The sequence below is a fragment of the Balaenoptera physalus genome (genome assembly GCF_965194825.1).
Source record: "Balaenoptera physalus genome assembly, chromosome: 15".
In the NCBI taxonomy this organism is placed as follows: domain Eukaryota; kingdom Metazoa; phylum Chordata; class Mammalia; order Artiodactyla; family Balaenopteridae; genus Balaenoptera; species Balaenoptera physalus.
The window spans coordinates 6,644,652-6,925,641 of record NC_138894.1 but is presented as its reverse complement, the minus strand read 5'-3'; the positions used below and the strand labels follow the sequence as shown (position 1 = coordinate 6,925,641).

General features: G+C 40.8%; 2 protein-coding genes and 2 long non-coding RNA genes across 12 annotated transcripts; 1 reads left to right on the top strand and 3 right to left on the bottom strand.

Annotated features, from left to right (window-relative positions):
- Positions 1 to 15,952: 15,952 nt before the first annotated feature.
- Positions 15,953 to 39,719, bottom strand: LOC309643603. Its single transcript, XR_014253895.1, has 2 exons — positions 33,519 to 39,719; positions 15,953 to 32,332 (listed from the first exon to the last, which is right to left on the bottom strand). It is a non-coding gene; the product is annotated as an uncharacterized lncRNA (long non-coding RNA).
- Positions 39,720 to 54,139: 14,420 nt separating this feature from the next.
- On the bottom strand, positions 54,140 to 58,447 carry LOC309643596. Its single transcript, XR_014253886.1, has 2 exons — positions 58,253 to 58,447; positions 54,140 to 54,449 (listed from the first exon to the last, which is right to left on the bottom strand). It is a non-coding gene; the product is annotated as an uncharacterized lncRNA (long non-coding RNA).
- Positions 58,448 to 75,132: 16,685 nt separating this feature from the next.
- On the top strand, positions 75,133 to 173,485 carry IL1R1 (interleukin 1 receptor type 1). 9 transcript variants are annotated; one of them, XM_082426363.1, is made up of 14 exons: positions 75,133 to 75,607; positions 136,097 to 136,247; positions 138,968 to 139,032; positions 139,935 to 140,048; positions 142,050 to 142,116; positions 150,348 to 150,582; positions 150,680 to 150,869; positions 151,645 to 151,813; positions 153,744 to 153,809; positions 157,950 to 158,067; positions 158,796 to 158,947; positions 167,843 to 167,986; positions 168,716 to 168,883; positions 169,419 to 171,622. In XM_082426363.1, the coding sequence occupies exons 4-14, from the start codon at positions 140,019 to 140,021 to the stop codon at positions 169,835 to 169,837; spliced, it is 1,758 nt and encodes a 585-aa protein (XP_082282489.1). In that variant the 5' UTR covers positions 75,133 to 75,607; positions 136,097 to 136,247; positions 138,968 to 139,032; positions 139,935 to 140,018; the 3' UTR covers positions 169,838 to 171,622. The 9 variants fall into 9 exon arrangements, with proteins under 9 accessions (XP_082282489.1, XP_082282487.1, XP_082282488.1 ...); XM_082426361.1 differs by lacking the exon at positions 138,968 to 139,032 and adding an exon at positions 138,628 to 138,731; XM_082426362.1 differs by lacking the exon at positions 138,968 to 139,032.
- On the bottom strand, positions 148,281 to 149,057 carry LOC309643589 (glycine cleavage system H protein, mitochondrial). The gene has a single exon (XM_082426411.1). The coding sequence runs from the start codon at positions 149,047 to 149,049 to the stop codon at positions 148,528 to 148,530; it is 522 nt and encodes a 173-aa protein (XP_082282537.1). The 5' UTR covers positions 149,050 to 149,057; the 3' UTR covers positions 148,281 to 148,527.
- Positions 173,486 to 280,990: the final 107,505 nt, after the last annotated feature.

Sequence of the window (280,990 nt, the reverse complement as noted above, 5' to 3'; positions counted from 1 at the left end):
CAGGCTCGGGTGTCACGTGGCGTTCATCGCGCTTCTTTCCCGGAACCCCTCCTCCAGGGCTCTTTGCCCCTCCTTCAGATTTGGGCGGCTTCATCCATGACCCAGAAAAGAAGCTGACTGCGGCCAGAGAAGCCGCCCCTGCCTCCAGACCCCAACCTGGCTGCTGGCTTACGCATTTCCTCCCCGAGATTTGGAGCGTGGGTCACACCGTCAGAAAAGGTAGGAGACAGTCGGGGAATCTGGGGCACTGATTTGTGATACTATCACAGAATAAGTGTGACACTGGGATGGTTACATTTTGAAAGAAGAGTCTTTATCTTTCTAGGAGACATATAGAGATACTGATGGAAAGAGTTGAGATTTGCTTCACAATAATCCGGTGCTGGGGGGAAAGTGGGTGAAATAAGATCGGCCGTGTACTAATCATTGTTGCTAACACGGGTCATGGCGCGTGGGGCGTTCCTTACACCAATCTCTCCATTTTTGAGTACGTTTAAAAATTTCCATTATACAAGGTAAAAACCAACACACAGAAACAACCCAAATACCCACTAGACAAGACAATGGGTACATAAATGTCATAGCACAGTGGAAGCTTCTACAACAGTGAAAGTGAATAAACTACAGCTGCATGAAGTAATGTGGATGAATCTTAGCAATATATTATTGAGTAAATAGCAAGTCCCAGAAACATTGATTTATAGCATGATGCTCTTTTATATAAAGCGAAAAACAACTAAAACTAAACTCTCTAAACACACACATGTACACACATTAACATATACATATTTCAGAACACATACGTGATAAAACCATATTTTAACTGTATGTGGATGTATGTATCTATAATTAAAGAGCACATATGTGATTTTAAGGGTTTAAAAGCACCTATATTTTAAGAAAGCAGGAGAATGAGAAACCGAAGTTTCAGTACAGTGAATTCATCAGGTGACAGGTGGGACCAGGGTTGAGAAGATTGAGGAAGATGTAAGTTTCCTCAGGTTCTGGATCTCATGTTGGGTGGCGGATTATTATCATTTTTATCAAACATTAAGAAACAGGGCCACTTAACAGTATGTGTATTGAACCAAGGATTCTGATAAATCTAATTCCGTGCGCCCAAGTCCAAATTAAACAACAAAAGGAAACAAGATGGTTCCTTTCCTTAATGTGGCTGATCTCATCCATTTTATGTTGATTCTATTGGTTTAACTTTCTGAAGGTGAATTTTTTCACCTCCTCCTACAAAATTGAGGGGTGGGTATGGGCAGTAAATAGCATCTTTGTTGCCCGTAGGAAAAACAATCCCGATGTCATCATATACCACCTGCCCGAGAACTGACTGAGGACGACAGTGGACACCAAGAACAGGTACCAACAATAATTTATGCATGAAAAACTAAATTTGATGTGTCAAGTATTTCATACGCGATAGGAACAGATGGGTGCTTCTCGGAGAAGGTGGGCTCGTCTATCTACCGTGAGACCTTTCAGGGCAGGAGCATTCTTGCTCATTGACGCGTCCCCAGCACCTAGAGGTACCTAGGAAGTGCCTGCTGAGGTGATGGAGAAATTGTGTGTTACCTGGGTTTTTGGGGACTCGCCAGCCTGTGTGAACAAACGGGACGCCATTCGTGGGACCTTTCAAGTTTCCCTTTCCTGCCCCTCCTCCCAGACTCTCACTGGTCATTTCCATGACTCCAGCCAGGAGCTCACTCGGACATGACACGGGCCTCGTGCTTTTGTGGTTGCTTTCTTGTTCTTGTCAGCCCACCATCCCCATTGGCATCTGCCACCCATGCCATCTCTTCAGGGCTCCTCGTTACAACTGCTGTCACCCTACCCCGTGTCCCAGGGTGTCTGGGGGACAAGCAGCCCATCTGCCACCCTGGGCAGGAGCCGCCTTGTACACTCACAGGAACGCCCCTTCTGTGGCTCACGTGGTCAGCCAGGCATCACGGTGGTGATGGTGGTGGACCACCAGCCTCTCTCCCTCGGGCCAGCCCCGGAGCTGCCCTCCTCCTCCCTGGCATGCCCGGGGAAACCACTTCCTCCTTCCTCTGCAGACCGAGCAAAGCAAAGCAAACCCTCCTGCAGAGAAACTCCCAGAGGTGCTGCCCGCTGGTTCTTTAGAAATGGTGCAGCCTACAGCTTCCAGGTCCCGAGAGAGGCCCGGGAGTTGGGCTGTGCGGGGCTGGGAGCTGCTCACACAGCAGCAGGGACTCCGGGTGAGAAAGGGACAGTGTCAGGGCCTGATTTAGGTGCAGTGTCAGTGCCTTAGTTAGGGACAGTGTCAGGACCTTAGTTACGCCTAGCGTCAGAGCCTTTGTTAGGTATCGTGTCAGGGCCTGAGTGTGGGCCTTGAGATGTGGGAGAGAGAGAAAAAAAGCAAGAATGGAGAAGAAGAAACCAACTTTTAAACATCTACAATGTGCAAGATTTTCTATGTTTTACCCAATTTAATCCTCGAAAAGAGATCTACAAGGTGAATATTGTAAGCCACGTTCGAGAGATGAGGAAACCGAGGCTCACTGAGGGTAAATAGTACTTCACAGAGAAGGTGGCTTCCACGTGCAGCCACAGAGGGTTTTCTAACACTGAATCCCGGAACTAAGAGCAGCTGGAGAACAGCTGACCCAAGCTGGGAGTGAGTCCTTTGCAAGAACCCAGGAAGAAGGAGCAGAGCAAATATTTGCTTTCCGGGGGGCAGCTTGGCTACCGAGCTGAGCTACATGTGTCCAGTTCCCCTCCAAACTCATCAGAGAAACACCTGGAATCCGTGAGGGGGCAAGAGGGACTAATGGGGGTCCCTCCACACGGAAGGAAGCACCAGAAATGGTACCCAAGTGATCCTGTCACCTACGGTATTCCCTAGGGTTTGTTCTCTTGGCCTGTGAGACTCCAGCCGGGACACTGCTTGTCCCACTAGGATGGGAGTGAGCAGCCCACCCATACAGTCCCACTCAACCTTTCTGGGGCTGCTCACCCAGGAAATACAGGTGCACTTTCTGGATCTTTCTGAGCCTGCTGTTGGGCAATGTAGATTTAGCCTCCAGGAGGCTCAGAAATGATTAAGGACAGTATGTGAATTAAATTAGCTGCAAAACTATGCTCTACTCAAGGCTGGAAGTTCACCTGGTTTATGTCCTGTCCCAAAGCACCATTTTTAAACGTAGGTTTTATTATTGTTCAGGTGTGGTGAGGCCAGCAGATCAGGAGATGACTGTTTACTGGAAAGATGGTGTGTTACAGATCCCAAGAGAAGGAGCGTGCCGTGCCATGTAGGGCCACACAGGGAAGCACCAGGGTGGGTCAGGAGTGAGGGGAAAGCACAGCCTTTATTGTGGTTTCTGTGGAAGGAATGGGAGAGGCAGGGGAAGTGGGCTTAGCACTGGCTCGTTTGAATCATTTCAGTGGGCTCTGGGGCATGGGACCTGTCCCTGGTTGTCTGGTGACTGGCTTAGGGCAGATGGAGAGTGGCCCAGAGTGTGGGAGCTGATAAAGGAGGTGGTTGGGGTGTGGACAGATTTGTTTGCATTTGAAAAGCATGTTCTGGGAACTGGCTAGTCTGGGGAGGGAAATTTCCTGCAGGGCCAGCAAGGCCTGACTGTCAAAGCCTCAGAAACAAGTGGTTCATACAATTATGCCCAGCTTATCTGACATAGCTCATCATACAATCGGCAAGGAAATCAAATGGCCAAAAATAAAGAGCCAACAAAATAGGCTCCCAATTTTATATGTTTTTCAAGGAGATTATCAAATATCCTTTATTTATTTTTTCAGTTTTAATTTTTTATTTACGTAGAGTTGATTTACAATGTTGTGTTAATTTCTGCTGTACAGCAAAGTGATTCTCTTATACATATATGTACATTCTCTTTTTAAAATATTCTTTTCCATTATGGTTTATCATAGGATATTGAATATAGTCTGTGCCATACAGTAGGACCTTGCTGTTTATCCATCCCATATATAAAATCCTACATTTGCTAACCCCAAACTCCCACTCCATTCCTTCCCCACACCCCTCCCCCTTGGCAACTGCAAGTCTGTTCTCTATGTCTGTGAACCTGCGTCTGTTTTGTAGATAAGTTCATTTGTGTCATATTTGAGATTCTACGTATAAGTGATATCATATGGTATTTGTCTTTCTCACTTCACTTAATATGATCATCTCTAGTTGCATCCAATGTCGCTTCACATGGCATTATTTCATTTTTTTTATGTCTGAGTAGTATTCCATTTTGTATATACACAACATCTTCTTTATCCATTCCTCTGTTGATGGACATTTAGGTTGTTTCCATGCTGTGGCTATTGTGAATAGTGCTGCTATGAACATAGGGGTGCATGTATCCTTTTGAATTATAGTTTTGTCTGGATATATGCCCAGGAGTGGGATTGCAGGATCATATGGTTCAAATATCCTTTATTAAGAACAGTCAAGGCAGTAAAGCAGTCACCATAAACCTGGCAAACATTAGTGGGAAAGTTAGTGCTGCAGAGAAATAGAGCCTTGTGTTTGTGGTCTTGGCAGTATCCAAAAAAAATAAAATAAAATAAAATATTATTCCGTAGCCCAAATTTGATTTTCAGCCCTTTCCCATTGTCAAGCTCCTAAGGAGACATTAAAGTTCAAAGATTAAATTATTTTGCCCTTGTAAGTTCAAGTACAAAGAAACCAAACTTCAAAAATGTTGAAATTAAGGTCTGAGTTTCCTCCTCCTCAATTCCTTCCTGCTCAGTCCCAGCAAGGAGACTGCTCTGTCCAGGGCAGGGGACTGCAGTCAAGGCCGTCTTGTCTTCTGCAGGGAAGGGTGTGGCTCCTTGGGCCTTGAACATCGAATTGGCTTCTCACACGCCCCTTAAATCTTGTTAGTACAAGATTATCACAGCCCTGACCCCACCTGCATGGAATTTTAAAATAAGCTGTTCCCTGGCCTCTGGGGCAGATTTCCCAGGTAGGTGCTGCTCCCAGAACCAGGTACTGAGTGTCAGCAGAGCCTCAGGTTTGCCTGGGGGAGAAAGGGAAGAGGGGTGCCGGCACAGAGCTTGGACCCCAGCATCAGCACCCCTGGGAACTCACCAGAAATGACAGAGCTGCTGATGGGAGACAGGCTGGGCCCAGGGCCCCTGGTTCACAAGCCCTGCAGGTGGTTCTGGTACTTGCTCAAGAGCTGAGCCCCACTGTGGTTTGTGTAGATTCCACAGCCCGGGAATGTAAATCCTGTTGGGCCAATTATTCCAACAGGCGTGAGTGACAGCACCACTGCGACCATACCTGGGAAATCCCACCTGGGCATCTTAGCTCAGCATCTGGGTCCTGATGCTTTCCTGAGTAACGCAGGCATCTCCAGGGGTAGCCCCCAGACTCCCAGGCTCCGGGCCGTTTTTGGTGACTTTCTTTCCCAGCCAGCGTGTTCATAACTTCTTACCAGGTCTTTTCCCGAGTCGTGTGTTTTGGGCCCTGTCTGGTGACAAACTGTCCCTGGTGTGTTGTCAGCAGGCACAGACAGTCCTGGGCCAGAGCGCCAAGGACCATTGGCCTCCTGTGCGGAACTTTCTAGGCCTCTGTACCTTGCCCAAGGGAAGGGCCCTCTCCCAGCCTCACTTCAGCTGCAGGGTCACCCTCGGCAGACCGTGGACCTTGCTGGGCCCCCGGGCCCCGTGAGGACGGCCCTCTGACCACGTGCTGGGTGTTTCCTCGGCGTTTGAATGGTCAGGACCCCGTGCAGCATTTCTCCCTCGTACGTGTGGTTCTGACGCGGAGGGATCTGCTTCGAGCGTGTGGACCCGGCTTGGCGGCTCACAGGGACCATCTGGAGAGATGGACGCCATGCTGCTGCCCTTTGACCTCACCGCGCAGGTCCCACTGCCAGCGGTCAGGGCTTCCGGGGCCTCCGAGGCGCTGCCGGTGATTCTAACGGGGGCCCAGCTGGAGCCCTGGTTTAAGCTCTCTTGTTTTCTAGTGCCTTTTTTTCTTTCTAGACCAAGTGCTTTTTTTCGACCAACCAAACATAGAAAACGGAAAGGCACTGAAAGCCTTCCTTCATTTAACTTTCTTTTGCTTTCCAGGCCTGGCATTCATTCATTTATTCACTCACTCATTCATTCATCATCCCGGCAAACTCCTCTAGATCCTGGTCTCGTTTGGCTCTTCCGCGGAGAGAGCTATAACCTCGGTCGCTTTGGGCTTGTAGGAAGCCCCTGCCCACCTTCTCTCTCTGACTGGACCATCCCACTGCATGCTCTCCGTCTGACACCTACCAAAGGCCGGACTTGGTACACTGTCCTCATGGCCCCCTTTTCTGTGCCACGTCTATGCGGTTCCTTCCTTTATTACTGTCACATGTGCCACAGTCTCACTGCTTCCTTAGGCCTCACTTACCTCCCAAGTTTATGCCCACCTTGACAGTCTCCTAGCCCGGGATGTGGTCCTTCCGGCTTCCCTGCCTCCAGGCTGGCCCCCTTCCAGCGCATCCCTAACAGAACCACGGCACTCCCCTGCTTTACACTTTCGAATGGCAGCTATTGCCCACTGGCTAGAGTCCAAACTAAGAGGCCTTTCCCAGCCTGCTTCTTGATCTCGTTTATTTTGTCTACTTCTGTCTTTCACTGTAAGGTAGGCTCCGTAAGGGCAGGGCTTTGCATCTGTTTTGTGTGCTGCTATGTTTGCAGCTTCTAGAAGAGAGCTGGGCACACAGCAGGTGCCCGGCAAGTACCTCTGGAGTGGGCGGATGGATGCTGAGTCCCTCTGCTTCATCTCCTGCCATCCTCTCCACCCACCCACCCACCCCCACCGGCCCGGCCCCATGCTGGCCAAACTAAAATGCCCACATTTCCGTTCAGGCCACTGTTCTTTCTTGGGTCAGGGCCTTGGCATGAGCTGCTTCCTGGGTCTGGAAAACCCCTTCCCATCCTGTTCAGTTGGCTGACTCCTTCTGACCCCCCCGAACCTGGCAAGGACGCCTCCCCCATGTACCCCGATGGGCACCAGCAGCCATCGTGGTTGTCATTTATCGATGACAGGCCAGGCTCTTCCTAAGTAATTTTTCAGATGTGATCTCATTGCTTCTCCTGAACCTACGCACCAGGTGTTACTGATACCCCTCATTTACACGTGGGGACACTGACGCTTGATCAGCTTGGGTCCCTTGCCGGGTCACTTGGGTTACAGAGGCAGCAGGGGGCAGAGGTGGGATTCCAGCCCCGTTGTCTAGCTCAGATGCCACGTTCCGAGCCCCGGGACTCGCTCTTCTCAGGGCACTGAAGTTGTCTGTGTCCTTGTCTGTGTTTTCTAATGGATCCTAAGCTCCTTGAGGGTGGGGTCCTTTTTTTTTCTTTTTTAAAGATTTTTTTTTTTTTGATGTGGACCATTTTTAAAGTCTTTGTTGAATTTGTTACAGTATTGCTTCTGTTTTATGTTTTGGGTTTTTTGGCCATGAGGCATGTGGGATCTTAGCTCCCCAACAAGGGATTGAACCTGCACCCTCTGCATTGGAAGGCGAAGTCCTAACCTCTGGACCACTAGGGAAGTCCCTGAAGTTGGGGTCTTTACCTTGTACACCTTGGCTTTGTCCCGACGACTTATGCTTAGCACACATTAAGCATCAACTAGATACTTGGTGAATGAATGAGTGTACGAATGAGCAAAGGACAGTGTGAGGGGTCTGGGCACATGAAGACGAGGGAAGCAAAGCCTCCATTCCCACCCCCCTCACATCCATCCTGGAAGCTCACCACCGATTCCTGGAGTGTCCAGAAATCAGCTCTTCCCCAAGGGCCCGTTTATCTAGCTGTCCCTGGGTGTCCCTGGATGCTTCAAATGAATCCATCGTCATAAATGATACTTAGAAAGCAGAGCTCTGCAGGTTTCCTGACGTCAAAGACATCAAATGAGTGAATGAACGGATTATGCTGGCTGCTTGCTCTTCACGGGAGATGGTTTATTCTGAGTGCTAACAAGGAGGTTTTTCTCTGTGATCAAAAGAGAAGATTGGAATCTGATTCCAGGAGTCACTCCCTCCTGAACTCAGAGGTCAGAGATGCTCTTTCTGGAAGAGCTAACACAGCCAGGCTCTGTCCCTTCAGCCCGAGCTCACTGTGAAAAGAACCCTCAAATCCCCCCTTTTGTTTTAGGTTTAACAGATCTTCTGTGTGAGTGGGGAGGGTGACTTTCTGAGTCCCTGGCAGGGTTCTGAATGTTTTCTGTTCTGTGGACTTAGAGCTTCCTCTTTTAAAGTTCCAGAGAACATCGTTGTCGGACACAGGGTACTTGCTGGACTCTAATAGAAGCCTATGATTAAATTATTTCAGACTCTAATAAAAATATTTTTAGAATAAAGTCCTTTGGGAATTATGTCGAGTGCTGAGCACACAGTTCTTGGTAAACACTTGAAACTGCCAGCTCTTTCTGAGTAGCTTTTGCTCAGCAGGGCACATCCTGAGGAAATTCAGGAGACTTATCTTCAGAGTCAGAAGCTGGGGTTGATTTCAGAAACCTCCTGGAGAGAAGGGATCTTGATGAGATATCTCAGGGGCAGTGCTTTTGGTTTTTGTACATTCTTTCTCCTCTCTTTAAATACAAATTTCCTGTAACACACTTGAAATGACAATCTTTCAGGGGAGAACACTCATCAAGAAGTTGCCCTCAACTTCCTTTTCTTTTTCCCACCATCCCCTGCACACAGAGCATTGGGTGGCAGAGTAGACCATGAGCCCCTTCATCTCCCCGTGCTCACTGTCGACACTGACTCCAGTGTTCCTTAAATTACAATTTTTCTCCAATAGCCCAAAGCAGATTCTCTATTTCTTCCTGCTTAGAAGGAATTTATTTTTAAAAAGTCTATTAAACACCCACCATGAGTGAGATGCTGTCCCAGGCGAGGGTCTGGGGGGAGGCACATCAGTGGTGAAATAGTGTGTCCTTGCCCACTTGGAGCTTGTGGAACAAGAGTGGGTGTGATACTTTCATAGTTTATACCTGCTCCTGCAGGCCACACAAGCCCCAGTGCCACTGGCACACGGGGACAGATGAATGGCAACTAAAAGTCTTCTGTAGCTCTAGATCTGTATCAGTTAGGGATGCCTTTGCTTTGCAAGTAACAGAAAACCCAATAGAGAGTGGTTTAAACAAAAACTCGTGTTTATTCTTCCCCCACGTTGCTAGAAGTATATAGGTTTGGCAGCTCAATGATGTCAGGGTCAGTGACTCTTGAATTTTTGACCTTTCCCCATGGTCACAAAATGACTGCTGGAGTGCCAGACATAGTGCCAACACTGATAACAGCCCAGTTTCCTAAGAAGCTGGTACAGTGTTTCTGTGGGCTGGAAGCAGAATGCTGGCGTGGCAAAACCAAAGAGGGGGTGGTATTCCTCTACTCTCAGCCCTCCGCAGGTATCCCCAGACCTGGATCCTGTGTCCAACCTTCCTTCCTTCAGGGAAACTCCTTTCCCCAGTGGGAACATTATTTTGGAGGGGCAGCTAGTCGTCCCGGACTTGGGAAGGTGTGGATCTGGGGTGGATGTTAGCCTCTCCTCGCAGTGCGGTAATCCAGGGAGCTCACGCAGGCAGTTCCCGGGCTGGACTAATGTAGACATGCCTGACGTTCTGGTGAGCAGTGAGCGCACAGTTTAGGCCTTGATGCTGGGTCTCTCAGCAAGGAAGGAAGGGAGGGAGGGAGGGAGAAGAAAGGAAGGAAGGCTGGAAGGATGGAAGGAAGGAAGGAAGGAAAGAAAGAGAAAGGAAGGAAGAAAAGAAGAAAGAAAGAAAGAAAAAGGAAAGAGAGAAAAGAGAGAAAGAAAGGGAGGGAATCAAAGAAGCAAAAACAACTAAACTGTACTACAGAGGAGAGCATAGTAGCCACACAGTAGGACAGCAGGCTTTGGGAACACAGAGGAGAGAAATGACTTCCAGGGTGGTTGTGTGTGTTGCTTGGTGCGAGGCTAGTAGGATGAGGACAGGGCGTGTGTCACAGAAGAAAGAATATTTAGTTCATTCGTTTATTTATTCATTCATTCAACAGATTTTAGCTTTTCCTTCCTTAGCCAGACATGTCCCCTGCCCTGCAGGCATTTAAGCCTCATGAAGAAGACAGACAGAGATCACATGGTGAGTCGGCTAAGACGTAACATTGTGGGAAGTGCAAGGAAGGAGAGAGATGAGGGGCTATAATCGGGGGTGTCACCCAGTCAGGGAGGTCAGAGAAGGCTGTTCAGGGGTGAGTGAGGTTTCGGCAAGGGGGGGAGGGGGAGGCATCCCATCAGAGGAACAGGCTGGCCGGTGAGCGGGGCTGGAGGGCCTCGCTGGGTTGGGGAAGGTGAGTGGCCTGGACCCCGAAGAAGGTGGAGAGTGAGCAGGGATTGGGGCAGCGTACACCAGGCTCTTTGCCAGACATCCTGAACTTGAGTTTATGCTTAGAACAATGCTATAAGGTGAGAACTCCCTTAGTTTCGGTTCCCCTGAAAGTAAATTCTGAGACAAAGTGTTGGTTGCTGGTAGTTTACAGGGGAGGAGATTCCAGGGAGCAGGAGTGAGAAGCCCAGAGAGCGAGAGAGGAATTAAGAAAGAGCCGTGCGAAGGGTGACTTACGGGGGTCACCTGCGGCGGACATGTGGCTCTTGTCCACCAGGGCCTCCTGAGAGGTGTACAGAAGGCCTCCCACAACGTTTTTCTTGAAAGAATGACACAGATCAGGAGTGAGGGCCCCTGAGACACCTGCTCCAGGTGTTATACGCATTTTAAAGATGAGGATCAGAAAATATTAGCCTCTAGCCCAAATTTTCACTGCAAATAAACGACAGAGCAGGGGTTTGAACAAGGCGGGCTGTGACTGCAAAACTTATATTTTACCACTGTCCTCTTCACTGCATATTAAAACACACGATTATCAAGGATGCGATGAATTATAATGGATGTTAAGGGCAGCGCTGGTGTGATATTTTTCTTTTTAATTTATTTTTTAAATTGAGGTATAGTTGATTTACAATGTGTTAATTTCTGTTGTACAGCAAAGTGATTCAATTATACATACATACAAATATATATATATGTACACGTTCTTTTTTAAAATATTCTTTTCCATTACGGTTTGTCATAGGATAGTGAGTATAGTTCTCTGTGGCTATGATATTTTTCCGTCATTAATCTCTCCGGGCCTAGCAGTGGTGCTGAATTTCTGGTGCTGCTACAGTACCTACAGAAGGGGTATCACCACCCTGGGTGGTAGTGAGGCGTGACGTCACATAATCTACAGAGCAAACTAACCGGCCCGTGAGCATTTAACCCAAGCATAAAATAGTGAAAGGGGTGTCAATAGGGTCTCTGGTAGGTTAAAGATGGTCGCAAATTCTTTGCTACTTCTCCCAACAAGAGGAGGCATTGAAATCTCCTCCCCTACACCTGATCTGGTCTTAGTGACTGGCTTGACCAGTAGAATGAGGCAGAAGTGACTTTCTGGGAGCCCCAAGGCTTGCTCAGGGGGATCCCTGCCACTAGCAGGGGGTGCTGCTTGGATGGGACACTTGCTCTTGGAGCCCTGAGCTGCCATGTGAGCTGTCTAGCTACTCTGAGGCCGCCTTGCTGGAGAGGCCCCAGGTGAGCGGTCCTCGTGAGATGGACAGGCTCCAGGTGAGAGTTTCAGCCGAGTCCAGCTGTCCAATGTCTCTGCCAAGGTGCCAGATGTGGTAGAGACCCAGCAGACCAGGCAACCTTCGGCTGGTACCACCAAGTAGGCTCTGTTGATGCCACATGGGAAGAATGAATCACCCAGCTTCTCATACTCCTGACCTACAAAACTGAGCTAAAACAACATACTTGGTATTTTAAGTTTTTGTTGCTCAGCCAGAGATAACTGGAACATGACCTCTACTTTCTATTTCCTGTAGTCACTGCAATCTTACTCTTCTTAGAAGGATATGTACCATCTTTAAATGGCAGGTTGAAATTCAGCTATTTGGACTACGTTCTAATCTATACACCTGTAGAAGTCAATGGGGGAATTTGGGTATCTCTCTCTCTTTCTCTCTGTGATTCATGTGTGGAATTTTGGACCAAGCATCTGTGAACATGCCCCAAGGGGGTGAAAGCACTTTCCATTCTCAGCTCTGAATTGTAAGCGGTGGACATGAGTCTTGGGAGCCAATATGGAAACACAAGCATGCAAAGCAGTAGAAACTCCACAGTGTGAGGAGGCTTCCCTGAACACAAGTAAGTAAAGCAATGATGACGGACGTGCTTTCTGAGAGAAAGTGTAGTAAGTCCCCTACACACGCATGAGTTCCATTCCAAGAGTGCATTCGTAAGCCTAATTTGTTCGTTAAGTCCAGCAAAGTTGGCCAAGGTACCCAACCAACACAATCGGCTATATAGTACTGTATTGTAATAGGTTAATAATACTTTTCCACAAATAATACATAGAAAACAAACAAAAAATAAAACATTTTTAATCTCACAGTACAGTATCTTGAAAAGTACAGTAGTACAGCACGACAGCTGGCATACAGGGGCTGGCATCGAGTGAACAGGCAAGAAGAGTTACTGACTGGAGGAGGGAGAGGAGGTGGGAGATGGTAGAGCTGAAAGATTGTCAGCAACAGGAGACAGAGGGCAAGCTGCAATTTCACTCATGCCTGATGTCGATGGCACAGGTTCTGGTTCCTTGCTGGATTCAAGTCTATCTATCCTCTTGCTTCCGGACACCCTGGGCTTGAAATAAAGATACTGTATTCTGTACAGTACTGTACAGTAAAGTACACAAAAGCACAACCACTCGTAGAGGATGGACGCACGTGACAATGTACACCAGACACGTGAACTAACTTACGTGATTGGACATGTGAACTCATGTTTGCATCTTTGAAAGTTTGCAACTTGAAGGTTCGTATGTAGGGGACTTACTGTAATGCAGAAAGTAGAAAAAAAAACTTGGGGAGATGCCCACAGTTAAAGAGACCAGGAGTCAGAGGAGACCTAGCTGAGAGTTGGTTTGCAGAGTTCATGTCACGGCCAGAGAAGGATGCCAGCAGAAAGCACTGGTGTCCTGTGCCACAGGGAAATCTGGGAGGCTGGGGTTCAGATACCCTCCTCACAGCTCCCTGTGACCTCAGCTAAGTATCTATTTTTGGAAAACAGACATCTTCTTTCACTAACTGTGTGAGTAATTTAGTGAGGTTTCCCACCTCTTTGGGGGCCAAGGCATGACATGGTCTTCTTTATTTTTTCAGAGACCACAGCCAGCTATGTCCTGAGCAGCTCCTTTCCCACTGGGTGGGGATCTCCCTAAAGGCTCTGCAGCCATTCCATAACTTTCCAGTAACGCTGGGTTATTGGGAGAGTCAGGTTCTGATTTCTAAGACTTTGTCTTGTTCATGTAAATATTTTAATCTCATGATATGTTTCTACCTTTTCCCCACTCTTGTGAGTCTGTGTGTGTAAGTATTGGTATGTATGTGTATGAGTGTGTGTTGTGAAGAGTTTGTGTTGTGTATGTGTGTATTTGTATGTGTGAGTGCATGTTGTGTGTGTTGTGTGTGTTGTGTGTATGTTGTGTGCATGTGTGTCATGTGCTTGCATATATGGCTGAGTCTGTCGTCTCACACCGGGCTGGTTTGTTTCCCTTGAACTCCCCTCTCTGGGCTGGTTGGGGCTGATGGGAGGGACGGCAGAGCCCTCGAGGGGTCCAAGGGTGGTTGCCTCTGGCCAGGCTGCTGTCCTTTTTCTACTGGCTGTCACCGCTTTCCCATCTTGCCCTGAACTGGCCTGGGGTCCTTATGGTGCTTTCTGCCAAGTGCTAGCCATCTGGAAGTGGGAGACAGAGGGCACTGGTTGGTTTCTCAAGGGTCCTGGGGACGGTGGTCTCATTCTACATCCCCTCCCCATGGTTTTTCTGATCATGTTAATATCCCCAACACCTTGATCTTTTCCGGTGGAAGTTGCTCAACCCTCTGGACCACCTTCCCATAGCCTGCCTCCCACTAAAGGGAGAAGAAGCCTTTTCCTGAGCCCTTAGTAAGTTCCAGCCATCCTGACTGTTGAGTGCTTGAAGCTCCAGCCCTTTCCTGAACGTTACCTAATCAAATCCCCCTCGACCGTGGAGGGAACAGAGGCTGAGAAGGGGAAAGACTGCCCAGGCCACACCCCGAGTCAGCGTCCTCGCTGGGGCTTCCCCCGAGTCCTCTGCCTTCTGGTCTAGTGTTTATTTGCTATACCACATACACATGTCCACAGTCAATCATCTGTGCTTCTGAGAACCTCCTTGAGTCTCATCCCGTCTTTTTAAAGATGTGGTAACCCAAAGTTCACACAATTTGCAAATACGGCTGAAATTCGGTTTTGGGTTAACACAGGACGACAGCTCCGTTTGACACGGTGGCTTCGTTGTCCTCTGCCTCGGTGGGACAATGGGTGGATGTCACCAAGAAGTGGTGACACAGTCACATCTCTCCTTGTGGTTATAATGAATCAGTTGGGCATGTCGATCTTATAAAAGTAGTATAGGTGACTTTTCTGGAAGTCATTTTAGGGAAAAGTGTGATCATAAAATACTCCCAGAGAACTACAGCTGTAATTTCTTGCCCTACGACTCATTCCTCTGGTGGATCTCCTTGGAGTTTATCAGCTTGCCATTTGATGACCCGGAAGAGTTCAGAGTCATCTGCCAAGCTGGAGATGTCTCCGTGAACGCCCTCATTTTAGACCACGTAGAAGTATTCATTTGTCTTGAAAGTTGGTTTTGGCCCCCAGGTTTCCTGTCTAGACTTGCTCAATGTTGGCTCTTCTACTGACTGTATTTTGAAATCATCAGGTTAGATCTGGGGCAGGTCTGAAGTAGGACCAGAATCCAGGGAGAAGGATGACTTCCAGACCAAGTAGTTTATCAAAAGCTGGGATTCCCACTCAGGCAGGTTAAGACTGGGCACAATAAGCATATAGAAGGTAATTTACATCAGATTTACTCAACATACGAGAACATACTGGGGTGTCCCCTGATGTTTGACAGGGACAAAGACGATGAAATGGATATTTAAATATCATTAAGGGAATGTCTGGGAGTCATTCAGGAAGAGGTGGCACCTACTAAAATACCAAAGTTTCAAGTAGGGTCTGAGTTAATCTTTCCACATCAGTAAGTACATATCAACAAGGTAATATTTTTTGGTGGGGTAAATTAATTTTTTTTTTAAATTAATAGCTACTTTATTTATTTATTTTTGGCTGTGTTGGGTCTTCGTTTTGTGCGAGGGCTTTCTCTAGTTGTGGCAAGCGGGGGCCACTCTTCATCGCGGTGCGCGGGCCTCTCACTATCGCGGCCTCTCTTGTTGCGGGGCACAGGCTCCAGACGCGCAGGCTCAGTAGTTGTGGCTCACGGGCTCAGTAGTTGTGGCTCACGGGCCCAGTTGCTCTGCGGCATGTGGGATCTTCCCAGACCAGGGCTCGAACCCGTGTCCCCTGCATTGGCAGGCAGATTCTCAACCACTGCGCCAGCAGGGAAGCCCTAAATTAATTTTTAATAGTTTGGAATTTATGTATGCTGTAAAATTGTGGCATACTACAGTCTTAAATAAACCAAACTTTCCTGTGGGGATAACAAATTTCAGAGTAAGCCCAAGTCCTGGGATCCCGTAGTCTGTCAAGATAATTTTTAATGGTATGAATGATACGCCTTTGTGTCACTATACAGAAAACTATTTAACCAATCCCTGTCGTAGGGTGTTAAGTTGTCTCTCGTTTTTAATTATTATGAACAACGCCACAGTAAACATTCTTGCCTCTTCCGACACCTATCTAATTGTTTCCTTATGGAAAATTCCCAGAAATGAAGCTGCTGAGCCCCCGGGATGTGCATTTCAAGGGCTTTAAATAAAATACCTTCAGACAGGTCCTACGTATTTACATTTCTGCCAGCAGAGATGCAGGTGCCCAGTTCTCCATATTCTTACAAAGTCTTTATTTATTTATTTATTTATTTATTTTTGGCTGTGTTGGGTCTTCGTTTCTGTGCGAGGGCTTTCTCTAGTTGCGGCAAGCGGGGGCCACTCTTCATCGCGGTGCGCGGGCCTCTCACTATCGCGGCCTCTCTTGTTGTGGAGCACAGGCTCCAGACGCGCAGGCTCAGTAGTTGTGGCTCACAGGCCTAGTTGCTCCGCGGCATGTGGGATCTTCCCAGACCAGGGCTCGAACCCGTGTCCCCTGCATTGGCAGGCAGATTCTCAACCACTGCGCCACCAGGGAAGCCCCTTCATATTCTTGACGTTGCTAAGAAGACACTTTTCTTCTAGGGAAATTCAAGGTCAATGAGCCACAAAGCCCAGGAAGTGGAATTCACTCAGTAAGTGCTTTTCAACATGCACATCCTGGGCAGAGACGTGGATAACATCCTTATTTCCTCCCAATTTCTGGTGTTTGCTTTCTCACATCAAACATAGATGGGCATAGATGGAATATGTCCAGTGTTTGAAACCAGCTATCGAGCGGCTGTGGCTATGATGCCGTTTGGTGTTGCCAAACCTCAGGGAACCCTCAGCCTCTGGGTTTAGAACTGGGATCCATCCACTCGACCGACGGGGGCCTTGGGACAGGCTCCGAGGGAACGCTGCTCCAGGGGCCTGTGAACCTTACCTGCCCAGGCCAGTCAGGGTTTGGGAAGGCAGATCATTCCTGAGTCAACTTTGTAGGTTCTCAGCAGCAAAGAGGCAGCAAAGCAACGCATTTGTACCTGAACAGGGATCTCCTTCAAATTCTGGAAGAACTTGAGTGCAGATGATTGATTTTAATTAAAATATTAATTAATTAAGATAGTAATTTAAAATAGTAATTTAATATTTATATTAATTTAATATGTTTAAAATATTAATATTAGTAAAATATTAATTTCTTCTTGGTAGCAATTTCTATACCAAACATTTACCAAGAGGGGTTGACCAGAGCATGTCTGAGAAGGAGTGTTAGGGAAACTAAGGGTGAGATTTTACTTACTTTCCACAACACCTTTTGCTCTGAGATCTGTTTTCTCTGCTCTTCCTGCTGCCTTAATTCATTTTATATTAAACAAAAATCTGGCAACAATTTTAGCCTCAAAAGTGTCCTTCACCTCCAGCCATCCCACTTCCTTCCTGGTTTTCTCCCAAATGCACCAGACCAGGGAGATGGTGGAGTACTGTGGTGGCTATTTAAGTACCAGGCTAGCCTGGGTTCAAATCCCAGCTCAACCATTACCTCCCTCTGCGACCATGGTTCCTTAAAATTTCTGTAAACTGGCAGAATAATGCCTATTTCATAAGGTTGCTTTGGAGATTAAATTAAATAAGGTACTATAGGGCGAGTATCTCCAAAATAATGCTCCTTAGATGACGATTTCCAATTGTGTGTCTCTATGAGCCTAGGTTGTGGGAATTTTCAGATTACAGTGATCTCTTGGTTTGCTGGTTGATTTCCCAGACTTCTGGGGAGTTATCATTTCTCTTGTCTCCCCCAATATCCTGCCTAGCCTGAAGCCCCCCTTCCAGGCATGGTACCCCTCACAGCAGATGTTGATGTGTGCTACCCAGACCCAAGCCCCGCTTGCAATAACCTCAGTTACTCGTTGCAAACCAGTGGTGGTTTTTATGTGATGAGCAGATCAGAGAGGGTGTAATGAGAGCAGGTCAGTGGTTAGAACTCTATGGCCTGGAGAATGCAAATCTGTAAAACCACTATAAAAGATATTTTTAAAGTGCAAATGGACTTTGCCCACCTGTTTCTGGAGCAGGGGAAGCAGCACACCACCTTGTGGCACATGAAAGATTTTGAAAAGATGTTATGTCCCCGCAGAGAGCAAGCTCGTGGAATAGCTTGTCTCCACAGGTGGTACAAATGAAAGAGGGGCATTTGCTGAGGATCTAGAAATCAGGGAGAGAGCATCGCAGCAGCTTAGCAATTATTGGGAACATCTTGAACCTTCGGGTTGCCCTCTGGGAGAACAGTCAGTGTGGTGTCTCGCAGCTGTGTCCTGAAGCCACCGCAGACGAGTCCATTCCTGGTTATCTCACCTTGTCTCTGAACATCTCCTTCCTTTTGGAACCTCGGTCCAGCTGGTAAGCCCCCCCGCAGTTCTTGGTCTTCCGTTCTCTTCTTTCCTATAGTCTGGCTGTAGGCAAGAAAATAGTGAGCTCATAGTTTTGTATAGTTTATACTGAACTCAGTTCATCCTCGCCACAACCTGTGAGAATGGCAGGTGACCCTTACTGCTCCCGTTTAACTGAGGTTTAAGTAGCTCAGGGGACTAAGGTCCTCAACTCTCGCCATTTCTTCTCATTTTACTCTAAGTTCCATCTTGAGGTGTGCTGACGTTTTACTAGCTGATAAGGCTATGGGTTGCCATTGGAGAGAGCATTTACCTTTAAACAGGTGTCTTTGGTGATGGCGCTGATAGAGTTTTAGATGACATGGCATGGGCATGAGAGAGAGATTTGGGAGAATTTCCCTGGGTCCTCAGATCACAAGACCGCTTACTCACCTCTGTGGGTGATTTAGGTGATGAATTACAAGGGCAGATCAAGGGTCTGTATCACTTCCAGGAGATCCAATAAATGCTACAGATCCTCCTGTGTGGGGGGATGGGTGGGACTATTTAAATCCTTTTAAGTCAAGCCAAAAATTGGGCTTCAGGCCAACAGCTGAAGGAAGCCAGTAGTTTCTTTGATCAAGATGCATGAAGTCTTCTGGGATCTCCCATCAAATGGCATTGTTTCCAGAAGCTCTCCTCTTACTGGCCATTGATACCAAACAGCGCTTTGAAGGCTCCTGTTGAGCCGTGGCTGGCTTTCATTCTTCAAAACAGACTTGTGAAATGAAAATAATCATGCTCTACCAAAGCCAAGAAGCTTAAATAGTCATTTCTTCCCTCAGTGGAAGTTAACAGGAGGTTATCTTTGACACTCATTTGAGGCAAACTGAAACAACAGGGTCGATTATGGGAAGGGCTGCGGGCGTGTTCGTGAAGGCAAAGCTTGGTTTTCCCAGGACTGGGGTTTCAAGAGCCCCAGCCTGACCGATCAGTGCAGGCTAGAGGGCCTGGCTGGAGGCTCAGGAAAGACTTAGGGCCGTTGCCCTTGTGTGGTTGAGGCCACGGGAGTCTTCAGGCAGGCTCACACTGAGGCCAGAAACTCCCTTTTGCTGGTGTCCAGAGATGTTCAGGCTCCCAGGGATAGGTTCCTTCTAACCAAATTCAAGAGGCTGATGAATTCCAGAACGTCAATTTGTTAATTACAGTAGGAGTGTCCCTTCCCAGTGACTTATGGAGGTGACTGGAGGGTTGAATTTGGGATCTGAAGGCAGCTTGGGGAGCATGAAACCAATTCCCATAGGAATTGGAGGCCTGATGGAATGTTGAGGCAGTGAAGTAGCCAATGAAGAGCACGGTCCCTGCCCCAGACTTCCTGGGACTGGGTCCCAACCAATGTTAGTTACACTGGTGACATTGACATATATAGTTGCTTGTAATAGTCTCTTATGGTCCTTTTCATTTCTCTGGTGTCAGTTGTAACTTCTTTTTCATTTCTAATTTTATTGATTTGGGACCTCTCCCTTTTTTTTTTCTTGATGAGTCTGGCTAAAGGTTTATCAATTTTGTTTATCTTTTCCAAGAACAAGCTTTTAGTTTCATTGATCGTTTCTATTGTTTTCCTCGTCTCTATTTTATTTATTTCTGCTCTTATGATTCCTTTTCTTCTGCTAACTTTGGGTTCTGTTTGTTCTTCTTTCTCTAGTTGCTTTAGGTGTAAGGTTAGGGTGTTTATTTGAGATTTTTCTTGTTTCCTGAGGTAAGCTGGTATCACTACAAATTTCCTTCTTAGAACTGCTTTTGCTGCGTCCCATAGGGTTTGGGACACAGCAAAAGCTGTTCTAAGAGGGAACCTTAGAACTTTCTTTCTCTGTCTCTCTTCCTCATCTATGGAATTGATATAATTTCATCAGGTTTGGTGTGAGGATTAAATGAGAGGCTCCACGTTAAGCATGAAGAACAACGTCAGGTGCATGGTACCCACTAGGAGCGTTATTTGCCATCATCGCCTTCCAGAGCAGAGGGCGGCAAGCTTTTTCTGTAAAGAATCAGATAGTGAATATTTCAGCCTTTGCTGGCTACACCGTCTGTATCACAACGACTCGATTCTGCTGTTATAGCACAAAAGCAACCGTAGATAATATTTAAACAAGTGGACAGGGTTGTGTTCCGGCAAAAATTTATTTGTAAAAACAGGTGGTGGGCGGGGCTCCATCCTTGAACTGTGGTTTATTGACCCTTCATCTACAGAATCGCTGTGATACTGGAACGCCACGTGGAACTACTGAATAGGACCGAGGGGCTAAGAAGAGGAAGGTTTAATCGTTCTCCTTAATACAAGGGCCACCCTGCCCTTTGGGAGGAGGGTGTGGGCAGATAGGGAGGCTGAAGCACTCATTCCCATATTGTGAAAGTGACAAAATTTGATTCCTTTGGTCCTTATTTTGGTGCATTTTCCCCAACCCTGGGCAGCCCAGTGTTCACATGGGTGGAAAGAATCTACTCTGCTCGTTTGCCAAGGAGTGAGGGACAGAATTCCTAACCAAGGCCTAGCTGCCAGGGAGGGATATTAAAGGATCATGGAGGGTGGAATCTCCATTAGAAGGGATATTAGTGGTCAACTGTCGGATACTTCTCTTCCCTCAACTGCATCATATCCAAGAAAGGTGGCGAATCCATAGCCAACCTTGACCAAGAGCATCTTCCAGGGATGGCTGGAATCAGAACTGTCCTTAGACCAGAGGAATAAGCAAAAACCCAAAGACTTCTTTCTAAATGTATTTTCAGTCTCATAATGTTTTTTGAAAGTTTGGCCAAAAATTGAGCCAAAAGAAATCATGGAAGAAAGTTGCTTGAACCAAACTGGACCCCTCTGAGCCAGAGGATGCTGGGCGGAGAGCACTGAGTTCGTGTGGGGAGAGGAGACATCACAGCCCTGCTCTCAGCATTCAGAGAAATTTGCTTCTTTTGTTCAAAGCTGACCGCTCCATATGACCCAATACGGGGGTCTGGGCAGAGCCAGGCTCCCTGAATAATTATACTTCCTCCCGCCCCTTTTCTGGGAAGCTGTGGTTTGGGAACTGTCTAGAAATCTGAGTCAGAAAAGTGAGGTGTGGAGATGCGGGGGAATCTTTAGTTTTAGGGTCAGGGAATCCCCTGGTTGCTGGCTGCAGGCCCCGGACACAAATAAGTGGAAATTCGGGCCTAGCATTCCTAGGTGTATATTAAATAACTCAGAAATATCTGGGCACATGGTATGAGGGCCCGTTTGCAGCCTCATTTTCAGCCTCAGAAACGCCAGGAGTGAGGCTGGCTGAGCTCGTGGTTGACTTGTGTTCCCGGACCACTTGACTTTCCTGGTTCATCTTCTGAGCACATCCCTTCTAGATGTGTAATGAACATCCATTTGGCTTTAGTCAAAGCTGTCTTGGCCAGGGTACAGTCCTTTCCCTTAAAAGTGACCTTTCATGCATCAGATTTTACCCATTTTCCATAGGTCCAAGTGGATCCAAAATTCCCAAAGTTCATTAATGTTATAATGTCTGGGTGTGTGCATATATACACATAAATGTATGATATACGTGTGTGTATATGTGTGTTATGTATATGTATATATGTGCATGTATGTACCTAGGTGTACACACACATATGTATTGTTTAGGTGTTTGGTTTTGTTTGCCAAAATTGTCTCCTGTGTTTTCTAAATAGGAGGAGAGTTAGGGTGGTGGGCGCGTGGCCCTTCCTTTGCTTCTCTCAGCTACTCAGTGGGCCAAAGGTCTTGGTGATCCCAAAGGCCATGGTGCCAGTTGCAATGCCTCTTCTGACCTGGTCTTAGGAGCCACCTACCATCATTCCTGCGGGCCAGTCCTGATCTAATAGTTGAGATAAAAAGGCGTGACTCTCTGGCAAAGGAGGGTCATTTTGGAAGCTGCCCATTCTGGCTGTCATCACATTCCTGTATGAGATGCAGGACCGGCACAGCGGAATTGGCTCTTTTCAGGTCCCATCTCTGAGGACACTGCTTTCTTGCCCTGCCCTTTGTGTGCCCTGGGCTGACAGATGTTGCTGCCATCTGGTTCAGCCCCGTCTCCTCATGAATACCTCAGGAAGGCCTTGGACTCGGGACTTTACAATCTTAAAAACCAAATCCAGAAGGTCAAAAGCCTGTGAAATGGGCACAGCCAATTAGGAATAAGGCACATGTGTATACACCTGTGTAGGGATACTGCCTGGAGAACTGGTGACATCTGCTGCCCTTGGGAGTGTGGCCGTGTGTCTGTCCTGCCCCGGTCCTCTTCTGTGGTTGCCCTGTGTTGCTTCTGCAGCCACACAATCCAGTACATCTCCAGCTGACACAGTAGTCAAAAGATTCTGCCTTTCTCTGTGTTGCTCAAAGGACATCTTTAAAGGGCTGGTCTCATCTGCAGAATCCCATCTGCTCCATTACCTGTATTTCTAGTACTCTAGGTACTGTGTTCTCACTTGTTCCCTCCCTTCCCCCTCCCCCGTCCCCTCCCCCTTCTCCTCTTCCCTCCCTCCCTCCCTCCTTCATTCATTCAGCTGTGACCATGTATGACTGTGTCCAGGGCTGTGGGTGGAGCCCTTTGCTCTCCATTGGCTGTTGGACGGTGTGTCAAATGCTGCAGGGCTCAGGCTGGGATTTCCTTCATTAGATGTGGCTCTTTTCCTTTTTTTAAATTTTAATTGAGATATAACATTGTGTAAGTTTAAGGTGTACAATGTGTTGGTTTGATAATTTAGAGACTGCAGTATGATTTCTGCAGTAGCGTTAGCTCACACCTTTATAATGTCACATATTTATCATTTCTTTTTTTGTGGTGAGAACAATGACGATCTAGTCTCTTAGCACCTTTGGAGTTTATCTGCAGTATTGCTGACTATAATCACCATGCTGTGCATTAGACCTCCTGGGCCTATTTGCTTACTAGTTGTAAGTTTGTACCCTTAAACAGCATCTCCCCAATTCCCCACACCCCCAGCCCTTGGTAACCACCATTTTATTGTACTCTGTATTTCTACGAGTTCAGTTTTTTTTTAAGATGCCACATATAAGTGAGATCCTACACTTATCTGTCTGACTTATCTCAGCATAATGCCTTCGAGGTCCATCATGTGTGACACATGCAGGATTCACTTCTTTTTCATGGCTGAATAATATTCCATTATATATATTTTTATAATACATCTTCTTTATCCATTCATCTGTTGATGGCCTCTTAGATTGTCTCCATATCTTGGCTGTTGAGAATAATGCTGCAATGAACATGGGTCCAGATGTCCCTTCCAGATTATGATTTCAATTCCTTCAGATATATGCCCAGAAGTAGGACTGCTGGATCACGTGTTAGTTCAATTTTAAAATTTCTGAGGAACCGCCATACTGATTTCCATAATGGTCGCACCAATTTACATTCCCACCAACAGTGCACAAGGGCTCCCTTTTCTCCACACCCGCACCAACATTTGTTGCCTCTTGTCTTTTTGGTAAAAGCCATTCTAATAGGTGGTTTCTCATTTAGAGCAGGCACTTCTCATGGCTTCTGCAAAATATCCTGTGCAAAGTGCCAGCGGAAGCTGCCTGCAGCACAGCGGATGAGATTTGAGAGCTGGCTCTTGCAGGGGACAGAGCTGTCTGGGCTGACCTTCCCGAGTGGCCCCTGGAAAGTTCCTTCTTATGGTTGGGAGGTTCTCTCCTCTCTTGTTTCCTATGATCTAACATCCCGTCAGTTACAGGTGCTCCACAGTCTTGTGGTCTTTGTGGGACTTTGCTCCTTTCCTGATGTTTTCTCTCTTCCCCGAAGGAGAACCTGTTGGTCCCTCCAAGAACCTATGTATCCTCTGGCACTTGTGTGTCTGGCCTCCCAGTACACAGAGAATTCAGATCAGCTCTTTTAAAAGGCGGAGTGGCCGCTGAAGTGGGGACCGTGACGGAAATGTGCTGAGTCCATTGAAAGAGACAGAGGAAACAGCACAACTGCACAAGGCAGAAGTACGTACTCAGAAAGACTGCTCCCCTTGGGGCATTCAGAAGCAGGCCAGGCCGCTCCACGTGGCTCGGCCGCGGGGAACAGCACAGCGCACGCGACCCCTGGAAGGTTCACACCCTGCATTTGAGGTTTGGCACAGAATGTCTGGTCTCTAGACAGGGGTCCGCGCTCGTAAAGCCCTGCGTGGGGCCTGGGGACGGGGACCGTGTCCCGGTGGGACATGAATGATCGCTGTTCCGGGGAGTGACCTGGGTGGTGACCTGGGTGGAGCGGGTCGGCCTCCAGATGGGCGGCATCAGCTCTCAGCTAAGCTACTGGAGGGGGAGAAGAGGGGCCTCCAGGACTGTGGTGTCCAGGGGTATTGTTCATCAATGCCGTCATCTCTTGTGTGGTTTTTAGAGTCTTTTGTTTTTTTTTCTTCAGGGAGAAAAGGCTTTATTGCAGGGCGGCCAAGCAAGGAGACAGGAAACGAGTCTCAGATCTGTCTCCCAACTGGCTTTTTTTAAAAAAAATATTTTTATACAATTTTTAAAGGTGACACTCCATTTACAGTTATTAAAAATTATTGGCTATATTCCCTGTGTTGTACAATAAAAATGAATCCTTGGAGCCTACCTTACACCCAATAGTTTGTACCTCCCAATCACCCAGCCCTCTATTGCCCCTCCCCTCTCACTGGTAACTAGTTACCTATTTTCTTTTTTTCAACAATTTTTACATGTTTATGTATTTCTTATGTTTGGAAATATTCTTTTATTCTTTTCCTCAAATCTGATTAGTATATGTTTTCTTTTAATATTTTTTTTCCCTTTTTTTCTCCTTTTTAAAAATTGAAGTATAGTTGATTTGCAATGTTGTGTTAGTTTCAGGTGCAGAGCAAAGTGATTCAGTTATACATATATCTATCCTTTTTCAGATGCTTTTCCATTATAGGTTATTACGAGATATTGAACATAGTTCCCTGTGCTCTACAGTAGGGTCTGCTTTGATGTGGGTTCTAGGAAGTCACCAAGGAACTGACAGGTCACCTGAGTAATCTTCCCCTGGGAGGGGATGCTTTGATGAGTGGGGTTGTGTGTGTCAGGGTGGCAGCGACCTGGATGCCCAGAATAATTAGCTTTCTACCCAGTTTGAACCTTACGAAGATACAAGAACCTCTAGGCAGAACTCTCCTTCCCTGCCCCGGGAGGGAGAGTTATCTAGGCTTTCCCCACCCAGAGCACAAGGCCACTTTTACATCAAGCACCAGAGCAATTTTTTAGAAGTTCTAATTACCCGAAGAGAGCTCTTTTAAGGGGAAAACAAATACACTATTTAATTAACATATTTAATTCCATGTTTGCAATGTGCCCGAAGGGAAGTAATAGCATTATGAGTACAAACCATGAGGTTTCACGGACAGCTGCAGGCTCCCATGTGCTAGTTTTTTAATTTTTTTTTAAAGTTTTTATTTTATATTGGAGTATAGTCGATTAACAATGTTGTGATAGTTTCAGGTGTACAGCAGAGTGATTCAGTTATACATATACATGTCTCTATTCTTTTTCAAATTCTTTTCCCATTGAGGTTGTTACAGAATATTGAGCAGAGTTCCCTGTGCTATACAGTAGGTCCTTGCTGCTTATCCACGTTAAATACAGCAGTGTATACATTTTTTAAATTTTATTTATTTATTTGTTTATTTTTGGCTGTGTTGGGTCTTCGTTTCTGTGCGAGGGCTTTCTCTAGTTGCGGCAAGCGGGGGCCACTCTTCATCGCGGTGCGCGGGCCTCTTCACTATCGCGGCCTCTCTTGTTGCGGAGCACAGGCTCCAGACGCGCAGGCTCAGTAGTTGTGGCTCACGGGCCCAGTTGCTCCGCGGCATGTGGGATCTTCCCAGACCAGGGCTCGAACCCGTGTCCCCTGCATTAGCAGGCAGATTCTCAACCACTGCGCCACCAGGGAAGCCCAGCAGTGTGTACTTTTTGACAGCACACTACCTGGCTTTCAGATCAGAGACCCTTGTGTGAACCTAAAGGGCACTTGGTTACCAGGCACTCGTGTGGACTTGGTGACGCGGACAAGGGAACTTTGCAATTTGGTCTGGATTCTTCGATCCGGGCACCATGCACACCCCCTTCACTGGGACAAGTCCTCTGAGCTGCCGTCACAGTCACGTCAATACTCCTGTTTTTACGGACAAGCAGCCAGCTTGACTTAGAGGCTCATGAGCATCTTCTGCTGCGCCTTGGAGAGATTCCTGTACCGTGAGCACGTGAAACTCACACACGGCCCTACACCCCTTCAGGGTGCCTCCTTCCCCCTCATCCTACTTCACTGTATAGAAACAAGTCCCCTGACCCTCCAGAAAGCGAAGATCTTTGTTCTTTCTGAGCCATTTTACAGGGCACTTTCCCCCTATTCTTATGGCAGTGAATTCCTTCCCTTTTGCCAGTTGGCTCCTGCAATCTCAACCTCTCTAATTTTGCACCTAAACTGAGCCCCACTTTCCCTTCTTATTTGCCCTCTCAATTGTTCTAAGCTTGTAGTCGTTTGAAAGAGTTCAGCTCATGGGCAGAAAACCTGAAAGGAATTCTATCTGCTTGGCTGGCTTGGGCTTACCAGCTGGGAGTGACCCTGCTCTGGAGGTGATTTTAGGGCGGCCATATGGAGCAAAGGGCACGACTTCTTCATTGTGAGTCACAGAGGGGGATGTGAGCAAAGCTTAAGAGGCTGCCAGAGCTGGGGAGGGGAGAGGACCAGAGTTTAACTACTGTTTTATGGGACGTGATCTGCTGTGACTTTTCCTTTCCTTTCTCTCTATGTGTATTTACGTGTATGTATATGTATATACATGTATGTATGTATGTGCCTATCTATTATCTAGCTAGCTAGCTAGCTAGCTAGCTATTATCTATCTATCTATGTATTTATACACACATACACAAATGAATCAAAACCAAGTAATTCAAGCCCTGTTTTCAAAGTGATGTTTTTAGACTTATCAAAACATTAAAACCAACATTTAAAACAAAAGGAAAATGGAAGAAATCCTATTTTACAAGTGCAAGGAGGGAATTCTCTGGTGGTCCAGAGGTTAGGTCTCCGCACTTTCATTGCCAAGGGCCCGGGTTCGATCCCTGGTTGGGGAACTAAGATCCCACAAGCTGCAAGGTGTGGCCAAAAACCCCCCAGAAAACAAAAAACAAGTGCAAGGAATGTCTCCAGAGTTTCAGGGAGTCAGGAACAGGCAAAGTCCCAGCCTGTCGGCTCGCATCCCGTCTGCCCACCTGTTGCCCTGCAGGGTAAGCGTGTGCAGCTGGCCCAGGTCCAAGCTGAAGGCAAGCTTATGGGCGGATAGAGGTGCTTATGAGGCAAACTGCTCCCGCAGGTGAACACGATCTGGGCTCTGTCACCAGGCAGTGTCTGGGTAACCCTGGACACATCACTTCCCCCTGCTGGGCCTCAGTTTTCCCTTCTGGAAAATAAGTGTCTCTGAGTGACCCTCAGGTTCCTCGCAGAGACAATATTCCATGACTTATAATCACGGGGCAATAGAATCTAAGAACTGTGGTTACAGGACAAGTGTCATCCTGATGGCCCAAATCTCACATCACCATAGAGGATGATCACGTGGTCTTGACTCTATTCTGATGTGCAGAGGTGAGAATGGCAGGGATTTGGGGCTACTACACTTGCCTCATGGATTTTCTTACCATTTCCAAATGAGACCCGGAGTAAACTGGGCTGGGAAATCACCACTGGGTCCCTAATTCCAGCTCCTCCGTTGAAGAGCTCTGTGATCTTGGGCACCGAGCTATCGATCACATTTACCCTCCTGGGGTTTCTCTATCAGAATAGGTGCCTTACAAGATCATAGTTCAGGCTGTGTCTGTGGCAACATATGCTCAGACTGCTGTCCAGTAACCAGAAGCCTGCGATCATGATAGTGTCTAACATACTCCGTAGTGAACAGGGGATGCCTTGAGAATCCTGGTCCAGAAGTAACAGCAGACTAGAACTTAACAGCCACGATTTAACAACCTCTTATTAATAAAACATCTTGGTGAGTGCAAAGCAGCAATTAGATTTTCCAGAAAACATGTGACTTCAGTTTCTTGGAAGTGTTTTTATCGCTTCACAGCAATAAACATTTTCCTCATCTTGAATTAAAGGGCTGAGTGGGTCCACTGAGCATTCTCTCTTTTGGACGTATTTCCTTTGGATAGCGTTCAAAACAACAAAATCCTATTATAGATCCAAATTTGGAAAGCCCCTGTTTTGACTACATTTGACCAAGGACTAACTTCAAGTTTAGGTGGAGCGAGCAGGCAATTTCTGTCCTCAACATATTTATAAAGGTAATATTTCATGATTTCTAGTTTATGTACTTTTCATTTAGGCCACTTTTTTTCCCCCTGAAGCATGATCAAAATATACAGATGAATAAAAATATAAAACTTTTTATATATAATCCCACTTCTTATAATTAAGAACTTGTATTAGTAAACTTTTTTTTTTAATTTGCAAGTGACAACCATTCTCAAAGTAGTATGTGAGAGAGAGAGAGAGAGAAAGAGAAGGAATCTATTGGCTCTTAATACAGTAAAGTTAAGCAAAATCCAGGAACATGACAGCTTCAGGCATGGCTGGATCCAGGGGGCCAATAAGGTGCCCTTTCTTTGTGTCTCTTGAACAGGTTCTCTTCATGTGGTAGGCATATTAGCCTCTGGTAGGTCAAGGGGTACCTTATATTTGAATAGCAACCCACATGAGCAAAGATCATCTTACCTATATCTCTGGCTGAAAGAGCTCAGAGAAGAGTCTGACTTGTCCAGCTTGTGTCTTGTGCCCCCCTCTGCACTAGTCACCGTGGCCATAAGGATGGTAATAATCTGATTGATCAGGCCTGGGTGGCATGTCCTCATCCATTCTACAACTCAAATAGTGTGCCTCTGTATTACTGTTTCCTCATTTCTAAAAATAGTGAGAAGAATATTCTTCTGGCTTATTTCTTAAGGCTGTCATGCAGGTAAATTGTTTGGTGATTTCTTTCCATAATGTGCTTGATTTTCTGGGACAGCGGTGTCGCATTTCAATCAAATACGGGTGCAGGCGCCTGCAGAGTAAACAAGATGTTGGCTGGTCAGAGACTCAGGCAGGTCATTCTTCCACGGGATTCCCGGAGGGAGGGAAATGTGGTCCCTCTTCCCTTCTTTTCAATTTATGAAGGACCTTCTGCTTCTGGGTTTTTTTAGCTCCTACTATTGTACCCAGAGCCCAGAGTAGAAAACCGGGTTGAAATGAAAGGCTTGGGATTTATTCTAGAAAAATCCCAGAGCCTTGGCAGTGTGTCTCTCATGGGTCAAAATCAAGGGCTCGTGCATTCAAATGGAACGTGGTGACAATTTGCATTATTTGACTTATGCTCATGCTATTCTGATGAATGCTTTGTCCCATACAAAAGCTGTGGTGGTGAGGACTTCTTTTTCCTTTTCAGAAACGGGGGAGTGAATCACCAGGGTCCAGGGTCGCCTCCCTCAATAGGAAAGCCCCTGAAAACTGGGATGAGTCATCACTTTCTCGGGGCAACGCTGGGAGCTCAGTGCTTTGGTGTTAGTTGAAATTCTCCTTTTCGTGAGATTTTCCCTGAAGATGTGGAAACAAGTGACTGGGGGAAGGGGGCGGAGAAATGAATAACACGATAACTCCTGAAAGGCTTGAAATGATCCCATACGTGTCTTCTCACTTGGAGAGCCAGACGGGCTCTGTTTGTAGTGGAGAAGCTGAGGTGTCACCTGAGCCACCAGGCCAATGTCGCACGTTAGTAGGGGCCCACCTGGAACCCTGACTCCTTCTCTGGCTGCTCATAGCCTCAGACACATTTGCACACAGCTTCAGGGGTGAATTGGAGGTAATTTATTTCCTCATTCTCCTTAGGAAACAGGCCTTCCGTAATTAACAGAACTTCATACCACATATCCTAAAATTTAAAAAAACTCCTCTAAGCCAAAAGACCTTCAGTTTTATTCCCTTGAATAGACTTCATGATCCCTGGACGGACCTTGTATGTCATACTCACCTGTGTACTTCTGAACAAATAGTCCTTCCCCCTGTAATCAAATGTCCTTTGACCTCTTTTCAAATGTACCTGACCAGTTTTCCCTTTCCAGCAGGCCTTTGAAGTTTGTTTACGTGAGTTCAAGGCCTTCCCTCCCCTGTGGCCACAGAGCAATTCCGGGAAGTTTGGTGGGAGGTGCTTCTCTGGGCATCTCTGTGCATACAAGGATGTGTACCTGTGAGCAGGTGGGCCAAGACCTGTAGAGCGAGGCTCCTTGGCTTTTCGCTGGAGGGAGTTTCCTCACTGCTTCCCACATGAGGCTCCCCAGGAAACAATCAGAGCCATACAGCAAAATTCCGAGCCTAGGATGTTTTCCTACAAAAAATGGAGCCCCTTCTTTCTTGACTCCCTCCTTCCACCCCAGGGATTTCTCTGTCCTTGGATTTTTTTCTTTTCTTTTTTTAAATTAATTAATTAATTAATTTATTTTTGGCTGTGTTGGGTCTTCGTTTCTGTGCGACGGCTTTCTCTAGTTGTGGCGAGCGGGGGCCACTCTTCATCGCGGTGCGCGGGCCTCTCACTATCGCGGCCTCTCTTGTTGCGGAGCACAGGCTCCAGACGCACAGGCTCAGTAGCTGTGGCTCACGGGCCTAGTTGCTCCGCGGCACGTGGGATCTTCCCAGACCAGGGCTCGAACCCGTGTCCCCTGCATTAGCAGGCAGATTCTCAACCACTGTGCCACCAGGGAAGCCCCTCTTTTCATTTTTTTAAACAGCTTTATTGAGATATAAGCTGCATATCATACAATTCACTCAAAGTATATAATTTAGTGGTTCTTCTGTGCAGTCACTGTTGTACAACCATCACTATGATCCATTAAAAATTTTTTTTATCACCACAAAATAAAACAAACCTGTACTCATGAGCGGTCATTCCCATTTCCCATCATCCCCAGCTCTAGGCAACCACTAAATCTACTTTCTATCTCTATATGTTTGCCTTTTCTCTTTATTTCGTATAAATGGAATCATAAAATATGTGTTTTGCAAATGGCTTCTTCCACTTAGCATAGTGTTTCCAGGTTCTTGCATGAGGCGCATATGTCAGTATGGAAATTCCATGATTTGTAATTCTTTCAGCAATTGACAACTGGGTTGTTCCCGCCTTTGGGTTCTTATGAATAATGCTGCTATGAACATCCTGTACAAGGTTTGTATGGACCTGTGTATTCAGTTCTTTGGGTATATACCTAGGAGCGGAACTGCTAGGACATATGGTAACTTTATGTTTAATCCTTTGAGGAACTTCCAGAGTGTTTTACAAATTGATGGCACCATTTTCCCATCCCACTAGCAATGTATGAGAGTTCTAATTTCTCCACCGTTTTCACCAGCACTTGTTATTGTCTTTTTGATTATAACCATTCTAGTGAGTGAGAAGTAGGATATCACTGTGGGTTTTTTTTTTTTTTAATTTATTTATTTATTTTTGGCTGTGTTGGGTCTTCGTTTCTGTGCGAGGGCTTTCTCTAGTTGCGGCGAGCGGGGGCCACTCTTCATCGCGGTGCGCGGGCCTCTCACTGTCGCGGCCTCTCTTGTTGCGGAGCACAGGCTCCAGACGCGCAGGCTCAGTAGTTGTGGCTCACGGGCCCAGTTGCTCCGCGGCATGTGGGATCTTCCCAGACCAGGGCTCGAACCCATGTGCCCTGCATTGGCAGGCAGATTCTCAACCACTGCGCCACCAGGGAAGCCCCGCCCATTTAAAAATTGGGTTATTTGTCTTTATTGTTGAAGGGTAAGTGTTCTTTTTAAAAAAATTTTTATTTTATATTGGAGTAATGCTGGTCAAGTGTTGGCTCCAGACACCCAGGGCACCTCACTGACCCAGGTGGGACAATGGGGGCCTCTTCCAGGGCCTGTCGAGGTGGTGACAAAGTGTGCTGTTCTCTCTGTAATGTTGGGATCTGGAGCTTTTCATGACTGGGCAAGTCTGCCTGCCCTGCATTTAATGGACTTCATTAACCTTCCCATCCGTAAAATGGGAATAGTGTGTCGTTCTTACCAAAGGGTGAGAGGATCGAATGAGAGAAGCCCATAGAACTTTAGAGGACCGTCATCGTCACCTCTACCCACTCCGTGGGGCAAGGCTGGATGGCGGGCTGCCTGCCGGTGTAAAACCAACTCCTGTCTTACGGGGACTTATAAGATCCAGATCCATCCCTTCATTTGCTCCTCACGCTGACCCTGTGTGGACGTTACGGTGGTTATCCCGTTTTTGCCAAGGAAGAATCAAAGGTCAAGAGGGAAAAAGGGACTTATTTCCAAACCTGCCCTTTTCCCACTATGGTGGCACAAATTTATAAATAAGCTTTTTCATAAAATGTTCCAGTTCTGCAGGAAACTATTCAAAGTGTCAAAGAGTTTGTGAAGACATAAAGGGCTATTCATACCTTTAAGCTAATTGGGGCAAACAGGTAGGGACTGAATGATAGCCTTGTCTCCCTGGTTTCCTCATGGGGACACCAGACTTGTCAAGATTTGGGCGCATCTGAGACGAGATGTTGGGGAAGCAGACTAGAGGTGCTTCAGGCAGTGATGTTCTAGCTGGGATAGAACTTGGTTCTTCTTGTAGCAGGTGTCACTTGAAGTGGTGAAGATGACCACCTTCTCCGCTGGCCTGGCCTCGTGTAACACCGAGTGGGGAATACTCTGGGCATGTTTAGTTTGGCCCTGAGGCATCGTGAGAGAGTGGGGAGAGCAAAGATTTGGGAATCAGACAAACCAGTTAGAGGACCAGAGCTGTCACTCTTTGAGTTTCACCTTTCTCTTTTGTAAAATGGGTTTATTATATCTATTTTTGCATGGTTCTTGTGAGGATTCAGTGAGATTTAGTATGTCAAATCCTTTCACAGGAGACAGTCAACAACTGATAACTCACATTTCCCAGCCTCAAACCCCAAGCCCCTCCCTGTCTTCCCTTTCCCTCCCCCTGTCTTTCCGTCTCTCTCTCTCCCCCATCCCAATTCTACACCCCTTGGACAATCATGTGGCATCGCTGGGTCTCCTCAACTGTACGAGAGAAATAGTAGAGTCACTTTAAGAGTCAGGACGACTAAATCAATGCTCTCCACCCCAAAATATGGTTTCCCTGAGTTCTGTGCATGGCTGAGCTGAGTTAGGAGCAGAGGGGTCTGAGTCACGGTCACCATCTCCACGGCTTCTCAGAGAGGCTTTGTCCTGCTGCCAGACTGACTGTAGGTGGCGGTCGCCACCCCACCAGGATGTGTCATAGCAGTGGCATTCATACAGTCCTCCCCCTTATCCAAGGCTCCACTTTCCGTGGTGTCAATTACCCTGGGTCCACCATGGTCTGAAAATATTAAATGGAAAATTCCAGAAATAAACAATTCATCGGTTTTAAATCACTCACCATTCTGAATAGTGTGATGAAATCTCGTGCCGTGCAGACGTGAGTCACCCCTTTGTCCTGTGTGTCCTGTCCCTTGGCCACTGAGCAACCACTGGTTATCAGATTACCTGTCACGCTATCTCAATGCTTGTGTTCAGTGACCCTTATTTTACTTAATAACGGCCCCAAAGTGCAGAGGAGTGATGCTGGCGATTCAGATGCGCCAAAGAAATGCCGGAAAGCGCTTTCTCTAAGTGAACACATGAAAGTCCGTGACTCAGTAAGGACAGAGAAAAAAAATCGTATGCTGAGGGTGCTAAGATCCAATAAGAATGAATCTTCTATCTGTGAAATTATGAAGAATGAGAAAAGAAATTCATGCTAGTTTTGCTATTGCACCTCAAACTGCAAAAGTTATGGCCACAGTGCCTGATAAGTGCTTAGTTAAGAAGGAAAACGCATTAAATTTGTACAGTAAGATACTTTGAGAAAGACCATATTCACACAGCTTTTATCACAAGACGTTGTTGCAGTTGTTCTGTTTTATTATTAGTTGTTGTTAACCTCTTATAGTGCCTGATTCATAAATTAAACCTTATCACAGGTATTTCTGTATAGGAAAAAGCATAGGGTTCAGTAGTATCCCCAGTTTCAGGCATCCCCTGGGGGTCCTGGAATGTATCCCTTGCAGATAAGGGGGGATGGCCATCGTGATCACCTGGGGCATTAGCCCGAGAACCCCTTTCTCTCCAGTGAGGACTCAGAAGGGTGAGAGGACTTAAGAACCAAAGTCCAGAGAAGGGAATTGACTTGTCCAAGACCGCAAAGCCACTCTGTGCCTGACCTGTGATAAATAATAGCGGGGGACAACCAGTGGCACCCCTCAACGAATACTTGAAATGATGCGTGTCTTCTTGGCTTTACCTTGACCTTGAGCTCAGTGTTACAACATCGTCTGTTTGGGCTGTGATGTGGCCGCTGGCAGTCGCCCCCGAGAAGGTTGGGACTCTCCTTGGGCTGCATCCCAATGGGTAGAAAGACCACTGAACAGGGTGGGAGCTGAGGTCTGAAGGCCAGTCTTCCTTCTATGCTGCTGCCTTTTCTGTGGCTGCTTCAGGTTTTCCCAGCTATAAAATGTGTTGGACAAAATAGATGGCCCTCATGCCTTTTTGTTGTTTGATATTTTAGAATTGGAGTCCTTTGGTCATCTCAAAATATAGAAGAGAAAATGCAAAGCTATTCTGGCTGAAGTCAGGGGGTGAAGGCGAGAGCCTCTCCCCCCAGGCACCTCCTGGGCACGCCAAGGAACCCTAGGGTTCCTCAGAGCCCACCCAGTCTGAGAACCACTGGATTGGAGGCCCTGTAAGATGTTCTGGTTGTGTAAGTGTGCAAAACATGGGGCTGAGGAGGTGTGCTAGCAAAGACCCGCCCCTCCTCAGGGTCCTCCAGGGAACATGAATTGGCCACAGGCCAGCGGATTCACTTTTCCCTCCATTTCCTACCGAAGATGGTAGGTTTCAGGGTAAGCAGAGGGTTATGACTTGAGCCTTTTCCTCAAAGAACTTCTCCCGAAACCTTCATGGTAACGGCTCTGTGAGTACGTGATGGTTAGATGAGAACACTTCTTTTGAGGTTTGCAGAAGCCAAAAAGCATGCCTGGAGTCCAGTGCTCAGTAAGAGAGACATTTGACATTGTACCCAGAGCACAGGTTCATACACATATGGACACAGCTGCAAACCTGGATTTATTCCATTCTCTGTTTCATTTTTTTAAAAAAATGCCGGTAGTGAGCCACTGAAGTGATTTCATAGCCCATTAGTAGGCTGTGCCCTGGGGCAGGCTGGTGAGGACACCCACGGGTCATTCCGCCCGCCTCGCGCTGGGGTGAGGGTTGGGCTTCTCCTGCTACATCAAGGGTCAGCAAACGACTGTCCACAGGCCTGTCCCCTGTTTCTGCATGGCCCGGGGGGCACCGGGTGGACACTGTGAACCCAAACTGGGGTGTCTTCTCCACCCCTGCTCTCCACTCTGCTCCCAGCACCTGCTGGACCCCACGCTTCGGCTCCCACACTGGGAGTTGGAGATGCGGTAACCTCACTTCCTGTCAGTTGCCCAAGGGGAGCCAGCTGGCCTCTCCAGGACGAGCAGGTCTGGGTGTCACTGGCAAAGAGAAATTGACAAACCCTGAAGCAGTCCCTGTCAACTCCCCGACCCTGCCGAGCTGGCCCTCCAGGCCCCGTCCCCCCAGAAGGCTGCTCTTCTTCTTGAGACGGTCTCCAGCCGATGCAGCTGGGCCCAAAGTGTGCCCACCACACAGGGCAAATTTGTGTCTGCTTCTTGGCCCACGACGTCTAAAATATTTACTATCTGGTATGTTGCAGGAAAAGTTTGCCCACCCCGGTGCTGTATGGTAACAGGCAGTACATTACAGAATCCTATAAAGACTCAGCCACTTTCAATAACAATAAACAGTAGTATTAGCTACCGTTTATTGAGGCTAAGAAAGGTTAAGCAATTTGCCTAAGGTCACACAGCTGCAAGTGGCAGAGTGGGATTTTGCAGTGATCGTTTGGCAGGAGAAGAGAATGGAAGATGGACTTGGTGCCCTGCCATGCTGACGGCGTGTGACTCCCACTTGAGCTTCTCTGGGGACCACGCTGGCTCCAGAACTGCTGGAGGGACGGCGACCCATCCCGCCTCATGCACCGGCTCTGGGGCGGCTGCCAGGGCTTGTTTTCAATGATCATGGTCCCGCGTCAGGACACTGTGGCTAGAAATTTCTATCTTTCCGGCATTTTCGTTCCTGTGTGGCCTCCCTGATTTAGTGGTTCCTTTGTGACTTGGCTAATCCCCCTCCGGAAACTTGGTTTCCTCTTAAACTTCACCTTGTGATTCAGGGAGGCGACCAGTGTTTTTAAGGCCGCCCAGCTCTATTTCTGGTGCGTCAGAGTCGCCAAGCCCCCTGCCTCTTGCTCGCCCCTGACTCATCCTTATGGAGCAGACATATCTCACTGGGCATCATTCGGAAATGTGCTGTTAAGTGGATTTTCCGGGAATCAGAGCTCACTGCTCTGAACGCCCGGCTTTGGAAACTTGTAACTATTTTGCATGTTCATCTTTCTAAAATAAATTACACTGTGCCTTGCGTTCTTAAGCAGATCTCATTGCCCACACCTCACCCTGATAACTTGGTAAACCCATTAAAAACAATAGTTATGGCCTGCGCTGTGGCAGAAAGGCAGCCTAAGGTGCCCCCTTCTCTATATCTTTTCCTTCATCCTCTGTAAGGCCTGGAATCTGCATCTGTTTCGTGCACTGATGTAGCACCATCACCTTGAACTGCGGCTGCTCACAGGGGCTGCTCACGGATGCATGAGCAAACAGTCCCCACAGGAAACCCAAACCTCAGGTTCCACCGTTATTCACCTTCCTCTTTACAGATGAGGAAACTGAGGCACAGGCGGGCGAAACCATTCGCCCAAGGTCCCCAGGAAGCGGCTGCTCCAGCCTGGGTCTGAGAGCTGGTCACTTGCAGCCTCCTGACTCCATCACGCCCACCGCCTGGAGAAACTCTGGCTCCACATGGGCTGTTCGGTCCCGGAAACCACTAATCACTTTTTCAAAAAGATTTTGTGGGATGAGTAGATAAGCCTTGAGTCCTTAAGAAATGTTATTTCCTCTCCTCTTCCTGACAGACTAAGCCCAGTGATTATTTTTCAACAGATAAAACTGCTGGCTCAGAAAGTTTGAAGTTTCCCCTCCTCTTAATCCCCAGCCCCATTCCCGGTCCTGCTGCTGTCCTGAACCCCCGCAGCGGAGACGTCACTCCCTGGGGGTCTGAGCCCATCCTCGCTGTCTCTGGCTGCTTCTTATTTGGCCACAGGGAAAGATGGAAGGAAACAGAAACACCCCAGGGGGCAGAGTTAGGCCTCCAGAGAGGGGTGGCCGCCCTCCCTCCTGGCGGGAATCTGGCCAGGCTGCGGCGCCGACAAGCTGTGGACAGGCTCCCGGGGAGGGGGGCCTCCCTGCCAGCCGGGGAGGAGGGTGTCTGAGGACGGCGGGGGCTGGGAGCACACAGGGGAGGGCTGCTCAGCAGCGGGGAATCCTGAGTCGGGAGGGAAAGGGCCATGTGTTCCTGAGAAGCCGGGGTAGACTCTGAGTCACTGCCCACGCTGACCCCAGCTGACACTCTCCAGCAGTGCTGGGGCCAGGGCTCAGGATGACAGCCCCACGAGCAGCTCCTTAACCCCAATCCCAGCCCTTCTCCGAGAAGCGTTTACCGCGTGCACGGGTTGCTTGTCCATTCCCCAGACGAAAGCAATGTGCTCATCTCAGAGCTTAATTTTATTGTCAGTATACCCTTAAAATCCTACAGGATCCATGTCCCAGAATTTCGTATCAGTTCTTAACATCTCCAAGAGGAAGGCTGGCTTGTAATGATGGAGTCTGGACTCTGAACTCACTTCCAGGAAACTCTGCGCTGAGTGGATCTGGTCACATAAATCCCCAGCCTGCCAGGTTTTATTTATACAAACCCTGAAGCAAGAACCACACGGTCAAGTACCCTACAGATTTGCTTGTTCCTCTTAGGACCCATTGCCTGTCACTGAGCGGGGACTTTGAATTGGATTTCTTAAGAGGCATAGGCCAGGTCTATGCAGCAGGGTGTGTCGATCAAGTAATTTAGGGCCGACCGTGTAGTAGGTGATGCGACTGGAGGTTGGTGAGAGGCTGTCTTGCCCAGGGGCACCTCTGTCACCTGGTCTGATGCATCATTTCTGGTCTCGAGTAGGTAGTGGGGCGCCCTTGGGAAGAGGTTTTGTGTCCAGGAAGGCTGGAATATCACAGATGTGCCCTGCAGAGCCCCAAGGAAAGATTTGTTGTGATGTTGGCAGAGAACACAGAAGATCACGAACACGGGCTACTGTTGCTAGTGTCACCGCATGCAAAACCACTGGCTCCCTGACCCCAGCCCCCCTCTTCTCTGTCTTGTCCGGAGTGATGGTCTGGCCACTCACCAAGTCAAGGTTTCGTGCTTTATCCAACTTCCTGGTGCTCTCAGTCTTACAAAGTGCTGGTGTATCTGCTCCTAAAATGTACCTTCAGTTTGTATTCTTCCCTGTGTCACCACTGCCTTAACCCAGATCCCTTTCATTCTGGGGGGACCGTTGCCCCCCCTACTAACTGGTCTCCCTGCTTCTAGTTTAGCCCCATTCCATCCAATCCTCCCCTGACTCCTTGTAAAGCACAGATCTCTTTCCAACCATCACCACCAGCAGTGGTCCTTGACCATTTGTTACTCTGCAGCCTGGGGAGGGTCCCAGTCAGGGGGAGCACCTTCCCGTGGGTCCTCCTGGACCCTGGAGCCCTCCTTCTCCTCTCTCTCCTCCCTCCCTTCAGAAAACACAACAGCCTGCACGCGAGGGACAGAGTCAGTGCAGGGATCACCTTGACCGAGTCCTAATTAGTAACATATTATTTGTGCCACGCTGCCTAGCTGTGCCCACAGTAAGATTGAGCCCAGAGGTAGAGGTCATCGTCCTTTGCAGGGAACAGGAGGCCTTTCCCGAACTCTCCAGATCTACCTTTCTTTTGTGTGTGTGTGCATCTGGTTTCTTTCTTTCTTCTTTTTTTTTTAAATTAAAGTATAGTTGATTTACAATGTTGTGTTAGTTTTTGGTGTACACAAAATGGTTCAGTTATATACACACACACACATATATATATACACATTCTTTTTCATATTCTTTTCCATTATGGTTTATTACAGGACACTGAATATAGTTCCCTGTGCTGTACAGTAGGACCTTGTTGTTAATCTATTCTTTATATGGTAGTTTGCATCTGCTAATCCCAAACTCCTGATTTATCCCTCCCCCCCTTCCCCTTGGTAACCATACGTTTGTTTTCAATGTCTGTGAGTCTGTTTCTGTTTCGTAAATAAGTTCATTTTTCAGAACTAACTTTCAATTCTCACTTTTCTTATGGTGGCCTCCACCCGCCCCTCTTCTCGTGCCCTGGCAGCAGCCCACCATCCGTCGCTTCCCGCGCATCTGGACACATGGTGGTCTCTGCCAAGGGTCCACCTCTTCCTTTCTTCCATCGGGTGCAGTTCCTTCTGACTTTTCAGCCCTAACCCAGCAGTAAAGGCTCCCTTATCCCCTCGGCCCTTTGTGTGCAAGTTTGTTACGGTGCTTATCGTATTATATTTTCTTGTTCTGATTTTTAAACATCAACTTCTTTGGGTGTAATTTACAAACGAGAAAATGCACCCATTTTAAGTGTGCAGTTTGATGAGTTTTGACAAATACATCAAACCATGCAACAACCAAACAACCACCGCAGGCAAGATACAGGATATTTCCTACATCTCCAAAAGGTCCCGTGCGCCCCTGCCTGGCCACCCCCCTCACCCCGGCCTATGAAACCCCTGATCTGATTTCTATCGTAATAGATCAGCTTTGGCTTTCCCGGCGTTTCATATAAACGGTGCACAGAATATGTGCTTTTGTGTCCAGCTTCTCTCACTCAGCATAAGGTTTCGGGGATTCATCTACGTGTGTGCACAAGGTCGTTCCTTTTTCCAGTGAACGCTATTCCCTTGTATACATATGCCATGATTTATTTACCAGTTTTCCTGCATCTGGGCTCTTCCCAATTTTTGGCTGTTATGACTAAGGCTGCTATGAAGTACAGGTCTTTAGTGGACATATGTTTTTATTTCTCTTGAGAAAATATTTAGAATTGGAATTGCTGGGTCAAAGGGTAGGTGTCTATTTAAGTTTCATAAGAAAATATCAGCATTTCCCCCAATGTGAGTGCACCGTTTTACATTCCCACCAGCTGTGTCTGAGAGTTTCAGTGGCTCCAATTGTCAACATTGTTATTTTCAATCTTTTAGATTTTAGCCATTCTGGTAGATGTGCATTGCTGTCTTGTTGCATTAATTTACCTTTCCCCGTATCACACTGTATTTTTAAAAAATTTTACTGGAGTATAGTTGATTTACAATGTTGTGTTAGTTTCAGGTGTACAGCAAAGTGATTCAGTTATACATATATTAATACATATAGTCAGTCTTTCTCAGATTCTTTTCCCATATAGTTTATTACAGAATGTTGAGTTCCCTGTGCTATACAGTAGGTCACTGTTGGTTATCTGTTTTATATATTGTAGTGTTTGTATGTTAATCCCAAGTTCCTAATTTATCCCTCCCCCCAACGTTTCCCCTTTGGTAACCCTAAGTCTGTTTTTCAAATCTGTGAGTCTGTTTCTGTTTCGTAAATAAGTTCATTTATATGATTTTAGAAAATTAGATTCCACATATGAGTGATATCATGTGATATTTGTCTTTTTCTCTGTCTGACTTACTTCACTTAGTATTTTAATTATTCCTTTAAGAGTAGTTCTCCCCCATCAGACTTCAGTGCAAAGACAGCTATATTCACCTTTGCTGGGTGAACGAACACAGTCTGAATAGAATCAGAGTCTCTGCCCTCACTCACTTTAAGTCAAACCGGCCCATCCTGGAAAGGTGCTGCTTAGTACCAGGTAGGGCCACCAACTGTCCCGGTTTGCCCAGGACTGAGGAAGTCCTTGGGCCAAGGGACTTTAGGAGTTACACCCAGGACAGTCCTGGGCAAACGGGGATGGTTGGTCACCCAGGGGATGTGGGTAGCTGACAGCAGTTGTGACATTTAGTCACAATTACACCCACATGGGACTTTCTTTCTGTATAACTGATCTTTTCTTTTTTCTGCAAAGTGCTTGGTTTATTAACAACATTTGCTAAGAACTAGAGCATAGGATATTAGAAACTAGGAATTATCCTTACATTTAGTGGAGAGCTATGTTTGCTCTCCATGTTTTCCCTTTTCCTGTAGCTCCACTGGGACACTGGGACCCAAGGCAGGAAGAGCAGCTACCTCTTGCTCCCCAGTGGCCTTCTCAGTTACCAGGACCCCCAGATGACCAGGAAGGACAGAGAAGGTTAGGCCCCCAAAGGCTGTGACTTGTCCTCTGTCACACAGCTAATCATGGTCAAAACCAGGGTTAGAATCTACACGTGCTAACTCTGGTGCTGTTTCCATTTTATCGTGCTGCCCTCCTTTGTACCAGGGCTTTTCAAACTCTGTATAACTGATCTTAACATCGTTCATGAATCCTTACTTCTGCTGATGGTGGAAAACATCAGTCTTTCCAGTTCAAGGTAACTCAGGTCCTTTCAGTATGACGTGTGTTTACTCAAGGGTTTAAACTAGTTCAAGATTCTCCATCTGCCCCTCCTCCCCTCCTCTCTGCCCGTGCTGGGAGCTGCCTGGGGATGCCTGTTGACCTGGTCACTGGGCTGCTGACTTGCAAGTGTCCTGCCTTGCCCTTGGTCTCATGTTCTTTGCAGAGGCAGCCCAGGAACTTTCCAGGGCCATTCTGTAGCTCGCTGGGGCTACTGGAACTCTGAGGCTTCCCCCCCCACTTCATCCCAGTTTCCTTGCTGCCCATTTACAGGCGCCATGTTGGAGGTGGGACTTCGATATAAGGTTTGCCTGGAAATCGAGACACTGATGGCCCCTGGTCTCGGCTCCCTCCCACCTCCACCTTCACTGCAGGCCCAAACCCAATCACATTCCCTCAGTACTTCTTGTATTATGTGCTGGTTCGAATAGGTACTTTTCTTGAGCAGTTGCTCTCTGGTTTATGGCATAAACTCTATGCCCCAGGCTTCTAAGCTTTTGGCTCTTGGTATATAAGGATGTATTTCTTGAATTCCACCAAAGGAAAACAAACATAAAAACAAAACCTTCTTCTGGCTCAAGGGCCAGACTTAAAAATCAAGGCTTTTAAGAAGAGCCTTTTGAAAATCAACTGGCTTCTTGATTCAATCCCTCACCTGCCCTCTCTGTTAGGGGACATCCAGTGGGAGCTGCCTGTTGCCTTAGAGGGAGGACGGTGGGCTTGGTGGGGGGGGGGGTGGTGACAGGAGAGAGAGGCAGCTCTGGAGGGTGGTTTGAAGGCTTCTTGGAGAGATGAGCCTAGAGATTGGACTTTACAAAGAGGGTAAGGGGTGGAGGGCCTGGACACTTGTTCCACAGGGGTCTGGCATCAACCAAAGTGCAGAGCTGGCTGAGCCTGGGGCGTGGAAACGCTGATAAGGCAGCCTGATTGAAGGGGAGGATGTGGGTTCCCGGGGAGATAAGAGCGGAGGGCGGTTGTGCAGTTCCCTGGAACGTTTGCCTCAGGTCACCCGTTGGTTTCTGAGAGGCCCAGATGGATGCCAAGGGTATATGCCTCCATCCCTAGCGTCTCACCTTCACAGCATGCCTCTCCTGGACAACGCGTATCGCCTCAGCCTTCACCCCAGCTGCGGAGTAGGGGTGATTATCTCCATTCGCAGAGAGGAAACCCCGGGCCCAACAACGGCAAGTCACTAGTGTCAGGTCCCAAAGCAAAGTCCTTCGACGACCCCACAATTCCTTGTTGAGCACCCCCTGTGGGTCACATGGGAGGTCCATGAATCCCTGTCTCTTTGGTACTTTATGACATTTTCAAATAACACCATAGGACATGGCCTCCTTCAGTGAAAATCTGCAAGGAAGTTTGATATCTTTCCTAAGTCTCTGTTGCACACACAATACGCACAAGAATCTTTCTCAGATTACAGGTACATACACAGATACACATACACCGGGGCGGGGTAGCTTCAAAGCCCAACCCTGTTCAACATTTTAGTTGCAAGAATTGCTAGCCTGATAACTGACAACAATAATTGACAACAATTTAAAACTTTATTGAAGGCTCTTAAAAAACATCATAGTGTGTGTGGTGTGTGTGTGTGTGTGTGTGTGTGTGTGTGTGTGTGTGTGTGTGTGTGTGTGTGTGTGTGTGTGTGTGTGTGTGTGTGTGTGTGTGTGTGTGTGTGTGTGTGTGTGTGTGTGTGTGTAATATTACTCATTGCAGAGCTGGGGGCTGGGATGGCAGGAGGCCCCAAAGCAGGGCTCAGAGCCCCGAGCTGCAGGCATGGGGGAGACTGCAGCCCTGGCTGGCCCTGTTTCTCTCTCCCCCCCAAAGAAAGGAACTTAGCCCAGAGCTTCCCGGGGAATGTGGCCCAAGACCTCACTCACTGGCAACTCTTAACTTGAGTTTTTTCATGTTGAAGATGGGAGGTGACGTCCAGTTTAAGGAAAATTCCAAGAGATTTGTCTTCACTAATCATCTGAAAAATGAGTAGGGCAGCCGGATTATTTTTCCAAGGCTTCTTATCAGCTGGCTGGGTAATGAGGCCCTTAAAGGGCCTTCCTGGTTTCCTTGGGGCGTTCACGGCCATGTCATTTCCAGGACCAGGAGGCCCAGCATGGCCCCTGAGCTGGACTCAGGGAATGGCTGTCGCTTCCAGGGTGTTTGAAGAAACGTAATGTCAGAAGAGGGTTCACTGACCTCTAAGCAAAAATAGATTTCAGGAAGGGCTCCCTTCCTTCTGAGAAAATTAAATAACAGTAAGAACTACTATTGATCAGTCATTTCGTGCCAGACCCTGTGAGATGGTTTTTATTTTTATTACTTTTAGCGATCAAGACACACATTCTGTTTCAAGACAGACAAGAAACTGGAGGAAGTGATCAAAGGCTAAATAAGCATCAGGTTATGCAAATTGATCTTATGTAGAAAACTGAGATATTTGGAGACTATGCCATTAAAATCTGCTTTTTAAATATCTGTTTAAAGATCTGTTTTTACTATCGTAATTTAAAAATGATGTTACCTAGAGCACTTCAGAGTTCCAAAACTGAAATATATATTTATGCGTATACATATATATTAAAAGTAACACATACTTATTGCTAAACCCTTAAAAACTCAGAAGTGTACACAGGTAGAAACAAAAGCTTCCTCTTCCTCTATGATCCTAATTTCTATCTCTATCTAGAACTCAATTTACTTTTTTAACTGAACGGTTGATACTGTGTATATGAGTCTCCACCATTCTCCTGATTAACAATACCTGATGGAAATCTGTGCCTGACACTGCTTATGCAGCAACTTTTACTTTTTATCGCATTCACAGTATTTTACTATATGGCTGTGTCATAATTTATTTAACCAGTTCTCTACTGATGGCTATATCACGAGGCATTTGGCTGCAAGTATCCAAAAGTGACTCAGTTGGGCTTCATAAAGAAAAGTATTGGCCTTTGTGGGACTTCCCTGGTTGTCCAGTGGTTAAGACTCTGCGCTTCCAATGCAGGGGGCACGGGTTTGATCCCTGGTCAGGGAACTAGGATCCCACATGCTGCGTGGTGCAGCCAAAAACTTTAAAAAAAAAAAAAAAGAAAAGAAAGAGTAAAAAATAAAGTATTGGCCTTTGTAACTGAAGTCGTAGAAATGGCGGCTTCAGGGTGGGCTTAATCCAGTGGTTCTAGCTCCATTGGTTGTTATTTTATCATTGGCTTTTCCCTCTGCTGTGCCCTCCTCTGCATGTTGGCTTTTTTTTTTAGAAGGTTCTTCCCTTGTTGGTGGCAAAATAGTTATTACAGCAACACCAGGCTTTACAATTTCATATCAGTGTTACAGAGGAGGAGAGGAAAATGCTACCCCTTACATGGTGAGCAAGAGTTGTGCAATTCACCCTGGTTGGACCCCTTGGTGCACATGTCCCCTCCTTTTTCTGTTTTTAGTTTTTTAAATATTTATTTATTTATTTGGTTGCGCCGGGTCTTAGTTGTGGCAGGTGGGCAGGCGGGCTCCTTAGTTGCAGCTTGTGGGCTCCTTAGTTGTGGCAGGCAGGCTCCTTAGTTGTGGCTCGCCAGCTCCTTTGTTGCGGCATGTGGGCAAGTTGTGGCATGCAATATCTTAGTTGCGGCATGCATGTGGGATCCAGTTCCCTGACCAGGGATCACACTCGGGCCCCCTGCGTTGGGAGCGTGGAGTCTTATCCACTGCACCACCAGGGAAGTCTCCCATGTCCCCTTCTTGACCCATGACTGGTCAAGGGTCATCTTCCAAGGAAGCGTCTGGGCCATACATCCTCCACAATGGGCCCCTAGACTCAGTCCAAATCCTTCAAAATTGCAGATGCTGTTTAAAAAACCAGCCTTGTACTGTACACATAGAGCTGTTTATTTGTGCAATGACCAGTTTGGGATAAACTCCTAGATATAAAATTGCTGGGACAAATGGAGGGCAAGTTTTAAATTTTGCTTGATGCTGACACTTTGTCCTCCAAAAAAGATGTCAGCAATGTACTCTTATAATAGCTATGCCTGATTCCTTCTACCCCACTTACTTGGATATTAGGAATCTTTTAGTCTCTGCCAAAACACATTATTTTCTTATTATGCTGAGTTATATTTCTTTGGTTATTAGTAATCTTGAACATATTTTTCATGTTCATTGGCTGTCTTTCTTCTTCTGTGGACTGTTTATTCATATCCTTTGCCCAGTTTTAGCTTGGATTTGTGGTACTCGTTAATTTAGTATGAGCATTAACCCTTTGTTGGTAGTATATGTTGCAAATCTTTTCCCTAAGTTTTCATTTGTTTGTTAAACTTTATTTTTTTCCCTACGTCCCCAGGTTTTGACTTTCATGTAGCTGACATTTTAAGTTATTTTCCTTTAGAGCCTCTGAGTTTTATATCACGCTGAGAAGTTCTTCCATTGAGGGTTATGAAAATGTCCTTCTAGATTTCGTCTTTTTTTTTTTTTTCATTTCAATCTCTGATTTATCTAAAATGCGTTTGTTGTTAAGGGTGAGATTAGAAGTTGGGTTTGCATCCTGGTCTGTATGACTCTCCAGCTACACTCTCCTCCCTGTCCTGGCTCCTCAGACATATGGGTCTCCTGTTTCCTGCCTTTGCAGGCCTGGCCTTCACACAGGAGAATAACCCCAGGGGGACACACACACACACACACACACACACACACACACACACACACACACACACACACACACACACACACACACACACACACACACACACACACACACACACACACAACACACACACACACACACACACACACACACACACCACACACACACACACACACACACACACACTCCCTCACCCCAGGGCTTCACATGTCAGGACAAGACCAGGGCTTGTCCTCCAGCCCCCGACGTGCCCAGAAACAGTGTCAAAGAGCTGCTGGGAGGCTGTTTTCCCAGCCCAGGGGCTGGGCAGCTCCCTTCCTGGCCAGACCTCAGCTTGAGCCAAAAGGGCTGATTGGTTTGTTTGGAAACAGCTCCTGGGACGGTGGGTCTAAAACTCCCTTTCTCCTTGGGTCTGGAATATCATGATACCTTTTCCCTCTTGTTGTTTATTCTAAATGTTCCTGTTTGATCCAGGCAAGCTCTGATGGGTCTCAATCTTAAGAGTGCATGAAAATCAAGCACTTGGAAAACTTAGTAAGAGGCAGATTCCCAAGGCCCCTTTCCTGGCGCAGTGGGTCTGGGTCCAAAGTGTAGAGACTCTGCATTTATTCAGTGCTGTGGTTCCCTGCCCCCCCACCCCCCACCCCCCGTCCCCACCAATTCACCAATTCACATGCTGAAATCCTAACTCCCAGAGATGCTGGTATTGGTAGGTGGGGACATAGGGAAACAATTAGGTCATGAGGTGCAGCCTTCATGAATAGGATTAGTGCTCATATAAAAGAGGCTTCACAGAGCCCCCTAGCCTCTTCCGCAGAACCTTGGGGAAATGGCTTAAAATACTGCGCACACGAGAACAACCTTTGGGGCCCTTTCTTGGATGTCAGATGGATAAAATATTACCTCTTCAATAACCAAGGTCTGGCATCCTCTTGTCTTTCCAAGATAGGAGACAGCAGTGTTCTCTTTTAAAAGCCACTGTTTGTGATCAGCAAATCTCTAAGCTCAAAGAAAAGAGGCAAAAAGCAACCCTACTTACCAGTAAAAAACATCTTCCCGTACAGGGTTTCATCTGCCCTTTCTCAGAAGCCCCGGAAATTGACATCAGCGGTGCCCCTATTTTACGATGAGAGGATGGAGAAGCAAACAGGTCGAGTGACTTATTCTTGAGGTTACACAGCTCCTAAGTAGCTCAGTCAGTTCTTGTACCTGGTTGTACCACTTCAAACCCACATTCTTTTCACTTCATCAGTGATGACCAGCATGTGGTCTGCAGCTTTGCAGCTTAACTTCAGATTTAATTCTTGGATTTAGTTTTGATGCTTCCCGAAGAAGTTCACATTTGAAGACTTTTGCTAGCTGTCTTAGTTATCTATTGCTTTGTCGTCACACCTACCCACTCGCCCCTTGGCCCTGAAATCCATAAAACAAAAACCGTGTTCTCTTCTGTCGTGATTTTGTGGGTTGGCTGGGATCAGGTGGGCATTTCTCTTGCTCCACGTGACGTCAGCTGGGGCCATGGTCATGTGAGGGCTTCACTGGGCTGGCTGGGTTCGATATGGTCCCCTCCCACGGCTGGCATCTCGGCGAGGGCAGCTTGAAGGCGAGGGCTCACGTGGCACACTGTGATGACAAAGTCTACCTCTGTCACCATCATCTCAGAGTCTCTCCATGTGGTCTTTTCTCACACATTCTCTCCAGCGGGGTGGCCTATTTCTTACACAGTAATGCAGAACTCTCCGAAGTACAGAAGTGGAAGCTGCTGGATGTTTGTGAGGCACTGGCCCAGAGCTGGCACGGCATCACTTCCTGCCTCCTGGGAGTAAAGCACTCCTGCCAGATGCAAGGGGAAGGAAAACAGACCACCCTTCTCGAAGGGGACAGTGGCAAAGAATTTGCAGCCTTGTTTAATCCACGGCAGTGTCTAACAAGGAGGGACCATTTTTTCCTAGCCATTTTGCCAAGTGAAAAGGTGGGACTGGTTTTCACCATGGCTCTCGATCAAGTAAAGCCACAAAGGAAGGGATTTGTCATGTAAAACATGGCCTGCTCCAGATGGTGGAATGTTTGGTGGTTTTTATTTTCTTCTTTCTAAACATTTCTGCATCTCATGAATTTTTTCAATGCGTCATTTTTATAATCAGAAAAAAATGCCATTTGCCATTGTATGTATGTATCTATGAATATATTACACGATGTGTATATCCTTCATACATTTCTTTTACTTCTTTTCTGATTTGGACCTTGGCAAAGTCGGTAGTCAACGTGGATTACCTTGCACGGTCCTTAACCATGTCATGTGACCTTGCACAAGCCCCCAGCCTCCCCAGGACTTGCAAATAAAACACAGCGGTGATGGTGGGAGTTGGACTAGATGACCTCTAACGACCCTTCCAGCTGACATAGCTCCAACTCTTTGACTTCATCCAATCCAGACAGAAACTTCTTCACTAAATCTTCTTTGTTAATCAGTTACACAAGCAAATATGTGTTCATTCAAGAAAGATGTATGATGACCATGTCATGACACCGGCTTTGTCCTAGACATGGTCGGCGCTGAGAGGGTCTTGGTACAGGGATCCTACACTTAGGAGCCTGTGAGTTGGTAAGGGAGAGGCAGTGACACACAAAATTGTAACAGATTTTGAAAAGCACACTGATAAAGAGAGATGCAGGTTTAAATGCTGCCAAAAAGCAGAGGTGAGCACCATCTACTTGAAAAGAAAAGATAAATTTTACCTCATTCCAAGGAGACTAGATTTCTTTTTTTTGAATTTATTTTATTGAAACACAACACTGTAAATCAACTCAACTCCAATAAAATTTAAAAATTGTATTTTATTGATGTAGAATTGATTTACAATGTTGTGTTAATTTCTGCTGCACAGCAAAGTGATTCACTTATACATATATATACATTCCTGTTCATATTCTTTTCTATTATGGTTTATCACAGGATATTGAATATTGTTCCCTGTGCTCTACAGTAGGACCTTGTTGTTTATCCATTCTATATATAATAGTTTGCATCTGCTAATCCCAAATTCCCACTCCATCCCTCTCCCACCTCCCCTCCCCCTTGGCAACCACAAGTCTGTCAAGGAGACTAGATTTCTACCTGTAGGGAGCTTGTCATCTAATATATTTATGTGTGTGTATGTGTGTGTGTATATTTATATATATATGATTTCTGAGCCCTTGATTTCAGGACACAACTAAAACACAAACACAAACATACAAATATTACATGCCACTGGTTTGCGGAAATCACAGAACTCTAGGGTCAGAGCTGTCTGTAAAAAGAAAGATTTCATACGTACATCAGTAAAGGATTACTCACTGTTGAACAGTTTAACTTGGATCCGTTTCCTTCTTAGCAACGTTTTCAGGGAACGCACTGACAGCGTATTCCCTGAAGAGGTCGCTAGGAAGGAAAAGGCAGTTTGTTGTCATTGTTTTTAAACTTGGTTCTTGTCACCTTTCCCACTTTCATATCTCCTCTGGTTTTCCCCTCGCCCTGAGGCTGTGCTGCCGCTCACTTCTGTGAGGTCGGTAGCTCAGCGTGATTCAAGCACCTGCTGCCCCGCTGTGCCTCCGGACCCACAGGCACCCCGAACTTTGCAGTCCCCCGGCGTCTGCCTGGGCGCTGCTGACGGCCAGTGTGACGGGGGGGCTCTGGCGGTGCTTTGGGCCGGTCACTTTCACCAACCTTGTACCCTCAGTGTGCTCCTTCCAGGCATTCGATTCCAGTCTCATCCTCAGCTTCCCTTTGTGGCTGGACTTCGGTTCAGGTTGTGGGAAGCCTTAGGTCTCTCTTCTGCTTTGGCTACAGCCTGTAGGAACAGCCAGGGAACTGTCATTTAGCTATTTGGGTTTGTAGCTTCTTTTCCAAGCAGTGTGCCCAACTGCATTCTCTAGTGAAGCAGTTCTTTCCCTGTTACAAACCTTTGTGTTTCTATACCAAGGCGGGCTCAGCTGTCATCCAGACATTTGGGCATAAACCCCCTTTACCTGCAGTTTTCCTCTGTCTTTCCCAAATGAACGTAGCCAATAGGGCCTGGGGCTTTTGACTGAATCCCTCTTAGGACTCAGTACGTGTGGTTGTCATAACTGTAGAAAAGATACCAATAGACTCTATTCATTCTATGAAGCCAATATTACCCTGATGCTAAAACTAGACAAAGGCATGATAAGAAAAGTAAAATAAAAATCAATATCCCTTATACGTATAGTTACAAAAATCCTCAGCAAAATACCAGAAAACCAATAGAGCAACATATAAAAGGATTATATACCATGACCAAGTGGGATTTATCCTAAGAATGCAAGATTGTGTCAGCATCCAAAAATCAGTCAATGTAATATAACATATTAATGGAATAAAGGACAAAACCACATGGTCATCTCTATAGATGCAGACAAAGCATTTGACAAAATCCAACACCCTTTCATGATAAAATGAAAATCAACAGATTAGGAATAGAAGGGAATATCTTTAATGTGAAAATGTGTATCCATGAAAAAAATCACAGCTAATATTATACTTGATGGTAAACGATGAATAGTTTTCCCCTAAAATAAGGAACAAGAGAAGAATATCTGTTCTTACCACTTCTATTCAACATTGTACTGGAGGTGCTAGCCAGAGCAATAAGATCAGAAAAAGAAATAAAAGCCATCCATACTGGAAAGGAAAAGTAAAGCTATCTATTAACAGATAACATGATTTTGTATATAAAAATTTTTAGGGAATCCACAAAAATATTAAAACTAATAAGCAAGTTCAGCAAGGTTGTAAGAAACAGGATCATTATACAAAATTAATTGTATTTTTATACATTAGCCATGAGAAATCTGAAGATGATATTAAGAAACAATTCCATTTACAATAGTATCAGAAAAGAATACAATACTTAGTAACATTTAAAAGAAGTGCAAGATTGTACACTAAAATATAAAACATTGCTAAAAGAAATGTATGAAAACCTCAATAAATTGAAAGATATTTCATATTCATGGATCAGAAGAGTTAATATTTTTAAGAAGGCAATAGTTGCCAAAGCAATCTACAGATTTATCACAGTCCCTATGAAAATCCAAGTTGCCTTTGGTGCAGAAATTGAGAAGTTGATCATAAAATCCATATGGAAATGCAAGATATCCAGAGTATCCAAAACAATCTTGGAACAAAAATACAAAGTTTAATGACTTACACTTCCCAATTTCAAAGGTTAGTACAAAGCTACAGTATTTGAGACAGTGTGGTGGTATCATAAGTCTAAACATAAAAATCAATGAAATAGAATTGAGTCCAGAAATAAGCACTTAAATTCATGGTCAATCAATTTCTACAAGAGTGCCAAGACAATCCAACAGGAAAAGAACAGTCTTCTCAACAAATGGTGCTGGGACATCTGGATATCCACAAGCAAAGAAAAAATTTGCACATCTACCTCACACCATATCCAAAAATCAACTCAAAAGGGATCATAGACCTAAATGTATGGGCTAGAACTATCAAACTCCTGGAAAAAAGCATAGGTGTAAATATTTGTGGTCTTGGATTGGGCAATAGTTTCTTAGATATGGCACCTAAAGCACAAGCAACGAGAGTAAAATTGCACTTCATCAGTTGTTTTGATGCACACTTTTTTTTTTTTCCCAGTGCCTGTGGACTTTTTCTAAAAATTTAATTTAATTAATTTATTTTTTATATAGTAGGTTCTTATTAGTTATCTATTTTATACATATTAGTGTATATATGTCAATCCCAATCTCCCAATTCATCCCACCACCACCACACCACTCCCCGATGCACACTCTTAATAAAGTGAAAATATAACCTATGGAATGGGATAAAATATTTGCAAATTATATATCTGATAAGAAACTTGTATTCATAATATATTTTTAAATTCTTATAAGTTACCATTATAACCCAGTTAAACAATGAGCACAGGATTTGAACAGCCATTTCTCCAAAGAAGATATACAAATGGCCAATAAGCACAGGAAAAGATGCTCAACATTATTAGTCATTAGGGAATGTAAATCAAAATATAATAAGATACCACCTCACATCCTCTGGGATAAATAAAATAAAAAAGACAGATAATAACAAATGTTAATGAGGATGTGGAGAAATTGGAACACTCATTCATTGCTGGCAGAAATATAAAACGGTGCAGCCAGTTTGCAAAATAGTTTGGCAGTTCTTCAAAATGTTCCACATACGGTTACCATATGACTCAGCAGCTCTACTCCCAGGTACATACTGAACAAAATTAACAACACAAAAACCTGTACACCAATATTCATAACAATGTTATTCATGATAGCTAAGAAGTGGAAACAACCCAAATATCCATGAACTGATGAATGGACAAACAAAATATGGTATATCCACACAGTGGAATACTATTGGGCCACTAAAAGAAATGTACTATCAACACATATTACAGCATGGATGAACTTTGAAATCATTATGCTAAGTACAAGAAGTTGGCCACAAAAGGCTGTGTATTGCATGGAATTTATATGGGATGTCTACAAAAACAAATCCACAGAAACAGAAAGTAGTTTAGTGGTTGCCAGGGGCTGGGGAAAAGAGGGATGGAGCGTGACGGTTTATGCACATGAGGTTTCTTTCTGGGGTGATGAAAATGATCTGAAACTAGACAGCGGTGATGGACGCCCACCTCTATGCATATACTAAAACCCACTGAGTTGTACACTTTTAAAAGGAAGAATTTTATGGTGCATGAATTATACCTCACTAAAGCTTTCTTAAAAATAAGACGGTATGAGAGTACCTGTTTCTAAATGCAGAGGCTTAAAAAACTCCTATAGAAATATGCTGAATTAGTTGAAACTGGCTGAGGTTGGGAGAGTTGGAACCACACCCAGTGGCCTACCTGGCAATCGCCCAAGAACCAAAGATAAAGTCTTCAAACCTGCAACACACCAGAGCATCTATCCATCTGGCTCCACAATGGTTTCAGCCATTTCCCTAGAGATGATCAAGTGTTCATAATAGGATAAGGTTGAGGACTGAGTTAGACTCATTGTACCCAAGGACAGGAAATAACAGCTCCTGCCCATTCTTGGGTCAGGGGTTTGGGAAGCACCTCAGCTCCCAGTGTGTAACCCAGCTTCCTGCCAAGGAAGAAGCCAGAGATCCTGCCACCCCTGATTAGAAGCTCAGGGCTAATTAGACGTGGGTGGCAGCTTGGTGCTTGTGGGAAAATCACGGTGAGCATGCAGGGGGCTGCTACCCCAATGTTGCAATGGCCTCAGGTGCTCGTGGAACTGGGCTCACTGGCCGGGGTGGCCCAGGGGCTCCTCTCTTGGTTATCTCAGTGGCTGTAACACGACTGCCCTGCCAGTCACTCATCATTATTAACGGCCAATTTGCCTGCGACACTGGGAGTCTTCAAAACAGAGAAAGTGTAGTACCATCTTTTTTTCTTTCTTTCTTTCTTTCTTTTTGGCCGTGCTTCGCAGCACGCGGGAGCTTATTTCCCCGACCAGGGATAGAACCTAAGCCCCCTGCATAGGGAGCGCGGAGTCTTAACCACTGGACCACCATCTTTAAAGAAGCTGAGATGTGGGTCACAGATTGCTCCAATCTGTGATTCTAAACGCGAACCTGCCTCAGAGTCACCGGCGGGCACAGAATGCTGGGGCCCGCCTCCGGGGTTTCTGCATCAGTGGATGTGGGACACACACCCCACCACTTTGCCAGCCACTCACACACTTTTTTCTTTCCCTTCCTCCTTCTTTTTCTTTTCTTTTTTTAAAATTTATTTTATTTATTTATTTTTGGCTGTGTTGGGTCTTCGTTTCTGTGCGAGGGCTTTCTCTAGTTGCGGCAAGCAGGGGCCACTCTTCATCGCGGTGCGCGGGCCTCTCACTATCGTGGCCTCTCTTGTTGCGGAGCACAGGCTCCAGACGCGCAGGCTCAGCAATTGTGGCTCACGGGCCCAGCTGCTCCACGGCATGTGGGATCTTCCCAGACCAGGGCTCGAACCCGTGTCCCCCGCATTGGCAGGCAGACTCTCAACCACTGCGCCACCAGGGAAGCCCCCTCCTTCTTTTTCTTCTTTAAATTTCCTTCCATTTCTTTTTGGCTTTATAACTGGTTTTTGTCTCCGTTTCCCCATCGTGCACGTTGCCTTCACGACATTTTAAATCTAATCCTTTCATTTAAATGTCACTTCTGGAAGATGTCTTTTTATGCGGCCCGTTTTGCACACAAGAGAGGAGAATGTTAATCGTATCTTCTCAAGAATGATCGTCTTGTTTGTCCTGAAGCCAAGGATACGTAGTGCATCTCGGGGTGCTTGTGATCAAAGGATGCTCTTTTCCCGGACATCGTTTATTTACCTGATATAAAAACTTTGGAATCAGAGTAAAGTAAAAGCAGTTTCTTGGAAATGATGCCACGATTATTCCGCACACTCAGCTAAACTTAAGTGATAACAGGGGTGTTGGTTTTCCTGCTTTTTCCTGTTCAGACTGCTAGGACAAAAAGGACCTCTGGGAGATTGGGGGGAGAATGGATACATGCGTATGTACAGCTGAGTCGCTTTGCCTTGCACCTGAAACGGTCACAACATTGTTAGTCGGCTATACTCCAATATAAAACAAAAAGTTTTTTTAAAAAAAAGATGTATATTACGATAGGAAACATGAGGGCTAAGGGCCCTATCGCAGTAACCCTTTGGCCTGAATGAAATAGAGCTTGCTAATAATACCTGTACTATGGGAATCCTGAGAAAAATCTTTTCATAAATTCAATCATCTCCCCCGCTATATCTTTTTTTAAACAAACTTTTCATACACTAAATTAGTAAACATACATGTATGTTAAGAGCCACTTAAAAAACATTCAAAAGTAATTTGACTTTTCCCACCCAACTTAGAAATTTTTATCTTAAGAACTTGTAAAACTTCAGCTTTTTATGAAATCAACACTTTAGCTATTCTACATGTGTATCTCTAGTACACTGTAGAGATGTTTAGGGGAAAAATAATTATCTGACAATATTAATTGTTGAAATCTATGAACACTTGTGCTTTGTTATAATACAGGTAATGGAGTCAAGTAGCATAAGTAGCATTTAAAGAGATTAAATATTGCTGTTTCTCTAAAAAAAAAAAAAACATAGAGCCTCTGGGGACAGAGTCCTAGACTTCCTTGTAAAGTTGTGGCATGGTTTTTCTCTTTCTTTCTCTTTAAGTGCTTCAAGTGAGCGTGCCATCAATGGGGCCTACTTCAGAGAAAGATTTAGTGCTGGGAGCTGTTGCATATAGCTGCCCGGTCAGTGCAAGTGAGAGCTAAGAGTCTGGGCTGTACGATTGACTGGGTACCTTCAGAGATGGTTAGAGTTTCTCAGTGTTTTCTAACAACTCACCACGTGATAAAAGTGGGGCTTTGCTCGTGAAGAGCCACTTCCTCCCAGGAACTGCAGTTGAGGTTGGGGTTTGGACCTGTGCCAGTTTTGTGAGAGCACAGGAATGATGTCAGAGCACAGGAGCCCTGGGGGGGGGCCCTCCCCTGGGACTATCAACTTCTGCAAGGGCCGGCACATGTCGGCTCAGGGTGGCAATTGCTGACTGTGTCTGAGGACACCTCGTCCTGCTCTGGACTCCACGACTTGTGGCTACTGCATCAGCGGAGTAAGCCTCATACACTGACTCATCTCCACACTTTTGAGAACACTTTCTTTGAGTGGGTGTTTGGAAAGAAAATGCAAATAGATGTAAGTTTCCTACCCGTCAGCTGCTGACTTGGACTGACAGTACCTAGAATAGAGTCTTTTCTTTTGGGGAGTCACCTTCTCCTCAAATGCATGCTTTGTTCCCCAAAGTGCTGGGTGTATGCATACCTGGACGGAGTGACATCACCTTGTGTATAATCCTACTAGTTCCTTTTTTATAAAATAGCTGCAAGGTCTGAGTGGTCAAGGGTAACCCCTGAGTGAATCTTGACACCAGTAGGTAGGGACTCTTCCATCCCAGGCTGCTCTGGTTCAGTGTCTGAGGCAGGTATCAGAACAGTTCAAAAGATCTGAGCGCCGCTGGTGATTCATTTAAGGCCTTTCCTCAAGCACCTAAAGCTATAGTTACCAGTTATCTAAAAAATCTGCAATATAGGCTAGTGCTTTGTAGAAATGGAAATATGAATATGTACTTTAGCCAAATATGAATATATTAAATTAATATAATGTTAATTACATATAATTATATATATATTATATATGTTATATATAATATATATATAATTATATAAATTATATATATATGTATATATATATAAATATTTTGTTTTGACCTTACTACTTAGCTCTGTGGACTTGGCCAAAGCCTCCTTGAGACTCTAAATCTCAGTTTCCTTGTTGGCAAAACTAAGATTCAGTAGCTGTAACGTGAGGCTCAAATGAGAAAGGCCATGTAAAAACCTGAGCTGAAAAGCCCATTTAAATGAAGCCCAATTAAATTAAACACAGTCTATCGATGTTACAGAAAAGTGGCAGTTACAGAAAAGTGAACTTATTACAGACAACTCAATGAGTTTTTACAAAATCAGGTTTTGGGAATATGCTGAGATTTATTTGTCCAGTGTACTGCTGATGGGCACAGGTAACTTCTAGTTTTGGGTTACTATGCATAGAGCTGCTATGCATATCTTGTCTTGTAATGAACATTTCTACACTCTTCCATTGGTCATAAGCCCAGGAGTGAAATTCCTGGGTCGGAGGATATGCATATGTTTCTGGGTGGCAGCTAGTAGTAGATACTGCCTCACTGTTTCTCAAAGTGATTTTACTCCTTTGTACTCCCAGCAGGAATGTTGGAGAGCTCCATTGCTTGAGATCTTTACAATATTTGGTATTTTCTCTCTTTTCCACTATTCTGGTATTTTGTCTCTTTTTCACTATTCCGGTAGGTGTGTCCTTGTATCTCATTCTGGCTTAAATTGCATTTCCCTGATGGCTAATGAAGTCGAACATTTAAAAAACATATTTATGGCCATCTAAATATTCTCTTTGGTTGAGTATCTGTTCGATCTTTTGTTTGTATTTCTATTGTCATTTGTATCTTTCTTATTGACTTGCAGGAGTTTTTGATATGTTCCAGATAAGAATGCTTTGTCAGATATGTCAATTGCAAATCCGTTCTTTAGCTCTGTAGATTGGCTTTTCACTCTCCTAATGGAATGGATGAACTGATCTTGATTTATGAATATTGTTTATCAATATTGTTTCTTCTTTGGTTCAAGTATTTTCTGTCTTGTTTAATGAATCTTTGTCTACTCCCAAGTCATGAAGATTTTCTTCTATGTTTTCCTTAAAAGGCTTTCTTGTTTTACCTTTCACATTTAGATCAGCAGCCCGTCTATAAATGATTTTTGCTATGGTGTTAGGTGGTGGTTTGAGGTTTGATTTTAATTTTTCCATTTGATTTGTTGAAATGATTCATTTGTAGAAAAGAACACCCTTTTCCCACTTGACTTCAGTGTCATGTTTGGCATAATTTAGTAACTGTGTGTAAAGGAGTCTCTTTCTAGACTATTCATTCTGTTGCATTGGTCAGCTTATCTATCCTTGCACTGATACGATACTGTCCTAACTACTCTAGCATTAAAATAAGATGATACCTGGTAGGGTAAGTCCTCCAGATTTATTCTTCTTTAAGATTGTCATGGCGACCCTTTATACTTCATATTTTCATATGAATTTTAGAATAACCTATCAATTCTTACAAAAACCCTAGAGACAGTTTGACTGGGATTGCATTGACTTTATAAATACATTTGGGAAGAACTGACATATTTACAATACTGGCATACCTCATTTTATTGTACTTTGCTTTATCATGCTTCACAGATTCTGTGTTTTTTTTTTTTTTTTTTTTTTTACAAATTGATGGTTTGTGGCAAGTCCTCAACGAGCTAGGCTATTGGCACCATTTTTCTAACAGCGTTTGCTCACTTTGCATCTCTGGGTCACATTTTGGTAATTATGACATTTCGAAATTTTTCCTTATTATTATATTTGTCCTGGTGATTTGTGATCAGCGATCTTTGATGTTACTATTGTAATTGTTTTTGGGTGCCAGTAACCGTGACCAATTAAGCCAGTGAGCTTAATTGATAAATGTTGTGTGTGTTCTGATTGCTCCACCAACTGGCTATTCCCCCATCTCTCTCCCTCTACTTAAGCCTCCCTGTTCCCTGAGACACAGCAATATTGAAATTAGGCCAATTAATAACCCTGTGTTGGCCTCTAAGTGTTCAAGTGAAAGGAAGACTTGCACATTTCTCACTTTAAATCATAAGCTAAAAATGATTAAGCTTAACAAGGAAGGCATGTCTGAAATCTAGGCTTCTTGCACCAAACAGTCAAGCTGTGAATGCAAAGGAAAAGTTCTTGAAGGAAATTTAAAGTGCTACTTCAGTGAACACACAAATGATAAGAAAGTGACACAACCTTATTGCTGATATGGAGAAAGTTTTAGTGGTCTGGATAGAAGCCAGCTACAATGTTGCCTTATGCCAAAGCCTAATCCAGAGCAAAGTCCTACCTCTCTTTGATTCTATGAAGGCTGAGAGAGATGAGAAAGCTGCAGAAGAAAAGTCTGAAGCTAGCAGGTATGAATTCATGAGATTTAAGGAAAGAAGCTGTAGTCACAACATCAAAGTGCAAAGTGAAGCAGCAAGTGCTGATGTAGAAGCTGCGGCAAGTTATCGAGAAGATCTAGCTAAGATAATTAATGAAGGTGGCTGCATTAAACAACAGATTTTCAGTGTAGATGAAACAGCTTTATTTTGGAAGAAGATGCCATCTAGAACTTTCTTAGCTAGAGAGAAAGCTGACTTCAAAGCTTCAGAGGACAGGCTGTCTCTCTTGTTAGGGGCTAATATAGCTGGTAAATTTAAATTGAAGCCAGTGGTCATTTGCCATTCTGAAAATCCTAGGACCCTTAAGAATTATGTTAAATTTACTCTGCCTGTGCTCTGTATGTGAAACAACTAAACCTGGATGAGAGCGCATCTGTTTACAACAAGGCTTACTGAATATTTGAGGCCTACGGCTCAGGAAAAAAGATTTCTTTCAAAATATTACTGCTCATTGATAATGTACCTGGTCACCTAAGAGCTCTGATGGAGATGGACAAAGAGATTAATGTTATTTTCATGCCTGTTAACGCAAAATCCATTCTCTAGCCCATGGATCAAGGAGTAATTTTGACTTTAAATCTTACTATTGAAGAAACACATTTCATAAGGCTATAGCTGCCACAGATAGTGATTTCCCTGACGGATGTGGGCAAAGTCAAATGAAAACTTTCTGGAAAGGATTCACCATTCTAGATGCCACTCAAAACATTCATGATTCATGGGAAGAGGTCAAAATATCAACATTCACAGGAGTTTGGAAGAAGTTGATTCCAACCCTCATGGATGACTTTGAGGGGTTCAAGACTTCATGTCGGAAGTAACTGCAGATGTGGTGGGAATAGCAAGAGAGCTAGAATTAGTAGTAGAGCCTGAAGATGTGACTGAATTGCTGCCACCTCATGATAAAACTTGAATTGGATGAGGAGTTGCTTTTTACGGGTGAGCAAAGGAGGTGGCTTCTTGAGATGGAATTTACTCCTGGTGAAGATGTGGTGAAGATTGCTGACATGACAAAAAGGGATGAGAATAAACTTAGTTAATAAGTAGGCAGGGTTTGAGAGGATTCACTTTAATTTTAAAAGAAGTTCTACAGTGGGTAAAATGCTATCACACAGCATTGCAGGCTATGGAGAAGTCATTTGTGAAAGGAAGTCAAGCTTCAGTGTCGTCTTATTTTAAGAGATTGCCGTGGCCACCTCAACCTTCAGCAACACCCCCCGTGAGCAGTCAGCAGCTACCAACCTCCAGGCCAGACCCTCCACCAGCAAAAAGATTACTGCTCATTGAAGGCTCAGATGACGGTTAGCACTTTTTAGCAATAAAGTTAAGGTATGTATATTGATTTTTAGACATAGTGCTATTGCATAATCACACTTAATAGACTAAAGTATAGTGTAAACATAACTTTAATATGCACTGGGAAACAAAAAAATTCGTGTGACTTGCTTTATTGTAATATTTGTTTTACTGCCATGGTCTGGAACCAAACCAGCGATACCTCTGAGGTCTGCCTATCCTGAGTCTATCAAGTTTTGAAGATGAAGAATACATTCTTTAATTTCTCTTGGCAATTTTTGTGATTTTCTTCGCTGTAGAGAACTTACATATTTATTAGATTTGTTTTTAGGTGATTCCTATTTTTAGTGAGATTATGCATGATGTCATTAAAAAATTTCATTTACTACTTATCTGTTGATTGATAATATGTAGATTTTTGAGTATGTCTCACAGGTTTCATATGCTCTTTTTTAAAAATCTTGCATTAGTTTAGATATTTCCTGTTAAAATTGTCTGCCATTTCACTAACCCTTTGCTCCGCTGTGTTTAATCAGTTGTTAACTCATCAATTCGATTTTTTATTTCAACTATTATCGTTTTTAGTTTTACACTGTCTTTTGGATTGCCGCTTATAGATTCCCCTTCTTTGTTGATATGCTTTATCCTTTTACCTACTTAGCCCATATTTTTCTCCATCTTTTGATATTAATCATAGTTATTTTATAGTCCTCATCTGCTAACCATAATTTCTTGACCATCCGTGAGTTGATTCTACTGTCTGGTTTCTTTTCTTGACTCCTGGTCCTCTTGCCTCTTTCGTAACTTTTTATTTTTGCCAGACAATTGTGCATAAGAGGCTCAGATAATGTTATTATTTATCAAGAGTGTTCCCTCTTTTTTTCTGTTAGGCAGATGAAATGTGTAAGCGCAATCCAGTCAGATTCGCAGCTTTAGAGACAGGTGGGACCCTGGTCTAACCCTGTGTCACGGTTGAGGCTTTTCTGGGCTTTTTGTAGAGAGCCTTATGAGTCTCTGTTTCCCTAGTCCTGAAAACTTGTGAGACATCCACATACGTTCCCCAGAGACTCACAGCCCTGCTTGCCAATGTTCAGTCCCCAAAGATGAAAGATCTGACAAATGTCTTGAGGGGAAAATGGGTTATGAGCATGAGACAGACCCTGTCTGTCTGGGAGGTTTTGATTCGTAATTACTTCAAGACTTCAGGAGATTTCTCTCTGCATTTGAAAAGCTTTCAACCTTCTTTCCCAGCTACCCACCCTACCCAGGCCTCAGCAGATGTTTTATTTTGCAAACTGTCATGTGTTTGAGAGCCCTCGAATTTCTAATCTGGCAGAGTTGTCCCAAGTAACGATGAAAAACTTTGCTGGTTTCTCTTTCCCCAGCAGCATTCTCTATCTGAGCCAAGCTCAGTTCTCAGCTTGCGGTCAGAATTGGTAGATGTCAGAGAAACAATGGCTGGCAGTTATAAGTTCATATTGTAAGTGTTCTCTCTTCTCCGAAGATTTTTTTCCCTACTCCTTATTGCTTTCACAGCTCTCTGATCCTTTGAAAAATACAGCTCCTTAAATTTATTCATATTTATCCAGTGATTACAGCAAGATCTAGTGTACCTTTTATCTAGTATATCTTCCCCAGAAGTAGAAGGTCTTGAAAATCTTGATATTCATTTCCCAACTGGTTATATAAACCCATGTTTCTCAGGGTTCCTTAAACCAAGTGTTTTTGTTTTTTGGTCTTCCTTATTCATTTCTTCATTAATGAGATAAATAACAATTTGGCCTGTGCTAAAAATAACACTGAACATTCTACTTTGCACACCACATACGAAGTCAGATAACAGAGCATGAGGAAACATGTTTGCATGTTTCTAGTTCCTCTGGAAGTGGAGCTCTTGTTCATTAGATGTGGGGCTTATCTGCATATCAGGGTGGCTGAGAGGGAAGAATGGGAAGCTAAAGTCCAAGTGAAGGCCTGCGAGAGTAGGGTGGAGAGAGCCGGGGTCCAAGGCAAGATGGTTTTCCATTCAATCATCCCCAGTCCCAGGACTATGATATTTTGCCGGCAAAGAGTATCTTGTCCATAGGCTAGTATTTATTTACGATCAAGTGAGATTTTGCTAAGATACACTTAGAAAAGGAAACTGAGCCCAGAAAGGGAGATAACTTTATACTTAAAGCAAAGCTCCATAGAGACATTGCCTAGAATGAGCGCATTTTGGAATGAGAGCAGTTTTGAAATAAGAGACTGAGTTTTAATTGGTTTCCACCTTTTGTTTACTAAGAGGTTGATGGGGAAATAATATTTGGTGTGATGGACTTATTTGCGATTCAAGTAACTTGAGGTAGAAACTATGTCTGGATGTAGGGTCCTGTGGTTCAAACTGCCCAGCGTGGGTGGTGGTTAAAGGTGGTGGTGGCGGGTAGTGAGGGGAAGGTCAAGTGAAAAAGAAAAAAGAGCCATCATTTTACGAGACAGAAAAGAAAACAGCACCAGTCTAACTTATCTTATTGATGAAGTGAGAACACCCTGTGAAACCCTTGTGCAACAAAACAAAATGAACAAACAACACGCATAAAGCCTTGCGCAAGGTAATGCATGCTCTATGTAGGGCAGTTGATCAACTCCAGTTTTGCCACCCGGTTACCTAGAAAAAGGTATTAAGTGATCACTACCAAAATTTTAGAAAGTTCTGATGACCAACAAGGATCTACCGTATGGCACAGAAAACTGTTGTCAATATTTTGTAATAACCTATAATAGAAAAGAATATGAAAAATAATATACATATATTATATATATATATAACTGAGTAACTTTGCTGTACACTTGAAACCAACACAACATTGTAAATCAACTATCCTTTAGCTGATTTCAAAAAAATATTTTTCAATATTTCAAAAAAATAATTTTTGAAAAAGTAAAAAAAAGAAAGTTCTGTGTTGCTGGATATTGAATTTAGGAAATGACAGTATGCATAACTACATCAGAGATAAGAATATATGAGTTGGCCCCATAAATGTGGATCACTGTGTCTGTGTGTGAGGAGACGCTACATTTATACTGAAAATGATTAAGGTGACAAAATTTTTACACTTGATTGATTTCCAAAGAAATCAGTCTACAAGCCCAGCAGTGGAGCTATATAGAAGCATATTTCCTAGGATAAATATTTTATTTCACTAAGTGATAGCAGACAGTTCTCTGATACACACACACTAACACAGAGATACAAATAGATCAATGGAATAGAACAGAGATGCAAAAACAGAGGTATACACATATGGACTATTGATATCTGACAAAGTTTAAAAAGGCAATGGAGACAAGATAGTTTTTTCAACAAATTGTGCTGAAACAATTGCATAGCCATACGCAAAATAAAAGCACACCCCCCAAAAAAACTTTTGATCCATATTTCACACCATCCACAAAAAGTGTCTCAAAATGGATAATAGAACTAAATGTAAAGCCTAAAATGATAAAACTGTTAGAAGAAAATGTAAGAGAAAACGTTGGTGATCTTGGGTTAGGCAAATATATATGTGACTAAAGCACAATCCATTAAAAAAAAAGTTGATAAATTGGGCTTCATCAAAATTTTAAAAATCTGCTCTTCTGAAGACACTCAAGAGAATGAAAAGACAAGCCACAGGAAACATTTACCAATCTTATACCTGATAAAGGACTAGAATATACAGAGAACCCTCAGGATACAGTAAGAAAACAAACAATCCAATTTAAAAATGGGCAAACGATTTAAACAGATGCTTCATCCAAGAAGATGTATGAACGGAAAATAAGCACATGACAAGATGCTTAACATCATTAGTCCTCAGGGAAAAATCTGTTATAATGGCCAAAATGAAAAAGACTAACCACACCAAGTGTTGGTGAGAATGTGGAGGACAAGGAACTCTCAAACAGTGCTGGTGGGCATGTGAAATGGTACCAACACTTTGGGAAACAATTTAGTAGTTTCCCCCAAAGTTCAAAATATACCTACTATCTGATGCAGACATTTTACTCGAAAGTATTTACCCAAGAGAAATGGAAGCCCATGAAGATTGTATACAAATGTCCAGAGCAGTTTTACTTGTAATAGTCCTAAAATGGAAACTCTCCAAATGTCCAGCAACAAGTGAATGTGTGAACAAACAGTGGTACATCCGTACAATGAAATACCACTCGGCACTAAAAAGGAACCAAGTACCCATACATACTACAATATAGATGAATCTTAAAATAATTATGCAGAGTGAAAAAAGACAGACAAAAAGAGCATACATTGTATGATTCCATTCATATAAAATTCTAGAAAAGGCAAACTAATCAATACTAACAGAAAGGCAGATCAGTGGTGGTCCGGGAGGGGGAGAAGGGATGAGTTACAAAATGGTATGAGAAAATTTTAGAGGTGATGGGTATATTCATTCTTTTGATTGTGGTGATGATCTCACAGGCTTACACATATGTCAAAACTTATCGAATTTTCCACTTCACAGCTGTTTCCCAAGAGTTTAACCTTTGACCTTTATCCTCTCCCTCCACCACAGCGTCCTTTCTTATTGCCACCTCATGAACCAGGTATTTCCTCTGAAAGTCACATATGTACAGTTCTTGCACAGTAGTAGTGATGATGCCATTTTTTATAGTAATAATGGGGGAAAAACGCCCAACCCAACTTCTGTTGCGGTAGAAAGAGTTTGCAGTGATGATAAAGAATGAAGGAAAGGAAGCCAACTTCTCCACTAGGGAGAAAAATTCCACTTGTTTATATTGCTAACCCTAACCCAATAAATTCTGTTTTATCTGATGACATTTCACTACAACATAGTTTTCTTTTTTCTTTAAAAACAAGAAGACAAGAGAGAAGCAATGATTATGTTTTCATTTTTAAATTACGAAACATTTGAAGTTTTTAATGGAATAAGAGTAACATATAAAGGAGTTAAGCTAAAAAACCTGCACCCTTAACAGGTCAATTCTGCTCACAGCCACTTGTCCAGAACTAGTTGGCCCCAAGCATACCACAAGGGAGGTGGGGTAATTTGGGGGGCACGTACACATTTAATAAGCGTGCATTGCCTCTGCCTTGTCATCTCAGTGTGGGCCTCTTTCTGGGCCCTTTATTCTGTTCCCGGTCTGTTTGTATATCCTCACACCAATTCTTTAATTGCTATAGCTTTATAATAAGTTTTGATATTTGCTTTATGCAAGTGCCCTGATCTGATTTCCTTTCCCAATATTTAAAAAAAGCTATTTTTGGTCCTATCTCTTCCATTTATTTAAAACCAGACTATAAATTTCCATAAAAACTCCTGTAGGATTAAATCATTAACTGTAATCAGTTTGGAGAGGATTGAAATCTTTGTGATTACTGTTTCTCTATCAATTTACTTCAGTTTTCTTTGAGGTTTTCCATTAAAGTTGTATGATATTTTTCTACAAAGGTATTGCTTGTATTTTTGCCAGATTTATTCCTAGGTCCTTATAATTTTTGTTGCTAATAAAGATTTTACATGTACAGAAATACAACTCAGTTTTGGATAGCAGTCTTATAACCAAGAGAGTAATCTTATTTATTGCTTGAAAAATTGGAGAACTCACCCAGACTATCATTTAGGCAAAGTGTTTTCTTTGTAGAAATAGTTTATTATGTGGATTAATATTGCATGGAACTATTCAGATTTTCTATTTTTTTCTTTAGTCGGTTTTGATAAATCATATTTTTCTTGGAATTTATTCCTTTCATCTAAATTTTCAGGTTTATTGGCTTGAAATGGTTCTTGGTATTCTCTTATTTTTAGTTCTTGCCATATATATGTATCCCTGTTCATTCCTTCATTCCTAATAGTTATGATGTTTCTTTTCTTTCATCAGTTTTGCCACAGGCCTGTCAATTTTATTAGTCTTTTTTTTTTTTTGCCTGTGTGAGAGCCTTGCTGATCTGCTGTACTTTGTTTTGCTTTCCATGTCATTAATGTCTGTTCTCATATTTAATATTTTCTTCTCTTCCTTTCTTTAAATTTTTCTGTGTTCTTTTCCTAATTTCTTAAGTAGGGTGCTGAACTCATTAATTTTAACCTTTTTTCTAATATATGATCTTAAAGCTAAAAATGCTCCCTTATATACTGTTAGTTTTTTAACATACTGTTGGTTTTGATATGTAATTTTTAAAAAGTATAATTTAATTTTAAGTATATTCTAATTTCTGTTATTACCTTGAGTTAGGTAGAAGTGTATGTTTACATTTCCGAATATGTGCGTGTCTTTGTTATTCTCTCTAATTTAATTGCACTGTAGTAAGAGAATAGGGTCTGTGTCTGATACCAATAATTTGAAATTTGTTCTAAACTTATGGCCTAATTTCAGAGTCAATTTTAATAAATAGTACATGTGTCTTTTTTTAGTCAGCCTGAATATTTTTAATATTCTTTTACTCCTTACTATGTTTTGATTTCCTTTCAACTGTTTAAAACATGTATATATTTGCTTTATAGTCTATATTTGGTCATTCAATATTTGAAGGTTTTTTTCTTTTGTCAGCCTGGTTCTCTTGTTTTTTTGGGTTTTTTTTCTGTGAATGCTTAATAGCTTATGTACTTGTATGTTTTTAAATGTTTGATTGTGAAGTCATGTTTGTTTGACATCAATCAGTGGAAATTTTTTGAGGTCCATTTCTAGTCTTCCTCCAGGGAGTATTTACATTTCCCTCAGCCAGGAGACTTAGGACTACTTTAAATTGCCTTATGGCTTTTCAGAACATATAAAAGTGTGTGAAATCAGGCTCTAACCCCTCACAAAGGTGTGCCAGGAGGCATGTATTTTCATGGGAGATGATAATTCTTTGTCAACCTTCACCTAGAGACAAGACCGAGACAACCAGTTTTCTCTGCTCTTTGTCTCTGGGGTTGTCTTTTATGAGTTCATACTTCTAGAAAGTGTTTATCCTTTCTGTGTTCTATCTTTATGTGTGAGATGCTTTTAATCTTGCTCTTCATCCCATGTGGTTTAAACCTTTTTCCTGTCTATTAGCAGAGAGGTTCCTGAGTCCATTTGGTGGAAATCCCTGGTCACTGGCTTTTGATATAAGCCACTAAATACATCAATATTTGCATATAGGCATATAATTTATATTATATATGATTATATATATAATTTCAACCTTCTAGCATATAAAATGTTAATGATGACTGAACAAATAGTTTCTTTTCTTCCTACCTCTTTAGAAGAAAGATTTTTAAGGCAAAATCAAGCCAATATTCATTGGCTATTTAAAGAATCAAATGTGAAGAAACAATGAGAGTAAACGAGTTATGATGCCTGTACGGACAGGGCGAGGGGGAGTTAATAATTGTGCCTGGCGATGAGAGTTAGGGGGACATGTGAGTGTGGAGTGAGTCTGTGGGGGGAGCTGGAAGGGGTGCTCAAGTAGCCGAGTTGATTTTGTGCTGATCCCCTGTACCCTGCTAACATTGGACATACATCTCCCACGTCCTCAGGACAGAATTCCGGCCCACATCCTGCTGCCTTTGACTGCAGGGTTCCTGAAAGCAGGGTTTTCAGAGCTGTATTCTCAGGCCAGTGCAGCACTTGACACCAGTTTGCAATAGAGGAATGTTGAACAACCACAGGGGGAAGTGCCCAGGGGACAGGTAAACTTGTCCTGAGCTGGGACAGGAGCCCGGGCTGGAGATGCAATAGCACCCATCTTCCCGGAGGGGGAGGGTTGAGGCAAAGAGGTGGGAGAAGAGCCTCACTTGACTTGGCAGGTGTGATTCCTGGGGAGTCGTGGTAGCTAGAAGTTAGGAGGAAGATGAGGATTCAGAACACAGAGGACATGTTCGGAGAGGGAGACATAAAACCAGGGTAGGAGGAGATTGTTCACTGAGTCAAATGTTCCCAAAGGAAAATTTTGTTTTAGTTGTATTTATGCGGCACATTGTCTTTTTAAATAAAAGAACAAAGAAAGTTATAGATAACTAAATAATTGTATACGCCGGGCACTATTCTAAGTGCTTTACATGTATTATCTCACTTACAATTCTCCATAACACAATGAAGAACATATAAATATTGTTGCTATTTTATAGATGAAAAACCAAGGCACAGAGAGGTTGAGAAACTTGGTCAGGGCCACACAGAGCTGGGCTGTTTGCCTAGAGACAGGCCTCAGAACAATGACCTCACGTCCTAAACATAGGCCTGAGAAGCAAATGAATCATAGTCTCTGAATTTCGCAGAACCTCTTTCGGGTCATTTCACCCCATGCTTGCCTTACAGAACAGGGTGGTGGGCATGGGGAGAGGAGCCCTGTGGATAGCTCATGACCGCTGGTGTCCGGACTGCAGTTAGATCCTGGATTTTTCATTCCAGATAAGGGCCTTTCTTCTCCTGGCGATAGGAAGGGGAGAATATCATGAGAATAGCTTGTACAGAACCACCCCTTTAGACAAGAAGCACTCAGGTTTCTTAGGGAGGCAGGTGGAGGCGTCAGAAAGAATAACTTGAAAAGAAGCATCACTTAGATCAACTTTGGGGAACACGATTAGTGAGGATTTCTCCACAGTGAGGGGTTTGGGGATGAGGTAAGGAGACTGAACTGACTTTGAAGGAGAAATATTTCTTACAAAAGAACAGGGTTTGACATGGAGTAAAAAACTGAGTACAGCCTCACGAGCCCTTTGTTAACCCATAACTATGTTTAGACCTTTTTATTTTTATGATTTCTATAATTGAAACAATATTTGCAGTAAGCAGGAAAATTAATGTGTTTTTTGCTCATGAAATCTTCATCTAGGAGGATATAGGTCTAATAAACATGGGAAATGATGCTTTCTGGCTACGCGCACACACACACACACACACACACACACACGCGCGCGCGCACGCGCACACCTCCCAACGCATTTGATGATAAAGGCTGTTAAATTTAGGTGAATCAACATGCTCTGTTGATTTCCTTGCACTGGATGCAGTGGTGTTTGTGGGCCATTTGAGCGTCAGCTACAGAAGGGGCAGGAACACCTGCGTGTTCTGTTTGTAGTCACTGAGTCTGTAATGTCATATTCTATAGATTTTTAGAGTTTCTATTAGAAAGAATGCATACCTTTGGTAAAATATCTATAGCATGCAGAAAAATATAACAAAGACATCAACCCTGTATTATCAACAGTTCCTTCCTTTCCAAACAACCACTGTGAGTGCCATGGACGTGTTGCCCATTCAGACTTTTATGTTTTATTTTTAAATTTTTTCTTTATTTTTTATTTAATTATAGTCAATTTACAATGTTGTGTTAGTTTCAAAGGTACAGCAAAGTGATTCAGTTATATGTGTGTGTGTGTGTGTGTGTGTGTGTGTGTATATATATATATACACACATATATATTATTTTTCAGATTCTTTTCCATTATAGTTTATTATAAAATATTGAGTAGAGTTCCCTGTGCTACACAGTAGGTCCTTTTTGGTTATCTATTTTATATATAGTAGTGTGTATATGTTAATCCCAAACTCATAATTTATCCCTCCCCCCATTTCCTCTCATCCAGACTTTGAAAATGTAGTGTGTGGATACAGTCTTTTTTCTTTTTAAATGTAAAATGAAAGCAATAGAGTCAAGACTGTGAAAAAGGGGTAATGTGTCAGAATAGGAGGAGATATGCAGTACCTGGCACTAAAAATGATAGTTATAAAAGCCATGGAATAGCATAAAAAACCACTTGTGATGTAATGTTAAATCAGAAGAGATTACAAAGACATATGTGCCTAGAAAAAAAAGAGTAGATGGAAATATTCCAAAATGCCAATGGTGATGGGAATTCGGCTGCAAGATCATGAAGAATGTTTAAGTCTTTTCTTTTTTCCTTCTTATCTTCTGTATCGTGGTTATATTTTCCATAACAAACTATTTTAAAAATCTGTACTCATTGGAATGTTTTGAACCTTCCTACAAACTTAGTGACACTAGTTAACTTGTGTCAAAGAACAACCAAAGACAGTGTTTTCATGTAAAATTTAATGGCACAGTAAGTCGGGCACATTTATTGGGCTGTTACTCATATTTAGAACTTGACACATAGTAAATATATCATCTTCCCTTATTAAAAAACAGTGACTTCCACATTCACTGAAAGAGCTGAAAACCGCACCCAAAGTTCACAGATATATACAGTGAGACTCTGTGAATAGAGTAACTAAGAAAGGTGTTGAAGTTTGCAGATCTGAATTCTAGTTTTGGATTTGTCCCTACTGGCCCTGGTTTCCTGTTTCAGCATCTCTGGGGTAGAGTCTACGGTAGGGTCCCTCGGCCTGATGGCTTCCAGGTGTACAGATATCAATCCCCTCGACCTATGGGCAGGGTGGAGGGCTTGGCTGGTCTTCTCTGGCCAAGAGCAGCCCTTGTTCTCACTTTCTCTGAGTGCCATGGTGGGAGAACATTTGGAAGACATTGCTCTGGAGGACAATCTCGAGAGTGACCGCCCTCCTTGTATGAGAAGTTATGCTTCTACCAGGGCAGCTGAATTCGCAGTCTACCATCGCACTTAGGGTTCACAGAGGACATCCTAGTCAATTGAGGCCCTGACATTTGTTTGGTTTTGTCCTCCACCCATGCTTTTTCTTTTTGTGTGCCTTGTCCTGTACTTACAAAATGAGGTTTGGGAAGTAAGAATAGGACTTTAGATTTGTCTCTTGTTACAGTACCTATTGTTAGATTTGGCCATGGCTCCATCCTCATAGGATCTTTTGGGATCCTGATTTGCTCACTCCGTGAATTCAAAGTCCATTTTAAGTGCTGGTCTCCCATCACGTGGTGAGCTGGGCCCTCATGTTGTAGAACTCACTCTGCAGCTCCCAATTCCCTTCCCAATCTCCGGCTTGGGTTTGTGGCCCTCTGTTGTCCTGCACTTGTGACCCCTGGAAATATTACCATTTCCACACTCTCTGGGGTTTTTTTGCCCATGCTTACTTGGTAATTTTTTTTGGCTTCAGATTTCAGTTTTGCTTTTTAATCCTGAATTTGCTTTTTTTGGCAGGGGGGGAATATATCCCTTCCAACCACCCCTTACCTCCTCTACTCTTGACTTGCTGTAGCTGGAGGGTGACCGTGAACTTGTCCACATCCATCCTAGCTGCCTCTTTCCTGGGAGGGACCAAGTATGGCACCCGAGGTTGTCCACTGGTGACCACTCTTCACATTACCCCATTTGTCATGGAGTATGGGCATTTAGGAGAGTGTCCAACTCTACTAAGTGTATTCTTCATCTTGCTCACAAGAAAGAGGTTTGAAATGCTTTCATGAAATCCTGATTCATTAAATTCACAGTATTCTGCCTAATCTCCACCTCTCTAACCCCATCGAATACAAGATTAAATGAGCTTCACCAGACTTGGTTCATTCTTAGTCACTTCATGCTTTCTCTTAGTGATCATGGCTTCATTGAGTGCTAAAGACGATCGCTGTAATAATTCATCTAGAATCTTTCCTGTTCACTAATCTGGGCTTGCACAGCCCCTCAGACCCAGTGATGGATGTGGGAGCTGTCTGGTGGTAGGCAGTATTAAGGGTTAAGTATTAAGTATTCTCCTAAGAGGCTTGGTAGGAAGCTGGAAGACAGAGTGTGACTTAGTGGTCTGGGAGAGTCATGGAGATGATCTGTTTATGTGTCATTGCCTGGAACAGGGGTGAAATCAGCAAGATCCTCCCGGGGCATAACCAAAAGGTCACAAGGCAGCCATTGTGTATAGCACGTTAACTCTTTAGCTGAAAGGGACAAGGGTTAAACTAACAAAATGTGCCCCTGGAAGGCACTTCAGAGAACATTTAGATCAGTGCTCCTGAAACTTTACCGCTCACACGAGTCACGTGGGGAACCTTATTAAAATGCCGATTCTGATTCAGTCGTTCTGGGGTGGGGCCTGAGAGTCTACATTTCTAGTGCATTCCTTGATGATGTCTCAGGCCTGTGGGCACACTTTGTGTAGCAAGGATTTAGATTATACTGTATTTTTTTCCAGATGTAGAAACTGAAGTGCAGAGAGGCAAAGAGGTTTCCCTAAAGCCACATCCATGAAGTTAGAGCAGGCTCTTTCATCCAGGTCTCCTGGGGCCCAGGTCTAACTACAAAATTAATTACCAAATTGCTGGACCTAGTAAAGCAGGGTTTACCACCCTTTCTTAAGGACCCGTAGTACGTGGCAGGACAGGCAAGGTCAGATTCCAGGTGTGGACATGCTTGCCTGAAGGCACACACATGCACACATATGCACATGCATGCACACACACGCACACACACGTTGTATGTGCTTTGCATTCTCCTTTCTCATCGATTATGATGTGTAGGAAACACATGGATTAAGGAAACACATGGAGCAATGGGTTACAGTCACATTAAAGATATTCTTAAATGCAGATCCATTCTGAATGTGTAAACTTTTCCATAAAAATATTACGGGAAAATATATGAGTTATTTCTGACCTATTAAGTATAAATACAGATCTCTGACCTATTAAGTATAAATACAGATGGAGTTCTGCAAAGACCATGTCGCTGATAAAATCGCATCATAATGACGTCTTCTGAGAGTTTCCATGGTAAAAGCTGCGGGCTTGGCTCAGTGAGTGCTATGCTCCGGACTTTGTAAAGGACATTGGAGTTTGGAGATTTTCCATGAACTTCTGGTACTGAATTTTTATTGCCAACCGTGACAATTTGTTTTCCCTGAACTCTGCCGGGGAGGACTAAGCAACTGACAAAACCCAGGCAGGAGTGTGTGTGTGTGCATGTGTGTGCGTGTGTGTCTCCTTGTTGAGAAGCGGGAAAGAGGAAGGGAGACGTTGTCTGGAGTGGAAAAGAGGGTCAGAAAAATCCTGGAAACAAAATCTTTCCTCTCCACTAAATGTTCAGTAAAGATAAACTGATTAGGGAAAACTTGGGAAAACAAACTCCTATTTTGGGGCAAATACCTAGGGTGGGTTAAGCCTGCTAGTGTCTTGTCCATGGCCTCCCTATCAACTGGGTAGTAAGTTTCTTGGGGACAAAAGCTGGGTCTTCCTGATCTTTTGTTGTTGTTCTTCTTCTTCCAAAGAGCATTGAGAGGGTCTTGCCTTCAGTGGAAGCCAGAAGCATCTTCAGTGAAATATCATTCACCTTCCAGCGTTAGTAGCACCTGGCCAGCAACGTGGGAGGTGCTAGTGTGTTTCTAAGGATCTAAAGGCTCAGACCAGCAAGGCTGCCCCTGGAGCTGGGGGTGGATTAGGCCCCCGAAAGCCTCTGCTACTCCACATTGGAGGAAGGGTGGAAAGTTCCCCCAGCCCCCGACATTTGAGGGTATCTCCGCTTTTTCAGTGAGGTTATGTCTTTAGCAGTCTGTTGACACACCAGATGGCCTAGGCCTGAATAGTCACGTGATAGGTAGGCTAAAAATGTCAGCAAAACCTCTACAGGAATGTTACCTTAACCTCAAGACCATTCTGCTTATTCTTAACGTTGAAAGTCCTATCTACCGCTCAGGTGGAAACATTTGATCTCTCAATTAAAGCTCATTAGTCTACCAATTGGTCACAGCTACTTGTAATCATTTAGCATGGGAAAACATTCTGGGAGGCCCTCTGGAAAGGATACCGAGAAGGGTGAGGAAATTGCACTCTCCCTGAGTACATACTCTCTGTTCACAAATATTGATAAATAGCACAGGTCCCTGGAAAGACTCAAAGAGCAAGGCCAGGTTGGGCTCCACCCTGCCTGGCTGAGGGAATCTTGGGGAAAGTACTTACCTTTTCCATGCCTCAGTTGCCTTATCTGTAAAATGGGCTTAAAGAATTTACAGTTCCTAGAAAAACGCGATACATAAGAAGTGCCCACCCTTGCTGTCTCTCTGTTATTATCATGGAGAGAAGATTGGATTCAGAGCAGGCAGCGTCGCCCCAGGGTGCAGTAGGGGGCATGCGTGAGTGAACCTTGGTGAAGACCGGAAGTGCGGGGCGGGGGACGAAGAGGAGGGGGAGCGTTGTGCGTGTTGTGACATCACGTTCAAGAGGAGAAGGGGAGACGGGGCAGGCTGGTGGCTGCAGAGCACGTGCAAACACAGGTTTGAACGTTGTCTTCTGGAGAGAGTGGTGCCCCATCCAGGTTGGCGCGGGGGGTTCTTTTAAAGGGCAGTGGGGAAAGGCGGACAGGTATGCGGAGGTAGCTGCGGGAGGGCCTTGGATGCCGGGAGAGGAGCTTTGGCCATTTTGGTCCTTGCGCTGCAGACTCTGAGTACGGCTCTGATAGGCGCGGCCCGTGCTGTGTTGAGAACATGAACCTGGATGCCGGGCGCAGGAGGGGCCGTGAGAGAAAACAGAAGAGGGATTCGGCTGCACAGTCCTCTCGGGGATGGGCCAGGCTGCCGCGAATGGAAGCCAGAGGCTCTGGCTACATTTCCCCGAATCCTCCCTGCCCTGATGGATTTTGAGCCCAGGGGTGACCCTTGGGTCTCCTCGCCTCCAGCATGCTGAGAAGAGATCCCTGCAGTGTCCCCAGGGCACATGGCAGGGGCGGTGGGCACAGTAGGAAGAGGCCCTGCGTCTGAAACATGCAAAGACCTGAATGAAAGGTCCTGCAGCATCGCCAGGAGCTCCCATCTGTGGATGTCATTACAAGAGGCTTGGGAGGTTGGCAGAAGAGGGAGGGCATAGGAGAACCCAGGCCTGGCCTGGACTGGACTGGTCCAGATTCTGATGACAGAAACTGTGACAGATGGGACGTCTGTGGGCCAGCCTTGCCCAGGTTTATGGCTCAGTCATTTGAGAAGAGAGACGCAGCCTGTGGACTGTTCGGAGTGAGTTCTCCGTGGAGAGTGTGGTATTTCGAAAGGGCTTGGCACGTTTTCTGAATGCTTCTGGCTGCCTGCCGGGCTCAGAGTTTCCTGTTTCTAGTTCCCCACATGTGTCACAGCTGAGGATTAAAGCCCTAAGAGGCATCACCAGAGCCCACTTTCTCCTTTCTCTCAGCCTCTGCGCAGCTGGGTCTCCTGACAAAGCTGTGAGACGTCCCTCTCCTACGTACAGACCAGACCCAAAGCTCTTTGGGAAAGAAAAACGCAATTAGCAACTCCATCCCGGGCTGACTTCTAAATGCACTTTTGTTTTTAATAACCACCGTCAAACTCAGCGGGCTCCAACCAGGGAAAGAAACCCTGCGGGCTGACCCTGACTTACCACCTCCCTTGGGGCCAGCCGTTCCCAAAGCCTCCAACCATAAGGAAAGGGGACGGTAAGATGATTGATTTGCACTTTGGTTTTCGTTTCTGTATTTTTTTCCCCTCCTTTTCCCTTTGTTTAGTTATACACTGATGAAGTATTTAAGAGGGGCAAATGGAATCTGATAAAACTGACAATGTCATGCTGTTTGTTGAGACAAGATTTGAAGGATTTCTTGGAGTTATGTGGCTCTGTAGGCATATTTAACCCTAAGTGTGTCTGTGAGCCCTATTAAAAGATCACCTATGATTACATATGTTTTATTCCATGGAAGATTTACTACGAAATATGTGGGAGATATATTTTACGACTATATACTACCTATAAGTCATCAATAGTTATGTGTCTTTTGGTAAATCACGAGGTTTAACTGAAGGATATTATAAAGTCCTTTTAAAATGTTGTAGTAGATGTTAGAATTAAGACATTTTATGACTTTCCTTTAAGCTTCTACAGTTCTAGAGGGGCATAACCTGGGCCCGTGTTTGGGTGAAGGCATTGCATTGCTATAAACAGACATCACCGATTGCACTTAAAATTATAATATATTGTATTAGCAAGATTTGTGCATGCTTCCTTCCATAAGAGCTTACAATGGAATCTTTTTTCTTTTTAACATCTTTATTGGAGTATAATTGCTTTACAGTGGTGTGTTAGTTTCTGCTTTATAACAAAGTGAATCAGCTATACATATAACATATATCCCCATATCCCCTCCCTCTTGCGCCTCCCTCCCTCCCACCCTCCCTCTCCCACCCCTCTAGGTGGTCACAAAGCACAGAGCTGATCTCCCTGTGCTATGTGGCTGCTTCCCACTAGCTATCTATTTTACATTTGGTAGTGTATATATGTCCATGCCACTCTCTCACTTCGTCCCAGCTTACCCTTCCCCCTCCCCGTGTCCTCAAGCCCATTCTCTATGTCTGTATCTTTATTCCTGTCCTGCCCCTATGTTCTTCAGAAACTTTTTTTTTTTTTTTAGATTCCATATATATGTGTTAGCATACGGTATTTGTTTTTCTCTTTCTGACTTACTTCACTCTGTATGACAGACTCTAACTCAATCCACCTCACTACAAATAACTCCATTTCGTTTCTTTTTATGGCTGAGTAATATTCCATTGTATATGTGTGCCACATCTTCTTTATCCATTCATGTGTCAATGGACACTTAGGTTGCTTCCATGTCCTGGCTATTGTAAATAGAGCTGCAATGAACATTGTGGTACATGACTCTTTCTGAATTATGGTTTTCCCAGGGTATATGCCCAATAGTGGGATTGCTGGGTCATATGGTAGTTCTATTTTTAGTTTTTTAAGGACCCTCCATGCTGTTCTCCATAGTGGCTGTATCAATTTACATTCCCACAAACAGTGCAAGAGGGTTCCCTTTTCTCCACACCTTCTCCAGCATTTATTGTCTGTAGATTTTTTGATGATGGCCATTCTGACTGGTGTGAGGTGATACCTCATTGTATTTTTGATGTGCACTTCTCTAATGATTAGTGATGTTGAGCATCCTTTCATGTTTTTGTTGGCAATCTGTATATCTTCTTTGGAGAAATGTCTATTTAGGTCTTCTGCCCATTTTTGGATTGGGTTGTTTGTTTTTTTGATATTGAAGCTGCATGAGCTGCTTGTATATTTTGGAGATTAATCCTTTGCCCATTGCTTCATTTGCAAATATTTTCTCCCATTCTGAGGGTTTTCTTTTCATCTTGTTTATGTTTTCCTTTGCTGTGCAAAAGCTTTTAAGTTTCATTAGGTCCCATTTATTTTTGTTTTTATTTCCATTTCTCTAGGAGGTGGATCAAAAAGGATCTTGCTGTGATTTATGTCACAGAGTGTTCTGCCTATGTTTTCCTCTAAGAGTTTTATAGTGCCTGGCCTTACATTTAGGTCTTTAATCTATTTTGAGTTTATTTTTGTGTATGGTGTTAGGGAGTGTTCTAATTTCATTCTTTTACTTGTAGCTGTCCAGTTTTCCCAGCACCACTTACTGAAGAGGCTGTCTTTTCTCCATTGTATATTCTTGCCTCCTTTATCAAAAATAAGGTGACCATATGTGCATGGGTTTATCTCTGGGCTTTCGAACCTGTTCCATTGATCTCTATTTCTGTTTTTGTGCCAGTACCATACTGTCTTGATTACTGTAGCTTTGTAATATAGTCTGAAGTCCGGGAGCCTGATTCCTCCAGCTCCATTTTTCTTTCTGAAGATTGCTTTGGCTATTCGGGGTCTTTTGTATTACCATACAAATTGTAAATTTTTTGTTCTAGTTCTGTGAAAAATGCCATTGGTAGTTTGATGGGTATTGCATTGAATCTGTAGATTGCTTTGGGTAGTAGAGTCATTTTCACAGTGTTGATTCTTCCAATCCAAGAACATGGTATATCTCTCCATCTGTTTGTAACGTCTTTAATTTCTTTCATCAGTGTCTTATAGTTTTCTGCATACAGGTCTTTTGTCTCCTTGGGTAGGTTTATTCCTAGGTATTTTATTCTTTTTGTTGCAATGATAAATGGGAGTGTTTCCTTAAATTCTCGTTCAGATTTTTCATCATTAGTGTATAGGAATGCAGGAGATTTCTGTGCATTAATTTTGTATCCTGCAACTTTACCAAATTCATTGATTAGCTCTAGGAGTTTTCTGGTAGCATCTTTAGCATTCTCTATGTATAGTATCATGTCATCTGCAAACAGTGACAGCTTTAATTCTTCTTTTCCGATTTAAATTCCTTTTATTTCTTTTTCTCCTCTGATTGCTGTGGCTAAAACTTCCAAAATTATGTTGAATAATAGTGGTGAGAGTGGACAACCTTGTCTTGTTCCTGATCTTAGAGGAAATGGTTTCAGTTTTTCACCACTGAGAACGATGTTGGTTGTGGGTTTGTCATATATGGCCTTTATTATGTTGAGGTAAGTTCCCTGTATGCCTACTTTCTGGAGGGTTTTTATCATAAATGGGTGTTGAATTTTGTCAAAAGCTTAAACCATTAACCAGACTCATCAAGAAAAAAAGGGAGTAGACTCAAATCAATAGAATTAGAAATGAAAAAGGAGAAGTAACAACTGACACTGCAGAAATACAAAGGATCATGAGAGATTACTACAAGCAACTATATGCCAGTAAAATGGACAACCTGGAAGAAATGAACAAATTCTTAGAAAAGCACAACCTTCCAAGACTGAACCAGGAAGAAATAGAAAATATAAAGAGACCAATGACAAGCACTGAAATTGAGACTGTGATTAAAAATCTTCCAACAAACAAAAGCCCAGGACCAGATGGCTTCAGAGGCGAATTCTATCAAACATTTAGACAAGAACTAACACCTATCCTTCTCAAACTCTTCCAAAATATAGCAGAGGGAGGAACACTCCCAAACTCATTCTACGAGGCCACCATCACCCTGATGCCAAAACCGGACAGAGATGTCACAAAGAAAGAAAACTACAGGCCAATATCACTGATGAACATAGATGCAAAAATCCTCAACAAAATATTAGCAAACAGAATCCAACAACATTAAAAGGATCATACACCATGATCAAGTGGCATTTACCCCAGGAATGCAAGGATTCTTCAATATATGCAAATCAATCAGTGTGATAAACCATATTAACAAATTGAAGGAGAAAAACCATATGATCATCTCAATAGATACAATGGAATCTTAAAAGCTTGAGCATGGTTGTTGTTGCTGTTTGTTTTTATTTTTATTGGGCTCTGAAAACTTGGTCCCTTTGCTGGGCCTAGGGAATCACTCAGACACTAGGACTGGCCATCACCCCCAGAGCAGAGGCCTGTATAGCTCAGGGAGCCCTGGTCAGCCAGCACTGTTTTGAGCATGCTTTTTCAGAGGCTTTGAAAATGTTACATCTGGAGTTGCAAGGAAGACTGTTGGCTCTCAGGGTTTGGTCAACATTGCCTTGTATTTCTTATTGGACACCCTTGACCACCCTTGTCCAATTTCTTATTGGACACCATTGCCTTGTATTTCTTATTGGACACCCTTGACCACCCTGACCTTGTCCTCTTATTGGACACCCTTGACCTCATTATGTCCTATAATAAGGTTGTTGTGTGAAAGAATAAGAAAATGGGACAGAATCTGAGATATTAAAGAAAGGAAGGAAGAAAACAAAAATGAGGTTAACCATTCAATTCAATTCAACTTAAAACTTCCTCTTGCTCTTATGCCAAGTGTGACTTTGCACTGTGGTTGTGAGGGTGTGAAGGGCTGGATGGTGGGAAGGACATTTCAAAAGGTGCAGTGAGTGACTAACTGGTTTGGTGAATCACCATGTCCACCCACAGGCGACTGGAGGCCACCATGTGTGTGCTGGAGGCTGGGGGGAAATCTGTGCTCACGGGAAACGTGTGGATAGTTGGGGAAAGGGAGGACACATACCATCTGGAAGGAGTAGGGATGCTTCTCGAGATGAATTTGATCTTCCTAATAGTGGTGATGAATTTTATTTTATTTTTATTTATTTATTTAAAAATGTATTTTTTAGAGTTTCTTCAACATTTATTCCAATTTGCTTTATATTATTATACTTCTAATAGTTTTTCACAGTTATTTAAATTTAAAAGTTAACTTATAAATTAGTGCATTTTATTTTTTTAAAATTTTTACTGGAGTATAGTTGATTTAATGTTGTGTTAGTTTCAGGTGTATAGCAGAGTGAATCAGTTATACATATATCCACTCTTTTTTAGATTCTTTTCCCATATAGGTCATTACAGAGTGTTGAGTAGAGTTCCCTGTGCTATACGGTAGGTTCTTATTATCTATTTTATATATAGTTGTGTGTATATGTCAATCCCAATCTCCCAACTTATCCCTCTCCCCTCCTTCCCCCCAGTAACTATAAGTTTGTTTTCTACATCTGTGGCTCTATTTCTGCTTTGTAAATAAGTTCATTTGTAACCTTTTTAAGATTACACATATAAGTGATATCATATGATAAAAAGGTATTTTTTATTGAAGTATTGTTGATTTAGAATGTTTCAGGTGTACAGCAAAGTGGTTCAGTTATACACATATGTCTATTCTTTTTAAGATTCTTTTCCACTATTGGTTATTACAAGATATCCAGTATAGTTCTCTGTGCTATACAGTAGGACATTGTTGATTATCTATTTTATATATAGTAGTGTGTATCTGTTAATCCCAAATTCCCAGTTTATCTCTTCCCCCCCCTTTCCCCTTTGGTAACCATAAGTTTTTTTTCTATGTAAGTCTATTACTGTTTTGTAAATAAGTTCATTTGTATCATTTTTTTTTAAGATTCCACATATAAGTGATATAATATGATATTTGTCTTTCTCTGTCTGACTTCACATAGTATGATAATCTCTAGGTCCATCCATGTTGCTGCAAATGGCATTATTTCATTCTTTTCTTATGGCTAAGTAATAGTCCATTGTATAAATATACCACATCTTTATCCATTCATCTGTCGACGAGTAGTGATAAATTCTAAAAGATGCTTATGGCCTGTCTCTACTCAACATTCAGTTGTTTTTTAAAAAAATTTATTTAATTTATTTATTATTTTTGGCTGCGTTGGGTCTTCGTTGCTGCACTCTGGCTTTCTCTAGTTGCGGCGAGCTGGGGCTACTCTTTGGTGCGCTGAGCAGGCTTTTCATTGCGGTGGCTTCTCTTGTTGTGGAGCGTGGGCTCTAGGCGCGTGGGCTTCAGTAGTTGTGGCGCGTGGGCTTCAGTAGTTGTGGCTTGAGGGCTCTAGAGCGCAGGCTCAGTAGTTGTGGTGCACAGGCTTAGTTGCTCCGCGGCATGTGGGATGTTCCCGGACCAGGGCTCGAACCTGTGTCCACTGCATTGGCAGGCGGACTCCCAACCACTGCGCCACCAGGGAAGTCCCAACATTCAGTTTTTAATCTTAACCTACAAACCCTTTTGGGCACTGTTAACATGCTGAGGAGAGAAATTCCACAGGCGAGGTCATGGAGTGGCTAGGATCCACTTCTAAAATATAACCTTTAAAAACGTACACAGACAGCACATGCTCATGGTCAAAAATAAAATTAAAAAAGAATACATAGAGATAAATGAAAAAGGTGAAACGTAAAAACCTAACATTGTGAGATAAATACTGTTAGCATTTTGGTGGGTATGGTTTTCTCTGAACACATTTACATTTTTGAAAAAACATGCTTGTACTGTACGTGATGTTTTATCACCTGCTTTTCCCTTTCAGCAATGTGCTGTGAGCGTTTGGCCATGCTAATGAATTTCTTCCTACAAAAGCTTTTTAATCACATTACACAGATGATTTGTTAAATCATGTTGGTATATTTGATTTTTTTCTTTTCTATTATTAACATTCCCCAAACTAACGTTCCTATAGGGAAACCTATGCATCTCTTCCTGATTATTTCCTTGGAATAAATTCCCAGAGGTCAAAGGGCACGAGCATATTTGAAGCTCTTGCTTCTGTTACTAAATTTTTCTAGGAAAGCACTAGTCATGTATACTCCCTCCAGTAGTGTATGGACACCCTTTTCTCACACTTTCACCAGCACTGGGTTTTTCACCTTTTTTTTTTTTTCTAAAGTGTACTAATCTGATAACTGGCCAAGAGTGTTTTGTTGTCTTAATTTGCTTCAAGGACACTTTTTGTGAAACCTTCTGGCTTCCCATTCTGCCCCTTTGGGTTCCGCTTCTTGTCTTTTTTTGGTTACATTATCAAAACAATCCTCTCTCACAGTAACTTTTGCCAACCTAATTTCTGAGGCCTTTGACCTCATTTGATGTGTCTCAGCAAGTCCGCCCAGAGTGTGTGGGAGTCGAATGCTTTTGCTCTGACTTTTTAATTTACCATTTGAGCAACTGAGGGCAAACCTCAGTCTTTATGATTTTATCTCCTTTTATCTCTACAATTTAGAGGTAAGGACTGACTTTCCGCTCCACCACATGATCCGACTGGGAAGATAAAGAGAAAAGCTAGAGGAATGTTCTTTAAATAGAAAGAAAGTAAAAATACCAAATGGTACTATTACTAGTGTTAATATGAAGTTTATTTATAGCCTCACCTTATAGAGTATCTAGTTTTGGGAGAGCTGGGTGCTGGCATTTTGACAATGTCTTCTAATTCTAAACTTGGAAAGTTGTGCGTGTTACAACATGTTTCTTGGTTCCCAGGTTCAGTAGCACATGGACATACTTTAGATTAAAAACAGGTTTTATTTTGTTGCCTATCTATCTCATCTGCACATGGGATAATATGCCATTCTTCTCATATTGCGTTTTCACCATCCACTTGCTTTACTCTGATCCCCAGTGAGAGCTTCTGAAAGGTAGGGACTGATTTTATGTGTTTCTCTCTCTCCTGGGCCTGGTTTGGGGTCTGACACCCTGTGAGGGCTTGATGAACGTTTCTCGCATGAGTCAGCGGAAGGGAGCTAGGAACCTTTTTACCCAACTCTGCAGGGAAATGAATATCCCCAAAAGGAATTACAGAGGATTTAAAAATGGAGCTTTATCTGGGGCATATTGATTGTTTCCTTGGTTTAGTTTAGTGTGGGTTGGTTTCTGTTTCTACTGAGTAAGACTTTAATGCTCTTAATGGATGTTAAGCAAATGAATACAAACCCAGGGTAGAATCAGGAAAATGGAGATCGCAGCTTTTGTAAGTGCAAGTCCCATGGACTTGGCATGTATGGAAAGCTTTGCAGGAGGTACAGGGTTTCACTCTGACCCTCAGCTCAGTGGTCGGTTGTTAAAATTGGGATCAAATGAACATTTAGCAATGGTTTGAACCTGGTATTGAATAAGTAACGATGATGGCAAATGACCAATAGAGCACTTTCTATGTGTGAGACCTGGTTCTAAGTGCCCTGCGTACGAGGTAGTCTTTATTATTATCTTACTTTGCAGACTAAGAAATGTAAGTGCAGGGACGTGATTTGCCTAAAGTCACATCAGTACTTAGTGCACAACTGGGATTCATGACACGGTCTCATTCTAGGGAGAATAAATGAATAAAAACACATAGTTTGTGTGCTTTTGAATAGATAACGCACAGTTTAAAAGGCTTTAAAAAGGTTATTCAGCAAAGTCTTTCCCTCTTTCTCACCAGTAGGTTGATAGTTAATAGTTTCTTCCACCTCTTTGACACTGTATTAGTCAGGGCTCTCTCTCTGGAGAACCAATAGGAGATAGATATATATGTAGATATGTAGGTATCGATATAGCTATATCAGTCTCCTCTTGGTTATATATGTGTCTATCTGTCTCTATGTATCTGTCTAGGAATAGACTTATTATAAGGTGTGGATTGGCTTATGCCATCACGGAGACTTGAGAAGTCCCAGGATCTGCCGCCTACAAGCTGTAGACCAAGGAAAGCAGATGGTGTAGTTAGAAGGTAGAGAGTTAGAGAACAATGGTGTAGACACCTGTCTAGTCTGAAGGCCTAAGAACCAGGAGTGCCAAGGGCAGGAGAAGATCGACATCCTCACGCAAGTTGTCAGGCAGAGTTAATTCAACCTTCCTCTGCCTTTTTGCTCTATTTAGGCCCCCAAAGGATTGGATGGAGCCGATCCACACTGGGGAGGGCCATTTGCTTTACTCAGTTCACCAATTCAGGTGCTAATCTCTTCCAGAAACACCCTCACAGACACACCAGCTATCTGGGCATCCAATGGTCCAGTCCAGTTGACACATAAAATTAATCATCACACATGCCAATGATGTACACTCATCTGTACCTGGTTCCAAATCTGTATCTAACGAGCTGCTTTTTAACCTTTTGCTGACTAATAAGTTGTTTGCAGTCTTTTGCTATTACAACCAATGTTGCAATGAATAACAAACAGCCATGCCTGTGTCATTTTGCAGAAGTGCTAGCAAGCGTATTTGTTGGCTAAATTCCTAGAAGTGGCACTGCTGGGTCAGAGGCTTGTGTGCATTTGTGATTTGCCCACCCACCTCCCATCAGGTTATAACAGTTAACACCTCTGCCAGGAATGTTTGAGAAAATGTTTCTCCACACGTCTGCCGACACAGTATGCTAGCAAACTGTTTTTTTTTTGTTTTTTTTAGCTTTGGTGATCTTATGGGGGAAGAGGTTAACTCAGTGTGTTTTCGAATTTTTCATATCTCATATCATAGCTGAGGGGTTTTTTTAGACTATTTTTTTATTTTTTAAAATTTTTATTGGAATGCAGTTGATTTATGATGTTGTGTTAGTTTCAGGTGTACAGCAAAGTGAATCAGTTATACATATACATATATCCACTCTTTTTTAGATTCTTTGCCCATATAGGTCATTGCAGAATACTGAGACGAGTTCCCTGTGCTATAAAGTAGGTCCTTATTAGTTATCTATTTTATATATAGTAATATGTATATGTCAAGCCCAATCTCCTAATTTATCCACTCCCCCTTATCTCCTGGTAACCATAAGTTTGTTTTCTACATCCATGACACTACTTCTGTTCTGTAAATAAGTTCATTTGTACCCTTTTTTTAAGATACCACATATAAACGATATCATGTGTTTGTCTTTCTGTGTCTGACTTACTTCACTCAGTATGACAATCTCTAGGTCCATCCATGTCACTGCAAATGGCAATATTCCATCCTTTTTTATGGCTGAGTAATATTCCGTTGTATACATGTACCACATCTTCTTTATCCATTCCTCTGTTGATGGACATTTAGGTTGCTTCCATGTCCTGGCTATTGTAAATAGTGCTTCAATGAACACTGGGGTGTGTGTATCTTTTTGAATTATGGTTTTCTCCTGGTATATGCCCAGGAGTGGGATTGCTGGGTCATATGGTAGTTCTATTTAGACTTTATTTTTTAAGAGCAGTTTTAAGTTTACAGCAAAATTGAGAGGAAGGTATGGAGATTTCCCCCTGCCCCACATGTGTATAACCTGCTCCATTATCAGTATGCCCCCCTCCCCAGAGGGATACATTCGGTACAACTGATGAACCTACACTGACACATCATTATCACCCGAAGTCCATAGTTTACCTCAGGGTTCACGCTTGGTGTGGTACATTCTGTGTTTAGACAAATATAGAATGACGTGTATGCATCATTACAGTATCATACAGAGTATTTTCACTGCCCTAGAAGTCCTCTGTGCTCTGCCTGTTCGTCCCTCCTCCCACCCGCCCCCTGGCAACTACCGATCTTTTTATTGTCTCTATAATTTCACCTCTTCAGAATGTCATATAATTGGAATCATACACTATGCAGCCTTTTCAGATTGGCTTCTTTTGCTTAGTATTATGCATTGAAGGTTTCATCATGTCTTATCATGGCTTGATAGCTCATTTCTCTTTAGCACTGAATAATATTCCATTGTCTGGATGGACCACTGGTGATTTATCCATTCCCCTACTGAATGATATCTTGGTTGCTTCCAAGTTTTGACAGTTATTAATAAAGCTTCTATAAACATCCATGTGCAGGTTTTTGTGTGGATATAAGTTTTCGACTCCTTTGGGCAAATACCAAGGAGAGTGATTGCAGGATCGTACTGTAAGAGTATGTTTAGTTTGGTGAGAAACTGTCAGACTGTCTTCCAAAGTGGCTGCACTGTTTTGCACCCCCTGCAGCAGTGAATGAGGGTCCCGGGCGCTCCACGTCCTTGACAGCATCTGCCATCAGTGCTGTGGATTTTGGCCGTTCTAATGGGTGTGTAGTGGCATTGAGATTGTTTTAAAACCGGCTGTGATCATCACGATTGTTTTTTAAGCCTCGTGGGTGTGCAGCCATGGGACGCTGCAGTAGGGCAGGGCACACAGAGGGGCCGGGCAGTAGCCCGAGTCGAGTGTGTGATGAGCGTCGTGAAAGACACAGACAGCTGCTGAGACAGTGGCTAAGGGGCTGGGTCTATGTTACCTGGTGATGGGGGGTCCTTGTGAGGAGGCGTGAGGTCTGAGGCAGAGGGAACAGCGGCATTTGAGCCCTGCAGGGGGGGCAGGAGAAGGTCTGTATGTGGGGGGCCGAGTGAGTGAGAGGGAGCTTGGAGATGGAGATGGGGCCAGATCACGGTGGTGTAGACAGAGATGGGGCCAGATCATGGTGGTGTAGACAGAGATGGGGCCAGATCACGGTGGTGTAGACAGAGATGGGGCCAGATCACGGTGGTGTAGACAGAGATGGGGCCAGATCACGGTGGTGTAGACAGAGATGGGGCCAGATCACGGTGGTGTAGACAGAGATGGGGCCAGATCACGGTGGTGTAGACAGAGATGGGGCCAGATCACGGTGGTGTAGACAGAGATGGGGCCAGATCACGGTGGTGTAGACAGAGATGGGGCCAGATCACGGTGGTGTAGACAGAGATGGGGCCAGATCACGGTGGTGTAGACAGAGATGGGGCCATGGTAAGGAGCTTGGGTTTTATTCTGAACTTCCCAGTCACAGGCTGGGGAGATGGTGCCAGAGTGTGTACAGTCTTACCTCCCAGACCACGAGTGTTCACCTATGTGATATTAGGGAAGCCCAATCCCTGTGCCCAAGCACTGTGGGACGTCGTTGTATTTACCACGAGAGATGGTGGCAGGGCGGACATTTCCACAGGGCTGGCACGCAGGACACTGTGCTGTCTCGCCCAGCCCTGAATTCCTGGGTGTGTGACAAGCGACAGGCGCTTTGCCTGAACGTGGTTGTGGAGACATTCCACAGGCACGCACTCTGCCTCTCCCAGGCATGAAACTAGGTGTACAAAGGGCATTCTCGCTCATCCCCTCGAGCTTTGCTAAATTAACTGAGGGTTTTGAGAAATGATTCAGGAGTGTCCAGCCCGGGCTGAGCTCTGTGCTCGGTGCTTCCAGTATTGAGAGGAGGAGGAGGTGGAGGAGGACGGGAAAACACAGAGGAAGAAAGTGAGCAGCGGCTTCTTACTTTCTTACTTACAGTTTCGAGACAGAATTAATGTCAGTGATCAAAAGGTAGGTGGAGGGGGCAGCAAAGAGGCCCAGTCGCTTCTGGTTCCAGATGAGAACTCGGGCCTTGCAGACCACTGCGGGGACCTGTTTGGTGCTGGGGAGTCCATGGGGCTGGAGCTTCTCTTATAGCCTTCTCCGGAGGTGCAGGTAGGGGGTTCCTTCTATCTTTAGAGGTGAAGAATCAAGAGCTTTCCTCAAGGCCACGGGGTGGGCCAAGGATGGAGCTGGGACTAGCCCCTGATTCTGAGCTCTTTGAGGACGCTCTCCAAGCATCCCCAAAAGAGCAAAATTCCTCAGCCTCATCGTTGGGGAAGGCCTGGAGGAGAGGCTCTCTCTCTTCCCCACATCCTCTTTCACTTTGGCCCCTCTGGTTCCATTATTATGGGGCTGCTTGGCTTCCGAGCCTGTAGCATTGGCAGGGCCCTGCAGAAGGGCTGGACCACACCCTCACGTGCCTGATGGTTAAGGCTCTAAGCCAAGAGGTGCTTCTATCTTGTGAAGAAACATAGGGGACCGAGGTCAAGTATTGTTGGTTGGGCTCTCAGGCCCCTATCTAGGGCACAACTGGTCATTTGTGGCCAGAGCAGAGTGGGGATTAGCGCGCGCGTGCGTGTATGTGCAGGTGGTGTGTCTGGATGAAGGCTTCAGGACCTGCCGGCCCAGAAGACGTGTTCAGGGATGCAGGTTTCCATGGAGATAGGACCACCTGGGCAGGAAGTGGGACAGCTGTGAGATCAGTTAACACCTCAGCTAGCTTTGCTTCCTGGTCCAGGGAGAAGAGGGCAGGGTTTGCTCCGGAGGAGAAGGGACTCCACAGATGAGTTCCAGATGCTCAACTCAGACAGAGTGGCCCAATCCAACACAACATGGGGTGGGGTTGGCACTTGTCCAGTGATAATGATAAGGAGGTAAAAGAGGCAGCCAAAGGAATACTTACAAGGCAGCCAAAGGAATACTTACAAAGGAGAAGTCCAGAAACATATTTATAAAACTTGAACGGCATCTATGCTAATTGCAATTAAAATAAATATTTTAGGATTCATAGATTTTCAGGCTCTTGGTTTTCCATTATCTGTGTTCAATCTGTTCATGACAATGACTAACATTTCAGTGAGAATATTAGCAAGTTGGATGTCTGAAGGCTTCAGACATTCTCCGAATCAATGAACAAATGAACGGTGATGTTGCTATAGAACTAGGCGATGGCGTGATTTTGTCTTTTGTGGAGGTTTGCCTTTTTTATCATTTGAGGGGAAATTATTGGAAGTGGACACACTTATATGTGATCCTCTTTTTTCTGAAGATGCTGAACTTCTTGGCTGAGGTAAGCAGTGTTGGTTTTTTGGACTGTATCCACTCAGCCACTTATGCCAACAATATATTCCAACATGGCTGAAAACCCAACACATTCCACAGCCATGAGTATGACCCCAGAGGTTGATGTGGTCTCCCTCATTCAATTCCTGGACTTAGTGAGAGGGCAGAACTTGACTGGAAATCATGGGACAACTTTTCTCAGACCATTTATTACCTGGATTTCAACTGCTGGCCCTTCGACCTCTTCGCTCTGGGCAGATCTGCCGCCGTCCTGAATGAACCAGGCTCAGCTGTCATCTGGCTCCTCCTGGCGACGTCTGGGTGCTTTACAGACATTACCTGTGCTCTGTACACAGGTTTTACTGTTTTCAATTTGTCCCAAAGGAGGATGGGGGGCAGAGTTAGTAGATTTAGGCAGGTACCATCTCCAGATGGTGGCAGATGAATGACAGAGTCAGGATTTGAACCTGGGTCAGTTGGGCTCCCAAACCTCTTCACATTTCATTGTGCTGATATGATAACGGGACCCAAAGAAGGGAAATGCTAGTCGATGAATAATTCTTTTTGAGATGTATTTGAACTCATATTTGTATGAGTGCTGAAGCTTTCAGAGTTCGTTCACGTGAGGAACATGATTAAGGCTCCCTTCTACCATTTCTTATGGGAATTTATCGTCCAAGCTGGCACATGTTACCTGTAAGCTAGTTTTTAAAGAAGGCATATGTACAAGGGTTATTTTCTAGCCTCTGAAATGGTCTGTAGATAATATTTAAGCTACAACCAATACAATACATTTTATAAAGTAAAAATTCAACTATAATAGGAACTCAACAGATATTTCTCTGGAAGGATTAAACATACCCTGCCTGAAATAGGTGGGAGAAACCTAGTTTCACAGATTGTATCATCTATCTGTTAATGAATAATCTGTACATCAATAAAAGAACAGATAACAAATGTTAATGAGTATGTGGAGAAAAGGGAACATTTGTGCACTGTTGGTGGGAAAGTAAATTGGTGTAGCCACTTTGGAAAACAGTATGGAGGTTCCTCAAAAAATTAAAAATAGAACTACCATATGATCCAGCAATTCCACTACTAGATATATATCCAAAGGAAATGAAATCAGTATCTTAAAGAGATACCTACACTTCCATGTTCATTGCAGCATTATTCATAATAGCCAAGATATGGAAATAATCTAAGTGTCAACAGATGAGTGGATAAAGAAGATGTGGTACATACTGGACATACAATAGAATACTATTCAGCCATGAGAAAGGAAACCCTGCCTTTTGCAAGAACATGGAAGAAGCTTCAGGGTATTAAGCTAAGTGAGATAAGACAGACAGAGGAAGACAAATACTGTACGATATCACTTATATGTGGAATCAAAAAAAGCTGAACTCAGAGAAACAGAGAGTAGAGTGGCATTTGCAGGGACTGGGGAGTGAGGGAAATGGGGAGATGTTGGTCAAAAGGTACAAACTTCCAGTTATAAGAATAACAGGTTTGGGGATCTAATGTTCAGCGTGGTGATTGTAGCTAATATATTGTATTACATACTTGAAAGTCACTAAGAGAGTAGATCTTAAATGTTCTCACCACAAAAAAAGAAGTGGTAATTATGTGATGGGATGGAGGTGTTAGCTAACGCTATGGTGGTCATATCTGACAGTATAAAAATGTATCAAATCAACACGTTGTACACCTTAAACTTGCACAATGTTATATGTCAATTATATTTCAATTAAGCTGGGAAACAAACAAACAAAATAATAACCTGTTAAACAATATGCAAAAAATCACAGCATTTCTTTCCTGGGGAGAAAATATATGATTCTAGTCAGAGGTGTTAGAATGGGTACTTTGACTTGTTGATTTAAAAAATCTCATGTGATACTTGCCATGACAACCTCTTTTGAACAAATTTCCCTCAAGGTTTAAGCACTTCTCTAGATTATCGCAGTGGGTTACTGAGCTGACTCATAGGGAGAAGGAGAGGTTACATTTTTGCTATTGTAATAATGTGGGAAATTACACCCCACATCACTCAGCACACTTGAATATTTCTCATCAACCTCGAATTCTGAGATTTATTTAACTGCAAGATCAGAGTTCTAGATTTTCTTTCCCAGTTGAAATGTTTAAGAAATTTAGGTAATGTGACATAGTATATAAAAACTAGGTTCATAGGAAAGTGAAAAATGCTGGGAGGGTGGCGGAGGAGGGGTGGTGGAGACAGACACTTCCTTTAGTCTGGAACTGATGTCTGGGTCATGAATTATGGTTCCAGGGAAACCTGCTGTGTGTGAATAAACCCCTGAAGTTGGACTCCCTTCCTCTGCCTGGCCCCTGTCGGCCCAGTCGGTGTAGAAAATGGCGTTGCTGCATTAGGGGACCCACTCAGTTATGTACAAATAGAACAAACGTCTACTGACTATGATCGCCCTCTGTGATCTAGGCCAGCCTTTGTCCATCTTGATTGCATGTTGGAATCACCTGGGGAGCCTTAAGCACTACCGGTACCTGGGCCCCACCCCCCCAGACGTTCTGATGGCATAGGTCTGAGATGCAGCAGACCTGGGCAGAGGGATTTTTTAAAAACTCTCCGGGTGCAGGTGGTGTAACGTGGCTTGAGAATCACTGACCCGGGAAATAGACAGCCGTAGTTTCCGTAATTTACCCAAGTCAACAAGAAGCCAGCTAGAACAAGGCTGTCCTGAGTGACTGCCAAATCCCTCTGCTGGGGGAATGTAGGTACATTTCCCAGAAAACTTTGTTCTTGAACATGATCACAGGTTCTCTGTCCCGTCCGTGTGGTCTGAATTTTCTAAGGGACAGTGGGTGTAAGCAGTGTAAATGGAGCCGCTTTCATTTATTTGGCAAAGATTTAAACATCTGCTCTGCTCAAGCTGTGGTCAGTCAGGGAAAGAGCTTACCTTGCAGCATCTGATGAGTATCAAGGAGAGAAGAGCTCAGCCATACGGAGTCCGGGGTGCTGGTGCCACCAGGGACGGGGAGGTGAAGCCAAGGGCTCAGAGGAGGTGGAGATAGTCACCCGTCTCCCCTGGTTGGAAGGGTGGGAAAACCCTAGAATGCCCTCTGAAAGGAGCATACAGTATTGAGGATGGGCCTGGAAGGAGGAGGAAGAAGGATAACAGTCTGGGCAGAGGGAATGAGGGAACAATGGAGAAACTGGCAAGGAGACTGGTATGTGATTTGACCTCAGCCGAGAAGCATCAAGGCAAGGAGGGGAACTTGTCAGAAAGATGGGGTCAGGGATGCAAGGCGGGTCTGGAATGAGAGCCAGTGGTCTGGGCTTCATCCAGAGGAGTGGGAGCCCTGCGGGGGTGGGTTCTGACTGCCAAAGCCCAAGCAAAGGGCAAGTGGGGGTTCGCCTAGCACTATTTATCCAGCTAATCTGGATGCTTTAGAAGAAAAGCCTGTGTTGGTCTAACCATCTCATTTGACAAAGTGGGAAAAACATCCACGTAGGTTCCACACGTCAGTTTTGTGTCCACAGGGTGGGTGGGTTGTTGCATTAGGGTGGTTCAGACTTTTCCTGATTGCTGCCTTATTCATCTCTCCTTTTCTCTAGCTTTGAGCACAACTTCCTTTATTCTTCCCCAGGCCCCCTCTGAGGGGGAAATTGAAGAGCCTCCCACACATATAATCTTGTTGTCTCAAGTAGTGACAGTGAAACTCTGAGTATAAAAAAGAGTCTCTGGTCATTAAGAGGCCTGATGGTTCACACGGTATTTACTTCATTCTTGGCCACATTGACTCTTAAGTAAATATGGTAACCGCTTGTTTAAAAATTCTTTTCACAATACAATAATAACATTGAAAGGTCAGCCAGGTTTTGGCACAAATGGCCAACATGCTTCTGCCAATGATGTTTCTGGATTAATTTTATTGCTTCTAAATGTTCTTCAATGCATTTTGAGAATTTTATTTATAAGAAAGTGCTGTTAGTGGTTCTGTCTAAAAGGGGAGAGGGGGGCTTCCCTGGTGGCGCAGTGGTTGAGAATCTGCCTGCTAATGCAGGGGACGCGGGTTCGCGCCCTGGTCTGGGAAGATCCCACATGCCGCGGAGCGACTAGGCCCGTGAGCCACAACTACTGAGCCTGCGCGTCTGGAGCCTGTGCTCCACAACAAGAGAGGCCGCGATAGTGAGAGGCCCGCGCATCGCGATGAAGAGTGGCCCCCGCTTGCCACAACTAGAGAAAGCCCTCGCACAGAAACGAAGACCCAACACAGCCAAAAATAAATAAATAAATAAATTTAAAAGGGGAGAGGAGAGAGAGCGATTTCCCTATAATTGAGATCACTTTGTCTAAGTCTGATTTTGAATTATCTCAGAGATAGAACAGATTGGTGGTTACCAGAGGCAGGGGGTGGGGAGGGGTGAAATGGGTGAAGGGGTCAAAATGTGCAAAGTTCCAGTTATAAAATAAATAAGTCCTAGGAGGTAATATACAGCATGATAACCATAGTTAAGAATATTGCCTTGTATATATGAAAGTTGCTAAGAGGTTAGATCTTGTAAGTTCTTATCCCAGGAAAAGACATTTGTAACTGTGGGTGGTGATGGTTGTTCACTAGACTTAGTGTGATCATTTCAAAGTATATACAAATGTCCAATCATTATGTTGTACACCTGAAACTAACATGTCAATCATATTTCAGTTTAAGAGGTATTTATTTGCATTGTGTTGGACACAGAGGATTCCTCCCCTCCCCTCCCACACACACACACACACACACACACACACGCACACACACACGCACACACACGCACGCACACGCGCACGCGCACACGCACACGCACACACACGCACACGCACACACACGCACGCACACACGCACGCACACACGCGCACACACACGTGCGCACACACACGCACGCACACACACACGCACGCACACACACACACACGCACACACACACACACACACGCACACACACACACACACACGCACACACAGAAGGAGGATGTTTATGGTCCTGAAAACTCTCGGGTTCACTTTTTCTCCCATTGGCAGAAAAGGGTGAAATCACGTTAGCAGACTTTCTATGCTGGGTCCTAGTGTCTTCTGTACGACAAGGCTAACATTTTTCTAGATAAATTTTGCATGTCTATAGTTTCTCACTTCTGCTTCTTACTGTTCTCACATTAATTCATAACCCCATTGCAATAAGTGTTTGACCTAGTTTGAAAGAATCTGGTCGTAAAGGAAGAAGGAAAAAGCCACTTCTTAAAGGTAAGGCTTATTTATGTGTGAATCTTAGATGTGTGACATAGTCGGGAGATAAAAATATTGAAAGGTCTTAGTTTTCAGTGTTGGGCAGTGTTGTTTCATATCTGCACCTTTTCTCATCAAACCACAGGTCCAGTTTTGGACTGGGAAGGCATCCTTACTCCAGGCTTGAAACTGTAACGCGTTCCCTACCTATCTTGGGGGACCAAAAATAGCAGCACAAAGCACCTACTATGTGCCAACTACAGCAATAAGCACTTTACCTGTATGTTCACCATCCTGGCCAGGTGGGCTCTGGTTTCCCCATGTGACAGATGGGGAACTGAGGCTGACGAAGCACAGTTGGAATGGGTAGAGCTGGAGGCACCTTGAGCCTCTCCTGTCTATGAGCTAATGCTGCTCGTGGCATCCCCGGCACATGCACTAGTGGCATCCCCGGCACATGCTTTAGCGGCATCCCCGGCACATGCACTAGTGGCATCCCCGGCACATGCATTAGCGGCATCCCCGGCACATGCTTTAGCGTCATCCCCGGCACATGCTTTAGCGGCATCCCCGGCACATGCTTTAGCGGCATCCCCGGCACATGCTTTAGCGGCATCCCCGGCACATGCATTAGCGGCATCCCCGGCACATGCTTTAGCGGCATCCCCGGCACATGCATTAGCGGCATCCCCGGCACATGCTTTAGCGGCATCCCCGGCACATGCATTAGCGGCATCCCCGGCACATGCTTTAGCGGCATCCCCGGCACATGCTTTAGCGGCATCCCCGGCACATGCTTTAGTGGCATCCCCGGCACATGCTTTAGTGGCATCCCCGGAACACACATTTTTTTTTTCACACACACACACTCTATTTTACTTTTACAAGAGATAAATAGACTGACACCAAGCATTGTAAATGGATGACCACAACAAAACAACAATGATTGCAATTACCAAACACGAAACACACTCCTACTATGTCATAATATTGACATTCAGTCCAGCAATCCTCCACTGTAACAGCTCCTTTACTTTGCAGTGAAAATTGATTTGTATATTCTTTGCCTCTGAGTCCTTGTGGGATTTTCTTTTTTTTAATTCAAACAGAAAGTCACAAAATTTATAATCATCCTCATCAGTTCACTCAGTCCCATGTAATTAATTTTTTTTTCATCTTGATCTTTTGTTAGCACTTTTATGAGTTTATCAGTTTTTCATTAGAGTTCTGAAAATGCTTATTCATTCAGTTCAGCAGTACAGTCAGTTACCAGAAACCTGTACTTGTCAGAGTCTTTTCTATGTATTCCTTGAAGATGAACCCCTTTTATAGGAACATATTTGCAAAAGCATCAGAGTACACCCAGAACTGTCTGTAAATGACAAAAGACTTAAAAATGACCACAGTTAAAGATTTGATGAAAGTTCATAATAGTGCATTGACAAGGAAGTTTAGTTATTTCTGAGATATACATTTTAAACTAATAACTAGAATTATGACTTATAACATTATACCAGAACATATAAGATTTTTAGAAATTTCACGTAATGTCTGAAACATTTATATTAACATATTTCCATACAAATAACCCAATGAAAGTTTAGTATTAGTTGTTTTTTTGTTTTTTTATACTGTAGGTTCTTATTAGTCATCAGTTTTATACACATCAGTGTATACATGTCAATCCCAATCGCCCAATTCAGCACACCACCATCCCCATCCCACCGCAGTTTTCCCCCCTTGGTGTCCATATGTCTGTTCTCTACATCTGTGTCTCAAATTCTGCCCTGCAAACCGGCTCATCTGTACCATTTTTCTAGGTTCCACATACATGCGTTAATATACGATATTTGTTTTTCTCTTTCTGACTTACTTCACTCTGTATGACAGTCTCTAGATCCATCCACATCTCAACAAATGACTCAATTTCGTTCCTTTTTATGGCTGAGTAATATTCCATTGTATATATGTACCACTACTTCTTTATCCATTCGTCTGTCGATGGGCATTTAGGTTGCTTCCATGACCTGGCTATTGTAAATAGAGCTGCAATGAACATTGTGGTACATGACTCTTTCTGAATGATGGTTTTCTCTGGGTATACGCCCAGTAGTGGGATTGCTGGATCATATGGTAAATCTATTTTTAGTTTTTTAAGGAACCTCCATACTGTTCTCCATAGTGGCTGTATCAATTTACATTCCCACTAACAGTGCAAGAGGGTTCCCTTTTCTCCACACCCTCTCCAGCATTTGTTGTTTGTAGATTTTCTGATGATGCCCATTCTAACTGGTGTGAGGTGATACCTCATTGTAGTTTTGATTTGCATTTCTCTAATAGTTAGTGATGTTGAGCAGCTTTTCATGTGCTTCTTGGCCATCTGTATGTCTTCTTTGGATAAATGTCTATTTAGGTCTTCTGCCCATTTTTGGATTGAGTTGTTTGTTTCTTTAATATTTAGATGAATGAGCTGTTTATATATTTTGGAGATTACTCCTTTGTCTGTTGATCCGTTTGAAAATATTTTCTCCCATTCTGAGGGTTGTCTTTTCGTCTTGTTTATGGTTTGCTTTGCTGTGCAACAGCTTTGAAGTTTCATTAGGTCCCATTTGTTTTTTTTTGTTTTTATTTCCATTACTCTAGGTGGTGGATCAAAAAAGATCTTGCTGTGATTTATGTCAGAGTGTTCTTCCTATGTTTTCCTCTAAGAGCTTTATAGTGTCCGGTCTTACATTTAGGTCTCGAATCCATTTTGAGTTTATTTTTGTGTATGGTGTTAGGGAGTGTTCTAATTTCATTCTTTTACATGTAGCTGTCCAGTTTTCCCAGCACCACTTATTGAAGAGACTGTCTTTTCTCCATTGTATATCTTTGCCTCCTTTGTCATAGATTAGTTGACCATAGGTGCGTGGGTTTATCTCTGGGCTTTCTATGTTGTTCCATTGATCTATGTTTCTGTTTTTGTGCCAGTACCATATTGTCTTGATTACTGTAGCTTTGTAGTATAGTCTGAAGTCAGGGAGTCTGATTCCTCCAGCTCTGTTTTTTTCCCTCAAGACTGCTTTGGCTATTCGGGGTCTTTTGTGTCTCCATACATATTTTAAGATGATTTGTTCTAGTTCCTTAAAAAATGCCATTGGTAATTTGATAGGGATTGCATTGAATCTGTAGATTGCTTTGGGTAGTAGAGTCATTTTCACAATATTGATTCTTCCAATCCAAAAACATGGCCTATCTCTCCACCTGTTGGTATCATCTTTAATTTCTTTCATCAGTGTCTTATAGTTTTCTGCATACAGGTCTTTTGTCTCCCTAGGTAGGTTTATTCCTAGGTATTTTATTTTTTTTTGTTGCAATGGTAAATGAGAGTGTTTCCATAATTTCTCTTTCAGATTTTTCATCATTAGTGTATAGGAATGCAAGAGATTTCTGTGCATTAATTTTGTATCCTGCAACTTTACCAAATTCATTGATTAGCTCTAGTAGTTTTCTGGTGGCATCTTCAGGATTCCCTATGTATAATATCATGTCATCTGCAAACAGTGACAGTTTTACTTCTTCTTTTCCAATTTGTATTCCTTTTATTTCTTTTTCTTCTCTGATTGCCGTGGCTAGGACTCCCAAAACTATGTTGAATAATAGTGGTGAGAGTGGACATCCTTGTCTCATTCCTGATCTTAGAGGAAATGCTTTCAGTTTTTCACTGTTAAGAATGATGTTTGCCATGGGTTTGTCATATATGGCCTTTATTATGTTGAGGTAGGTTCCCTCTATGCCCACTTTCTGGAGAGTTTTTATCATAAATGGGTGTTGAATTTTGTCAAAAGCTTTTTCTGCATCTATTGAGATGATCATATGGTTTTTATTCTTCAATTTGTTAATATGGTGTATCACATTGATTGATTTGCGTATATGGAAAAATCCTTGCATACCTGGGATAAATCCCACTTGATCGTGGTGTATGATCCTTTTAATGTGTTGTTGGATTCTGTTTGCTAGTATTTTGTTGAGGATTTTTGCATCTATATTCATCAGTGATATTAGTTTGTAATTTTCTTTTTTGTAGTGTCTTTGTCTGGTTTTGGTATCAGGGTGATGGTGGCCTCATAGAATGAGTTTGGGAGTGTTCTTTTGTCTGCAATTTTTTGGAAGAGTTTGAGAAGGATAGGTGTTAGCTCTTCTCTAAATGTTTGATAGAATTCACCTCTGAAGCCATCTGGTCCTGGACTTTTGTTTGTTGGAAGATTTTTAATCACAGTTTCAATTTCATTACTTGTGATTGGTCTGTTCATATTTTCTGTTTCTTCCTGGTTCAGTCTTGGAAGGTTATACCTTTCTAAGAATTTGTCCATTTCTTCCAGGTTGTCCATTTTATTGGCATAGAGTTGCTTGTAGTAGTCTCTTAGGATGCTTTGTATTTCTTCAGTGTCTGTTGTAACTTCTCCTTTTTCATTTCTAATTTTATTGATTTGAGTCCTCTCCCTCTTTTTCTTGATGAATCTGGCTAATGGCTTATCAATTTTGTTTATCTTCTCAAAGAACTAGCTTTTAGTTTTATTGATCTTTGCTATTGTTTTCTTTGTTTCTATTCCATTTATTTCCGCTCTGATCTTTATGATTTCTTTCCTTCTCCTAACTTGGGGTTTTTTGGTTCTTCTTTCTCTAGTTCCTTTAGGTGTAAGGTTAGATTGTTTACTTGAGATTTTTCTTGTTTCTTTAGGTAGGCTTGTATAGCTATAAAATTCCCTCTTAGAACTGCTTTTGCTGCATCCCATAGGTTTTGGATCGTCGTGTTTTCATCGTCATTTGTCTCTAGGTATTTTTTGATTTCCTCTGATTTTTTCAGTGATCTCTTGGTTATTTAGTAACGTATTGTTTAGCCTCCATGTGTTTGTGTTTTATACGTTTTTTTCCCTGTAATTCATTTCTAATCTCATAGCGTTGTGGTCAGTAAAGATGCCTGATATGATTTCAATTTTCTTAAATTTACTGAGGCTTGATTTGTGACCCAAGATGTGATCTATCCTGGAGAATGTTCCGTGTGCACTTGAGAAGAAAGTGTAATCTGCTGTTTTTGGATGGAATGTCCTATAAATATCAATTAAATCTATCTGGTCTATTGTGTCATTTAAAGCTTCTGTTTCCTTATTTATTTCCATTTTGGATGACCTGTCTATTGGTGTAAGTGAGGTGTTAAAGTCTCCCACTATTATTGTGTTACTGTCGATTTCCTCTTTTATAGCTGTTAGCAGTTACCTTATGTATTGAGGTGCTCCTATTTTGGGTGCATATATATTTATAATTGTTATATCTTCTTCTTGGATTGATCCCTTGATCATTATGTATGTCCTTCCTTGTCTCTTGTAACATTCTTTATTTTAAAGTCTATTTTATCTCATATGAATATAGCTACTCCAGCTTTCTTTTGATTTCCATTTGCATGGAATATCTTTTTCCATCCCCTCACTTTCAGTCTGTATGTTTCCCTAGGTCTGAAGTGGGTCTCTTGTAGACAGCATATATATGGGTCTTGTTTTTGTATCCATTCAGCAAGCCTGTGTCTTTTGGTTGGAGCATTTAATCCATTCATGTTTATGGTAATTATCGATATGTATAGTACTTTGACCATTTTCTTAATTGTTTTGGGTTTGTTTTTGTAGGTGTTTTTCTTCTCTTGTGTTTCCCACTTAGAGAATTTCCTTTAGCATTTGTTCTAGAGCTGGTTTGGTGGTGCTGAATTCTCTTAGCTTTTGCTTATCTGTAAAGCTTTTGATTTCTCCATCAAATCTGAATGAGATCCTTGCTGGGTAGAGTAATCTTGGTTGTAGGTTCTTCCCTTTCATCACTTTAAGTATATCATGCCACTCCCTTCTGGCTTGTAGAGTTTCAGCTGAGAAATCAGCTGTTAACATTATGGGAGTTCCCTTGTATGTTATTTGTCATTTTTCCCTTGCTGCTTTCAATAATTTTTCTTTGTCTTTAATTTTTGCCAATTTGATTACTATGTGTCTCGGCGTGTTTCTCCTTGGGTTTATCCTGTATGGGACTCTCTGCGCTTCCTGGACTTGGGTGGCTATTTCCTTTCCCATGTTAGGGAAGTTTTCGACTATAATCTCTTCAAATATTTTCTCTGGTCCTTTCTCTCTCTCTTCTCCTTCTGGGACCCCTATAATGCAAATGTTGTTGCATTTAATGTTGTCCCAGAGGTCTCTTAGGCTGTCTTCATTTCTTTTCATTCTTTTTTCTTTAGTCTGTTCCACTGCAGTGAATTCCACCATTCTGTCTTCCAGATCACTTATCCGTTCTTCTGCCTCAGTTATTCTGCTATTGATTCCTTCTAGAGTAGTTTTCATTTCAGTTATTGTATTGTTCATCTCTGTTTGTTTGTTCTGTAATTCTTCTAGGTCTTTGTTAAACTTTTCTTACATCTTCTCGATCTTTGCCTCCATTCTTATTCCGAAGTCCTGTATCATCTTCACCATCATTATTCTGAATTCTTTTTTGGAAGGTTGCCTATCTCCACTTCATTTAGTTGTTTTTCTGGGGTTTTATCTTGTTCCTTCATCTGGTATATAGCCCTCTGCCTTTTCATCTTGTCTGTCTTTCTGTGATGTGGTTTTTGTTCCACAGGCTGCAGGATTATAGTTTTTCTTGCTTCTGCTGTCTGCCCTCTGGTGGTTGAGGCTATCTAAGAGGCTTGATGGGAGGCTCTGGTGGTGGGTACAGCTGACTGTTGCTGTGGTGGTCAAAGCTCAGTAAAACTGTAATCCACTTGACTGTTGATGGGTGGGGCTGGGTTCCCTCCCTGTTGGTTGTTTGGCCTGAGGCAACCCAACACTGGAGCCTACCTGGGCTCTTTGGTGGGGCTAATGACAGACTCTGGGAGGGCTCATGCCAAGGAGTACTTCCCAGAGCTTCTGCTGCCAGTGTCCTTGTCCCCATGGTGAAACAGAGCCACCTCTGCCTCTGCAGGAGACCTTCCAACACTAGAAGGTAGGTCTGGTTCAGTCTCCCCTGGGGTCACTGCTCCTTCCCCTGGGCCCCAATGTGCACAATATTTTGTGTGTGCCCTTCAAGAGTGGGGTCTCTGTTTCCCCCAGTCCTGTGGAAGTCCTGCAATCAATTCCCACTGGGCTTCAAAGTCTGATTCTCTAGGAATTCCTCCTCCCGTTGCCGGACCCCCAGGTTGGGAAGCCTGATGTGGGGCTCAGAACCTTCACTCCAGTGGGTGGACTTCTGTGGTATAAGTGTTCACCAGTCTGTGAGTCACCCACCCACCAGTTATGGGATTTGATTTTACTCTGATTGCGCCCCTCCTACCGTCTCATTGTGGCTTCTCCTTTGTCTTTGGATGTGGGGTATCTTCTTTGGTGTGTTCCAGTGTCTTCCTGTCAATGATTGTCCAGCAGCTAGTTGTGATTCTGGTGTTCTCGCAAGAGGGAGTGAGAGCACGTCCTTCTACTCCGCCATCTTGGTTCCTCTCCCCGGCACACACATTTGTGGCTTAGCTCTCCTGTTGACATCGCAGTGTAAAGTGCCTGCATATGTTACTGTTAGTTACCTCCAACTCTCAGATCTTTGAACAGCTGTCAACGTTTCCCTTGAGTCACTTCTGCACTCACAGGGCCGCCTTCGATTCTCCATCCTAACTTTCACCTGGCATGTTCCCTGCTTCTTTCTTTCTTTAGGTGAATCTCAGCTTGTTCCAAAAAGGACTTGAGGCAGCTTGTTGCTTGTTTAAATGTTTGTCCAAGTCTGTATGGCCCCTTGGGGATGTGTGATATGGGTTTCTAGGAAATAACGCTTGTGTGTGGGGGGACACTACTGGGCAGAAAACATTTACTCTGAGCACTTGAGTTTCAAGAGTTAATCTCATTTATTCAGACCTTGAAAAAGTGTTAAAACTGCTACCTCCTGGGAGTTTTTCATTACAATCATGGTAAAGAATATGTTTGGAAAGTATCAAGAAAAGAAACATATATATATATATATATATATATATATATATATATATTCTTTTAAAACTATGCAATATATACTATATATATGTCTATACACACACACACACACGCACACATACATATATTCTTTTAAAATTGCTCAAAATAAGTATATGGCTCAGCTGGGACCAAAGAAACATTTATCAGAGGGTAATGGTAAAAGCTGTAACTTCGTGCCATAGTGAGATTGGAACTTTCTTTCAATAATTCAAGAATATCAGTTAAAACATAAGCTCCTTACTGCACTTCAAAGATATGCCTTTGACCACAGAGGATTTTTCCTCTCAAAACACTTTGTGCTGTCATGCAAAGCTGGGATATTCACTATGGAAGCCAAATTGCACTTCCTTTGATCCGCTGAAAGTTAGAAAATAAATTTCATGCTGTCGGCAGGTTATTGTTTTAAACTTCACTGCATCAGGCTAACTTCTGGAAAGGAAACCCCGATGACACAGTTACACAAGGTGATTATAACCTTTACTGAAATGCCAGGTGTTGAGAGAGACACAGGTACACCTGGTGCCAGGTGGCCCTCTCGGCCCTGCAGGAACAGAGTCTAGAGCATCTTCAAGAAATTACATCATGACAGCAGACTCCGAGCTCTTGATTGTAAACAACTCTCATGGTCATAAATCCCTCCTCAGAGCCTGCAGGGAGCGCCTGTGGGAACTTGGGACCCCCCCCAAGTGTTGTCCTGAAGTGTCTCAACTGGGACACCCCCCCACCCCACCCAGGTCTTAAGGCTTTCATTCCGTTCACCACCTCCATGTGGTCATATTTTGTCTGGTAGGTTGGCTCCATCAGCCTGCATCTCTGTCCTGGGGGCTTTAATGTGAAAACATTTCAGCACGGAGACTTGGATGCATGTGTTCGGTCAGCGTGTGTGTTGTGTGTGGCAGGTGTTGTGTTTGCTGTGTGTATGTTTTGTGTATGTTGTGTGAGTGTGTGGTTTTGTGTGTTTTGTGTATGTGGTATGTTGTGTGACTTTTCTGTGTGTGTTGTGTGAGGGGGTATTGTTTGAGCGTGTGTTGTTTGTTGTATGTGTATATTTTCTGTGTGTGCTGTGTAGGTCGTGTGTGCTTTGTGAATGTCTTGTGTGTTGTGTGAGTGCCCAGTGCCAGGCATGCATTTCACTGGACGCTCCGTAAACATTTATTAAATGTAGGAAAGGACACAGTTCCTGCCCCGTGAAGCCCATAGTGCAAACTCACAGGCTGGGTTGTCAGGTCCTCAAGGACACAGCCTACCTTGTGTTCATCTTTGTGTCCTCAGGGTCCTTCAGAGGGAGGTGAAGCTGGCATACACAAGTGTAGGAGTGCCGGTGGGGATGGATATTGTGTAACTGGACACGGTTTTGCTCTCAGGACCAGATTCCTTGAGGCAGACACTTATTTTCCAGGTTCGCGTCTCACATCCCATGTAAGTCCCTTCTTTGTTATGGTCACAGTTTACTGTCGGTTCACCCCCTGCAGAACGTAGGCTGCACGGTAGGGCTTTTGTCTGATTCGATCTCGGATCCATCCCAAGTACCTAGAACATTGCCCGGCAGGTAGTATGTGCTCCGTAAATATTTACTGAATGAATACATGTCAGGATTAATGAGTTCCAGCATGCTTGGTCCAGGTCAAGGTTTTTAGCCCAGTGCAGGCATGACTATGTCCACCATTGTGTTTATCTTAAATCTCAGTAACTCTTGGGAAATGGCCTTTCAGGGCATACCCCTCCGGCTCCGTCTGGTCCTCTCCCTTAGGTTGGTGTGGCATCTGCAGGGGTGTGGAGAGGTCCCAGCCTGCCCCCCTCAAGGGGAGATGCCTCATCCTGCCGGGTCAGGTGGTAGCCCCTGTCCTTGGGTCCTTGTGGCCTCCTGTGCCCTGTGTGTCAGCTGTGGTGTGACAGGTCTCACCAGGTGTGGGCCATGAAGCTGCTCGGTGCCAACAGCCATGGGCCTTGCCTTTGCCCCAGATGTGAGGTTCCTGGACTCCAGCTTCCTGGTCCCAGCTCTTGGTGGCTTCTCCCACTCTGCTGGTGCCCCCGGGCTCTGGGATCCTTCTGTGCCTGGCTGGAAGCCGGGTCTCACTCTGCGCCCACCTTTCTGGGGCAATTGCCACCTCCCGGGCTCCCCCTGGGGAGGAAGCCACGAGCCCAGTGACCATAGGTTTCTACCCCCGCTTCCAGACTTGACCGTCAGAGCTGAGCTCTTGCTTCCTCCTTTTTCTGTTTCTGCGGGCTCTTCCCATCAGCCACAGGCCGTGCCCTCCTGGGCTGGGTGGAAGGCCTCCCTGACCTAGTGCAGCCCAGGTCACTCTCTGGTGTGTGGGTCCACTCTTCCTCCCTGACTCTTGAGAAGTAAAGCCCAGTTTGAGGAGTTCCAAATAAATCCCTCTTGTCTCTCAGCAAAGCCTGGCACATTTTCCACCACATTTTAAGATACATCTTGCAATAGATGATAGGTCATAGTTACTTGTCAGCATTTTTTTTTTTTTTTTTCCTTTCCTACTGCACCTATTACAGTTAAGGACACTTGGCTTAGGCTATTGTCTGGCCATGGCCTTAAACTCTACTCTGGAGTTTTAAGACAAGCGATACCTTCTTTGTTCTAGCCTCCGTCGTCTTCTCCCCAAGGTAATGGATACCTCTCCTTCAAAGGTAGGAAGCTACCAGAGACAATTACCAGAGACAATTAAAGGGTAACCCAGAAAGAATATACATTGTTTAATACTTTCAAGAAATAGAATTCCCAGTACATAAGATCACCCTTTTAATCAGTGTAAATGGCATTAGACCACCTTCATGCAATAGGCTGGCTTCCATGCTATATCCTGGAATACAGCTAGAGAGAAAAAAGAGCCTGAGGCTGCCATGAAGCAAGACGTATGGACTCCTGGACAAATGTGACAGTGCCCACCCCGGCTATGTACCAGTCACAGCTGCTGAGAGGTGCTGATGCAGAGTGGGGACAAAGGTCCCCGAGACGGATGCCATTAAACACTGGACCCATCCTTCTGTCTGATTCCTTGATCATTAAGAACACTTCTGATGCTATTGTGGTTTCCCAATGTGTCCTTCCTGGAAGAAGAAAATGTGCTGTCAGTAAATAATAATAGCTTGTCCCTTTGGAAGTTATAGCTTTTATTTTAAGCTAAATAGTCAGAGTTCCTTTCTGGACTGACACATCTGCCTCACAAGAACAGTATGCGTGTGAAACACCACAAAACCTGAATTCCTGAGTCTGTACAGTGAGAGCCAGGCCCGAGGGCCCAGTGGATCCAGAGGTGAAGACCATCTTTCAGGACACTTTGGGGTTAGCTGGACGTCCTTTTTAGGAACAGGTTAACCTCAAACAGTGCCTTTCTTTGAAAACTTCTATACTTAGGTCAGAGCTTTCTATGTCAGTTCTCTCTCTGTCTCTGTCTCTCACACACACACACAAACACACACACACACAATAACGAATCAGTGGACATGAAGTAGAGAGGGACCATATTGTGTAATAACAACCAAATCTGAGAAAAAATTCACTATGAAGAGTGAGATGCACTCAGGTAGATGTTGGTGATTACAAGCAATAGGATTTGGCAATGGCAAGAACCATGAGCTTGTTGAAATGAGCTGCCTTTGCTCAAGCAAAAAAAAAAAAAAAAAAAAGCAGAGAAATTGTAGGCAACCTTCAGGGGTGCCACCTCGCTTCTGCAACAGCCTGGGAGGTTGCCTGGCAGAGCCTGAGGGGTCTTTCTCTCTTCTTATCTCCACTTCTTGCTTCTCTCTTTCTATGAAAACTGCCTTTCTGTGCATCTCTGGTTCATACAGAAGAAAACATAGCCGTCCCGCATGTCCCAGATGAGTTTCTAAGCAGAATAGCACCTCCTTTGTTTTGACTCCAACCATGAGTCATAGGATGTGTGTTTCAGGTTGGATGCAAAATTCTGGGGAGAGAGAATGTGAATGCTCTAGCTTTGGGCCTAGCAAACGCTCTTGGCCCAGCCAGCCGTGGCCCAGGGTATCACCCCTAGGCCCACATCTATAGACGGGAAGTGGGGGAACAGGGAAGTTGGTTCCCTTTCCTGAGAAATAGGGGTACACTGTACACTGAGTAGACACCAACCCAAAGACATTATATAAATGGAGCAAGGCTGAATGCGGCCTTGAGTTAAGTATTCAAGTACATTCAGTCTTTTTCCTTAAGGTGACATTGCATTCCAATCCAAGATGTGTTGATTCAGAGGATTACCTAGTAAAACGCCAAATTTCATCAATCAAAGACATTTAACCTCAGACGTTCCAGTGCCATGCTATTCTTATTATACGTAAAATTGTATTTATATCTTATTGGGAAAAGCATCATCAGCCCCACTTTGAGAAGCAAGCTGAGTTTTCTCATAAATGCATTTAGCTTTTTCGGAATGAAGTATTCCCAGAATTCTAGGCTTAAAACAAATTTGAGTAAATCAGAGCAGAAGATACCATAAATATTAATGGTAAATGAAAAGGCCGGGGGGAATAGTTATGAATTATATCAATACTTTACGTATATACAATGATAAAATGTTACAGTTTAAAATAAGGTACGTTGATACAATTCCAAGAAAATATAAAAATACAGGTAGTATCTCATATGGGTCTTTCTTGGTGGATGGAGAGCAAGGAATGAGACTTGGAAGAGACTGTAGAGGGAGATGAAGAATAAGAAGGAGAGGAAAAGGGGGCAAAGGATGGAAAGAGGAAGGGGGAGAGGAAAGTCCATCTAAGTAAAGCACTCAGATGCAACGCCCACAGCTGAGGCAGGAGAGGTTTAGCTGAGGATGGAGAGGAAGATGGCGGAATGGCCACCCTTACAGCTTTGGAGGATGATGGCTGGGATGATCTCCTGGAGGCTCCTTCTCGGCTACTCCCCCCACCCCCCCAACCATCTAGAACCCACTGACCATCTTTAGCAGGTACCATCTTTTCTCTGCAGAACAACTTGGTAGGAAAACCACACTAGAGGATTTTCTCTTGCAACTTCCCTCATTACCTCTGCATGAAGAATAATTCTCAGCTGGGATCTAGTCTGGTACAAACAATATCTCCTTTTCCCCTTGGTCACAGGTCTTGGTAACCTTATTATTGTTTCTTGGACCGAGGGCTTCCCCAGGAATTGAACGGAAGAGTTTCTGAGGTGCGTTGAGAGCAGTCACATTTAGCAGCCAGAGTGTACACTGTGGCACACAGGTGAGGGGTAGGAGGAAGGGAGATGCTTAAAAAGGAGAAGCAGTAGACGTTAAGAGCTTCTAGCCCCACTGTGGCACTTACTGCCCAGCAGGGTCAGCCAGTGTGGTTATGTCAAGCCCTCCTTGTGGTCTTCACTGTAAACTGACAAAGTAGAGTTCACATTAATAAAACCAAGTTCTAAAAAGAAAGCTCACACTATCTGTGCTTCAAAAGGAAAGCTGAGCAAAGCTGAGAGGGTCTCCTGGGGGCCCGTCCATGAAAAAAGACCTCTTTTGTGATGCTTGAGATGCTACAAGCATCTGGTTTGTACTGGAAGACTGGTTTGAATTTGAACTGGTTCTACTGGAAGACTTATTACTGAATAGGTCACAAACCTGGATGACGAATGGGATCAAGTCAAGGGTAAACAAGCCAACAACAAGGACGAGCCAAAGAAAATAGTGTTTTCTCCTCCAACTAGTAGCTTTGTTCTGAGGGATGAGTTAAGAGGTTTATGACCATTTTTTAAAATTGAAGTATCATTAATTTACAATGTTGTGTTAGTTTCAGGTATACAGCAAAGTGATTCATTTATACATATATATCTCTTCTTTTCCAGATTCTTTTCCATTATGTGTTATTACAAGGTATTGAATATAGTTCCCTGGGCTATACAGTAGGACCTTGTTGTTTATCTATTTTATATATAGAAGTGTGTATATGTCAATCCCAACCTCCTAATTTATCCCCCCACCCCTTCCCACTATCCCCTTTGGAAACCATGAGTTTGTTTTCTATGTCTGAGTCTATTTCTATTTTGTAAATAAGTTTATTTGTATCAATTTTTTTAGATTCCACATATAAATGATATCACATGATTTTTGTCTTTGTCTTACTTCACTTAGTACGGTAATCTCTAGGTCCGTCCATATTGCTGAAAGTGGCATTATTTCATTCTTTTTTTATGGCTGAGTGGTGGCTTTGTTTTGAGGGATGAGTTAAGAGGTTTGGATCAGTGGTTCTTGGCTTCAGCAGACTTAATTCTCTTTTTCTTAATGCGTATTTTATAACATTCTCTTTACTAACTTATAATGAAATTCACTGATAACATATTCTACCTATACATGACATTAAACATGTAACTATATTACACTAAGCATAATGTGAAGGAGAAATGAAAGCTATTCCATGTTCAGTTCAACACGGACATTTGTGAGCACCACTGAACAGGGAGACAGAAGCCGTCAGGTGTGCAGATACGCACAGACAAGTCTGTAACGTGGCAGCTGCAAAGGCAGACGGAAATAGTCTGTCTCTCTCTGGAGCTTCAGATATCATGCGTGGTGGAGCCATCAGTGACTTTTCCCATGGTGAAAAATATTTTTTTAAATTTCAGGAAGAAAAATTCTACTTCCCCTCAATTTTCATGGTAACTGCATTTCTGCAAAATTCAATATGTAGTAAAACTGCACAAAAATACTTCCTGTTTCTATGAAAAACAGAGTTAGGTTCCAGGCTCGGATTTTACCTACATTCAGGTTGTGTGGGATGTTTGAAAATTTGGTAGGATGGGGGGCAATTTGTTGTGTAGTGCTGTCCTGGGTGTTGCGGAACCTCTAGAAGCCCCAGCTTCTGTCCACTAAACAAGGCACCCTCCCCAACACAGGCGAACCAAAGTACCTCCACCTCCACTTAAAACTCCCCTGGGCCATGTCCTACCTCTCTGGAGGTCTCAGAGTCTCGTAGTCATGGGTCGGAAGGGTCCTTAGTGGTCTTCTCGGCTTGTTGGTTACCAAGGGTTGGTCTGAGGAGCAGTTGGTAGCTCTTAAGACATACAGATTCCCAGGTACCACCATTCCCAGGAGGCAGGACTCTAGAATGTCCAGGAGACTCTGGTGCCCAGCCAGGTATGGGGCCTCCTGACCCAGGTATCCCTCGGTCTTATTCATGGGGTCCCCTTCCCATATCTGGGGCCAGTGGCTGTCCAGCGTGGGTTTGAAGGTGCCATGCTTCAGTAAATAGCATCAACACAGTCAGTTCTCTTCCTAGCCCACTTGTCAGCCCAGGAGGCAAGCCAGGATTGGGAGCAGGATTGGATGACTGGTGATTCAGACTTCAGCTTTCTCTGCTCTGCTCATTCCCCCACTGAGTCAAGGGTGAGAAACACTTTGCTCCAGGTCTCCATCCTTTGAAGTCCCATTGGCTGAGTCAGCTCCCCGCCTGCCTTTAGAAGGATCCGATACAGAAAAGTTGTCCTGACACTCAAGACCTGTACATTCATGGACAGTGCCCGGTGAGACAAAACAAAGACGGCTGAAGAGTCCTATCAGGGCTGTGAAAAAGAGCTGGGCAAGGAAGACAAAGTATTGTTAAATGGAAGGGATGAAAAACACTGAAATCAAGCACAAGAGCTTTCAAAGTGCAGAGTTAAATGATTGGTTCATTTATTCATCTTACATAATGTAAAATGCATCTACTACATATCAGGCTTCCTTCTAGATAATGATAATATGACAGTGAATAAAATAGACCAAAATCCTATCCTCCGGGTGCCCACGTACTAGTAGAAATAGATGGTTAATAAACAAGATCATGACGGAATATGTACAGTAAGTTAGATGGTGACATGCTGTGAAGCACAAGTAGGGACTTCAGTAGGGTAGGAATGTGTGTGCATGTGTGTGTGTGTGTGTGTGCGTGCACATGTGTGCACGTGACATCTTATGGCTTGGGATATCTATTTGGCAATGAGGAGGGGAATTTCTTTGACAGCGGTGATTGGGAGTTTAGTTGGGTAGGAAGAACGGGAAAGAGAGATTGCAGTTGTTAAGACAGGAAATGATTCAGGTTTGGGTAAAGCTTTTTAACAATGAGAAATGAAGAGAAGCAGAACCACTTTAGCATGGCAATAATTACATTTCTGGGTTTGCGTAAGGAATGTTGAGAAACTTCTGGTTGCAAACCAACATTTTGTTTCCCTGAAGCCCTTCGCGGTCTTTGAGTACTGTTTAGATTTCGGTTCCTTAGAATTCTTCGTGATATTGACTAAATTCACTGTCCTATCACATGGAGACCAAGCTATTTGTACATCTCACACCTGATTACTTTAGACTGGAGTATTTGTGCAGAAAAACCCTGCTTCTTAGATGTGGTTTTGATTGGTGTTTTTGGAATGAGGACCTTATCAGCTGTGGTGTATATACTAGTGTATGTAGTCTTTTTGCCAGAAATATTGACCCACTCTTTACCAGAAATATCCCTATTCCAAAATGATATCACATTAAGAGTTTATGGCTAATAATGTTTCAGCAATATTTGCTTATTTGTATAATATATTATTCAGTTAAAAACACTCTCAGGCATATTCATTATCTGTAAGTCTCTCAGTAACTCTGTGGTTATCAGGGCAGGAATGTTATACCCTTTCCATAAATTCAAAGAGGCTGAGCGAGTTACCCAAGTATAGGTAATGTATGGCAAATAATGATCCTCTCTACTGTTCACTATGTATGTGTCTGACAGTGTTTAAATGCTTTTTACATATTAACTTATTCAGTCCTCACAACAGCTCAGTAAAGTGGAGACTATTTATAACATCATTTTACCATCAAGGAAACAGACACAGAGAAGCTATGACTTGCTCAGCCCCACACAGCTCGGATATGGTGAACCACCAGGCTATACTACTCTTGTTCTGGAAAGCAGATCTCCCAGCTCCTAGCTATTCTTGGGAGTTTTTAACTTCACAAACAATATCACCACAACGGTGACAAATGTTGGAGCAGTAAAGGGCAGCAGTGTGAATGGGAAAGACCATCAATTTTGGAGAGTGACCTGAGTTCCAGTTCCTTTGGTTATTTCGCAGTTGGGTGAGTTCCTTAAGCACCCTAGAATGTCTGATTCTGTCTATAAAATAAGGGGATAGTGATACCGCTCACAGCGTGGTGAGCATTAAATGGATGTCCTATTAAAGCATCTAACTTACTGTCGGGCATGTAATAGGTGCTTGTGGCTTGTACATTTCCTCCCTACATAAAGGACCATCACTAGGCTTGGGTCAGAGGAACAGTTAGGGACATGGTAGTGAAGTAAACTGTAAATGGCACTGGCTGTTTTGCATACCCTTTGAGAAACTCAGGGTGGGACTTGTGTAACCTAAGAGAGCAGCTCAGATTGCGGTGGTGAGCAAGGGCACGGTTCCTCATGGGTGAGGCTTAGAGCGGCTGCTGTTCAGTGAAATATCATTTCAAAGTCTGGGTAACAGGTGAAGCAGCTGGTGCGGGGGTGATTCTCCCTTCTGACCTCTTGATCTGCCCTTGGTCCTTGCTTCTGGGAAGATGCGTCCCTCAACTACATGGTGGTCTCCATAGGGCTGCCCAAGCTTTAGGTAGAACAGAAGTTCTCAACTTTTGATTTAAGGACCACTTTCACTCTTCAAAATTATTGCAAACTCTAAAGAGATTTATTTACATGGGTTAACTATTGATATTGACAGTTTTAGAAGTGAACACAAATTTTAAAATGAATTTTTATTGATCATTCAAAAATAATAACTTCATTACCTGTTAACATAAGTAACATCTCTTTTATAAAATGATTAGATTTTTAAAACAAATAGAACAAATAGACTTTTTTCTGGCATTATTTTACATTGTTTACATTGTTCTGGAAATCTCTTTAATATCTGGCTCAACAGGAGACAGATGAATTCTCATGTCTGCATCTGCATTCAATCTTTGAGATATTATACATCACATAGGTTTTTGTGAGAGAATGTGTGTGGAAAAGGCACAGACCATCTTTGAATTAGTATCAAAGTAGTTTTGACCTTACGGACCCCCTGGAAGGGTCTCAGGGACCTTTGAGAACCACTAATGTAGAATATCTTTTTCTCTTTAAACATCTTTTTTCAACATTCTTACAATTTCTTCTCAATGCCTCCCTCCTGATGCCTGTATTCAAGTGATCATGATTGATAACAATTTTTCCTTCAGCATTCTTCGGTTTGGCAAGCCTGGAGATAGTGGATTCAGAGGTCTCCCTCCTTCCTTCTCTCCTTTCTTCTTCTCTTCCCTTCCTACCCTCCTTCCTTCCTTCACAACCTGGGGAGTTTTTCTGGTGCCTCCCAACTGGTCTCTGTGCCTCTAGAACCTGACAGTTGCCAGGCTGTGTTTTGCTTGACATCATTCACAATCTACTTCCTTCCTCAAAATTCTTGGTCTTGGCTGACATTTATTAATTCTGGCTTATGTTTTATAAATATTTCAAAAATGTTTCCAACCAAAAATTTTTTTGAGATGTGTAAAGAATTTGTGGCATGTTCATGGCTGAGGGTAATATCTGCGAACTTCAGAAACTATGCAGCAGAATTCTGCTGCCAGCCAAGACTGAGTCACTGGGCCTGGATTTACTTTCTCACCAGAGACAACAACGAAAAGCACTATATAAAATACATGAAACCAGAGGTTTTAAAGTACTGGACATCAGCCAGTGAAGGACAGTGATCCCTGAGAGGAAAACAAATGAGGTGGACCTTACGAATGCTCTTGGTCACCAACTGAGAGGATTTTCGGGCCATGGGAGGGTGTCCAGCCAATTCCCTGGGGAAGGGGGATCCAGGCAGAGTTCAGCCAACTTCCTGAATGGGTAAGATGGAGCTGAGTGCCAAGGGAGACCAAGGCGGCTACAGTTCACAGAAAGGATGCCAGAGGAGAGGGATCTGGAACAAGAGAGAACTTCAGATCTGCAGAGGGCCCCCTTTAAGAATCAGCAGAGTACCAATCTGCACATGTATGTGAGGAAATTACCTGAGGCCAGAAGAAGTACCACCCTGAAAGGATTAGATGGTGCAGAAAGCCAGGAGTAATTTCTATTCCTACCAGCCAGGCTGGAAAACCTAATTTGCAGGCGTTTGGTAGAGGACTAAGAAGGATCATGCTTCAGCAGTGGGGCAAAATGAACCTTAGATCCAATGCTACTGTGCCCCTGCCTAACAAGGCACAAAGCAGCACCCAAAATCATCAAACATTTGCAAGAACTCAAATGCATCCCAGAACACAAAAATACCCAGCATCCAACAAGTCAAAATCTAGAATGTTTGGCATCCAATAAAAAAAAAAATCACCTATACAAAGAAGTAGGAAAATAATGAGGAGAGAGGTCAGTCAGTCAAAACCAGCTAAGAACTAACACAGGTGTTAGAATTAGCAGACGAGGACCTTAAAGCAGTTTTTTAATAACTGCATTCCATATGTTTGAAGAAGTAAGTAGTGGAATGGAAGATATGAGAAAGAAAGACCCACCTCTAACTTCTAGAGATGAAAGCTACCATGTCTGAGACGAAAATATACTGGATGAGATTAACTGCAGGTTAGACACTGAAGAGAATAGATGAATACATTTAAAGAAACAGCAATAGAAACTATCAAAATGAAACAGAGGGGAAACAAACAAAAGAACAGAGCATCAGTGTACTTGGGACAATTTCAAGCAGCCAAATACACATGTAACTGAAGTCCCCCAAAGGAAGGGAGTGACAGACGAAATATTTGAAATTAGTGACCAGAATGTTTCCAAATTAGATGAAAATGATAAACCCATAGGTCCAAGAACCCCAACAAACACAAAGAAAAATACCAAGTTTCATCGTAACCAAATTGCTTAAAGCCAGTGATAAAGAATAAAATCTTAAAACAGCCAGAGAATAAACACACCTGCCGAGGAATGAGGACGACAAAATGGCAGATTTCTTACAGAAACAAGGCAGACTAGCAGACTTTGGAGTCTTATTTATAAAGTACTGAAAGGAAAAAAAAACCAAAAACCCTGTCAACGTAGAATTCTATACACAGTGAAAATATCTTTCAAAAACAAAGTTAAACTGTTTTGAACATGAAAGGCTGAATTCATCACCAGAAGATCTGAACTACAGAAACATTAAAGGAAATCCTTTAGGCAGAAGGAAAATGATGATAGATAGAGATATGGATCTATTCAGAGGAATAAAGACCCTGAGAAATGGCAATGGAATTATTACTTAAACTTCTTTAAAAGAAAACTGACTGTTTAAACAAAATAATAATGGTACAGTGCAAGGTTTGTAACATATGTAAAAGTAAAATGAGTGACAAAAATAGCACAAAGGCCAGGCAGGGAGAAATGGAAATGTAGTATTGTAAAGAGAAATTTTCATCACAAAATGTCTATTTAAAAAAGCAGAGGGCTTCCCTGGTGGCGCAGTGGTTGAGAATCTGCCTGCCTATGCAGGGGACATGGGTTTGAGCCCTGGTCTGGGAAGATCCCACATGCTGCGGAGCAACTAGGCCCGTGAGCCACAACTACTGAGCCTGCGCATCTGGAGCCTGTTTGCAACAACAGAGGCCGCGATAGCGAGAGGCCCGCGCACCGCGATGAAGAGTGGCCCCCGCTCGCTGCAACTAGAGAAAGCTCTCGCACAGAAACGAAGACCCAACACAGCATAAATAAATAAATAAATAAATTTATAATAAAAAAAAAGCAGAGAAGTGTCAAATCAATAACTTCAGCCTCCACTTTCAGGAACTAGAAGAAACATTACACCCAAAGCGAGCAGAAGATAAGAAATAATAAAGATCAAAGCAGAAAGCAATTAAGTAGAAAACAGAAATACAATAGAGAAAATCAATGACACTAAAAGCTAATTCTTTGAGATCAGTAAAACTGATAAACCTCTAGCCAGAATGATTAAGAATAAAAGATAGAAGACAGAAATATCAATAGCAGGAATTAGATGATATCACTGCACTACAGTACAAATATTAAAATGATAATAACAAAATATTAGGAACAAAATTATGCAAAAAATATTGACACTTAGATGAACTGGACAAATTCTTTGAATGACACAAACTACCAACCTCAATCAAGAAGCAAGAGATAACTTGAATAGCCCTCTATCTATTAAAGAAATTAAATTTGCTGTTAGAAATCTTTCCACGTAGAAAACTTGAGGTTTAAATAATTTCCCTGGTAAATTCTACCAAACACGTTAGGAAGAAATAATATCAGTTCTGCATAAACTCTTCCAAAAACTTGAAGGGGAGTAAATATTTCCCAACTCACAAGTTCATCCCAACTCTAAGAAGCTAGTATTACTTTGGAATCAAAACCGAAGTGAGAGAGTAGCATTGACATATATACACTACCAAATGTAAAATAGATAGCTAGTGGGAAGCAGCTGCATCGCACAGGGAGATCAGCTCGGTGAGATCACCTAGAGGGGTGGGATAGGGAGAGTGGGAGGGAGACTCAAGAGGGAGGGGATATGGGGATATATGTATATGTATAGCTGATTCACTTTGTTATACAGCAGAAACTAACACAACATTGTAAAGCAATTATACTCCAATAAAGATGTTAAAAAATAAAAATAAAAACATCTTAAAAAAAAAACCAGCACAAGAAAAGAGAGCTATAGATCAATATTCCTCATGAACACAGATATAAAAGTTTTAAACAAAATAAAATCGAATCCAACAATGTATAAAAAGGCTAATACGTCATGGCCAAACAGGCTTTATCCCAGGAATGCAAGGTTGGCTTAGTATTGGAAAATCAAGAAATGTAATTCACTATATTAATAAAACTAAAAAAGAAAAACCATATATCATCTCAACAGATGCATAAAAAGCATTTAACAAAATCCAATGTCTATTCCTGATAAAAATATCCAAAAATTAGGAATACAAGTATACTTCCTCAACCTGATAAAGAGCATCTATGAAAGATCTATAGTTAACATCATACCTGATGGTAGAATACTGAAAGCTTTCCCCTAAGATCAGGAACAAGGCAAGAATATCCACTTTTCTCATTTCTATTCAGCATTGTACTAAAGGATCTAAAAAGTCAAGTAAAAGAAATAAAAGGCATCCAGATTGGAAAAGAAGAAGTAAAACTGTATTTGCAGATACGATGGTGGTCTATATAGAAAACTCTAGGGAATCTATTTTAAAAAGCTACTAGAACTAATAAGTGAGTTTTGTGGGCCACAAGATCAATGTACAAATATCAGTTGTATTTCCATACACTAACGATGAATATCCAGGATTGGAATTTAAAGGCAATACCCTTTACAGGAGGATCAACAGTATGAAAACTTAGGGATAAATTAGACAGAAGACTTACAAGATCAGCATGTGAGGTGGTAGCCATGGGAGACTGTCCTTCCCTTGAGCCCATGGTGGGCGAGGCACTGCTCTTGTCTGCTGTCTCTGCTCGCTGCCCTCCCTGGCTTATGCCGCTCTCTCCGCAGAGACTTTTTCAAGATCTTTCCCAAATTACTGCCTTTTACCGGGTCTTTCAGATACCTAGCTCACTTCTTCTATACATGGAGCAGGGAAAGCAGAGAAAAGCACTTAATCCTTTTTCAGCCATCACCAATTCATTCCTGAGATGCTTTCCTTTTCATGAAACAGCATAGGGAAAGAAAACTCTCATCCCAGGAAACTTAGGGCTTTCCTCTGCATTCAAAACAGTATGCACTGGGACCCCTTCTTCCTGCTCTTAGGAAAGCCTGGGTTCTAGGTGGGCACCTTCTCTCTGAGACCGTTTCTCTGTGTCATTATTCCCATGGCCAGGTTGAGTTGGGCAACACCAAGTTACTTGATAAACACATGGTTAATATGTCAAAGCAACAGGAAAGCACTGTAAGTGATTATTATGTCCTAGAGAATAACAGAAAGGAATGACAAAAACATAGAGTGTGGTAAGATTTTTCAATTTCATTTACTAGCATACTTGTATTTAAAATCTTTGGTCTTTTTTTTTTTTTTTTTAATTGAAAGGTAATAAATGTTCTGCTGCTGATTTTATGATCCTGTGACCAGGGACTACAGAGTTGTCTCTGCTAGAATTCATTGCGGGGCAGTCCAAGTATGGGGTGATACTTGCTATAAAAACTCCTCTACACCCTCCTCCTTAGCTGGTCTGTTGACTACTTCTGACATTCGGGGTATTGCTATGGTTGATATGAGTGTTTTGGGACAGAGTGTGGAGGGATTCCCCTTCCTCCCCCACAAAATACATGGTTTTGTATTTTTTTATTTCTCTAGTAAATATAAAATCTTGTATTTACTAGAGAAATAAAAAAATACTTATATTTACTAGAGAAATAAAAAAATACAGACGTGAAATGATTATGGGCAAAGCATTATATTGATGAATGTCAAGTAGTTATAACAGTATACAAACTGAGAACATAAAATGTAAAGGGAAGGTGTGGAGAGGTATGGTTGAGCTGAGCCATGAAAGGCAGTCTAAATGATGACCTGGTTGATTGAGAGGAAAGAGGGAGGTATGAAGAGGTTTCTTGCTCAGGTATAGGTTGAAAAGGAGCAGATTGTCTATTTTGGATGAAAACCAGCTGGCCAGAGAAAGACCCCCTATTCCAGAAGCCCTGAATCGTCTAGGCTTTAGAGCAGCAATGTCCAATGGAATATTTTGCAGAGATGGGAACATTCTATGACTGTGCTGTTCGATATGGCAGCCACTAATGATGTGTGACTACTGAGCTCCTGAAATGTGGCTCGTACAACTGGACAACTGGATTTTTAATATTATTCAATTTTGAACTATTAAAACAGCTTCATGTTTCTAGAGGCTACACGTATCGGATAGCACGGATCTAGAGGAATACGAGAGGGACTCTTTAGTCCTGAGAGCCCATGCAGAAGTCACACTCAAGGGATCTTCTGTGTCTCCTGCCCAAAACTGGTACCAAGTCTGGATCCTGAATCTTTTATGCCGTTATTGGGAAATTGGGATCATAGGCTTCTACTACTGTCACTCTCAGGAGGACTCCAGGCCCAGTGGCGCCGGCCTCCTCTGAGGACAGTACCAGCTACGTTCTTGACCACAGGCTGAGCTCATCAGCGGGTCTAACCGTCCCAGAGTTGGGATAGCTCAGCATCCGCCATCAAGGCTCTCAATTCAGTGACTTAACTAGTAAGGATGCAAGAGGCAAAGAAGGAATCAGCGGGACCAGGGCCTCTTCTCCCACCCCTTGGACACAGCTCTCCTCCTGCCTCAGGAGAACAGTGATTATTATTGGAGTAGTTCACCAGCCGCCGAGTTATTGCCAAATTGTTTGTTCTGAGGAAAGACAAGAGAAAGGAATAGGTGAGTGTTAATATAATCTTTGGACATTAGAGAAGCGATTCAACAGCTCTGGCACTCCTGAGTCTGCCCAGATTTTCTTTCTGCTTCTACTGTCAGAAGTCGTGGCCTGCTCTTACTCTTCCAAGTACCTTTGCTGGCAGAGGCTTACTTCCCACGGGTCACACTATTTCTTGGAAAACCATTAAAGAACAACACTAGAAGCTAAATCATTCTTGCAGTTAGCATTTGCAAAGTACAAGGTTACTTCTTTTACTCAAAATAGTATATGTAAAGCTAAACCTATTTGACTATCTCATAACTCTCATTTCTCCTTTATTTGCTGGTGAGACAGTCATGATCTTAAGGAACTCTGTAACTGGGTAGCGTTCAGAGGTGATGCTGGAGAAGGGAGATAGGCGTCATTTTAATTCATAGAGACTTTGCATGCTGGGCTGATTCTACATGGTGCAGGAAGGGCCATGGGGAATCAGAACACATTCCTCAGTGTGGTCATTGCTTTGCCTGTCTGTTATTGTGCTACAAACTCAGTGACTTAAACAACAGTGTGTTATTATCTCTCATGGTGCTGTGGGTTGATGGGACTCAGCTGGGTGGTTCTCCTTTGGGGCCTTTCCTGTGGGTGTAGTCAGAAAGCAGCTGACTAGGGTTACTGGCTTAACATCCAAGATGGTGCTCCCATGGCTGGGGTAGGTTCTGGCTGTCAGCTGGGGCTCTGGACTGGGGTGCATCCATGTGGCCTTTATGAGGCTTAGTGCTTCTAATAGTGTGGCCATCTCAGGAGAGTAGTACTTCTTACCAGGTAGCTTTGGGCACCAGGAGTGAGTGCTCCAAGAGACCCAGAAAGAAGCTGAAAGGTTTTTGATGATCTTGCCTCAGAAGTTCCAGAAATTTCAATTCCACCTTATCCTATTGGTGGGTGTTGGTTAAGTCACTGCTTCGGCGGGGGTGGGGGGGCCAGATTCAAGGGGAGGGAATCTGACTTCGCCCCTTAATTAGAGGAGGAATGAAGAATTTGCAGCCATCTTTAATGTACTAGAGTGATCATATTAAAAGGAAACCACTTAGAGAAATTAAATTGGCAGTTATATTCAGGAAGTATCAAAGAGTTGAGAGGCTGCAACATGAAAATCTGGATTTTTGGAAGGTGCTTGGGGAAAAGGGAACGTGACAAAATTTAGGGATGAATTACAGAAACTTGCAGAGAACCAGTGGTGGTGGGACCACGTAGAATTACCAGGAAAGACTGTTAGATTGAAAACTGTGTTTAAGGAAAGCAGTACTTTTGTTAACATAGCTTGCATATGACTAAGCACAAAGGTTCCAATTGGCCCTGCTTGGATGACGTGGGAAAGCTGGTAATGGCTGCCTTTTGGATGGTGATGGATGATTTGGTCATTGGTGCTTTTATTATGTGTTGAAGCAATCATCAAATCAAAGACAGCTGGTATAAAAGAGAAGGGCTGCCAGTCTGGTTCTGTTAGGTTACTAACAGTTCTTGGAAGTTACTAAGTCTCCCGGCCTCTGGAACTTGCTGCGCACTTTCTGTGTTCCCATGGGAAAAACCAGGTACAAGGAGCCTCTGTGGTCATTTGCCTTCATTGAACAAGATGAAAGCTACAATTAGAACGAAGAGTTGGCAGGGCAATGTCTATCTTTCCTTCTTCATAAAGGAGGTTAAGAAATAGTTTATTGTCCGTGGAAGTCTTACGATATTTTATACTCTCTCCCCAGCTCTCCTCTCTAGTTCACACGTGGCTGTCTGATTGGTTAAAGGTCTTACAAAATCAGAGGAACTTGAGCAGAAAGGTGGTCACAGAAGCCCACACACGACTGCATAGAGGACGGGAGCCCTCAGCCGATTAAAACTGCGAAGTATTACATGGAAAGAGACATAGGTTTAAAAAGTGATTATGTGGAGCTCAGTGGATGGAAAATGTGTGAAAGGAGCAAAAAACTAGGCCATAGAAGGAAGTCCATCTAGGACAGTGGTTTTTAAATCTATCTCAGGGAACGCTGTGGTTCTGTGAGCAGTTACTGGCAGTTCCATAAATAACAAAAAACAGGCGTAGCTAGAGTCACAGAGGCGCAAGTGTAATTAAAAAAAAAAAAACTTTCCACAACTGAAGTCAACTTAGCTCATGAACCCTCATTTCCGTCTGAGGCCAGAAGAAAATCTTGCCAATGCAGAGTTGTTTAGTCTCTGCTGGGTCAAGGCTCCGTCTCTTTGGGGAGACAGCACAATCTATTCAGAGTTTTCCCTCTTCAAGTGGCTTTTTTTCTCTGGACGGTGACTGGGGTTCTTCAGGGGTGGTGGGGGTGGAGGTGTGGACTGCTTGAGGCCTGTCCTGGCACCTGGATAGGGCTTCTGCCTGCTGGTCAGCCCTCAGCTGAGCTCCTGCTTGCCCCCTGCTGGTCCCCAACTGCAGTGGCTCATCTCAGTCCCTCTGAAGCCCCCTTGGAGGGTCTGGGACGCTGAACACTCGAGGACACCCTGGACTTTAGTGAGGCAGCCTGGCCCCAGGTCCAGGCAGTTCTGCTGTCGGGCTGCCCCTCGGAACAGGCCATGCTGGACCCCAGACTTTGCCATGACATGGGTGATGTCCAGGGCTACAGCAATGGGAGCCCAGGGGTGCCTCTCTCTTCCAGGGTCCCCTCAGTCTCTTCTCCTGGGAGGAGGCTAGGGTGTCTCTTGTTTGGCGGTGGCGGAGAATGGGGGTGCTGGGCCCCCTCTCAGCGACCTTCCAGGGTCAGTAAACACCAGGCGTCTCCCCTCTGCTTTCCTTCTCACATGCTGGTTAACACTGCTCCTTTGGGTGGGAAAAATACCTTTCATTCTTTACATGACCGTACATCCTTCTGAACTCGATGGTTTATGATATAAACTCAAGGCTCAGAGTTCTCCAACACTTTGGCTTTGGGGATTCAAGGAAACAAGCACACAAAGGCTCCCTCTTTAAAGCCGTCAAGGCTAGTGTGAATGTTTATAATGGACAATCCTTCAAAGTGTCATGCCTCACAGGCCATGGGGAATGTCTTGTGTTTCAGATCACCAGAGCATGCTGTACTGGTCAGTGGGGTGCTATCTCGTGTGCATTACTAGATATTCCTCCAAAGAGGATCATGTGATCTGAGCAGCTTGACAGGTCGGGGAGGGGCTGACAATCCTCAGGGATATGGTCTCTCTTAAGGAAGGTGGCCCGGGGTGGCAGACAGTCAGGTCTCCCAAAGGATAAGTTTCAGAGGTGGGAGGGTAGTGAGGGACACACACTCCAGGAGGGGTCCCGAGGCTCTGGATGTTATTTCTGTTCCTCGTACGGTGTTGTCAAGTACACCTGTCATCATTTTCATGACGTGGTCTCTGAACTGAAGCACATGCCCGCATCCAGAGCATCTGTGCGGTGCTGAGACCAGAGCAGAGGGTGATGTAGGGTGACAGTCTCCACCTCGGGAAGCCTCCAACCCAGGGTGGAGTGAGGCAGGTGGACACACCTGTTACCCAGGAGACGGAACAGAGGGAGGAGAATCCAGGGAAGGTGGTCAGCATGGCTTTGTGAGGGAGGAGATGAATTCATGGTCCCAGTAGAGCAGTGGCTATAGGTGAGAAGGTCAGGTCTTCAGATCCCATGCCTATAATGGGGGGTGTTTGAGGGTCCCACCTGGGTTTAGGGGCCCCGGTGTCTAGTGGAACAGCTGGGGTAGGGTTAGATGGGAAGCATCGAGAGCATAAAAGAAAAATAAATGGAAAGTATAATTTTTTACTTCTACATTATTGCACAAATCAATTTTTCTTTCTACTTGTGAACTATTCAAAAATCTTCATTGTATAAATAGTAAGACAGTTTATCGCTCGTGGGATAGTTCTGCGGTGTCGAACTGTGTTAGTTTCATTCACTGCCACTCGGACACACGCACTGAAGTATTTTCAGGTGGAGGGTACAGAGGGAGGGCATCAGTGTAGGAGCTTGGATGCACACTTGTTCACAATCCTGCGTGCACGTTGGAATCATCTGGGAGGTTTAAAAACCCTGAGGTTTGGGCCTCAGCTGCAGAGTTTCTGATAGGACTGGTCTGAGCGTTGGGTGGTCCAGATGCCCTCGGTGATTCTAATATGTGGGCCAGGTTTAGAGAATGGCCACCTAAGCAGGAATAGACTAAGAGGTGGGACATGTGATGAGTTCTCATAATACTATGTCACCAACCCCAGATGTGAGCCAGTTCCTCTGAGAAAGAGGAACCATACATGTTCTAGAACCAGCTAAAATAAAAAGTGAGAAAATGTCATCATTCGAGGTCACAAGGCAAGCATTAGGGCAGAGGTGCTGCTGCTGCTGTATCGTTTATGCTTTTTTCCATCGCAGAATGATCTGGAGCAGCTGAGGCCCAGGTTATCTCAATTCTTGAGTTTCTGATGTGGATATCAAGGGATGGGTTAGGGAAAGGAGTGCCTTCCCAGCCTGGAAGGGATACAGGAAGGGGTGGTGTGTTCTATTAGGAAGGAAACAATCATCATTTACTCAGTGTCTCCTGGAAGGATGGCCTGGGTGGCTCTCAAAACAAGCTGGGGTCCAGTCACTTGCTGGAGGCACGAATTGGACGGGGAAGGGCCGCTTGGAGCCAAGCGCGCGCTGCCAGGACCCCAGCATCCTCCCCTCCCCCCCACAGAGGTCTAGGTGTGACCAATTCATTGCATTCCTCTGAGTTCAAAACGAACTACCAAACGTAAAACAGATAGCTAGTGGGAAGCAACCGCATAGCGCAGGGAGATCAGCTCTGTGCTTTGTGACCCCCTGGGCGGGGGTGGGATGGGGAGGGTGGGAGGGAGGGAGATGCAGGAGGGAGGAGATGTGGGAACATATGTATATGTATGACTGATTCACTTTGTTATAGAGCAGAAAGTAACACACCATTGTAAAGCAATTATACTCCAATAAAGATGTTAAAAAAAAAACAAAACGAACCGGTTGGGTAAGTAGGTTTTAAGCTTAAAAGCACACGAGGTCTGGCCAAGAAGTCTGGTATCAAGACTGTACCACTTGCACTGCTGCTTTTCCATTCAGGCGCTTAACTGTAACAATAAAAGTAGCAGGTGATTCGTGTAGTATCAACTCCGCGCCTGGCCCAGGTTTACAACATTAAATCCTTTAATCGCCCCAACCGCTCCACGAGGTGGGTGCTGTTACGATCCCTTTTCGCAGAAGAGGAAAGGGAGGTTCGCAGAAGTTCCGACTCGTCCAAGTTCACAAAGCTCCGGAGGCCGGCCGCCGGTCAGGCTCGGGGACAGAAGGGTGAGTGTCGCTGGAGCCTGGGAGCCGGGAGCTCTGTTAGAAATCGTGCCCAGGGACCCCGCCGTGGAGGGGGGCAACCGACTGGCGAGGTCTCGGTGAGTCGCTCCATCTCAGTCCGGGGGGAGCGCGCGGCAGCCGTCCGGGGTCCCCCGCGGGGATGCGCGGGGATGCCCGGGGAGGGCGGCACCGGAAAGGGCTGGCCGTCTCCCAGTCTCCCGAGTTGGGCGGGGTGGGAGCCGTCCCCGCCCCGCGGAGCCCGAGCCGGAGCCAGAGCCGCGCCCGCGCTTCCCGGGCGCGAGGGCGGAGCCGGCTGGGAGCACACCGCCCGGGCCCGAGCGCGGGGATGTGATTCTCGCCCGGCTCCCAGGGCGCCCCCGCCCGGCCGGCCTCCCCGCTCGCTGCCCGCGGGGCGCCCAGGTAGGAGGACGCTGGGGTGCGGGGCCGGGGTTCAGGCGGGTAGGGTTTGGCAGGGGGGCGAGGGGGGGGCGACTGTGGCTTTGGCACCTTCGCAGAGTCCCCTTTCCCTGTGCAGCGCGCAGAAAGCGTCCTTTCTGTTACCCTTGGTTGTCAGTTTGTTGTGTAAGAAGGTGATGGTAGTTTGATTTGTGGGTTTATTTTTATTTTTTGGCGGGGGGGGGGGTGGTTTATTCCTGTGTGAAGCAGGAGTAAAAGTTGTTCAAATCTGTCTTTGGGGAACTTGGCAATCTTTCTGGAGGGTTGTTCTAGGGTGTGTCTGTAAATTGCTTCCAGGCGTTTTAATCCAGCCAAATTCAACCGATTTGGGAGTGGCCCTCTTTGGGGTTTAGGGTCAAAAGTGTTGTCTTCTCGAGAAGATAAGGTGTGAATTCCCTAAACACAGTGGGGAGGGGTAACTTGTGACCCCTTCAGATGAAGGATGATGCTGGGTTGTGAAGCTACGGACACCAGGAAGACACTCATTCACAACAGGCATGTCCAGCACTTTACAGTTTATAAGGTCCTTTACACTTTTTTTTTTTGACTTCAAATCTTTTTATTTGAAAGTATTTTGTATTTGATTTGTGTTACCAACACCCTAAGTAATTTTCTAATGTAAAGACAAGTTTGAAAAGGTACATTATTACATAGGAAGGGAGCTTTAAAAAGATATGGACCAATCCTGAAAGCAGCATGGCATGGAATAGTTATTTGACACTACATAGATTAGCACTGTGTCCATTTTATCCATATATATTATTTATAAGGTGCCTAAAATAGAAGGTTTAAAATTAGATTAGTGATTATTTGTTTTAATATTTCAAATTTAATTAAAAAGTAGCTACATTAGATGTCTTTGTATGTGTTTAGGTACATTTGCACATCTGCATGTGTCTGGAACTATTATATATATATATACCTATATACAACTCCTGACACAAACCTGAATTCTAGGTGTCAACGCTCCACTTTTTAAACAGGAAGAACCCGGGGCTTGGAGAGAATGTGGTGCCACAGAATAACGATTCCAGTCGAGGTCTGCGGGAATCCAGAATCTACTAAACCGCACCACTTTCTTCTGCCATGCCTGGGGGTCACATCCATTCAATGTGGTCAAACACTGTACAGTTCTTTTAGATTTACTTAAAAGACAGATGTGGAAATAGGTAGAACTGGGGTCTAACTGGTGAATAGGGAGATCCCATTTCTGAGCTCACATCTAGCCAGTGGCCGGCAATCCAGTGTGCCCTCGCCTGACCTAGAGGATAGAATTGGGGGGACACCCGGCTGCAGCCCCCAGGGGACTTGGCTGCTCTGCCTGAAACAGAACCCAGCACATCTGGGGCCTGCAGGTCCGCCCTCTGCTAGGAGCCTCTGGGTTTGTGCTTTTGGCATGAGCCTCGAAGGCCCTTTACACTTACTGCTCTTTTATCCTCCCAGCAGTCTTGTGAGAGACATGCAATTATCACCCTTCTGCTCCAGCGGAGGAAGCAGAAGCTTAAACAGGGTGGTTAACTTGTTGGAGGGCTGGCATCCAGAAGGAGACAGAGACCTCTGGACTCCACACCCTACGGCTTCTACTTTATGGCATGATAGTTCCCAGTGGTCCTGCCTTCCAGAGCTTCTGGAAGGTGAATGTGCAAAATGGGACTCTGGGACCGTTAAGAAAATGAGAACTACGGGTGGTGCTGGGGAAGGTGGCTACCATTTCCCCACCCAATCTGCTATGCAGCTACAGGCATCGTTTTCTCTCTGGACTCCTTTTAGTTTCTTATCTAGTATATCCTATTTAGTATTTCATTTAATATTCTGTATTCGTATCCTACCTTAAGTTTTGTGCTAGACAAAAACGTGGGGCCTTTGGGATGGGATTTGATGGAGAAGGGGTGTGGCAGTTGTGTGGGAGCCCTGATTTATTGTGTCTTGTTTGGCTGTGTGCCATTCTGCTGTGTGTGGAGCATCTCCCGCACCTGAATGTCCTCAGGGGGCCTCCCTGCGGTTCCAGAAAGGATACTTGACCTGAATTCTCACATGAATTTGGCAGAGGCAGGAAAAACCCTCCTCGTTTCTAATAGGCTCTGCGGGGCCCTTTGTGGGCTTTCTTTTATGGCTCTGAAACACGTAGCATCTTGAGTAATTCCTTCACTGTTGGTGAAACACTATTTTAGATTCACTTAACAAATGTTTATTGGATGTCTACTGTGTGCCGGGGACTGGTCCATGTACTGAGGATAGAGCAGTGAACCAGATAGATGCAAATTCCTGTCCTCTAATGGAGGGGAGTCCTCTGGATGAAGTCACAGGACATTGGCGGTCTCTCTGCATAATGCGGTTCTTGGAAATTTGCCCCCTTGGACAAGGTGTGGGGAAACGGACTGCCCTCAGGCAGGACATCACTTGATATACTCTGGCTCAGCCATGGCCTTGGACCAGGACAGATGGAGAGCCTGTGACGGGGATGCATCGGTGGGAGGTGTGTCCACCTGGAAGTAGGTAGAGAGGTTGTGGAGAGAACATGTCATTGATCAAAGTGGCAGAGCTGGACAATCGCAGGGAAGCTACCATAGCATAGCGGGTAGGGGAGCGCAGAGGTTGTTATTATGATGGTACATGATAGACTCAATGTGAACTTGCCGCTTTGAAGGACAGAAATCGTCAGGGGCTCTGCCCCACGATGCTCCCCATCTGCTGCTGTCAAGCAGGCACTTGCTTGCGTCTTCCTGTCGGCCCACCTTTGGATTCAGCGCTGTCCCCTCTTTTAGGCATGTGGCAGAGTAACAGAGACAATTTTTTCATTACTACCCATTCTGGAAAGGATTTGTAAGATGCTATGAATTAACAATGGGAAGAAAGTAAAACAAGAATGGAGACAAAGAGGAGTCTAGAAATGTATAAAAGGTAAAGCTTGATGAACTATGTACTTGTTTTTATTGAAGTAGAGTTGACTTACAATAATTCAGGTGTATAGCAAAGTGATTCCGTTATTCATCTATATAGATATTCTTTTTCATATTAGTTCCCATTATGGGTTATTACAAGATATTGAATATTGTCCCCTGTCCTTGTTGTTTAACTATCTTATACGTAGCAGTGTGTATCTTGTAAGGTGACCCAAGCGGGGCTGCAGGGGCGGAGGAAAACACAGTGCCCAGCCGTGCTGGCTCCTCTGCACCGCCCCGGGGCCCTCCCAGCGCTGCTGGACCGGACGGCAGAGCAACCTAACGAGCATCTCAGGGTGCGCCCGGGCCCTGGTGTTTCTAAAGCCCCCAGGGTGGTTCTAACGAGTAGTCAAGGCCGACAGCAACAACACACTTTCCTGCAGGCAGTGGGAGAGGGGACACCTGGCAGAACACAGCTGCCCATGTCTTCGAGATGCAAAGGAAGTCCTCAGGAGATGCAAAAGCATTCCTGGTAGAGAGAAGCGGGAACTCTCTCCTGAAGGTCCCCATTTAAGAGGTACAAAGAGCGAGTTTCAGGGCATCTCTTAAGGGACCCCCGCTAAAAGTGCCGTTTGGTGCATTTCAGCGGGACTCAGGGTGCTGTTGATGGGGGTGGAGGAGCATCTTGGCACGCCGGGCTCTGCACCTCTGGCTTCCCAAACCAGAGGACTCATGGATCCCTGAAAATATAGCCGATGGCTCCTGACCAAGAGTCAAATTAAGAGTTAGATGCTGTCACTTTAGACCAGTGCTTCTCGCCTCATTCGAAACCCAATACCCCCTTTGAATGCGAATATGGTAAACACCCTTTTACAATTCCAGAATGATATAATAAAACTTACCTACAACATAATTTCCAAATAATCAATATAATAGTAGACGTAAAGAATAAGTAAAGTAATTTGGGTTAAAGTGGTGTATTCTGGTGTGTGAATGCTTGGGCAGAGCCACACCAGGACCTGTGAGGTCAGCGGTGCTTTATGCAGACCGAGTGTGAGGACATGGGGCGGCTGCCCGTGATGAGGACTGACTCCTGATCAAGGTCTAAGTGGTGGTCCAGGGCCAGTCCTCCCTCTGTTATCACAGTGGTTGCATCCCCCGGAAAATTCAGGGGGATGAAACTGTGCCAACAAAATATATTTTATCTAAGTGGAGCGTGGAGTGGGGTGCTAGGCTCCCAAAGTGGTAAACGATGCTTCTGTCGCCATGAATGTCTGCAGGACCCTGGAAGTCAAGGAGGATGAGGGACAGGTCTTCGCTGGGTAGGGCCGTTCCCGATGTGTAGCGCCCATTGTCTCCGCCACTAAATGGCTACCCAAAGGGTCCCCTTCCCCACAGTTTCCAAAATGTGCTCCCTCAGGGGAAATGCTGGCCCCATGGAGAACCACTGCTTTCACTGCATCACTAGGTGATAAGCGATGAAAGCGCCAACGCGGGTGTGTGCCCTGAAATAGCAGGGCACTCATAGTAGCAGGTGTGAGCTGGCCGGCGGGATGCGTGCGCGTGAACTGTCAGAGGGTCGCAGAGGAGGTGATAGAAATCACACCGGTGAGGGCCGCATGCAGCAGGGTTGGGGGGGGGGGTTGAGTGCTCAGAGGTACCCGGGAACTTTAGGGGGGATGGAAACAGTCTATATCCCAATGGAGGTGTTCCTGGTATATACAGTTGGCACAGTTTATGGAATTGTACACTTAAGATTTGTTGTGTGTTTCATCATATGCATGTTTTACTTCAATTAAAAAAACCCACAGTTGCACAGAAACGAAGACACAACACAGCCATAAATTAATTAATTAATTAATTAAAAAAAAAAAACCCACAGGAGTGAAGACACTGGAAGATTCTTGTAGAGACTGTCTGGTCCTCTGAGACTCACCTGTAGTCGGCACTCTGTTCTCAGCTGACCAGAAGGCAGTGCTCGGGGCATTCTGTCTCTCACAGTTGACTTTTTGCAAGTCCTGTGTGGCCGGACTCAGCTCAGAGCCTTTGGCAAGTGTCTGGGTTGGGGCTATGCTTCAGGATGAGATTCTGGAAGGGGCAAGGCAGTGCGCTTAAAAGGTCACCAGGGATGGAGACCAGAGTCACTCCCATCACCGGGTCTGGTTTCTCTTGTCCAGGAGCCCAAGGAAGGCAAGGTGGAGACCTTGCCAAACTCCAGCCTAGCGGTCAAGCCCACTCCTGTCTGTAGCCCTCTTGTGATGGTAATTACTCCCTCTGTGCCTCATTTTCCCCTTTGCCCTTAAAACCCACATGACACCACCAATCTGGTGGCTTTGAGCCGTGTGAGAGCTGAATAACTTAGATTTCCTAGCAACACCGGAAATCTCTGTGGCTATTTTTATTTTATCTTCATGTCCTGTACATGATACCCTTATGATAAAAGAAAAAAAAGCAACTTTCCTTGTCCTGTTTGGGTAAATAAGTCAAATAGTTCTGTGAGCTAGCCTTTTGGATCTGTCCCCTGAGAGGAAGATCACCAACATTTCAGGGTTTTTTGGATTTTCTGAGAGGATAAGTGTTCCTTTTACCTCTGTGGTGGGAGTGGTTTTGTTTGCTCAGAGGTGTGGAAAGCTTTTTCTTGGGGGGAGATCCGTGACAGCCATGCCGACCACATAGTCGGGGTTCAGGATGTCTGTGTGTTGTTCATCTCTGCAGAATGGGAACAGTCATCATGTCACGTCGGGGGCACACCGTGGCGACCCCCAGGCGGTCACGTTCATGTTCTCCTTCCCCGTATGGAGCTGTCCTGGGGCCCCCTCCATCCTTGGGGCTGGGCTGCTCTGTGTGCCTGGCCTGGTGGGTGTGAGTCTGTGGGACCCCAGTGCATCCTTTTCTCATGGTTGGTACAGAATAGAGATGACCGCGGTGCTTACGCAGGATAGTGCCTCTCCTATCTTACCTCCAAAATGCTCCTCTTGGGGAGTGAAGAGTAGATGCTCAACCCAGCACTCCACGGTATCACTTTAAGGGATAGTTCTTTGCCTCATGTTTTTTTTTTTTTTTTTGACTGACACCAAGCATTGTAAATGGATGACCACAACAAAAGCAACAATGATTGCAATTACCAAACACGAAACACACTCATGCTATGTCATAATATTGACATTCAGTCCAGTAATCCTCCACTGTAACAGCGCCTTTACTTTGCAGTGAAAATTGATTTGTATATTTTTTGTCTCTCAGTCCTTGTGGGATTTTTTTTTTTATTCAAACAGAAAGTCACAAAAACTATAATCATCCTCATCAGTTCACTCAGTCCCATGTAATTAATTTTTTTTTCATCTTGATCTTTTGTTAGCACTTTTATGAGTTCATCAGTTTTTCATTAGAGTTCTGAAAATGCTTATTCATTCAGTTCAGCAGTACAGTCAGTTACCAGAAACCTGTACTTGTCAGAGTCTTTTCCATGAATTCCTTGAAGATGAAACCCTTTTATAGGAACACATTTGCAAAAGCTTCAGAGTACACCCAGAACTGTCTGTAAATGACAAAAGACTTAAAAATGACCACGGTTAAAGATTTGATGAAAGTTCATAATAATGCAATTGACAAGGAAATTTAGTTATTTCTGAGATACACATTTTAAAGTAATAACTAGAATTATGACTTATTATACCAGAACATATAAGATTTTTAGAAATTTCATGTAATGTCTGAAACATTTATATTAACATATTTCCATACAAATAACCCAATGAAAGTTTAGTATTAGTTGTTTTGTTTGTTTGTTTATACTGCAGGTTCTTATTAGTCATCAATTTTATACACATCAGTGTATACATGTCAATCCCAATCGCCCAATTCAGCACACCACCATCCCCACCCCACCGTGGTTTTCCCCCCTTGGTGTCCATATGTCCATTCTCTACATCTGTGTCTCAATTTCTGCCCTGCAAACCGGCTCATCTGTACCATTTTTCTAGGTTCCACATACATGCGTTAATATACGATATTTGTTTTTCTCTTTCTGACTTACTTCACTCTGTATGACAGTCTCTAGATCCATCCACGTCTCAACAAATGACTCAATTTCGTTCCTTTTTATGGCCGAGTAATATTCCATTGTATATATGTACCACATCTTCTTTATCCATTCGTCTGTCGATGGGCATTTAGGTTGCTTCCATGACTTGGCTATTGTAAATAGTGCTGCAATGAACATTGGGGTGCCTGTGTCTTTTTGAATTATGTTTTTCTCTGGGTATATGCCCAGTAGTGGGATTGCTGGATCATATGGTAATTCTATTTTTAGTTTTGTAAGGAACCTCCATACTGTTCTCCATAGTGGCTGTATCAATTTACATTCCCACCAACAGTCTTTGCCTCATGTTTTATCTCTTGGAGACTTTTCTTTCCTCTTCATGACATAGCCCTGTATCCTCTAATATAAAAATGATAACTCCCCCTAGAAAAGCTTCAGGGAGAATCCTGACCCCTGGAAGATGGGATCTGAGTTCCCTGGCCATCTACAGCTTCTCTGGGGGGGATTTGTAGCTCTAGTTTAAAAAAACAAGGACTTGTGTAAACACAGAATTCTAAAGTATTTCCCACCATCGTGTAGTTCCCTGGCTTTATAAGTTCCCAAAACTGACATTTTTGGTCTGAACAATATCGACTGTTTAATAACTGGTTGAATGCTGGTAACAGGTGAACATCATAATTATGAGCTTCATTTTAATACCGTCATCCATTCCCCGTGCATGTTTCCACTGATTTTCAATAGAACATGTGGGTGGTGACATTTCACGAGCTGAGGAACCTGCCTTATAGTCCTTGCTTTCCCCAGGGGCTCATCCACTGTACCTGCTTAGTTATAGGTGAATTAGTTGGAGCGTCATTCTCTGAATATTTTCCCATGATGTCCGATATACGTGGAGGCCACGTTGATTAATGTTTGGGATGAGAAGTTGTAGTAAATAATGCAGTCCGTGTCTTTACGCGGCGCTCAGTGTGGAGAGTGAGTAGGCATAAGGTGGAAATGTGGAAAGTACCATTAGGATTTCCTTTTATATTTAGGAGGCGGGGCTCTGCTACTTAAGGTCCCTGGAAGAGGATGGGGCCCCCTAGTGTTGTCATGTCTCTCCTTGGGTTTCTCCAGAAACTTCCCTTAGACCTGGCAGGAGAGATCCCACCCAGGCCCTGTACTTTGGAGGGTTCTGTTCTGTTTCTCAGAGCCGGCTGCTGGCCTCAGCATGGCTAGGAGTCTGTAGGGCCAAGATGGTCCAGGGTCCAGGGATGGTCCAGGGGCCCAAGAGCCCTGGAATTCCCTGCCCAGATAACCTGGACTTGGATTCCAGGGCGTGTGCAACCCTCTTTCCTGGGTTGTCCACTGGGGACTCCACTGCCTGAGGGCCTCCCTGGTCTGCAGAGTGACCAGGGCCAGTCGGGAGGACGTGTGCCTGTATGCACACTCAGGGCCCTCACAACATGGGATGGAGCTGGGGGCAGGCCGGGGAGTCAGGCTTGGAGTTTACTGTAGATAGAAACTGCTCAAGCCCCACTGGGCACTGCCCCCTGTAGACCCTGTGTGGGAGGGTGCAGCCCGGACCCTGGGCCCACGCAACAGTGTGTCTTCATGCATCTGGGGCGCATCTGCTGTGCGCCACCTCAGTCCTCTGCCTGGCTTTTGTCCTGGAAGGCAAGAGTCACAGAGAGGGGGAATTCCTCAGAAACAAGAAGGAAATTCCTCAGAAACAAGAAGGAAATTCCTCAAGAATAAGAAGGCCTTAATAGATGCTCTGTGGCCACAAAGTAGGAGCAAATGCCCTGCCCCGCCCTTCACTGTGGCTCTGGGACTTGAGGAAACCCCTTGGGTTCTCATGACAGCACCCCACCCCCATGTCTCTTTTCCTTTGTCTGCACTGGGTGTGGAACTTCTTGCAGTGACAGCAAGGCACTATGGATAAAGTCAGTCCTTCCCGGAAGGGGGGGCTTTGGTTGGGGCCAGTACGCTCACTGTAAATTCTCATGCTTAATCTGTGTTCTTATAAATTAGCTCACGTTGAAGTTTCTCATTCTGGGTCTAGGAGGAAATTGCTCTATGCCTCACATTTGTACTTTCACTTTGTCTTTAATAAGCCACTAGCCTTCTTTGTATGTTCTATGTGCCACATAGGCATGCTGTGATTACTAGTTTCCAAACGGTATCACCAAAGAGCAATGGGAGCTGTGCTTGGGGAGCTCAGCAGGGCTGGCTTTTGCAGCGAGCGTCGTAGAAAGTCACGCCTTGTATTTCCACTCCACGGTGCACTGTCGCGAGTGGGCCAGGCTGCTGGAGGTGGGGCGAGTAGCCGAGGCCTGTGGACCCAGGTCCCCCTACGACGGCCCTGGGTCGGGCAGTGGGGTACCTCAGTGCACTGCTGCACCCCTGCGCATCGGCTGGAAGCTGCTGTGGAGGGGATGTTAGCAGGTCTGGGAAACCTCGTGTGTGATATAGGCATCCTACATCGAGGCAGGAAAGGAGGCCGGGCGGTGTCTCAGGGCTTGTTCATTGATTGGGGGAATTAATCGTTTTATGTGGACAGTTCACCTGAAAAATAACACAGTGGAATAATTCGGTGACTGTTGTCGATATTTTCTAAAGGGACAGTTTGAATTTTATTACAAACCGATTTCAAAACTCACCGTGGACGTTGCTAGGTTGTCGCCTCTGGACACGGGCGGGGGGTGAGGCTCACCCAGTATCCCTTCTGGCATTGAAGTGCTCCTCCCGCAGTCCTGCTTCTGCTGCCCTTTCCCGCAGAGCCGCCCTGCCTTCCAGCTGTGAGCCTTTGTCCCACGCCTTACGAAGTGGTCCACCGTCTCCAGCATGAGTCTCGGCCGGCTCCAGCCCCCAGTGACGGTTCCCCTCGAATTTCTCTTCTCTGACTCACACGTGTACCCGTATCCCATCCGCCCCCACCTCGATTCCAGGCGGGTCTTGGTCTCTCTTTGGTCTAGTGCAAAGATGGTGGGTGGGTTCCTTCTTTCGCTCCCTCCCTTTCTCTTTCCTTCCACCCTTTCTCCCACAAGTATTTCTTGAGCTCTTCCCTCGTGCAGGATGTGTAGGAGTGGGCCCTGCTCCCAGGAGTTCGGGAGAGGAGTGGGTGCGCCCTGTACCCTTCTCTCCTGGCCAGGTAGGACAGTCCAGCGACCAGGGGAGCCGTCCGGCGCGGCCAGAGCCCTGCGTCCCCGCGCCCACGTCTGAGACACCCGGTGCAGAGTGCCAGGGAGAACCCGTGTGACTTGGTGCTCTTGGCTGTGGAGGAAGGGGTGTGTGCGGGGGCCCCTGGGAGAGGCTCTTGATCAGAATCCGCTCAGAGCTGGTCAGAAGTCACAGGAGAAGCCGGCCAACTAGGAAGGGTCGCATCGAATGGCAGTCCTGGGAGGCATTGTGCAGGCACTGAGGACGCAGAAGGACACAGGTCTTACAGATGCACCAGAGAGGAGACTGCCAGGAAGGTGATGGAGGAGGGGGGGTGGGCCCTCATCCCTGGGAGTCTGGAAGGAGGGGCGGTGGGTGCAGCCACGTGCTGCAGAGCCTTCCAGTAAGATGGGGACAGGGGGGCCCTTTGCATGGAGCAACCAGGAGCGTGTGGTGGCCTGGGCTGTTCATTTCACAGGGGCCGTGAGACTGGGGGGGCAGAGAGCAGGCCATTCCACAGTGGATATGAAAATCCTTTTAAGAAGTTTCTGGAGCAAAGAGGAAGAGGGAAAGCGAAGTGGTTAGAGGGCTGTGGGGTGTCCTTCCCTGCAGAAGGTTTCCTGGGCCTTCCAAACAAATCCGGTCCACTTGCCCGTCCACCCCTCCCCCAGTCTGTTAATTTCTCCCAGACGTCATCCACGGGACCGCCATCAGCTGCGGTCATTCTGGGCCACACGACTGGCGGTGGGGAGGGCCCTTTGCTGGGCCTGCAGACGGGACTATCTGGGAGGCTTGTCTTTGATCTCGTGTCCTGTTATGATTCATGATGACGAGCTCTGACACCTTGATGGGATACCCTGTACTTTCTCTTAAGTCCAAAATGAATAACAAGGGTGGCATTTAGCACATGTAGCCTAAGCAGAATGTTTGGCGTTGTATTAGGCTGTTTTATCCACTGGGCATTAAAAGGCCTTATGCTGAGGCCTTACAAGCTTCTCAGAGGCCTAAGGAAATGATTCAGACCTGAGAAAAAAATATTACACTCCAAAACACTAAAAGGAAACTTCAAAACCAGGGAATGAATGGTGAAACGTCTCGAGGACGTCACAGTAGGGCATTCCCAGCTCAGCTTTTTAGAAGTTATCTTAAGTTATGTAATTTGGAATGCCAGTGTGTTAATATGCTTGGTGCAAAGGAAGAGTGAGGATTCTGAGGGTGTGACTGTTATTAAACAGGGCCTGGAAGGTTTTCCTGGCATCTGGTGTGTTTCACTGAGCATTATTCTCTAGGTGCGTTAAGTGGCCAGGTGCGTCAAGTGGCCAGGTGTGTTAAGTGGTGGGCTCCCCGAGGTGGTTTGACTCATCCCTGTGTGCAGCAAAGTGCCAGGTGTGTGCGTTTAATCAAAACAAACTAGACGTCATATATACACTATAGATACTATGTATAAAATAGATAACTAATGAGAACCTACTGGATAGCACAGGGAACTCTACTCAGTGCTCTGTGGTGGCCTACATGGAAAGGAAATCCAAAAGAGGGGATCTCTGTATACGTAGAGCTGATGCACTTTGCTGCACAGCAGAAACTAACACAACATTGTAAAGCAACTTTACGCCAATAAAAATTAATAAAAAACTAGGGGTTGTCAGCCTCTGTATTCTTCACCCCTGACTTGATTTTCTGAAACTGTTTTCTCAAAGGACTGTGGAACACGTGCCCTTTAAACAGGTGACTCATCTTTGTAAGCTTGTTTTGTTTTTTTGGACCCCTTGAGATCTGTGTGGTGGTCGGGGACTTGATGTTCTTTGTTCCAGCTCATGCTTGTGTGTGCATTTCCTTCCCCAGGTAGATGCGCCCCCGGAAGATGGTGACTCCTTCGTAAGGAGCAGGTCACTTCCTACGAGACAAGGCCTTCTCCACAGTTACTGGTTTGATTCACCCCAGGGGCCCGCCGGCCTTTTCTCGTCAACAGCTGAAGTCCTCCACCCTGTTTCAGGTAGTTCTGGACTATTTCCCATTGTATACAAAATATTTTGGTTTTGGCGGTACATTTTTCTTTGGGACATCTCCGTAGTTTTATCTGATTTCTGAAGGGGTCTGTGAACCCATTAAGAAGCACTGCTCACCCGCTTTCTCAGGGTCGCCTTCCCTTCAGCTTCAGCTGTGACCACGTGACGGTGGCTCCCAGGGCAGGTCTGAGCTGCCTCAATTCCAGATCATCCCGGGTTCCATGTCCATTTCACTGAATTTCCACCTCACGATCGAATTCTTGATTTCTGTTACATGGTCTCAGGAGACCCAGGCCGGTGGTGCAGTGAGGGACACCCCAGGCATCTCCTCGGCTGTGTGGGTGCCGGAACCTGCCCTCCTCACCTGCCCTGCCCTTGCTGGTCCCACCTGAGGGAATCAGGGCCGGTGGGTCCTAGACCCCTTCTCTGGCTTGCCTCTGAGTGGGTCTCAGATTTGCCGCCTTCCGTCTGTCTGTCACTGCTGCCCGCTCATGCCTGCATCCCTGCTCATCTACAGCCCTTCCCCAGACACCTGCTCTCCCGTTTATATTCCACATGGCTGCCAAAATTTCCTTAAAAAATGAAAATCTGATCGTATACCACTCTGTGGCTTAAAACCATTAAGTGATTGTTTTGCCACCTACAAATGGCAGTCCCAGTTGCTCAGCAAGGCTCTTCGTGTCCTGGGCACCTTCCATCTCTCCAGCTTTGCCTCTTGGCACCTCACCTTTGTTTTTTTTTTTTGGCCGCACCCAGCACGGCACGTGGGATCTTGGTTCCCCGACCAGGGATTGAACCTGCGCTCCCTGCAGTGGAAGCGCGGAGTCTTAACCACTGGACCGCCAGGGAAGTCCCGGCGCCTCACCTTTGACTTATGCTCCGGAACATGATGAATCTCCCCCATGCTGTCCCCACCGTGAGGCTCACCTGGTCCAGAAACCCTCCTTCAGGGCACGTTAGGCCCTGTCTCCCCTCCTACCCGGGGCATCTCTCTCCCCGTGGACAGTCAGTCCCGCATTGTGGTGTAACTCCGCAGACATGTCCACCCTCCCTGCTGGCTGGTGAGCTCCTCGAGCCCCTGGGTCATTATTCCTAGTTTTGTTCCCAGGACCAAGTGTACACACAGGCATGTAGTAGCTCTTCCATATACAGTTGTTGATTTGGCAGCAAATGAATAAAGAAATGAATGGATATCTGAGAACATTTTACCAAAACTTACCTCTGTCATCAGAGCATGGGGTGACTTATAATAACTAATTCAGAGTGTGACCATTTGCCAGACAATGTTCTAAACCCTTCATGTGTGACAACTCACTGAATCCCCACAACAGCCTGCAAGGACAAATACTGTTATCATCATCCCCATTTTGTCCAAAGGGGGAACTGTGACACAGAGGCTGAACTTTTATCCAGTGTGCCAGTGACGGGTATGTGGGATGTATTGCGTGATCACACGTGGCTGACGGCTAAATTGTGACCATCTTGAAGAGCAGGTTCTTGTTTTATATTTCACTTTATTTATTTTGAATTTTTAAAATTATTTTTGTCCCTGGCACTAGCATATACAGCCTGGTATACAGGCTGTGTATGCTGGTATACAGCAGAACACAAATGTTGTTGAGGGATTTTCTGATTTGGCCAGCCTTTCGAGGACTAGCAGGGTGAAGGCTAGTCAGGTTTGGCTTCACCCTTGGAATTTTGTATTGTTTGGGGACATACGGGGGTTTTTGTTCATTTTTTTTGTTTAGTTTGGCCTTGGATGGTACGTCTTTACCTGCTTCCTCTACACTGTCCGCAGTCATGGCACTCTTAACCCCCATCCCGTGGCCTGGAGCCGACCCCCTTGCCCTAGGATCCTGGAGACTGACAGGGATTCAGAAGGTCCCCTGCTGAGAGGAAGGGGCTTCTCTCACCCCCCTGCTTTTTCCCAGAGCAGTTCCAGGGCAGGCGAAGTAAAACCTGGACCCCTGGGGCCGGGCTCCTGCATTTTATGGGCTATTAGATAGGAAGGGGTCTGAAGTCATCCAGCTCATTGCCAACTGTGCAGACGAGGAAACTGAGGCTCAGGAAGAGTTGTGTCCAAGATCACACTGTCCTTGGACTTGCAATTATTAAACATTGTTTGCCCACAGTTAATTTGGAATTATATCTCCAGACACACTCTGTATGAATTTAGCCTGGCACCTTCCTTGTCTTCTCCCCTGCCCACTCATCGAACAAGCCGGAGCTTGTGACTAAATGAACTAACACCTGGCAGAGTTCAGTTGATTTTGTGGTGTCTTTAATAAATTAATGTGAGTAATGGATTGGCCTGGAACAGGTAATTGGGAAATGTTTTAACCCTTTATTTACTTCCTTCTATCCTAGAAATTTAGAACACACTTCCTCAGGGTTACAGAAATAGTTAATAAGCCAGACTGCAAGACGTCAAAGCCTCCTATCTTATTTAATAATCTGAATACAGGTTCAAGGTAAATATGATAATAATACTCTTAATCTAGACTAATTTGGGAGAAGGCTAATTTATGTGAGTAAAATGTCAGAATTACAGGATACTAACGGAATGTGGTCTCATGGCTCTGAGACAGGTTTCAAGGCTTGAATCAGGTACAGGGATTACTGTCCTCATGCTGGGGGTAAACTGAGGAGAATGCGAATGGGGGTGTCTCTCACGCTTAGATTGCCTTCTTTTTCCCTGCATTTGCAGGCACACCTTGGAGATATTGTGGTTTTGGTTCCAGATCACCACAATAAAGCTTATATCGCAATAAAGTGAGTCACACGAAATTTTTGTTTCCCAGTGCATATAAAAGTTATGTTTACACTATACTGCGGTGTATTAAATGAACAATAACGTTATGTCCATGAAAGCAAGGTACATACCTTCACTAAAAAATACTTTATTGCTAAAAAATGCTCACCGTCATCTGAGCCTTCAGTGAAGTCATCATCTTTGTGCTGGTGGAGGGTCTGGCCTGGAGGTTGGTGGCTGCTGACCGCTCAGGGGGGGTGTTGCTGAAGGTCAAGGTGGCCACGGCAATCTCAAAATAAGACCACACTGAAATTTGCCACATTGATTGACTCTTCCTTTTGCTTGGGCACTTAGAGGCCATTGTAGGGTTATTAGTTGGCCTGATTTCAATATTGTTGTGTCTCAGGGACTAGGGAGGCCCAAGGAGAGAGTTGGGGGGACAGCCAGATGGTAGAGCAGTCAGAACACACACAATATTTATCAATTAAGTTTGCTGTCTCATATGGTTGTGGTTCGTGGTGCCCCCAAAACAAATTACAGCCGTAACATCAAAGACCCCTCATCACAGATGAACGCAAACATAATAGTAAGGAAAAAGTTTGAAATATTGTGAGAATTACCAAAATGTGACACAGAGACATGAAGCGAGCGGGCGCTGTTGGAAAAATGGTGCCGATAGACCTGCTCGATGCAGGGCTGCCACAAGTCTTCCATTTGTTAAAAAACACAGTATTTGCAAAGTGCAGTAAAGCGAAGCGCAGTAAAACGAGGTATGCCTGCATTTAAAAAGCACATTGTCCCTTTTTTTATACCTTTTAATACCACTTCTTAAGTAGAACATTGTCCAGCTAATATTCAAATGATTGCATGTTATTAGAATCTGAGTTCGTGATGTCTTAGTTAAAATATTTTGTGTTTGCAGTTAACTTACGGCTACAGAAAAGAATACAGGCAAATTTCATCTTCTGTAAAATGAAAAGGACAGCTTTTTTTGAAGCATGAAGTTATGCGGTCTGCCCTGGACATTGCCCCCGAGGTCGGGTAGAGGGGATAGCTATTTCTTTAGTTCATTTTTTCACTCATTCTATGAGCACGCATCAAGGGCTTCTGAGTTCCCAGCACAGCGCTGGAAGCTGTGGGTGCAGTGATAAGCGGGTCGTGGTTCCTGCCCCCATGAGGCTCCCTTTCCTGGGGTAACTGCAGTGAAAAGTGCTAAGGCATTCACACAGGTTGCTGCAGGGGCCCAGAGAAAGACGGTCTGGCCAGGCAAGGGTTCTGGGGGCTCCCTGGAGCTGGTGGGAGGAGGGTGACCCCGGCTGAGACCTGATGGGTGGGGAGGTACCTTCACCACCAGGTGAAGGGTGGAGAGAACAGCAAAGGCAAGGGCTCTGAGGTTGGAGAACCGGGCAAGGTGAAGGCTGACGTATGGACTGGGCAGGGGGAGAGAAGGGCGGAGGGTTGAGTCTGGAGGGAGTCAGAGCCTTAGCACAGAGGACCTGTGTGCTTTGCTGAGGGGTGTGGACTGTTTGGGGTGCACTGGGGAGCCGGTGAAGGCGCTTTGAACCGATCACTTGGTAACTATGAGTTTGTAAGATCCCTGGATTGAATAGAAGCAGTAAGTCCATAGGCAGAGAGACTGATAAGGAGCTAGTTGGCATAATTAATCCAGGAAGGAGCCGGTGATTGTTGAGCTAAAGAGGCATCAGCAGTGGGTATGAGTGAACCGGGCTGGTTTGGTGATCTCCGGAGCCGGACTGTTTAGGGCTGGTGAAAACAGCTCTGGAGATGGCGGGTGTTGGGGTCACTGAGCCCGGGTCTCTTGTTGGGTGGGTGGGAGTGTGGCAGTGCTGTGCCTGTCACTAAGGTGGGGAGCATGGCTGGTGGGGAGAATGAGTTTGGTTTGAGGCCTGTGGAATATTAGGAATTCATAGGTTGTTGGATAGACTTGTGCATAAGTTCATTGGAAGCACGAGATTGGAATTTATTGCATGTAGTTGTAAGGTCCCCCTTCAGGAGCACTGAACAGGAACGTTCAAAAAGGTAAAGGGGGCCGTACTGAACATTAACTTAATTTGGGCTTGAGAAGTTTAGAAAGGTAGGCAAAATGGAGTGTTTTTTTCCTTTTTCAATTGATATTATTTTAGGGATGTTTTATGGATAAGGCCATGGACGTGCTTTCCTTCCAGCATCAGTCAAGTGCCTAATCTGATTACGCCCCCTGCCTAGTAGACGGACAGAGTGTTAGGAAATTGAAATGCTAGGTTACCAGGACCTCAGCTTAATATGTAGCCCTATGGCTGATCAATACCTGTTGTAGCTGCTGCTATATTAGTGTCGCTTCTAAACCACTCAGGGGAGCTGTGGAGGTTTTGTTTATATTTTTGTTTTTCTTTGTGATAAGATTAATACATGCTTATTATAGAAATTTTAGATAAAAAGCCCCAGCAAGCCCCAGAGAAGGGGCAAACCAACCAACCAGAAGAAGCAACCCAATTTTGATATATTGTTATTATTTCTTTTAGTCTTTCTGGTGCATTTCTATGCAGCTATATACCATTTCGTACAAACGGTTTAGTGTCTTACCTTATAAAGTGAAGGTGTGAGCTTTAGCGGGATCTGGAAGTGTGGGGAGACTTTGCAAGTGGGTCCTGGCAGTGGGTACATTCCAGGTGGGGAACACATCCATGTAAGTAGAGGCAAGATGGTTTAGGGTCTAGTGGGTAGTCTGTTTTGGGTGTAGCATAGATTAGATTTGGGGGAAATTTAAATGGAAATGAACGTTGGAACAGATGATGGAAGTTTTGTTAATCTTAAGCTGTGTGAGTTTGTCCCCAGTTCTGTTAAAAATCTTCATTCCCCTTTTCCCCAGTTGCATCCAGAAGCATGATCACATAAATGATGTGGGGAGACTAACCCATCAGTGTGACTTGTGGGTAAGGGTGGGACCGGGGGGAGGGGAGTCCGTGTATGTAGTTTTAGACATGTTTTTGAGAATAGTAACATTTAAAATTTTTCTTTCATTCCTCTGTTTCTCCAGGAGAATATGAAAGTATTATTCAGGCTTGTTTGTTTCATAGCTCTACTGACTTCTTCTCTGGAGGCTGGTGAGTTAAGCATTTCCTTGTGTTCCTGTCTGCTAAGAAAATCTGTTATTTAGAATACATGAAGTACCTTGCTTAACAGTCATTTTGCTTACATGTGTCTGTGGACGCCCAAGTCACAGAACTGTATTGCTGGATGTCCTTTCAAGATCTTTACTTTTCATTCTCTCATTTATACATTGGGAAACTGAAGCCCAGTGAGGTTAAGAGCCCAAGGTCATGCAGCTAGTTTCAGAGCAAAAGCTATAATCCACATCACCAATGTCTAGTCTAGGCCTCTTCCCACTTTGTTGCTGCTTGAAGAGTGTACTATGGGAAATCCTGGCTTTCATTCAGAAGAGGTGTTAAATGTAGTCTTTATGAACCACAGCTGGCAGTTCTTTGTTTTCTCCATTTGTTCATTCTTTCTCTTCCCCTCTCCTCTCTTGCTGCAAACGCATTTAGCTCCTGCCGTGTGCCAGGCACTAGCTGCTGGGGCTACAGTGGTGAATAATCCAGACAGAAATATCTGCCTGGGGTTTACATTCCAGTAGGGGAGAGAGACAATACATTACATAAGTAAATATACATTATGTCATATGGTGATAAGTGTGGAGAGGAAGAGAAGCAGAAAAGGAAGGTATACACTTTGAGGATTGGGGTAGGCAGAAGGTGAAATTTTTTTGATAGTGTGGCCAGAAAAGGCCTCACTGAGAAGTTGACTCTTGAGTTGAACCTGAAGGAGCAGGAGGAGGGAGCTATATAGAGATCAGGTTGGGGGTGGGGAAGTATTCTAGGCAGCATGTGCCAAGGCCCTGAGGCCAGGAATACTGGCATGTTCCAGGGGCTGAAATCTGCTGTGGCTGGAGCAGAGGGAATGGTGAGGGATGTGATACGGGGTGAGGTCATTCAGGTAATGGGGGGCGGTGGAGGGTTGACTGTGTAGAGAAACTTGTAGACCTTTCTAAGGATCTTGGCTTGTACTCTGAGGTGGGAAGACTGTGTAGGTTCCCTGTTTAAAACCAGAGAGGTGATCTAACTTTTCTTTCTTTTTTTTTTTGGCCACGCCGTGTGGCTTGTGGGATCTTAGTTCCCCGACCAGGGATCGAACCCGATCGGGCCCTCAGCAGTGAAAGTGCACAGTCCTAACCACTGGACCGCCAGGGAATTTCCATATTTTAAAGGCTCATTCTGGTTCTTATACTGTGAACAGATCATAGGGAGGCAAAGGGAGAAACAGAGAGGCCAGTTAGGAGGCCATTACGGCAATCCAGGCAAGCTATGATGGTAACTTATTCAAGGGTGACAAGGGGAAGTGAGTCGTCAGAGTTTGGATATACTTGGAGGACAGAGCCAGCAGGATTTGCAGACAGGTTGGATGTGGGTGTGAGAAACAGAGAAGAATCAAGGATGACTAAGGGTTTCAGCCCAAGCACATGCAAAGTGGAGTTGCCGTTGATGGGAGGGGGGAAGGTCACGTGTTCAGACTGGACATGTTAAAGTTAGCTGTCCATTAGATGTCTAAATAGAGATGTTGACTAAGCAGTCTGGAGCCAGGGGTTGGAAGTATAAAATTGGAGACCTTGGCAAGCAGCTGCTATTAGAACCCTGAGACTAGATGGGTCTACCTGGGGAGCGAGTGTGGTTAGAAAAGAACAGAACTTCAAGGAGTGAACCCTGCAGCCCTCCAGGGATGGGTGGTTAGGCTTCCATTCATCCAAGAACCAGTGAAAGACTGGCCTGAAATGTAGGAGGAGAACCAGACAAGTGTCCTGAAAGCCCAGTGAAGAACGTGTTTCAAGGATGAGCACAACACGTGTCCAATGCGGATGTGCTAAGTAAGATGACGCCCGAGAGTTGTCGATTTGATTTAGCAACTTAAAAGTCATAGGTGACTTTGATCAGAACAGTTTTGATGGAGTGGTGGAGCAAACCCCAGATAAATGGGAGAGTGTGTTGAGCTGAGACCTTAAGGTTTACTCTTTTATCACTGTTATTGTTACTACTGTTACTCCTAGGAGCTAAATACTTACCAGTCCTCCATCAGTGCAGGTACCTTGCTGAGTGCCTAGCCACTTTTATTTCCATTCTGTTTTAAAATAGCTTTATTGAGGTTATAATAGACATACAATAAACCACACGTTTAAGGTATACAATTTGATGTGTTGACATACATATCCACCCCTGAAACCATCATTACAATCAAGATAATATTGAATTGAGTATTAATTGGTTTGGAGAGAACTGGGCAGCTCAACAATATCAAGTCTTCTGATCAATGAACAAAGTATAGACGTCTTCAGTTTTTTAGATCTCTTAAAATTTATTTAAATAAATTTATTTTGTAATTTTCATTGGATCAGTCTGATGCATCTTTTGTCACATTTATCCTAAATTATTCATATCTTGATGCTATTGTAAAAGGCATTTAAAAAAATCCAGTTTCTAATTGTTCTTTGGTAATATATACACACACATTCAAATTTGCATATTCATATTGTATCCTACAACTTACAAACCCTCTAGGTCTTCGGTAGATTTCATAGCATATTCTGTATAGATAATCATGTTGTCTGCAAATAAAGACATTTTACTTTTCTCTTCAATCCATATGCCATTTCTTTTTCTTGCCTTAATGCACTAATTAGATCTTCCAATACAATGTTGAATAGAAGTGGTTAGAGTGAACATTCTTACCTTGTTTCTAATCTTGTATATGATAGCTGTAAGGTTTTTATAGCTGTCCTTTATTAGCTTTAGGAAGTTCCCTTCTATTCCTAGTTTTGTTTTGTTGTTTTTTTTTTGGATGTTGTGTACATCATAATGCATTGTCCTTTTTTGATATATTGTAGCATTCAATTTGCTAAGATATTTTAAAGAAATTTTGCATCTGTGTTCATGATGAAGACTGTTTTGTGGTTTTCTTTCCTTGGAATGTCTTTGTTTGGTTTTGGAATTAGAATGATACTGACCTCATAGAGTGAATTGGGAAGTGTTACTGACTCTTCAATTTTCTGGAAGAGTGTGTGTAAAATTGGTGTTGGTCCTTCTATGAATACACCAGTGAAGCCATCTAGGCCTGAAATTTTTTTTGTTGTTGGGAGGTTTTTAACTACACTTTCCGTTTCTTTAATATCTGTAGGGCTATTCAGCTTATCTATTTCTTCTTCAGGCAGATTTTATAGTCTGTACTTTCAAGGAATTTGCCCATTTCATTTAAGTTGTTGAATTTATTGGCATTAGGCTGTTCATAATATTTCCTCATTACTCTTTTAAAATCATTTTAATGAGAGATGTCACCTCTCTTTTTTTCCTGATCAGTCTGGCAGGAGACTTATCCATTTTATTGATTTTTCTGAAAGAACTAGCTTTTGGTATCTTTGATTTTTTTCTCTGTTGTTTTTGTTTTCCATTTCATTGATTTTTCTCCTGGATCTCTTACTATCCTCTGCTTACTTAGGGTGTAATTTTGTTTCTAATTTCTTAAATGGAATCCGAAGTCATAATTTGAGATCTTTTTTTCTTATACAGACATTTAGTGCTCTCAGTTTCCCTCTAAGTGTTGTTTCTTTTTCATGCCATACGTTTTGATATGTTGTGTTTTCTTTATCATTAAGGTCAAAAGACTTATCTCCTAATCTCCTCCTTTATTTCTTCTTCACTTTTCTTTAAATTGATTAATTTATTTATTTTTGGCTGCATTGGGTCTTCATTGCTGTGCCCGGGCTTTCTCTAGTTGTGGTGAGCAGGGACTACTCTTCACTGTGGTGCGCGGGCTTCTCATTGCGGTGGCTTCTCTTGTTGCAGAGCACAGGATTTAGGCATGTGGGCTTCAGTAGTTGTGGCACGTGGGCTCAGTAGTTGTGGCTCACAGGCTCTAGAGCACAGGTTCAGTAGTTGTGGCGGATGGGCTTAGCTGTCCCGAGGCATGTGGTATCTTCTCAGACCAGGGCTCGAACCTGTGTCCCCTACATTGGCAGGCAGATTCTCAACTGCTGTGCCACCAGGGAAGTCCCCTTTATTTCTTCTTTGATGCATGGGTGATTTTGTTGTTTGTTGGTTGGTTGGTTGTTTTTTTCTTTTTTCAGCTTTTAAATACATGGGTGAATTACTAGATATTTTTCTGTTACTGATTTCTAATTTAATTTCATTGTCACCAGAGAACATACTTTGAATTCTTTTAAATTTGTTGACTATTGGGTTATGAGCAAGAATATGGTATATCTTGGTAAGTTCTTTTGTGTGCAGTTAAAAAGAATGTGTATTCTGCTGTTGTTGGGTGGGATTTTTTGTAAATATTGATCATGCCAAATTGGTTGATAGTGTTGTTCAAATCTTCTATATCATTACTGATTTTCTGTCTAATTGTTGTACTTGTTCTACCAATTATTATGAGGAGACTGTTGAAATCTCAGACTATAATTGTGGGTTTCTCTATTTCTTTTTGCAATTCTATCAGTTTTTGCTTCATGTATTTTGAAGCCCTGTCAGTAGGTGAGTAAATGTCTAGGATTACTATGTACCTCTTGACAAATTACTCCTTTATCATAATTACATGACTCTTTTTAATCCCTGTTAATATTTTTCACTGTAAAATCTACTTTGACTGATAATAATAAACATTCAAACTTTCTTTTGATTAGTGTTAACATGATATTTCTCTCCCCTCCCCCTGTTTTTACTTTTAACATATTTGTGTCTTTACACTTAAAGTGTGTTTATGTGTGAGTTAGTGTGTATGTTAGCATATAGTTGGATCCTTCTTTCTTTATCCAGTCTGACTATCTATGCCTTTCAACTGGGTTGTTTAGACCATGAAAAAAATATAATATGATTGTTAATATGTTTGGGTTTTATTTTAGGATCTTGTTTTATTTTCACCTTGTACCATTAATTCTTTGTTATGTGTTTTCTCTTTTTTGCTGCCTTTTGGATTAATTGAGAATTTTCATGATTTATTTTGTCTTCTGGGTTGGCTTATATTAATAACTTAAAAAATAACTACTCTAGTGCTTATGGTATCCATCTATGACTTATCACTGTTTACCTTCAGGTGATACTATACCAATACACAAATAGTATAAAAAACTTAAAACAGTATATATCCGCTTCTCCCTTCCTGAACTTTGCCTTATTGTTTCCATACATTTTACTTCTTTATGTGTTATAAATCTCAAAATACATTATTTTTGCTTTAAACATTCAGTTGTTTTTAAAGCGATTTAAATAATAAGAAAAATTATGATTACCCATGCAGTAAACATTTCTGGTGCTATTTATTCCTTTATGTAGATTCAGTTTTCATCTGATACTATTTTCTTTCTTTCTATTAGGACTTCCTTACATTTTTTGGCAGTACAGGTGTATCGGTGATAATTTTTATAGCTTTTATAAATATGAAAAGGTCTTTATTTTGCCTCTATTTCTGAAAGGTACTTTCCCTGGATATAGAATTCTAGGTAGATGATTTTTTTTCTTTTAGTACTTATCTTTATTCTGCCCTGTTCTGGCTTGTATTGTTTCTGGCAAGAAAGCTGCATCATTTTTGTCTTTGTTTGGTGTGCTTTTCTTCATGCTTCTTATGCTTGGGGTTTATTGTGATTTTGGGGTCTGTGACTACATCATTTTCATAAAACCGGGAAAAATTTCAACTTGTATTTCTTAAAATATTTTTCCTGTTCAACCCATCTCTCCTGTTCTTCAGGGATTCTTATTACATGTATTGAAGTTGTCCTGCAGCTAACTAGAATCCTGTTTATTTCGTTCTGTTATTTTTCTCTCTGTGTTTACTTTTGAAGAGTTTCTAATGCTATATCTTGGAGTTCACTAAGCTTTTCTTCCTGCAGTGTCAAATCTGCCATTAATCACATCCATTTTTTTTTTTTTTTTTTTTTAAGAAGTTGAATATTTTATTATTAAACTGTTTCTTATTTTCCTGCAAGGCTGTTGCTTCACTGTATAAAAATAGCACCAGCAAACACAGTATATTGCAAAATTAAGATAGTAATGTTCTTCACCGGACACTATACAACTAACAAACTTTTCTCCACTGTCATTTCTTTCCAGTGGCAAGTTCATTGAGTATTTTGACCCAAATCCAGGGATGGCTGTAAGCAAGTTACAATATTATATAAGGTTAAGATAGCAATGTTATCCTTGAATTACATAATTTTTATAACTAGTTTACCACAGATAATTTCAGGAATTCTGAGTATTATAACTGGAGACTAGCCTAAAAATCACAGGGTGTTGTGAAAAAGATGCATAGTGTTTATCTGAAATCATTAGGAAGTTAAGGGGTATTTTCTTCAGGCAACATTGTTTCAAGTAGTTTCTTTTGCTAAAAGTTGCTTTTTAAAAATCTATCCACCACTAATTTAAGACAACTATGCTAGATTAAGTTGTTTCAAACTAGTTTATTTAGGGGTTCCATTTTTACTCCTCAATAGATTTTATGTATTTCTCATATGCTTCTTCACTCATTAGTTCATCTAGTTCTGAAGGGTTACTGAGTGTCATCTTGATCAGCCAACCATCTTCATAACAAGATTTGTTGACAAGTCCTGGATTTTCTGCTAGAGCTTCATTAATTTCAGTTACTTCTCCTGATAGAGGAGAATAGAGTTCACTAGCAGCTTTCACACTTTCCAAAGCACCAAATTCCTCTTGTTTGTTCAATTTTGTCCCAACTTCAGGCAGACTACAGTAAACAACATCTCCCAAAGCTTCCTGTGCAAAATTGCTGATTCCCACTGTTCCAACACCGTTTTCTGTTGTTACCCATTCATGTTTGTCTGTGAATTTACGACCGGACAGCAGAGCGGGGCCGGTGCGCAGCGCCCGGACGGCGCCCGCCCGCAGTCCCCAGGGCCGCGGCGGGCAGGGCGCGTTGGGCGCAGAGATGGCGCGCAGGCTGCAGATCGCGGCCCGCACGCTGCGCGCCACTCGCAGCGCCATGTTCGCAGGGGTGCCTCCATTTTTTTTTTTAAAGTCAACATTGTAGTTTTCAATCTCTAGGGGTTTGATTTAGGTTTTTAAAAATAATCTCTTTCATTTCTCTACTCAACATGCTTGATCTGGCCCCTTGAACAAGTGGAACACAGTGATAATAACTATTTTAATTTTTTCCATCTATTCTATTATCTGTGTCATTTATGGGTCAGTTTTGATATGACTGATTTTTTTCTCTTTACATTGGTTTTATTATGCTGCCTCTTTGCATGCCTAGTAATCTTTGATTGGATGCTAGATATTGTAGATTTTACCATGTTGGGCATTGGATATTTTTTTATTACTAAAAATGTTCTTGAGCGTTGTTCTTTTACAAGGGTGTTACTTGGAAATCGTTGATCCTTTTAGGTCTTGCTTTTAAGCTTTGTAAGTCAGGAGCAGAACAAGGTTTATTCTAGGCCTAACTTGCTCCATCTACTGAGACAAAACCCTTCTGGGTTCTCTACCTGATGCCCCATGACTGATAAGATTGTCCATTCTGGCTGTTGAGAACAGCCACTATTCCCAGCATGTGTGTGCTCCGGGTATTATCCACTCTAAGTCTTTTGGCAATTTTCACTCTGGCCTTGGGTAGCTTTCTTTCATGCTTCTGCTAATCGATACTCAGCTGAAAACTTGAGGGAGATTCTGTAGACCTCCAAAGCTTGCTTACTCTCTGTGTAGAGCTGTAATCTCTTTGGTACTCTGCCCTCCACTCTCTTGGTTTACCTGGATTCCCTGCTCCATCTCCTCAACTCAAGAGAGAACACTGGGTTTTGCCTGCATTTCCTCCCAGCAATGTCATGGCCTAGAATCACTCTCTACACAGTAATTTGGGAAAACCCTAGGGCTCGCCTCCTTTGTGTCCTTCATTCCCTCATGTTCGATGTCTTGAACATTGTTATTTCATATACTTTGTGCATTTTTTAGTTGTTCAGGTGGGAGGGTAAATGACGGTTATTCCATCTTTTTACTGAAGCAGCCATCTTTTCCTGCTACCTTATCCCCAATTTTTAGCTGAGTAAAGAGGGGAGGAGAGAGGTTAAATAACTTGCTCAAGGACACAAGTAGTAAGTGACATCCTGGATTTGGCTAGAAATCTTTTAGACTTCCAAGATGATTCCCTTAATCATAAGGCTACTAACACTCTCACGTATAACACAAATTAATGTATTTAATAGTTGGTGTGTTTATACTTAGATATTACATTAAGAAACATTGACAAATTTCTTGCAGAAATGACTTTCCCTTTCTCCCTTTTAAAGATAAATGTGAGGAACGTGAAGAGGAAGTTATTTTAGTTTCGTCTGCACATGAAATTGATGCTCGTTCATGTCCTCTTATCCTAAGTGAACACAAAGGCCCTATAATTTGGTATAAAAATGACGGCAAGACACCTGTATCTACGGAAAGAGACTCCAGGATTCATCAGCACAAAGATAAACTTTGGTTCGTTCCTGCTGAAGTAGAGGATTCAGGATATTACTACTGTGCAGTGAGGTAAGAAAGGAATTAATATGTTACAAACGTGTTGTATGTACCTGCAATAGTTAAGGACAGAAAAATATTTTAATAAACCTATTTTGATTTATTTTAGCAATTCAACTTACTGCCTCAAAACTAAAATAGCTGCAGAGTTTGTACAGCATGAGCCTAACTTGTGTTACAATTCACAAGCCGTATTTACACAGAGACTACTGATTCCAGGAGATGGACAACTTGTATGTCCTTATTTGGATTTTTTCAAAGATGAAAACAATGAGTTACCCCAAATACAGTGGTATAAGGTAATTTTATATTACATATGGCATTCTACTCACCTAGCAAATAAAATAGTTTTTCTATCACAGACAATAGGATGAATCTGCAAAGCACTTTTTCTTTTGGCATATTATTTTGCTTTTGAGTGGTGAAATTTAATAGGATGTTTTTAAAAGGTTTTAAGACTGTACACATTTAATTTGCAGCTTAACTAAAAATATGTCATTTTTGTTTAATAAGGTAGAGTTGAGAAAAGTATAGTAGGCATAAAAGATGTTTAAAGATAAGGATGAATATAAATTTAGGGTTTTTAAGAAATAACTATTTGTTACAAAGTATATTATTTTGTGTTTTATTACAAACATTAAGTGGTCCTTGGATAACCTAGTGGTTTCTCTAACTGTCTGAAAGGCGATTGGCCAGCACTCCATGGAATACATCATATTCTGGTATCTTTGATCTACCCAGCTTGTTGGAGCTTACATGGAGAATCATCTTGTAGAGGTTAAAAAATACAAAATAAATAATATCAGTGAAGAATGGAAGTATAGCATTACTAAGCAACTATAGTGTTAGCATTCTTTCCTCAAATGTGTTTCTCTTGCAAAGTAAGTTTGTCTTCACTTGTCTTCAAAGTGCAAGCCTCATAGGCATAAAAATGTAAGTCCTGGGAATGTAATTATGACTTTGCAAAAAAATTCAATATTAAAACTTGTATGCAAGGAACCTTTCTATTCCTATACGTACGAATATAAATATGAATAATTGGTTTTCAATACTTCTTCCTCTCCCTCTGTCTAGGATTGCAAACCTCTACTTCTTGACAATATAAACTTTGTTGGAATAGCAAATAAACTCATCATCACGAATGTGACTACGGCGCATAATGGGCACTATACGTGTCATGCAACCTACACACACTTGGGAAAGCAGTATCGTGTCAGCCGGGTGATAGAACTCATTACTCTAGGTGAGTCAGCGCTCCAATCCTAGGATTTTAAATCCAGGAAGGCCCAGAGACCATAACTCTAATATCACCGTCATTGTCTATGGAGGGACTAAATCCAAGAGAAGCTTGATGACTTGCCAGAGGTCACCTGGCTTTAGTTTAGATTTTGTTGTTACGTGCTATGTATGTGTTTCTCATTCCTACTTCAGAGGCAGTGCTGATCAAACAGACAAGGATGAGCTATGTGTTCCAGCTGAACTAGGAGGCACGTTCTTTGGCCTGGCTAGAGCTGCTTCTCTAGAAGGTTCTCTGGAGAAGCATTGGAGGAACGACAGTTCTGAGATCACTCACTTGGGCAGTCTGAGTGTCTAGCAGTCATTGGCGTGATAGATGGATGCTAATGAACTTTGGAACAAGTTACACTCTTGTTAGATCTCTGTTAGTCTAGTCACTTAACTCCTCTAAGGCTGTTTCCTCCTCTGTAAGAAAATTCAAGCTTCCAAGCTTCTTGCAAAAGTGAGAGATCAAGTGTGCTCAGCTTGTGGTCCTGTGCCTGGGGCCAAACAGATGAGAAATGAGTAGGTGCATGATGATTATTCTTGTTAGTTTTCCTGAGGCTTCTATTAACCATATTTCATATTAAAAACTACAACAAAATAAAACCAAGGCACTCCTACAAGTTACCCGGGGATGGGCAGAATGCTCAACCTTTCTGTAAATACCAGGGTTTTCTAAGCTTTCAGTAAGATAAGAATAGAGTTAGTTTAACCAGGACTTTGAAAGTCAAAGCAGTCTCTATCAGTAATTACTCTGGAACAACAGGCATAAACAGGGACTATCCCAGGTAAACCCAGATTATGATCACTTTTCAGAGAGCTATGTTTTCTCAATTCTACAATAATTCATTTTTTTTCCAAAGGTTAATTTTATTGTCTCAGAATCAATTCCTCCCCTACATCCTACAAGCATCAGTGACTCGTACATTTCAGGAGTCCTTGGATCACAAGCATCCTAAGTTCCTGAGCAGCCCCTCGCTGGTCATTGTGTAGCTCTGATTTGTTTTTCTTGGGATACTGCAACCAGACCAGCAGACCAAATTTTAGGGAAAACAGGGCACTACAGAATTTCAAAAATAGGTCAAATGGGCTTTAAATACTTTCTGCCATCCTTTCTGATCCCTTACGTAGAAATAATATACTTAATCAGATGTGAGGTTGTATTTTGTTTTCTTGTAAAGGTGGATTTATAAATATTTATTGGGCATCTACTATGTTTCAGGCACTGTTCTAGGTATACATTAGGGAACAAAGGAGACAGTATCCTGCCCTGATGGAGCTAACATTTTTTTTTTTTTTTGACTGTGGCAGAATGAATACTGGGCATTCAAATTCATAGTTTCTCAGGCTTGGCCCCAGATCAACTCTTGAAGCCAATCATCTTCTAAATAAAAGTCAGATTAATTTCTGGAGCTCCTTAGTATTTTTCTGCTTATTTTAATAAATGATGCCAAAATGTTTGGCGTTCTTCAATAATTGTGGCTTTCACTCTTGGGTCATTGTGAAAATTACTAAATACAAGCAGGTCTAGCAATAGATGGCCTTCTGGTTAATAATGCTCCATCCAGGGAAGTCCCTTTCCACAACGACTCGTTTTTCCTGATTTGCACGAAGAGGGGCACTTGTCTGGAGACCCAGGGCCTGGTGATGTGTGTTTTTTTTTTTGCAGCACCAAACTCTGGGTTCAGAAGGGCCAACTCTGTGGGTTTTGCTGTGGTCTCTGTGTCAGCCTCCTACCTTCACCTCTGGCCTTCTGTCTCCTGCTATATATGCTTTGGCCAGTAGAGGGAATATCAGGCAGATGCCTTGTAGTATATTGTTGGTATATTTTGCCAAGTGTGGTCATCACTTGAGATTCTGATCTATAAGAGACCTTATGGATGTTTTTCTTTCAGTGAAATCCAGGAACAAGAGACCTGAGATCGTGAGTCCAGCTAATGAGACGATAGAAGTGGTCTTGGGTAAGTGGGCTACAATCAGGATATGCTGAAATCAGTATTTTTTGAACTCGAGATTAAGATAAACTGTACCTTTACTGCACACAACCTAAGCTGTTTAGTGGATATATCTAAAGTTAGAGGGAAGGTGGCACAGATTATGTCTTAAATGTTTCTTTGGATTTCTTGCCTCTTATGGCAAACATCTAGCCATGTCTGATTGGCCCACCCTTACTTTCCTATGGACACTTATTACTCGTGAAGACATCAGCCAAAGACCAAGTTCAGGGACTTCCCTGGCCGTCCAGTGGTTAGGACTTCGCCTTCTAATGCAGGGGGTGCGGGTTCGATCCCGGGTTGGGGAACTAAGATCCTACATGCCTCCCAGCCAGAAAACCAAAACATAAAACAGAAGCAACTTCAATAGACTTTAAAAGTGGTCCACATCAAAAAAAATCTTAAAAAAAAAAAGAAAAACAAAGACCAAGTTCAATAGGCCTAGGAATAAGAAATGTAATTTATTTGGTGCAGGATGGATTTCTTATGATCAGAGTTAATTATGATCAGAGTTAAGCTTTTAGGTAGTAGAGTAGGACTACAGGCCAAAAAGACAGTTATTCTAGAAAATTATTTTTCCAAGTTAGTGATAATGTTCATTTCAAGAATAAAGATGTAACATGATAAGCATTCAGATCTAAGCTATGCAATACGATAGCCACGAGGCATGTGTGGCTACATACATGTAAATTTAAATTAATTTATTTAGTTTAATTAAAAATTAGTCCCTGAGTCAAGGGCTGAAGAGCGACATGTGATTAGTGACTACGTATGAGACAGCACAACCATAGAACATTTTTGCCAGCGCTGAAAGTTCTGTTGGAAACCACTGGTCCAAACATAAAAACAGATTTTTTTGTATCAGAGGATCAAAACTCAGGCTGGCATATAGAATTCTGTAATAGTAACTGCGTGAAGACAAAGAACAATTGTACAGAGATTAGAAGGTCAAATTTGTGACCTCTGAATTCTGTACTTGGCCAAGTTGTTCTTCATGGTGGAAAGTAATATAAAGACATTCATTCATAGATGTAAACAAAGATGTGAAAACTTTAAATATTGTCCCATAGAATCCAGAGCAGTGTTTCAACCCTTTTCTCCCCCATTATTGCTCCCCTGTAGCACCTAACAAGCCATTTGTTCCCTAATCCTCTTTACTTTCTCAGATATTTAATACCCAGGTATGCACTATGGCACTTTGAAAGGCCACAAACCATTGCAATAGCTAAGCTTTTCTTGCTGTCCTCGCCAAGAAACACATTTTGCCCTGTTGAGAAGGCATGCTCGAGGAATGTATACTTCAGAGCTCTAAAGCCTAGATTTGATCTACAGCTCTAGAAATAAGTTTACATTAGGAAACAATAATTTTAATATATCACATTGATCAGAGGCCTGATCACCGTGGCATATGTTTATCCTATAATCAGGCATTTATTTGATAAGATTTCATATTAATTACCAGTAAAATGACTTAGAAAAATAGAAATTGAGGGATGCTTTCTGCACTTAATAACATCAATTCAAACCAGTTGTCACCAACATTTTTAATGGTGAAACACTATATAGTGTTTCACCAACATTTTTAATGGTGAAACACTATATAGTGTTAAACCTTCTACAGGTCTAGGCCTTCTCATTGAAGTCAAGAACAAGACAAAGATGCCCATATAACCCGTTTACTTAACATGTTCCAGAAGTGCCCACTAATGCAAAGATAAAAGAGCCAAGGCATGCTGACTGTGGGGGAGAAAAGAACTGTATTATTTTCAGATCATATAATTATGTATTTACAAATATTGTATTGGCCAGATATAAAATTAATATTCTAAAATATTAGACTTATTTAGCAAAAACCAAGAAAACAATGGGAAAAGAGATCCTATTTGCAACAGTAAATGCCATAGAGATGTCTATAAGATAGCTTAGCAAAACCTTTAAAAATTATATTGGATTTATAAGGAAGAAAAAGCCAAACAAAAACCCCACAAACTCTGACCTATAAATCTCAAAAAACTGGGAGATTTAAAGCATACATTCTTAAAGGGATGGGGGGATGTTGTCTGCAATGGGGAGAAAATTGGTTCTTAGGAGGTGAAAAAAATCTAAATCAATAGATATAGTGTATATCTGTGGTATTAAAAGTTCTTGGAGAGTTAGGCAACTGGGATAAAAAAATACAAAAAAGCTCCAAAGGGAGCAATCATAAAAACAATCTCGAGAAACACAAATTTAAGGAAAACTGTAATAAGGATGTGTGTTTTTCCTATATGAAAAACTGGAAATTGTAAAGATATGGACTTTCAAAAGTAAGTTACAGATTTAATGGAATTCCAATAAAAATATGAATGGGCTTAAAAATTGGCAAGTGATACTGAAATTCACCTGGGAGAATAAAATGCTGAGATTACTACGATAATACTGGGAAGAAAAGCTAAATGATATGAATATTTACCCTAAAACTGCAATAATTAAGAGTGTGGTACCCCTGGCGTCAGTATACACATTCAGATCAACCTAGAAAGTCCCAAATAAATAATTATTTTATAATTCTTACATTACATAACAGATTAGTGAGGAAGAGATTTATTATTCAATAAGAGATTCTGGAATTATCAGTCAACTATTTGGATAAAAACATTAGGTTAAAGCTTTCTCTCATACCATACCCAAGTTATATTCTAGACAGATTAAAGAACTAAAACAGTCAAAACAACACAACAATGCAAACATCATATATACCTGAAAGAAAAAAGTACATGGAATATTTTCCTGATTTGATGGTAGAGAGAGCTTTTCAACAACAACAAAAATAGTGAAAACAGATAGTATAAAACAATTGTAAATTTGGCCAAATAATAAAAATATATACACTAAAGAATTTCCGTAAACAATAAAATGAAAACAAACTCTGAAAGATACTTGCAGTAGTTTGCATGTATGATAAAGAGTTACTATCCTTGATAAATAAAGAGCTTCCATGCATCATAAAGTTAATAATATGAGAATGCAGTTTAGTAATGGCCATTAGGAATAACAAGCAATTCTTTTTTAATTTATTTGTTCTATTTATTTATTTTTGGCTGTGTTGGGTCTTCGTTGCTTCGCGTGGGCTTTTCTCTAGTTGCAGAGAGCAGGGGCTACTCTTCCTTGCGGTGCACAGGCTTCTCACTGTGTTGGCTTCTCTTGTTGCGGAGCACCGGCTCTAGGCACGCGGGCTTCAGTAGTTGTGGCTCGCAGGCTCTAGAGCACAGGCTCATTACTTGTGGCACACAGGCTTAGTTGCTCCGCAGCATGTGGGATCTTCCCGGACCAGGGCTCGAACCCACATCCCCTGCATTGGCAGGCGGATTCTTAACTACTGTGCCACCAGGGAAGCCCATAACAAGCAATTCTTAAAAGAAAGGCAAATGAATACTAAGCTTATGAAAAACATGTTAATTCACCATGAGCTCAAGAAATGCAGATGAAAATTTAAATGGAATTTTTTTCTTCTCTCAATTGGCAATGACTAACCACACTTGGTATCTGGAGCTTTTTGGGATAAATGACTCTTGCATACACTACTGGAGAGAGTGCAGACTGGTATAGTCTCCCTTGGGACAGGGCGTTTGGCTTTTAAAAATACGTATCTCTTTTAACTCAATTTTTCCAGATTTTTATTCAGAGTAATACTTCAGGATATGTACAATGTTGATGTACAGGAACATTCATTGGAATGTTAATCATAATAATGGAAAATTAGAAACAAATTATGTTTAGCAATAGGAAAGGAATTCATCATAGTATGTCAGTATGATGGAATAGTAAACTGCCATGAAATAGCCTATTTTGGAAGGCTAATCACGTGAGCCGAAATTCTCAATGTACAATAATTACAAATAGTGGAAAATGACACCCCATTTTAAAAATTGCATACGTGCACAGAAAGGTAAGGAATGAGATACGTAAAGTTACTAATAGTGCTTATCTCTCGGTGGTGGATATAAGGGCAATTTCTTCTTTTTGCTTTCCTATAATTTAAAATTTTTGTTCAACAGTCATTTATTAATCTAGATAGATCAGGTAAAAGTCCATTAATGTTATGATTAAAAATACATTCTTTTGCAGGATCCTGGCTCCAGTTGATCTGCAATGTTACCGGCCAGTTGAGTAACTTTGTCTACTGGAGGTGGAATGGGTCAGCAATTAAGGAATATGAACCTATGATGATGGAAGAGTTTACATAGTAAGTATGCTAAGAGCCAGACATGCCATAGAGACATTTTGGTATTAAATTCCATGTCATACGTTATATAACCATTATGGTTGAATCTAGTGGCAGTGATCAAGTTGGTCATTGATTGGTCCTTAACCCTTTGCTGCCCATATTGAGTTTTGCTAAGCTCAGCAGGATTCATAAGATCTTGTCCAATGAAGGTGACAATACATGTCATTATGGTACAAATTCCAGACCACTTGGAAGGCTTTCTCTTAAATTCAGTTAAAAATGTTGCAGCATTCCCATGAAGCAATTGTCCTGAATTATCCTTCATGTCATTCCGTTTTTAAAGTAATTTAGAAAAGACTCATTAATTGTGGCCGAAAATCAGGCATTCCCCTGCTCAGGTCTCTGATGGCGCCCTATTACTTCTTAGCATGACTTGCAAACCCTTTCCCATCTGTCCCAATCTACTCTTGTTTCATATATTCTTTGTGCCCCATGGAGACCAGAATGCCTATGTCCCCATTTTCCTTCTTGGAAGCTGGTAATTTTAATTTTATTTCTCTGTGCTACTGAGTCTTTTACTAACAGTGGTCTTAGGGCTATGAAATATCAGATTAGTCTTGCTAACAGCCTGATTCTTATACCTGTGCTTAGGGCTGGTGATTATTTCTGCTGTAACGATAAACCAGGGATGCTTATCGTATCTATAATTGATGCCATTTACACAATTTTGTTACTCTTTTGAACAGCGTGCAGAATCCTTTAAACAAAAGAAGGAGTACAGTCATCGCAAGGCTTAATATTACAGCAGTGGAAAGTAAATTTTTTCTACATCCATTTATCTGTTTAGCCAAGAATACAGAAGGAAGGAGTACAGCATATATCCAATTAATACATCCAGGTAAACAACACAGCTGTTTATTTGAAGTGCAGTTTTGTTTTCCTGTAGTAAGATTTCATGACCTTGAGGTTTACAATGCTATTTCCTCTGCCCAGAATGCTGTTAGATTCCTCTTAACCTGTGGACTGCCGTTCCTTTTTTACTTCTCAGCTGAACTATATCTTCTTCTAGGAGGTTTTTCTGTCCTGCTGCCTACTCTTAACCCATCTCTCTGCCCAAACAGATGAGGTGTTTGTTAGGGCCTCTGCTATGCATGTCCATATCTATCTTAGTTTTCTTTACTTGAATATAAATTCTGTGATGTTGCAGATAATTACTAATCATTCTATTTCCAGAGCTAATAGCAACTTAAGTCTTGTCATCCTCGGTACCTAATGAATATTTTTAGGTAAACAACTACATGATGAATGCACAGGGGAAGCCTAAATATCCACTTTCCAGACAGGATGTTAGAAGTTACTGGTTTTCATGAATTCTGTAATCAAACACAATATTGGCAGTATTTGTTTTCCTGCTCACTGATTCATTTTTCTGCCTCATTTATTCTGCCATTGATCCCTTCTAGTGTAGTTTTCATTTAAGTTATGGTATTCTTCAACTCTGGTTGCCTCTATATTTTCTAACTTTGTGTTAAAAACTTCTTATAGCTTTTTCCTCTGTGCATCTATTCTTTGCTCAAGTTCTTGGATCATCTTTACGATCATTATATTGAACTCTTTCTTGGGTAGATTGCCTATCTCCACTTCATTTAGTTGTTTTTCTGGGGTTTTATCTTATCTTGTTCCTTCGTCTGGAATGTATTCCTTTGCTGTCTCATTTTTTAACTTTCTATTTATATTTTTATGTATATGGAAGATTAGTTACGTTTCTTGGTCTTGGAGAAGTGGCCCTCTGTAGGGGATGTCCGATGTCAGTACACTCCCCTCTTGCTACCCAATGGCCTGGGACCAGCTGGTCCCAGGGTAGCTTCTGACCTGTTTGTGTACTCAGTTCCACAGGCTGTGGGATGATAGTTTTCTTGCTTCTGGTGGGTGAGGCTGGTTTAGGGGGTCATGCAGGCTTCCTGGTAGGAGGGGCCCGTGCCTGACCACTGGTGGGTGCCACTGGGGCTTGCCCCTCTGCAGGGCAGGGCCGTGTCAAGGGGAACATCTAGAGCTGGCTGTGGGCTCAGGAAGTCTTTAGGCAGCCTGTCTGATGATGGGTGGGGCTGTGTTCCTGCCCTGGCTGGTCTTTTGGCCTGATGCATCCCAGCACTGGAGCCTACAGGCTGTTGCAAGAAGCCAGGTCTTGGTGCCAAAGACCCAAGCAAGATATCTGCCTCTATCAAGAGTTCACGTAGATGAACACTCCCAGATATGTCTGCCACCGGCTTTTATGATCCCAGAGAGAGCCACAGTTGCTGCCTGCCCAGCAGACCCTCCAAACCAGCAGGTAATGACTCCTATGTAGTCACTGCTTTTGCCCTGGGTTTTGGTGTGCACAAGACCTTGTGTGCCCTCCAAGAGTGGAATCTCTTTCCCCCAGTCCTGTGGAGCTCCTGCAGTGAAGCCCCATGGGCCTTCAAAGCCAAATGATCTGAGGGCTCTTCCTCCTGATGCCAGACTCCTAGGTGAGGGAGCCTGATGTAGGGCTCAGAGCTCTCATGCCTGTGGGAGAACTTCTGCAATATAATTATTTTCCAGTTTGTGGGTTGCCCACCTGGGTGGTATGGGATTTGATTATATTGCGAGTGTGCCCCTCATACCATCTCATCATGATTTCTTCTTTAACTCCTTGGATGTAGAATGTCGTTTTTGGTAGGTTCCAGTCTTTTATCGATGGTGGTTCAGCAGTTAGTTAGTTGTGATTTTGGTGTGCTCGTGAGAGGAGGTAAACTCAAGGTCCTTCTACTCTGCCATCTTGTGTTTCTTATTCTTAAAAGGCTTCAGTGATTCCTCATGGCCTACTGGATATTTCAAGCCTCTTACAGACTCTTTCAAGTGTTACTCAGCTTCCTCTCCCTCCTCATTTCACTGATACTCTGCAGCATTTGCCAACTCTCCTTAAAATTCTACTCTTTTCTTCTTGTACTTTCTCTTACTTCATTGTACCCTTATTTCCTTTGCTGCCTCCTTTTCTTTTTCATTGCACTAAAATTATTTTCCTCAAAATTTCACCATTAGCATTCCTTATTTGCTCCATTAATAGTTTGGTCTTGAGACCACTTATTTTCAGAATCATATAGGTTGCTTTTAAAAGTTCAGACCCATCGACCTACCATGGGGCTGCAAAATTAGATTAGGAAGACACAGTGGTGGAAGCCACTGCTACAGAACAGAAAAAAGAATGAAAAATATGAGGACAGTTTACAAGACCTTGGGGACAATGTCAAATGCACCAATATTTGCATTATAGGGGTCCCAGAAGGAGAAGAGAGAGAGAAAGGACCTGAGAAAATAATTGAAGAGATAATAGCTGAAATTTTCCCTAACATGGGAAAGGAAACAGTCACCCAATTCCAGGAAGCACAGAGAGTCCCATACAGGATTAAACCAAGGAGGAACATGCCGAGACACGTAGTAATCAAACTGACAAAAATTAATGATAAAGAGAAAATATTAAAAGCAACAAGGGAAAAGCAGAAAATAACATACAAGGGAAACCACATAAGCTTATCAGTTGGTTTTTCAGCAGAAACTCTGTAGGCCAGAAGGGAGTGGCATTGTATATTTACAATGATGTAATGGAAAAACCTACAACCAAGAATAATCTACACAGCAAGGTTATTCTTCAGATTTGATGGAGAAATCAAAAGCTTTACGGATAAGCAAAACTAAAAGAATTCAGTACCAGCAAGCCAGCTTTACAAAACATGCTAAAGGAACTTCTATAAGCAGAAAAGGAAAGGCCACAACTAGAAACAAGAAAATTATGTAATAGGAAAGCTCACCAGTAAAGGAAAACATACAGTAAAGGCAGGAAATCATAGACACACAAAGATATGAAAACCAGTAATCATGAGAAGAGGAGAGTACAAATGCAGGATATTTAAAATGCATTTGAAATTAAGAGATCAGCAACTTAATACAATAATGTATATATATAGCCTGCTATACCAAGACCTCATGTTAACAACAAACCAAAAATCTACAATAGATATACACACAAAAAAGGACACTAACACTATAGGTAGTCATCAAATCACAAGAGAAGAGAACAAAAGAAGAAAAGGAAAAGAAAAAGTCCTACCAAAACAAATCCAGAACAATTAACAAAATGACAATAAGAACATACAGACTGGCTGAATGGATACAAAAACAAGACCCATATATATGTATATTGTCTACCAGAGACCCACTTCAGATCTAGAGATATATACAGACTGAAACTGAGGGGATGGAAAAAGATATACCATGCAAATGGAAATCAAAAGAAAGCTGGTGTAGCAATTCTCATATCAGACAAAATAGACTTTAAAATAAAGACTGTTACAAGAGACAAAGAAGGACACTACATAATGATCAAGGGATCAATCCAAGAAGAAGATTTAACAATTGTAAATATATATGCACCTAGCATATAAGGAGCACCTCAATATATAAGGAGAATGTTATCAGATATAAAAGGAGAAATTGACAGTAAGGCAATAATAGTGGGGGACTTTAACACCCCACTTAGATCAATGGACAGATCATCCAGACTGAGCATCAATCAGGAAACTCAGGCCTTAAATGGCACAGTAGACCAGATGGACTTAATTGATAATTATAAGAGCAGTCCATCTGAAAGCAGGGAATACACATTCTTTTCAAGTGCACATGGAACATTCTCCAGGATAGATCACATGTTGGGCCACAAAGCAAGCCTTGGTAAATTTAAGAAAATGGAAATCATATCAAGCATTGTTTCCAACCACAACACTGTGAGATTAGAAATCACCTACAAGAAAAAAACTGCAAAAAAACACAAACATGTGGAGGCTATATAATGTGCTACTAAAGAACCAATGGATCACCTGAAGAAATCAAAGAGGAAGTAAGAAAAAAAAAACCTAGAGACAAATGAAAAAAACATGTCCATCCAAAACCTCTGGGATGCAGCAAAGGCAGTTCTAAGAGGGAAGTTTATAGTGATACAATCTTAGGAAACAAGGAAAATCTCAAATAACCTAATCTAATACCTAAAGTAACTAGAGGAAGAAGAACAAACGAAACCCAAAGTTAGTAGAAGGAAAGAAATCTTAAAGATCAGAGTAGAAATAAAGAAAATTGATAAACCTTTAGCCAGATTCATCAAGAAAAAAGGAGATGGCCCAAAGTAATAAAATTAGAAACAAAAAAGAAGTTACAAGTGACACTGCAGAAATACAGTGTCATAAGAGGATCATAAGAGACTACAACAACTAACTATATGCCAATAAAATGGACAACCTAAAAGAAATGGACAAATTCGTAGAAAGGTACAGTCTCCCAAGACTGAAACAGGATGAAATAGAAAATATGAACAGACCAATTACAAGTACTGAAATTGAATCTGTGATTTTAAAACTCCCAACAAACAAAAGTTCAGGACCAGATGGCTTCACAGGCAAATCCTACCAAATATTTAGAGAAGAGTTAATGCCTATCCTTCTGAAACTATTCCAAAGAATTGCAGAGGAAGGAACACTTCCAAACGCATTCTATGAGGCCCCCATCACCCTGATACCAAAACCAGACAAAGATGCCACGAAAAAAGAAAATTACAGGCTAATATCAGTGATGAATATAAATGCAAACATCCTCAACAAATACTAGCAAACCAAATCCAACAATACATTAAAAGGATCATACACCATGATCAAATGGGATTTATCCCAGGGATGCAAGGGTTTTTCAGTATCCACAAATCAATGAGTGTGATACACCAGATTAACAAATTGAAGAATAAAAACCATATGATCATCTCAATAGATGCAGAAGAAGCTTTTGACAAAATTCAACACCCATTTATGATAAAAACTCTCCAGAAGTGGGCATAGAGGGAACATAACATAATAAAAGTCATATATGACAAACCCACAGCTAACATTATAATCAACACTGAAAAGCTGAAAGCATTTCCTCTAAGATTTCCTCAGGAACAGTACAAGGAATGCCAGCTCTTGCCACTTTTATTCAACATAATTTTAGGATTCCTAGCAAGAGCAACCAGAGAAGAAAAAGAAATAAAAGGAAACCAAATTGGAAAAGAAGTAAAACTGTCACTGTTTGCAGATGACATGATACTATACATAGAAAATGCTAAAGATGCTACCAGAAAACTACTAGAGCTCATCAATGAATTTGGTAAAGTTGCAGGTTAGAAAATTAATACATAGAAATTTGTTGCATTTCTATACACTAACAATAGATCAGAAACAGAAATTAAGGAAACAATGCCATTTATCATCACATCAGAAAGAATAAAATACCTAGGAATAAACATACCTAAGGAGGCAAAAGACCTGTACCCCGAAAACTATCAGACACTGATGAAAGAATTTGAAAATGACACAAACAGATGGAAAGATATACCATGTTCTTAGATTGGAAGAATCAATATTTTCAAACTGACCATACTACCCCAGGTAACCTACAGATTCAATGCAATCCCTATCAAACTACCAATGGCATTTTTCACAGAACTAGAACAAAAAAATTTTAAATCTCTATGGAAACACAAAAGAGCCTGAATAGCCAGAGCAATCTTGATAAAGAAAAACAGCTGGAGGAATCAGGCTCTCTGGCTTCAGACTACACTGAAAAGCTACAATCATCAAAACAGTATGGTACTGTCACAAAAACAGAAATATAGATCAATGGAACAGGATAGAAAGCCCAGAAATAAACCCACACACCTGTGGTCAATTAAACAAAGGAAGCAATAATATACAGTAGAGAAAAGACAATCTCTTCAATAAGTGGTGCTGGGAAAACTGGACAGCTACATGTAAAAGAATGAAATTAGAACATTCTTTAGGGCTTCCCTGGTGGTGAAGTGGTTGAGAATCTGCCTGCCAATGCAGGGGACACGGGTTCAAGCCCTGGTCTGGGAAGATCCCACATGCCGCGGAGCAACTAGGCCCGTGAGCCACAATTACTGAGCCTGCGCATCTGGAGCCTGTGCTCCACAACAAGAGAAGCCATGATAATGAGAGGCCCGCGCACCGCGATGAAGAGTGGCCCCCACTTGCCGCAACTAGAAAAAGCCCTCGCATAGAAACGAAGACCCAACACAGCCATAAATAAGTAAATAATTTTTTTAAAAAAGAACATTCTTTAACACCCTATACAAAAATAAACTCAAAATGGATTAAAAACCTAAATGTAAGACCAGATACTATAAAACTCCTAGAGGAAAATATAGGCAGAACATTCTTTGACATAAATCACAGCAATATTTTTTCCAATCCATCTTCTAGATAATGCCAATAAAAACAAAACCAAATGGGACCTAAGTAAACTTTAAAAGCTTTTGCACAGCAAATGAAACCATAAACAAAGTGAGAAGACGACCTATAGAATTGGAGGAATTATTTGCAAATGATGCATCCGACAAGGGATTAATCTCCAAAATACACAAATAGTCATACAACTCAATAATAATAACAAAAAAAAACCCAAGCAAAAAATGTGCAGAAGCCTAAATAGACATTTTTCCAAAGAAGACATACAGATAGCCAACAGGCACATGAAAAAATGCTCAACATCACTAATTATTAGAGAAATGCAAATCAAAACTACAATGAGGTGTCACCTCATTCTTGTCAAAATGGCCATCATCAAAACATCTACAAATAATAAATGCTGGAGAGGGAATGGAGAAAAGGAAACCCTCATATGCTGTTCGTGAGAATGTAAATTGGTACAGCCACTATAGAGAACAGTATGGCAATTCCTTAGAAAACTAAAAATAGAGTTACCGTATGATCCTGCAATCCCACTTCTGGGCATATATCCAGAGAAAACTATAATTCAAAAAGATACATGCACCCCAATGTTCCTAACAGCACTATTTAACAATGGAAGCAACCTAAATGTCTATCAACAGATGAATGGATAAAGAAGATGTGGTATATATTTGCAATAAAATGTTACTCTGCCATAAATAGAATAATTCCATTTGTAGCAACATGGATAGACCTAGAGATTATCATACTAAGTGAAGTAGACCAAACAGAAAAAGACAAATATATGATATCGCTTATATGTGGAATCTAAAAAAAAGATACAAATAAACTTGTTTACAAAACAGAAATAGACTCACAAACATAGCAAACAAACTTATGGTTACCAAAGGGGAAGGGGGGGGGATAAATTAGGAGTTTGGGATTAACATATACATACTAATATATATATAATAGATAACCAACAAGAACATACTGTATAGCACAGGGAACTATACTCAATATTTTGTAATAACCTATAAGGGGAAAAAATCTGAAAAAGAATATATATATATGCACAATATATATACATATCTAACTGAATTATATATATATTTTATTTGTATATATAACTAAATCACTTTGCTGTACACCTGAAACTAACATGACATTATAAATCAGCTATACTTCAATAAAAAAATCTTAAAGTGTTTGTGAAATATTTTAAGATAATTTGTAGTTGAATTAAAATATGGTATTTATGAATGTGTACATGGAAGAAAATCTAAAAGAACCTATGGACAAACTATTAGAATTAGTAAATGAATTTAGCACAATCACTAGTGTATATGTTTATATATAGTATTTCTATGTATTACTGCAAATACCAACAACAAATAGAAATTAAGTTTAAAAAATAACATTTACAGTAGCATCAAAAACTATCAAATATTCAGTACGTAGGAATAAATCCAGCAGCAGCTGTTCAAAATCTGTGATACAAACTAAAAATACATTATTGAGATAAATTAAAGACCTAATAGATGGAGGGATATACAATATCCATGGATTGAAAGACTGAAATACTCAGTATTATAAATATGTTAGCTCCCTTCAGATTTATCTATAGATTCAAAACAATTCCAATCAAAATCTCAGCAATATTTGTGCAGGTGTGGGTGTGCATTTGTGTGGGCATGTTGTTGTTGTGGGCACGTTTATCCTAAAGGTCATATTGGAAATGTAAAGGGCCAAGACTAGTCAAGGTGGTCTTGAATAAAAACAAATCGGGAAGATTTACACTTAAGATATCATGATCTTGTTCAAAGCGACAGTAACTAAGACTGTAAATGTGAACTATCAATTGGACCAATCGGATATCTTGAGTTCCACTTCATAGCCAGTTCAACTGCAGATGGATCAATGACTGAAATTGGAAAAGCAAAATAACAGAGCTTTCTGGATGCCTCCTTGGCCCCTGACATTTAGAAGGCTCCTTCTTTCTCTACTCTCCTCCCCCTTACCTCTCCACATGACTCCTCTGCAGTCATCACATGAATAACTAGCATGTGAAGCTGGGAGGATATGGAAGTGTGAAACACTGTCTGGCATCCCTAAACCCTTTTCTCCTTTCCCCCTGTCTTCAGCTTTCTCCACCTGACTCTTCTACTTTTGTAGAACTTTTGTAGGCTTTTGAGTGACTCTGACTTTACTCATAGTCCTATGGAATGCTGTATCCTATGGTCTTTGGTATTTTTTCTATGTTATTACATACGACTTAGGTGAAAATTTAATACAATGCACCTTAGTTTTATACAGTATCCATTCTCAATGACTTTGTACATTAGTATTCATTAATAAAAGATGATAATGAATGGGTTAATACTGTCTGGGATTTGGGATTACAGGCCAATCCCAAATATGGTTTCTCTGGGATGATATTTAATTTGCTATGCTCAATTTTTAAATTCTTTGGGTTCTAATATTTTTTCCCCTCTTTTCTGCTGTAGCCCCTGATTTCCAGACGCCCACAATTGGTGTATTTGTCATGTTAACATTGGTAATTACATGCTCTGTTTTCATCTATAAAGTCTTCAAGGTTGACATTGTGCTTTGGTACAGAGATTCTTTCTATGATTTTCTCCCAAAAAAAGGTACAATTTTGTATTCTATGCAGTATTTTCTTGTTGGGATAGTTAAGAGATGTAAAAGCTAACTAGGAGGGGTCTTATTTAAATTTTAAAATGAAATGTGGCATATACAAAATAACATAATTATACATAATTATAGTTTCTTAACCAAATAGACTGAATAGTATTATTTTCTAAGTTACTGCTCTGGTGTTCATAATGGTGGGATACACAGGCATTTAGAGCATCTGCTTATAAATCCAGTTATTCAGAAGTTGTGGCTGAGGACTTGCTCTGTGCTGGGTACAACACAGATCACCCCATGATCTGCCATCAAATGGAAGAAATGATGTAATTTTCATGCATCAGGGAAGCACTCTCTCTTTTGTTTAAACCTCACAAAAAACTAACACTACGCTAACATATAAAAGGAAGAATGGATAGAATTCAGGGCTTAGACATTTGGGGAAGATGAGAACAGTGAGATAAGGATAGTTCCATACTGAGGGGTAAAGAATGTTTGCACATGAGGGGACCATCGAATAATATAAGAAGAACTTTGTAGTAAAACAGAATAAATGTAAACTTCTGAGAGATGAACACTTTAAAAAGGCATTATACTTTTGGTGTTGTTGCTTCATACCATTGTACACAAAATTAATAATTCACTATGAAATGCATGTTTGCGATATTGACTTTACCAAATCTCGTTTTTTTTCTTTTGGTTCCAAATATATTGCATTTTCTCTTTAGCTTCAGATGGAAAGACGTATGATGCATACATACTATATCCAAAGACCCCTGGGGAAGGGTCCACCTCTAACTCAGATATTTTTGTGTTTAACGTCTTACCTGAGGTCTTGGAAAAACAGTGTGGATATAAGCTGTTCATCAGTGGCCGAGACGACTACGTTGGGGAAAGTACGTATGCAATGCAAAAAGTAATAGTCTTGTAAAACTAATTTAATTACTAAACTTGGGTTCCCTCTTTCTGGAAGACTGTGACCTGGGTGTACATATTTGACAATTTTAAGAGCCTCTTAAGTGGTGCATGATGACGATTTTCATATTAAATGCAAAGTGTTTACTTTTCTCATATTCTGTTGGGGCAACAATTAACTAAGTTTTATTTCGTTTTGGAAAACTTAACTAGTTAGATCCAGTAGTTACTTTACAACTGATGGTAAAATAGGAGTGATACAGATCCAGTGGTTTAACAAGAAAGTTTATAAATTTCTACTTAAAGTACTCTGACCCCTGCATGAAATACTCACCTTTTGTGGGTCAGTTTTTGATCTATTCTGTAAAATGAGAAACTCCTTCAATCTTAGGTAAGGCAAGAAAAAAGAGCATTAGGAGACATAGGCCATGGGGTGGGAAGAACCTTGAGGGGTTTTGGTTCTGGAGGGAATGATTGTAAGTTGAAAGTTTACTTGCTGTGCTTCGTGTTTTTCAGGCATTGTTGAGGTTGCTAATGAAACCATAAAGAAAAGCAGAAGACTGATCATCATTTTGGCCCGAGAAATATCAGGATTCTGCTGGCTGGGGAATTCATCTGAAGAGCAGATAGCCATGTACAACGCTCTCATTCAGGAAGGAATTAAAGTTGTCCTGCTGGAGCTAGAGAAAATCCCAGACTATGAGAAAATGCCAGAATCCATTAAATTCATTAAGCAGAAACAAGGGGCCATACGCTGGTCAGGGGACATTAGAGAAGGGTCGCAGTCTACGAACTCGAGGTTCTGGAAGAAGGTCAGGTACCACATGCCAGTCCAGCGGCAGCTGCCTTCAGCCAACCACAAGCTGCTGTCCCCGGCCACTCAGCTGGACTCTAAGGAGAAACGGCCACTGGAGGTCCACGTGCCCCTCGGGTAGCAGAGAAGTTTGGCCAAGAGTTCCTTGGTGACTCCTGTCTTCAGGCATTGCAGGCGGGGCTGGGCCTCACTGACTTGTACAGTCATACCACACACCTGTGTAGTCCCTTATCCCTGAGGTCACCTAGAATTGGATTGTTAAGGGAGCAGGATGTAGTGACAGTTGCCCTGTGGCCAGGGCAACTCAGAGCAGAGGGCTTGGGAAGTCCTTTAACAAGGCAGCAGATGCCCTGTCTGAATGTTTGAACTGCTGAGAAAAGGCACTGAGGCAGCAAACAAGAGGAATGAACATGCAGGAAATACCTTCTATAGACAGCTTTAGGAAGTCACCCACAGTCTGAGGGCAGGGCTGTGGCCCAGTCTGCGGACAGCAGGGTCACTGGTCCTCAAGCGGTTCTCTTGGACATTGCTGCAGGCACAGTGAGACCCATACTTCCCAGGGAAATTAGACGCATTCTTGGAGAACTTTCCATTTGCCTTGCATTTCCCATACCCCTTGACAGCTGGCAGTCACTTTCCAAAGATGGAATTTCACTTCACAGACCTTTAAAACTGTCATTTCAATGAACAAAGGAATTCTCCAGTATTAGAAGGGTTTGCAATAACCTTAGCTTTCTGCAGGAGAGAGAGAATTTCAAGAGAAAGAGTTGCAAAGAATTGATCCACCTCTTAATGCCTTCCCCCTGGAATGACCATTCGGTTCTACCTTATTCTTCTGCATTTTACTTGACTCGTCCCTTCTTTGGAAGGACAACTTCCAAGTCACCTCCTCCTTATACTCTGTCATACACACACGGCCCCAGATGAACCAGCCTTCCCACGATGCTGCTCTGGTCTCATCCTGCCCTGACTAGAATACTTCCACCGGCTCTTCCTGGTTCAGGAGCTGAAGCCCACATTCTCCCACTAGCATCTCACCACCCCAACACAGCTGGACCCCTCTTGGTCCTGCTCTGCGAATCCCAAGTTGTGCACCTTCATACCTGCCCCCAGTGCCCCTCCATCTCTGCCTCTCCTTCCTGTCTCCTCTGACTGGAAATTCCCCTCACATTTTCTCCAGCTGACCAGAATTTTACTGAAACTCAAAATTTACTCCAAGTCACTTCCTCCAAGAGATTTCCCCAAGAAACTGCCCTAAGGCACTTGGCTCTCTTTTTCTCAGTCTGATTGTACTTATTGTTGGCTGTCACTTTATGGGAAGTTTTCTCTGTCTCCAGCTAGGAGCCCTGCTCTCTGCAGGAGAGGTGTGGGTGTGTCTCTTTGTCGGAGGTGCCTTCAGAAGTAATTTGCACATATAACATAGATTTGTGTAGTGCTTTATTGTTTAAAAATGTCTGCAGATTATCTTATTTAATTTTTGAAAATCTCTTTTAAGGTTTCCTCTATCCTCTTCCTTTCAGGCCTTCCCCATTAATTAGATTTTACTGTATTATCTGATGGTAATTTTTTTGTTCTGGTCAGCCTAACTGTTTAAGTTTGCAAATGCAATGAAGTGTTTCATTTCCAGTCGTTAAAACTGGCTTAGCAGAATTTTTATTTTCCCCCTTCTGCCTCTATTTTATTTGCAATAAAAGAAAGGGTATTGAGCCATTTTTTCAATGATATTTTTGATAAGTTATATTTGCACTGGTTAATGATGAAGGGTTATTTTTAAACTTGTTTGTATAATTCTGCAGCAGATACCAAATATTTTTATACAGTAAGATGCCAGATTCATGTACAGCACATATCATTGATCAATGGACTGTACTTATTTTCCAATAAAATTGTCAAAACCTGGTATTGACCGTTCTCCTTCAAATCTGTTTCTTTGCTGGCCCTCTCCTGAGTTTACCTGCACACTCCCAGGTCCCATAGAGAGTGAGGACACCTTCTGCCTGGGGAGGTCAGAGACCATTAGCTAACCAATGAGGGCTGATTCCCCTTTGTAGCCTCAGCTGTACTCCATCTGTTTGCTTGCTCCTAAAATGGATTAAAATGTGAGTCTTCTTATGAACCCTTTACCAGTCCAAAAACTGATAAGGGCAACCGCTGTATAGACTTTTACATTTTCACAAGAAGTCCAAGACCCAGCTCTGCCCACCAGTGAGCAGACACTGGCCCCTCCCACCCAGAGGCATGAAGAAGCCTCTAGACGAGCCTCACCCACCAGGGGGCAGACACCAGATGCAAGAAAACTACAGTCCTGCAGCCTGTGGATATGAGTCCCCAAGCACAGGTCAGAACCTACCCTGGGACCAGCTGGTCCCTGGCCCTTGGGTGAAGAAAGGGAGTGTACTGAAGGGACACACAGGACAATCCCTACAGAGGTCCACTTCTCCAAGTTTGAGAAACATAACTAACCTCCCACATACATAAAAATGCAAACAAATTTAGATGAAATGAGAAGGCAGAGAAATATGTTCCAGATGAAGGAACAAGATAAAACCCCAGAAGAACAACTAAGTGAAGTGGACATATGCAATGTAACCAAGAAATAGTTCAGAGTACTGATCATAAAGATGATCCAAGAACACAGGAAAAGAACAGACGCACAGAGTGAGAAACTACAAGAAGTTTTTAACAAAGAGTTAGAATGTATAGAGACAACCAGAGCTGAAGAATACAAAAACTGAAATGCACTAGAAGAAATCTATAGCAGAATAAATGAGGCAGAAAAACAGTAAGTGAGCTGGAAGACAGGTGGAAATCACTGCCACAGAACAGAAAAAAGAATGAAAAGAAATGAGGACAGTCTAAGAGACTTCTGGAACGAGGTCAAATGCACCAACATTTGCATTATAGGGGTCCCAGAAGAAGAGAGAGAGAAAGGGCCTGAGAAAATATTTGAAGAGATAATAGCTAAAAACCTTCCTAACCTGGGAAAGGAAACAGTCATCCAAGCCCAGGAAGCACAGAGTCCCATACAGGATTAACCAAAGGAGGAACACTCCAAGACACATAGTAATCAATTTAACAAAAATTGAAGATAAAGGGAAAATATTAACAGCAACAAAGAAAAAGCAACAACCATATAAAGAAATCCCCATAGGGTTTCAGCTAATTTTTCAGCAGAAATTCTATGCCAGAAAGGAACAGCATGATATACTGAAAGTGATGGAAGGGAAAAACCTACAACAAAAATACTCTACCCAGCAAGGTTCTCATTCAGATTTGACAGAGAAATCAAAAGATTCACAAACAAGCAAAAGCTAAAAGAATTTAGCATCACCAAAGCAGCTTTACAACAAAATGCTAAAGGAACTTTCGTAAGCAGAAAAGGCCACAACTAGAAACAAGACAATTAACGAAATGGGAAAGTTGCCTGGTAAAGGCAAACATACAGTAAAGGTAGGGAATCATCCACACACAAATATGATATGAAAAACAGTAATTGTGACAGCAGGAGAGTACAAATGCTGGATATTTAAAATACATTTGATACACACTACTATGTATAAAATAGATAACTAATGAGGACCTACTGTATAGCACAAGGAATTCTACTCAGTACTCTGTAATGATCTATATGGGAAAAGAATCTTAAAAAGAGTGGATATATGTATATGTATAACTGATTCACTTTGCTGTACAGCAGAAACTAACACAACACTGTAAATCAACTATACTCCAATAAAAATTAAAGAAAATAAAATGCATTAAAAATTAAGAGGTGAGCAACTTAAGACAATCATGTATATACAGAGTTGCTATACCAAAAACTCATGGTAACCACAAACCCAAAATCTATAATAGATATACACACAAAAAAGAAAAAAGAATCCAAACACAACACTAAAGATTATCAACAAATCACAAGAGAAGAGGACAAAAGAGGAGAGGAAAAATAAGATTACAAAAACAAATCCAAAACAATTAACAAAATGGCAATAAAAACTACAAATTGAGGAGCCTCCCATCAAGCCGCTTAGATAGTCTCAGCTACCAGAGGGCAGACAGCAGAAGCAAGAAAAACTACAATCCTGCAGCCTGTGGAACAAAACCACATTCACAGAAAGATAGGCAAGATGAAAAGGCAGAGGGCTATATACCAGATGAAGGAACTAGATAAAACCCGAGAAAAACAACTAAATGAAGTGGAGATAGGCAACCTTCCAGAAAAAGAATTCAGAATAATGATAGTGAAGATGATCCAGGACCTCGGAAAAAGAATGGAGGCAAAGATCGAGAAGATGCAAGAAATGTTTAACAAAGACCTAGAAGAATTAAAGAACAAACAAACAGATGAATAATACAATAACTGAAATGAAAACTACACTAGAAGGAATCAATAGCAAAATAACTGAGGCAGAAGAACGGATAAGTGACCTGGAAGACAGAATGGTGGAATACACTGCTGCAGAACAGAATAAAGAAAAAAGAATGAAAAGAAATGAAGACAGCCTAAGAGGCCTCTGGGACAACATTAAACACAACAACATTCGCATTATAGGGGTCCCAGAAGGAGAAGAGAGAGAGAAAGGACCAGAGAAAATATTTGAAGAGATTATAGTCGAAAACTTCCCTAACATGGGAAAGGAAATAGCCACCCAAGTCCAGGAAGCGCAGCAAGTCCCACACAGGATAAACCCAAGGAGAAACACGCTGAGACACATAGTAATCAAATTGAAAAAATTAAAGACAAAGAAAAATTATTGAAACCAGCAAGGGAAAAACGAAAAATAACATACGATGGAACTGCCATAAAGTTAACAGCTGATTTCTCAGCAGAAACTCTACAAGCCAGAAGGGAGTGGCATGATATACTTAAAGTGATGAAAGGAAAGAACCTACAACCAAGATTACTCTACCTGGCAAGGACCTCATTTAGATTTGATGGAGAAATCAAAAGCTTTACAGACAAGCAAAAGCTAAGACAATTCAGCACCACCAAACCAGCTCTACAACAAATGCTAAAGGAACTTCTCTCAGTGGGAAACACAAGAGTAGAAAAGGTCCTACAAAAACAAACCCAAAACAATTAAGAAAATGGTCATAGAAACATACATATCAATAATTACCTAAAACGTGAATGGATTAAATGCTCCAACCAAAAGACACAGGCTTGCTGAATGGATACAAAAACAAGACCCATATATATGCTGTCTACAAGAGACCCACTTCAGACCTAGGGACACATACAGACTGAAAGTGAGGGGATGGAAAAAGATATTCCATGCAAATGTAAATCAAAAGAAAGCTGGAGTAGCTATATTCATATCAGATAAAATAGACTTTAAAATAAAGAATGTTACAGGAGACAAGGAGGGACACTACATAATGATCAAGGGATCAATCCAAGAAGAAGATATAACAATTATAAATATATATGCACCCAACATAGGAGCACCTCAATACATAAGGCAACTGCTAACAGCTATAAAAGAGGAAATCGACAGTAACACAATAATAGTGGGGGACTTTAACACCTCACTTACACCAATGGACAGATCATCCAAAAGGAAAATAAATAAGGAAACAGAAGCTTTAAATGACACAATAGACCAGATAGATTTAATTGATATTTATAGGACATTCCATCCAAAAACAGCAGATTACACGTTCTTCTCAAGTGCGCACGGAACATTCTCCAGGATAGATCACATCTTGGGTCACAAATCAACCCTCAGTAAATTTAAGAAAATTGAAATCATATCAAGTATCTTTTCTGACCACAACGCTATGAGATTAGAAATGAATTACAGGGAAAAAAACGTAAAAAACACAAACACATGGAGACTAAACAATACGTTACTAAATAACCAAGAGATCACTGAAGAAATCAAAGAGGAAATCAAAAAATACCTAGAAACAAATGACAATAAAAACACGACGACCCAAAACCTATGGGATGCAGCAAAAGCAGTTCTAAGACAGAAGTTTATAGCTATACAAGCCTACCTCAAGAAACAAGAAAAATCTCAAGTAAACAATCTAACCTTACACTTAAAGAAACTAGAGAAAGAAGAACAAACAAAACCGAAAGTTAGCAGAAAGAAAGAAATCATAAAGATCAGAGAGAAAATAAATGAAATAGAAACAAAGGAAACAATAGCAAAGATCAATAAAACTAAAAGCTGGTTCTTTGAGAAGATAAACAAAATTGATAAGCCATTAGCCAGACTCATCAAGAAAAAGAGGGAGAGGACTCAAATCAGTAAAATTAGAAATGAAACAGGAGAAGTTACAACAGACACCGCAGAAATACAAAGCATCCTAAGAGACTACTACAAGCAACTTTATGCCAATAAAATGGACAACCTGGAAGAAATGGACAAATTCTTAGAAAGGTATAACCTTCCAAGACTGAACCAGGAAGAAGCAGAAAATATGAACAGACTAATCACAAGTAATGAAATTGAAACTGTGATTAAAAATCTTCCAACAAACAAAAGGTCCAGGAGCAGATGGCTTCACAGGTGAATTCTACCAAACATTTAGAGAAAAGCTAACACCCATCCTTCTCAAAGTCTTCAAAAAATTGCAGAGGAAGGAACATTTGCAAGCTCATTCTATGAGGCCACCACTACCCTGATCCCAAAACCAGACAAAGAAACTACAAAAAAAGAAAATTACAGACCAATATCACTGATGAATATAGATGCAGAAATCCTCAACAAAATACTAGCAAACAGAATCCAACAACACATTAAAAGGATCATGCACCACGAACAAGTGGGATTTATCCCAGGGATGCAAGGATTGTTCAATATTTATGCAAATCAATCAATGTGATACACCATATTAACAAATTGAAGAAGAAAAACCATAAGATCATCTCAAAAGATGCAGAAAAAGCTTTTGACAAAATTCAACACCCGTTTATGATAAAAAAAAAAAAACTCTCCAGAAAGTGGGCATAGAGGGAACCTACCTCAACATAATAAAGGCCATATATGACAAACCCACAGCAAACATCATTCTCAATGCTGAAACACTGAAAGCATTTCCTCTAAGATCAGGAACGAGACAAGGATGTCCACTCTCACCACTATTATTCAACATAGTTTTGGAAATCCTAGCCACGGCAATCAGAGAAGAAAAAGAAATAAAAGGAATACAAATTGGAAAAGAAGAAGTAAAACAGTCACTGTTTGCAGATGACATGATACTCTACATAGAGAATGCTAAAAATGCCACCAGAAAACTACTAGAGCTAATCAATGAATTTGGTAAAGTTGCAGGATACAAAATTAATGCACAGAAATCTCTTGCATTCCTATACACTAATGATGAAAAATCTGAAATTGAAATTATGGAAACACTCCCATTTACCACTGCAACAAAAAGAATAAAATACCTAGGAATAAACCTACCGAGGGAGACAAAAAACCTGTATGCAGAAAACTGTAAGACACTGATGAAAGAAATTAAACATGATAGCAACAGATGGAGAGATATACCATGTTCTGGGATTGGAAGAATCAATACTGTGAAAACGACTATACTATCCAAAGCAATCTACAGATTCAATGCAATCCCTATCAAGTTACCAATGGCATTTTTTTTTTTTTTTTACAGAACTAGAACAAATAATCTTAAAATTTGTATGGAGACACAAAAAACCCCGAATAGCCAAAGCAGTCTTGAGGGAAAAAAACAGAGCTGGAGGATTCAGACTCCTTGACTTCAGACTATACTACAAAGCTACAGTAATCAAGACAATATGGTACTGGCACAAAAACAGAAACATAGATCAATGGAACAATATAGAAAGCCCAGAGATTAACCCACGCACCTATGGTCAAGTAATCTATGACAAAGGAGGCAAAGATATACAATGGAGAAAAGACAGTCTCTTCAATAAGTGGTGCTGGGAAAACTGGACAGCTACATGTAAAAGAATGAAATTAGAACACTCCCTAACACCATATGCAAAAATAAACTCAAAATGGATTCGAGACCTAAATGTAAGACTGGACACTATCAAACTCTTAGAGGAAAACATAGGAAGAACACTCTTTGACATAAATCACAGCAAGATCTTTTTTGATCCACCTCCTAGAGTAATGGAAATAAAAACAGAAATAAACAAATGGGACCTAATGAAACTTCAAAGCTTTTGCACAGCAAAGGAAACCATAAACAAGACGAAAAGACAACCCTCAGAATGGGAGAAAATATTTGCAAATGAATCAATGGACAAAGGATTAATCTCCAAAATATATAAACAGCTCATGCAGCTCAATACTAAAGAAACAAACAACCCAGTCCAAAAATGGGCAGAAGACCTAAATAGACATTTCTCCAAAGAAGACATACACATGGCCAAGAAGCACATGAAAAGCTGCTCAACATCACTAATTAGAGAAATGCAAATCAAAACTACAATGAGGTATCACCTCACACCAGTTAGAATAGGCATCATCAGAAAATCTACAAACAACAAATGCTGGAGAGGGTGTGGAGGAAAGGGAACACCCTTGCACTGTTGGTGGGAATGTAAATTGATACAGCCACTATGGAGAACACTATAGAGGTTCCTTAAAAGACTAAAAATAGAATTACCATATGATCCAACAATCCCACTACTGGGCATATACGCAGAGAAAACTGTAATTCAAAAAGACACGTGCACCCCAATGTTCACTGCAGCACTATTTACAATAGACAGGTCACGGAAGCAACCTAAATGCCCATCGACAGACGAATGGATAAAGAAGTTGTGGCACATATATACAATGGAATATTACTCAGCCATAAAAAGCAACGAAACTGAGTCATTTGTTGAGACTTGGATGGATCTAGAGACTGCCATACAGAGTGAAGTAAGTCAGAAAGAGAAAAAGAAATATCGTATATTAACGCATGTATGTGGAACCTAGAAAAATGGTACAGATGAACCGGTTTGCAGGGCAGAAGTTCAGACACAGATGTAGAGAACAAACGTATGGACACCAAGGGGGGGAAACTGCGGTGGGATGGGGATGGTGGTGTGCTGAATTGGGCAATTGGGATTGATATGTATACACTGATGGGTATAAAATTGATGACTGATTAAAAGAAAAATCTAATTTGATAAATTAACATTCCTTTCAATGATCCCTAAAAATAAAAAAATACATATTGATAATCACCTTAAATGTAAACAGATTAAATGCTCCAATCAAAAGGCAGACTGGCTGACTGGATAGAAAAACAAGACCTGTACTTATAATGCCTACAAGAGACCCACTTAAGATCTAGAGACGTATACAGACTGAAGGCGAGGGGATAGAAAATGATACTCCAAGCAAATGGGAATCAAAAGAAAGCTGGAGTAGCAATACTTATATCAGACAAAATAGACTTTAAAATAAAAACTGTTACAAGAGACAAGGAAGGACACTACATAATGATCAAGGGATCAATCCAAGAAGAAGATCTAACGATTGTAAATATATATGCACCCAACATAGGAGCACCTTAATATATAAGGCAAATGTTACCAGACATAAAAGGAGAAATTGACAGTAAGGCAATAATAGTGGGGGACTTTAACACCCCACTTACATCAATGGACGGAACATCCAGACTGAATATCAATAAGGAAACTCAGGCCTTAAATGACACAGTAGACCAGATGGACTTAACTGATAATTATTGAGCATTCCATCTGAAAGCAGCAGAATAAACATTCTTTTCAAGTGCACATGGAACTTCTCCAGGATAGATCACATGTTGGGCCACAAAGCAAGCCTTGGTAAATTTAAGAAAACCGGAATCATGTCAAGCATCGTTTCTGACCACAACACTATGAGGTTAGAAATCAACTACAAGAAAAAAACTGCAAAAAACACAAACATGTGGAGGCTAAATAATATTCTACTGAAGAACCAGTGGATCACTGAAGAAATCAAAGAGAAAATTCAGGAAAAGCTAGAAACAAATAAAAACAAAAACGTGTTGATCCAAAATCTTTGGGAGGCAACAAAAGCAGTTCTAAGAGGAAAGTTTATAGCAATACAATCTTACCTCAGGAAACAAGAAAAGTCTCAAACAACCTAACCTTACCCATAAAGTGGCTATAGAAAGAAGAACAAACAAAACCCAAAGTTAGTAGGAGGAAATCATAAAGATCAGAGCAGAAATAAATGAAATAGAAACAAAGAAAAAAGCAAAAATCAATGAAACTAAAAGCTGGTTCTTTGAAAGAGAAACAAAATGGATAAATCATTAGCCAGACTCATCAACAAGAAAAGGGAGAGGATTCAAACGAATAAAATTAGAAATGAAAAAGGACAAATTACAACTGACAACACTAAAATACAAAGGATCATAAGAGACTACAACAAGCAACTAACTATATGCCAATAAAATGGACAACCTAGAAGAAATGGACACATTCTTAGAGAGGTACAGTCTCCGAAGACTGAAACAGGATGAAATAGATAATACAAACAGACCAATTACAAGTACTGAAATTGAATCTGTGATTTAAAAACTCCCAACAGACAAAAGTTCAGGACCAGATGGCTTCACAGGCGAATTCTACCAAATATTTAGAGAAAAGGTTATGCCTATCCTTCTGAAACTATTCCAAAGAATTGCAGAGGAAGGAACACTTCCAAACTCATTCTATGAGGCCACCATCACCCTGATCCCAAAACCAGACAAAGATACTACAAAAAAAGAAAATTACAGACCAATATCACTGATGAATATAGATGCAGAAATCCTCAACAAAATACTAACAAACAGAATCCAACAACACATTAAAAGGATCATGCACCACGAACAAGTGGGATTTATCCCAGGGATGCAAGGATTCTTCAATATTTACGCAAATCAATCAATGTGATACACCATATTAACAAATTGAAGAAGAAAAACCATAAGATCATCTCAAAAGATGCAGAAAAAGCTTTTGACAAAATTCAACACCCATTTATGATAAAAAAAAAAAAAAAAAAAAAAACTCTCCAGAAAGTGGGCATAGAGGGAACCTACCTCAACATAATAAAGGCCCTATATGACAAACCCACAGCAAACATCATTCTCAATGCTGAAACACTGAAAGCATTTCCTCTAAGATCAGGAACGAGACAAGGATGTCCACTCTCACCACTATCATTCAACATAGTTTTGGAAGTCCTAGCCACAGCAATCAGAGAAGAAAAAGAAATAAAAGGAATACAAATTGGAAAAGAAGTAAGACGGTCACTGTTTGCAGATGACATGATACTATACATAGAGAATGCTAAAAATGCCACCAGAAAACTACTAGAGCTAATCAATGAATTTGGTAAAGTTGCAGGATACAAAATTAATGCACAGAAATCTCTTGCATTCCTATACACTAATGATGAAAAATCTGAAATTGAAATTATGGAAACACTCCCATTTACCACTGCAACAAAAAGAATAAAATACCTAGGAATAAACCTACCTAGGGAGACAAAAAACCTGTATGCAGAAAACTGTAAGACACTGATGAAAGAAATTAAACATGATAGCAACAGATGGAGAGATATACCATGTTCTGGGATTGGAAGAATCAATATTGTGAAAACGACTATACTATCCAAGGCAATCTACAGATTCAATGCAATCCCTATCAAGTTACCAATGGCATTTTTTTTTTTTTTTTTACAGAACTAGAACAAATAATCTTAAAATTTGTATGGAGACACAAAAAACCCCGAATAGCCAAAGCAGTCTTGAGGGAAAAAAACAGAGCTGGAGGAATCAGACTCCCTGACTTCAGACTATACTACAAAGCTACAGTAATCAAGACAATATGGTACTGGCACAAAAACAGAAACATAGATCAATGGAACAATATAGAAAGCCCAGAGATAAACCCACGCACCAATGGTCAACTAATCTATGACAAAGGAGGCAAAGATATACAATGGAGAAAAGACAGTCTCTTCAACAAGTGGTGCTGGGAAAACTGGACAGCTACATGTAAAAGAATGAAATTAGAACACTCCCTAACACCATATGCAAAAATAAACTCAAAATGGATTCGAGACCTAAATGTAAGACTGGACACTATCAAACTCTTAGAGGAAAACATAGGAAGAACACTCTTTGACATAAATCACAGCAAGATCTTTTTGGATCCACCTCCTAGAGTAATGGAAATAAAAACAGAAATAAACAAATGGGACCTAATGAAACTTCAAAGCTTTTGCGCAGCAAAGGAAACCATAAACAAGACGAAAAGACAACCCTCAGAATGGGAGAAAATATTTGCAAATGAATCAATGGACAAAGGATTAATCTCCAAAATATATAAACAGCTCATGCAGCTCAATACTAAAGAAACAAACAACCCAGTCCAAAAATGGGCAGAAGACCTAAATAGACATTTCTCCAAAGAAGACATACACATGGCCAAGAAGCACATGAAAAGCTGCTCAACATCACTAATTAGAGAAATGCAAATCAAAACTACAATGAGGTATCACCTCACACCAGTTAGAATGGGCATCATCAGAAAATCTACAAACAACAAATGCTGGAGAGGGTGTGGAGGAAAGGGAACACCCTTGCACTGTTGGTGGGAATGTAAATTGATACAGCCACTATGGAGAACACTATAGAGGTTCCTTAAAAGACTAAAAATAGAATTACCATATGATCCAACAATCCCACTACTGGGCATATACGCAGAGAAAACTGTAATTCAAAAAGACACGTGCACCCCAATGTTCACTGCAGCACTATTTACAATAGACAGGTCACGGAAGCAACCTAAATGCCCATCGACAGACGAATGGATAAAGAAGTTGTGGCACATATATACAATGGAATATTACTCAGCCATAAAAAGCAACGAAACTGAGTCATTTGTTGAGACTTGGATGGATCTAGAGACTGCCATACAGAGTGAAGTAAGTCAGAAAGAGAAAAAGAAATATCGTATATTAACGCATGTATGTGGAACCTAGAAAAACGGTACAGATGAACCGGTTTGCAGGGCAGAAGTTCAGACACAGATGTAGAGAACAAACGTATGGACACCAAGGGGGGGAAACTGCGGTGGGATGGGGATGGTGGTGTGCTGAATTGGGCAATTGGGATTGATATGTATACACTGATGGGTATAAAATTGATGACTGTTTAAAAGAAAAATCTAATTTGATAAATTAACATTCCTTTCAACGATCCCTAAAAAAAAAAAAAAACATATTGATAATCACCTTAAATGTAATCAGATTAAATGCTCCAATCAAAAGGCAGACTGGCTGACTGGATAGAAAAACAAGACCTGTACTTATAATGCCTACAAGAGACCCACTTAAGATCTAGAGACGTATACAGACTGAAGGCGAGGGGATAGAAAATGATACTCCAAGCAAATGGGAATCAAAAGAAAGCTGGAGTAGCAATACTTATATCAGACAAAATAGACTTTAAAATAAAAACTGTTACAAGAGACAAGGAAGGACACTACATAATGATCAAGGGATCAATCCAAGAAGAAGATCTAACGATTGTAAATATATATGCACCCAACATAGGAGCACCTTAGTATATAAGGCAAATGTTACCAGACATAAAAGGAGAAATTGACAGTAAGGCAATAATAGTGGGGGACTTTAACACCCCACTTACATCAATGGACGGAACATCCAGACTGAATATCAATAAGGAAACTCAGGCCTTAAATGACACAGTAGACCAGATGGACTTAACTGATAATTATTGAGCATTCCATCTGAAAGCAGCAGAATAAACATTCTTTTCAAGTGCACATGGAACTTCTCCAGGATAGATCACATGTTGGGCCACAAAGCAAGCCTTGGTAAATTTAAGAAAACCGGAATCATGTCAAGCATCGTTTCTGACCACAACACTATGAGGTTAGAAATCAACTACAAGAAAAAAACTGCAAAAAACACAAACATGTGGAGGCTAAATAATATTCTACTGAAGAACCAGTGGATCACTGAAGAAATCAAAGAGAAAATTCAGGAAAAGCTAGAAACAAATAAAAACAAAAACGTGTTGATCCAAAATCTTTGGGAGGCAACAAAAGCAGTTCTAAGAGGAAAGTTTATAGCAATACAATCTTACCTCAGGAAACAAGAAAAGTCTCAAACAACCTAACCTTACCCATAAAGTGACTATAGAAAGAAGAACAAACAAAACCCAAAGTTAGTAGGAGGAAATCATAAAGATCAGAGCAGAAATAAATGAAATAGAAACAAAGAAAAAAGCAAAAATCAATGAAACTAAAAGCTGGTTCTTTGAAAGAGAAACAAAATGGATAAATCATTAGCCAGACTCATCAACAAGAAAAGGGAGAGGATTCAAACGAATAAAATTAGAAATGAAAAAGGACAAATTACAACTGACAACACTAAAATACAAAGGATCATAAGAGACTACAACAAGCAACTAACTATATGCCAATAAAATGGACAACCTAGAAGAAATGGACACATTCTTAGAAAGGTACAGTCTCCCAAGACTGAAACAGGATGAAATAGATAATACGAACAGACCAATTACAAGTACTGAAATTGAATCTGTGATTTAAAAACTCCCAACAGACAAAAGTTCAGGACCAGATGGCTTCACAGGCGAATTCTACCAAATATTTAGAGAAAAAGTTATGTCGATCCTTCTGAAACTATTCCAAAGAATTGCAGAGGAAGGAACACTTCCAAACTCATTCTATGAGGCCACCATCACCCTGATCCCAAAACCAGACAAAGATACTACAAAAAAAGAAAATTACAGACCAATATCACTGATGAATATAGATGCAGAAATCCTCAACGAAATATTAGCAAACAGAATCCAACAACACATTAAAAGGATCATGCACCACGAACAAGTGGGATTTATCCCAGGGATGCAAGGATTCTTCAATATTTACGCAAATCAATCAATGTGATACACCATATTAACAAATTGAAGAAGAAAAACCATAAGATCATCTCAAAAGATGCAGAAAAAGCTTTTGACAAAATTCAACACCCATTTATGATAAAAAAAAAAAAAAAAAAAAAACTCTCCAGAAAGTGGGCATAGAGGGAACCTACCTCAACATAATAAAGGCCCTATATGACAAACCCACAGCAAACATCATTCTCAATGCTGAAACACTGAAAGCATTTCCTCTAAGATCAGGAACGAGACAAGGATGTCCACTCTCACCACTATCATTCAACATAGTTTTGGAAGTCCTAGCCACGGCAATCAGAGAAGAAAAAGAAATAAAAGGAATACAAATTGGAAAAGAAGAAGTAAGACGGTCACTGTTTGCAGATGACATGATACTATACATAGAGAAAGCTAAAAATGCCACCAGAAAACTACTAGAGCTAATCAATGAATTTGGTAAAGTTGCAGGATACAAAATTAATGCACAGAAATCTCTTGCATTCCTATACACTAATGATGAAAAATCTGAAATTGAAATTATGGAAACACTCCCATTTACCACTGCAACAAAAAGAATAAAATACCTAGGAATAAACCTACCTAGGGAGACAAAAAACCTGTATGCAGAAAACTGTAAGACACTGATGAAAGAAATTAAACATGATAGCAACAGATGGAGAGATATACCATGTTCTGGGATTGGAAGAATCAATATTGTGAAAACGACTATACTATCCAAGGCAATCTACAGATTCAATGCAATCCCTATCAAGTTACCAATGGCAGTTTTTTTTTTTTTTTTTACAGAACTAGAACAAATAATCTTAAAATTTGTATGGAGACACAAAAAACCCCGAATAGCCAAAGCAGTCTTGAGGGAAAAAAACAGAGCTGGAGGAATCAGACTCCCTGACTTCAGACTATACTACAAAGCTACAGTAATCAAGACAATATGGTACTGGCACAAAAACAGAAACATAGATCAATGGAACAATATAGAAAGCCCAGAGATAAACCCACGCACCAATGGTCAACTAATCTATGACAAAGGAGGCAAAGATATACAATGGAGAAAAGACAGTCTCTTCAACAAGTGGTGCTGGGAAAACTGGACAGCTACATGTAAAAGAATGAAATTAGAACACTCCCTAACACCATATGCAAAAATAAACTCAAAATGGATTCGAGACCTAAATGTAAGACTGGACACTATCAAACTCTTAGAGGAAAACATAGGAAGAACACTCTTTGACATAAATCACAGCAAGATCTTTTTGGATCCACCTCCTAGAGTAATGGAAATAAAAACAGAAATAAACAAATGGGACCTAATGAAACTTCAAAGCTTTTGCGCAGCAAAGGAAACCATAAACAAGACGAAAAGACAACCCTCAGAATGGGAGAAAATATTTGCAAATGAATCAATGGACAAAGGATTAATCTCCAAAATATATAAACAGCTCATGCAGCTCAATACTAAAGAAACAAACAACCCAGTCCAAAAATGGGCAGAAGACCTAAATAGACATTTCTCCAAAGAAGACATACACATGGCCAAGAAGCACATGAAAAGCTGCTCAACATCACTAATTAGAGAAATGCAAATCAAAACTACAATGAGGTATCACCTCACACCAGTTAGAATGGGCATCATCAGAAAATCTACAAACAACAAATGCTGGAGAGGGTGTGGAGGAAAGGGAACACCCTTGCACTGTTGGTGGGAATGTAAATTGATACAGCCACTATGGAGAACACTATAGAGGTTCCTTAAAAGACTAAAAATAGAATTACCATATGATCCAACAATCCCACTACTGGGCATATACGCAGAGAAAACTGTAATTCAAAAAGACACGTGCACCCCAATGTTCACTGCAGCACTATTTACAATAGACAGGTCACGGAAGCAACCTAAATGCCCATCGACAGACGAATGGATAAAGAAGTTGTGGCACATATATACAATGGAATATTACTCAGCCATAAAAAGCAACGAAATTGAGTCATTTGTTGAGACTTGGATGGATCTAGAGACTGCCATACAGAGTGAAGTAAGTCAGAAAGAGAAAAAGAAATATCGTATATTAACGCATGTATGTGGAACCTAGAAAAACGGTACAGATGAACCGGTTTGCAGGGCAGAAGTTCAGACACAGATGTAGAGAACAAACGTATGGACACCAAGGGGGGGAAACTGCGGTGGGATGGGGATGGTGGTGTGCTGAATTGGGCAATTGGGATTGATATGTATACACTGATGGGTATAAAATTGATGACTGTTTAAAAGAAAAATCTAATTTGATAAATTAACATTCCTTTCAACGATCCCTAAAAAAAAAAACAAACATATTGATAATCACCTTAAATGTAAACAGATTAAATGCTCCAATCAAAAGGCAGACTGGCTGACTGGATAGAAAAACAAGACCTGTACTTATAATGCCTACAAGAGACCCACTTAAGATCTAGAGACGTATACAGACTGAAGGCGAGGGGATAGAAAATGATACTCCAAGCAAATGGGAATCAAAAGAAAGCTGGAGTAGCAATACTTATATCAGACAAAATAGACTTTAAAATAAAAACTGTTACAAGAGACAAGGAAGGACACTACATAATGATCAAGGGATCAATCCAAGAAGAAGATCTAACGATTGTAAATATATATGCACCCAACATAGGAGCACCTTAGTATATAAGGCAAATGTTACCAGACATAAAAGGAGAAATTGACAGTAAGGCAATAATAGTGGGGGACTTTAACACCCCACTTACATCAATGGACGGAACATCCAGACTGAATATCAATAAGGAAACTCAGGCCTTAAATGACACAGTAGACCAGATGGACTTAACTGATAATTATTGAGCATTCCATCTGAAAGCAGCAGAATAAACATTCTTTTCAAGTGCACATGGAACTTCTCCAGGATAGATCACATGTTGGGCCACAAAGCAAGCCTTGGTAAATTTAAGAAAACCGGAATCATGTCAAGCATCGTTTCTGACCACAACACTATGAGGTTAGAAATCAACTACAAGAAAAAAACTGCAAAAAACACAAACATGTGGAGGCTAAATAATATTCTACTGAAGAACCAGTGGATCACTGAAGAAATCAAAGAGAAAATTCAGGAAAAGCTAGAAACAAATAAAAACAAAAACGTGTTGATCCAAAATCTTTGGGAGGCAACAAAAGCAGTTCTAAGAGGAAAGTTTATAGCAATACAATCTTACCTCAGGAAACAAGAAAAGTCTCAAACAACCTAACCTTACCCATAAAGTGACTATAGAAAGAAGAACAAACAAAACCCAAAGTTAGTAGGAGGAAATCATAAAGATCAGAGCAGAAATAAATGAAATAGAAACAAAGAAAAAAGCAAAAATCAATGAAACTAAAAGCTGGTTCTTTGAAAGAGAAACAAAATGGATAAATCATTAGCCAGACTCATCAACAAGAAAAGGGAGAGGATTCAAACGAATAAAATTAGAAATGAAAAAGGACAAATTACAACTGACAACACTAAAATACAAAGGATCATAAGAGACTACAACAAGCAACTAACTATATGCCAATAAAATGGACAACCTAGAAGAAATGGACACATTCTTAGAAAGGTACAGTCTCCCAAGACTGAAACAGGATGAAATAGATAATACGAACAGACCAATTACAAGCACTGAAATTGAATCTGTGATTTAAAAACTCCCAACAGACAAAAGTTCAGGACCAGATGGCTTCACAGGCGAATTCTACCAAATATTTAGAGAAAAGGTTATGCCGATCCTTCTGAAACTATTCCAAAGAATTGCAGAGGAAGGAACACTTCCAAACTCATTCTATGAGGCCACCATCACCCTGATCCCAAAACCAGACAAAGATACTACAAAAAAAGAAAATTACAGACCAATATCACTGATGAATATAGATGCAGAAATCCTCAACGAAATACTAGCAAACAGAATCCAACAACACATTAAAAGGATCATGCACCACGAACAAGTGGGATTTATCCCAGGGATGCAAGGATTCTTCAATATTTACGCAAATCAATCAATGTGATACACCATATTAACAAATTGAAGAAGAAAAACCATAAGATCATCTCAAAAGATGCAGAAAAAGCTTTTGACAAAATTCAACACCCATTTATGATAAGAAAAAAAAAAAAAAAAAAAACTCTCCAGAAAGTGGGCATAGAGGGAACCTACCTCAACATAATAAAGGCCCTATATGACAAACCCACAGCAAACATCATTCTCAATGCTGAAACACTGAAAGCATTTCCTCTAAGATCAGGAACGAGACAAGGATGTCCACTCTCACCACTATCATTCAACATAGTTTTGGAAGTCCTAGCCACGGCAATCAGAGAAGAAAAAGAAATAAAAGGAATACAAATTGGAAAAGAAGAAGTAAGACGGTCACTGTTTGCAGATGACATGATACTATACATAGAGAATGCTAAAAATGCCACCAGAAAACTACTAGAGCTAATCAATGAATTTGGTAAAGTTGCAGGATACAAAATTAATGCACAGAAATCTCTTGCATTCCTATACACTAATGATGAAAAATCTGAAATTGAAATTATGGAAACACTCCCATTTACCACTGCAACAAAAAGAATAAAATACCTAGGAATAAACCTACCTAGGGAGACAAAAAACCTGTATGCAGAAAACTATAAGACACTGATGAAAGAAATTAAACATGATAGCAACAGATGGAGAGATATACCATGTTCTGGGATTGGAAGAATCAATATTGTGAAAACGACTATACTATCCAAGGCAATCTACAGATTCAATGCAATCCCTATCAAGTTACCAATGGCATTTTTTTTTTTTTTTTTTACAGAACTAGAACAAATAATCTTAAAATTTGTATGGAGACACAAAAAACCCCGAATAGCCAAAGCAGTCTTGAGGGAAAAAAACAGAGCTGGAGGAATCAGACTCCCTGACTTCAGACTATACTACAAAGCTACAGTAATCAAGACAATATGGTACTGGCACAAAAACAGAAACATAGATCAATGGAACAATATAGAAAGCCCAGAGATAAACCCACGCACCAATGGTCAACTAATCTATGACAAAGGAGGCAAAGATATACAATGGAGAAAAGACAGTCTCTTCAACAAGTGGTGCTGGGAAAACTGGACAGCTACATGTAAAAGAATGAAATTAGAACACTCCCTAACACCATATGCAAAAATAAACTCAAAATGGATTCGAGACCTAAATGTAAGACTGGACACTATCAAACTCTTAGAGGAAAACATAGGAAGAACACTCTTTGACATAAATCACAGCAAGATCTTTTTGGATCCACCTCCTAGAGTAATGGAAATAAAAACAGAAATAAACAAATGGGACCTAATGAAACTTCAAAGCTTTTGCGCAGCAAAGGAAACCATAAACAAGACGAAAAGACAACCCTCAGAATGGGAGAAAATATTTGCAAATGAATCAATGGACAAAGGATTAATCTCCAAAATATATAAACAGCTCATGCAGCTCAATACTAAAGAAACAAACAACCCAGTCCAAAAATGGGCAGAAGACCTAAATAGACATTTCTCCAAAGAAGACATACACATGGCCAAGAAGCACATGAAAAGCTGCTCAACATCACTAATTAGAGAAATGCAAATCAAAACTACAATGAGGTATCACCTCACACCAGTTAGAATGGGCATCATCAGAAAATCTACAAACAACAAATGCTGGAGAGGGTGTGGAGGAAAGGGAACACCCTTGCACTGTTGGTGGGAATGTAAATTGATACAGCCACTATGGAGAACACTATAGAGGTTCCTTAAAAGACTAAAAATAGAATTACCATATGATCCAACAATCCCACTACTGGGCATATACGCAGAGAAAACTGTAATTCAAAAAGACACGTGCACCCCAATGTTCACTGCAGCACTATTTACAATAGACAGGTCACGGAAGCAACCTAAATGCCCATCGACAGACGAATGGATAAAGAAGTTGTGGCACATATATACAATGGAATATTACTCAGCCATAAAAAGCAACGAAATTGAGTCATTTGTTGAGACTTGGATGGATCTAGAGACTGCCATACAGAGTGAAGTAAGTCAGAAAGAGAAAAAGAAATATCGTATATTAACGCATGTATGTGGAACCTAGAAAAACGGTACAGATGAACCGGTTTGCAGGGCAGAAGTTCAGACACAGATGTAGAGAACAAACGTATGGACACCAAGGGGGGGAAACTGCGGTGGGATGGGGATGGTGGTGTGCTGAATTGGGCAATTGGGATTGATATGTATACACTGATGGGTATAAAATTGATGACTGTTTAAAAGAAAAATCTAATTTGATAAATTAACATTCCTTTCAACGATCCCTAAAAAAAAAAAAAAACATATTGATAATCACCTTAAATGTAAACAGATTAAATGCTCCAATCAAAAGGCAGACTGGCTGACTGGATAGAAAAACAAGACCTGTACTTATAATGCCTACAAGAGACCCACTTAAGATCTAGAGACGTATACAGACTGAAGGCGAGGGGATAGAAAATGATACTCCAAGCAAATGGGAATCAAAAGAAAGCTGGAGTAGCAATACTTATATCAGACAAAATAGACTTTAAAATAAAAACTGTTACAAGAGACAAGGAAGGACACTACATAATGATCAAGGGATCAATCCAAGAAGAAGATCTAACGATTGTAAATATATATGCACCCAACATAGGAGCACCTTAGTATATAAGGCAAATGTTACCAGACATAAAAGGAGAAATTGACAATAAGGCAATAATAGTGGGGGACTTTAACACCCCACTTACATCAATGGACGGAACATCCAGACTGAATATCAATAAGGAAACTCAGGCCTTAAATGACACAGTAGACCAGATGGACTTAACTGATAATTATTGAGCATTCCATCTGAAAGCAGCAGAATAAACATTCTTTTCAAGTGCACATGGAACTTCTCCAGGATAGATCACATGTTGGGCCACAAAGCAAGCCTTGGTAAATTTAAGAAAACCGGAATCATGTCAAGCATCGTTTCTGACCACAACACTATGAGGTTAGAAATCAACTACAAGAAAAAAACTGCAAAAAACACAAACATGTGGAGGCTAAATAATATTCTACTGAAGAACCAGTGGATCACTGAAGAAATCAAAGAGAAAATTCAGGAAAAGCTAGAAACAAATAAAAACAAAAACGTGTTGATCCAAAATCTTTGGGAGGCAACAAAAGCAGTTCTAAGAGGAAAGTTTATAGCAATACAATCTTACCTCAGGAAACAAGAAAAGTCTCAAACAACCTAACCTTACCCATAAAGTGACTATAGAAAGAAGAACAAACAAAACCCAAAGTTAGTAGGAGGAAATCATAAAGATCAGAGCAGAAATAAATGAAATAGAAACAAAGAAAAAAGCAAAAATCAATGAAACTAAAAGCTGGTTCTTTGAAAGAGAAACAAAATGGATAAATCATTAGCCAGACTCATCAACAAGAAAAGGGAGAGGATTCAAACGAATAAAATTAGAAATGAAAAAGGACAAATTACAACTGACAACACTAAAATACAAAGGATCATAAGAGACTACAACAAGCAACTAACTATATGCCAATAAAATGGACAACCTAGAAGAAATGGACACATTCTTAGAAAGGTACAGTCTCCCAAGACTGAAACAGGATGAAATAGATAATACGAACAGACCAATTACAAGCACTGAAATTGAATCTGTGATTTAAAAACTCCCAACAGACAAAAGTTCAGGACCAGATGGCTTCACAGGCGAATTCTACCAAATATTTAGAGAAAAGGTTATGCCGATCCTTCTGAAACTATTCCAAAGAATTGCAGAGGAAGGAACACTTCCAAACTCATTCTATGAGGCCACCATCACCCTGATCCCAAAACCAGACAAAGATACTACAAAAAAAGAAAATTACAGACCAATATCACTGATGAATATAGATGCAGAAATCCTCAACGAAATACTAGCAAACAGAATCCAACAACACATTAAAAGGATCATGCACCACGAACAAGTGGGATTTATCCCAGGGATGCAAGGATTCTTCAATATTTACGCAAATCAATCAATGTGATACACCATATTAACAAATTGAAGAAGAAAAACCATAAGATCATCTCAAAAGATGCAGAAAAAGCTTTTGACAAAATTCAACACCCATTTATGATAAGAAAAAAAAAAAAAAAAAAAACTCTCCAGAAAGTGGGCATAGAGGGAACCTACCTCAACATAATAAAGGCCCTATATGACAAACCCACAGCAAACATCATTCTCAATGCTGAAACACTGAAAGCATTTCCTCTAAGATCAGGAACGAGACAAGGATGTCCACTCTCACCACTATCATTCAACATAGTTTTGGAAGTCCTAGCCACGGCAATCAGAGAAGAAAAAGAAATAAAAGGAATACAAATTGGAAAAGAAGAAGTAAGACGGTCACTGTTTGCAGATGACATGATACTATACATAGAGAATGCTAAAAATGCCACCAGAAAACTACTAGAGCTAATCAATGAATTTGGTAAAGTTGCAGGATACAAAATTAATGCACAGAAATCTCTTGCATTCCTATACACTAATGATGAAAAATCTGAAATTGAAATTATGGAAACACTCCCATTTACCACTGCAACAAAAAGAATAAAATACCTAGGAATAAACCTACCTAGGGAGACAAAAAACCTGTATGCAGAAAACTATAAGACACTGATGAAAGAAATTAAACATGATAGCAACAGATGGAGAGATATACCATGTTCTGGGATTGGAAGAATCAATATTGTGAAAACGACTATACTATCCAAGGCAATCTACAGATTCAATGCAATCCCTATCAAGTTACCAATGGCATTTTTTTTTTTTTTTTTTACAGAACTAGAACAAATAATCTTAAAATTTGTATGGAGACACAAAAAACCCCGAATAGCCAAAGCAGTCTTGAGGGAAAAAAACAGAGCTGGAGGAATCAGACTCCCTGACTTCAGACTATACTACAAAGCTACAGTAATCAAGACAATATGGTACTGGCACAAAAACAGAAACATAGATCAATGGAACAATATAGAAAGCCCAGAGATAAACCCACGCACCAATGGTCAACTAATCTATGACAAAGGAGGCAAAGATATACAATGGAGAAAAGACAGTCTCTTCAACAAGTGGTGCTGGGAAAACTGGACAGCTACATGTAAAAGAATGAAATTAGAACACTCCCTAACACCATATGCAAAAATAAACTCAAAATGGATTCGAGACCTAAATGTAAGACTGGACACTATCAAACTCTTAGAGGAAAACATAGGAAGAACACTCTTTGACATAAATCACAGCAAGATCTTTTTGGATCCACCTCCTAGAGTAATGGAAATAAAAACAGAAATAAACAAATGGGACCTAATGAAACTTCAAAGCTTTTGCGCAGCAAAGGAAACCATAAACAAGACGAAAAGACAACCCTCAGAATGGGAGAAAATATTTGCAAATGAATCAATGGACAAAGGATTAATCTCCAAAATATATAAACAGCTCATGCAGCTCAATACTAAAGAAACAAACAACCCAGTCCAAAAATGGGCAGAAGACCTAAATAGACATTTCTCCAAAGAAGACATACACATGGCCAAGAAGCACATGAAAAGCTGCTCAACATCACTAATTAGAGAAATGCAAATCAAAACTACAATGAGGTATCACCTCACACCAGTTAGAATGGGCATCATCAGAAAATCTACAAACAACAAATGCTGGAGAGGGTGTGGAGGAAAGGGAACACCCTTGCACTGTTGGTGGGAATGTAAATTGATACAGCCACTATGGAGAACACTATAGAGGTTCCTTAAAAGACTAAAAATAGAATTACCATATGATCCAACAATCCCACTACTGGGCATATACGCAGAGAAAACTGTAATTCAAAAAGACACGTGCACCCCAATGTTCACTGCAGCACTATTTACAATAGACAGGTCACGGAAGCAACCTAAATGCCCATCGACAGACGAATGGATAAAGAAGTTGTGGCACATATATACAATGGAATATTACTCAGCCATAAAAAGCAACGAAATTGAGTCATTTGTTGAGACTTGGATGGATCTAGAGACTGCCATACAGAGTGAAGTAAGTCAGAAAGAGAAAAAGAAATATCGTATATTAACGCATGTATGTGGAACCTAGAAAAACGGTACAGATGAACCGGTTTGCAGGGCAGAAGTTCAGACACAGATGTAGAGAACAAACGTATGGACACCAAGGGGGGGAAACTGCGGTGGGATGGGGATGGTGGTGTGCTGAATTGGGCAATTGGGATTGATATGTATACACTGATGGGTATAAAATTGATGACTGTTTAAAAGAAAAATCTAATTTGATAAATTAACATTCCTTTCAATGATCCCTAAAAAAAAAAAAAAACATATTGATAATCACCTTAAATGTAAACAGATTAAATGCTCCAATCAAAAGGCAGACTGGCTGACTGGATAGAAAAACAAGACCTGTACTTATAATGCCTACAAGAGACCCACTTAAGATCTAGAGACGTATACAGACTGAAGGCGAGGGGATAGAAAATGATACTCCAAGCAAATGGGAATCAAAAGAAAGCTGGAGTAGCAATACTTATATCAGACAAAATAGACTTTAAAATAAAAACTGTTACAAGAGACAAGGAAGGACACTACATAATGATCAAGGGATCAATCCAAGAAGAAGATCTAACGATTGTAAATATATATGCACCCAACATAGGAGCACCTTAGTATATAAGGCAAATGTTACCAGACATAAAAGGAGAAATTGACAGTAAGGCAATAATAGTGGGGGACTTTAACACCCCACTTACATCAATGGACGGAACATCCAGACTGAATATCAATAAGGAAACTCAGGCCTTAAATGACACAGTAGACCAGATGGACTTAACTGATAATTATTGAGCATTCCATCTGAAAGCAGCAGAATAAACATTCTTTTCAAGTGCACATGGAACTTCTCCAGGATAGATCACATGTTGGGCCACAAAGCAAGCCTTGGTAAATTTAAGAAAACCGGAATCATGTCAAGCATCGTTTCTGACCACAACACTATGAGGTTAGAAATCAACTACAAGAAAAAAACTGCAAAAAACACAAACATGTGGAGGCTAAATAATATTCTACTGAAGAACCAGTGGATCACTGAAGAAATCAAAGAGAAAATTCAGGAAAAGCTAGAAACAAATAAAAACAAAAACGTGTTGATCCAAAATCTTTGGGAGGCAACAAAAGCAGTTCTAAGAGGAAAGTTTATAGCAATACAATCTTACCTCAGGAAACAAGAAAAGTCTCAAACAACCTAACCTTACCCATAAAGTGACTATAGAAAGAAGAACAAACAAAACCCAAAGTTAGTAGGAGGAAATCATAAAGATCAGAGCAGAAATAAATGAAATAGAAACAAAGAAAAAAGCAAAAATCAATGAAACTAAAAGCTGGTTCTTTGAAAGAGAAACAAAATGGATAAATCATTAGCCAGACTCATCAACAAGAAAAGGGAGAGGATTCAAACGAATAAAATTAGAAATGAAAAAGGACAAATTACAACTGACAACACTAAAATACAAAGGATCATAAGAGACTACAACAAGCAACTAACTATATGCCAATAAAATGGACAACCTAGAAGAAATGGACACATTCTTAGAAAGGTACAGTCTCCCAAGACTGAAACAGGATGAAATAGATAATACGAACAGACCAATTACAAGCACTGAAATTGAATCTGTGATTTAAAAACTCCCAACAGACAAAAGTTCAGGACCAGATGGCTTCACAGGCGAATTCTACCAAATATTTAGAGAAAAGGTTATGCCGATCCTTCTGAAACTATTCCAAAGAATTGCAGAGGAAGGAACACTTCCAAACTCATTCTATGAGGCCACCATCACCCTGATCCCAAAACCAGACAAAGATACTACAAAAAAAGAAAATTACAGACCAATATCACTGATGAATATAGATGCAGAAATCCTCAACGAAATACTAGCAAACAGAATCCAACAACACATTAAAAGGATCATGCACCACGAACAAGTGGGATTTATCCCAGGGATGCAAGGATTCTTCAATATTTACGCAAATCAATCAATGTGATACACCATATTAACAAATTGAAGAAGAAAAACCATAAGATCATCTCAAAAGATGCAGAAAAAGCTTTTGACAAAATTCAACACCCATTTATGATAAAAAAAAAAAAAAAAAAAAAAAAAACTCTCCAGAAAGTGGGCATAGAGGGAACCTACCTCAACATAATAAAGGCCATATATGACAAACCCACAGCAAACATCATTCTCAATGCTGAAACACTGAAAGCATTTCCTCTAAGATCAGGAACGAGACAAGGATGTCCACTCTCACCACTATTATTCAACATAGTTTTGGAAGTCCTAGCCACGGCAATCAGAGAAGAAAAAGAAATAAAAGGAATACAAATTGGAAAAGAAGAAGTAAGACGGTCACTGTTTGCAGATGACATGATACTATACATAGAGAATGCTAAAAATGCCACCAGAAAACTACTAGAGCTAATCAATGAATTTGGTAAAGTTGCAGGATACAAAATTAATGCACAGAAATCTCTTGCATTCCTATACACTAATGATGAAAAATCTGAAATTGAAATTATGGAAACACTCCCATTTACCACTGCAACAAAAAGAATAAAATACCTAGGAATAAACCTACCTAGGGAGACAAAAAACCTGTATGCAGAAAACTATAAGACACTGATGAAAGAAATTAAACATGATAGCAACAGATGGAGAGATATACCATGTTCTGGGATTGGAAGAATCAATATTGTGAAAACGACTATACTATCCAAGGCAATCTACAGATTCAATGCAATCCCTATCAAGTTACCAATGGCAGTTTTTTTTTTTTTTTTTTTACAGAACTAGAACAAATAATCTTAAAATTTGTATGGAGACACAAAAAACCCCGAATAGCCAAAGCAGTCTTGAGGGAAAAAAACAGAGCTGGAGGAATCAGACTCCCTGACTTCAGACTATACTACAAAGCTACAGTAATCAAGACAATATGGTACTGGCACAAAAACAGAAACATAGATCAATGGAACAATATAGAAAGCCCAGAGATAAACCCACGCACCAATGGTCAACTAATCTATGACAAAGGAGGCAAAGATATACAATGGAGAAAAGACAGTCTCTTCAACAAGTGGTGCTGGGAAAACTGGACAGCTACATGTAAAAGAATGAAATTAGAACACTCCCTAACACCATATGCAAAAATAAACTCAAAATGGATTCGAGACCTAAATGTAAGACTGGACACTATCAAACTCTTAGAGGAAAACATAGGAAGAACACTCTTTGACATAAATCACAGCAAGATCTTTTTGGATCCACCTCCTAGAGTAATGGAAATAAAAACAGAAATAAACAAATGGGACCTAATGAAACTTCAAAGCTTTTGCGCAGCAAAGGAAACCATAAACAAGACGAAAAGACAACCCTCAGAATGGGAGAAAATATTTGCAAATGAATCAATGGACAAAGGATTAATCTCCAAAATATATAAACAGCTCATGCAGCTCAATACTAAAGAAACAAACAACCCAGTCCAAAAATGGGCAGAAGACCTAAATAGACATTTCTCCAAAGAAGACATACACATGGCCAAGAAGCACATGAAAAGCTGCTCAACATCACTAATTAGAGAAATGCAAATCAAAACTACAATGAGGTATCACCTCACACCAGTTAGAATGGGCATCATCAGAAAATCTACAAACAACAAATGCTGGAGAGGGTGTGGAGGAAAGGGAACACCCTTGCACTGTTGGTGGGAATGTAAATTGATACAGCCACTATGGAGAACACTATAGAGGTTCCTTAAAAGACTAAAAATAGAATTACCATATGATCCAACAATCCCACTACTGGGCATATACGCAGAGAAAACTGTAATTCAAAAAGACACGTGCACCCCAATGTTCACTGCAGCACTATTTACAATAGACAGGTCACGGAAGCAACCTAAATGCCCATCGACAGACGAATGGATAAAGAAGTTGTGGCACATATATACAATGGAATATTACTCAGCCATAAAAAGCAACGAAATTGAGTCATTTGTTGAGACTTGGATGGATCTAGAGACTGCCATACAGAGTGAAGTAAGTCAGAAAGAGAAAAAGAAATATCGTATATTAACGCATGTATGTGGAACCTAGAAAAACGGTACAGATGAACCGGTTTGCAGGGCAGAAGTTCAGACACAGATGTAGAGAACAAACGTATGGACACCAAGGGGGGGAAACTGCGGTGGGATGGGGATGGTGGTGTGCTGAATTGGGCAATTGGGATTGATATGTATACACTGATGGGTATAAAATTGATGACTGTTTAAAAGAAAAATCTAATTTGATAAATTAACATTCCTTTCAACGATCCCTAAAAAAAAAAAAAACATATTGATAATCACCTTAAATGTAAACAGATTAAATGCTCCAATCAAAAGGCAGACTGGCTGACTGGATAGAAAAACAAGACCTGTACTTATAATGCCTACAAGAGACCCACTTAAGATCTAGAGACGTATACAGACTGAAGGCGAGGGGATAGAAAATGATACTCCAAGCAAATGGGAATCAAAAGAAAGCTGGAGTAGCAATACTTATATCAGACAAAATAGACTTTAAAATAAAAACTGTTACAAGAGACAAGGAAGGACACTACATAATGATCAAGGGATCAATCCAAGAAGAAGATCTAACGATTGTAAATATATATGCACCCAACATAGGAGCACCTTAGTATATAAGGCAAATGTTACCAGACATAAAAGGAGAAATTGACAGTAAGGCAATAATAGTGGGGGACTTTAACACCCCACTTACATCAATGGACGGAACATCCAGACTGAATATCAATAAGGAAACTCAGGCCTTAAATGACACAGTAGACCAGATGGACTTAACTGATAATTATTGAGCATTCCATCTGAAAGCAGCAGAATAAACATTCTTTTCAAGTGCACATGGAACTTCTCCAGGATAGATCACATGTTGGGCCACAAAGCAAGCCTTGGTAAATTTAAGAAAACCGGAATCATGTCAAGCATCGTTTCTGACCACAACACTATGAGGTTAGAAATCAACTACAAGAAAAAAACTGCAAAAAACACAAACATGTGGAGGCTAAATAATATTCTACTGAAGAACCAGTGGATCACTGAAGAAATCAAAGAGAAAATTCAGGAAAAGCTAGAAACAAATAAAAACAAAAACGTGTTGATCCAAAATCTTTGGGAGGCAACAAAAGCAGTTCTAAGAGGAAAGTTTATAGCAATACAATCTTACCTCAGGAAACAAGAAAAGTCTCAAACAACCTAACCTTACCCATAAAGTGACTATAGAAAGAAGAACAAACAAAACCCAAAGTTAGTAGGAGGAAATCATAAAGATCAGAGCAGAAATAAATGAAATAGAAACAAAGAAAAAAGCAAAAATCAATGAAACTAAAAGCTGGTTCTTTGAAAGAGAAACAAAATGGATAAATCATTAGCCAGACTCATCAACAAGAAAAGGGAGAGGATTCAAACGAATAAAATTAGAAATGAAAAAGGACAAATTACAACTGACAACACTAAAATACAAAGGATCATAAGAGACTACAACAAGCAACTAACTATATGCCAATAAAATGGACAACCTAGAAGAAATGGACACATTCTTAGAAAGGTACAGTCTCCCAAGACTGAAACAGGATGAAATAGATAATACGAACAGACCAATTACAAGCACTGAAATTGAATCTGTGATTTAAAAACTCCCAACAGACAAAAGTTCAGGACCAGATGGCTTCACAGGCGAATTCTACCAAATATTTAGAGAAAAGGTTATGCCGATCCTTCTGAAACTATTCCAAAGAATTGCAGAGGAAGGAACACTTCCAAACTCATTCTATGAGGCCACCATCACCCTGATCCCAAAACCAGACAAAGATACTACAAAAAAAGAAAATTACAGACCAATATCACTGATGAATATAGATGCAGAAATCCTCAACGAAATACTAGCAAACAGAATCCAACAACACATTAAAAGGATCATGCACCACGAACAAGTGGGATTTATCCCAGGGATGCAAGGATTCTTCAATATTTACGCAAATCAATCAATGTGATACACCATATTAACAAATTGAAGAAGAAAAACCATAAGATCATCTCAAAAGATGCAGAAAAAGCTTTTGACAAAATTCAACACCCATTTATGATAAGAAAAAAAAAAAAAAAAAAAACTCTCCAGAAAGTGGGCATAGAGGGAACCTACCTCAACATAATAAAGGCCCTATATGACAAACCCACAGCAAACATCATTCTCAATGCTGAAACACTGAAAGCATTTCCTCTAAGATCAGGAACGAGACAAGGATGTCCACTCTCACCACTATCATTCAACATAGTTTTGGAAGTCCTAGCCACGGCAATCAGAGAAGAAAAAGAAATAAAAGGAATACAAATTGGAAAAGAAGAAGTAAGACGGTCACTGTTTGCAGATGACATGATACTATACATAGAGAATGCTAAAAATGCCACCAGAAAACTACTAGAGCTAATCAATGAATTTGGTAAAGTTGCAGGATACAAAATTAATGCACAGAAATCTCTTGCATTCCTATACACTAATGATGAAAAATCTGAAATTGAAATTATGGAAACACTCCCATTTACCACTGCAACAAAAAGAATAAAATACCTAGGAATAAACCTACCTAGGGAGACAAAAAACCTGTATGCAGAAAACTATAAGACACTGATGAAAGAAATTAAACATGATAGCAACAGATGGAGAGATATACCATGTTCTGGGATTGGAAGAATCAATATTGTGAAAACGACTATACTATCCAAGGCAATCTACAGATTCAATGCAATCCCTATCAAGTTACCAATGGCATTTTTTTTTTTTTTTTTACAGAACTAGAACAAATAATCTTAAAATTTGTATGGAGACACAAAAAACCCCGAATAGCCAAAGCAGTCTTGAGGGAAAAAAACAGAGCTGGAGGAATCAGACTCCCTGACTTCAGACTATACTACAAAGCTACAGTAATCAAGACAATATGGTACTGGCACAAAAACAGAAACATAGATCAATGGAACAATATAGAAAGCCCAGAGATAAACCCACGCACCAATGGTCAACTAATCTATGACAAAGGAGGCAAAGATATACAATGGAGAAAAGACAGTCTCTTCAACAAGTGGTGCTGGGAAAACTGGACAGCTACATGTAAAAGAATGAAATTAGAACACTCCCTAACACCATATGCAAAAATAAACTCAAAATGGATTCGAGACCTAAATGTAAGACTGGACACTATCAAACTCTTAGAGGAAAACATAGGAAGAACACTCTTTGACATAAATCACAGCAAGATCTTTTTGGATCCACCTCCTAGAGTAATGGAAATAAAAACAGAAATAAACAAATGGGACCTAATGAAACTTCAAAGCTTTTGCGCAGCAAAGGAAACCATAAACAAGACGAAAAGACAACCCTCAGAATGGGAGAAAATATTTGCAAATGAATCAATGGACAAAGGATTAATCTCCAAAATATATAAACAGCTCATGCAGCTCAATACTAAAGAAACAAACAACCCAGTCCAAAAATGGGCAGAAGACCTAAATAGACATTTCTCCAAAGAAGACATACACATGGCCAAGAAGCACATGAAAAGCTGCTCAACATCACTAATTAGAGAAATGCAAATCAAAACTACAATGAGGTATCACCTCACACCAGTTAGAATGGGCATCATCAGAAAATCTACAAACAACAAATGCTGGAGAGGGTGTGGAGGAAAGGGAACACCCTTGCACTGTTGGTGGGAATGTAAATTGATACAGCCACTATGGAGAACACTATAGAGGTTCCTTAAAAGACTAAAAATAGAATTACCATATGATCCAACAATCCCACTACTGGGCATATACGCAGAGAAAACTGTAATTCAAAAAGACACGTGCACCCCAATGTTCACTGCAGCACTATTTACAATAGACAGGTCACGGAAGCAACCTAAATGCCCATCGACAGACGAATGGATAAAGAAGTTGTGGCACATATATACAATGGAATATTACTCAGCCATAAAAAGCAACGAAATTGAGTCATTTGTTGAGACTTGGATGGATCTAGAGACTGCCATACAGAGTGAAGTAAGTCAGAAAGAGAAAAAGAAATATCGTATATTAACGCATGTATGTGGAACCTAGAAAAACGGTACAGATGAACCGGTTTGCAGGGCAGAAGTTCAGACACAGATGTAGAGAACAAACGTATGGACACCAAGGGGGGGAAACTGCGGTGGGATGGGGATGGTGGTGTGCTGAATTGGGCAATTGGGATTGATATGTATACACTGATGGGTATAAAATTGATGACTGTTTAAAAGAAAAATCTAATTTGATAAATTAACATTCCTTTCAATGATCCCTAAAAAAAAAAAAAAACATATTGATAATCACCTTAAATGTAAACAGATTAAATGCTCCAATCAAAAGGCAGACTGGCTGACTGGATAGAAAAACAAGACCTGTACTTATAATGCCTACAAGAGACCCACTTAAGATCTAGAGACGTATACAGACTGAAGGCGAGGGGATAGAAAATGATACTCCAAGCAAATGGGAATCAAAAGAAAGCTGGAGTAGCAATACTTATATCAGACAAAATAGACTTTAAAATAAAAACTGTTACAAGAGACAAGGAAGGACACTACATAATGATCAAGGGATCAATCCAAGAAGAAGATCTAACGATTGTAAATATATATGCACCCAACATAGGAGCACCTTAGTATATAAGGCAAATGTTACCAGACATAAAAGGAGAAATTGACAGTAAGGCAATAATAGTGGGGGACTTTAACACCCCACTTACATCAATGGACGGAACATCCAGACTGAATATCAATAAGGAAACTCAGGCCTTAAATGACACAGTAGACCAGATGGACTTAACTGATAATTATTGAGCATTCCATCTGAAAGCAGCAGAATAAACATTCTTTTCAAGTGCACATGGAACTTCTCCAGGATAGATCACATGTTGGGCCACAAAGCAAGCCTTGGTAAATTTAAGAAAACCGGAATCATGTCAAGCATCGTTTCTGACCACAACACTATGAGGTTAGAAATCAACTACAAGAAAAAAACTGCAAAAAACACAAACATGTGGAGGCTAAATAATATTCTACTGAAGAACCAGTGGATCACTGAAGAAATCAAAGAGAAAATTCAGGAAAAGCTAGAAACAAATAAAAACAAAAACGTGTTGATCCAAAATCTTTGGGAGGCAACAAAAGCAGTTCTAAGAGGAAAGTTTATAGCAATACAATCTTACCTCAGGAAACAAGAAAAGTCTCAAACAACCTAACCTTACCCATAAAGTGACTATAGAAAGAAGAACAAACAAAACCCAAAGTTAGTAGGAGGAAATCATAAAGATCAGAGCAGAAATAAATGAAATAGAAACAAAGAAAAAAGCAAAAATCAATGAAACTAAAAGCTGGTTCTTTGAAAGAGAAACAAAATGGATAAATCATTAGCCAGACTCATCAACAAGAAAAGGGAGAGGATTCAAACGAATAAAATTAGAAATGAAAAAGGACAAATTACAACTGACAACACTAAAATACAAAGGATCATAAGAGACTACAACAAGCAACTAACTATATGCCAATAAAATGGACAACCTAGAAGAAATGGACACATTCTTAGAAAGGTACAGTCTCCCAAGACTGAAACAGGATGAAATAGATAATACGAACAGACCAATTACAAGTACTGAAATTGAATCTGTGATTTAAAAACTCCCAACAGACAAAAGTTCAGGACCAGATGGCTTCACAGGCGAATTCTACCAAATATTTAGAGAAAAGGTTATGCCGATCCTTCTGAAACTATTCCAAAGAATTGCAGAGGAAGGAACACTTCCAAACTCATTCTATGAGGCCACCATCACCCTGATCCCAAAACCAGACAAAGATACTACAAAAAAAGAAAATTACAGACCAATATCACTGATGAATATAGATGCAGAAATCCTCAACGAAATACTAGCAAACAGAATCCAACAACACATTAAAAGGATCATGCACCACGAACAAGTGGGATTTATCCCAGGGATGCAAGGATTCTTCAATATTTACGCAAATCAATCAATGTGATACACCATATTAACAAATTGAAGAAGAAAAACCATAAGATCATCTCAAAAGATGCAGAAAAAGCTTTTGACAAAATTCAACACCCATTTATGATAAAAAAAAAAAAAAAAAAAAAAAAAACTCTCCAGAAAGTGGGCATAGAGGGAACCTACCTCAACATAATAAAGGCCATATATGACAAACCCACAGCAAACATCATTCTCAATGCTGAAACACTGAAAGCATTTCCTCTAAGATCAGGAACGAGACAAGGATGTCCACTCTCACCACTATTATTCAACATAGTTTTGGAAGTCCTAGCCACGGCAATCAGAGAAGAAAAAGAAATAAAAGGAATACAAATTGGAAAAGAAGAAGTAAGACGGTCACTGTTTGCAGATGACATGATACTATACATAGAGAATGCTAAAAATGCCACCAGAAAACTACTAGAGCTAATCAATGAATTTGGTAAAGTTGCAGGATACAAAATTAATGCACAGAAATCTCTTGCATTCCTATACACTAATGATGAAAAATCTGAAATTGAAATTATGGAAACACTCCCATTTACCACTGCAACAAAAAGAATAAAATACCTAGGAATAAACCTACCTAGGGAGACAAAAAACCTGTATGCAGAAAACTATAAGACACTGATGAAAGAAATTAAACATGATAGCAACAGATGGAGAGATATACCATGTTCTGGGATTGGAAGAATCAATATTGTGAAAACGACTATACTATCCAAGGCAATCTACAGATTCAATGCAATCCCTATCAAGTTACCAATGGCATTTTTTTTTTTTTTTTTTTACAGAACTAGAACAAATAATCTTAAAATTTGTATGGAGACACAAAAAACCCCGAATAGCCAAAGCAGTCTTGAGGGAAAAAAACAGAGCTGGAGGAATCAGACTCCCTGACTTCAGACTATACTACAAAGCTACAGTAATCAAGACAATATGGTACTGGCACAAAAACAGAAACATAGATCAATGGAACAATATAGAAAGCCCAGAGATAAACCCACGCACCAATGGTCAACTAATCTATGACAAAGGAGGCAAAGATATACAATGGAGAAAAGACAGTCTCTTCAACAAGTGGTGCTGGGAAAACTGGACAGCTACATGTAAAAGAATGAAATTAGAACACTCCCTAACACCATATGCAAAAATAAACTCAAAATGGATTCGAGACCTAAATGTAAGACTGGACACTATCAAACTCTTAGAGGAAAACATAGGAAGAACACTCTTTGACATAAATCACAGCAAGATCTTTTTGGATCCACCTCCTAGAGTAATGGAAATAAAAACAGAAATAAACAAATGGGACCTAATGAAACTTCAAAGCTTTTGCGCAGCAAAGGAAACCATAAACAAGACGAAAAGACAACCCTCAGAATGGGAGAAAATATTTGCAAATGAATCAATGGACAAAGGATTAATCTCCAAAATATATAAACAGCTCATGCAGCTCAATACTAAAGAAACAAACAACCCAGTCCAAAAATGGGCAGAAGACCTAAATAGACATTTCTCCAAAGAAGACATACACATGGCCAAGAAGCACATGAAAAGCTGCTCAACATCACTAATTAGAGAAATGCAAATCAAAACTACAATGAGGTATCACCTCACACCAGTTAGAATGGGCATCATCAGAAAATCTACAAACAACAAATGCTGGAGAGGGTGTGGAGGAAAGGGAACACCCTTGCACTGTTGGTGGGAATGTAAATTGATACAGCCACTATGGAGAACACTATAGAGGTTCCTTAAAAGACTAAAAATAGAATTACCATATGATCCAACAATCCCACTACTGGGCATATACGCAGAGAAAACTGTAATTCAAAAAGACACGTGCACCCCAATGTTCACTGCAGCACTATTTACAATAGACAGGTCACGGAAGCAACCTAAATGCCCATCGACAGACGAATGGATAAAGAAGTTGTGGCACATATATACAATGGAATATTACTCAGCCATAAAAAGCAACGAAATTGAGTCATTTGTTGAGACTTGGATGGATCTAGAGACTGCCATACAGAGTGAAGTAAGTCAGAAAGAGAAAAAGAAATATCGTATATTAACGCATGTATGTGGAACCTAGAAAAACGGTACAGATGAACCGGTTTGCAGGGCAGAAGTTCAGACACAGATGTAGAGAACAAACGTATGGACACCAAGGGGGGGAAACTGCGGTGGGATGGGGATGGTGGTGTGCTGAATTGGGCAATTGGGATTGATATGTATACACTGATGGGTATAAAATTGATGACTGTTTAAAAGAAAAATCTAATTTGATAAATTAACATTCCTTTCAATGATCCCTAAAAAAAAAAAAAAACATATTGATAATCACCTTAAATGTAAACAGATTAAATGCTCCAATCAAAAGGCAGACTGGCTGACTGGATAGAAAAACAAGACCTGTACTTATAATGCCTACAAGAGACCCACTTAAGATCTAGAGACGTATACAGACTGAAGGCGAGGGGATAGAAAATGATACTCCAAGCAAATGGGAATCAAAAGAAAGCTGGAGTAGCAATACTTATATCAGACAAAATAGACTTTAAAATAAAAACTGTTACAAGAGACAAGGAAGGACACTACATAATGATCAAGGGATCAATCCAAGAAGAAGATCTAACGATTGTAAATATATATGCACCCAACATAGGAGCACCTTAGTATATAAGGCAAATGTTACCAGACATAAAAGGAGAAATTGACAGTAAGGCAATAATAGTGGGGGACTTTAACACCCCACTTACATCAATGGACGGAACATCCAGACTGAATATCAATAAGGAAACTCAGGCCTTAAATGACACAGTAGACCAGATGGACTTAACTGATAATTATTGAGCATTCCATCTGAAAGCAGCAGAATAAACATTCTTTTCAAGTGCACATGGAACTTCTCCAGGATAGATCACATGTTGGGCCACAAAGCAAGCCTTGGTAAATTTAAGAAAACCGGAATCATGTCAAGCATCGTTTCTGACCACAACACTATGAGGTTAGAAATCAACTACAAGAAAAAAACTGCAAAAAACACAAACATGTGGAGGCTAAATAATATTCTACTGAAGAACCAGTGGATCACTGAAGAAATCAAAGAGAAAATTCAGGAAAAGCTAGAAACAAATAAAAACAAAAACGTGTTGATCCAAAATCTTTGGGAGGCAACAAAAGCAGTTCTAAGAGGAAAGTTTATAGCAATACAATCTTACCTCAGGAAACAAGAAAAGTCTCAAACAACCTAACCTTACCCATAAAGTGACTATAGAAAGAAGAACAAACAAAACCCAAAGTTAGTAGGAGGAAATCATAAAGATCAGAGCAGAAATAAATGAAATAGAAACAAAGAAAAAAGCAAAAATCAATGAAACTAAAAGCTGGTTCTTTGAAAGAGAAACAAAATGGATAAATCATTAGCCAGACTCATCAACAAGAAAAGGGAGAGGATTCAAACGAATAAAATTAGAAATGAAAAAGGACAAATTACAACTGACAACACTAAAATACAAAGGATCATAAGAGACTACAACAAGCAACTAACTATATGCCAATAAAATGGACAACCTAGAAGAAATGGACACATTCTTAGAAAGGTACAGTCTCCCAAGACTGAAACAGGATGAAATAGATAATACGAACAGACCAATTACAAGTACTGAAATTGAATCTGTGATTTAAAAACTCCCAACAGACAAAAGTTCAGGACCAGATGGCTTCACAGGCGAATTCTACCAAATATTTAGAGAAAAGGTTATGCCGATCCTTCTGAAACTATTCCAAAGAATTGCAGAGGAAGGAACACTTCCAAACTCATTCTATGAGGCCACCATCACCCTGATCCCAAAACCAGACAAAGATACTACAAAAAAAGAAAATTACAGACCAATATCACTGATGAATATAGATGCAGAAATCCTCAACGAAATACTAGCAAACAGAATCCAACAACACATTAAAAGGATCATGCACCACGAACAAGTGGGATTTATCCCAGGGATGCAAGGATTCTTCAATATTTACGCAAATCAATCAATGTGATACACCATATTAACAAATTGAAGAAGAAAAACCATAAGATCATCTCAAAAGATGCAGAAAAAGCTTTTGACAAAATTCAACACCCATTTATGATAAAAAAAAAAAAAAAAAAAAAAAAAAACTCTCCAGAAAGTGGGCATAGAGGGAACCTACCTCAACATAATAAAGGCCATATATGACAAACCCACAGCAAACATCATTCTCAATGCTGAAACACTGAAAGCATTTCCTCTAAGATCAGGAACGAGACAAGGATGTCCACTCTCACCACTATTATTCAACATAGTTTTGGAAGTCCTAGCCACGGCAATCAGAGAAGAAAAAGAAATAAAAGGAATACAAATTGGAAAAGAAGAAGTAAGACGGTCACTGTTTGCAGATGACATGATACTATACATAGAGAATGCTAAAAATGCCACCAGAAAACTACTAGAGCTAATCAATGAATTTGGTAAAGTTGCAGGATACAAAATTAATGCACAGAAATCTCTTGCATTCCTATACACTAATGATGAAAAATCTGAAATTGAAATTATGGAAACACTCCCATTTACCACTGCAACAAAAAGAATAAAATACCTAGGAATAAACCTACCTAGGGAGACAAAAAACCTGTATGCAGAAAACTATAAGACACTGATGAAAGAAATTAAACATGATAGCAACAGATGGAGAGATATACCATGTTCTGGGATTGGAAGAATCAATATTGTGAAAACGACTATACTATCCAAGGCAATCTACAGATTCAATGCAATCCCTATCAAGTTACCAATGGCATTTTTTTTTTTTTTTTTTTACAGAACTAGAACAAATAATCTTAAAATTTGTATGGAGACACAAAAAACCCCGAATAGCCAAAGCAGTCTTGAGGGAAAAAAACAGAGCTGGAGGAATCAGACTCCCTGACTTCAGACTATACTACAAAGCTACAGTAATCAAGACAATATGGTACTGGCACAAAAACAGAAACATAGATCAATGGAACAATATAGAAAGCCCAGAGATAAACCCACGCACCAATGGTCAACTAATCTATGACAAAGGAGGCAAAGATATACAATGGAGAAAAGACAGTCTCTTCAACAAGTGGTGCTGGGAAAACTGGACAGCTACATGTAAAAGAATGAAATTAGAACACTCCCTAACACCATATGCAAAAATAAACTCAAAATGGATTCGAGACCTAAATGTAAGACTGGACACTATCAAACTCTTAGAGGAAAACATAGGAAGAACACTCTTTGACATAAATCACAGCAAGATCTTTTTGGATCCACCTCCTAGAGTAATGGAAATAAAAACAGAAATAAACAAATGGGACCTAATGAAACTTCAAAGCTTTTGCGCAGCAAAGGAAACCATAAACAAGACGAAAAGACAACCCTCAGAATGGGAGAAAATATTTGCAAATGAATCAATGGACAAAGGATTAATCTCCAAAATATATAAACAGCTCATGCAGCTCAATACTAAAGAAACAAACAACCCAGTCCAAAAATGGGCAGAAGACCTAAATAGACATTTCTCCAAAGAAGACATACACATGGCCAAGAAGCACATGAAAAGCTGCTCAACATCACTAATTAGAGAAATGCAAATCAAAACTACAATGAGGTATCACCTCACACCAGTTAGAATGGGCATCATCAGAAAATCTACAAACAACAAATGCTGGAGAGGGTGTGGAGGAAAGGGAACACCCTTGCACTGTTGGTGGGAATGTAAATTGATACAGCCACTATGGAGAACACTATAGAGGTTCCTTAAAAGACTAAAAATAGAATTACCATATGATCCAACAATCCCACTACTGGGCATATACGCAGAGAAAACTGTAATTCAAAAAGACACGTGCACCCCAATGTTCACTGCAGCACTATTTACAATAGACAGGTCACGGAAGCAACCTAAATGCCCATCGACAGACGAATGGATAAAGAAGTTGTGGCACATATATACAATGGAATATTACTCAGCCATAAAAAGCAACGAAATTGAGTCATTTGTTGAGACTTGGATGGATCTAGAGACTGCCATACAGAGTGAAGTAAGTCAGAAAGAGAAAAAGAAATATCGTATATTAACGCATGTATGTGGAACCTAGAAAAACGGTACAGATGAACCGGTTTGCAGGGCAGAAGTTCAGACACAGATGTAGAGAACAAACGTATGGACACCAAGGGGGGGAAACTGCGGTGGGATGGGGATGGTGGTGTGCTGAATTGGGCAATTGGGATTGATATGTATACACTGATGGGTATAAAATTGATGACTGTTTAAAAGAAAAATCTAATTTGATAAATTAACATTCCTTTCAATGATCCCTAAAAAAAAAAAAAAACATATTGATAATCACCTTAAATGTAAACAGATTAAATGCTCCAATCAAAAGGCAGACTGGCTGACTGGATAGAAAAACAAGACCTGTACTTATAATGCCTACAAGAGACCCACTTAAGATCTAGAGACGTATACAGACTGAAGGCGAGGGGATAGAAAATGATACTCCAAGCAAATGGGAATCAAAAGAAAGCTGGAGTAGCAATACTTATATCAGACAAAATAGACTTTAAAATAAAAACTGTTACAAGAGACAAGGAAGGACACTACATAATGATCAAGGGATCAATCCAAGAAGAAGATCTAACGATTGTAAATATATATGCACCCAACATAGGAGCACCTTAGTATATAAGGCAAATGTTACCAGACATAAAAGGAGAAATTGACAGTAAGGCAATAATAGTGGGGGACTTTAACACCCCACTTACATCAATGGACGGAACATCCAGACTGAATATCAATAAGGAAACTCAGGCCTTAAATGACACAGTAGACCAGATGGACTTAACTGATAATTATTGAGCATTCCATCTGAAAGCAGCAGAATAAACATTCTTTTCAAGTGCACATGGAACTTCTCCAGGATAGATCACATGTTGGGCCACAAAGCAAGCCTTGGTAAATTTAAGAAAACCGGAATCATGTCAAGCATCGTTTCTGACCACAACACTATGAGGTTAGAAATCAACTACAAGAAAAAAACTGCAAAAAACACAAACATGTGGAGGCTAAATAATATTCTACTGAAGAACCAGTGGATCACTGAAGAAATCAAAGAGAAAATTCAGGAAAAGCTAGAAACAAATAAAAACAAAAACGTGTTGATCCAAAATCTTTGGGAGGCAACAAAAGCAGTTCTAAGAGGAAAGTTTATAGCAATACAATCTTACCTCAGGAAACAAGAAAAGTCTCAAACAACCTAACCTTACCCATAAAGTGACTATAGAAAGAAGAACAAACAAAACCCAAAGTTAGTAGGAGGAAATCATAAAGATCAGAGCAGAAATAAATGAAATAGAAACAAAGAAAAAAGCAAAAATCAATGAAACTAAAAGCTGGTTCTTTGAAAGAGAAACAAAATGGATAAATCATTAGCCAGACTCATCAACAAGAAAAGGGAGAGGATTCAAACGAATAAAATTAGAAATGAAAAAGGACAAATTACAACTGACAACACTAAAATACAAAGGATCATAAGAGACTACAACAAGCAACTAACTATATGCCAATAAAATGGACAACCTAGAAGAAATGGACACATTCTTAGAAAGGTACAGTCTCCCAAGACTGAAACAGGATGAAATAGATAATACGAACAGACCAATTACAAGTACTGAAATTGAATCTGTGATTTAAAAACTCCCAACAGACAAAAGTTCAGGACCAGATGGCTTCACAGGCGAATTCTACCAAATATTTAGAGAAAAAGTTATGTCGATCCTTCTGAAACTATTCCAAAGAATTGCAGAGGAAGGAACACTTCCAAACTCATTCTATGAGGCCACCATCACCCTGATCCCAAAACCAGACAAAGATACTACAAAAAAAGAAAATTACAGACCAATATCACTGATGAATATAGATGCAGAAATCCTCAACGAAATATTAGCAAACAGAATCCAACAACACATTAAAAGGATCATGCACCACGAACAAGTGGGATTTATCCCAGGGATGCAAGGATTCTTCAATATTTACGCAAATCAATCAATGTGATACACCATATTAACAAATTGAAGAAGAAAAACCATAAGATCATCTCAAAAGATGCAGAAAAAGCTTTTGACAAAATTCAACACCCATTTATGATAAAAAAAAAAATAAAAAAAAAACTCTCCAGAAAGTGGGCATAGAGGGAACCTACCTCAACATAATAAAGGCCCTATATGACAAACCCACAGCAAACATCATTCTCAATGCTGAAACACTGAAAGCATTTCCTCTAAGATCAGGAACGAGACAAGGATGTCCACTCTCACCACTATCATTCAACATAGTTTTGGAAGTCCTAGCCACGGCAATCAGAGAAGAAAAAGAAATAAAAGGAATACAAATTGGAAAAGAAGAAGTAAGACGGTCACTGTTTGCAGATGACATGATACTATACATAGAGAAAGCTAAAAATGCCACCAGAAAACTACTAGAGCTAATCAATGAATTTGGTAAAGTTGCAGGATACAAAATTAATGCACAGAAATCTCTTGCATTCCTATACACTAATGATGAAAAATCTGAAATTGAAATTATGGAAACACTCCCATTTACCACTGCAACAAAAAGAATAAAATACCTAGGAATAAACCTACCTAGGGAGACAAAAAACCTGTATGCAGAAAACTATAAGACACTGATGAAAGAAATTAAACATGATAGCAACAGATGGAGAGATATACCATGTTCTGGGATTGGAAGAATCAATATTGTGAAAACGACTATACTATCCAAGGCAATCTACAGATTCAATGCAATCCCTATCAAGTTACCAATGGCATTTTTTTTTTTTTTTTTTTACAGAACTAGAACAAATAATCTTAAAATTTGTATGGAGACACAAAAAACCCCGAATAGCCAAAGCAGTCTTGAGGGAAAAAAACAGAGCTGGAGGAATCAGACTCCCTGACTTCAGACTATACTACAAAGCTACAGTAATCAAGACAATATGGTACTGGCACAAAAACAGAAACATAGATCAATGGAACAATATAGAAAGCCCAGAGATAAACCCACGCACCAATGGTCAACTAATCTATGACAAAGGAGGCAAAGATATACAATGGAGAAAAGACAGTCTCTTCAACAAGTGGTGCTGGGAAAACTGGACAGCTACATGTAAAAGAATGAAATTAGAACACTCCCTAACACCATATGCAAAAATAAACTCAAAATGGATTCGAGACCTAAATGTAAGACTGGACACTATCAAACTCTTAGAGGAAAACATAGGAAGAACACTCTTTGACATAAATCACAGCAAGATCTTTTTGGATCCACCTCCTAGAGTAATGGAAATAAAAACAGAAATAAACAAATGGGACCTAATGAAACTTCAAAGCTTTTGCGCAGCAAAGGAAACCATAAACAAGACGAAAAGACAACCCTCAGAATGGGAGAAAATATTTGCAAATGAATCAATGGACAAAGGATTAATCTCCAAAATATATAAACAGCTCATGCAGCTCAATACTAAAGAAACAAACAACCCAGTCCAAAAATGGGCAGAAGACCTAAATAGACATTTCTCCAAAGAAGACATACACATGGCCAAGAAGCACATGAAAAGCTGCTCAACATCACTAATTAGAGAAATGCAAATCAAAACTACAATGAGGTATCACCTCACACCAGTTAGAATGGGCATCATCAGAAAATCTACAAACAACAAATGCTGGAGAGGGTGTGGAGGAAAGGGAACACCCTTGCACTGTTGGTGGGAATGTAAATTGATACAGCCACTATGGAGAACACTATAGAGGTTCCTTAAAAGACTAAAAATAGAATTACCATATGATCCAACAATCCCACTACTGGGCATATACGCAGAGAAAACTGTAATTCAAAAAGACACGTGCACCCCAATGTTCACTGCAGCACTATTTACAATAGACAGGTCACGGAAGCAACCTAAATGCCCATCGACAGACGAATGGATAAAGAAGTTGTGGCACATATATACAATGGAATATTACTCAGCCATAAAAAGCAACGAAATTGAGTCATTTGTTGAGACTTGGATGGATCTAGAGACTGCCATACAGAGTGAAGTAAGTCAGAAAGAGAAAAAGAAATATCGTATATTAACGCATGTATGTGGAACCTAGAAAAACGGTACAGATGAACCGGTTTGCAGGGCAGAAGTTCAGACACAGATGTAGAGAACAAACGTATGGACACCAAGGGGGGGAAACTGCGGTGGGATGGGGATGGTGGTGTGCTGAATTGGGCAATTGGGATTGATATGTATACACTGATGGGTATAAAATTGATGACTGTTTAAAAGAAAAATCTAATTTGATAAATTAACATTCCTTTCAATGATCCCTAAAAAAAAAAAAAAAACATATTGATAATCACCTTAAATGTAAACAGATTAAATGCTCCAATCAAAAGGCAGACTGGCTGACTGGATAGAAAAACAAGACCTGTACTTATAATGCCTACAAGAGACCCACTTAAGATCTAGAGACGTATACAGACTGAAGGCGAGGGGATAGAAAATGATACTCCAAGCAAATGGGAATCAAAAGAAAGCTGGAGTAGCAATACTTATATCAGACAAAATAGACTTTAAAATAAAAACTGTTACAAGAGACAAGGAAGGACACTACATAATGATCAAGGGATCAATCCAAGAAGAAGATCTAACGATTGTAAATATATATGCACCCAACATAGGAGCACCTTAGTATATAAGGCAAATGTTACCAGACATAAAAGGAGAAATTGACAGTAAGGCAATAATAGTGGGGGACTTTAACACCCCACTTACATCAATGGACGGAACATCCAGACTGAATATCAATAAGGAAACTCAGGCCTTAAATGACACAGTAGACCAGATGGACTTAACTGATAATTATTGAGCATTCCATCTGAAAGCAGCAGAATAAACATTCTTTTCAAGTGCACATGGAACTTCTCCAGGATAGATCACATGTTGGGCCACAAAGCAAGCCTTGGTAAATTTAAGAAAACCGGAATCATGTCAAGCATCGTTTCTGACCACAACACTATGAGGTTAGAAATCAACTACAAGAAAAAAACTGCAAAAAACACAAACATGTGGAGGCTAAATAATATTCTACTGAAGAACCAGTGGATCACTGAAGAAATCAAAGAGAAAATTCAGGAAAAGCTAGAAACAAATAAAAACAAAAACGTGTTGATCCAAAATCTTTGGGAGGCAACAAAAGCAGTTCTAAGAGGAAAGTTTATAGCAATACAATCTTACCTCAGGAAACAAGAAAAGTCTCAAACAACCTAACCTTACCCATAAAGTGACTATAGAAAGAAGAACAAACAAAACCCAAAGTTAGTAGGAGGAAATCATAAAGATCAGAGCAGAAATAAATGAAATAGAAACAAAGAAAAAAGCAAAAATCAATGAAACTAAAAGCTGGTTCTTTGAAAGAGAAACAAAATGGATAAATCATTAGCCAGACTCATCAACAAGAAAAGGGAGAGGATTCAAACGAATAAAATTAGAAATGAAAAAGGACAAATTACAACTGACAACACTAAAATACAAAGGATCATAAGAGACTACAACAAGCAACTAACTATATGCCAATAAAATGGACAACCTAGAAGAAATGGACACATTCTTAGAAAGGTACAGTCTCCCAAGACTGAAACAGGATGAAATAGATAATACGAACAGACCAATTACAAGTACTGAAATTGAATCTGTGATTTAAAAACTCCCAACAGACAAAAGTTCAGGACCAGATGGCTTCACAGGCGAATTCTACCAAATATTTAGAGAAAAGGTTATGCCGATCCTTCTGAAACTATTCCAAAGAATTGCAGAGGAAGGAACACTTCCAAACTCATTCTATGAGGCCACCATCACCCTGATCCCAAAACCAGACAAAGATACTACAAAAAAAGAAAATTACAGACCAATATCACTGATGAATATAGATCCAGAAATCCTCAACGAAATACTAGCAAACAGAATCCAACAACACATTAAAAGGATCATGCACCACGAACAAGTGGGATTTATCCCAGGGATGCAAGGATTCTTCAATATTTACGCAAATCAATCAATGTGATACACCATATTAACAAATTGAAGAAGAAAAACCATAAGATCATCTCAAAAGATGCAGAAAAAGCTTTTGACAAAATTCAACACCCATTTATGATAAAAAAAAAAAAAAAAAAAAAAAACTCTCCAGAAAGTGGGCATAGAGGGAACCTACCTCAACATAATAAAGGCCATATATGACAAACCCACAGCAAACATCATTCTCAATGCTGAAACACTGAAAGCATTTCCTCTAAGATCAGGAACGAGACAAGGATGTCCACTCTCACCACTATTATTCAACATAGTTTTGGAAGTCCTAGCCACGGCAATCAGAGAAGAAAAAGAAATAAAAGGAATACAAATTGGAAAAGAAGAAGTAAGACGGTCACTGTTTGCAGATGACATGATACTATACATAGAGAATGCTAAAAATGCCACCAGAAAACTACTAGAGCTAATCAATGAATTTGGTAAAGTTGCAGGATACAAAATTAATGCACAGAAATCTCTTGCATTCCTATACACTAATGATGAAAAATCTGAAATTGAAATTATGGAAACACTCCCATTTACCACTGCAACAAAAAGAATAAAATACCTAGGAATAAACCTACCTAGGGAGACAAAAAACCTGTATGCAGAAAACTATAAGACACTGATGAAAGAAATTAAACATGATAGCAACAGATGGAGAGATATACCATGTTCTGGGATTGGAAGAATCAATATTGTGAAAACGACTATACTATCCAAGGCAATCTACAGATTCAATGCAATCCCTATCAAGTTACCAATGGCAGTTTTTTTTTTTTTTTTTACAGAACTAGAACAAATAATCTTAAAATTTGTATGGAGACACAAAAAACCCCGAATAGCCAAAGCAGTCTTGAGGGAAAAAAACAGAGCTGGAGGAATCAGACTCCCTGACTTCAGACTATACTACAAAGCTACAGTAATCAAGACAATATGGTACTGGCACAAAAACAGAAACATAGATCAATGGAACAATATAGAAAGCCCAGAGATAAACCCACGCACCAATGGTCAACTAATCTATGACAAAGGAGGCAAAGATATACAATGGAGAAAAGACAGTCTCTTCAACAAGTGGTGCTGGGAAAACTGGACAGCTACATGTAAAAGAATGAAATTAGAACACTCCCTAACACCATATGCAAAAATAAACTCAAAATGGATTCGAGACCTAAATGTAAGACTGGACACTATCAAACTCTTAGAGGAAAACATAGGAAGAACACTCTTTGACATAAATCACAGCAAGATCTTTTTGGATCCACCTCCTAGAGTAATGGAAATAAAAACAGAAATAAACAAATGGGACCTAATGAAACTTCAAAGCTTTTGCGCAGCAAAGGAAACCATAAACAAGACGAAAAGACAACCCTCAGAATGGGAGAAAATATTTGCAAATGAATCAATGGACAAAGGATTAATCTCCAAAATATATAAACAGCTCATGCAGCTCAATACTAAAGAAACAAACAACCCAGTCCAAAAATGGGCAGAAGACCTAAATAGACATTTCTCCAAAGAAGACATACACATGGCCAAGAAGCACATGAAAAGCTGCTCAACATCACTAATTAGAGAAATGCAAATCAAAACTACAATGAGGTATCACCTCACACCAGTTAGAATGGGCATCATCAGAAAATCTACAAACAACAAATGCTGGAGAGGGTGTGGAGGAAAGGGAACACCCTTGCACTGTTGGTGGGAATGTAAATTGATACAGCCACTATGGAGAACACTATAGAGGTTCCTTAAAAGACTAAAAATAGAATTACCATATGATCCAACAATCCCACTACTGGGCATATACGCAGAGAAAACTGTAATTCAAAAAGACACGTGCACCCCAATGTTCACTGCAGCACTATTTACAATAGACAGGTCACGGAAGCAACCTAAATGCCCATCGACAGACGAATGGATAAAGAAGTTGTGGCACATATATACAATGGAATATTACTCAGCCATAAAAAGCAACGAAATTGAGTCATTTGTTGAGACTTGGATGGATCTAGAGACTGCCATACAGAGTGAAGTAAGTCAGAAAGAGAAAAAGAAATATCGTATATTAACGCATGTATGTGGAACCTAGAAAAACGGTACAGATGAACCGGTTTGCAGGGCAGAAGTTCAGACACAGATGTAGAGAACAAACGTATGGACACCAAGGGGGGGAAACTGCGGTGGGATGGGGATGGTGGTGTGCTGAATTGGGCAATTGGGATTGATATGTATACACTGATGGGTATAAAATTGATGACTGTTTAAAAGAAAAATCTAATTTGATAAATTAACATTCCTTTCAATGATCCCTAAAAAAAAAAAAAAACATATTGATAATCACCTTAAATGTAAACAGATTAAATGCTCCAATCAAAAGGCAGACTGGCTGACTGGATAGAAAAACAAGACCTGTACTTATAATGCCTACAAGAGACCCACTTAAGATCTAGAGACGTATACAGACTGAAGGCGAGGGGATAGAAAATGATACTCCAAGCAAATGGGAATCAAAAGAAAGCTGGAGTAGCAATACTTATATCAGACAAAATAGACTTTAAAATAAAAACTGTTACAAGAGACAAGGAAGGACACTACATAATGATCAAGGGATCAATCCAAGAAGAAGATCTAACGATTGTAAATATATATGCACCCAACATAGGAGCACCTTAGTATATAAGGCAAATGTTACCAGACATAAAAGGAGAAATTGACAGTAAGGCAATAATAGTGGGGGACTTTAACACCCCACTTACATCAATGGACGGAACATCCAGACTGAATATCAATAAGGAAACTCAGGCCTTAAATGACACAGTAGACCAGATGGACTTAACTGATAATTATTGAGCATTCCATCTGAAAGCAGCAGAATAAACATTCTTTTCAAGTGCACATGGAACTTCTCCAGGATAGATCACATGTTGGGCCACAAAGCAAGCCTTGGTAAATTTAAGAAAACCGGAATCATGTCAAGCATCGTTTCTGACCACAACACTATGAGGTTAGAAATCAACTACAAGAAAAAAACTGCAAAAAACACAAACATGTGGAGGCTAAATAATATTCTACTGAAGAACCAGTGGATCACTGAAGAAATCAAAGAGAAAATTCAGGAAAAGCTAGAAACAAATAAAAACAAAAACGTGTTGATCCAAAATCTTTGGGAGGCAACAAAAGCAGTTCTAAGAGGAAAGTTTATAGCAATACAATCTTACCTCAGGAAACAAGAAAAGTCTCAAACAACCTAACCTTACCCATAAAGTGACTATAGAAAGAAGAACAAACAAAACCCAAAGTTAGTAGGAGGAAATCATAAAGATCAGAGCAGAAATAAATGAAATAGAAACAAAGAAAAAAGCAAAAATCAATGAAACTAAAAGCTGGTTCTTTGAAAGAGAAACAAAATGGATAAATCATTAGCCAGACTCATCAACAAGAAAAGGGAGAGGATTCAAACGAATAAAATTAGAAATGAAAAAGGACAAATTACAACTGACAACACTAAAATACAAAGGATCATAAGAGACTACAACAAGCAACTAACTATATGCCAATAAAATGGACAACCTAGAAGAAATGGACACATTCTTAGAAAGGTACAGTCTCCCAAGACTGAAACAGGATGAAATAGATAATACGAACAGACCAATTACAAGTACTGAAATTGAATCTGTGATTTAAAAACTCCCAACAGACAAAAGTTCAGGACCAGATGGCTTCACAGGCGAATTCTACCAAATATTTAGAGAAAAAGTTATGTCGATCCTTCTGAAACTATTCCAAAGAATTGCAGAGGAAGGAACACTTCCAAACTCATTCTATGAGGCCACCATCACCCTGATCCCAAAACCAGACAAAGATACTACAAAAAAAGAAAATTACAGACCAATATCACTGATGAATATAGATGCAGAAATCCTCAACGAAATATTAGCAAACAGAATCCAACAACACATTAAAAGGATCATGCACCACGAACAAGTGGGATTTATCCCAGGGATGCAAGGATTCTTCAATATTTACGCAAATCAATCAATGTGATACACCATATTAACAAATTGAAGAAGAAAAACCATAAGATCATCTCAAAAGATGCAGAAAAAGCTTTTGACAAAATTCAACACCCATTTATGATAAAAAAAAAAATAAAAAAAAAACTCTCCAGAAAGTGGGCATAGAGGGAACCTACCTCAACATAATAAAGGCCCTATATGACAAACCCACAGCAAACATCATTCTCAATGCTGAAACACTGAAAGCATTTCCTCTAAGATCAGGAACGAGACAAGGATGTCCACTCTCACCACTATCATTCAACATAGTTTTGGAAGTCCTAGCCACGGCAATCAGAGAAGAAAAAGAAATAAAAGGAATACAAATTGGAAAAGAAGAAGTAAGACGGTCACTGTTTGCAGATGACATGATACTATACATAGAGAAAGCTAAAAATGCCACCAGAAAACTACTAGAGCTAATCAATGAATTTGGTAAAGTTGCAGGATACAAAATTAATGCACAGAAATCTCTTGCATTCCTATACACTAATGATGAAAAATCTGAAATTGAAATTATGGAAACACTCCCATTTACCACTGCAACAAAAAGAATAAAATACCTAGGAATAAACCTACCTAGGGAGACAAAAAACCTGTATGCAGAAAACTATAAGACACTGATGAAAGAAATTAAACATGATAGCAACAGATGGAGAGATATACCATGTTCTGGGATTGGAAGAATCAATATTGTGAAAACGACTATACTATCCAAGGCAATCTACAGATTCAATGCAATCCCTATCAAGTTACCAATGGCATTTTTTTTTTTTTTTTTACAGAACTAGAACAAATAATCTTAAAATTTGTATGGAGACACAAAAAACCCCGAATAGCCAAAGCAGTCTTGAGGGAAAAAAACAGAGCTGGAGGAATCAGACTCCCTGACTTCAGACTATACTACAAAGCTACAGTAATCAAGACAATATGGTACTGGCACAAAAACAGAAACATAGATCAATGGAACAATATAGAAAGCCCAGAGATAAACCCACGCACCAATGGTCAACTAATCTATGACAAAGGAGGCAAAGATATACAATGGAGAAAAGACAGTCTCTTCAACAAGTGGTGCTGGGAAAACTGGACAGCTACATGTAAAAGAATGAAATTAGAACACTCCCTAACACCATATGCAAAAATAAACTCAAAATGGATTCGAGACCTAAATGTAAGACTGGACACTATCAAACTCTTAGAGGAAAACATAGGAAGAACACTCTTTGACATAAATCACAGCAAGATCTTTTTGGATCCACCTCCTAGAGTAATGGAAATAAAAACAGAAATAAACAAATGGGACCTAATGAAACTTCAAAGCTTTTGCGCAGCAAAGGAAACCATAAACAAGACGAAAAGACAACCCTCAGAATGGGAGAAAATATTTGCAAATGAATCAATGGACAAAGGATTAATCTCCAAAATATATAAACAGCTCATGCAGCTCAATACTAAAGAAACAAACAACCCAGTCCAAAAATGGGCAGAAGACCTAAATAGACATTTCTCCAAAGAAGACATACACATGGCCAAGAAGCACATGAAAAGCTGCTCAACATCACTAATTAGAGAAATGCAAATCAAAACTACAATGAGGTATCACCTCACACCAGTTAGAATGGGCATCATCAGAAAATCTACAAACAACAAATGCTGGAGAGGGTGTGGAGGAAAGGGAACACCCTTGCACTGTTGGTGGGAATGTAAATTGATACAGCCACTATGGAGAACACTATAGAGGTTCCTTAAAAGACTAAAAATAGAATTACCATATGATCCAACAATCCCACTACTGGGCATATACGCAGAGAAAACTGTAATTCAAAAAGACACGTGCACCCCAATGTTCACTGCAGCACTATTTACAATAGACAGGTCACGGAAGCAACCTAAATGCCCATCGACAGACGAATGGATAAAGAAGTTGTGGCACATATATACAATGGAATATTACTCAGCCATAAAAAGCAACGAAATTGAGTCATTTGTTGAGACTTGGATGGATCTAGAGACTGCCATACAGAGTGAAGTAAGTCAGAAAGAGAAAAAGAAATATCGTATATTAACGCATGTATGTGGAACCTAGAAAAACGGTACAGATGAACCGGTTTGCAGGGCAGAAGTTCAGACACAGATGTAGAGAACAAACGTATGGACACCAAGGGGGGGAAACTGCGGTGGGATGGGGATGGTGGTGTGCTGAATTGGGCAATTGGGATTGATATGTATACACTGATGGGTATAAAATTGATGACTGTTTAAAAGAAAAATCTAATTTGATAAATTAACATTCCTTTCAATGATCCCTAAAAAAAAAAAAAAACATATTGATAATCACCTTAAATGTAAACAGATTAAATGCTCCAATCAAAAGGCAGACTGGCTGACTGGATAGAAAAACAAGACCTGTACTTATAATGCCTACAAGAGACCCACTTAAGATCTAGAGACGTATACAGACTGAAGGCGAGGGGATAGAAAATGATACTCCAAGCAAATGGGAATCAAAAGAAAGCTGGAGTAGCAATACTTATATCAGACAAAATAGACTTTAAAATAAAAACTGTTACAAGAGACAAGGAAGGACACTACATAATGATCAAGGGATCAATCCAAGAAGAAGATCTAACGATTGTAAATATATATGCACCCAACATAGGAGCACCTTAGTATATAAGGCAAATGTTACCAGACATAAAAGGAGAAATTGACAGTAAGGCAATAATAGTGGGGGACTTTAACACCCCACTTACATCAATGGACGGAACATCCAGACTGAATATCAATAAGGAAACTCAGGCCTTAAATGACACAGTAGACCAGATGGACTTAACTGATAATTATTGAGCATTCCATCTGAAAGCAGCAGAATAAACATTCTTTTCAAGTGCACATGGAACTTCTCCAGGATAGATCACATGTTGGGCCACAAAGCAAGCCTTGGTAAATTTAAGAAAACCGGAATCATGTCAAGCATCGTTTCTGACCACAACACTATGAGGTTAGAAATCAACTACAAGAAAAAAACTGCAAAAAACACAAACATGTGGAGGCTAAATAATATTCTACTGAAGAACCAGTGGATCACTGAAGAAATCAAAGAGAAAATTCAGGAAAAGCTAGAAACAAATAAAAACAAAAACGTGTTGATCCAAAATCTTTGGGAGGCAACAAAAGCAGTTCTAAGAGGAAAGTTTATAGCAATACAATCTTACCTCAGGAAACAAGAAAAGTCTCAAACAACCTAACCTTACCCATAAAGTGACTATAGAAAGAAGAACAAACAAAACCCAAAGTTAGTAGGAGGAAATCATAAAGATCAGAGCAGAAATAAATGAAATAGAAACAAAGAAAAAAGCAAAAATCAATGAAACTAAAAGCTGGTTCTTTGAAAGAGAAACAAAATGGATAAATCATTAGCCAGACTCATCAACAAGAAAAGGGAGAGGATTCAAACGAATAAAATTAGAAATGAAAAAGGACAAATTACAACTGACAACACTAAAATACAAAGGATCATAAGAGACTACAACAAGCAACTAACTATATGCCAATAAAATGGACAACCTAGAAGAAATGGACACATTCTTAGAAAGGTACAGTCTCCCAAGACTGAAACAGGATGAAATAGATAATACGAACAGACCAATTACAAGTACTGAAATTGAATCTGTGATTTAAAAACTCCCAACAGACAAAAGTTCAGGACCAGATGGCTTCACAGGCGAATTCTACCAAATATTTAGAGAAAAGGTTATGCCGATCCTTCTGAAACTATTCCAAAGAATTGCAGAGGAAGGAACACTTCCAAACTCATTCTATGAGGCCACCATCACCCTGATCCCAAAACCAGACAAAGATACTACAAAAAAAGAAAATTACAGACCAATATCACTGATGAATATAGATGCAGAAATCCTCAACGAAATACTAGCAAACAGAATCCAACAACACATTAAAAGGATCATGCACCACGAACAAGTGGGATTTATCCCAGGGATGCAAGGATTCTTCAATATTTACGCAAATCAATCAATGTGATACACCATATTAACAAATTGAAGAAGAAAAACCATAAGATCATCTCAAAAGATGCAGAAAAAGCTTTTGACAAAATTCAACACCCATTTATGATAAAAAAAAAAAAAAAAAAAAAAAACTCTCCAGAAAGTAGGCATAGAGGGAACCTACCTCAACATAATAAAGGCCATATATGACAAACCCACAGCAAACATCATTCTCAATGCTGAAACACTGAAAGCATTTCCTCTAAGATCAGGAACGAGACAAGGATGTCCACTCTCACCACTATTATTCAACATAGTTTTGGAAGTCCTAGCCACGGCAATCAGAGAAGAAAAAGAAATAAAAGGAATACAAATTGGAAAAGAAGAAGTAAGACGGTCACTGTTTGCAGATGACATGATACTATACATAGAGAATGCTAAAAATGCCACCAGAAAACTACTAGAGCTAATCAATGAATTTGGTAAAGTTGCAGGATACAAAATTAATGCACAGAAATCTCTTGCATTCCTATACACTAATGATGAAAAATCTGAAATTGAAATTATGGAAACACTCCCATTTACCACTGCAACAAAAAGAATAAAATACCTAGGAATAAACCTACCTAGGGAGACAAAAAACCTGTATGCAGAAAACTATAAGACACTGATGAAAGAAATTAAACATGATAGCAACAGATGGAGAGATATACCATGTTCTGGGATTGGAAGAATCAATATTGTGAAAACGACTATACTATCCAAGGCAATCTACAGATTCAATGCAATCCCTATCAAGTTACCAATGGCATTTTTTTTTTTTTTTTTTACAGAACTAGAACAAATAATCTTAAAATTTGTATGGAGACACAAAAAACCCCGAATAGCCAAAGCAGTCTTGAGGGAAAAAAACAGAGCTGGAGGAATCAGACTCCCTGACTTCAGACTATACTACAAAGCTACAGTAATCAAGACAATATGGTACTGGCACAAAAACAGAAACATAGATCAATGGAACAATATAGAAAGCCCAGAGATAAACCCACGCACCAATGGTCAACTAATCTATGACAAAGGAGGCAAAGATATACAATGGAGAAAAGACAGTCTCTTCAACAAGTGGTGCTGGGAAAACTGGACAGCTACATGTAAAAGAATGAAATTAGAACACTCCCTAACACCATATGCAAAAATAAACTCAAAATGGATTCGAGACCTAAATGTAAGACTGGACACTATCAAACTCTTAGAGGAAAACATAGGAAGAACACTCTTTGACATAAATCACAGCAAGATCTTTTTGGATCCACCTCCTAGAGTAATGGAAATAAAAACAGAAATAAACAAATGGGACCTAATGAAACTTCAAAGCTTTTGCGCAGCAAAGGAAACCATAAACAAGACGAAAAGACAACCCTCAGAATGGGAGAAAATATTTGCAAATGAATCAATGGACAAAGGATTAATCTCCAAAATATATAAACAGCTCATGCAGCTCAATACTAAAGAAACAAACAACCCAGTCCAAAAATGGGCAGAAGACCTAAATAGACATTTCTCCAAAGAAGACATACACATGGCCAAGAAGCACATGAAAAGCTGCTCAACATCACTAATTAGAGAAATGCAAATCAAAACTACAATGAGGTATCACCTCACACCAGTTAGAATGGGCATCATCAGAAAATCTACAAACAACAAATGCTGGAGAGGGTGTGGAGGAAAGGGAACACCCTTGCACTGTTGGTGGGAATGTAAATTGATACAGCCACTATGGAGAACACTATAGAGGTTCCTTAAAAGACTAAAAATAGAATTACCATATGATCCAACAATCCCACTACTGGGCATATACGCAGAGAAAACTGTAATTCAAAAAGACACGTGCACCCCAATGTTCACTGCAGCACTATTTACAATAGACAGGTCACGGAAGCAACCTAAATGCCCATCGACAGACGAATGGATAAAGAAGTTGTGGCACATATATACAATGGAATATTACTCAGCCATAAAAAGCAACGAAATTGAGTCATTTGTTGAGACTTGGATGGATCTAGAGACTGCCATACAGAGTGAAGTAAGTCAGAAAGAGAAAAAGAAATATCGTATATTAACGCATGTATGTGGAACCTAGAAAAACGGTACAGATGAACCGGTTTGCAGGGCAGAAGTTCAGACACAGATGTAGAGAACAAACGTATGGACACCAAGGGGGGGAAACTGCGGTGGGATGGGGATGGTGGTGTGCTGAATTGGGCAATTGGGATTGATATGTATACACTGATGGGTATAAAATTGATGACTGTTTAAAAGAAAAATCTAATTTGATAAATTAACATTCCTTTCAATGATCCCTAAAAAAAAAAAAAAACATATTGATAATCACCTTAAATGTAAACAGATTAAATGCTCCAATCAAAAGGCAGACTGGCTGACTGGATAGAAAAACAAGACCTGTACTTATAATGCCTACAAGAGACCCACTTAAGATCTAGAGACGTATACAGACTGAAGGCGAGGGGATAGAAAATGATACTCCAAGCAAATGGGAATCAAAAGAAAGCTGGAGTAGCAATACTTATATCAGACAAAATAGACTTTAAAATAAAAACTGTTACAAGAGACAAGGAAGGACACTACATAATGATCAAGGGATCAATCCAAGAAGAAGATCTAACGATTGTAAATATATATGCACCCAACATAGGAGCACCTTAGTATATAAGGCAAATGTTACCAGACATAAAAGGAGAAATTGACAGTAAGGCAATAATAGTGGGGGACTTTAACACCCCACTTACATCAATGGACGGAACATCCAGACTGAATATCAATAAGGAAACTCAGGCCTTAAATGACACAGTAGACCAGATGGACTTAACTGATAATTATTGAGCATTCCATCTGAAAGCAGCAGAATAAACATTCTTTTCAAGTGCACATGGAACTTCTCCAGGATAGATCACATGTTGGGCCACAAAGCAAGCCTTGGTAAATTTAAGAAAACCGGAATCATGTCAAGCATCGTTTCTGACCACAACACTATGAGGTTAGAAATCAACTACAAGAAAAAAACTGCAAAAAACACAAACATGTGGAGGCTAAATAATATTCTACTGAAGAACCAGTGGATCACTGAAGAAATCAAAGAGAAAATTCAGGAAAAGCTAGAAACAAATAAAAACAAAAACGTGTTGATCCAAAATCTTTGGGAGGCAACAAAAGCAGTTCTAAGAGGAAAGTTTATAGCAATACAATCTTACCTCAGGAAACAAGAAAAGTCTCAAACAACCTAACCTTACCCATAAAGTGACTATAGAAAGAAGAACAAACAAAACCCAAAGTTAGTAGGAGGAAATCATAAAGATCAGAGCAGAAATAAATGAAATAGAAACAAAGAAAAAAGCAAAAATCAATGAAACTAAAAGCTGGTTCTTTGAAAGAGAAACAAAATGGATAAATCATTAGCCAGACTCATCAACAAGAAAAGGGAGAGGATTCAAACGAATAAAATTAGAAATGAAAAAGGACAAATTACAACTGACAACACTAAAATACAAAGGATCATAAGAGACTACAACAAGCAACTAACTATATGCCAATAAAATGGACAACCTAGAAGAAATGGACACATTCTTAGAAAGGTACAGTCTCCCAAGACTGAAACAGGATGAAATAGATAATACGAACAGACCAATTACAAGTACTGAAATTGAATCTGTGATTTAAAAACTCCCAACAGACAAAAGTTCAGGACCAGATGGCTTCACAGGCGAATTCTACCAAATATTTAGAGAAAAGGTTATGCCGATCCTTCTGAAACTATTCCAAAGAATTGCAGAGGAAGGAACACTTCCAAACTCATTCTATGAGGCCACCATCACCCTGATCCCAAAACCAGACAAAGATACTACAAAAAAAGAAAATTACAGACCAATATCACTGATGAATATAGATGCAGAAATCCTCAACGAAATACTAGCAAACAGAATCCAACAACACATTAAAAGGATCATGCACCACGAACAAGTGGGATTTATCCCAGGGATGCAAGGATTCTTCAATATTTACGCAAATCAATCAATGTGATACACCATATTAACAAATTGAAGAAGAAAAACCATAAGATCATCTCAAAAGATGCAGAAAAAGCTTTTGACAAAATTCAACACCCATTTATGATAAAAAAAAAAAAAAAAAAAAAAAAACTCTCCAGAAAGTAGGCATAGAGGGAACCTACCTCAACATAATAAAGGCCATATATGACAAACCCACAGCAAACATCATTCTCAATGCTGAAACACTGAAAGCATTTCCTCTAAGATCAGGAACGAGACAAGGATGTCCACTCTCACCACTATTATTCAACATAGTTTTGGAAGTCCTAGCCACGGCAATCAGAGAAGAAAAAGAAATAAAAGGAATACAAATTGGAAAAGAAGAAGTAAGACGGTCACTGTTTGCAGATGACATGATACTATACATAGAGAATGCTAAAAATGCCACCAGAAAACTACTAGAGCTAATCAATGAATTTGGTAAAGTTGCAGGATACAAAATTAATGCACAGAAATCTCTTGCATTCCTATACACTAATGATGAAAAATCTGAAATTGAAATTATGGAAACACTCCCATTTACCACTGCAACAAAAAGAATAAAATACCTAGGAATAAACCTACCTAGGGAGACAAAAAACCTGTATGCAGAAAACTATAAGACACTGATGAAAGAAATTAAACATGATAGCAACAGATGGAGAGATATACCATGTTCTGGGATTGGAAGAATCAATATTGTGAAAACGACTATACTATCCAAGGCAATCTACAGATTCAATGCAATCCCTATCAAGTTACCAATGGCATTTTTTTTTTTTTTTTTTACAGAACTAGAACAAATAATCTTAAAATTTGTATGGAGACACAAAAAACCCCGAATAGCCAAAGCAGTCTTGAGGGAAAAAAACAGAGCTGGAGGAATCAGACTCCCTGACTTCAGACTATACTACAAAGCTACAGTAATCAAGACAATATGGTACTGGCACAAAAACAGAAACATAGATCAATGGAACAATATAGAAAGCCCAGAGATAAACCCACGCACCAATGGTCAACTAATCTATGACAAAGGAGGCAAAGATATACAATGGAGAAAAGACAGTCTCTTCAACAAGTGGTGCTGGGAAAACTGGACAGCTACATGTAAAAGAATGAAATTAGAACACTCCCTAACACCATATGCAAAAATAAACTCAAAATGGATTCGAGACCTAAATGTAAGACTGGACACTATCAAACTCTTAGAGGAAAACATAGGAAGAACACTCTTTGACATAAATCACAGCAAGATCTTTTTGGATCCACCTCCTAGAGTAATGGAAATAAAAACAGAAATAAACAAATGGGACCTAATGAAACTTCAAAGCTTTTGCGCAGCAAAGGAAACCATAAACAAGACGAAAAGACAACCCTCAGAATGGGAGAAAATATTTGCAAATGAATCAATGGACAAAGGATTAATCTCCAAAATATATAAACAGCTCATGCAGCTCAATACTAAAGAAACAAACAACCCAGTCCAAAAATGGGCAGAAGACCTAAATAGACATTTCTCCAAAGAAGACATACACATGGCCAAGAAGCACATGAAAAGCTGCTCAACATCACTAATTAGAGAAATGCAAATCAAAACTACAATGAGGTATCACCTCACACCAGTTAGAATGGGCATCATCAGAAAATCTACAAACAACAAATGCTGGAGAGGGTGTGGAGGAAAGGGAACACCCTTGCACTGTTGGTGGGAATGTAAATTGATACAGCCACTATGGAGAACACTATAGAGGTTCCTTAAAAGACTAAAAATAGAATTACCATATGATCCAACAATCCCACTACTGGGCATATACGCAGAGAAAACTGTAATTCAAAAAGACACGTGCACCCCAATGTTCACTGCAGCACTATTTACAATAGACAGGTCACGGAAGCAACCTAAATGCCCATCGACAGACGAATGGATAAAGAAGTTGTGGCACATATATACAATGGAATATTACTCAGCCATAAAAAGCAACGAAATTGAGTCATTTGTTGAGACTTGGATGGATCTAGAGACTGCCATACAGAGTGAAGTAAGTCAGAAAGAGAAAAAGAAATATCGTATATTAACGCATGTATGTGGAACCTAGAAAAACGGTACAGATGAACCGGTTTGCAGGGCAGAAGTTCAGACACAGATGTAGAGAACAAACGTATGGACACCAAGGGGGGGAAACTGCGGTGGGATGGGGATGGTGGTGTGCTGAATTGGGCAATTGGGATTGATATGTATACACTGATGGGTATAAAATTGATGACTGTTTAAAAGAAAAATCTAATTTGATAAATTAACATTCCTTTCAATGATCCCTAAAAAAAAAAAAAAACATATTGATAATCACCTTAAATGTAAACAGATTAAATGCTCCAATCAAAAGGCAGACTGGCTGACTGGATAGAAAAACAAGACCTGTACTTATAATGCCTACAAGAGACCCACTTAAGATCTAGAGACGTATACAGACTGAAGGCGAGGGGATAGAAAATGATACTCCAAGCAAATGGGAATCAAAAGAAAGCTGGAGTAGCAATACTTATATCAGACAAAATAGACTTTAAAATAAAAACTGTTACAAGAGACAAGGAAGGACACTACATAATGATCAAGGGATCAATCCAAGAAGAAGATCTAACGATTGTAAATATATATGCACCCAACATAGGAGCACCTTAGTATATAAGGCAAATGTTACCAGACATAAAAGGAGAAATTGACAGTAAGGCAATAATAGTGGGGGACTTTAACACCCCACTTACATCAATGGACGGAACATCCAGACTGAATATCAATAAGGAAACTCAGGCCTTAAATGACACAGTAGACCAGATGGACTTAACTGATAATTATTGAGCATTCCATCTGAAAGCAGCAGAATAAACATTCTTTTCAAGTGCACATGGAACTTCTCCAGGATAGATCACATGTTGGGCCACAAAGCAAGCCTTGGTAAATTTAAGAAAACCGGAATCATGTCAAGCATCGTTTCTGACCACAACACTATGAGGTTAGAAATCAACTACAAGAAAAAAACTGCAAAAAACACAAACATGTGGAGGCTAAATAATATTCTACTGAAGAACCAGTGGATCACTGAAGAAATCAAAGAGAAAATTCAGGAAAAGCTAGAAACAAATAAAAACAAAAACGTGTTGATCCAAAATCTTTGGGAGGCAACAAAAGCAGTTCTAAGAGGAAAGTTTATAGCAATACAATCTTACCTCAGGAAACAAGAAAAGTCTCAAACAACCTAACCTTACCCATAAAGTGACTATAGAAAGAAGAACAAACAAAACCCAAAGTTAGTAGGAGGAAATCATAAAGATCAGAGCAGAAATAAATGAAATAGAAACAAAGAAAAAAGCAAAAATCAATGAAACTAAAAGCTGGTTCTTTGAAAGAGAAACAAAATGGATAAATCATTAGCCAGACTCATCAACAAGAAAAGGGAGAGGATTCAAACGAATAAAATTAGAAATGAAAAAGGACAAATTACAACTGACAACACTAAAATACAAAGGATCATAAGAGACTACAACAAGCAACTAACTATATGCCAATAAAATGGACAACCTAGAAGAAATGGACACATTCTTAGAAAGGTACAGTCTCCCAAGACTGAAACAGGATGAAATAGATAATACGAACAGACCAATTACAAGTACTGAAATTGAATCTGTGATTTAAAAACTCCCAACAGACAAAAGTTCAGGACCAGATGGCTTCACAGGCGAATTCTACCAAATATTTAGAGAAAAGGTTATGCCGATCCTTCTGAAACTATTCCAAAGAATTGCAGAGGAAGGAACACTTCCAAACTCATTCTATGAGGCCACCATCACCCTGATCCCAAAACCAGACAAAGATACTACAAAAAAAGAAAATTACAGACCAATATCACTGATGAATATAGATGCAGAAATCCTCAACGAAATACTAGCAAACAGAATCCAACAACACATTAAAAGGATCATGCACCACGAACAAGTGGGATTTATCCCAGGGATGCAAGGATTCTTCAATATTTACGCAAATCAATCAATGTGATACACCATATTAACAAATTGAAGAAGAAAAACCATAAGATCATCTCAAAAGATGCAGAAAAAGCTTTTGACAAAATTCAACACCCATTTATGATAAAAAAAAAAAAAAAAAAAAAAAACTCTCCAGAAAGTAGGCATAGAGGGAACCTACCTCAACATAATAAAGGCCATATATGACAAACCCACAGCAAACATCATTCTCAATGCTGAAACACTGAAAGCATTTCCTCTAAGATCAGGAACGAGACAAGGATGTCCACTCTCACCACTATTATTCAACATAGTTTTGGAAGTCCTAGCCACGGCAATCAGAGAAGAAAAAGAAATAAAAGGAATACAAATTGGAAAAGAAGAAGAAAGACGGTCACTGTTTGCAGATGACATGATACTATACATAGAGAATGCTAAAAATGCCACCAGAAAACTACTAGAGCTAATCAATGAATTTGGTAAAGTTGCAGGATACAAAATTAATGCACAGAAATCTCTTGCATTCCTATACACTAATGATGAAAAATCTGAAATTGAAATTATGGAAACACTCCCATTTACCACTGCAACAAAAAGAATAAAATACCTAGGAATAAACCTACCTAGGGAGACAAAAAACCTGTATGCAGAAAACTATAAGACACTGATGAAAGAAATTAAACATGATAGCAACAGATGGAGAGATATACCATGTTCTGGGATTGGAAGAATCAATATTGTGAAAACGACTATACTATCCAAGGCAATCTACAGATTCAATGCAATCCCTATCAAGTTACCAATGGCATTTTTTTTTTTTTTTTTTACAGAACTAGAACAAATAATCTTAAAATTTGTATGGAGACACAAAAAACCCCGAATAGCCAAAGCAGTCTTGAGGGAAAAAAACAGAGCTGGAGGAATCAGACTCCCTGACTTCAGACTATACTACAAAGCTACAGTAATCAAGACAATATGGTACTGGCACAAAAACAGAAACATAGATCAATGGAACAATATAGAAAGCCCAGAGATAAACCCACGCACCAATGGTCAACTAATCTATGACAAAGGAGGCAAAGATATACAATGGAGAAAAGACAGTCTCTTCAACAAGTGGTGCTGGGAAAACTGGACAGCTACATGTAAAAGAATGAAATTAGAACACTCCCTAACACCATATGCAAAAATAAACTCAAAATGGATTCGAGACCTAAATGTAAGACTGGACACTATCAAACTCTTAGAGGAAAACATAGGAAGAACACTCTTTGACATAAATCACAGCAAGATCTTTTTGGATCCACCTCCTAGAGTAATGGAAATAAAAACAGAAATAAACAAATGGGACCTAATGAAACTTCAAAGCTTTTGCGCAGCAAAGGAAACCATAAACAAGACGAAAAGACAACCCTCAGAATGGGAGAAAATATTTGCAAATGAATCAATGGACAAAGGATTAATCTCCAAAATATATAAACAGCTCATGCAGCTCAATACTAAAGAAACAAACAACCCAGTCCAAAAATGGGCAGAAGACCTAAATAGACATTTCTCCAAAGAAGACATACACATGGCCAAGAAGCACATGAAAAGCTGCTCAACATCACTAATTAGAGAAATGCAAATCAAAACTACAATGAGGTATCACCTCACACCAGTTAGAATGGGCATCATCAGAAAATCTACAAACAACAAATGCTGGAGAGGGTGTGGAGGAAAGGGAACACCCTTGCACTGTTGGTGGGAATGTAAATTGATACAGCCACTATGGAGAACACTATAGAGGTTCCTTAAAAGACTAAAAATAGAATTACCATATGATCCAACAATCCCACTACTGGGCATATACGCAGAGAAAACTGTAATTCAAAAAGACACGTGCACCCCAATGTTCACTGCAGCACTATTTACAATAGACAGGTCACGGAAGCAACCTAAATGCCCATCGACAGACGAATGGATAAAGAAGTTGTGGCACATATATACAATGGAATATTACTCAGCCATAAAAAGCAACGAAATTGAGTCATTTGTTGAGACTTGGATGGATCTAGAGACTGCCATACAGAGTGAAGTAAGTCAGAAAGAGAAAAAGAAATATCGTATATTAACGCATGTATGTGGAACCTAGAAAAACGGTACAGATGAACCGGTTTGCAGGGCAGAAGTTCAGACACAGATGTAGAGAACAAACGTATGGACACCAAGGGGGGGAAACTGCGGTGGGATGGGGATGGTGGTGTGCTGAATTGGGCAATTGGGATTGATATGTATACACTGATGGGTATAAAATTGATGACTGTTTAAAAGAAAAATCTAATTTGATAAATTAACATTCCTTTCAATGATCCCTAAAAAAAAAAAAAAAACATATTGATAATCACCTTAAATGTAAACAGATTAAATGCTCCAATCAAAAGGCAGACTGGCTGACTGGATAGAAAAACAAGACCTGTACTTATAATGCCTACAAGAGACCCACTTAAGATCTAGAGACGTATACAGACTGAAGGCGAGGGGATAGAAAATGATACTCCAAGCAAATGGGAATCAAAAGAAAGCTGGAGTAGCAATACTTATATCAGACAAAATAGACTTTAAAATAAAAACTGTTACAAGAGACAAGGAAGGACACTACATAATGATCAAGGGATCAATCCAAGAAGAAGATCTAACGATTGTAAATATATATGCACCCAACATAGGAGCACCTTAGTATATAAGGCAAATGTTACCAGACATAAAAGGAGAAATTGACAGTAAGGCAATAATAGTGGGGGACTTTAACACCCCACTTACATCAATGGACGGAACATCCAGACTGAATATCAATAAGGAAACTCAGGCCTTAAATGACACAGTAGACCAGATGGACTTAACTGATAATTATTGAGCATTCCATCTGAAAGCAGCAGAATAAACATTCTTTTCAAGTGCACATGGAACTTCTCCAGGATAGATCACATGTTGGGCCACAAAGCAAGCCTTGGTAAATTTAAGAAAACCGGAATCATGTCAAGCATCGTTTCTGACCACAACACTATGAGGTTAGAAATCAACTACAAGAAAAAAACTGCAAAAAACACAAACATGTGGAGGCTAAATAATATTCTACTGAAGAACCAGTGGATCACTGAAGAAATCAAAGAGAAAATTCAGGAAAAGCTAGAAACAAATAAAAACAAAAACGTGTTGATCCAAAATCTTTGGGAGGCAACAAAAGCAGTTCTAAGAGGAAAGTTTATAGCAATACAATCTTACCTCAGGAAACAAGAAAAGTCTCAAACAACCTAACCTTACCCATAAAGTGACTATAGAAAGAAGAACAAACAAAACCCAAAGTTAGTAGGAGGAAATCATAAAGATCAGAGCAGAAATAAATGAAATAGAAACAAAGAAAAAAGCAAAAATCAATGAAACTAAAAGCTGGTTCTTTGAAAGAGAAACAAAATGGATAAATCATTAGCCAGACTCATCAACAAGAAAAGGGAGAGGATTCAAACGAATAAAATTAGAAATGAAAAAGGACAAATTACAACTGACAACACTAAAATACAAAGGATCATAAGAGACTACAACAAGCAACTAACTATATGCCAATAAAATGGACAACCTAGAAGAAATGGACACATTCTTAGAAAGGTACAGTCTCCCAAGACTGAAACAGGATGAAATAGATAATACGAACAGACCAATTACAAGCACTGAAATTGAATCTGTGATTTAAAAACTCCCAACAGACAAAAGTTCAGGACCAGATGGCTTCACAGGCGAATTCTACCAAATATTTAGAGAAAAGGTTATGCCGATCCTTCTGAAACTATTCCAAAGAATTGCAGAGGAAGGAACACTTCCAAACTCATTCTATGAGGCCACCATCACCCTGATCCCAAAACCAGACAAAGATACTACAAAAAAAGAAAATTACAGACCAATATCACTGATGAATATAGATGCAGAAATCCTCAACGAAATACTAGCAAACAGAATCCAACAACACATTAAAAGGATCATGCACCACGAACAAGTGGGATTTATCCCAGGGATGCAAGGATTCTTCAATATTTACGCAAATCAATCAATGTGATACACCATATTAACAAATTGAAGAAGAAAAACCATAAGATCATCTCAAAAGATGCAGAAAAAGCTTTTGACAAAATTCAACACCCATTTATGATAAAAAAAAAAAAAAAAAAAAAAAACTCTCCAGAAAGTGGGCATAGAGGGAACCTACCTCAACATAATAAAGGCCATATATGACAAACCCACAGCAAACATCATTCTCAATGCTGAAACACTGAAAGCATTTCCTCTAAGATCAGGAACGAGACAAGGATGTCCACTCTCACCACTATTATTCAACATAGTTTTGGAAGTCCTAGCCACGGCAATCAGAGAAGAAAAAGAAATAAAAGGAATACAAATTGGAAAAGAAGAAGTAAGACGGTCACTGTTTGCAGATGACATGATACTATACATAGAGAATGCTAAAAATGCCACCAGAAAACTACTAGAGCTAATCAATGAATTTGGTAAAGTTGCAGGATACAAAATTAATGCACAGAAATCTCTTGCATTCCTATACACTAATGATGAAAAATCTGAAATTGAAATTATGGAAACACTCCCATTTACCACTGCAACAAAAAGAATAAAATACCTAGGAATAAACCTACCTAGGGAGACAAAAAACCTGTATGCAGAAAACTATAAGACACTGATGAAAGAAATTAAACATGATAGCAACAGATGGAGAGATATACCATGTTCTGGGATTGGAAGAATCAATATTGTGAAAACGACTATACTATCCAAGGCAATCTACAGATTCAATGCAATCCCTATCAAGTTACCAATGGCATTTTTTTTTTTTTTTTTACAGAACTAGAACAAATAATCTTAAAATTTGTATGGAGACACAAAAAACCCCGAATAGCCAAAGCAGTCTTGAGGGAAAAAAACAGAGCTGGAGGAATCAGACTCCCTGACTTCAGACTATACTACAAAGCTACAGTAATCAAGACAATATGGTACTGGCACAAAAACAGAAACATAGATCAATGGAACAATATAGAAAGCCCAGAGATAAACCCACGCACCAATGGTCAACTAATCTATGACAAAGGAGGCAAAGATATACAATGGAGAAAAGACAGTCTCTTCAACAAGTGGTGCTGGGAAAACTGGACAGCTACATGTAAAAGAATGAAATTAGAACACTCCCTAACACCATATGCAAAAATAAACTCAAAATGGATTCGAGACCTAAATGTAAGACTGGACACTATCAAACTCTTAGAGGAAAACATAGGAAGAACACTCTTTGACATAAATCACAGCAAGATCTTTTTGGATCCACCTCCTAGAGTAATGGAAATAAAAACAGAAATAAACAAATGGGACCTAATGAAACTTCAAAGCTTTTGCGCAGCAAAGGAAACCATAAACAAGACGAAAAGACAACCCTCAGAATGGGAGAAAATATTTGCAAATGAATCAATGGACAAAGGATTAATCTCCAAAATATATAAACAGCTCATGCAGCTCAATACTAAAGAAACAAACAACCCAGTCCAAAAATGGGCAGAAGACCTAAATAGACATTTCTCCAAAGAAGACATACACATGGCCAAGAAGCACATGAAAAGCTGCTCAACATCACTAATTAGAGAAATGCAAATCAAAACTACAATGAGGTATCACCTCACACCAGTTAGAATGGGCATCATCAGAAAATCTACAAACAACAAATGCTGGAGAGGGTGTGGAGGAAAGGGAACACCCTTGCACTGTTGGTGGGAATGTAAATTGATACAGCCACTATGGAGAACACTATAGAGGTTCCTTAAAAGACTAAAAATAGAATTACCATATGATCCAACAATCCCACTACTGGGCATATACGCAGAGAAAACTGTAATTCAAAAAGACACGTGCACCCCAATGTTCACTGCAGCACTATTTACAATAGACAGGTCACGGAAGCAACCTAAATGCCCATCGACAGACGAATGGATAAAGAAGTTGTGGCACATATATACAATGGAATATTACTCAGCCATAAAAAGCAACGAAATTGAGTCATTTGTTGAGACTTGGATGGATCTAGAGACTGCCATACAGAGTGAAGTAAGTCAGAAAGAGAAAAAGAAATATCGTATATTAACGCATGTATGTGGAACCTAGAAAAACGGTACAGATGAACCGGTTTGCAGGGCAGAAGTTCAGACACAGATGTAGAGAACAAACGTATGGACACCAAGGGGGGGAAACTGCGGTGGGATGGGGATGGTGGTGTGCTGAATTGGGCAATTGGGATTGATATGTATACACTGATGGGTATAAAATTGATGACTGTTTAAAAGAAAAATCTAATTTGATAAATTAACATTCCTTTCAATGATCCCTAAAAAAAAAAAAAAACATATTGATAATCACCTTAAATGTAAACAGATTAAATGCTCCAATCAAAAGGCAGACTGGCTGACTGGATAGAAAAACAAGACCTGTACTTATAATGCCTACAAGAGACCCACTTAAGATCTAGAGACGTATACAGACTGAAGGCGAGGGGATAGAAAATGATACTCCAAGCAAATGGGAATCAAAAGAAAGCTGGAGTAGCAATACTTATATCAGACAAAATAGACTTTAAAATAAAAACTGTTACAAGAGACAAGGAAGGACACTACATAATGATCAAGGGATCAATCCAAGAAGAAGATCTAACGATTGTAAATATATATGCACCCAACATAGGAGCACCTTAGTATATAAGGCAAATGTTACCAGACATAAAAGGAGAAATTGACAGTAAGGCAATAATAGTGGGGGACTTTAACACCCCACTTACATCAATGGACGGAACATCCAGACTGAATATCAATAAGGAAACTCAGGCCTTAAATGACACAGTAGACCAGATGGACTTAACTGATAATTATTGAGCATTCCATCTGAAAGCAGCAGAATAAACATTCTTTTCAAGTGCACATGGAACTTCTCCAGGATAGATCACATGTTGGGCCACAAAGCAAGCCTTGGTAAATTTAAGAAAACCGGAATCATGTCAAGCATCGTTTCTGACCACAACACTATGAGGTTAGAAATCAACTACAAGAAAAAAACTGCAAAAAACACAAACATGTGGAGGCTAAATAATATTCTACTGAAGAACCAGTGGATCACTGAAGAAATCAAAGAGAAAATTCAGGAAAAGCTAGAAACAAATAAAAACAAAAACGTGTTGATCCAAAATCTTTGGGAGGCAACAAAAGCAGTTCTAAGAGGAAAGTTTATAGCAATACAATCTTACCTCAGGAAACAAGAAAAGTCTCAAACAACCTAACCTTACCCATAAAGTGACTATAGAAAGAAGAACAAACAAAACCCAAAGTTAGTAGGAGGAAATCATAAAGATCAGAGCAGAAATAAATGAAATAGAAACAAAGAAAAAAGCAAAAATCAATGAAACTAAAAGCTGGTTCTTTGAAAGAGAAACAAAATGGATAAATCATTAGCCAGACTCATCAACAAGAAAAGGGAGAGGATTCAAACGAATAAAATTAGAAATGAAAAAGGACAAATTACAACTGACAACACTAAAATACAAAGGATCATAAGAGACTACAACAAGCAACTAACTATATGCCAATAAAATGGACAACCTAGAAGAAATGGACACATTCTTAGAAAGGTACAGTCTCCCAAGACTGAAACAGGATGAAATAGATAATACGAACAGACCAATTACAAGCACTGAAATTGAATCTGTGATTTAAAAACTCCCAACAGACAAAAGTTCAGGACCAGATGGCTTCACAGGCGAATTCTACCAAATATTTAGAGAAAAGGTTATGCCTATCCTTCGGAAACTATTCCAAAGAATTGCAGAGGAAGGAACACTTCCAAACTCATTCTATGAGGCCACCATCACCCTGATCCCAAAACCAGACAAAGATACTACAAAAAAAAGAAAATTACAGACCAATATCACTGATGAATATAGATGCAGAAATCCTCAACAAAATACTAGCAAACAGAATCCAACAACACATTAAAAGGATCATGCACCACGAACAAGTGGGATTTATCCCAGGGATGCAAGGATTCTTCAATATTTACGCAAATCAATCAATGTGATACACCATATTAACAAATTGAAGAAGAAAAACCATAAGATCATCTCAAAAGATGCAGAAAAAGCTTTTGACAAAATTCAACACCCATTTATGATAAAAAAAAAAAAAAAAAAAAAAAACTCTCCAGAAAGTGGGCATAGAGGGAACCTACCTCAACATAATAAAGGCCATATATGACAAACCCACAGCAAACATCATTCTCAATGCTGAAACACTGAAAGCATTTCCTCTAAGATCAGGAACGAGACAAGGATGTCCACTCTCACCACTATTATTCAACATAGTTTTGGAAGTCCTAGCCACGGCAATCAGAGAAGAAAAAGAAATAAAAGGAATACAAATTGGAAAAGAAGAAGTAAGACGGTCACTGTTTGCAGATGACATGATACTATACATAGAGAATGCTAAAAATGCCACCAGAAAACTACTAGAGCTAATCAATGAATTTGGTAAAGTTGCAGGATACAAAATTAATGCACAGAAATCTCTTGCATTCCTATACACTAATGATGAAAAATCTGAAATTGAAATTATGGAAACACTCCCATTTACCACTGCAACAAAAAGAATAAAATACCTAGGAATAAACCTACCTAGGGAGACAAAAAACCTGTATGCAGAAAACTATAAGACACTGATGAAAGAAATTAAACATGATAGCAACAGATGGAGAGATATACCATGTTCTGGGATTGGAAGAATCAATATTGTGAAAACGACTATACTATCCAAGGCAATCTACAGATTCAATGCAATCCCTATCAAGTTACCAATGGCATTTTTTTTTTTTTTTTTACAGAACTAGAACAAATAATCTTAAAATTTGTATGGAGACACAAAAAACCCCGAATAGCCAAAGCAGTCTTGAGGGAAAAAAACAGAGCTGGAGGAATCAGACTCCCTGACTTCAGACTATACTACAAAGCTACAGTAATCAAGACAATATGGTACTGGCACAAAAACAGAAACATAGATCAATGGAACAATATAGAAAGCCCAGAGATAAACCCACGCACCAATGGTCAACTAATCTATGACAAAGGAGGCAAAGATATACAATGGAGAAAAGACAGTCTCTTCAACAAGTGGTGCTGGGAAAACTGGACAGCTACATGTAAAAGAATGAAATTAGAACACTCCCTAACACCATATGCAAAAATAAACTCAAAATGGATTCGAGACCTAAATGTAAGACTGGACACTATCAAACTCTTAGAGGAAAACATAGGAAGAACACTCTTTGACATAAATCACAGCAAGATCTTTTTGGATCCACCTCCTAGAGTAATGGAAATAAAAACAGAAATAAACAAATGGGACCTAATGAAACTTCAAAGCTTTTGCGCAGCAAAGGAAACCATAAACAAGACGAAAAGACAACCCTCAGAATGGGAGAAAATATTTGCAAATGAATCAATGGACAAAGGATTAATCTCCAAAATATATAAACAGCTCATGCAGCTCAATACTAAAGAAACAAACAACCCAGTCCAAAAATGGGCAGAAGACCTAAATAGACATTTCTCCAAAGAAGACATACACATGGCCAAGAAGCACATGAAAAGCTGCTCAACATCACTAATTAGAGAAATGCAAATCAAAACTACAATGAGGTATCACCTCACACCAGTTAGAATGGGCATCATCAGAAAATCTACAAACAACAAATGCTGGAGAGGGTGTGGAGGAAAGGGAACACCCTTGCACTGTTGGTGGGAATGTAAATTGATACAGCCACTATGGAGAACACTATAGAGGTTCCTTAAAAGACTAAAAATAGAATTACCATATGATCCAACAATCCCACTACTGGGCATATACGCAGAGAAAACTGTAATTCAAAAAGACACGTGCACCCCAATGTTCACTGCAGCACTATTTACAATAGACAGGTCACGGAAGCAACCTAAATGCCCATCGACAGACGAATGGATAAAGAAGTTGTGGCACATATATACAATGGAATATTACTCAGCCATAAAAAGCAACGAAATTGAGTCATTTGTTGAGACTTGGATGGATCTAGAGACTGCCATACAGAGTGAAGTAAGTCAGAAAGAGAAAAAGAAATATCGTATATTAACGCATGTATGTGGAACCTAGAAAAACGGTACAGATGAACCGGTTTGCAGGGCAGAAGTTCAGACACAGATGTAGAGAACAAACGTATGGACACCAAGGGGGGGAAACTGCGGTGGGATGGGGATGGTGGTGTGCTGAATTGGGCAATTGGGATTGATATGTATACACTGATGGGTATAAAATTGATGACTGTTTAAAAGAAAAATCTAATTTGATAAATTAACATTCCTTTCAATGATCCCTAAAAAAAAAAAAAAACATATTGATAATCACCTTAAATGTAAACAGATTAAATGCTCCAATCAAAAGGCAGACTGGCTGACTGGATAGAAAAACAAGACCTGTACTTATAATGCCTACAAGAGACCCACTTAAGATCTAGAGACGTATACAGACTGAAGGCGAGGGGATAGAAAATGATACTCCAAGCAAATGGGAATCAAAAGAAAGCTGGAGTAGCAATACTTATATCAGACAAAATAGACTTTAAAATAAAAACTGTTACAAGAGACAAGGAAGGACACTACATAATGATCAAGGGATCAATCCAAGAAGAAGATCTAACGATTGTAAATATATATGCACCCAACATAGGAGCACCTTAGTATATAAGGCAAATGTTACCAGACATAAAAGGAGAAATTGACAGTAAGGCAATAATAGTGGGGGACTTTAACACCCCACTTACATCAATGGACGGAACATCCAGACTGAATATCAATAAGGAAACTCAGGCCTTAAATGACACAGTAGACCAGATGGACTTAACTGATAATTATTGAGCATTCCATCTGAAAGCAGCAGAATAAACATTCTTTTCAAGTGCACATGGAACTTCTCCAGGATAGATCACATGTTGGGCCACAAAGCAAGCCTTGGTAAATTTAAGAAAACCGGAATCATGTCAAGCATCGTTTCTGACCACAACACTATGAGGTTAGAAATCAACTACAAGAAAAAAACTGCAAAAAACACAAACATGTGGAGGCTAAATAATATTCTACTGAAGAACCAGTGGATCACTGAAGAAATCAAAGAGAAAATTCAGGAAAAGCTAGAAACAAATAAAAACAAAAACGTGTTGATCCAAAATCTTTGGGAGGCAACAAAAGCAGTTCTAAGAGGAAAGTTTATAGCAATACAATCTTACCTCAGGAAACAAGAAAAGTCTCAAACAACCTAACCTTACCCATAAAGTGACTATAGAAAGAAGAACAAACAAAACCCAAAGTTAGTAGGAGGAAATCATAAAGATCAGAGCAGAAATAAATGAAATAGAAACAAAGAAAAAAGCAAAAATCAATGAAACTAAAAGCTGGTTCTTTGAAAGAGAAACAAAATGGATAAATCATTAGCCAGACTCATCAACAAGAAAAGGGAGAGGATTCAAACGAATAAAATTAGAAATGAAAAAGGACAAATTACAACTGACAACACTAAAATACAAAGGATCATAAGAGACTACAACAAGCAACTAACTATATGCCAATAAAATGGACAACCTAGAAGAAATGGACACATTCTTAGAAAGGTACAGTCTCCCAAGACTGAAACAGGATGAAATAGATAATACGAACAGACCAATTACAAGCACTGAAATTGAATCTGTGATTTAAAAACTCCCAACAGACAAAAGTTCAGGACCAGATGGCTTCACAGGCGAATTCTACCAAATATTTAGAGAAAAGGTTATGCCTATCCTTCGGAAACTATTCCAAAGAATTGCAGAGGAAGGAACACTTCCAAACTCATTCTATGAGGCCACCATCACCCTGATCCCAAAACCAGACAAAGATACTACAAAAAAAAGAAAATTACAGACCAATATCACTGATGAATATAGATGCAGAAATCCTCAACAAAATACTAGCAAACAGAATCCAACAACACATTAAAAGGATCATGCACCACGAACAAGTGGGATTTATCCCAGGGATGCAAGGATTCTTCAATATTTACGCAAATCAATCAATGTGATACACCATATTAACAAATTGAAGAAGAAAAACCATAAGATCATCTCAAAAGATGCAGAAAAAGCTTTTGACAAAATTCAACACCCATTTATGATAAAAAAAAAAAAAACAACTCTCCAGAAAGTGTGCATAGAGGGAACCTACCTCAACATAATAAAGGCCATATATGACAAACCCACAGCAAACATCATTCTCAATGCTGAAACACTGAAAGCATTTCCTCTAAGATCAGGAACGAGACAAGGATGTCCACTCTCACCACTATCATTCAACATAGTTTTGGAAGTCCTAGCCACGGCAATCAGAGAAGAAAAAGAAATAAAAGGAATACAAATTGGAAAAGAAGAAGTAAGACGGTCACTGTTTGCAGATGACATGATACTATACATAGAGAATGCTAAAAATGCCACCAGAAAACTACTAGAGCTAATCAATGAATTTGGTAAAGTTGCAGGATACAAAATTAATGCACAGAAATCTCTTGCATTCCTATACACTAATGATGAAAAATCTGAAATTGAAATTATGGAAACACTCCCATTTACCACTGCAACAAAAAGAATAAAATACCTAGGAATAAACCTACCTAGGGAGACAAAAAACTTGTATGCAGAAAACTATAAGACACTGATGAAAGAAATTAAACATGATAGCAACAGATGGAGAGATATACCATGTTCTGGGATTGGAAGAATCAATATTGTGAAAACGACTATACTATCCAAGGCAATCTACAGATTCAATGCAATCCCTATCAAGTTACCAATGGCATTTTTTTTTTTTTTTTACAGAACTAGAACAAATAATCTTAAAATTTGTATGGAGACACAAAAAACCCCGAATAGCCAAAGCAGTCTTGAGGGAAAAAAACAGAGCTGGAGGAATCAGACTCCCTGACTTCAGACTATACTACAAAGCTACAGTAATCAAGACAATATGGTACTGGCACAAAAACAGAAACATAGATCAATGGAACAATATAGAAAGCCCAGAGATAAACCCACGCACCAATGGTCAACTAATCTATGACAAAGGAGGCAAAGATATACAATGGAGAAAAGACAGTCTCTTCAACAAGTGGTGCTGGGAAAACTGGACAGCTACATGTAAAAGAATGAAATTAGAACACTCCCTAACACCATATGCAAAAATAAACTCAAAATGGATTCGAGACCTAAATGTAAGACTGGACACTATCAAACTCTTAGAGGAAAACATAGGAAGAACACTCTTTGACATAAATCACAGCAAGATCTTTTTGGATCCACCTCCTAGAGTAATGGAAATAAAAACAGAAATAAACAAATGGGACCTAATGAAACTTCAAAGCTTTTGCGCAGCAAAGGAAACCATAAACAAGACGAAAAGACAACCCTCAGAATGGGAGAAAATATTTGCAAATGAATCAATGGACAAAGGATTAATCTCCAAAATATATAAACAGCTCATGCAGCTCAATACTAAAGAAACAAACAACCCAGTCCAAAAATGGGCAGAAGACCTAAATAGACATTTCTCCAAAGAAGACATACACATGGCCAAGAAGCACATGAAAAGCTGCTCAACATCACTAATTAGAGAAATGCAAATCAAAACTACAATGAGGTATCACCTCACACCAGTTAGAATGGGCATCATCAGAAAATCTACAAACAACAAATGCTGGAGAGGGTGTGGAGGAAAGGGAACACCCTTGCACTGTTGGTGGGAATGTAAATTGATACAGCCACTATGGAGAACACTATAGAGGTTCCTTAAAAGACTAAAAATAGAATTACCATATGATCCAACAATCCCACTACCGGGCATATACGCAGAGAAAACTGTAATTCAAAAAGACACGTGCACCCCAATGTTCACTGCAGCACTATTTACAATAGACAGGTCACGGAAGCAACCTAAATGCCCATCGACAGACGAATGGATAAAGAAGTTGTGGCACATATATACAATGGAATATTACTCAGCCATAAAAAGCAACGAAATTGAGTCATTTGTTGAGACTTGGATGGATCTAGAGACTGCCATACAGAGTGAAGTAAGTCAGAAAGAGAAAAAGAAATATCGTATATTAACGCATGTATGTGGAACCTAGAAAAACGGTACAGATGAACCGGTTTGCAGGGCAGAAGTTCAGACACAGATGTAGAGAACAAACGTATGGACACCAAGGGGGGGAAACTGCGGTGGGATGGGGATGGTGGTGTGCTGAATTGGGCAATTGGGATTGATATGTATACACTGATGGGTATAAAATTGATGACTGTTTAAAAGAAAAATCTAATTTGATAAATTAACATTCCTTTCAATGATCCCTAAAAAAAAAAAAAAAATATTGATAATCACCTTAAATGTAAACAGATTAAATGCTCCAATCAAAAGGCAGACTGGCTGACTGGATAGAAAAACAAGACCTGTACTTATAATGCCTACAAGAGACCCACTTAAGATCTAGAGACGTATACAGACTGAAGGCGAGGGGATAGAAAATGATACTCCAAGCAAATGGGAATCAAAAGAAAGCTGGAGTAGCAATACTTATATCAGACAAAATAGACTTTAAAATAAAAACTGTTACAAGAGACAAGGAAGGACACTACATAATGATCAAGGGATCAATCCAAGAAGAAGATCTAACGATTGTAAATATATATGCACCCAACATAGGAGCACCTTAGTATATAAGGCAAATGTTACCAGACATAAAAGGAGAAATTGACAGTAAGGCAATAATAGTGGGGGACTTTAACACCCCACTTACATCAATGGACGGAACATCCAGACTGAATATCAATAAGGAAACTCAGGCCTTAAATGACACAGTAGACCAGATGGACTTAACTGATAATTATTGAGCATTCCATCTGAAAGCAGCAGAATAAACATTCTTTTCAAGTGCACATGGAACTTCTCCAGGATAGATCACATGTTGGGCCACAAAGCAAGCCTTGGTAAATTTAAGAAAACCGGAATCATGTCAAGCATCGTTTCTGACCACAACACTATGAGGTTAGAAATCAACTACAAGAAAAAAACTGCAAAAAACACAAACATGTGGAGGCTAAATAATATTCTACTGAAGAACCAGTGGATCACTGAAGAAATCAAAGAGAAAATTCAGGAAAAGCTAGAAACAAATAAAAACAAAAACGTGTTGATCCAAAATCTTTGGGAGGCAACAAAAGCAGTTCTAAGAGGAAAGTTTATAGCAATACAATCTTACCTCAGGAAACAAGAAAAGTCTCAAACAACCTAACCTTACCCATAAAGTGACTATAGAAAGAAGAACAAACAAAACCCAAAGTTAGTAGGAGGAAATCATAAAGATCAGAGCAGAAATAAATGAAATAGAAACAAAGAAAAAAGCAAAAATCAATGAAACTAAAAGCTGGTTCTTTGAAAGAGAAACAAAATGGATAAATCATTAGCCAGACTCATCAACAAGAAAAGGGAGAGGATTCAAACGAATAAAATTAGAAATGAAAAAGGACAAATTACAACTGACAACACTAAAATACAAAGGATCATAAGAGACTACAACAAGCAACTAACTATATGCCAATAAAATGGACAACCTAGAAGAAATGGACACATTCTTAGAAAGGTACAGTCTCCCAAGACTGAAACAGGATGAAATAGATAATACGAACAGACCAATTACAAGTACTGAAATTGAATCTGTGATTTAAAAACTCCCAACAGACAAAAGTTCAGGACCAGATGGCTTCACAGGCGAATTCTACCAAATATTTAGAGAAAAGGTTATGCCTATCCTTCTGAAACTATTCCAAAGAATTGCAGAGGAAGGAACACTTCCAAACTCATTCTATGAGGCCACCATCACCCTGATCCCAAAACCAGACAAAGATACTACAAAAAAAGAAAATTACAGACCAATATCACTGATGAATATAGATGCAGAAATCCTCAACAAAATACTAGCAAACAGAATCCAACAACACATTAAAAGGATCATGCACCACGAACAAGTGGGATTTATCCCAGGGATGCAAAGATTCTTCAATATTTACGCAAATCAATCAATGTGATACACCATATTAACAAATTGAAGAAGAAAAACCATAAGATCATCTCAAAAGATGAGAAAAAGCTTTTGACAAAATTCAACACCCATTTATGATAAAAAAAAAAAAAAAAACTCTCCAGAAAGTGGGCATAGAGGGAACCTACCTCAACATAATAAAGGCCCTATATGTCAAACCCACAGCAAACATCATTCTCAATGCTGAAACACTGAAAGCATTTCCTCTAAGATCAGGAACGAGACAAGGATGTCCACTCTCACCACTATCATTCAACATAGTTTTGGAAGTCCTAGCCACGGCAATCAGAGAAGAAAAAGAAATAAAAGGAATACAAATTGGAAAAGAAGAAGTAAGACGGTCACTGTTTGCAGATGACGTGATACTGTACATAGAGAATGCTAAAAATGCCACCAGAAAACTACTAGAGCAAAACAATGAATTTGGTAAAGTTGCAGGATACAAAATTAATGCACAGAAATCTCTTGCATTCCTATACACTAATGATGAAAAATCTGAAATTGAAATTATGGAAACACTCCCATTTACCACTGCAACAAAAAGAATAAAATACCTAGGAATAAACCTACCGAGGGAGACAAAAAACCTGTATGCAGAAAACTGTAAGACACTGATGAAAGAAATTAAACATGATAGCAACAGATGGAGAGATATACCATGTTCTGGGATTGGAAGAATCAATACTGTGAAAACGACTATACTATCCAAAGCAATCTACAGATTCAATGCAATCCCTATCAAGTTACCTATGGCATTTTTTTTTTTTTTTTTTTTTACAGAACTAGAACAAATCATCTAAAATTTGTATGGAGACACAAAAAGCCCCGAATAGCCAAAGCAGTCTTGAGGGAAAAAAACAGAGCTGGAGGAATCAGACTCCCTGACTTCAGACTATACTACAAAGCTACAGTAATCAAGACAATATGGTACTGGCACAAAAACAGAAACATAGATCAATGGAACAATATAGAAAGCCCAGAGATTAACCCACGCACCTATGGTCAAGTAATCTATGACAAAGGAGGCAAAGATATACAATGGAGAAAAGACAGTCTCTTCAATAAGTGGTGCTGGGAAAACTGGACAGCTACATGTAAAAGAATGAAATTAGAACACTCCCTAACACCATATGCAAAAATAAACTCAAAATGGATTCGAGACCTAAATGTAAGACCGGACACTATAAAACTCTTAGTGGAAAGCATAGAAAGAACACTCTTTGACATAAATCACAGCAAGTTCCTTTTTGATCCACCTCCTAAGGTAATGGAAATAAAAACAGAAATAAACAAGTGGGACCTAATGAAACTTCAAAGCTTTTGCACAGTAAAGGAAACCATAAACAAGACGAAAAGACAACCCTCAGAATGGGAGAAAATATTTGCAAACGAATCAACGGACAAAGGATTAATCTCCAAAATATATAAACAGCTCATGCAGCTCAATATTAAAGAAACAAACAACCCAATCCAAAAATGGGCAGAAGACCTAAATAGACAGTTCACCAAAGAAGATGTACGATGGCCAAGAAGCACATGAAAAGCTGCTCAACATCACTAATTATTAGAGAAATGCAAATCAAAACTACAATGAGGTATCACCTCACACCAGTTAGAATGGGCATCATCAGATAATCTACAAACAACAAATACTGGAGAGGGTGTGGAGGAAAGGGAACACCCTTGCACTGTTGGTGGGAATGTAAATTGATACAGCCACTATGGAGAACACTATGGAGGTTCCTTAAAAGACTAAAAATAGAATTACCATATGATCCAGCAATCCCACTACTGGGCATATACCCCGAGAAAACTGTAATTCAAAAAGACACGTGCATCCCAATGTTCATTGCAGCACTATTTGCAATAGACAGGTCATGGAAGCAACCTAGATGCCCATTGACAGACGAATGGATAAAGAAGTAGTGGCACATATATACAATGGAATATTACTCAGCCATAAAAAGGAACGAAATTGAGTCATTTTTTGAGACTTGGATGGATCTAGAGACTGCCATACGGAGTGAAGTAAGTCAGAAAGAGAAAAACAAATATCGTATATTAACGCATGTATGTGGAACTTAGAATAATGGTACAGATGAACCAGTTTGCAGGGCAGAAGTTGAGACACAGATGTAGAGAACAAAGGTATGGACACCAAGGGGAGGAATCAGTGGTGGGGTGGGGATGGTGGTGTGCTGAATTGGGTGACTGGGTTTGACATGTATACACTGATGTGTATAAAACTGATGCCTGATAAGAACCTGCAGTATAAAAAAACAAAGAAACAAACAAAAAAACAACTAATACTAAACTTTCTTTGGGTTATTTGTATGGAAACATATTAATATAAATGTTTCAGACATTGCATGAAATTTCTAAAAATCTTATATGTTCTGGTATAATGTTGTAAGTAATAATTCTAGTTATTTCTTTAAAATGTGTATCTCAGAAATAACTAAATTTCCTTGTCAATTGCATTATTATGAAATTTCATCAAATCTTTAACCGTGGTCATTTTTAAGTCTTTTGTCATTTACAGACAGTTCTGGTTGTACTCTGATGCTTTTGCAAAAATGTTCCTATAAAAGGGTTTCATCTTCAAGGAATTCATGGAAAAGACTCTGACAAGTACAGGTTTCTGGTAACTGACTGTACTGCTGAACTGAATGAATAAGCATTTTCAGAACTCTAATGGAAAACTGATGAACTCATAAAAGTGCTAACAAAAGATCAAGATGAAAAAAAATTAATTACATGGGACTGAGTGAACTGATGAGGATGATTATAATTTTTGTGACTTTCTGTTTGAATAAAAAAAAAAATCCCACAAGGACCCAGAGGCAAAAAATATACAAATCAATTTTCACTGCAAAGTAAAGGAGCTGTTACAGTGGAGGATTACTGGACTGAATGTCAATATTATGACATAGTATGAGTGTGTTTCATGTTTGGTAATTGCAATCATTGTTGCTTTTGTTGTGGTCATCCATTTACAATGCTTAGTGTCAGTTTATTTATCTCTTGTAAAATAAAATACAGTGTGTGTGTGGAAAAAAACAGAGATAAAACAGTCTGAGGAAAGGGTAATGATTAAAATTTTATTATCAGAAAAAAACAAAAAAAAAATCCAAAAAACAAACAAACCAAAAAAAAAAAAAAGATTACATAGGAGTAAAGTGATGAATGTGGTTATATTTTTGGTTTTGTGTAAAATATTACTGGCTTTTAATCTGTCTTTTTCCAGGTAAAAAGAAAACTTTCCCCTTAAGGTAATTATGACTTATGGGAATTTGGTAAATTATACCTTTGTAAGCAAAACTGAAGCATTTTTCTCTCTAACTGATCCCTCCAGAAATTGGAAATTCTTAGTTCCAGCAGCTTTATGAGATAAATTAGGAAGGCCACCTCCTAACATGTTCAGAAATCTCAAGGTATTTGGGGGACCTCAAAAAGGAAGGAATTCACCCAAATTTGTAAGATAAAACCTGTGACTAGCTCTTGGTGTGGTTTTCCTAAAGGCCTTTTCGAAGCTTCAATCTGAAGACTCCTTATGGAAATTTTCAGCACAATCAGTTTAAAAAGAGCTTATATGATCAATTAATCAGACTCATTTTGCAAACAAATATTTTAATTTGGCTATATTTGGTAGAAATGAGGATAATTTTAGAGAGAAGATTATGTTTCAATGGATATTAAAGTCTAGTTTTGTTAATTGCGGTCTGCATTTACTAAGACTCACATCCCAGATAGTTTCCTTGCTGTTAGGTTATATTGTTGCAAAGTTTAATGGAATTAGTAAAAGGACACTCTAAGTTTGTTTCTGAAGCTTATCTCAGTAATCTGTCTTTGGATGGAGATCAGATGCCGCATGACCTGCGACCAGATGATTAGGCATAATTTAAAGGACTATCTCCAACCTAGATGGAAGGACTTTTATCAAATACTCTTAACTAGCTCATGCACAGCAAAACTGAAAGGAATTGAGTCTTCGATTAATATTTCCACTCAGAAAGGGCCTCTGCACTGGACTGGCCTATAGAGAGGATTGTTGACCTCAAAATCACCTTAAAACAATGCTCAAACAGAGGAGAAGCTATCAGACCAGGATAAGAAGCAGATGACATCTGAAGTGGAGAGCTGACCCAAGATACTGGACCAGGCCTATGTATCAATTACTTTGATAATTTCTCACACATCTGCTTATGAACCAACTGTATTTCACAATCTTATGCAGAGCTAACTTTGACCCAATTGTTAGGTTTATAGTCAATTAACTAGACCCAGTACTTCTTGGTTACCTTGGTGGATTTTTCCACTCCATGGCCCTTATTGGTTGGCCCTTAGGAAATTTATTCTAGAAGAAAGAAATTATAGTTCTGTTCAGGCCACTACTGATATTATTGGCCAGGGGAGGTTGGATCCCCTCCCCTGGCCAATAAATAATACCTGCTCTGATCCTGATCATAAATGTAAATTTTCTTCTAAAGTTACTCAAGCTCAATCATAGCAACAAGTAAAATTTCAGCCAAAGAATATAACCTCCCACATTTATGGGATGGATTTATGTGGTTAACACCAGGCTATGATCATTGAAGTTTAAAGGCTCCCTTATGTTGGGAACAATTAAACCACACTAAGGATAACCAGCCTAGTAACATTAGGAAATTGGGCTGGGTGCCCTATGGACAAGGCCAATATATAATTGCCCTTAAAGATAAGGTTTGGTACAGAATAGACTAAGTCAGATGACCTGGGGATATGTTGGGCTGCACCTAATGGAAGTTCTTAACTTAAATTCTTACTTATGACCTTACTAATACTGCTAGCTATATTGTTTTCTATATTTCCTGTTTTACAAAATTGTTGCTTTTTGTATTACCAAATGTATGACAGACTCTGATAAAAAATAATGATGACTATGTGACTTGAAACAGTTGATCAGATATATAGTTCTATGTAAGATCAATGATTGTAATAGTGTAGCTCTAGATATGAGAAGAAGCAACAAGAGGAAATTTCTTCCTGGGCCATAACAGACTAGTAAGACAGGTGGTCCAGAGACTTTTGGCTACTGTTAATAAGGCCTAGTCCAGTAATAGCACATTGAGTGGCCCATTAACAAAATCCTCGCCTGACCTAAGAATGAACATTCCTAGCACCATGGGATGAAATGGTCATGAAATGCCTTCCAAACCATGGTCGAATTTATCACCATGAGGGGGCCATACCAACCTAAACTTGGCACTTGCCATCCGCCTCTGCAAGGATTAAGTCACAAGCCACTGCAGTTGCTGACCTTCAACACACACTGAAAGGAGCTCAGGGTGGAGATCAGCAATGAGGCACTCCGTGTTCTGAGAAAAACTGGCAGAACAGGCCTTCAGATAGTGAGATATTTTCAGGAGAAGCTTTCAGGAGCCCAAATTCTTGCATCTCCTCGTATCTAGAAGAGCACTAAAATCATTAATGGTGACACCTGCTTTGTCCATTAAGGAGAGAAACGTATTTGAAAGTCAAAATGGAGTAGCTGTGGTTCAGACATCCAAGGTAAAACTGGGTGGCCATTGTGGATGTCATTTCATATACAATTCTGTATTGCCAAGAACTTGAATTCCCTGAGTTGTGTCAGACTCAGACACCACCAGCCATTCTGAAAGCAGTATCTGCTGGTGAAACTGAACAGGACCCTGTGGGTTCCTCGGTCAAGTTTATGATTAACCTCTCTATCCAAAACGTTACTCCTTTTTTTCGGTCTGCACCTGTCCCTCCTCAGCATTGAGGAGTATCAGAGAAAATGGGGGATTAGAACCGAGCAGAACCCTGCGGGCCCCCCATCCAGTATGGAGACCCCACCTTGTCTCCTGCCTCTTGCTTATAGAAAAGCCGAAGTCTCCCAGGCGTCACTGAATCACAAAACAGCAGGCTGAAGCAGCTAATGATTAGGAAAATTGAGTCACAGACTCAGTGTCTGATGCACATTCTTGAGTTGTTTTACAGATACTATAACTGCCAACAGAGAGAAAAAGCCAACTGCATGATGACCAGACTGCAGCCATGACATAAACTGCTCTATCTTGAGCAGTACTGAGTCTAGGGCTAGCACAATTCCAAGAATGGCCTTAAGAAAATGGGATTAACACTACTGCTCATAATAATCTATACCTTTGTGGGCATCAAAATAATCGTAGCTTGGGCTTCCCTGGTGGCGCAGTGGTTGAGAATCTGCCTGCCAATGCAGGGGACATGGGTTCGAGCCCTGGTCTGGGAAGATCCCACATGCCGCGGAGCAACTGGGCCCGTGAGCCACAACTACTGAGCCTGCACGTCTGGAGCCTGTGCTCCACAACAAGAGAAGCCGCGATAGTGAGAGGCCCGCGCACCGCGATGAAGAGTGGCCCCCACTTGCCGCAACTAGAGAAAGCCCTCGCACAGAAACGAAGACCTAACACAGCCAAAAATTAATTAATTAATTAATTAAAATAAAATAATTGTAGCTTGTTCTTCCAGTATATGTAAATGGGCAACTACAACTGTGAGCAAAGAGATGTTACAGACCCACGTCGACATCTTCCATGCTAAGAATACCGCACCCTAGGTCAGCAGGAAGAAGTTACAGAAGATGGACTTTCGCCCATAATGCCATAGAAATGGAATTATGTTCTGACAAGGGGGATTTGTGAGCAGCTTTTGGCAGGAAAGAGTTCTTTGCAGGAAAGAGCTCTCTGCAGGAGGCACCCGTTTCCCTTGTCACTATCCTTAAACCAGGCGCCCCCATGCTCTACTCATCTCCAGCCCTAGCACACCTGTCAAATCTTTTGATCACACAATATCTTACCTAATTTGTTGGTTCTTTCTGTAGAGATCAAAGTAGAAATGAAGAATAAGTAATTAACAGATGACCAGATCTCTTCCCTAGCTTCGCTTTTAGTAATCGTGTGAACACACTATGTGAACAAGATAGTATGTAAGAAAAATCACAAGAAGTCGACAAGCCTGCACACCGTGGGAGGTGGCGACAACTCTGACCCCCTATCTCAATGATTAACTGAGATGACTTCTCTTTTTCCTTTTAAAAACTTTCATGGCTGAGCAGAATTTTCAGAGGTGGTATTTGGGGGACACTGAGTTCACCATCTCTCCAGATTGCTGGCATTCTGATGAAAAGCAACTTTCCTTTCTATCAATCTCTCTCTCTCTCTCTCACGTATTGATTTTCGAATGGCAAGCAGTCAGGTCTGATTCGGTAACAGCACTCTTCAGACTTTTTCTGTCCAGGTGGGATATACTTCCACCTATTCTGAAAAAATGGTCACAAACACTAGCAGGTATCTGAAATTTCCTGCAGCTCAAGGCATTCGAGTCCAGTCCTTGGTGGAGCAGGTTCCTCTGGGGAAGCTTAAGAGCAGTCTTTGGGTTCTTTTTAGCACCAATCATACAATTCTGAGTGACTGGCTGGATGGTCTTTTGTAGGTTAGGCCCCATTATCTATTTTTGAACCCATTAAGGTGACATCTCTCCCAAAATGGGGACAGCACAGTGTCCAAGAGCGCCTCAGGAATCAAAACAACTGTACACTACATTTTCAGCCAGGTGAGCTGGGATCCAAGGGAAACCCCACTCTTTGGCCCTCTCTTTGTCCTTTTCTGACTACACCGGCTGGTATTTCAACAAGTCAATCTGTAGGAGAAGTGATCCCCTTGCCTCAGAGCATATTGTTTTTGATTAGGTGTCCCAGTGTCCCTATTTAATGGGTTTCGTAGTGGCCATGTGTTTTTGGCCTTCCCTTGGGTGTTGTTAGCACACACATCTGTTCTTACCTTTTCACAGACCTCGGAGGAAAGTGTTCTCTCTCTTTTCCTGGGGTTTTCATGAGCACCATCTGTAGGCTTAAAGCGTGTTCGGGTGGGACTTTGATGTCAAGCTGCTCTGGTGAAAAACTTCAGGGTGAGGTCTATCAGAAAGTGAATCACCTCATTCCCTACGGTCACTTTTACCCTGGACTCCTATGGGGAATTAGGTGCCTCAAGTCCAAGGGAGTCCCTGGACCTCTGAATTCATCAGAGTGTTCCTTTCTTCCTACCATATGAGAGGCTCTAATCTTTTATTGTTTTTCATCTTATGATTTAGCCTAGGGTAATCTGATTTCCAGCGTTCTTGCAGTAAGGAACAGGAAGTTCATTGTTCCTTCCCCAACAGTGGCTTACCTCTCTTCGGGTTACTCACCCTCTGGGAATCCAGTGCTGCTGCCAAAAAAGGGGCATTTTATTTTGCATCTTCTTTCTCCCGTTGTTATTCCCTATTGAACATTTGAAAAGCAACATCTACCAATTGAGAAGGGTTCACTCCAAATGCACCATCTAATTTTTGCAACTTTTCTCCTGATACCTGAGGCACTTTACCCCCCCCACCCCCACCCCAAAGAAGGTCAAATTTACCATTCTAATATTTCCAGGGGCTTCGGGATCTGAGATAGTATAATGTCTGCAGTCTTGATAAAGCTTTTCCAAAAATTCAGAGGGGTCTTCTTTTTTTTGGCTGAGTTTCTTGAAATTTTTCAACTGCTTTTGCTTCGGTTCCCCTTTTTCAAAGCCCTGCACTAATAAGTAGTACTCCAACAAAGGCATTCTTCCTTCATTGGCGTCTCAATTTGGTTCAGCTGTCAAGTGGGCTTCAGGTGTAGAAGATCCTCCCTATAAGGCGGGTTGCGATCTTTCCAACTAAACGAGTCTGAGAAACCCAGCCGGCTGGTCATTTGCATTTAGGCCCCTATGAGATGATGGCATAAGGGACGTTATTCTGCCCCAGGAGTGTCTCCTGACCAAAACTGGGTGCCCTGTCGGATCTTAGATGGTAATACCAGACCAAATCCCTGTGCCCCAGGAACTAACACAGGATTTTCTAACTGATCCCTATAAGGAGGGATAGTCCTGATTGTGAGGGGTCAGGAATTGGCGCTGGACAGACATGGAAGGTAGTGGAAGGGGTGGATATATTGGAATAACATCTGGAGTGGCAGGGACAGCTAGCTCATCTGGAGGAGTTAAGGTTTGAAGCAATATCTCCTCACCCTCATTACCTTCCCTTTCTTATTTTCCCTGATGTAATATGATAGCAGAAATGCTTGTACGTAAGGAATTTCATCATTCTTTCCCACTTCATTACAGAATAGCAACCATAAAACCATAAATAGCAATTGATAATTTCTAACCACTAAAAGGATGCCTTTTTGCCTAGGCATTAACCAACTGGGTTGAATTCTGGGCTGGGGCTTTTGGAGATTTTAGGAACCAAGTGGAACCTTTCTCTTCTCCCTGGGAATGTCCCACAGCCAGGTATTTGTTCCTTTTCTACTCCTTTCCTCCATTTGACATCAGTAAAAGTTTTAAACATCACAAAATTGATTTGGCTGTAAATGGAGAAACAGTACCAAACAAAACGAAATGAAAAACCAAAAAGACAAACAGAAAATACTAAATAAACCCTCAAGTTTGGTCTTGGGGTTTTCCATATACCAATGACACAGGAGACCATAACAATGTAATGAACACAGCAAGGGTAGCAGTAAATGGTGCACAGGGTCCCAAGATAACCCTGCCTAAACCTCTTGTGGAGATCCTAAGTGTGGCCACACATTATTACGATAAAATATCATCTTCTCACTCATGGCTTCATGGTTATAGTCAGATCACTTATGCAAACTGCACATCAGAGTACTTCCTTTAGAGATGGGGAATGTTTCACCTATCTTTAAAGACAGAAATTCAAGAGAAACAAAACACAAACAGCACACACAAATGCTAGCATACAAAGAAGCAAACTAGAGGCTCCAATCAAGATGGAGAACAGAAGGACATGGAGCTCACCCCCTCCCACAAATACAGCAAAAATACATCTACATGTGGAACACTTCTTACAGAATACCTACTGAACACTGAAAGAAGATCTCAGGCACCCAGAAGTGTAGGAAAGATCTCCCCATAACTGGGAAGGATGAAAGAAACAGCAACAACAAAAAAGGAGGAAGTGGGATAGGACCTGAGTCCCTGGGAGGGAGCTGCAAAAGAGGAAAGGTTTCCGTATCTTGGGAAGCCCTTTCACTGGCAAGATCAGCCGGGACAGGAATGGAGTTTCAGAACTAGGAAGAGAGTGCAGCAGTCAGTGAGCGGCAGGCAGAACAGAGACAGACTGGCTCAGAGGATACTTGCTAGCTCACTGCAGTCTCCAGGCCTAGATGCGCACCTTTCAGTATGTGCTAGGGCTAGGTGCTAAAACCTGGGTTTCAGAGAACAGACGTGGGGAGACGACTAGGGTTGGCTGCTCAGAGATAGCCTGAAGGGGCTGGAGTGAGGTATGACCCTGATTGGCTGTGTGTGTGGAAGAAGCCTGGGCCTGCCATAGAAGTGAAGCGCCATTGTTAAGGGGAGCATGAAGGGAGCAGTGGGGTTTGCTCTAGCAGCCTGTTTCTTGGTGCCACCTCTATGAGCTCTGGGAGTGCACAAGTGCCAGTGGTTTGCCCAAGCACAGAGGTGGGCCTGAAATCAGAGTTGAGCCCCAGGGGCTGCATGACTTAGGAAGCAGGGCTGAAATCTGAGTCCTATTTCTCAGCTGTATGATCTGAGGATTTATGCCACTGCCACAGGCTTTGTAAACTCAGCTCCTGTGGGACATCTGAGTGGACAAAGTGTGCTCCCGGGGCTGGGATGGGTCCAGCCTTAGCATTTGTGGGTTTTTTGGGTGCATGTTCATGGTGGCAAGGTTGTAGTCTGGGCTGCTTCCATAGCTCCCTAGGTGGGTCCAGATGTGTGACTACTACGGTCCTGATACCTGACTTCAGTTGATTGGTGCCTACAGATCTATGCCGGTGGCTTCTGAACACAGCACCTGAGGGACACCAGGGCTGATTTCCTGCATTCCCACAGTGGAGGCAGGGCTGAGGGCAGTGCCAACATCAAGGTACTTTGTGAGCCCACATAACAGGCTACAGGTGACACCACAGAGCACACTCCCCTGTGGACAGCTCCTGTGGAGGAATACTCAGTGGCCCCTCACCCAGTAGGAGTGCTCCAATCCTGCCTACCTCACACTGCAGCTTAGAAACAGATCTGGGGGCTCCTACTCCAATATCTAGGGAGCACACCCTGAAACTGACAGGGCAGTGATAACTGCAGCGCCAAGAGGAGGTCCCACTCAATATCCAGTGAGAGCTCTGGTCACTACAACACCAGTCACACCACCTGATGTAATGGAGGTAATGGCTAGCACACAGGGAAGATGCAGCAGGTGTCCATACTAAAAACAACCCTTGTGACAAAATATTAAACCCACACAGGCTATAACAGGGATGCTCTCACATAAAAATAGCCCTCCAAGACCAGAGTAGATAACTGTTTGTTCTAAACTCAGAGTAAGAGAAATAAGTAAAATGAAGCAGAGGAACCACTCCCAATAAAAATATCAGGAGAATTCTCCTGAAATAACAACAAAACAGACTTCTTCAGTATAACAGATATTGAGTTCAAAAAGGAGATAATGAAAATACTGAAGGAATTAGGAAGAGCTATCGACAGAAATACAAATTACTGTAAAAAAAAAAAAAAAAAAGGACACAGAAACTATAAAGAGTAACCAAGAGAAATTAGAAAACTCTTTTGCTGAGACAAAAGCTGTGCTGCTAAAGGCAATAAATAGCAAACTGAATAATGCAGAAGAACAAATAAGTGATCTAGAAGATAGAATAATGGAAATCACCAAATCAGAACATCAGAGAGAAAGCAAAATGAAAGCAATATAAGAGGCCTATGGGATAATATAAAGCATGCCAATCTATGCATAATAGGGATCCCAGAAGAAGAAAGAAAAAAGGGGATCAAAATGTATTTGAAGAAATTATGTCTGAAAACTTCCCAAACATAAAGAAGGAAACAGATATTCAGGTATAGGAAGAACAGATGGACCCAAACAAGATGAACCCAAACAGACCTACACCGAGACATTATAATTAAAATTGCAAAAGTTAAGAATAAAGAGAGGATTCTAAAGGCAGCAAGAGAAAAACAGAGTTCATTACAAGGGAACCCACATAAGGCTATCTGCTGATTTCTCTACAGAAACGTTGTACGACAGGAGTGGCAAGATATATTCAAAGTCCTGAAAGGGAAAAATCTGCACCCTAGGATACTGTACCAGCAAGATCATTTAGAATAGGAGAGATAAAGAATTTCTCAGACAAGCAAAAACTAAAAGAATACAGCAATACTAAACATACCCTAAGAGAAATATTGAAAGGTCTTCTTTAAATAGAAAAGATGCAAGAATCTATAGGAAAGAGAAAAATCACAATTGGAAAGTAAATCACTTAAATAAGCCAGTAAACAGATTTAAAAAAATTTTTTTTAAGTTCTGTGAAAGTGATGATAACTGCAATAACAGCAAAAGGATAAACGTGAAGATGTAAAAGAGGACATCAAAATAAAAACATGTGGGGGAAGAGAGTAAGAAAACGTAGATTATTTTTTTTCCAGAATGTGTTTGAGCCTATATGACTATCAGTCAAAACAAGTAGACATAAGAAGGGGTTAACAAACTTGAAAAACAGGGTAACCACAAATCAAAACCATACAATAGATTTACAAAACCCCAAAAGAGAACACAAGCATAGTACAAAAGAAAATCATCAAACCACAAAAGGAAAAGCAAAAGGAAAAAGAAAGGTAGAAGAAACTCAAAATCAATGGGAAAACAAGGTTTAAAATGGCAACAAGTACATATCTATCAATAATTACCTTAAATGTTAATGGACTAAATTCTCCAATCAAAAGACAGAGTGGCAGATTGGATTAAAAAAAAAACAAGAACCTAACATATGCTGCAGGAGACCCATTTTAGGGCAAAGGACACACATAGATGGAAACTGAAGGGATGGAAAAAGATATTTCATGCAAACGGAAATGACAAGAAAGCAGGGGTCACAATACTAATATCAGAAAACAGACTTTCATACAAAGGCTATAAAGAAAGACAAGAAGGGCAGTGTATAATGATAAAAGGATCAATACAAGAAGAGGATATTATACCCATCAACATATATGCACCCAATATAAGAGCACCTAAATACATAAAACAAATACTAACAGAAATAAAGGGAGATATTGACAGGAATACAAAAATTGTAGGAGATATTAACACCCCACTCACATCAATGGACAGATCTTCTAGACAGAAAATAAATAAGGCAACAGAGAGCCTAAATGATACAACAATAAGACTTAATTGATATTTTTAGGACATTACATTTTAAAAAACCCAGAATACATATTCTTTTCAAGTGCACATGGAACATTCTCTAGGACTGACCACATATGAGTGCACAAAAGAGCCTCAACAAATTTAAGAGAATGGAAATTATTTCAAGCATCTTTTCTGACCACAACAGCATGAAACTAGAAATCAACCACAGAAAAAGAATAAAGAAAAATAAATGATTACACAGAGACTAAACAACATGTTACTAAAAAACCAATGGGGGCTTCCCTGGTGGTGCAGTGGTTAGGAATCCGCTTGCCAATGCAGGGGACACGGGTTCGTACCCCAGTCCGGGAAGATCCCACATGCCGCGGAGTGGCTAGGCCTGTGAGCCACAACTACTGAGTCTGCACGTCTGGAGCCTGTGCTCCACAACGGGAGAGGCCGCGACAGTGAGAGGCCCGCGCACTGCGATGAAGAGTGGCCCCCGCTCGCCACAACTGGAGAAAACCCTTGCACAGAAACGAAGACCCAACACAGCCAAAAATAAATAAATTTATTAAAAAAAAACAAAAAAACAATGGGTCAATGATGAAATCAAAGAGGAAATTTAAAAATATCTTCAGACAAACGACAGTGAAACACAACCATATAAAATCAATGGGATGCAACAGTTCTTAGTGGGAAGTTCATCTTGATACAGGCCTTCTTTAGGAAACAAGAGAAATCTCAAATAAGACAACCTAACCTACCACCTAAAAGAATTAGAAAAAGAACAAACAAAACCTTAAGTCAGCAGAAGAAAGGCAATTATAAAATCAGAGAGGAAATAAAATAGAGATTAAAAGAACAATAGAAAAAAAATCAATAAAACCAAGAGCTGGTCCTTTGAAAGGATAAACAAAATGGAAAAATCTCTGGCCAGGCTCACCAAGAAGAAAAGAGAGAGGACCCAAATAAGCAAAATAAGGAATGAAAGAGGCAAAATTACAAATGATACCACAGAAAAGTTTTAAAAAATAAGAATACTATGATCAATTATATGCCAACAAACTGGACAGTCTAGAAGAAGTGTATGGACAAGTTTTTAGAAACACACAACCCACCAAAACTGAATCAAGAAGAAATAGACAATTTGAACATACTGATCACTAGAGGTGAAACAGAATCTGTAATAAAAAAAAACTCCCTGCAATCAAAAGTCCATGACCAGATGGCTTCACTGGGCAATTCTACCAAACATACAAAGAACTTTTACCAATCCTTCTTAAACTCTTCCCAAAGTTTCAAGAAGAGGGAATGCTGTCAAAGATATTCTATGAAGCCACTATCACCCTGATACCAAAACCAGACAAAGACCATAAAAGAAAAATACAGGCCACTATCTTTGATGAATACAGATGCAAAATTTTCAGCAAAATATTAGCAAGTCAAATCCAACAACATGTAAAAAAGATCATACACCATGACGAAATTGGATCCCTTTTAAAATCACATTAAGAAGGATGTCCAAGGACAAATTGGCAGAGTAGAAGGACCTGAGTTCACCTCCTCTCTTGAAAACACCAAAATCACAACTAACTGCTGAACAACCATCAACAAAAAGACTGGAACCTACCAAAAAATTATTCTACTTCCAAAGAAAAGGAAGCCAGAATGAGACAGCTGGAGGACCAAATCTGTAATACAATCAAATCCCATACCTACCAGGTTGGTGACCCACAAACTAGAAAATAATCATACCACAGAGGTTCTCCCACAGGAGTGAGAATTCTGAGCCCCACATCAAGCTCCCCATTCTAAGGGTCTGGCATCAAGAGGAGACACAGAGCACCTGTCTTTGAAGGCCAGCAGGGCTTGATCACAGGAGCTCCACAGGACTGGGGGAAACAGGGACTCCACTTCAGGGGGGCACACTCAAGGTACAGTGCACACCAGAACCCAGAGGAAAAAGTAGTGACTTCATAGAAGACTGGACCAGACCTACCTTCTGGACTTGGAGGGTCTCCTGGGGAGGCACGGGGCTCACTGTGGGCACAAAGACAGTGATGGCAGAGGTACAGGGGAGTACTCATTGGTGTGAGCTGTCCTGGAGGCTGCCATTTTGATGCCAAGACCTGACCCCACCCAAGAGCCCATAGGCTCCAGTGCTGGGACGCCTGAGGCCAAACAACCAACAGAGCAAGAACACAGCCCCACCTATCAGCAAACAGGATGTTTAAAGTCTTCCTGAGTCCCCAGCCACCTCTAAACACACCTCTTGACATGGTCTTGCCAACCAGAAGGACAAGACCCAGCTCCACCCACCAGTGGGCAGCACCAGTCCCTCCCACCAGGAAGCCTGCACAAGCCTCTTAGACGAGCCTCACGCACCAGGGTGCAACATGAGAAGCAAGAGGAACTACAATCCTGCAGCCTGTGTGACCACAAACACAGAAAGCTAGACAAAATGAGACGGCAGAGGAATATACTCCAGATGAAGAAAAAAGATAAACCCCCAGAAGAACAACTAAGTAAAGTGGAGATAGGCAATCTACCTGAAAAAGAATTCAGAGTAATGATAGTAAAGATAATGCAAGATCTCAGAAAAAGAATGGAGGCACAGACAAAGAAGATACAAGAAATGTTTAATGAAAAGCTATAGCATATAAAGAACAAACAGAGATGGAGAATACAATAACTGAAATGAAAAAATACACTAGAAGGAATCAATAGCAGAATAAATGAGGCAGAAGAACAGGTAAGTCAGTGGGAAGACAGAATGGTGGAAATCACTGCCACAGAACAGAATAAAAAAAGAATGAAAATAAATGACAACCATTTAAGAAACTTCTAGGACAACATTAAATGCACCAGCATTTGCATTACATAGGTCCCGAAAGGAGCAGAGATAGAGAAAGCCTTGAGAAAATATATGAAGAGATAATAGCTGAAAACTTCCCTAACATGAGAAAGGAAACAGACACCCAAGTCCAAGAAGCACTAAGAGGCCATACAGGATGAACCTAAGGAGGAACACGCCCAGACACATAGTAATCAAATTGACAGAAATTAAAGACAAAGAGAAAACATTAAGAGCAACAATGGTAAAGCAACAAACAACACACAAGGGAATCCACATAAGGTTATCAACTGATGTTTCAGCAGAAATTCTGCAGGCAAGAAGGGAGTGGTATGATATATATAAAGTGATAAAAGGGAAAAGCTTACAACCAAGAATACTCAGCCCAGCAAGGTCTCATTCTGATTTGATGGAGAAATCAAAAGCTTTACAGACAAGCAAAAGCTAAAAGAATTCAGAACCACCAAACCAGCTTTACAACAAATGATAAAGGAACTTCTCTAGGAGGAATAGAAAAGGCACAACTAGAAACACATCAATTATGAAAAGGGAAAGCTCACAGGTAAAGACAAATACACAGTAAAGGTAGAAAATGATCCACATGCAAATATGATCTCAAAACTAGCAAACCTGAGAAGAGGAGAGTACAAATGCAGGATAATGGAAATGCATTTGAAATTAAGAGAACAGCAACTTAAAAAATTTGTATATATATAGACTGCTATATCCAAACCACATGTTAACCACAAACCAAAAATCTACAATAGATACATACACAAAAAAGAAAAAGGAATCCAAACAACACAAAAGACAGTCATCAAATCACAAGAGAAGATAACTAAAGAGGAAGGGAAGAAAAAAGTCCTACAAAAACAAATCCAAAACAATTAACAAAATATCAATAAAAACGTATATACTGGTAATTACCTTAAATATAAATGGATTAAATGCTCCAACCAAAAGATACAGACTGGCTGAATAGATACAAAAACAAGACCCGTATATACGCTGTCTACAAGAGTCCCACTTCAGATCTAGGGACACATACAGAATGAAAGTTTGTGGATGCGAAAAGCTGTTCCATGCAAATGGAAATCAAACAAAGGTGGAGAAAAAATACTACTATCAGACAAAATAGACTTTAAAATAAAGACTGTTACAAGAGACAAAGAAGGACGCTACATAATGATCGAGGGATCAATCCAAGAAGATTTAACAGTTGTAAATATATATGTACCCGACATAGGAATACCTCAATATATAAAACAAATGCTAACAGACACAAAAGAAAAAACTGACAGTAACACAATAATAGTGGGGGACTTTAACACCCCACTTACATCAAAGGACAGATCATCCAGACAGGACAGATCAATAAGGAAACACAGGTCTTAAATGACACATTAGACCAGATGCACTTAATTGTTATTTATAGAGCATCCGATCAGAAAGCAGCAGAATTCATATTCTTTTCAAAGGCATGTGGACAATTCTCCAGGGTAGATCACATGCTGGGCCACAAAGCAAGCCTATGTAAATTTTTTAAAAACTGAAATCATATCAAGCATCATTTCTGACCACAACACTATGAGGTTAGAAATAAAATATAAGAAATAAACTGCAAAAAAAACAGAAACACATGGGGCCTAAACGATATGGATCACTGAAGAAATCAAAGAGGGAATAAAAATACCTAGAGACTAGTGAAAATGAAAACACATCAATCCAAAACCTATGGGACACAGCAAAAGCAGTTCTAAGAAGGAAGTTCATAGCAATACAAGCTTACCTCAGGAACCAAGAAAAATCTCAAAACAACTAACCTTACACCAAAAGCAACTAGAGAAAGAAAACAAACAAAACCCAAAATTAGTAGAAGGAAAGAAACCATAAAGATCAGATCAGAAATAAATGAAATAGAAACTAAGAAAACAACAGAAAAGATCAATGAAACTAAAAGCTGGTTCTTTGAAAATATAAACAAAATTGATAAACCTTTAGCCAGACTCATTAAGAACAAAAGGGAGAGGGCTCAAATCAGTAAAATTAGAAATGAAAAAGGAGAAGTTACAACTGACACTACAGAAATTTGAAAGATCATAAGACTACTACAAGCAACTATATGCCAATAAAATGGACAAACTAGAAGAAATGGACAAATTCATAGAAAGGTACAATCTCCCAAACTCAACTGGGAAGAAATGGAAAATACGAACCGACCAATCACAAGTACTGAAATTGAATCTGTGATTTAAATACTCCCAACAAACAAAAGCTCAGGACCATATGGCTTCACAGGTAAATTCTACCAAACGTTTAGAGAAGAGTTAACACCTGTCCTTCTGAAACTATTCCAAAAATTGCAGAGGAAGGAACACTTCCAAACTCATTCTATGTGGCCACCATCACCCTGATACCAAAACCAGACAAAGATACAAGGAAGGGAGGAAGGGAGGAAGGGAGGAAGGGAGGAAGGGAGGAAGGGAGGAAGGAAGGAAGGAAGGAAGGAAGAAAGAAAGAAAAAAGAAAAAGAGAAAATTACAGGTCAATATCACCGATGAACATAGATGCAAAAATCCTCAAAAAAAAAAATCCTCAATGAAATACTAGCAAAACGAATCCAACGATACATTAAAAGGATCATACACCATGATTAAGTGGCATTTATCACAGGGATGCAAGGATTTTTCAAAATCTGCAAATCAACCAGTCTGATATACCACATTAACAAACTGAATATAAACCATATGATCATCTCAATAGATGTAGAAAAAGCTTTTGACAAAATTTGATGCCCATTTATGATAAAAACTCTCCAGAAAGTGGGCATAGAGGGAACTTACCTCAACATAATAAAGGCCATATATGACACCCACAGCTAACATCATACTCAATGGTGAAAAGCTGAGAGCGTTTCCTCTAATATCAGGAAAAAGATAAGGATGTCCACTCTTGCCATTTTTATTCAACATAATTTGGAAGCCCTAGCCATGGCAATCAGAAAAGAAAAAGAAATAAAAGGAATCCAAATTGGAAAAGAAGAAATAAAAACGTCACTGTTTGCATATGACATGATATATACATAGAAAATTGTAACGATGCTACCAGAAAACTAGTAGAGCTCATTAATCAATTTGTTATAGTTGCAGAAGACAAAATTAATACACAGAAATCTGTTGCATTTGTATACACTAACAAAAAAAGATTAGAAACAGAAATTAAGGAGCCAATCTCATTTACCATGGCATCAAAAAGAATAAATACGAATAAACATACCTAAGGAGGCAAAACACATGTACTCCAAATATCATAAGATGCAGATAAAAGAGATCAAAGATGACACAAATAGATGGAAAGGTATACCATGTTTCTGGATTGGAAGAATAAATACTGTCAAAACGTCTATACTAGCCAAAGCAATCAAACGACTCAGTGCAATCCCTATCAAATTTCCATGGCATTTTTTTGCAGATCAAGGACAAAACACTTTAAAATTTGTATGGAGACCCAAAAAACCCCAAATAGCCAAAAGAATCTTGAGAAAGAAGAACAGAGCTGGAGGAATCAGGCTCCATGATTTCAGACTATACTATAAAGTCAAAGTAATCAAAAGAGTATGGTACTGGCACAAAAACAAAATTATAGATCACTGGAACAGGATAGAAAGCCCAGAAATTAACACACACATCTATGGTCAATAATCTATGCAAATGAGGCAAGAATATACAATGGAGAAAACACAGTCTCTTCCTTCAATAAGTAGTGCTGGGAACCCTGGACAGCTACATGCAGAAATATGAAATTAGAACATTCTCTAATGTTCTTTAAAAAAAAAAACACCTCAAAATGTATTGAAAACCTATGTAAGATGAGATACTATAAAACTCCTAGAGGAAAACATAGGCAGAATATTCTCTAACATAAATCATACCATTGTTTTCTTAGTTCAGTCTCCCAGGCAATAGAAATAAAAGCAAAAATAAATAAGACCTAATCGAACTTATCAAATTTTGCACAGCAAAGGAAACCATAAACAAAATGAAAAGACAAGCTACAGATTGAGAGAAAATATTTGCAAATGATGAGCCTGAAAAGGGATTAATTTGAAAAATATACAAACAGATCATTCACTTCAATATCAAAACACTAACAATGCAATCAAAAAATGGGCAGAAGATCTAAAGACATTATGCCAAAGAAGATATAATGATGGCCAAGGAGCACATGAAAAGATGCTCAACATTGACAATTATTAGGGAAATGCAAATCACAACTACAATGCAGAATCACCTCACAATGATCAGAATTTCCATAATTAAAATGTCTGCAAATAACAAATGCTGGAGAGGGTGCGGGGAAAAAGGAACCCTTCAACACTGTCACTGGGAATGTACTTGGTACAGCTAAAATGGAGAACAGTATGGACATTCCTTAAAAATTACAAGAACTTTATTTACAAAAAACAAATAGACTCAGACTCAAAAACTAAGAAAACAAACTTATGGTTACCAATGGAGAAAGGTGGTGGGTAGGGATAAATAAGGAGTTTGGGATTAACATACACACACTATTATATACAAGATGGAAAATCAACAAGGACCTACTGTATACAACAGGGACTCAATTTAATACACTGTACTAACCTATATGGATGAAGATCCAGAAAAAGAATAGATATATATTTATGTATAAGTAAATCACTCTGCTGTACAACTGAAAACAAAACATCGTAAATCAACTCTACTCCAATATAAAATTAAAATTTAAAAATGATTGGAAAATAAATGTTATGTTATGCATATTTTACCACAATCCAGAAATTTGGGAAAAAAACACATAAAAATAAATAAAATACTTCCAAATAAACATGAACACATAGGTGAAAGACTTATATACTGAGAACTATGAAACATTAATAAAGGAAATTGAAGATAATTCAAAGAAATGTAAAGATATTTAATGCTCTATGATTGGAAGCATTAATACGGTTAAAATGGCCATACAACTAAAAGCAATCTAAAGATTTATTGCAGTCCGTATCAAATTACCAATGACATTTATCACAGAACTAGAACCAATAAGCCTAAAATTTATATGCAGCCATGAATGACCCAGAATCGCCCAAGCAGTTCTGAGGACAAAGAACAAAGCGGGAGGCATAACCCTCCCAGACTTCAGACAACACTATAAAGCAACAGTATTCAAAACAATGAGGTACTGGCACAAAAACAGACCTATGGATTAATGGAAAAGAATAGAGAGCCCAGTAACAAAACCACACAGCTATGGTCAATTAATCCTCGACCAAAAAAGCAAAAATATACAACGGGGAAAAGATAGTCTCTTCAGCAAGTGGTGTTGGGAAAGTTGGACAGTTGCATGTAAATCACTGAAATTAGAACCCACCCACACACCATACAAAAAAAGGAACTCAAAATGGCTTAGGGACTTAAATAGGAGACATCACACAATAAAACTCCTAGAGAAAAATGTAGGCAAAACAGTCTGACAGAACTGGTACCATTGTTTTCTGAGTTCAGTCTCCCAAGGCAATAGAAAGAGAATCAAAAATAAACAAATGGGACCTAATCAAACTTATGACCTTTGGAACAGCAAAGGAAACCATTAACAAAATGAAAAGACAACCCACAGACTGGCAGAAAATATTTGCAAATGATATGATTGACAAGGCGCTAATCTCCAAAATATACAAACAGCTCATTCACATCAATATAGAAAACACTAACAACCCAATTAAAAAATGGGCAGAAGATCCACATAATACATTTCTCCAAAGAAGACAGATGGCCAAAAAGCACATGAAAAGATGCTCAATATCAATAATTAACAAAATGCAAATTAATGAGGTACCACCACAAGGATCAGAATTTCCATAATTCAAATGTCTACAAATAAGAAATGCTGGACAGGGTGTGGAGAAAAAGGAACCCTCCTACGCTGTTAATGGGAATGTATCGTGGTACAGCCACTATGGAGAACAGTAAGGAGGGTCCTTAAAATTTAAATGAACTTATTTACAAAACAGAAACAGACTCAGAGACTGAGAAAACAAACTTATGGTTACCAAAGAGGAAAGGTGGTGGGGATGGATAAGTTAGGAGTTTGCAATTAACATATACACGCTACTATATACATAAGGCATATTCAACAAGAACCTAATGTATAGCATAGGGAACTCAACGTAATACTCTGTATAACCTATATGGGAAAAGAATCTGAAAAAGAATAGACATAATTATAAGTAAGTCACTTTGATGTACAACTGAATCCAACACAATACTGTAAATCAACTACTCCAATATAAAATAAAAATTTTAAAAATTAAGATCATAAATATTATATTATGCATACTGTAATACCACAATAAAGAAATATGCAAAAAGTAAAATAAAATAAAATACAAAAATATTGCATCAAAATGAATAAAATACTTAGGAATCAACCTCACAAAGGAGGTCAAAAACATATGCTGAGAACCACAAGACATTAATAAAGGAAATTGAAGATGAGGCAAAGATATCCCATGTTTTTGGAATAAAAGCATTCATATTTTCAAAATAGCCATACCACCCAAAGCAATCTACAGATTTAATGCAATCCCTATCGAATTACCCATGACATTTTTCACAGAACTAGAACCAATAAGCCTAAAATTTATACGCAACCATGAATGACCCAGAATTGCCCAAGCAATCCTGAGGACAAAGAATAAAGCAGGAGGCATAACTCTCCCAGACTTCAGACAATACTACAAAGCAACAGTATTCAAAACAATGAGGTACTGGCACAAAAACAGAACTATGGATGAATGGAACAGAATAGACAGTCCAGTAACAAACCCACACAGCTATGGTCAATTAATCTTCGACAAAGAAAGCAAGTATTCCCCATACAATGGGGAAAAGATAGTCTCTTCAGCAAATGGTGTTGGGAAAGTTGGACAGCTGCATATAAATCACTGAAATTAGAACACACCTCTCCACCATACACAAAAGGCAACTCAAATTGGCATAAGGTCTTAAATAGGAGACCTCACACCATAAAACTCCTAGAGAAAAACATAGGCAAAACATTCCCTTACAGAAATTATACTGTGGTTTTCTTAGGTCATTCTCCAGAGGAAATAGAAAAGCCAAAAAAAAAAAAAGAGGACATAATCAAACTTCTGCACCCTTGCACAACAAAGGAAACCACAAACAAAATGAAAAGACAAACCACGAAATGGCAGAAAATATTTGCTAATGATGCAACTGACAAGGCACTAACCCAAAATATACAAACACCTCATTCACATCAATACCAAAAACACTAACTACCCAATGAAAAAATGGGCAGAAGATCTTAATAGACATTTTTCCAAAGAAGACATACAGATGGCCCAAAAGCACATGAAAAGATTCTCATCAATAATTATTAGAAAAATGCAAATCAAAATCTACAATAAGGAATCACCTCACAACGATCAGAATTTCCATAATTAAAATATCTACAAATAAGAAATGTTGGACAGGGTGTGGAGAAAAAGGAACCCTCCTAAACTGTTGGTGGCAATGTAAATTGGCATACCCATTAAGGAGAACAGTAAGGAGGGTCCTTAAAAATTAAATGGACTTATTTACAAAACAGAAACAGACTCACAGACTGAGTAAAGAGACTTATGGTTACCAAAGGGAAAGGAGATGGGTAGGGTTGAATTAGGAGTTTGGGTATAACATATACACACTACAATATACAAAATAGATAATCAACAAAGAGCTACTGTATACCAGGGAACTGTTCTCAGTACTCTGTGTATCTTATATGGAAAAAAAAATCTGAAAAAGAATATATATATATATATGTAAATCACTTGGCTCTACATGTGAAACTAACACAATATTGTAAATCAACACTGTTCTAATATAAAATAAGAATCTTAAAAAATGATTAAGATGATAAATGTTATGTTATGCATATTTTACCACAACAAAGAAATTTTGAAAAAAATTGAAATGAAATTTTAAAAAATCATATCAAAATAAATAAAGTACTTAGAATTCAACCTGACCAAGGAAGTGAAAGACTTATATGCTGAGAACTATGAAACATTAATAAAGGAATTTGAAAAAGATTCAAAGAAATGGAAGAATATCACATGCTCTTTTATTGGAAGCATTAATATTGTTAAAATGGCCAGGAAATCTACAGATTTAATGTACTCTCTATCATATTACCCATGACATTTTTTTTTACAGAACTAGGACCAATAATACTAAAATATATATGGAACCATAAGTGACCCAGTATCGCCACAGAAATCCTGAGGACAAAGTAGAAAGCAGGAGGCGTAACCCTCCCAGACTTCAGACAATACCTCAAAGCTACAGTAATCAAAACAACATGGTACTGGCATAAAAACAGACCTATGGATCAATGGAAAAGAATAGAGATCCCGGTAATAAACCCACACACCTACAGTCAATTAATCTTAGACAAAGGAAGCAAGAATATACAATGGGAAAGAGACAGTCTCTTCAGCAAGTGGTGTTGGGAAAGTTGGACAGCTGCATGTAAACCAATGAAATTAGAACACACCCTCACACCATACAAAAAAAAGGAACTCAAAATGCTTAAGGACTTAAATCGAGACCTCAAACCATATAACTTTTAGAGGAAATCATAGGCAAAACGTTCTCTGACATAAATCATACCATTGTTTTCTTATGCCAGTCTCCCAAGGCAATAAAATAAAAACAAAAGAAACAAATGTGATCTAATCAAACTCATGAGCTTCTGCGCAGCAAGGTAACCATAAATAAAATGAAAAGACAACTTACGGAATGGCAGAAATTATTCGCAAATGATGTGACAGACAAGGGACTAATCTCCAAAGTATATAAACAGCTCATTTACATCAATATCAAAAACACTAACAACCCAATTTAAAAAATGGGAAGATCTACATAGACATTTCTCCAAGGAAGACATACAGATGGTCAAAAAGCACATGAAAAGATGCTCAACTTCGATTATTAGAGAAATGCAAATCAGTACTACAATGAGGTATCACCACACTGATCAGAATTTCCATAATTAAAATGTCTACAAATAAGAAATGCTGGACAGGGTGTGGAGAAAAAGGAACCCTCCTACACTGCTGGTGGGAATGTAAAGTGGTACAGCTAGTGTGGAAAACAGTAAGCAGGTTCCTTAAAAATTAACTTATTTACAAAACAGAAACAGACTCACAGATTCAGAAACTGAGAAAATAAACTTATGTTTACCAAAGAGGAAAGGTACTGGGGAGGGATGAATTAGGAGTTTGGGGGTTAACATACACACACTACTATATACAAAATAGATAATCAACAAGGATCTACTGCATAGCCCAGGGAACTCTACTCAATACTCTGTATAACCAATATGGGAAAAGAATCTGAAAAAGAATAGATTTATGTATAAGTACATCACTAGGCTATACAAGTGAAACTAACAAATTATAAATTAACTCTACTCCGATATGAAATAAAGTTTTTAAAAAGTGATTAAGATGATAAATGTTATGTTATGCATATTGTACCACAGTACAGAAATTTGAAAAAATGTAAATTAAAATAAAATCACATCAAAATAAATAAAATAATTAGGAATAAACCTGACCAAAGAGGTGAAAGACTTATATGCTGAGAGCCATAAAATATTAAGAAAAGAAATTGAGGTTGATTCAAAGAAATGGAAAGATACCCCATGCTCTTGGATTGGAAGCATTAATATTGTTAAAATGACCATACTACCCAAAGCAGTCTACAGATTTAATGCAATCCCTATCAAATTACCCATGACATTTTTCATGTAACTAGAAACAATAAGACTAAAATTTATACAGAACCATAAATGACTAGGAATTGCCAAAGCAATCCTGAGGACAAAGAACAAAGCAGGAGACATAACCCGCCCAGACTTCAGACAACACTGCAAAGCTACAGTAATTAAAATAATGTTGCACTGGCATAAAAAATAGACTTATGGATCAATGGAACAGAATAGAGAGGCCAGCAATACACCCACACACCTATGGTCAATTAATTTTCAACAAAGGAAGCAAGAGTATACAATGGGGAAAAGACGGTCTCTTCAGCGAGTGGTTTGGGAAAGCTGGTCCGCTACATGTAAATCACTGAAATTAGGACAACCTCCTAACCCCTCCACATACCATAAGAAAAAGGGAACTCACAATTGTTTAAGTACTTAAACTGGAAACATCACACCATAAAACTCCCAGAGGAAAACATAGACAAAATATTCTGACAGAAATCTTACCATTGTTTTCTTAGGTCAGTCTCCCAAGGCAATAAAAATAAAAGCAAAAATAAACAAATGTGACCTAGTCAACTCATGCACTTTTTCACAGCAAAGGAAATCATAATCAAAATGAAAAGAGAATCCACAGAATGGCAGAAAATATTTGTAAATGATGCGACAGACGAGGCACTAATCTCCAGCTCATTCTTCTGAAATGGAAAAACAACCGAATCAAAAAATGAGAAGATCTAATAGTTATTTCTCCAAAGAAGACATACACGTGGCCAAAATGCACATGAAATATGCTCAACATTGATAATTATGAGAAATGCAAATCAAAACTACAATGAGGTATCACCTCACAACGTTCAGAATTTCCATAATTAAAATTTAAACAAATAACATATGCTGGAGAAGGTGTGGATAAAAAGGAACCCTCCTACACTGTTGGTGAGAATGTAAATTAAAGCCACTATGGAGAATAGAATGGAGGTTGCTTAAACATTTTTTTACCGAGTCCAAACTTGTACTGTAGACAGGCCAATAAATTGAGCTGTGCTTTGTTTGGGCAATAAACAGGGACTTTATCTGGAAGCCAGCTGACTGAGAAGATGGTGCGACTGGTACCCCAAAGAACCACCTTGCCTGAGTTAGAATTCTGCCTTATTCTATACAAAAAGTAGAGGGAGTAAAGTCAAACAATTCCTGGTTCAGGTCAGCCTCCAGACGGGAGGTGTTAACTTCTCCTGTCCTGCAGGCATTCACAGGTGGGCCTGGTCAGGATGTCTCCTGGGAGCTAAACAAAGATTATTTTTAGCTTAATGATCATTACCTGAGAGGCAGGGTTCCCAGAGATGGACCATGATGTATAATTAACGCTTACAGGCAACACCCATTTAGTGAGTAACTTGTAATAGAATACAAAGGTTTTTCCCTATGACAGAAAGTCTATGTCCAATATCTGAGACAGAATCTCAATATATTTTCTTAGTTTTACCTCTTGATCAGTACAAGTAAAAGAGTAAATTCGTTTAATCCAGAATGCATCTTTTCCAAATTCTGGGGATTGGGGAGTGGAGGGAGAGGAGGGCAGATAGTCCTGGTGTCAACTTCTAAAAATGATAATAGCTTCTATTTAATCCAATTTTAGCAAGTCGGGATTTGGCTTGGTGTTTACGATACAGTAGGTTTCACAAACATTCATTGAAGGGCTAAGTATAAATATCATACAGTTAGAAAATCAGAGATTTCCATTAGCTAGTTTGTCAAAAGAAAACCTTTTCCCCTTTGAGGCAAGAATCTGTGAGTGTGGTGAGTTTGGCTTAATGTGGAGGCCACAGAGAGGCTAGCAGGTGGGGAAGAGAATGATCTGGGAGAAGAAGGGGAGAAGTCCTTTTTTACTAAAATAAAATGCACAAGTGAATCTAACCGTAGTAAGAATTCAAAAAATAGGGAAAAAATAGACAACCCCTGAAAAAATGTACATGGGGAGACAGCTGGGAAGGACTTTTTTTGGTGTACTAACCATTTATTTTACAGCCAAAGTGTGTGTGTGTGTGTGTGTGTGTGTGTGTGTGTGTGTGTGTGTGTGTGTGTGTGTGTGTGTGTGTGTGTGTGTGTGTGTGTTGGTTTTAGGGAGAAGAGCTATAGGAAATAGACAATATATAAAGTGAGTATTAATATTTTTAACTGAAAACATGCTTATCTTAACATGCATGGCTCAGATTTCTTCTAGGGAAGGGCTGGCTGTTTAAAGTTCATAGATCCTGTATGTTCACCTTAAATCTGCAGCCCAAACACAAGGCAGCAGTCACTAAAAACTGCAACTGTCAGACCAGTTGAGCTCGGAGCACCTGAATCATGGAGACTCACAGGATCCTGTTGACTTGCTCTGGGCTCAGCCAGTGGGGAGATTAATTTACTCAGAGTGAAAGTCAAGAAAACTCATTTTTCTCGAAGGCCTTGACCAGAAGTGATTCCAAGTGTCACTTAGTTCCCGCTTCTGGTACTGGGATGAGTGCACTGATACCAGCCCACAGTGTTCGCTGGTTTCCTTTCATTTAACACATCCTGGAACGAGATTCCTCGGACGTCTTCAGTGCGAGTGGTTCACACGTCTAAGGGCCCTAGTGTGAACCCCTTTCTGCCTTTGCTCACATGGTGAAGCCTGTCTGGCTACCCACATTTCCCCCTCCTCAGCCATCTCACATCGCTTATCCCGCTTAGCCTGAGACACACTCCTTCTCATTTGCCTCTGTAGCTGTGGACAGTGGCCATCTGTTGAAATACTTCATTGTTGCGTGATATTCCATAATCCTACCTTCCACACTACACTTAATTGCTTCTGAATTCTTAGTTGCCTAAAACTGGACCCCAAATTCCTCCCTCAAATTCCAAAACAGGGGAATATATTTGCTTTCCAGTTGAATTTCCATTGTTTTAAAAGTGCTAACTATGTGCCAAACATATTAGACACTGAGAAAATTACAAAGTTGGAAAACCCTTAATCTCTCTAGTCATAGAGAGTAGTGTCGACAGAAGGTAGTTCAGGAAACCAACTCATTATGATAGAGGGTCTTAACTCCCTGACTGAAATATTTAGACTTTATTATCTGGAGTTGGTATATATAGAAACTCTTGGATATTTCTGAATGGAGAACACTAAGGCCTAAAGAAAGTGTTAACAGAGGGCCAGGCATTATTATGCAGGCAAATTAGAAGGGAGTAAAGGGTCAGAAAGAGAGGTCTTGAGGAAGTTGGTATAGTAATCCTTCTGTGAGTTGACTGTATTAAAAACATTTTTCTTAAATTTTAAAAACCTTTTTTATATTGTAGAAGCAATACTGGCTTGAGAGGACATAGAAATTCCTGAATATTATGAGGGAGAAAAATTCACCCATAACCTCACAAGTTAAAGATAATTATTAACATTTCATTGTCTTTCTTTGGATATAATTGAGACCATATACTACATGCATTTTAATCCCTAACTTTTAACTTAGTAACAATATTTGCCCACATTATCTGAAATATGATCTATGAATGTTCATTAAGTTTATCAAATGTATTCTCTATACCTTTTCTGATTTGGTTAGACATCTAGATTATTTCCAGTTTGTAGCTATCAGTGGTCAACATGAAGTAGTCATCCTTGCCCAAATATCTTTGTACACTTCCCTGATGATTAGCTTAGCATACATTCCTAGAATCAATGGGCCAGAGGGCAATGGAACTTTAAGTTCTTCACTAATTGTGTCCATGGAGTCATTTGCTCTGCCTTCCCACAGGAAGCATGTGACACTGAAAAGAGTCATTTGAAAGTCTTTGCCAACTTGATAGGGTATCCCTGTGATAAATGTTTCTTTTGCAAATTAAATAATGCAGCTCAAAGTTTCACTCGACACTGACAGTTCCTGGGGGGCAGGCCATGCCCACAAATTTGTTATAACTCTCATCTAGTTAGCAAGAGGGCTGAGAAGGGAGCCCAGATGTTTTGCCTCCCAGATAAATGACCTCTTTAACCAACCATTGTTATCAGATGACATTGACTAAGGATAAATGTAAGACCCTTCACTTACAATAAGGAACATGCCTAAGCACAAGTGCAGAAAATACGGCTTAGAGGCTACAAATGTGAAAAGAAAAAGTGTCTTACAACCCTCAGAATGGGAGAAAATATTTGCAAATGAAGCAACTGACAAAGGATTAATCTCCAAGATTTACAAGCAGCTCATGCAGCTCAATAACAAAAAAACAAACAACCCAATCCAAAAATGGGCAGAAGACCTAAATAGACATTTCTCCAAAGAAGATATACAGATGGCCAACAGACACATGAAAGAATGCTCAACATCATTAATCATTAGAGAAATGCAAATCAAAACTACAATGAGATATCATCTCACACCAGTCAGAATGGCCATCATCAAAAAATCTAGAAACAATAAATGCTGGAGAGGGTGTGGAGAAAAGGGAACACTCTTGCACTGTTGGTGGGAATGTAAATTGATACAGCCACTATGGAGAACAGTATGGAGGTTCCTTAAAAAACTACAAAAAGAACTACCATATGACCCAGCAATCCCACTACTGGGCATATACCCTGAGAAAACCATAATTCAAAAAGATTCATGTACGAAAATATTCATTGCAGCTCTATTTACAATAGCCAGGACATGGAAGCAACCTAAGTGTCCATCATCGGATGAATGGATAAAGAAGATGTGGCACATATATACAATGGAATATTACTCAGCCATAAAAAGAAATGAAATGGAGGTATTTGTAATGAGGTGGATGGAGTTAGAGTCTGTCATACAGAGTGAAGTAAGTCAGAAAGAGAAAAACAAATACAGTATGCTAACACATATATATGGAATCTAAGGAAAAAAAAAAAGGTCATGAAGAACCAAGTGGCAAGACGGGAATAAAGACACAGACCTACTAGAGAATGGACTTGAGGATATGGGGAGTGGGAGGGGTGCGATGTGACAGGGTGAGAGAGTGTCATGGACATATATACACTACCAAATGTAAAATAGATAGCTAGTGGGAAGCAGCCGCATAGCACAGGGAGATCAGCTCAGTGATTTGTGACCACCTAGAGGGGTGGGATAGGGAGGATGGGAGGGAGATGCAAGAGGGAAGAGATATGGGAACATATGTATATGTATAACTGATTCACTTTGTTATAAAGCAGAAACTAACACACCATTGTAAAGCAATTATACTTCAATAAAGATGTTTAGAAAAAAAAAAAGTGTCTTAGTGCACAGTAATGCCAGAATGAATGAATGTGGAAAAGCAAAGCAAAACACTTACAAGCCCAATGAGACCACAGGTGATGTTAACACAAGCCTAACATTTAGAATGTCAGGGATGAAGTTCCCACGTCCTCCATGTGTGAGAGGCCAGCAACTGAGTGGCCGTGAGGCCTGTTGGATCCTCTGACTCCAGGTACTAGGTCTGGAGAGAAGGGATGTTGCGGGATCTTTGGCAACATTGGATGTGTCGCAATG

Bases quoted from the DNA above. Each gene is read 5' to 3' on its own strand.
- LOC309643589 (XM_082426411.1), bottom strand. From the start codon at position 149,049: ATGGCGCTGCGAGTGGCGCGCAGCGTGCGGGCCGCGATCTGCAGCCTG.
- IL1R1 (XM_082426358.1), top strand. From the start codon at position 79,901: ATGTCCACCCACAGGCGACTGGAGGCCACCATGTGTGTGCTGGAGGCT. The intron at 158,068-158,795 runs GTAAGTATGCTA...TCTTTTGAACAG, and splicing joins ATGATGGAAGAGTTTACATA to CGTGCAGAATCCTTTAAACA. The intron at 158,948-167,842 runs GTAAACAACACA...TTTCTGCTGTAG, and splicing joins TATCCAATTAATACATCCAG to CCCCTGATTTCCAGACGCCC.